This window comes from Sarcophilus harrisii, chromosome 2 (assembly GCF_902635505.1).
Source record: "Sarcophilus harrisii chromosome 2, mSarHar1.11, whole genome shotgun sequence".
NCBI classification, from domain to species: domain Eukaryota; kingdom Metazoa; phylum Chordata; class Mammalia; order Dasyuromorphia; family Dasyuridae; genus Sarcophilus; species Sarcophilus harrisii.
Window position 1 is genome coordinate 387,351,038 of NC_045427.1, and position 288,358 is coordinate 387,639,395.

The 288,358-nt window shown below is 36.1% G+C and overlaps 3 protein-coding genes and 1 long non-coding RNA gene across 12 annotated transcripts; 2 read left to right on the forward strand and 2 right to left on the reverse strand.

The window, feature by feature from the left end:
• Window positions 1-20,378: 20,378 nt before the first annotated feature.
• LOC116421662 lies at window positions 20,379-22,314 on the reverse strand. Its single transcript, XR_004232140.1, has 2 exons — window positions 22,229-22,314; window positions 20,379-20,617 (listed from the first exon to the last, which is right to left on the reverse strand). It is a non-coding gene; the product is annotated as an uncharacterized LOC116421662 (long non-coding RNA).
• CNOT8 (CCR4-NOT transcription complex subunit 8) lies at window positions 20,614-45,412 on the forward strand. 8 transcript variants are annotated; one of them, XM_031953585.1, is made up of 8 exons: window positions 20,614-21,297; window positions 26,837-27,026; window positions 29,190-29,383; window positions 31,621-31,782; window positions 32,344-32,488; window positions 40,765-40,875; window positions 41,878-42,034; window positions 42,126-42,383. In XM_031953585.1, the coding sequence occupies exons 2-7, from the start codon at window positions 26,910-26,912 to the stop codon at window positions 42,025-42,027; spliced, it is 879 nt and encodes a 292-aa protein (XP_031809445.1). In that variant the 5' UTR covers window positions 20,614-21,297; window positions 26,837-26,909; the 3' UTR covers window positions 42,028-42,034; window positions 42,126-42,383. The 8 variants fall into 8 exon arrangements, with proteins under 8 accessions (XP_031809445.1, XP_031809446.1, XP_031809443.1 ...); XM_031953586.1 differs by lacking the exons at window positions 41,878-42,034; window positions 42,126-42,383 and adding an exon at window positions 45,219-45,412; XM_031953583.1 differs by having other exon boundaries at window positions 41,878-42,383.
• Window positions 45,413-45,806: 394 nt separating this feature from the next.
• Window positions 45,807-91,832, reverse strand: GEMIN5 (gem nuclear organelle associated protein 5). The gene is made up of 28 exons (XM_031953582.1): window positions 91,491-91,832; window positions 89,376-89,536; window positions 88,369-88,550; window positions 86,401-86,552; window positions 86,115-86,234; window positions 83,632-83,764; window positions 82,558-82,720; window positions 81,234-81,446; window positions 80,848-80,933; window positions 80,065-80,147; window positions 76,945-77,081; window positions 72,334-72,407; window positions 71,236-71,417; window positions 68,274-68,413; window positions 67,299-67,470; window positions 66,100-66,330; window positions 62,461-62,574; window positions 62,110-62,232; window positions 58,602-58,697; window positions 58,327-58,464; window positions 57,307-57,454; window positions 51,938-52,057; window positions 51,292-51,502; window positions 50,350-50,607; window positions 49,469-49,631; window positions 48,175-48,700; window positions 47,160-47,256; window positions 45,807-46,390 (listed from the first exon to the last, which is right to left on the reverse strand). The coding sequence occupies exons 1-28, from the start codon at window positions 91,636-91,638 to the stop codon at window positions 46,226-46,228; spliced, it is 4,536 nt and encodes a 1,511-aa protein (XP_031809442.1). The 5' UTR covers window positions 91,639-91,832; the 3' UTR covers window positions 45,807-46,225.
• A 3,024-nt stretch (window positions 91,833-94,856) lies between these two features.
• On the forward strand, window positions 94,857-146,265 carry MRPL22 (mitochondrial ribosomal protein L22). 2 transcript variants are annotated; one of them, XM_031953590.1, is made up of 7 exons: window positions 95,038-95,139; window positions 95,225-95,273; window positions 114,724-114,859; window positions 130,806-130,871; window positions 134,095-134,172; window positions 137,409-137,478; window positions 145,981-146,265. In XM_031953590.1, exons 1-7 carry the CDS (start codon window positions 95,112-95,114, stop codon window positions 146,190-146,192), a joined length of 639 nt encoding a protein of 212 aa, XP_031809450.1. In that variant the 5' UTR covers window positions 95,038-95,111; the 3' UTR covers window positions 146,193-146,265. The 2 variants fall into 2 exon arrangements, with proteins under 2 accessions (XP_031809449.1, XP_031809450.1); XM_031953589.1 differs by lacking the exon at window positions 95,225-95,273 and having other exon boundaries at window positions 94,857-95,199.
• Window positions 146,266-288,358: the final 142,093 nt, after the last annotated feature.

A 288,358-nucleotide genomic window follows, 5' to 3' on the forward strand; every position in this document is an offset into this window, starting at 1 on the left:
TTGTTGTAATCTATTCACATCCACCATATATTTTCCCCCTTGCCCTTTAATTGATTTCAAATCTTAATTTTTTGGAAAATAAAAGTATTAACATAACAAAGATAAGCTTTTGTTTTAAGATAGCCCTCTACATTGTGTAGAGGTGACACTGTGTCTCAAGACTAATCTGGCAGAATGAAAACTCCATCAGTCAATTCTCACCAAAAGAAAAAGTGAGAAAAAGAGCCTGGTGCTGGATTGCATGGCTCGCTGTGTATCTGTGATTCGCAAATCAGTCTAAGTTTGAACTTAGACTGATCTAGGATAATCAGGCTCATCACTTGATTGGCTGAAGGATGAATTTTTTAGCCACAGAAATTCTAAAAGACTATCTACTAAATTATGAAGGATTTTCATCTGCATCAATTTACCCCAAAATGGAAGATTTTTGACATTATCTAACATCGAATCCACGCTTGTCTGCCTGATTTTCTTTTTTCTTTTGCCCAAATTTATCCTATTTGAAGAAACAGAATAAACAAAAACAAAAACAGAAAAGCAATACAAAACAAAATACAACATTATAATGTGCCCAGCATAACTCAGGGGGATTCAAAATATTTAACAACAATTCCTCTGCCTGATTTTGAAGATTACCTAAATTCTGCCTCCTTTTCCCCACTATTTTCCTCAAATGCATCCTCCACTCAACAAATATCCCTCTACAAACTATAGTAGGAACTCTGCTCTACCATGTCCCAGCTCTTTATTCTGTAACCTTATTCTAGCCCTGGAATTCTCAAAAAGAAAACGTTCTTCAATCCCTTTCTCAGATTGAAATGGGATGGCTCCTCCCAGAACCTTCATTTGAAGTGGGTACAAACTGGTCACAGCCCATGCTTTTGTAGATTGCATTTTGAATTTGTTTACTTTGCGTAGAATATCTTTGTTCTCTTTCTCCACCAATTAAGGCTGGTTCCTGACCTAATTGCAAGCCTGGCTGAAAAGACTGCACCATCATTATTAGAATTTCAATTTCTATTTAAAACAATGTATTTCTATATACCTTAAATATAACACAATATATAATTATTATTACCTTCTTGATAGAGTTTTCTATGTCAGATGTTTCCACTTTCTCAACCTTACAGTCCCTCCATAAATCCTTATATTCTTTCTGCTTGTGATTTATATGACCAGAATTTAGCACAGTAGGGCAGTGAGGAAGTTCAGTGCTCTAGCCACTTAATCTTTCTTTAGGCACTGGGTACTTTCAGGACAATCTTTTTTCCTTTCCTTTCTAGAGATGAGGTCCTTTACTAAGAAATCAGAACCCACTAATTGATAAAACAACAACAAAGTTTTAGCGTAGTGTCCAATATGTTTGTTGTTGTTCATTTGTGTCAGAATCTGAGAATTCAAGGACCAATTTGGCAAAGATACTAAAATGATTTGCAATTTTCTTCTCCAGTTTATGCAGTCAAGGGGTTAAATGACTTATTATATAGCTAGGAAGTGTCTGAGGTCATTGAACTTAAGTCCTCCTGATTCCTGATCCAATGTTCTATCCACTGAGCCACTTAAATGCCCCTCATAATATATAATACGTATTTAATGCTGACTTGATATATAATAGTAAGTGTTTAATAAATGCTTGTTGATTTGATTTGTTTCTGCCATTCAAATAACACTTCTCCGTCAAAAATTAACTTATTTACTATACTTAATGAGCTTTATAGCTTTATAATCCACGTTTTTCATCTTTAGACCCTTGGTATTTTCAACACACCCCCTTTTCCTTCCTTTTCTAAAGATAAAATCCTTTGCCTTTAGAGATACTCTCTTGATTTTCCTCTACTTTTTCCATGACCTGTTTCACTGACCCTTTGTTATTTTCCTGATCCTATAAAGTATGTGTTCCCTACAGTTCTATCCTTAGCTCTCTTTCCTTTCCTAATAATACTTTCTCCAGTACCATCATCACATCAATAATTTCTATAGTTTCATCTATCATTTTTAATTAGGAATTAATTATGGAAAATCTTATTTCCAATATACAGGAACTTCTCTTATAACCTCCAAACTTCACATATTAAACTATTAACAATATATCTCTGTCCCATTACAACTCAAACTCATTATATAAAAAATTGAGGTTACTACTTCCACTAAAATTTCTTCTTTCTCCTGACTAGTTTTTTCAGTGGTATTACATTAATAGACCAAGTTTGAAACTTTGGCATTATCTAAATCCCTCTCACTCATTTTTAGTTACTGAATCCTGTAAATTCTATCTCTTGCAAAATCCCTTGTCCTGTGCTCCCCTCCCCCACCCATTTCCAGAATCACTCTAGTATAGTCTTCATGACAAACAACCACCTAATAGGTGGTCTTCCCTATTTTATAATTCACCCTTCTTTTGCTAGATTAGTATTACTATTGCATAGATTTGCTCATGTCATCCCCTTGCTAAAAAATTTCACAAGTGATCCCTATTTTCCATGAGTAAAGTTAAACTTCTTTGCTTTGGCATTGGAGATGCTACATTACCTGATGCTTCACTACAATTCTAGCCTTTTTAGGAAGTCTTTTATATATTCTATATCCTAACCAAACTTGACTAATATTTCTCCATGCACTCGCCCATCTCCATGCTTTGCACTTACTGTTTGCTGTATCTTCAATACTCCCCAACCTCTTATTTTTCTGCTGAATTACTACTACCCATTCTTTAGAAAACTGAATTCAGATGTCACTTCCTTCAGGAAGATTGCCTTGATGCCTATCCTAGTCTATTACAGCCATTTTAGGATGATTTCACAAAAACTATGGATTGGCCATTGATGTTGAGAGCAAGAGATCTTTATTTATTGTGTTTTAATTCACACATGGAAATGCCCGAAGTTTAAGAATACATCAAAAAGTGGTTATACTGAGCAGGAGACAAGGATAGCAAGGAAAAGCTTTATACAGAAGATGTCACTAAACTTTGGACAAGAGATTTCTATTTCAGGAAGAAGAGAAGGAAAGCCCTCTTTATCTTCTCCACCAGACCCTAGGATCTGAGAGCAAACAAGAGAAGTCTTCACACCAAGAAACACAAGGGCAGCCTACCTCAGGTCAAAAACAAAGAAGCCAAAACCATATAGAAAGGAATAGTATTCAGCTCAAGTTCATTTGGTTGGTTTTGCACCTCTGATGTCATAGGCAGGAAAATGCCAGGGATAGGCTGGCCAACATATGGGCCGTGGAAGTTTCCAGGACTGAAGATTCCAACTATGGAGGATTCCAGAAAGAGATAAGGTAGCGTCTGAGGTATGAGGCAAGAGGAGGTGCTGTGTCTAGAGCAGAAACAATCTGATGCACACAATGCTTATGGATTTTAAAGAGGCCCCCCAACATGAAAGTTTTTTGGACTACCATAACACCCCCTAATTGGTAATGAACTTTTTCCTCCTTGGACCTGATATAGTACTTTGGACCTCTCTGATTCGTACTGTAATTACCTGTCAGTTCCTTATTCAAGTCTTCTTTATTGCCTCAGATATAAAATACAAACTTCTCAATTTGTCACTTAAAATCCTCCAAAATCTAACCCTCACAACTTCCAGATTTATTTTAAATTACTTCCTATTGTATCCCAACCAAATTGCTCCCTGAACCCATCATTCTATGTCTCATCTCCATGCTTTTGCATAGGTGTTTGCCAATGTTAAAATATTCTCCATTATCCCTATCTCTTACAATCTTTATCTTCATTTATGGCTCAGTTCAAGTTCTGCTTCTTCTGGAGTTGTCTTTGATCTACTTCCTTGTCTTTTCCCCCACCCCCCAGTGCCATCTCAAATCTCTTTGCTTTTACTTATCTATATACTTGTATTATCTCTTTGATAGTATATAATTCCCTTGAGGACAAAGACTGTTTCATTTTTTACTTTTATCTTCAATGACTAGAACAGTACTTTGTACAAAGTCCTTAATATTTTTTTAAATGAATTATGTAATTTGTCATATTACTCCAACTAATTGGGAAGCTGCCTGAGGACAGGGAATCTTATATAAATTTCATAGCTATCCTCCCCCAGTCCTTAAAAGCATGGTGTTGCCAGCACATAGTTGGCACATAGCACTTACACTCCTTGTGCTCAAGGAAATTATATACTAGACGCCCAGTTACTGATACTCAATATGTCTTGTGATTTCTCATATTTCTATAAGGTTTTTCATTATAGAAAATATTTTCTTCACAGACACCCTGGAAGGTATAAAAATATGATTATACTTTGTAACCCTTGACTATTTCATAATATCTCATCCATCTATCCTTCTCTCTTTTTCACATGGAGTTTAAGTACTTATCACTTAAGACTGATAGGTGGCACAGTGGATAGAGTATTTAACCTGGAATTAAGAGGACTCATATTCTTGAGTTTAAATTTGGCTTCAGACATTTATTAGCTATATGACCCTGGGCAAGTCACTTAAAACCATTTTCTTCAGTTTCCTCATCTGTAAAATTAGCTGGAGAAGGAAATGTCAAATCACACTAGTATATTTGCCAGAAAAACCCCAAATGGGGTCATAAAGAGTCAGACACAACTGAAAATGATTAAAATACCATCAGTGAGATGATGAAGTCCTCTCAGGGTTAAAGAGATGTTTATGCTAAGAAAGTATCTCTCATTCTGAAGGGCTCAGAATATCTTGTATCTTCCCTTGCAAATCAAATTGTTTTTGACAGCTAAAGTACATCATGACCATGAAACCATACTTCTTCTAACCAAAACTAAAAAAAATTATCATAACCTCCAGACTAGAAAGAAGGGGGTCGTCGCCTCACCATCTGGTGAGAAATGTTATGAAAAACATTGCTTTCTTTGCTTTTGTGCTAGGGTAGATTTCTGTGAGTAGATTGTACCTCCTGAGACCCAACAGATGGGTGAAAGGGGAAGAAGGGAGGGGGAATTTGTAGTTAGGATCTATATAATCTGTTTTACTGAACACAACATGCACTTTTCTGTTGACAGTACCTTTGGTGATCAGAGAGTGTCTTTTCTCAAGAAAGCTAATAAACTTTCCTTTTTACTACATTTATCTTGAGACTCTGGATTTATTGATAAGGGTCTCTGCATCCCACTCAACTGAGCGTCATTCAGGATTTGAACTCCTTTCTTGGGGGTCCCCAGGCCTAAAATTGAAAGCAGGTGTCACGCCAGAACTTCTAGTGGCTTTCATGTTTGGCTCTGGATTGGGGCTCTCCCTTAAAAGAGAGAAAAACCCAAAGAGACCTGAGGCCTGAGGGTAGTAAAACAGAAGCATCCCACCCTGCTTCTTTGCCTCTCTCTCTCTCTCTCTCAATTGGTAAGGAGAAAACCATGATGAGCTGCCTGGCTGCAACGACGGTCACATACTTTTGGGCACACAAACCCAGGTAAGTGAGATCTGTGTGATCCAAGCTCCCTGAGCCTAATCTGTTAAGGGTCCATAAGGATGGGAGAGATAAATTTTGAAGTTGGCCAGAAAGGAATTGTTACTGGAAGTGCCAGCTGATAGCTCCTTAGGATCCAAACTTAGTGATTGGGATGAATTACCAAAATATAAAGGAAAAAATTGGGAGGACGCTCCCAGGACGAATTGGGCATGTCAGGATTAAAACTGTTATGTAAAAGCTGGAAATAGGAAATTTCTGTGTGTGTCTGTGTGTGGATCTCCACTTTTTACTCTATGTTCTGTGTTAAAAGTTAGCAAGATTGTGAGAGATAAGAATTTAGCATCTGTGTTGCTCTTGGAAAAAGATCAGACTGAATTGCGGGATTTCATTCATAGTAGTCATTCTTTCACAGTAACTCAAGGGAAGATCTTTAGAGGTTTCAAACTATCCTGTTGCTCCTGTCATGTTGAAGTGTCTTCTTAAGTTCCCTTGAAATTGGAGTCTTTCCTAGGTTTATGAAATGTAGGAGAATAGATTGGAATGTCAGATAATTTTGAAAGTCAGAGGGGGAAAATATATTTAATACAGTGAAGATGTATTAGTGGAAGTGCAAGTGGAAGACAGTAGGCAGAGTGAGAAAGAAATAAGATACACAGTTTTAAACAGAAAAGTAAATGAGAAAGTTTAAGCCTGTAGGAATGAGAAGAACATAGACTGAAAGGGATTAGAGAGTTTGGAAATTTTGGGGAAATAGAAAAGCAGTGTGCTATCACTCTAAAAACTCCTGAAAGCAAGGAACTTGTAACTTTATTATCAGAACTCAGGCTTGTGGAACCATTCCTGGAAGAATCTCAAGGTAAAAACCCATATGAAGCAAAAATTGTCACTTACCTCTTTCCTGGCTTATAAAAGTGGTTTGTGTGAATTGGGAAAACAACTAAAAGATAATTTTGCTTGAATAGAACATCTAGATAGATTTTAGGGAATTTAACAAATTAAAGTGCTAGTTAATTTAAAAATAATTTTAAATTGGTATGTCTGTTAAAATTGTAAATGTAATTGGTTGTGATAGATTGTGTTCTACTGAACTGATAACCAGTGGGTTCTTTCTGAGATTGTAGAACCCTGATTTGGTTTGTTATCTAGTACCCGAATGTTATTAGAATATAAACTGAAAAACTAAAAGAAGATGGAAAGTGGTTTAAAAAGCCGTTATCAGCTTTGATAATAGTAAACATAAATTAGAAGATCAGATATTTCCCCCTTTTCTTAAGAGGAAATTATAGCTAAGACCACTTAGTTATTATTTATGAACATTTTAAGACTGTTATGTTAAAGCCTACAATTGACAATTACTGTGTGTGTAGAACAAGAGTAAAAAGGAGAAGATTTAGTAGTTATTACAGTGGAGAGATCCTCGCTCTGTAAATTAGTCAGGAATCTTAGGTATTATTAATGGATGGGAATAAAGGAAAAGATTTCTGTGTTCCTATTATAAAAGTCACTTTTGTATATGGGAAAAATTAAAGGATGGATGTAAATCCCAAGGTGGGGAATAATTTGTTTGGCAGAGATTGTATTATACAATTAATATTGAACTTAGAGGTGTTGAACCATCAGATAGTATTTAAAATTCATCCTGATCTGTTAGAATATGAATGGCAGAATTAGGAGAGATTAAAAAATTTCCCACTTAAAATCAATCTGAAAAATCCAGAGGATGTGGTTTGTGTGTTAAACAAAACCCTATATCATTGGAGGGAAAAATAAGATAGTAATAAAGGGACTTGTGAAGGATGGACTATTAGAACTTTGTATGTCCCTTTTCAATATATAACTATTTTGCCCCTTAAGAAATCAGATGAGAGTTATGGATTAATACAAAACCTTGCAATGGTAAACAATTTAGTGACATGTTAAAGATCATTAGGAGAGAATAACCCTTGAGGTAGTGGGGAACTGTTTAATTGATGAGGAAAATGTTTAAAGAAAGTGGCTTTGTAGAGGGAGGAGTGGTAATGTTTGTCCTTATCTCCACTTTGTCTAAAACAGAGGCAGCTCCAATATGTTCTAAACTGGAAGAGAAAAAATTGGAAGCTATTGGAGCAATAAACTCTCCCTGAAGGATATTGGCAATTATCCGATGGGAAAAGAATCTTGAATAAGGCCATGACTAAGTAAATTTTAATTGTACTGTATTAAGAAAGCCATTGGAGTACTCAAGTAATAAGTGATATTGTTTTAAAGCTTTTTATTTTCAAAACATATGGATTGATAATTTTTCAACATTGATCGTTGCAAAATTCTGTGTTCCAAATTTTCTCCCCCTTCCCCTCAACCCCTCCTCCAGATTGCAAGTAATCCAATATATGTTATACATGTTAAAATATATGTTAAATCCAATATATGTAAACATTTATACAATTGTTTTGCTGCAAAAGAAAAATCTGATCAAAAAGGAAAAAAAATGAGTAAGAAAATAAAATGCAAGCAAACAACAAAAAGAGCGAAAATACTATGTTGTGATCCATGATCCACACTCAGTTCCCACAGTTCTTTTCTCTCTCTCTCTGAATATAGTTGACTTTCTTCATATGTGATGTCTTTTTTTTTTTTTTCTGAGACAATTGAGGTTAAGTGACTTGTCCAGGGTCACATAGCTAAGAAGTGTTAAATGTCTGAGAACAGATTTGAACTCAGGTCCTTCTGACTTTAGGGCTTGTGCTCTATCCACTCTGCCACCTTGCTGCCCCATATGTGATGTCTTTAAGAAAACTGCAAAACAAATATCTGAAAGGTATGTAATAATATCTAAAGACAAATAAGGTATTGAGGAAGAGTCCCTCTAGGGCCCTGGAGTCTGGGTCCAAAATATTCAAATTAGATTTTACTGAAAGGACACTAGTAGGAAAATTGAGGTATTTATTATAGTGGATCATCTGATAGGATGGGTAGACGCTTTTCCTTGAGCTTTGCTACCTCGAGAGGGGTTAGTAGAATAACATTGGAATTAAATCATAACTAGGTATAGATTCCTAGAGACTATTGAATTCTGATAATGGAACATATTTTACTGCTAAGGTTTTATTAATAAATAAGGAAAGGAGTTGCAAATTGAGTGTATTTGCCCTCATCAGAGAAAGTGAAAAGAATGAATCAGGTTTTTAAGAAACAGATTACTAAATTTATGTTAGATTAAACTAAATTGTTTTGGATCAAATGCTTGCCTATTGCTTTGTTAAAGAACTGCCCCTAGAAGAGATCTGGGGGTTTCCCCATGTGAGATGTTATTTGGTTTATTTGGAAAGGGAAAAGGAAAAGGGAAAAATTCTCTTTTGAAACAAAAAATAAATTTTTAAAGAATTATATACTGGACTTGTCCTTATCTTTTTCAGCCCCTGAGAAACAAGAACTGCTGGCCCCCCTCAAAAAAAAAAAACACTTGGAGTATGTAATTCCAGGAGACTGGGTACCTTTTAAATCCTGGATCAGGATGGAAAGGACCTTATCAGAGACTATTAATGACCGAGGCTGTGGTCTAGAGGCTGAGAAGAGGTAGATTCATGACACCACGATTAAAGGATTTGTGAAGGAATCTCAAGAATGGATTAAGGACAATTTATAACCTCTAAAATTGACTTTGCACAGAGGCAATTAGTAAGATTTTGGTAGGAAGGGGAATTAATTATGTTTGGAAGATAGTTGGGTGAACAAGCAGGAACATCAAGCTCATCCCTTCCTCTTGGGTCCTTGTTTTGTTACCCCTAATTTGAAAGAATACTATTTCTTGAAACCATCTTGTCAGGCCTGGGAGAAGTTTGTTTTGGTTTTTTAAACTCCAAACAAGGAATGGGTTTAATGATAGTCTGCAAGTTTGTTATATAAAAATGATTTCTAATGTTTACCTTTTATATTAGAATGAATCTAAGCTCAAGAAAAGAAAAAAAAAGGTGGTCAAAAATGTTATTGAGTCATCTTAAAGCTGGATTAAAGGCATTCTGAGAATAGTAGTCTGCCTTTGTCCTTTTGAACATGGATATTAAACTTATTATTCAGTTATTAAGCTGAACATATTTTATGCAATTTAGAATTTTTTATATTTCTAAATTTTATGCAATTTAGAATTTTTAATATTTCTAAAACTTGAGCCTTTGGTTATTGGTTATTGAGCATCTTAAAGCAAAATGATTTGTGTTGAACTTAAAACCATTTACTTAGATATGAAAGAAACTGTGAACTTTCTAGGATGAATCTCTTAACTGTTATCAATGCAAAATTATCATCAATACTTATTTAGGATATGTGATCCTTGAGAGCTAAATTCATCTGAAGTGTTGAGTAATGAGATTTGCTATTTGAAATAAAATCTCTTGGGACTGTAGCTAATATTATTTGGAGTTCTGAATTCAGGTACTATTGTCTGATGAATCATCAAGCCAGTAACCCATCACTTGAAAGAAATATGCCCCAAGCTACTCAGAAGAAAGTGATCCTGAATTGTTACAGGTGGAGGTTAATATCTGGGTAAGAGTTAGGGTTGGGAGAGCAATCTTGGCCTCCTCCTAAGATGGGCTCCTTCTGACTCAATTTCCCAGTGGAGTTTCTTTGAATAAGAATCCACCTGATAAATCCTGAGTCTGACTATAAGGTGGAATTGTTACTACATGATTGGTTGAAAAACTATGACAATTACCTGAAGTCAAACTAAGTTAAGGATGCTTTATCCTCTGAGGCTGAGGCCTGAAGGATGTTTTGATGCTACTATAATCATGTCCCTGCTTTTTCCTCTTATAAACAAATTTCTATAATCAGAGTAAGTGGTCAGTAGAAGCCATGAATACAATTCAAGTATGTAAGATCTTGCAGTTTTCAATCTGAAAATATATGGTCATCATATCCTAAATAAATAAAGAGTATTTGGTCTATCAGTTGCTAGATGTCTGTCTCTTTAGCATTTCTGTTGTTGCTGACTTTCTTTTTTTTATTATAGCTTTTTATTTACAAGATATTATGCATGGGTAATTTTTCAGCATTGACATTTGCAAAACCTTTTGTTTCAATTTTTCCCTTCCCTCCTTCACCCCCTCCCCCAGATGGCAGGTAGACTAATACATATTAAATATGTTAAAGTATATGTTAAATACAATATATATATATGTCCATACAGTTGTTTTGCTGCACAAGAAGAATCGGACTTTGAAATAGTGTACAATTAACCTGTGAAGGAAATCAAAAATGCAGGTGGACAAAAATAGAGGGACTGGGAATTCTATGTAGTGGTTCACACTCATTTCCCAGAGTTCTTTTGCTTGGTGTAGCTGGTTCTATTCATTACTGCACTATTGGAACTGATTTGGTTCATCTCATTGTTGAAGAGGGCCACGTCCATCAGAATTGATCATCATATAGTATTGTTGTTGAAGTATATGATGATCTCCTGGTCCTGCTCATTTCACTCAGCATCAGTTCATGTAAGTCTCTCTAGGACTTTCTGAAATCATCCTGCTGGTCATTTCTTACAGAACAATAATACTCCATAACATTCATATACCACAAGTTATTCAGCCATTCTCCAATTGATGGGCATCTACTCAGTTTCCAGTTTCTGGCCACTACAAAGAGGGCTGCCACAAATATTCTTTTCCCTTCTTTAAGATCTCTTTGAGATATAAGGCCAGTAGTAACACTGCTGGATCAAAGGTTATGCGCAGTTTGATAACTTTTTGAACATTTCCAAATCACTTTCCAGAATGGTTGGATATATTCACAATTCCACCAACAATGTATCAGCGTCCCAGCTTTCCCACATCCCCTCCAACATTCTGCATTATCTTTCCCTGTCATTCTAGTCAATCTGACAGGTGTGTAGTGGTATCTCAGAGTTGTCTTAATTTGCATTTCTCTAATTAATAATGACTTGGAACATCTTTTCATATGGCTAGAAATAGTTTCAATTTTTTCGTCTGAGAATTGTCTGTTCGTATCCTTTGACCATTTATCAATTGGAGAATGGCTTGATTTCTTATAAATTAAAGTCAATTCTCTTTATATTTTGGAAATGAGGCCTTTATCAGAACCTTTGACTGTATAAAAAAAAACCAAAAACCTTTTCCCAGTTTATTGCTTCCCTTCTAATCTTGTCTGCATTCGTTTTGTTTGTACAAAGCTTTTTCAATTTGATATAATCAAGAATCAGGGTGTGAGTCCAGCAAGACAGTGAGTCTTGGCTAATGGGAACACCAGGACTATTTGTGCTATAGACACTTGGCTCTGATCAAGAAGGAACCAGCACCCCTGAATGCAGAAGCAGGGGGGCAGGGAAGCTGCTGGCAGGCACTTCTAGGATGGTAGAACTCTTGGTTTGGGATTCCAGTTCAGAGGGGAGAGCTGAAGTGAAGCTAGAGGCACCATGTCTCCACCTTATGAATAGAGGTGCTTATACTAATACCTCCTATTTTTAAAAAAAGTATTCTTTAATCTGCATTCAGTGTTCCTCTGTTCTCTCTCTGGAAGGGAATAGCATTTTTCATCATGGATCCTTTGGAAGTGGAAGGGCTTTCTTGCTGTTCCTAACAGCTGGTGGGGAAGTAGATGTATAAATGAAATGCTGGACTTAGAGTCAGGAAGACTTAATCCAGCCTTAGATATGCACTAGTGTGACCCTGGGGAAATCATTTAACCCTGTTTGTTTCAGTTTCTTCATCAGTAAGATGAGCAGGAGAAGGAAATGACAAATCATTTCAGTATCTTTGCCAAGAAAACCTCAAATTAGGTCATGCAGTCAGACAAGAGTGAACCATCACACTGTCTATTCCATCTCCCATCTTCGTGCTTTTTCATTGGCTATTTTACTGACAAGAACATACTTCCTTCTCATCTTTACCTCTTAGAATCTTGTTTCCCTCAAAACTCATTTCAACTGCCAATTTTGCAAATGAAGTCTCTTGTGGTATCCCATACATTGCATTTATTTTTTCCCCAAACACAGTGTGTGGGACACACATACACACCCACAGGCCCATCACTCTATCCATTGTACCACCTAGCTTTCCAATTCTCTAAAGATAGATAACTGAAACCACTAGAGCTGATAAAATGACCAAGTGAAATTATATAGAAGAAGATGAGAAGGGGGCCCTGGACAAAGACTAGACACTATTCTCTTGGCATTTCATGACACTGTTCTCTCCTTATTCTCCATCTACTTGTCTGATGGATCGTTCTTTATCCTTCTCCTGTTTTTTAAAACTGAATGTTTCCTAGAATTGACTTCTCTGCAATCTTATCACTACATTTCCTAAAGAATTTCTCCTTTTTCAATCCATCCTCCACATAGCTACCAAAATAATCTTCCTAAACCAAAAATCTGGCCATATCTCTCCTCTGCTCAAACTTTCACTTGCTTACTGTCTATAGAATAAACTACATATTCCTTAGTCTAACATTTAAAGCCCTATACAATCACCCATCTTTTCACCTTTATTTCATATTTCATTCCATTAACTAATTAAAGCTAAACTGCATAATCAGCAGATCTGAGAACTTGTTTTTTGAAGTTCTACCTCCATATATTGGCACAAACTATTCTCTATGACTGATATGCACGCCTATCTCATCTTTGATTCTCAGAATCTGTCTTCATTTTGCCTTGTATTATATATATAGTTGTCTATATATTGCATCTGTCCCCAGTAAGTTTCTTTAGGACAGAGACATATATGGCCAGTGCCCTGTAATCACAGTACCTTGTGTGTAGTAGACATTTAAGAAAATATATTTTTGGAAACTGAATTGAATTATCCTCTTTTTATAGATGAGGAAATTGAGGTTCTAAAGGATTAAGCCACATACTCAAGGTCACAGAAGCAGAACTGGGTATTCTGATTTTAAATACTATGCTTTCTTCCTTCCTTATACCCCCCAATACATCATCACAGATACTTTACCAAAAAGGAATTACTGGCTTGTACAGAGGAATGGATCAAACTCTTAACACTTAAGTTGTTAGCCCCTATTCTAACCAATAATGGGGAAAAGGGGAAACCTAGAGAGTTTTTAGGAGCCTCTCATCCTGGAGGGGCGGGGGGGGGGGGAGGGAGAATTTCCTATCATATTTAATAACAAAAGATACTATAAAATGAGCTTCTCCTGGAAAATTTATCTTAGTAAAGGAATTTGTAGGCATGGCTTGAGCAAGGATTTTTCTTCCCCATTTCTAGGTTCTATTTGCCTAATGTTTCTTGTTCCTAACTGGGAAATTCACAGAAAATCCCGAAGTACTTTGTACCTTGTGCCTCTGACATTATTCTCATGACTGGTGTTAATTTGTAAAACATTTGAAGAAAACTTTTATAGAGGGCTACCAATTGTAGCCCAGTTGTGAGAAATCAGAGGTAATTAAATAAATGCATTGTAGTTCAATGTGGGTCAGAGCAGAATAGGAGAGGAAAGTGTAGAAATGACCCAAAGAGCCTGTGTTTAGGCAGTTATGAGAGTCTTAGAGAAAAGCTTTTTTTTTTTTTTATAACTTTTTATTGACAGAACCCATGCCAGGGTAATTTTTTACAACATTATTCCTTGCACTCACTTCTGTTCCGATTTTTCCCCTCCCTCCCTCCACCCTCTCCCCTAGATGGCAAGTAGTCCTATATATGTTAAATATGTCACAGTATATCCTACATACAATATTTGTGTGCAGAACCGAACAGTTCTTTTGTTGCACAGGGAGAAATGGATTCAGAAGGTAAAAATAACCCAGGAAGAAAAACAAAAATGCAAACAGTTTACATTCATTTCCCAGTGTTCTTTCTTTGGGTGTAGCTGCTTCTGTCCATCATTGATCAATTGAAACTGAATTAGGTCTCTTTGTCAAAGAAATCCACTTCCATCAGAATACATCCTCATACAGTATCGTTGAAGTATATAATGATCTCCTGGTTCTGCTCATTTCATTCAGCATCAGTTCATGTAAGTCTCTCCAAGCCTCTCTGTATTTGTCCTGCTGGTCATTTCTTACAGAACAATAATATTCCATAGCATTCATATACCACAATTTATCCAACCATTCTCCACTCAGTTTCCAGTTTCTAGCCACTACAAAGAGGGTTGCCACAAACATTTTGGTACATACAGGTCCCTTTCCCTTCTTTAGTATCTCTTTGGGGTATAAGCCCAGTAGTAGCATTTCTGGGTCAAAGGGTATGCACAGTTTGATAACTTTTTGGGCATAGTTCCAGATTGCTCCCCAGAATGGTTGGATTCGTTCACAACTCCACCAATAGAGAAAAGCTTTTATTTGTATCCTATTTATTTGATATTCTCAAAAACTTATCTTTGGTCTAAGATTTCCTTTTGTGAAAAGAACCTCTCTTGCTTTTTATCTCTTTCATGAATTCCTATGTACTAAGTATCTACTGCTAAAGTTTTGTATAAAGTCATTAGTAGGATTAGGTTTGGTAATAGATGGTATCCAGTAACTGACATATTTATTATCTCATTATAAATCTAGTCAAATCACGAAAAAAAAGGTTAGGACTACATGTTTAACTAGCCTCAGAATTAATGACTTAGTAATTTATTTTATAACCATGTTAAATATACTCTATTCTTTTTAATTAGTTGGTTGATTATTAGATTGGGCAAATTTAGGTTTTAGTCTTGGCACTGTGAGCTTGATCAGCTTACTTCCTTTTTCTTAAACCTTACTTTCTTCCTTTGTAAAATGGTGGAAAAGGATAGAGGATATATTAAGTGAGCTCTAAGGCTCCTTCCAGCATTGATATTTTGTGTTTTAAGGTCCCTTGCTACTTGAATGTTCTGTTTTAAGGTCTCTTCCAGTTCTGATGTTTTATAGTTTTAGGAATCACTTCACTAAATCTTTAAGATCTTGTCAGTTCAATAACATTGAAAAAAGGAAAAGATGACTAGAAAAAAAATTCCCTTTCCATTTTAAAGAATGAAAGATACTTTCAGTGTAGGAAATTTCTACATAAAACTCCTCCAAGTTTCCTCTATCTATTGAGCACACCACTATTCTTCTAGTTTTAACCTCAACTTTTCTCTCTTCTTCAATCCTCACATCAAATAAGCTGCCAACTTGTATAAATTCCATCTCCACAAGTATCCTCTACATCTGTTCCTTTCTTTCCATTCACCTACCACCCTATTTTAGACTTATCACAATTGCCTAGACTGCTATAATGATATTTTCTAACTAGTTTCTCTGCTTTCAGCAACACTTGGCTACAACAACCTCCACAATGCTGCCAAAATGCTGTGTCTTAAGACAGAGATTTGACTATGCCATTGCTATTTTTAAAAACTTTAAGCTTTGTATTTTCTCTAGGATACAAATACAAAATACTGGCATTTTAAGACCTGGATAACCTCTCTCCAACCTGATTTTCTAGTCTTATTTCTTATTACTGTATGTATACATTGGGTTTCCCAAATACTCTATGCCTTCACATAGGCTTTCTCATCCTGGAATGCCCTTTTTCCTCCTTTCTATTTTTCAGCATCTTTGTCTTGGGCTCAGCTCAGGTGTCTGTGAAACTTTCCTTGATCTTCAACAATTATCAGGACTTTCTCCCTCTTGAAAATAACTTATTTCTCATAATTTCTAAATTATTTATGTGTGAACATGTTGTATCCTTCCAGTAGAATATAATATTCCTGAGTAGGAGTTTTTATTTTTGTCTTTTTGTATATTCCACATAGGAAGAATTTAATATTTGTTCAATTGAAACCTGAAATGATTAGAGTCCACAATGTTTGAAATTGAAAAAGCAAAGATCAAAAAGTCAATCATAAAAATAATGATCCTCATGTTTCATTCCATGAGCATCCATTAATTTACTACTGCTAATAATTTCCTAGTGCCAGATGAGGGTTTTTCCATCCTTTAGAAGAATCAAATCTTTTGAAGTTATTATTTATCTATAATAAGGTGAAAGGACAGATAATGGAATTTGCCATATAGTTTAAGAATGCAAAGATGGACTTAATTCAGATATACACAATTACACAGTACTGAAATTAGGAAGGATTTGAGAACACAGTTAATCAAAAGGAAGCCAAAAAGGACCTTAGAGATCCTCTGATTCAACCACTTCATTTCACAGAATAGGAAGCTGAAATTCAAAGAGGGAAAATGATTTGATTTACCAAAGATAATGCCAAAAGTTGAGAAGCTGGTACTAGAACTCAGGTCTCTGGATCCCTAATATGTTCTATTGTGCCTATCATTATCACATTGCTTTTAGTTTTTTTTAAGTAGATGGTTAAGGAAGGGTATTCCTTAGAATCGTGAGCAGCAAAGATGTGCTTGGAAGATATGGTATTCATAACAGGTATAATGGAAAGAATACCAGACTTAGGGGGTCAAAAGATTTGAGTTTGAATCTGGATCTGAAACTTATTAGTTCACAAATCAGTTCTCTCAGCTTCATTTTCCTCATTTGTAAAATGAGGGTAATATAGTACTTATACTAAAGGATTGCTGTGAGGAAGCAGTTAGTAAATTTTAAAGTGTTATACTAAAATGAGCTATTATTAATAGCCATAGTGGAATAATATTTTAAGGATTCCTAAGTAAAAACCATTAGCCTTCTTTCTCCTAAAAATGCATTTAAACCTGGGTAACCTAAAGTCTGTCTGTGAACTTATTTTTTCATTCATTAATTATTTTATTATAGCTTTTTATTTACAAGACATATACATGGGTAATTTTTCAGCATTGACCCTTGCAAAATCTTCTGTTCCAACTTTCCCCCTTCTTCCCTCCACTCCCTCCCCTAGATGGCAGGTAGGCCAATACATGTTAAATATGTTAAAAGTATATGTTAAATACAAGAATTAAGGTAAAAATAACCTGAGAAGGAAACTAAAAATGCAAGCGAACTAAAACAGAAGGAGTGGAAATGTTATGTTGTGGCCCACACTTATTTCCCAGAGTTCTTTCGCTGGGTATAGCTGGTTCTCTTCATTATTGAACAATTGGAACTGATTTGGTTCATATCATTGTTGAAGAGAGCCATGTCCATCACAGTTGATCCTCATATAGTATTGCTGAAGTGTATAATCTCCTGGTTCTGCCCATTTCATTCAGCATCAGTTCATGTAAATCTCTCCAGGCTTTTCTGAAATCATCCTCCTGGTCATTTCTTACAGAACAATAATTTATTCAACCATTCTCCAATTGATGGGCATCGATTAATTTTCCAGCTTCTAGCCACTACAAACAGGGCTGCCACAAACATTTTGGCACATACAGGTCCCTTTCCCTTCTTTAAGATCTCTTTGGGATATAAGCCCAGTAGAAACACTGCTAGGTCAAAGGGTATGCACAGTTTGATAACTTTTTGAGCATAGTTCCATATTGCTCTCCAGAATGGTTGGATGCATTGTGAACTTACTTTTTAAAATATTTTGATAACTTTATTTCCTCTGTAATTTTACATATTCTTTTGTAGTGGCAAGGAACTGGAAACTGAGTGGATGCCCATCATTTGGGGAATGACTGAATAAACTATGGTATATATATATATATATATATATATTATGGAATATTATTCTATAAGAAACAATCAGCAGGATGATTTCAGAAAAGTCTGGAGAGACTTATGTGAACTGATGCTAAGTGAAGTAGAACCAAAAGAACATTGTACACAGCAACAATTATGTGATGATCAGTTCTGATGGACTCATGGCTCTTTTCAACAATGCAATAATTCAGGCCAATTCCAATAGACTTGTGAATGCAGAGAACAATCTGCATCTAGAAAGAGGACCATGGGTACTGAATATGAATCACAACATAGTATTTTCACCTTTTTTTGTTGTTTGCTTGCTTTTTTTTCTCTCTCATTTTTTTCCTTTTGGATTTAATTTTTTTTTTTTTTGTGCAGCATGATAAATGTGGAAATATGTTTAAAGAGGAATTGCACATGTTTAACCTATATTGGATTACTTGCTGTCTAAGGGAAGGGGGTTAAGGGAAGGAAGGAAAAAAATTGGAACACAAGGTTTTGCAAGAGTGAATGTTGAAAACTTTTTTTTGCATTTTGAAAATAAAGTTATTATTTAAAAAACAATTGAAAAAATAAAAAAAATATTCTGAGTAGAGGTCCACAGACTTCATTAGACTGTGAAAGGGCTCTGTAACATAAAAAAGGTTAAGATTTTTTGATCCAAATAGTTGTTTTTGTGTGTGCATCAAAATGACTAATGCAAAATCTACTGCCTAAAACTGAAAAAAAAAAAATCCACAACCAAAACAAAAAACCCTAAGACATTCTCACACCTACCAAAGAACGAGATTTCTGTGTAGTTTTTTAATGCATCTAGAAATGTACAAATAGTTTTGACTGATAATGGGGAATAGTAACTTTTTTATTTTATTGCCTCCCAAAGAAGGATGTTAAACTGAAATTGCTGTAGGCAGTTGCCCAAAACAAAAAAGCCCTAAAAAAGGACCTGTTCTTCCTTATAACAAGCTCTCAGGTGGCATAGGCTAATTTATTCCCTGCATCTTATTAAAAGTGAGCAAAAGATACAAAGCTTTCTACTGGGGAAATGAGAATGTTTCGCTCTCTGGCATATTTATATGTTAAATTCCTCATTAAAATTTTTTTTCTGTAATCTTTTTTTTAAATAATAATAACTTTTTATTGACAGAACCCATGTCAGGGTAATTTTTTACAACATTATCCCTTGCACTCACTTCTATTCTGACTTTTCCCCTCCCTCCCTCCACCCCCTCCCTAGATGGCAAGCAGTCCTATATATGTTGAATATGTTGTAGTATATCCTAGATACAATGTATGTGTGCAGAACCAAACAGTTTTCTTGTTGCTCAGGGAGAATTGGATTCAGAAGGTAAAAATAACCCGGAAGAAAAACAAAAGTGCAAACAGTTTACATTCATTTCCCAGTGTTTTTTCTTTGGGTGTAGCTGCTTCTGTCCATCATTAATCAATTGAAACTGAATTAGGTCTCTTTGTCGAAGAAATCTACTTCCATCAGAATACATCTTCATACAGTATCGTTGTTGACGTATATAATGATCTCTTGGTTCTGCTCATTTCACTCAGCATCAGTTCATGCAAGTCTCTCCAAGCCTCTCTGTATTCATCCTGCGATCATTTCTTACAGAACAATAATATTCCATAACATTCATATACCACCATTTACCCAACCATTCTCCAATTGATGGGCCCTCATTAAAATTAAAGTCTTTTCTATTATCCTTATTAAATTCTAGATGTGTGTGAGTACGTGTGGTTGTATATGTTTTGGAGCGAATATCGTAGAAGAAACTAAGCTGAACAGTAGTTCTCTGTTGATCAGAATAGAAATAAGGGCCTTGATGGCAATAGTTTATGGTCCAACTGCTTTGACGTTACTGGTGTATGGGCACAGATAAAACAATTATGTTCCTAGGCCTTAAGATTAGAAATGTTGCCATTTATAGTCTACTCTCTACCATATGTATATATATATGTACACATTTACATATGTACAAAAAAGTTCATACACATTACAGATATGTTGACTCCTTGTGATTTTACATATTTTACAACTGATGTTTTAATTATAATGTTTACTTGATTTATTCAGTTACAAATTGCTGAAATATTTAGATTTTTCAGCAATGGTTTATGGAATCAGAATATCTGAATCAGGACTAACCTGGAAGATCTGAGATGGATGACTATTTTTGGCAAGAGGAACAGATAGATGTAGGACTGAAGAAATTGAGGACATGTATTTTGAAGGCCCACCAGCTCTAATTAAAATACTGATGATCCAGGTCCAGTGGATTGTTCCAACCATTACTGAGGTTGCTAGGGGTCTGCTGCAGGTGCTGTGATTTAAGATTTAGGAAGTTTTATTGGAAGACCTTCTGGGGCTTTTCAGGGTAATCCAAGTTGGAAATAACATAAAAAACATGTCAAAGAGATCAAAATCAGTTAGTAAAAGTGCTTTTAGTGGAAGGATTGATTGGTTCAGAAAGTCTTTTTGCCCTTTGGATAAGGACTTGGGATGGGGGGAGCAGAGGAGGTGGCCACAAATAGCTGACAACACGACTCTTGGACTGATCCCTGATTTTCACTGGGATGATGTAGCGATTTGGAGTTCTGTTTTTCAAAGCTTTGTTCAGTCTTCAAGTGACTCGCTCTCATTAGGCGTGGCCATTGTGGACACCTGTTCTCCAAATTGAAATCTGAACTTTAGTTAAGGGTTGCTAGTGGGATTAAGGGTCTAGAAGTCTAGTGCCTAGAACGAAGGAGAACGATAGTCTTTACTGCCGTAATTTCCTTGGAGCTTTGTGTTCAGTCTGAGAGCCCACAGTTAGAGGGGGGAGCTGGAGTCAATCTCAAGGATACCCAGGACGCTGGGCCAGGACCTCAAAATCATGCCCGCAGCAGGGTTAATTGAAGCAGCTGATGATGTCTGGGTAAGAGACAAGGAAGTGACTACCCTCTGCAGATCTCTGCGGGGTCTGTCGGGTAAGCGATGAAATTTATTTGTCATGCCCCATCTTGGGGGACAGAGTCAGGTCCCAAGGGAAGCCACACAGACAAATGGTGGCTCACTCCAACGACAGCTTCCTAAAACCCAGCGCCCTCAGCTGCCTGCAAAAGGGGGCGAATTGTGCCCGCTCTCCAAGCCTTCTCATAGAGCCAGAATCCCCCCCCCCCAAGGGAACAAGGTTGAGATTTGCGTTTTGAGTTGGGGGTTGGGTTGATGGAGGGGGTTTCGGGTCTGCCCCCACCCAGCCTGTGATTCTGGGGGCTCTGATCGGCTGTTTGGGCTGTAATTTTCTTTGATCCAAAAGGGAACAAGGTGGGGTGGAGGAATGTTCCCCCCTTTGCATTGCCAAGGTAACGCTACTTCTGGGTCCCCGCGGGGTTGGAGAAGCGTTCCCCGTGGCTGGCCCCGGTCCCTCAGCCAGAAGCGGGAACCGGGGGGACCACAGAAACTTCGACAATGGATTTTCTGTTGTCCGTTTTGTGCCCCCCCCTCCCCCCGGGGCGAGGGCGACACGAAGCTGTGTCCGGGAATCAGTTTTCCGGGGTAACTGGGGCGTTACTGGAAGAGCCGTCCATTCCTTAGCCTTTCAACGGCAATAACGGTCACTGGACACCAGTAAGGCCAGGCGGATAAGACTATCTTGGGAACCCCGCTGCTAGACCAGAAATTCAGGGCCACGCCCCATCCGTCAGGGCCACGCCCCATCCGTCAGGGCCACGCCCCATCCGTCAGGGCCACGCCCCACCGTCAGGGCCACGCCCCATCCGTCAGGGCCACGCCCACCCGTCAGGGCCACGCCCCATCCGCCAGGGCCACGCCCCATCCTCCAGGGCCACGCCCCATCCGCCAGGGCCACGCCCCGCTCAGTACTCGAGCACGACGCCTGAACCGGGAAGTGCGAGCTTCGTGAGAGTGTGGAGATTATGACGAATCTGAGCTCGCGCCCCGCTACTTCGCTGAAGAAGCGGAGAGCCCCGTACTTCGCATGCGTGCTCAAATGCCTACCCCTCCCATCGCACCCCCCCCCCCCCCCCCCCCCCCCCCCCCCCCCCCCCCCCCCCCCCCCCCCCCCCGTCTCCTTCCTAGCCAGAATTCCCGCGCGCCAGCCTCGTGGCGCTGCGCCTGCGCACAGCTGCCTCGGAGAGCACGGGCTCGGAGACCCCGCGCTCGGAGACCCCGCGAGAGATCGCTGGGGCGCGCAAGGGGGCGGGGCCGGCATGACCGATCCGGCGTGCTCGCGTCCTGGGTGATGCGGAAGGGAGCTGGGAGGAAGCGACTTACTTTGAAAGCCTGGGCTGGTTAGAGCAGCCGGGTGTGCGAAGGGTGTGTGGGTGGTGCATAAAGGCCGGGTCTTCTCCGCACCGCGGACGGACTGTCGCTGTTAGGCTCAGTGCTAGGAGCAGATCCGGGACAGGGGCCGCGAGCAGGAGGAAGGAGGGGATCCTTCCCTGTCGCAGACTCTGTCGCCGCCGCCGTCCCCTGCTCGCCCACCCCCACGCCCGCCTTTGCGGGCCCAGCTGGCCTAGGTGAGCGGGGCCAGAACGCGGCGCCTGAGCAGTCTGCAAGGGAGAGTGTAAAGTTGGAGCTGGAGAGTTAAGGAAGAACGGACCATTATTCGAAAGATGGCCAAAGGGCCGAACCTGATGAATGAATGCAGGCAGGGAGAGCTGGGGAGGAGAAGGAACGGGGGAGGAAGTTTTGAGGCATAGCCCTCTGAGGAAGCGACGTGAGAAGGGAGGGCCGCACCGCTTACGCCCCTCGCCCCTTTTCTTATCACCCGCCTTCCCCATCGCCCTGGGGCACACTAATTTTGGCCAAACCTGGACCTTGCCTTGCAGAAACACCAAGTCCTGAAGCAGGTTAGGGACCACTGACTCTCTGAAAGGGACAGAATCGAGGCTGTAGGGCAAGATAGCGTTTCCTGCGTCTGTATGATGGAGATAATACGTTTGGCACCCTGTTGCTCTCGATTCCTTTTCTGTCTCAAAACAGACGCGGCTCAAATTTGATTCAATATTTAACTGGCGGGCCCTGTTACTTATATCTATTTCGTGGATAGCCTTAGTCAGCTGACAACTTCGTAGGTTTTGGATAGTTTTTTTTTTAATTAATGCTTCCAGAAAGGCTGGGAGGTGTGGCTTTTAGTGCTTTTCCCTCGGGATAAGTGTGAAGCTACAGTGATAGAAGTACACTCGTGGATTTTGGACCCATTTAAGTAGTAAATATTTAAGTAATTTCTTGTCCGATTTGTGTTTGGTTAGTTTATTTTTAGATACTGGAAACTTTTTGAAGAATGCATTCAAGTTTTCGTAATAGACGTAGGGCACATAGTCCGTGAATAGCTTGATCCCTTGTTTTTGTTTTAAGGAATCTTTTAAAAACTCACATATACATTTCATAGATATTGATATGGTGATTTTTTTTCCCCTTTGGTTAAGATGCAGTAAACAACTAAATGTAATTAATGAATGGGTGTAACATTGAAAAGCTCAGAACTTTTCCCCTCGGTTGGAGTTATAAAATAAGGGACTGAGAACTGAAGCCATTCCTTCTACAACAAGCCCTTATAAGTAGGAACGTTCCGTGAGGCAGAAAGAGCCTGATCATAAGCGTCCAGATTAAATAATTTCTCATTTTTCTTTCTTTAGTTTTCTCCCAGATTTGAGTGTCAGTCACATCAAATGTATTTTAAAGCTTGATTCCCTTATGTTGCCTTTCTCATTAAGGATGTTTCAACTAGCTCTGAAGTAGTTTAATTGTGTTCTTTGAAGTGGAGGGGTTGAGTGTTGTTTCAGTTATCCTGGAGAAATGAGGCAGTGGGGTAGTTTTCTGCAGAGGTCAAGCTTTAATCTTAACATAGTCTTAAAGCAGAGTTGGAACATTATAATGGTAAACTATATAAATTTCAGCTAATGTCAGCTTTGATACTCAAAACAATTCTGTAAAATCAGGGCAGGTATTACTATTTTATTGTTATAGTTTGGGAAATTTAAGCCTAAGAGATTGTTGATTTGCTCAAAGCTAGAATTCTATCTAATCCTTGTCTCATCTCCAAATCCAGTGTTCTTTCCACTATGCCATAAATCCCAATTTCTTAAACTGTGGCTTGGGACCCCATATGGAGTCCCCTAAATGAATATGGGGGTCATGAAATTAGAATTTATTATCAATAAATGTTTGATTTGTAGACTTATTTTGTATAATTATATATTTGGTGTCATGTAAAAATTTATCAAGTGAAAAGGGGTTGTGGAAAAAGTTTAAGAAGCTCTGTATAAATTACTTGTTTTTATTAATTTTAATCTCTGTATTAACTGACCACTTTTTGATTCTGGCAATTTGTTGGATCTCTTAGCAAATCTCTTAGCAGATTCTCTACCCTTACTTACATCACTTGATTTGTTTTCTCAAGCTGTGTTTGTTGAATGCTTGCTTTGATGGATACTACATAGTATTAATGATACTATTGTAGTAAAGGAAGTAGAATTCATTTTTAAATAGAATATAACTAAAGGGGAAGTCATCATATTTGTTGTGACCAGGGAATGATTTATGAGTTTAAGAATGTTCTAGTATAAGGTGTTGGATATCAAAGGATTTTATGTGGTAAAGGGAAGGGGCTAATTACAGTTCCCTGGGGTTAATTCTTGTTTTCTTGAAGATAAGTAAATCCATCTGTGGCAAAAGCAAACTTTTATTCTTTCAAATTTCTACTGGTACACCTGTATAATTCCTTGAATTCCACTGGGGACCTACCTTCAAATGAATATTGTGATATAATAAATAGTATTAGGTGTGATTGCCTTTTTTTTTTAAGTTTGTTTTTTTACGTTGTAAACATTTACAGATTATCCCAACTCCATTAATAGTGTCTTGTAATAAAATAAAACAAGTAAATTAAATGGTGACCTCATCATGGTATAAATGTAACATTCTGAAATTGTATCATTCCTCCACCTCTCTATTTTTAAATTGTTTTTTAGTGAACAGAAATGTATTTTCTCTGTCCCCTATGCCCCCTCCTAATTGGAAGGGGAAAAAAAGAAAAATTCCTTTTAACAAATATGCACAAATTTCCTTATTGGCTTTATATATGCATGTACACACATCTGTGTATTTTTATACATATACATGCAGAGAGAGACACTCATTTTTTGTATTCTAAACCTATGTCAGGAAGTAAGTAGTATGTTTTATCTTTGATCCTTTGGTATCATATGTTGATCATACTTCTTATATCTATAAAAAGTTTTTTCTTTTTTCTTTTTTTTTTTTTTACAATGTTGTATAAATTTTTCTCATTTTGCTCACTTCATTTTTCATTAGTGTTTAATATTTATGTTATAAATTGTCCTTCAGGTTCTTTACTCTCAATTTAATATACATCTTTCCATCTCTTTGAATTTATCTATGTTCTCATTTCTTACAGCACAGTGATATTCTACCACATTCATAACCACAACTTGTTAAGCCATTCCTTAATTGATAGGCATCTCTACTTTCCAGTTCTTTTTTTTTTTTTTTTTTTTTTTTTTTTTTTTTTTACAATAAGTAGAGAGTTGTTAAAAATATTTTTATATACGTGGGTTTTCCCCTCTCTTTCTTTGATATTGCTGAGATAGAGACCTAAGAGTAAGTAGTATTGCTGAGTCAAAAGGTATGCACATATTAGTGACATATTTCCAAATTGCTTTCCCTAGATGTTGGATCAGTTCACAGCTGCTCCCTCAAACAACAGTGCATTTAGTGTGCTTGTTTTCTCACAGATTTTATTTAGAATTCTATATGCTTTTTAACTCACTAAGACAACTGATCCCACAAACCTTTCTATTTCTGGTTTTATTATTTTTGCCTTTAAAATTTTATATTTTTATTTCTGGGTCACTTTTTCCAGTTTTGTAGGTATAAATGTGTTTATACGTGTGTTTGTATGTGTGTATGTGTGTGTAAAATGTTTAGTACAATGCTTGCTATATGGCAGGTACTGTGTAAAATGTTTAAATCTTTCCCTTGATGTGTTTAGAAATGAAATGTTAGTTATGTATTACTGGGCTTTAGTTTGGTTGAAGGAAGGTTCAAATGAGCAATGGAAAATTTTCGTATTAAATATTTCATCCTTTGCTGTTGCTCTTCTTAGAAAATATTTTAAGTTGTCGGTAGCTCTAATTTTAATTGGCATTTGGATAACAGGTGGATGGCTTTTCTTAGTTTGTCTTCATATTCTTATTATTTGACACCTGGTTATAAAAAACATTTATTTTTTTACTCCCTTGATGCAGCCTCTTTGGGGTTTGAGTTTCTGTGCCTCTAAATCTATGCTAAAATGTATGAAATTATCTGTTTGTAAAAAGACTTCTAAATTTGATTTCCGTGATTTAATCATACAGAATGATGTGAGAATTGTACACAGATTTGTGCTATGGGTGACTTTTAGCCATTGGTTTATGGCAAGTAAGAAAGAAGGGACCTCACAAAGTTGGTTTAAGGAACTAATTGAGTTTAGGAAGCTGTGTGTGGTATTTTTCTTGGTAATAGTGATCAGTACCAGTTTTTATCAGATTAAGAACAAGTGTAGTTTTGTTTTAAACCAATAAAGCACACAGAAAACTTAAACTGTTTTTATGTGTGCTACCTTGATAATAATGAACTAATATTTTGAATTATCTTATGCTAGACTATTCTTGGAACCAGTTTAGCTAAATCTGACAAGATTTGTTAACATGTTGACAAATAGTGTTTTAGCTATAGCAGCTCCTGAAGACCATCTACTTAAAACACTGTGATTCAGCATTGGTAGGGAAGTCATATTCACAAACTGAAATCATAGGTCTTTGAAGCAGTGAAATATATATAAACTCATCATTTCAAAGCATATGTTTTTGTGTTTAGATCAGAACTACAGCTCTCTGGCTTGTCCTATCATCCAGTCTTAGCTGAAGGTGTCTTCTCGGGTTTCTTCAGGATGCCTGCAGCACTTGTGGAGAACAGCCAGGTTATCTGTGAAGTCTGGGCCAGCAACCTAGAAGAAGAGATGAGGAAGATCCGAGAAATTGTGCTCAGTTACAGTTACATTGCTATGGTAAATGTACTGCACTGTCCTTGAATCACCTTCAGTTATGGAATGGAATAAAATCAAATTTTCTGTGCTAGTTAGTAAATTTGACTGACTAGGGATTGATAAATTACAGCCTGGGTAGCCTACTGATTATTTTTATACAGCCTACTAAGAATGGTTTTTACATTTTTACATACAATAAAAGTTATTTAAAAAGATAAAAAAATTCTTAGCTGTACAAAAACAGGCAGTAGGATCCATTTGACCAGAGAACTGTAGTTTGCTGACCCCTATGCAATATAATCAAGGCATATGAAACTGAATGGCAAATTCTGCTACTATTATGAAATTCCATCAATGTAACAGTTAGGACATAAGAGTTTAGCAGGTTATGACAAGTGTAATGGCCTCCTATATTGCCTTCTGCTTGGACTTCCTATAGTAGTACCCTGATTGACTTCACTTTCTGTCCTACACAAAATGCCAGATTAAATTTTCTAAACACTGCTGTCATTCCCTAGTTTACAATCCTCAGTAGCAGTAGCTCCCATTTGTATGGTTATTTTTTTACAGTTTTACAAAGTGCTTTCCTTAAAATGACCCTGTGACAAAATTAATATCAACATTATTTCCCCCATTTTATTGAAGAGGAAAAAGGCTTTTGATCAAGTCATGACTTGTCCAGGATCACAAAACTAAGAGGAGAGCTAAGACTTGAAGGCAAGTCTTATATATCCATTGTTGTTTTCATTACAAGATGCTGCTTTTCCCTCAGGGACTTCTCATTGCCAGTAGGAATTAAAACCAGACTCCTTTGGTTGATAGTAAAAACCATTTCACAAGTTGGCACCAATGGTCTTATTCTCTACTTCTCTATGTAAATTTTCAACTGGCTAAATTGATTATATATTTTCCCAATAAAAGCATGTATTTTCCAGTTTCCATTCCTTTTTTCATGCAGTTCTCCTGACTTGGAATATACATAATGTTGATCTATATCTACTATATCCATCCCTGAGATAGCCTTTTATTTCTTTCCCCTTTCTTGCTTCAACTAAATGTTCCTCTGATACTGTAAATTCAACATATTCAAAAATAAATTCATCATCTTTCTATAAAGTCTGTTTTTCCTATGCCACTTGGCACTTCCTTCCACCTAGTTCCTTAAGCTCTGACTTTTTTTTTTTTTTTTTTTTTTTTTTTACCTTTGGTCATTCCCCTATATCCACTCAGATGTAAAGTTAAAAAAAAAACTTATTTTCTGTAATATTTTTTGTATCTGTAGCTTCCTTTCCACTTTTCCTGCCACCACCCTAGTGATGATTTATAGCTGTGTCTTAGTTTCTGTCTGTTCTTTCTTCATCTATTCTTCAGACAGCTACATGAAATAATCTCTCACAATAATCTCCATAAAGCAGAAGTCTGACCTAGTCACTTCTATGCTCAAAAGGATTAGAGCTTTCATATTATCTATAGGTTTGAGATAAACATCTCATCTTGACATTTCCATACTCTTCTGTCTTATTTTGTGTTTAAGCAGACCAACAGCTCACTTTTTCCCTTAATCTGAAACTTCTCCCCTAATATATTTTTAAAAGTAAATCTTTGATTTTTCCTCTCCCCTTTCTACCTTTATCCCTTAACCCGCTCCCTAGTTCATTTGTCACATTTTCTCTTTCTTGAATGTAAGCAATCTCATTTTTTTTTCTTAATTTCCCCAGTACCCTGTTGTTCTTTAGGACATGCTTAATAAGTGTTTGTGTTGGAATTGGTTGTGAAATAAGATCTTGGCTTTAGAATTTATAGGGACCTTTAAATATCATTTAGTCTAGTTCCTTTATTTTTTCAGATGATTATGAAGACAGAGAACTTCAGTAACTTGCCCAGGATCAAAACTAGATTGAGTTCAGTTCTAATTGTGAACATATGTAGTGAGCATCTCTAGTAATTTCTGTACATGTACTTTTAGCATCAGAACAATTTCATAGTTTCATGGCATTCCATAATAGACAAATATTTCTAGATTTGATGCTGCTGCTCTTCATTTTAAATTGTTTAAATGAAATTAGCTTGGCTAGTTAAATCATTTCTTTATAAACTGAGGTCACAATTTTACAGACCTTTAGGGTAGACATTTGTTCATAGAACTTTGCACTTGAGAAATGCATTTTTGATCTTCTTTTTTAGGACACGGAATTTCCAGGTGTTGTAGTAAGACCAATTGGGGAATTTAGAAACTCCATAGACTACCAGTATCAGCTTCTTCGGTGTAATGTTGACCTCCTTAAAATTATACAGCTAGGCCTCACATTCACAAATGAGAAAGGAGAGTATCCTTCTGGAATCAACACTTGGCAGTTCAACTTCAAATTCAATCTTACGTAAGTTGTCTGCGCTTTTTTTCCCTTTACCTGCTATATTGGTATATTGTTGATTCCCAGTGGTTTTATTAGATTATTTTTTTTTTTTTGAATCAGTTTTTTATTTAGAATTTCATATAATTTGTTGAACATTACCTTTAAACTTGAGATATACGAGGACTTATAGATAGATATCTATTAAAATTTCAGTACATCCTAAAACCATGAATTTTTGTTGGTGTGGATTATTCTCTCCACCACTGCTAGATTATAAACCTTGATTACTTTAGTATAAATGATCTTCAAGAGTTGCTTGGCCACAAAATTCATTACCTTGCAACCAATCTATTGATATATTTTTCTGGATTTAGGATAATACTTGAATGACACATATACTGTGTAGGCTGGCTTTTGAAATTTTTCTAGAAAGGTAGAGCATGACAGAGATGTGGTTTACTGACATAGCTTTTGAAGTCCTTCATTTACCTATGTGCTGGGATGAAGCACTGGAGTAGGTCTTCATAGAAGAACTTTTTTTCTCCATCATATTTTTCATTTTTGATTTCACAGTTGAACCATTCCTCAACAGTGGACTTCATTAGTTGTGTGTGTACATGTATGCATGGAGAGAGAAAGAGAGATAAAGGGGTGCAGACCTTCAGAAAATAAAGATCCCATCAGAAAAGGCTGAAAAAATTATGACTTGGCTGGAAAATTTGATAGTTTTTAAAAGTAGACAACCTGACAGATTATTGTAATATTTTAGAGGGACATTAAAGCCCTACTCATATTCAAATCTATATTATTTAAATGAGGAAAAGGACTTCTGATCAATTGGGAATAAATTCTTAAAAACATTTGGGGGTTCCTTTGACTATTAAGAGTGCTTTGAATAACTTGGAGGTAAAGGATAATTTTCAAACTCCTGTGATTTTTATTTTTGAGACACATTTCTTCAAAGCTTAGTATCTCTGGGCCAGCTAGGTGGCATAGTGTTTAGAGCAAATCACTTAATCCCAATTGCCTGGGGGACGGGGGGAGTTGGGAAGGGGGGAGAAGGGAGGAGAAAGGTAAAAGTTGAAAGAGACTTCACAAGTCATCTAGTTCATAGTTGTAAAACTTGTGCAAAATGTCCCAAGGTAGCTAAAAAGCAGATTTAAATATAATTGGGAAATGTTGAATAAAGTACGTGAAGATACAATACCTCATGTAACTTGTAGTTTTCTAAGTCAACATGCAATTGCAGGGTTCCGTTTCTATTTAAATTTGATACTACTAAGCTTGTCTAACATCCTCATTTTACAGATTTGTATATTAAAATTCACTTGGGTTGTTAAATGACTTTTGTCCACTGTTGTTTAAATACTGTTAGAGCAATATGAACTAAATTCTGAATCCAAATCCGGTGCTTTTCCCATTATACCATAGCTATATATTATTAATTTATTTGCTGAGGCAATTTGGGGTTAAGTGACTTGTCCAGGGTCACACAGCTAGGAAGTGTTAAGTGTCTGAGACCAATGAATTCAGGTCCTCCTGACTTCAGGGCTGATGCTCTATCCACTGCGCCATCTAGCTGCCATAGCTATATAGGTGGAACAATAGATTGCAATGCAGTAATAACTTTAGGTAGATAAGGGAAAACTAAATCATTTTTGCCATATCTAGGGTTAATCTAGTAACTTTATTTTGTTAGTCGTCTTGAGTTTTAAAGGCAGTATGACATAATGGATAAAAAGCTGGGGAGATCTTGATTCTGTCTCTTTTCTGATCGATATATTTACTGGGATCTTGGGTTAGTCAGTTAACCTCTGTGGCCCCCCAGCCACCCTCTAAGAATGAAAATTGAAGAATAGGTACTGATCCATATATATAGGTAAAGGGAATTTTCTTGCTGGGAGTACTTTTCCAGTGTATTTTGAGGTCCAGTCAAAATCTGAGTATAAGTGTACAAATTTAATAAAAGGAAGATAACAGTACATCTTGGAGTGATAGTCAGAAACCTAATTCCATTGTTTATTTCATGATTGCTTCATTATGTAAATGTATCTTTTGTCTCAGAATTACTGTTTTGCAGTTCAGGACTGTTGGGGAGGTTGATTTCGTTTGGTAAAACAAAAACAAACAGGCACTTCAATGCAACCTTGAAAAAATCATTTTAGAAAAAAATTTCTTTTGCATATATGATACTGCTGATATTTTAAAATTACAACTGTAATTTTACATTACTTAATAAGCAAATGCCTTACTTTTTTTAGAGAGGACATGTATTCCCAGGACTCCATAGATCTCCTTGCTAACTCAGGGTTACAGTTCCAGAAGCATGAAGAGGAAGGTATTGACACTTTGCACTTTGCAGAACTGCTCATGACCTCAGGGGTAGTTCTCTGTGACAACGTCAAATGGCTTTCATTTCACAGGTCAGTCCTAGAAAGAGCCTAAATAAATAATGAGCTCACTAGGTCTCAGCATAATAATTAATTTGACGTGTGTTATTCTCTGTTTGTTATTAGTAATAAAGATTAGTCTTGGATATTGTTGCATATCCTTAACTTTTGTCAATTCAAGAAAAAAAAAACTGGGCCTGTGATAGATGATTTCTCAATACATTTGATAATCATCAGATTATATAATTCTAGGAGAGTTAAGAAAGTCAGAGCATTGTCATTCTAAGGTAGTACATTATATCTTGCCAACTGAACTGTGAAGTCATTTGTCTTTTAATTAAGAGTCTTTTTTGATTTTATGCATAAAATCTTGTGACATGTTCTAGTGTTTTCTATAACTTTTCCTAATGTTCTATTATGTGATTTCACTTTTGAGTTCAGTTAGCTTAATTGAATAAAATAGAAAGTTTTGGAAAATTTTGGAAATTTGGAAAAATAAGCTTTAGCTTTTTATATGAGTATGTGAGAGGAAGAGTTAACAGGGTCTGATCTCTGCCATTTGTTTAACTGCAGTGACTGATTCCTTCTATACAGTGGTTATGATTTTGGCTACATGGTAAAGCTGCTAACTGATTCCCGATTACCAGAAGAAGAGCATGAATTCTTCCATATTTTGAACCTCTTCTTCCCATCTATCTATGATGTGAAATATTTAATGAAGAGTTGCAAAAACCTTAAGGTAAAAATGATTTTTCATAATATCAATAGTAGATGAGTAAAACCAGCTACTCTTTATTCACAAAAGTATAAATATCATGTCCCTAAAGATTGCTAATAATTAAATAGGGAAGAACAGTTAACAAATTTGTAAACTAGCCTTTACTTGGCACTTAAATCAGGAAACTAATAATAATTCTTGTTTTGGTAAGTGCTTTTTAATTTGTAAAGTACCTTTCCTTAGAATAGCCCTTGAGGGACATAGCACAAGTGTTATTATCTTTATTTTGCAATGAAGAGTGACATTCAGAGAAGGGCATGGAATTGTTCTCTTGATCAGAAGTCTGTAAAGCATCAAAGCTTTCAGAACATTGCTTTTCTTGTTTTCCCATACTCCTGTATTAGTTTAACTTTTTAATAGCTTAAAAAAACATAACATTGTTATTAGGTAAATTAATATTATAGAGGATAGTTCTATAGAAACAATGTTATAAATGAGCAATGGACTAAATGATTACTACTCCCCCTCCCCCAGTGAAGTTTCATGATATTGCTCTAGGATTACATTTTAACTTGGATTCTATATGATGTCAGGCCCTCATAACTATTTTGCAATCTTGCTCATTTTGTATAGTAATGCTTCAAAAGTTTTTTTTTAAATCCATATTTCCCCATTCTTCATACATAAAGTACATGCTTTATTCTTCTACTTCTCTAGTAAAATTGAAGTCATCTTTCAGCCTTCATAAAATTTCCTAGTGAAAATTCCCATTCTTTACTTTCTGTCTCAAAGAAGGTAGCTTTCCTCCTTATTTTCTTAATTACTTGTGTATCTTTGTGTATCTTTGAATTTGTCCACTTCTTGCTCCAAAATAACTGCTCAAGCAAAATATTTCTTATGCATCTTTATTTTTTCCTCATCATTGACTCCTGTCCCTTTAGAAAAATATTCCTCTCTTTAATCCTTAAGAAAAAAATTTTTTCCCTAATTCTCCTATGTATATCTTCTGTTCAGTAGCTCTTTCTTCACTTTGACAGCTAAACTTAAAAGAAACAAACCAACACATGCTATGTTTACTTCTTTTTTTTTTCCTCTCCCATGGTTTTTCCCTTTTGTTCTGATTTTTCTCTCCCAACATAATTCATAAAGCAATGTGTATTAAAATAAATAAATTAATTTAAAAAACCCAAACAAACAAACCGACCCAAGGTTTTTTGTATTCACTGTTTGTTCCTGATCACCAAGTATTCATCAGTTCCTTGTATAGTTTTATCCTCATTACTTTACTGAAATTGTTTGGCAGTTACTACCTCTTAATTATCAAATCTAGTGACTTTTTCCCCCCAATTCTGTAGAAAATATAATTCACATTTTTTAGTTTTAGCTAAAATCTTTTAGAGACAATTTTAAAAAATCATTTCTGCATGGACAGAGGTGAGAAGAATTTCCTTGCTAATCAGAATATTCTCTTTTCCAATTTACATATTATAGTAATTGTGAAACCAAAGATGAGTAAAATAAAATAGGTAGATAGTTTACACTTGGGGATTTAGATTGATCAAATGGAATAATATTGGCACACTTTTGGAATAAGTATCTTCCTGAAATCAATTACTCTCCATTCTGCCAAGGATTCCCCTTTCATTCTGCTCAAAAAAGACCAAAAAAAAAAAAAGAAAAAAAAAAAGCTAACTCTTTGTTGGATTAAGCAAAAAAGACATACAATGAAATTTAGTTTGGTCACCATAAACAAGACCGATTTCTCTAATGATTTTAGCCTCAGGGAATTAAGATCTTTCCCCAAAATTGATTTAGTGTTGTCAATTTAGATCTGGATAATCTTTTTCATTTGGTATTATTAGTGATTGGGAACATTTTTTTTCCCCCTTATGACTGGGTTTTGACCATTTTTTTATTGGGATGTTTTTTGCTTTATACTTTGATGTCATCATTTGCATACATAGCTAGTTATCTGTCCATTTTAATTTTTGTCAGAGCTTTCTTTTATGTGATGTGTTAAAATTTGGAGCAATAAAATTAAGGTTAAGGAGACTGGGGGAGATGGATTGATGTTACCTTTAACTCTGCTGTTTTTGGAGCCACTTGGTTATTTCATCCCCTTCTCTGTTACATAAGGTTTGATGTTTTGGTAGTGATTAGTTGTCATTATTTTTTATGCTAATATTTTATAAAGCAACTCTAGGGCAGGGATCCATCAGACAGGCAAAATAACTTCATAGAGAAGAGAAAAAAAAAAGGAACATAAATACTATTCTGGGAAGAAAAGAGCTTTAAGAACTTTAGGAAGGAGATGTCCCTGGGATGAAGCCAAGGGCAGATTAAAGATTAGGCAATTCCCAAATCTGCATTTTTCTTCTTTTTTTTTTTTTAAATATTTATTTATATATACATACACAAATATATGTATGCATATGTATATTTATGAATGTATAAACTAATGCATACATATACATGCTCATATACAGATGTATACACAGACATACATAAGCAACTATATTATATATGTTTACTTATAATATACATACCTTTCTATCATCATTAATCTTAGAAAATTGACAAACAGGGTGATAGTTACTTACTTTTTTTTTTTTTTAAATAATTATAACTTTTTATTGACAGAACCTGCCTGGGTAATTTTTTACATTATCCCTTGCACTCACTTCTGTTCCGATTTTTCCCCTCCCTCCATCCCTCCCTCCATCCCCTCCCCCAGATGGCAAGCAGTCCTATAAATGTTAAATATGTCATAGTATATCCTAGATAAAATATATATGTGCAGAATCGAACAGTTCTCTTGTTGCACAGGAAGAATTGGATTCAGAAGGTAAAAATAACCCAGGAAGAAAAACAAAAATGCAAACAGTTTGCATTCATTTCCCAGTGTTCTTTCTTTGGGTGTAGCTTCTTCTGTCCATCAGTGATCAATTGGAACTGAATTTGATCTTCTCTTTGTTGAAGAAACCATCAGAAATACAGTATCGTTGCTGAAGTATATAATGATCTCCTGGTTCTGCTCATTTCACTTAGCATCAGTTCATATCTTTCCAAGCCTCTCTGTATTCATCCTGCTGGTCATTTCTTTTTTTTTTTTTTTTTTTTTGATTGTGAACATTATTATTATTATTTTTTTATTTAATAGCCTTTTATTTACAGGATATATACATGGGTAACTTTACAGCATTAACAATTGCCAAACCTCTTGTTCCAATTTTTCACCTCTTACCCCCCCCACCCCCTCCCCTAGATGGCAGGATGACCAGTAGATGTTAAATATATTAAAATATAAATTAGATACACAATAAGTATACATGACCAAAACGTTATTTTGCTGTACAAAAAGAATCAGACTCTGAAATATTGTACAATTAGCTTGTGAAGGAAATCAAAAATGCAGGTGTGCATAAATATAGGGATTGGGAATTCAATGTAATGGTTTTTAGTCATCTCCCAGAGTTCTTTTTCTGGGCATAGCTAGTTCAGTTCATTACTGCTCCATTAGAAATGATTTGGTTGATCTCGTTGCTGAGGATGGCCTGGTCCATCAGAACTGGTCATCATATAGTATTGTTGTTGAAGTATATAATGATCTCCTGGTCCTGCTCATTTCACTCAGCATCAGTTCGTGTAAGTCTCTCCAGGCCTTTCTGAAATTATCCTGTTGGTCATTTCTTACAGAACAGTAATATTCCATAATATTCATATACCACAATTTATTCAGCCATTCTCCAACTGATGGACATCCATTCAGTTTCCAGTTTTTAGCCACTACAAAAAGGGCTGCCACAAACATTCGTGCACATACAGGTCCCTTTCCCTTCTTTATAATCTCTTTGGGATATAATCCCAGTAGTAACACTGCTGGATCAAAGGGTATGCACAGTTTGATAACTTTTTGAGCATAGTTCCAAACTACTCTCCAAAATGGTTGGATTCGTTCACAACTCCACCAACAATGCATCAATGTCCCAGTTTTCCCACATCCCCTCCAACAATCATCATTATTTTTTCCTGTCATCTTAGCCAATCTGACAGGTGTGTAGTGGTATCTTAGAGTTGTCTTAATTTGCATTTCTCTGATTAATAATGACTTGGAGCATCTTTTCATATGACTAGAAATAGTTTCAATTTCTTCATCTGAGAATTGTCTGTTCATATCCTTTGACCATTTTTCAATTGGAGAATGGCTTGATTTTTTATAAATTAGAGTTAATTCTCTATATATTTTGGAAATGAGGCCTTTATCAGAACCTTTGACTGTAAAAATATTTTCCCAGTTTATTGCTTCCCTTCTAATCTTGTCTGCATTAGTTTTGTTTGTACAAAAACTTTTCAGTTTGGTATAATCGAAATTTTCTATTTTGTGATCAGTAATGATCTCTAGTTCTGCTTTGGTCATAAAGACCTTCCCCTTCCACAGGTCTGAGAGGTAAACTATCCTATGTTCCTCTAATTTATTAATAATTTCATTCTTTATGCCTAGGTCATGAACCCATTTTGACCTTATCTTGGTGTACGGCGTTAAGTATGGATCAATGCCTAGTTTCTGCCATATTAGTTTCCAATTTTCCCAGCAATTTTTATCAAACAGTAAGTTCTTATCCCAAAAGCTGGGATCTTTGGGTTTGTCAAAGACTAGGTTGCTATATTTGTTGACTGTTTTATCCCTTGAACCTAATCTATTCCACTGATCAACTAATCTATTCCTTAGCCAATACCAAATAGTTTTGGTAACTGCTGCTCTATAATATAATTTTAGATCTGGTACAGCTAAGCCACCATCATTTGATTTTTTTTTCATTAATTCCCTTGAAATTCTTGACCTTTTGTTTTTCCATATGAACTTTGTTGTTATTTTTTCTAGGTCATTAAAATAGTTTTTTGGGAGTCTGATTGGTATAGCGCTAAATAAATAGATTAGTTTAGGTAATATTGTCATCTTTATTATATTTGCTCGCCCTATCCAAGAGCATTTAATATTTTTCCAATTGGTTAGATCAGACTTAATTTGTGTGAAAAGTGGTCTGTAATTTTGCTCATAAAGTTTCTGATTTTCCCTTGGCAGATAGATTCCTAAATATTTTATATTATCAGTAGTTACTTTAAATGGAATTTCTCTTTGTAACTCTGACTGTTGGATTTTGTTAGTGATATATAAGAATGCTGATGACTTATGTGGGTTTATTTTATAACCAGCAACTTTGCTAAAGTTGTGGATTATTTCTAATAACTTTTTAGCAGAATCTCTGGGGTTCTCTAAGTATACCATCATGTCATCGGCAAAGAGTGATAATTTGGCTTCCTCATTGCCTATTCTTATTCCTTTAATCTCTTTCTCAGCTCTTATTGCTAAAGCTAGCGTTTCTAATACAATATTAAATACTAACAGTGATAGTGGGCAACCTTGTTTCACTCCAGATCTTATTGGGAATGATTGCAGTTTCTCTCCATTACATATGATGCTTACTGATGGTTTTAAATAGATGCTGCTGATTATTTTAAGGAAAAGTCCATTTATTCCTATACTCTCAAGTGTTTTTAATAGGAATGGATGTTGGATTTTATCAAATGCTTTTTCTGCATCTATTGAGATGATCATATGGTTTTTGTTAATTTGGTTATTAACATGGCCAATTATATTGATAGTTTTCCTAATATTGAACCCTGCTGGTCATTTCTTACAGAATAATATTCCATAACATTCATATACCACAATTTACCCAACCATTCTCCAGTTCATGGGCATCCATTCATTTTCCAGTTTCTAGCCACTACAAACAGGGCTGCCACAACCATTTTGGCACATACAGGTCCCTTCCCCTTTTTTAGTATCTTTGGGTATAAGCCCAGTAGTAGCACTGCTGGGTCAAAGAGCATGCAGTTTGATAACTTTTTGGGCATAATTCCAGATTGCTCTCCAGAATGGTTGGATTCGTTCACAACTCCACCAACAATGCATCAGTCCCAGTTTTCCTGCATCCCCTCCAAAATTCATCGTTATTTTTTCCTGTCATCTTAGCCAATCTGACAGGTGTGTAGTGGTATCTCAGAGTTGTCTTAATTTGCATTTCTCTGATCAGTAGTGATTTAGAACACTCTTTCATATGAGTGGAGATAGTTTCAATTTCATCATCTGAAAATTGTCTGTTCATATCCTTTGACCATTTATCAATTGGAGAATGGCTTGATTTCTTATAGAGTCAATTCTCTCTATATTTTGGAAATGAGGCCTTTATCAGAACCTTTAACTGTGAAAATGTTTTCCCAGTTTGCTGCTTCCCTTCTAATCTTGTTTGCATTAGTTTTGTTTGTACAAATGTTTGTTTTAATTTGATATAATCAAAATTTTCTATTTTGTGGTCAATAATGATCTCTAGTTCATCTTTGGTCACAAATTTCTTCCTCCTTCACAGGTCTGAGAGAGAAACTATCCTACTATGTTCCTCTAATTTATTTATAATCTCGTTCTTTATGCCTAAATCATGGACCCATTTTGATCTTATCTTGGTATATGGTGTTAAGTGTGGGTGCATGCCTAATTTCTGCCATACTAATTTCCAGTTTTCCCAGCGGTTTTTTGTCAAATAATGAATTCTTATCCCAAAAGTTAGGATCTTTGGGTTTGTCAAACACTAGATTGCTATAGTTGACTATTCCGTTTTATGAACCTAACCTATTCCACTGATCAACTAATCTATTTCTTAGCCAATACCAAATGGTTTTGGTGACTGCGGCTTTATAATATAGTTTTAGATCAGGTACAGCTAGGCCACCTTCATTTGATTTTTTTCATTAATCCCCTTGAGATTCTCAACCTTTTGTTCTTCCATATGAATTTTGTTATTTTTTCTAAATCATTAAAATATTTTCTTGGGAGTCTGATTGGTATAGCACTAAATAAATAGATTAGTTTAGGGAGTATTGTCATCTTTATTATATTCGCTTGGCTTATCCAAAAGCACTTAATATTTTTCCAGTTATTTAAATCTGACTTTATTTGTGTGGAAAGTTTTTTGTAGTTTTGCTCATATAATTCCTGACTTTCCTTTGGTAGATAGATTGCCAAATTTTTTATGCTATCGACAGTTATTTTGAATGGAATTTCTCTTTATGTCTCTTGCTGTTGGATTTTGTTGGTGATGTGTAAAAATGCTGAGGATTTATGGGGATTTATTTTGTATCCTGAAACTTTGCTAAAGTTATGAATTATTTCTAATAGCTTTTTAGTAGAATCTCTGGGGTTCTCTAAGTATACCATCATATCATCTGCAAAGAGTGATAGTTTGGTTTCCTCATTACATACTCTATCTAATTTCTTTAATCTTTTTCTCAGCTCTTATTGCCGAGGCTAGCGTTTTTAATACAATATTGAATAATAATGGTGGTGGTGGGCAACCTTGCTTCACTCCAGATCTTATTGGAAAAGTTTCCAGTTTTTCCCTATTGCATATGATGCTTATTGACGGTTTTAAATATATGCTCCTGACTATTTTAAGGAAAAGTCCATTTATTCCTATCCTCTCAAGTGTTTTTTATTAGGAATGGATGTTGGATTTTATCAAATGCTTTTTCTGCATCTATTGAGATGATCATATGGTTTTTGTTAATTTGGTTGTTGATACAGTCAATTATGCTGATAGTTTTCCTGCATTCCTGGTATAAATCCTACTTGGTCATGGTGTATTATCCTGGGGATGATTATCTGTAATCTTTTTGCTAATATTTTATTTAAGATTTTAGCATTAATATTCATTAGGGATATTGGTCTATAATTTTCTTTCTCTGTTTTCGACCTACCTGGTTTAGGTATCAGTACCATGTCTGTGTCATAAAAGGAATTTGGTAGAACTCCTTCATTCCCTATATTTTCAAATAGTTTATATAGCATTGGGGTTAATTGTTCTTTAAATGTTTGGTAGAATTCACATGTAAATTCATCTGGTCCTGGGGATTTTTCCTTAGGGAGTTGGTTAATAGCTTGTTCTATTTCTTTTTCTAAAAGGGGACTGTTTAGTCTATTTACTTCCTCTGTTAATCTGGGACAAGCTATATTTTTTAAGGTATTCTTCCATTTCATTTAAGTTGTTGAATTTATTGGCATAAAGTTGGGCAAAGTAACTCCTAATTATTGCTTGAATTTCCTCTTCGTTAGTGGCGAGTTCTCCCTTTTCATTTTTAAGACTAACAATTTGTAAATCTGCATTTTCCAAAGAATAGAATTACTTTATTCAGATAAAAGATTTGGTTTTGTAATACTTTTTTTCTCCTTTCAACCACAGGGAGGTCTTCAGGAAGTTGCTGATCAGTTGGATTTGCAACGAATTGGCAGGCAACATCAGGCAGGCTCAGACTCGCTGCTTACTGGAATGGCTTTCTTCAGGATGAAAGAGGTGGGCCTCAGCTCAGGAGACAAGTGTTGCATTCAGCCACTTCAGATACAGGGGCCAGCAAGAGGAGGAACATTTTGTTGAGTCATTTTGCTCACATCTGACTCTTTGTGACCCCATTTGGGGTTTTCTTGGAAAGAATACCAGAGTGGTTTGCCGTTTCCTTCTTCAGTTTATTTTTACAGATAATGAACTGAAGTGAACAAGGTTAAGTGACTTGCCCCAGGGTCTCACAGCTAGTAAATATCTGAGGCCAGATTTGAACTCAATCAAGTAGAAGAATTTTCCCCACATTCTATCACTTATTCATATCTATCTAGCTGTCCTAATGATGAGTATAAAAGTCAACAGAAATACATATAAAACACAATCTAACTTTTAAGAAATAAAGCAGATTGTTATTTGTGAACAAATATTTAAACAGCATTATGAAGCTATGTCTTTCTGAGATTCTCCCAGTCCTGAGACATTTTGGTTATCATGGACTGGAAGAGCACTGAAGAGGAGAAGCTCTGATTTTAAGCTTGCCACATTATTTCTCTGAAATGGTGTTAATACTCTCACCCCCTTCTTTAAAGTTATTTTATACAAATAAGTGTTTTGTAAACATTTTCAAACTCTGTGAAGTTCTTTTTTAGTTAGGAAGTAGTTATTACTCAATGAAATGAATATTAAAGGAATAGAAAATTTCTAAAGAAATGGAAAGTCCCTAAGGAATTTAAAATATTTTTAATTGGACATTTTAAGCCAGTAGAGACTGGAATTATTCAGTATTGTGGCCCCTCGTGCTTTTAGCTTTGTGTTGACATTAGGTTTGCAGTATTGTGAGGGCTATGAGAAAGGTGGGTGGTAGAATGCAATATCCTTTTTTCTTTTTAAAAAAATGTTTGCATTATTCTTTAGAATAATAGAATTTCTTTAGAAAGAATAATAGAATTTCTTTAGAAAGCTTCATTTTAACCATTATTCTCATAGTTGTCTTCCCCCCCCCCCCCCTTTCTCTAGTTATTTTTTGAAGACAGTATTGATGATGCTAAGTACTGTGGACGGCTCTATGGCCTTGGCACAGGAGTGGCACAGAAACAGAATGAGGACATGGACTCTGCTCAGGAGAAAATGAACATGTTGGCTATTATCAGTAATACGCAACAATGACGACAGGGTATGGCTCTGCAGGATGGGCCCAATTCAGTACTGGTGCTTGCTGTCCTGACTGGTCTCTGTATGTGTATCTTTCTCTCTTTTCCCAACAGAAAGAGCTTCTATTGAGTGAATTGTTCCTACAGTCTGCATTGAGCAGAAAGACTTGTGTTTTACTGAAGACAAGTGATATCTTCTTTTTAGATCCAGATGAAAGTTCACTCAGAATTTGTAAAAATGGCTTCCCCCAATCCTCATCCCCAACTCCTTTCCTCTCCAGTTGCCATTTAACATCAGCATTTATGGCTCACTGGATACCTTTTTAATAACCAGGGACAAGTCGGAAACAAGTAAAATGTATATAACTCTTACCTGTTGTCACTCTTTTCATTTTATAATGTTGCTAATCTCCGATAATGAAATCTTAGTAAACTCAGCTGAACTGAGAGCTGCCAATGAAAACAGGACAGGGTGGTGTACCTGTGGACTAGTTTGTTAGATATTTGGTTCTGAAAATTTTCCTGAGGGAATTATCTCTTCCTTACCTACTAGTTTTTATATTACATGGAAATGGACTACTTGGTCACTGTTAGAATGGAAACATCTTCTTAAAAGCAAACAATTCAATTATTAGTCTATCCTTCAGTCATAGTAATCTCCAGAACTCAATTATTTGGCCATTCAGATGTCTTAAGTACATTGTTCCATTGTGCCAGAGATTTGCTGTCAAGTGCTTCATCTGAAGTCTTTTTAGGTATTAACTTTGATAATACATCTTGTACTAAGATGAAGAAAATAGCCTTCCAATTTTTATTTCCTAAACAATAACTTTGGACCAGCAGTCTTCCAACACAGGAAAATAATTTCAGATGGGCATTTGGGGTTTTCTTCCTCTTCATTCTCCTTTAATTTTCCTTCTAGTGAGTTTGAGGATAAGGTGAATATAGTAGTTAAATGTGGAAAAAAAAGGGGAGCAAAGGAATTCAGTTTTTCTTTACAGAATTCACTTGAAAGTAATATTACATCTGGAGTATAAATCTCAGGACAATTTTTATTTTAAAATCTAATCATTCAAGAATTGAGTTTGCTACTTCTTGAATATTGACTTTTGAAAATCAAAATTCGTGTTGCACTGGAAAGAATGAAACTGGTTACATACTGAAATCCATAAGCTTATGTTTTAACAAGTTTATGGAAGATTCAATTTGTAGTACTTCACAAACATGTCTCAGGTATTATAAGCTGATATTTTAAATGCTTGTAAATATTGTTTTTAATTTTGTAAAATAAAGACTTTTTAAACTTTTGGTATGAAGGTTTTATCTTTTCCAGCTGTAAATTGCTGGCCCTGGAATATAACATTCAACCTTTGTTGATGTGGGAACGATCCCAATGCCCTTTTTTCTAGTGCCCACATCTTTATTTTTATAAAATGAATTGTATACACATTTGCTTGTTAACAATTAGGCCTCACCAGGTCTTTGTTTCCTTGGTAAATTGTTGATATTCTTGCTATAAGGAATGATGGTTTTACTCTTTTAAGATTGGCTGTGAGTTCTTATTCTATTCTGGCCTTGTTTTAAGGTTACAGATTTTCTCACTTTTAGCCTGTTTAGAAGGGCAGACTTTCAGAGCTGGAAGGGACGTCACCATCTTCATTTTGGAAATGTAGAAACTGAGTAAGTATTCTGACTTAGGGAGTAGGACAAAGAGGATACAAGAAACACTTTGAAATCTTCTCCAACTATAAAGTGATGTGGCCAGTCACAGTTGGATGAACTATAACTGGGATACAGATTTTCCTATTTAATCCTTTTATGTAATTGCTAAAAAGCAAAAACAAGTGTAATAGGAGCATTTAATAACATAGGAATAATAGAAAAGGGTTGTAGTCACTGCAGGATTTTACTTTAAAGATAAGTTTTGGTTACATTTCCATCACTATTAGGGTGGTTTTATGCAAGGCATACTCACATTTGACAAAGTAAAGTTAAAGGTCATAAGGTCAGATAGTTGTTTTCTAGAGTCAAACTCTTGGTGACTAGAGGAAGGAAGATGAGTAATCCCCCAAACCTGTGTACACATGGGTATGCTGATGGTCAAGGCATCTGATACTTTATGTAAATTAGTTAAGTTTTGAACTCTTCATTCTTGTGTACACACACACACACACCTTGTATGTGTACATATATAATTAAACATATATAATAAGTTACTCAATTTGCTACTTTCTGTAAAAATGCTGAACTGTACATAGTAATACACTTTACAAGTTACATATAAAAGGACTGACTTATACACAGTCAAAATTTAAAGGAACAAAAGCAGCTGATATGAACCGTGCTACTGACAATCTGGGTAACCTTTAAGTCATTTCTCTCTCTGTGCCAAAACGAGAGGACTATAGATGGCCTCTGGAGTCCTCCAAGTCTAAATCCTTGATCCTTTTTGAATTGCTCTTGTCCAATTAATATGGCATGAAAGCCCCTAAGTGACCACACAAATTTTTGATATCTAGTCAAGCCAACTTAAGGGCTAAAGCAGCACATGACAATTGAGCTTTTATATTAGAATGCCAGTTATGTGTTACATTCAAGTATGCAGAAAAGAATCAAGATTACTTTTCTATTATGGTATTCCAAATCTTATTAGAATTCTGCTTAGGGATCTGTTTCACTACCTGGTTTTCTTCTGCCAAAGAAGTAATTGTTAAAAATGGAATTTTAAAATGTAGTCCTCACTAGAATCTCAGAATATAAATAGGTTATTAAGTTGTGGGTCACGATTAACAACTTAACTTACAATTCAACAACAGTCCTTTTTAATCTGTTCCTGTGAAGGGGGCTTTCTCTACACCAGCATTCTTCATTTTAACATTAATGCCTTTTTATCCTCAGACTTTCATGTCTTTTTAACAACTATCATAAGAATGTCTCAAGTTTCCACCACAGCAGGACAATATGGAAGTAATTCCTATAGCAATGGTTGAGCGTGGCTGTCTTAGGAGAATGGTATCACTTAAGTACATAGTAAACTCAAATGATTTTGTTAAGGTATCATCTGCACCCAAATAAGACTATTTTAATACAGAAAACAAAGTCCTACTCTCAACCTTAAGAACAACATCTGGTCAAAATAATTGTTTTTATTCTCTTTCCTCCCATATCCTGTCAGTAACAAAGTGCTATAAATTCTATTCATTACAGCCTTCTAAATGCTTCCCACAAGGGCCAAAAGAATGGAACTCTTAACAGGTAAATGACACTTTAGCACTGCCATCCTTATATAGTAGGTTCTTCTAATAACCAGTTTAAATGGTTGATCTCGTTTAATCTAATTTCAAAACCAGTTGTAGATTGCAACCAAAATAAGTATTTTGTAGTAAGACTTAGTTTTAACAGACGTGTTATTATAAATGTAAATCATACAGACACTGAGGAGCCTATTTGCTACGGTTAGCAACTGAACTGTTTTAAATAAACTTGATCTACATTGGTCTGAAGAGGCTTTTCTACATTCTACAAATAATATCTTTGAAAGGGGAAAAACTATTGTTGTATGAAAGCTTCATTTTTATGTCATGAGACTACTCCATAATGAGATGCCAAGTGCCAATTCTCTGTAATCAGAAATGTGATTTTATACATTTGGGGTAGGAGGAAGTTGTGTGAGAAGCACTTATAGTCATTTAGGAACAGTCTGTATTTTGACTGTCAAATCTGGATGCTGAGAAAGAGAAGAGATCAGACAAACTATGGGTGCAGGTTGGCAATAACTCCCATCTTCACAAAGCATATGGTTTAAAATTTTACTTAAAGGTAGCCTGTGTATTTAAGAACGTATGTAACACATTTATCACAATAGAAAAAAACACAAGTTTTTCCTATTTGGGTAAAACCTACAGGTTTCAAAGGGTACCGAGATTGCTAAGGCTGGGTGATTTCTGAGCAACAACTGTTGACCTGCCATTATTCTTTCCTCAACAGAAAATGATAGTTGAGGTGAAAGTCCTTTTTAAGTTCACAAGCAGAGTTGGGGATCCATTATGGACCAGTTAGTCTGAGCGCATCTGGCCCCTTGTTTTATGGACTGTCTTTCAGAAGTATCCACAGCTCGGGGATAAAGGCCAGGGAAGAGCAAACTGCAGACGTGAAAAGATGTCCTATGTTTCAGTCTAGGTGTGATAACAGTCTTCAGTTGAAGGACTTCAAATTCACGTGCAGAAAATCTGATAACTTTTGTAAACTTTGCTTTTGCCGTATTTTTGAAGGAGTTCTAAGGCTTGTTGCTGCATCTCCAGACTCAAATATCCAGAACATTGGGATCCAATATGAAGCATGACAAGACAACATTCTAACACATCTGGAAAGGGAAAGATCTGAAAGGCAAGAAAATAAATTAAGATGGCCACTGGATACGTAATACTTCTCAGAGGATTAAACTCAAAACATGGATTTAAAAAACTACTAGTAGTTAACCCTATTATTCTTTAAAGAGGGAATTTAAAATTGAAATACTGTTTAGATGTTTTATTCTTTACACAAATAACAATTGAGCTTTAAGTGGTAATTTACAGTTGCAAAGTGCTTTACATAAAGATTCTCATTTGATATTTATAATTACCTTGTGAGTTTGATAATGTTAGACCTTTGTTGTCAGTTTAGAGTTGAGGAAATAAAGTTTGAGAGAGAATGATTTATTTGTTCAAGGTCTAATGCAAGTTTGATTCCAATTCTAGGGTGCTTCCCTATTATTAAGTAATCTTATCTACATCTGGCCTTTTCCCATCTTGCTTTGCAACCATTATGTGTATACAAAATTGCCATTCACTAGTATGTAAGCTCATGTATTTATTTAATCTATTCATAGAGCAAAGTTGCATCCAAAATAATGGCATGGCATTGACGGGTAATGAAAATGAATACTACATGTGACTTTTAATATTAATTAATAAACTGAAAAGATGTAGCTTTTATTTATTTTTGAGGCCAGTAGGGTTAAGTGACTTGTCCAAAGTCATAGTTAAGTGTCTGAGGTTGGTTTTGAACTCAAGTCCTCCAAATTCAGGGGCAGTGCTTTTATCTACTGAGCCATCTAGCTGCTCCAAGATACAGCTTTTTAGCAAAGAATATAGTTATAGCTCTTACCTTAATGCTCTCAGGAAATCCAGCCAATCTCTTATTTGCTTCTGAAAGTCGTTTTGTTAATTCAGCTAAAGAAAGTGGTTCATTTACTTGTTCTTTACTGTTAATAGAATAAAGAATCACTCATGATTTGCTCAAGTAAGAAACTGCATCCTTTTTCCATTCATCCTAAAACTTTTAGATTTCTTTTAGACCAATATATATTTTTTTTAAACATTTTGAGCATTTAACTATGATTTCAGGCTTCCTGCTCCATTTTTAATATCTATTTTTAAAATGCGGCTTTACCCCTTCTGGACAAATTATAATTCCCTCCTCCATTCTCCCTAGCCCTAAAAGTACATATAATGATCTCTTTTAGAACATGAAACTATCATCAGTTTTCAGAGATCCTTATTTGAGAGTGCTTCTTTATGACAATGAGGGAGCTTACTTTTTTAAAAATAAAGAACATAGTAGATGTTAAAGAAAATATTTTCTTTAACATTTTTGAACTTTAATAAATTCAACATTCGATTTTGACTTTATTCAAAAAAATCTGAACACTAATAAATCAAACATACTTTGTCATGGTCTCTGCAGACTTCATTTTTTGTTGTGTTCTGTTTCCTCTTATCACTTAAGCTGTTCTATATTTCCTCATATTGATGTATATGATATATGCATTAGCCTAAAACTTATTCTTCTGTTGCAAAGTTCTTGAGATTGGTTCTCTATATAAAAATATGCAATTGCATATGTGTATGTGTGCGTGTGTGTGTGTGTGTGTATCTATAATAGAGAGAGAGAATGTTTCTGACTTTATGGTGGCAATCCCCCTTTTCCTATATAAAGAACTGACTGGCTTTAGGGAGGAATTGGCAGCTAAGCAGGATGAATTAAGTTGTAAATGGCTTCCTGTAGGAATAATAAACTTTAAAATTTTTTGTTCTAATTCAAAAACCTAACAATTTTAAATTAACAGAAAATCCTTGGCCTTTATCCAGCTCTTCTACCTTGTTTTACATTATTTTCATACCTTTGGCTATCGGCATTTTTGGAACACAACTGAGGCTTCATGGAAGGATCTCCTTCTTCAGTACTGTTCACTGTAGCTTTACAGAGCTGATTTCTTTGATGCTGGCGGATCATTTCTGCTAATGTTTCTTGGACCTCTGTAATAGCTTTCTGGGTGCTTTGGAGATCTGCGTGCATTTGAGAAATGAGAACCTCACATGCACTCAGTGCAGGCTGTTTTTTCTCTGTGTTGCTTTGGTCTTGTTCCAAAGCTTTATTTGGTATGGCTACTTGAGGAAGAACATTGTTCAGCTGAGTAAGGGCTTCAGGGTCAGGTATTTCTGGACTGGAGGTGTCAGACAGACCATTTTGCTCATCATCAGAAGCAGTGCCAATAATGGGCACTGGATCTGCCACATGTTGTATTTGAATGAGAGGAGTCCTGGGCAGGTTCCACCAGAGGTCATAGAGTTGGCCATATGAAAAAAAGGCCTCTAAACTTTTTAATGGTGGCTCTTCTCCCAGTTTTTCTCTTAAATGATCACAGCCTAAGGGAAAAAGAAGTGAGATGTGACTTTCCCAGTTGCTTATTTGTCTGAAGTATCCAATAGCCCCAGAGGGCTTGTTTCTCTTATATAATTTTTATTATCTCGATCTCTCATTTTGATTCTTACAACCATGGAACCTTTAAGATCTTCCAAGGAAAGACTGCAGTAATTCTGGAGGCTTAAGATTAAGCCTCAAGGAAAAAAGGATGACAGGACATTATCTACCAAACTGCACATTAAAAGCCAAGTCCTAGGAAGGAACTGGTCTTCTAAAATTGGGGGCATGCATATTAAAAGCAGGAGAAAAGAAGCATTTTTACAAGACTCTAGGGATTTCTATCTTTTTTCTGAAGTGATGGCACTAGGCCACACTCAATGAAGCAATTTCTATACTATGTCATTTGCAGAATCATGGACACTCTAGTCAGATCTATCTTTCTTCAGTAGCTAATTACAAAGCTTGGAGACTTTCCAAGATATTTCTTTTTCAGAGTTGATTCCCTTTTGGTTCTGTGGAATTGTTCCCTTTGCAGAGTGGGATAAGTTCTAAGAACAACACACTCAAGTTAGTACTTTTTGATATCTTTCAACTCTGGTGAAGAACCTGAAATCATTGATGAAAATGAAATATTTGTATTATTTATGGCTTTAAATGATCTCTGCCCTTCCCTGTCTCCCATCATCAGCTATTAACTACTAAGAATGAAATCAGAAGGTTCTTTCTGTGTTGTGAAGATATTTGACCCCCAAGATAGGAAAGCTACTTGCCTTCAGGAAGAAAGAGAGTACAGATTTCTTGCATAAGAGTGAAGTTCCCCGAGTCATAGCTCCGTGTTACAGCTGCAAGAAGAGCTCTGACAGCTTCATGCCAGGAGGCGGTCTGCTGGCTCAGCACTGCTAAGGTCAGATCATGGGAGATGTGGAACAGGAGCTAGAACGAGAAGCCAAAGTCTCAGTTAATTATCTTTCCATTTCAGTGACAATGCTATCAGTATTTAACTGGAATATCCTACCAACAGGGCTCTGTGGACAGTTTGGGACTATAAATTTCCTAAAACAATGCTTATTAACAAGGACCCAACTTTGTTTCAAGGGAAACTTTCATAGTTGTATGGCAATTCACATGTACAGTGATTGGAAGCAAAGGGGTCATTTTAATTAATGATCTAAGTCTTGTTCAACCTACTTAGATCATTTATGGTCCTCCAAAATTTATTATCTCTTTATAACTGAATGGGAACACAAACTGATCTGAAAGTGACCTGGCTTTAATGATATTGAAGAAAATACCTTTGGTACTGGCTGGTCTGTTTGTTTTAAATTCCACTCTGAAAATTCCAAGTGAACTACTAATTCTTTGGTAAGAACTACAAAACATTAGCACATTAGAATTGGAAGGGACAACAGAGATCATTTAATTTAACCAACTTATTTTATACATGAGGCAACGAACTCAGAGAACACAGCGGCAAAATCAGGTCTTCTGACTCCAACTTCAAAGTTGTTTAAAAGAAAATGATTCTACTTAGAGAAATGAATTGTGGAAATCAGAAGTAAATAAAGTGCTTTTCTACTAGTTTACAGGTAGAATAGAAAAATGATTATTCCCGAGTGAAAATAGTAGTTATGAATGTAGAATCTATTTGTACCTGTTTGGAAAGGGTATGACCGGTGGCAGGTGGGTACTCGATACCATGTAGCTGTTGAAATGCTGTCTGGCACTGTTCAGTGGTCTCTAAGCCAAATGTGCCCTTCCATACAGTGGTCACCTTTTCCATGAAGGAACTCTCAGTTCTGATAGCCCAGCTGTGGTAGGAAGGGAAGGAGGAACTTTTCCATTCTGGTGGCTGTCTTTCCTCTAAGTGCTTGGATAGCAATTCATGAAGGCAAAACACTAAACGCTGACCCTAGAACACAACCAACCAGAAATGAACTTTTGTTTAAGAGCAAGGGGAAAAGAAATCAAGAAACTTTCAGTTGTTGGAGATCATCCCTTAGGAACTGTATTCACACGTTTCTAGAGATCTGTGATGAAGAAGAGAAGATGACAATGATTCCAGCCTAAAGTGACGCTGTTGGGGGGGTTGGTGGTTCTTGCTCTTTGGGACTAGTGGTTGTAAAAATGAATAAACTGCTAATACATATTTCAGAATGATGAAACTAGCTGTTACCCTCTTTCCAAAAAAGAGGCAGACAGGAACAAATAAGCTTCCAGCTAAAATAAAGTTATGGTCAGAGTTACAGGAAAAATGAACCAGAGATGATAATTATAAAACTCTTACCATAGATGTCTTTTTTGCCACAAAAGGTCTGGTTTGGAGGGATTGGTCCTAAGCTATGGACAAACTGCAAGCACTTTAAAAAATTTAAAACTTTAGTTACAAGAATTCATAAAGCAGCTCATTCTATTTCATAACTTGCTCACAGTGTGGAATAATGGCCAAGAACATGGTATAATTCATCAAAAACTTAATGATTATTTTTTATTTCAGTGAAGTTTCACTAGGAAATTCAGATTTACAGATTACAGAAATTACAGATTTAGGGTTTGGCCGCCTCAATCCTCTGCCAAAAGTGAAATATAGACTCACCAGCAGGCATTCTTGTTGCTGGAGGACTTCCTGAGCTCCCACCCAGTTCCTGACTGATAGCAGCTCTTGGGCACATCTGAAAGAGAACGATGAAGACAGCTCCTTTTCTTCGGCGATAAGGGCCAACTCTGCAGCTGTTCTAAGGGAAGCCACATCTCCCTTTTTGGCGAGCACTTTAGCTGCATCATAGGCAGAGGTAGCCCCTAAGTAGCTATAACATGTGAATAAAAAGAGTATTTATTGATATGGAAATAGTAAAAACAGTGATATATTTTGGAATAGATTTCTATAATCCCAACTCTGCCCCCCTAATAAACATTTTTCCTTCATGGTATTTTCAAGCACCCTGATTTTTCTTGGATTGTTTCCTTCATAGTTGATTCAATGTAGCTTAGTAAATGGAAAATGAGAGGAAAAGCTCAATAAATATCAAAACAGACATATTCCCTTTCCTCCAAAATCTATGTTACATAAAATCTTAATACTAGAATAAGTGTTTTTCCTCTACTCATCAAACCTGACTGGATAATTCTAGAAAGATACATTTCCCTATGGCTGCTGTTCTTGCCCTTATATATACTCCTCTTTGTTGGTGCTTATAAAAAGCTTTGGACTCTGAATTCTTTCTAGTGTCCTTGGTGCTTACCATTTGGCTGCCATGGCATAATGGCCATCTCTCTCTAAGATTGCTCCCCAACTGCTGTACAGATCTTTCAGTATTGGGTCCTCTGGTCGTAGCCGGGCCTTGGCAATTGCAATGGCTTCCCTAGGGTAGGAAGAAAGAAACAAAACTAAGTATCTATGCTTAACAGAGTGCAGGGAGAAAAAAAAAATAGTACCCTCATATTAAATCTAGCTAAAGATGACGCATATACATATAATGGAATATCCCACACTGTCTTGTACTTATGAACATAAGGCAATATGGTTTATTCTTTTAAATGATGTTCATTCTGATGCTGAGTGAAATAAGCAGAACCAGGAGATCATTATATACTTCAACAACGATACTTTTTGAGGATGTATTCTGATGGAAGTGGATTTCTTCGACAAAGAGAAGATCTAACTTAGTTTCAATTGATCAAGGATGGACAGAAGCAGCTACACCCAAAGAAAGAACACTAGGAAATGAATGTAAACTGCTTGCATTTTTGTTCTTCTTCCTGGGTTATTTATACCTTCTAAATCCTATTCTCCCTGAGCAACAAGAGAACTGTTCGGTTCTGCACACATATATTGTATCCAAAATCTACCGTAACCTATTTAACATGTATAGGACTGCTTGCCATCTGGGGGAGAGGGTGGAGGGAGGGAGGGGAAAAATAGGAACAGAAGTGAGTACAAGGGATAATGTTGTAAAAAATTATCCTGGCATGGGTTCTGTCAATAAAAAGTTATTAAAAAAAAAAAAAACCAAAAACCAAAAACAGTCCTAAAGTTTAAATCCCCTTTTTAAAATTACTGAACTGTTTTAGTGCCTATTTTAGCATGTACATCCATAAAAGCATATAGATTTTGTATAAAGAGGGGAAAAAAATTTCACATTATAAATGCAACACATTATTCTATTGCTAAAAGTGATTTTTTTTTTTTTTAAAGAACTTACAGAAATACCAATTTTGCTAAGGCAAAATGTTCTGGAATATTCATAGAAGAATTAAACATTTAAAAGTTTCCATAAATAAATAAATGAAAGAATGAATGAATATGTTCATTCATGGCATTGATGAAAAGCAAAAAGACCTCTGGATGTGGTATCAGAAAACCTAAATCTTGAGTGTCTTACTCTGTCTTAGGAGTCATCTTGGTAGTTCCTCTTTCTACCTTCTTAGCTGAGAACCATGCCTTATAATATTGAAAAAACTGAGGCTATGTGCTCATCTCAAAGCTTCTGGCATTATGTCCTCCTTTACCCTTAACTTAAATGAAATGGTGGTCTTTATTAAGGCAAATCCCTTTACAGGCACAAATGATCCTATGCCATCCCTTTTCCAGCTGAATGCCTCCTCCATGATTCCTACCCTTTTACTTAACTTCATTCTTATTTACTGGCTATGTTCCTACTGCCTATAATCATCCATGTCTCCTTATCCTCAAAAAGCCTCACTCAATCCAGCTATCCTTGATAGTGATGGTCCCATATCACTCTTCCCTTCTGTAGTTGAACTTCAGAAGGCTTCTATAATTGGTGCACTTTTGTTCTGTGCACTTCTGAAGGGAATGTTTAGGCTAATCCTGTTGCTCTTTTCCTGAGGTATTAAAAGTTGTGTTATTCCAGGATCTCGGAGACATCTCAGGATAAGGACTATAAACTTCCATTGAGTTTCTATCCAGGGCAAGATCTAATTGCCCTGACTGGAGCTTTGGTTGGGTCTGAGCAATTGCCTTACGTATGGTTTTCAATGAACTGCTGCTGGTCTCAGCCTCTGAAAGTCAGCTGGAAGGCTCTCCTGGTTCAGAGCAATACACTGCAAGTTTCTCTTTGGCTTAGTTAATTTCCTGTACCTGTTTGTAGGTGGTTAGGAATAAAGGACAGAGAGCTTAGCTATATTTTACTCCACCATTGTGGTCCCAGGTCTCTATAAATTATCTCTGAACTGCCAAATCGAATGGCCTTTTTTCAATCTTCATTCCTCTTGACCTCTTAACCCTTGACGTTTATGATCACCTTCTTGAAATTTTCTTTCTGGGTTCACATAACACTACTTTCTCCCAGTTTTCCTACCTATCCTACTATTCCTTCTCAGTTTCCTTTGCTGAATCCTTATCCAGGTTGCTCTATTAAGTTTGGTCTTCCCCAAGACCCTGTCCTGAGTTGCCTTCTCCTTTGGTAATCTCACCAGCTCCACTTATCCAGTACTAACAACTCCCATTTCAAATGCATTTCAAGTATTTCATAAGGGCAAGTCAAACAGACATAAGTAAATGTCTACCTAGAATTGTCCAGTAAGACTTGATGAGTAGGGGGAAAAACACCTATTCTGGTATTAAGGTTTTATAAAAAGTAGATTCTGGAGGAAAGGGAATATGTTTGTATTGGGCGCGAGTCTATATTGATGGTATTTATTGAGCTTTAGACATCTGAAAACTGGATGTATTGTAGATACCTTAAGCTCAACATGTCCCAAATTGAAGCCACTATTTCCACTTTTTTCAACCCTTTCCTTTTTCCTGTCTTTCCTAGCACTACCATTCTCTGGTGATCTAGGGGTCATGTTTCCCTTCTTTATCCCTCATATCCAATCTGTCACCAAACCCTGCCAATTTTACCTTCACATTACTTCTTACACCACTTCTCTTCTCTCATACTCCCACCACCCTGGTGTTGGCCCTCATCACCTCACAACCTGGACACCTCTCATAGCCTACTAGTTGGTCTCTCTACCTCAAATCTCTTCCTATTTCAGTCTATCCACCAGTCAACTGTCACATTTATCTTCCCAAAGCACATGTCTGATCATATCACTGTCTTATTTAATGTTGTTTAATTGCTCCCTCGCATTTTCAGGATCAAATATAAAAAATTTGCATTCACAGTTCTTTATAATTTGAATTCCTCTGACTTAGTAATTTTAGTAATACTGGCTATCCGATTGTTCCTCACACAAGATACCTGATCTCCCAACTCTTGAGCGTTTTACTGGCATTCTCTACTTCATCTCCACCTCCTGTCTTCTTTAAGTCCCAGCTATAATCTCACCTTCTTGAGAAGCCTTTCTCAATCCCCCTTATTCAAGTGACTTTCCTCGGTTTATTACACATACACGTGTGTATAACAAAAATCTCATTTGTACACAATTGTTTTTATGTGTCTTCCTCATTATTGTGAACTCTTTGAGAGCAGAATGTCTCTTTTCCCCCCTGAGGCAATTGGGATTAAGTGACTTGCCCAGGGTCACAGTTAGGAAATGTTAAATGAGGCCAGTTTTGAACTCAGGTCCTCCTGACTTCAGGGCTGGTGCCCTATCCACTGAGCCATTTAGCTGCCCTTGAGAACAGACTGTCTTTTGCCTTTCTTTGTAGTCCTAGAGCTTAGTTAACATAGTGCTCAGCACATAGACTATTTGCTGACTTGACTACTTATTTATTGCTATTACTTTTCAATTCACTGATCTATAAAATGCAGATGTCAAAGCTATGACTACTTTAGGGAGTGCTGTTAGGAAAATGCTTTATGATGATTATAAAGTGCTTACAGAATTATGCGTCTTTAATACCATTGCTGTTTCATTCAACAAACAAAAAAAGTTCCTAGAGTATACATTCTTAAATATCAAAGGGTTAGTCAATGATTATTTAACAAATCTGATGGCCTTTTCCTCAAGTTTTAGCTTTCCAGACTTCTCTATAGCATGTGACATAAGCAATCATTCTTTGAGTATTACTTCTTCTCTGAGTTTTTATGACAGTGCTCTCTCTAGGTTCTGCCTGACTCTTCTTTCTCAGCCTCTTTTGCTGGACCACCATCCATATTCCCTTCTCACTATATCCCCCTTAAGGGGGAAACTCTCTTTTCCCAGTAATTTCATCAATTTTCATAGATTCAATTAGAGCTCTATGGGATGATTCCCCGAGCTATACAACTAGTCTCACTCTCTCTCCCGAGCTCTAGTTCTGCATTCACAAATGCCCATTACACATTTCTAAATGGGTGACAAATGCAATTAAGTTCAAAACAGAACTCATTACATTTCCTCCCATACCAAAGCCTCTTCCTAATTTTCTTCAATTTAGTGAGAGCACCATGATTTTTCCAGTTAAGGAGATTTGCAATGTGGGAATCACTGTTAGTTTCTCATTCTTCCTCCCTCCACATCCAACCAGGTGACAGGTTTTGTTGATTTTATCTCTTCCATCCATGCACTTCGTTCCATTCACTTCACAACCAGTTTAGTCCAGGCTTCCTTGAGTAAACAACTGTAAAGAGATTTATAATTTGTTTTCCAGCCTCAAGTCTCTCAAGCACAGATCTGCCCATATCTCTGACCTCCTCAAAAGAAATCCAATGCCTCCCCTACTGCTTCTAGAATTACAGACACAGTAGAAGTTATCCTTGACTCTTCATACTTATCTCTCCTTGTTCTCCTTACTCTTATATCAAACCAACTAATACTTGCTTTTATCTCCAAAATGTCTCTTCTGCTTATCTTTTCTCTACCCAAGTGGATAGTACCTGATCACTTCATGCCTTGTCTATTGCCATAAATTCCCCAACGCTTCGAGTCTTTTTCTTTTTCTATCCATCCTGCACAAGCATGCCAAAACAAACTTCCTAAAGCATAGATCTGACATGTCACTCCCTTACTCACAAATCTTTTTGTGATTCCTTTTATTCAACCTGTCATCTTGGCATTTAGAACTCTTAAGTTTGATTCTTACCTACTTATTACTATGTCCCTTCACAAATTCTAAACTGTAATCAAACTGGCCTACTGGCTCTCCCTAAACCTTGGCATTTTATATCCAACTTCATACAAGTTGTCTTGTTGCCTGAAATAAGTTCCCTCCTCATCCCTGCCTCTTAGAATCCTAAGTTTCCTTTGAAACTCAATTCTGGTACCAATTTCTATGTGTATCCCTCTCCTTTCCCTGATCCACCTGGTTGTTAGGTTTCTTCTCCTTACCCTCAAATTACCTTATGTTTACTTATCTGTGTAAATGCTTTTCATCTCCTGCCTCTTCTGGCAGAATATGAACTCACTGAGGGTAGAAGCTCTTATTTTGCCTTTGTGGGCTTCCTGACAAGAATAGCTGAAATCAGAGAAATAATAAACACTTATGCTGACTTAATTTGGATGTGAGTGGATCTGGGCTCTGGATCACTGAATCTGGAATTATGCCATCAGACAGACTTTAAATCCCAGTGCTGTCATTTATTAGGTGTTTGATCTCAGGTGAGGGATTTCTTTCACTTTCTTCGTAAGAAAGCCCTGTAAGGTCCCTTCCAGCTCTAAATCTATGAATCTATAGCAAGGAGCTCATCACCAAAAGGTTAACAAAAGTCTCTGTGCTGACCTATAGAAGTGGTTTGACTTGAGCAGTTCCACAGCTTCATACACCTTATGGATAGAAAGGAGGTGCGAGGCAGCCTTGACATACTGGTCCTGGAAACACAGCTGTTTAGCAAAGGCTTCCACTGTCCACAGCCACATCTGGTAGCCCGCTAGAAAGCAAAAAATGGAACGGTTAGCAAGCATGTCAGTACACATTTAGGAAACGATTCAGAGATTTTTCTTTTTACTGTACTGTTCTGAAATTTGATCTAATATATCATTAACTTAAAGACTCTCTGAAAAGAAAAATAGCATAGTAAGACTTTCAGAGATGCTTTTTGACTCCCTTATCTGTTACATACACTTGATTTAAGTCAGATCTGTTGCTTCTAATTCTCTAACATCTCTCCTATCTAGCTCCTTTCCACCCACACTAAAATTCAATTCAATAAAGATTAATTGATTTAAGTGCAATGTATTATGTTTAACTGGCAATATAAAGATAGATGCGACACCATTCCCTGCTCTCAAGGAACTTATCAAATAAGGGAGAAAATGATAAGCATGAAGCAAGGCTATGAGAAATCTGAAGAGGTAAAGACATAAATTCCTTTAATTTTCAGAAAAGAAAGTAAGGTATAGAGGACAAATAATTTGCCCAAATCATACGGCAAAAGCCAAGTTGATAATTAAAACCAGGTCTTCCGTTTATAAATTCACAGCTTCTAATATATTATGTTGATGTTTCAGCAAAGGAAGGAAGGAAGGACTCGAGGAAGGCTTTAAGAAGACTAAAATTGTATTTAGTCTTTTTACAAATCCATTTGGGGGAAGGCCTAGACTGGAAACAGTAAGTTAAATATGGGCCTTTGATGCCTCCTTTTCAGTTGTCCAATTTCTTTTACGTTCTTTTTATGAGAAAGCCTAATATTAAAGAATGATATTAAGTTGTGATTTTTCAGCTGATTGAGATCAGCTGGTATTACAAATATATAATATTCAGGGATGGTATCCCAAACTGGACAGTCCTTAATGTACATACCTACTGGTGCCATAGCTACCAGCTGATCAGTCAATTCCCCTCTTTCTGCAGCAGCTTGGAGAACTCCTTTTAGATCTCCTTTCCAGAGCATCAACTGGTGAAATAAATCAGGGTGTCCATTCTCCAAATGACTTTTTCCTATTTGAACAGTATAAAACAGTGAGAAACTGAATATTATTGAAGGAAATTGAGAAGAACTACCCCTCAAATAAACTTAGCTCTGTCTACTAGAACAATCACAATGGAGGCTAAAATCAGGGTTTGTGAAATCTTACCTTCTACCTCGATCATCCTGTATAGGGCTGTCCTATCTGTGAAGAGTCCCAAGTGAATCCGCTCATTTAGATTAATAGCCAAATCCTCATTTAACTCTAAGTAGGAATAAAAAAAAAAAAAAATCATATGATGATTTGCTATATAGGTCATACAATGTATATGCTTGGTAGTAAACTAATAATACTAGGACAAGCTACTATCAACTTCTCATTTTAATGTCAGAATTGCTTCAAGCAGGCATTCTCAAGTCCTGCTTCAAAATTCTCAGAAAAGAGACTACTCTGTATTATACTGTCAGTATTCTGATTGAAACAGAAATTACTGACTTTTGTGTTAATGGAGGTGAGATTTGAAAATCTAGTATTAAGAGTGGGGCAATCTTACTTCTTCCATAAATCTGTTTCTTATCTCATTCCACCCCGACCAGTTTTGGTTTTGGCAACACAGTAATTATAGTGGTTAGGTGTTCAAAAGATTGAACTGCAAAGAATGAAATTGATCCTGCGTATGATAGGGACTCAAAAAAGATTCGCCAAGTTGAAAATTAAAATTTTTGAAGATCAATATGCAATTAATAATGAGATCTAAAATGTAATTGTCGTCTAACCCATGCCATATAATAATATGAATGTAGGTTGTGCTTCCCCTTAAATTAAGAGAGTTATAAAAACTGAAAATAGCTTGTAACTTGTTGAGGAACATGCTTAAATGTGGGAACCCAAAAAGCCTGTAAAAAGGTTAAAGGGGACTGCACCATTCAGGGTGGAACCTGAACCTGAACTGCCAGGGTTCTCCAAAGCCCCCACAGTTGTGAATCCCAGGCCCCATGGCTGTGAATCCTAGCACACTAGAGAGACTAAAGTAATGTTTTGTAATTACAATCTTTATCTTACTCTTTGAGACTGACATAACCCAGAGTCAGAGATATCTGTCTGGAGGTCATAAAACAAATTTATTGACATAGATGTTGCTTGCGAAAGAATGTATGCTTTTTTTTTTAATTAAACAATAATAGCCTTGATATGCTTAGAAAATATATATTCTGTATAATTCAGAGGTTAAGAGATTTTTCACTGCAATTGCCTCTCAGTCTCTTTGTATCATTATTGTCCTTTCACATGGCACAATCTATTCTGTTGGTCAGAATTAGATCCCCAGCAGTCACTAGCAGGTGGCTCCCTAACAGTAATGTGTTAAGTTTTCTAAGTATGTATGTGCACAGAGCACTTCTGTCAAAGACATCTCACCTTAGGGGAATGTCATATATTTAGGGATCAATTATTTATTAAAGTCATGAATTTAACATTAATCCAAACCCATTCATCCTGACTCACTTAAAAGGGCTCAGTATGCTCATCTCAAAGGAAAGAAAAAGCAATTATGTTCTACGGTTCCTCCCCCATCAACTAAATACATCTGACTGAAAACCAAGGGAGCCAGCTGCTCAGATCCAAACTGAGTTTTCACTTCTGTGTTTGGTAGTTTCTTGGCACACATCAAAAAAGTAGCATGAGCCAAAAGGGACAAAAGTAACCTTGATACATATATCATATATGCATATAGTGTCTGATTTAAAAGTGTTACAGAGAGTACTTCTTGAAGAGAAACTTGTAAACAGAAAACCAAAACAGGTTATTTAAGCCAATTCCACTTAATAAGTTTTGGGTCAATATATCAACAGCAGGAAAAAACCCAGCAGTAGTTATAGAATCAAAAGAATTGAGTCTGAACTATACCTGCTACTATTACACATATAATCTGGGGCAGCTAGATGCCAGGTCTGGATTTAAGAAAAGGTGCATTCAAATCCAGCCTTAGGCCTTTACTAGCTGTGTGATATTAGGCAAGTCAATCAACCTTATTCATCACAACTCAAGTTTACTCAATTGTTAACTAGGGATAATAATAGCACCTACCTCCCAGAGCTGCTGTGAGGAACGAAATGATAACTATAAAGCACTTAGCACAATGACTGGTACATAATTAATATGACATAAACGTTAGTTATTTCAGTTTGTCTCTCTAAACCTCAGATTCCTCATGAATAAAATCAGAACACTGGAAGGATGACCTCCAAGATTTCTTCATCTCTATGTTTATAAGAACTCAAAGACAGGCAATTGCATCCTCCTAGTCCTTCAGGCTTGAAACCTGAGTCATCCTTGATTTCTCCCTGTATCTTGACCCCTTATCCATGCTGTTGCCAAGGGCCATTAATTTCATCTTTGTCATCTCTCAAATATGCACCCTTTTCTCCCCTGACACTACCACCAATCTGCTGCAGGCCTTCATCACCTCACACCTAAACTATTGTAATAACTTGCTGGTGTGTTTGCCTGTGTCAAGTCTTCCCCCAGTCCCAATCCATCCTCCATTCAGCCAATAAAATGATTTTCTTAACGTGCAAGTCTGACTATGTCACCTTTCTACTCCATGGGTTTCCTTTGACCTCCAGAACAGAATACAAAATCTTGTGTCCTTCTTTCTTTCTTTAAAATAACTTTTTATTGACAGTCCTTCTAACTTTCAAATCTTTTTATACCTTATTCCCTGATTATACTCTTTGATTCATGGATACTAGCCTCCTAGCTGTTCCAAAAACAAGATTATTTCATCTCTCAGAGCATTTTCATTTTGCAGAGCACCCATGCCTGGAATGCTTTTCCTGTTCTGCTCAGACTATTGATTTCCCTGGCTTCCTTTATATCCTAACTAAAATCCCATCTTTTATTGAAAGCCTTTCTGAATTCCTCTTAATTCTAGTGCCTTCTCTCTGTTAACTATTTCCTTTTTATCCTATATATAGCTTACTTTGTATATATTTGTTTGCATGTTGTCTCCCCTATCAGAGAGGGGCAGGGACTGTCTTTAACCTTTTGTATCCCCAATGCTTGGCACAGTGCTTAGCACATAGTAGGAGTTTAATAAATATTCCCTGACTGACTAAACCACAAAGTGTTAGCTGGTTATCTACCAATTATAGTTTTATTTCTCCTATTGGAAGATTGATGAAGCTCAGCACTTTTCATCATGGATTCCTTGCTCAAAAATTTTCAAAAATGTCCATAGTCTAGAGTCCAAAACCCAGTGTGGTACTGAAAACTCTCTATGCCACCCACTATTTTTTCTAGCTGGAATACCTTCCTATTCCTCTCTGTCCACTTAATTCCTACCTATGTTTCAGGACCTCAGATGAGTTCCATTTTTTTTTTTTTTTGGATGTTCCAGTACAGAAGTGGGAACTAAAAGGCATGGCAAGGGACAGGTATGCTCTAGATGAGAGTAAACAGTTCCCTGAGATTTGTGAGTTGAATAGATCTAGGTGGTTAAGATGACTGGGCACAATCACTGGGATTAATTAGCTTTTCAAATTCTGAGGAATGGATGAGTATGAAGGTAGCCCTTTGGAAACTACATGAAAAGAGAAACTCACAATAATAGACCAATTTGGGATGGAAAAAAATGTCAGTGTTTTGCATCCAGTGACCAGATCATGAGTAGTTGTACCTTTGGAATGTTTCACAGTTGCTAGCACCAAACAGTCCTGATGGAGCTCCTCTTTGGACCTGTGGTCCAAGGCTGTGCTGACAGGTAGAATAGAACGTGCCTTTTTCTTCTTTGCAAGAGCTTCTGAAATAGAATGAAAATAGTTTTGCCTTGGCAGTGCTGCTGAGTTATTTAGCAAGTAATTAATATGTGCCTTTTGTACTATTCCTTGATCAAATATATTCTCATAAAGACTGAAATGCTACCAGATTTTTTTTTTTTTTTAAAGCATAGCCACTCTATCCTATTTTGCAAGAAAATATATACATTTAGTTCTTTTAGAAACAAAATACATTTAACTTTGACACAAACCTGGCTTTTCTTTAGGTAGTTCCTTTTTAGGCAAAATCACTTTGGGATTAATTGACATTTTTGGCTTTTCAAATCCTGAGGAAATGGATGAGTATGAAGGTAGCTCTTTGGAAACTGCAACATGAAAAGAGACCACACAATAATGGACCAATCTGGGATGGAAAAAAATGCCAATGTTTTGAAGTCAATGACCAGATCATGAGAAATGAGAACTGGCCCAAACAAACATTGTATGATTAAAAGCCCTTTGGAAAAACAAAAACAAGTAAAACAGGCAGTCAATATGTGCTAATATTTAGTTGTTCAAAATGCAAATTGCATTTTCCCATATGAACAGCATTATAAATGGTCATTAGGTTCCCAGCTAATTTAAAACAGCTATAACAATTCACATTTATGTATCCTTTTCAAGTTATGAAAGCCTTTTCTTTAAAACAACACTGTGAGAAGTAAATATATATGAGTGAACTTGTACATACACATATACAAAAACACATGTTAAATATAAAAATGATATTGAACCCACATACTCTCCCCCCCCCATTTAATGTTTTTCCCTAAAGGAAGATGAAATGCCAAGAATACTTTATCCTCTTCACATTCCTGGTCAATGGGACTTTCTCTGGTTTTCACAATAGTAGTTCTAGTGGCAGAGGAAAGGCCTGAGTTCTGTGGGCTCTGACAAGTTAGGCAGTGGAGTCTGTTATACTGATGTGGAAGAATCAGATCAATCAGTAAGTAAAGTTGTAATAAAATTTTCCTTCAATTTTCCAATGCCCATCCCCACTGCTTGGGGTATATAACCATTTACTTTATTGAGAAAAATGAAAGGCATCAGCCTGAAATTCTTTCATCTTTCCTATTCCACACTTCAGAACTACTCTACAATTTTATATATTCTCCCTTCCTTTATTTTGGTTTCTGAGGAAGTGAGCTTTTTTCATGCTCAATCAAGTTCTCTTCCTAAGTCCTTGAATCCTGACCCTTCAATCTCCTCAAAGAGCTTTAGTTTCATTGATCATTCTCTCCCATACCTTCCAATTTCTTCCCTCTGGTTCTCCCTCTATTGCCTATGTCAATCCCTATACTTTAAATTTCTTTTCTTGACCCTGGCACCCTCCATTCAAGTTATCATTTTGTATTTTTTTTTTTTTTTAACTGCCTAATTCCTTGGAAAGAAATCTTTATAATCTTCGCTTCTATTACTTTACCACTCATTCATTTCCTAAATCCTTTTAAGCTTGCTTCTCACCCTATTGAAGCATGTGATCCTTTTGAGTAGTTTCTCATCCTGGATATATTTTTCTTCCATAGCTTCAGTGATATGGCTCTCCTACTTCTCCTTTTATATAACACCTGGAATTTGTGCCTTCTTATGTTTTCCCTAATGTCTCTCCTAGTGATTTTTTTCTGAGCCCTATTTTCTCCTCCTTTTCTCTTTTGGATACTAAGCCTATATTGACAACTACTGCCTAGCTATATCCCTCATATGCCCTTAGATATCTCAACTATTCCTTACTAAGCACAGCATTCTCTCAACTACTGAATGCTGCTTTCCTCCATGAAGCTATCAAAATAATCTGAGACATAGGTTTCGCTCCTCAATGTCCCCCAATGGGGGACAATTGTCCCCAATAGTATAAAAATGTCTGTTTGATACCTGAGGCCCTTTCTAATCATATTTGTCTTTCCACCCTCATTTCAGACTACTTTCCCCTTCATGAATTCTATACTCTAGAAATGAATACTCGATTAACTATCTATATGTACGCATACATGTCAACTTAACTCCCCCATTTCCCAAAAGACATTCCTTCTTATTCTACTGTCAGTACTTAATTCAGGCTGCATCACTTCCATGATGCCTTCATCTCCTTCAATTATTAGTGATCTCCCACAATTCTTTTCACACTACATTTGTGTGCACGTAGATAGATCCCTTTGTCACGGATACAAGTGTAAGGTCTCTGAAGACAAGCATTGTTCTTTATATCCCTAGTGTCTTGAATACAGTAAATATTTAACATGTTTGCTGAACTGAATTTATGTGGACTGGTTATATATAAATCGAAGTGCTTTAGAAAGGCATATACATTAAAATAAAATCAACATGCATGGATGATCAAACATGAAAGACCATACCATCAACGAATAAGAGAATGTTATGAGGTATGCTAGGCTGAAATGTTGGGTGGAATGTGGGGCATTCAGGGATTTCTTGACCAAACAAGGGATTAGAGGCAAATCACAAAAGATAAAACTGAAAAGCTTTTGTGAGAACAAAATTCTGGCAAATATGCTAAGAAGTGAAGCATTTTACTGGGGGAAAAAACTCTTTTGCATTATATATCCCTTATAACGTTTTACATTAGTTAATGAATAGATGCCTTCTACACGTCTGGCATTGTGCTAAGTGTTGAGGATACAAGTACAAAGAATAAAATCCTCTATTTCCAAAGAATTTATTGTGCAGAGTTAGTACAAAGATTCAATAAAAGTCACTTTGCAAAGTAAAGTTTCATTCTCCAAGAATCACATGTAAAGAGTGACTGTATGAAAGACTAGTTCAAATTATTAATAAAAGAAATATAGCAAAGACTAGTAATAGCAAACAACTGAAAACAAAGTAGATGTCCACTAAATTAGGAAGCAGTTAAGTAAATTGTGGCACATGAAAGTTATAGAATGTTACTATGCTCTCTAAGAAATGATGCATATGAAGAATCCAAAGACTGAATATATAGATATGGGAGTCGTCTATGTAGAGATAAGTAAAATTAAAAATTAGTAATTTTTTTTTTACTAATTTAATTTTAATAAATCATTTTAAGATCCAGAAAAATGTACTAGGACCTTTGTCTTCTTGGTTCTGGAATAAAGGGGAGAACAAGAAAGCTGGATCGGGGAGGAAGCACCTGTATTAATAACTACTCTATTTATGTATTAAGAGATAAAACTTGAAAATTATTGTCTTCTTATGAAACTCTACCAAAAGGCTAGGAATTTTTGTTCCCAGTGCTATTCAATCCTCCAATCTGTTAGTCTATACCCCGCTAAACATCTTCACTAATGAAGTATCATGTTTTAATAGATACTCCCCAAATCAAAGTATCACTTAATGATGATCAGAATTATTGCTTTAGAGGAGTAAATGATTCCCTGAAACAAATAGTATATTTTCCAAAAGTACCTGTAGAGTTAAGACTGAACCAAAATCAGGGTCATGTTGTAGGAGACAGAACCACTTTTAGAACAAGGGTATTTAATCTTTTTTTGTATCATGATCTTTCTTCTGACAGTCTAGTCAAGTCTACGGACATTTTTTCAGAACAATGTTTTTAAATGCATAAAATAAAACATGTAGGATCACAAAGAAAAACAATTATATTGAAATATAGTTACCAAAGAATTGAACAAACAAACGTATGAACTCTTTTAAATACAGATTCAGACCTCAACTGAACTCTTAATTCAAGAAGGTGCATGGAAAATTAAGTCTCTTGTAAATTAATTTCTATGATTTTACTGTTTTGAGAGGTATGAAAAATTTTTTTTATTATATTCTGTATTTATGTTCCCTTTCATCTGTTTGTCAAAGAATAACAGAAAATCCATGAGTCACAGTTGACTACTGCTTACCATTTGAAGACATGCCATTGGAAATCTCTGGCTCTTGTACTTCTTCTTCACCTTCCTGGTCTGACACTCCATTTTCAATGGGTAGAGAATTGTCTTTGGGGCAGTCCTCTCCATTGACCAATTCAATTACTTCTTGCTTTGTTGCTACTTTCCCTGTCAGTTTTTTCTTCTTCTTGATCTTGGGTTTAGGCTGAGAGAGCCTTTTTTTTTCTAACTCAATACTTTTTTTGCCTGAAAGAATCACAAATCAGAAAAAAATTAACTAAAAAGTTGTTAGCACAATGGACTGAAGTGAGCAGTTTCTCAACATAGGGCACTGATTTTGCAGACATAAGAGGTGTTTCTCTCCAATGTAGCTAAAATTATACTGCCTTATAAACTAAATTAAGATGCCTATATGAGGACTGAAGGGAAGAAACCAGAATCCTCACACATTCCACAGAAAATAAAAATACTAAAGAGAAAAAAATTAAACACATGAACACAAAAGAAAAAAAAAGCCACAATAAAAAAACCCAGCAGAACTGAAGAAACTGAAAACCTGAACACTAGCAAAAAAAAAAAAAAAAAAAAAAAAAAAAAAAAAAAAAAAAAAAAAAAAAAAAAAAAAAAAAAAAAAAAAAAAAAAAAAAAAAAAAAGCCACAAAAAATAGACTAAAATCCTTAGTTGGAAGAATAAGAGTTAAATACATTAAACAAAAATTAGCAAAGCTAAGAAAATCACAGACCAAAAGATCAAATAAAAGTGTAGAAGGAAAGTACAAAATCAGTTAAAAGAATGAAAAGAAAATAAATGTGAAAAGAAAATGAGAGGAAATAAGGAATTAAATAACTAATATATAAAGTACAATCAAAATTATTTCTTAAGACTCAATAAAAGCAACAAACGGCAAATTTAGTATAGTTCAAAGTGGAATGGTATCTAGGATAGATCAACTAGGAATATAGATTTAATAAAAACTCACAGAATTATTCTGATAATAAGGAAAAACTGAAAACCTTATTTACTAGTAAGCATACTAGGCTTCTTATATATATTCTTAGAGGGAAAGACTAAAGGAATATTTAGTATGTGCACGGATACACGCACATGCACACACACACACACACACACACACACACATATATGCACACAATTTTCTAACATATTTGCTTTGCACTACATACACCCTCCCCAAGTTTTTTTTTTTATTACTGACCTTGAGGGGGCCGGGTGTGATCCTGCATTGAAATCAGCCATTTGTGCACACAGAAATCATCTGCCCCTGAAAAGATTGAATCTGGATCCAGTGGAGACCACTGAACACAAAGTAATCTTCCTCGATGTCCTCGGTAATTACAGAGAGGTTCTTCCCTGAGAACATCCCATACCTGAATGAAACCGATAGTAACCCATGAGCAAAATCTTAGATCAGAAATTTTTTTTCACTTACTTCATTATATTAATTGTTCCTTCAATATATTCTTCCCCTTACTTGAAAGGTGAGCCAGGGAAGACAAACTGAAGTGTTACTAAGACTCTGACAATCCATGCAACTGATATACCGAAGAGTATTTTCTCATAATAACTATTGACATTTATACAGTGCTTTGTTATTGTTTCAGTCACATCTAACTCTTTGTGATGCCATTTGGAGTTTTCCTAGTAGAGACACTGAAGAGTTCTGACATTCCTTCTTCAGCTCAATTTACAGATGAGGAAACAAGCAGCATATAGTTAACTGATTTGCCTAGGGTCACACACCTAGTAAGTGCTTGAAATTAAGGTATTCTTAACTCCAGGACCAGTGCTCTATTCATTGTTATCACCTAGCTACTCCCATATATTGCTTTAGGATTCACTAAGCTCTTCTATATTACCTAAAATTTGATACTCTAAACAACTGTGTAAAAGTAAGTATTAGAGATATTATCATCTCCATTTTCCAGATAAGGAAACTGAGATATAACATAATTAAGTAACTTACACACACACACACACACACACACACACACACACACACACCCTAATAAATGCCTAAGAATCAATTCTAGGTCCTATGTGACTCCAAACTCAGGGCTTTTTCTTTTAAACCAAACTGCTCAGAGGCAACATTGTGAAGAACAGGGCAAGCCAAGGGACTATTATCATACTACTTCATTAAGCAGACATAGAAACAAGATATTTCAAGTACCTGGACTGTGCCATCATAGCAAGCAGATACCAATCTACCATCATGATGAGGGCTCCAAGCCAGACTAGTGATTTTGGCTGTGTGTCCAGAGAGGGTTCGAAAAGGTTCAGTAATTGTCACTGGCGATTCTGGGGTGCTCTCTATAATACAAGCCATAGATGTCACCATTATTATAAAAAGTAACTCAATGTAGAGAGGAAGGAGTATGCCACGGACAATCAAAATGCACATTACAAAAGCTACTTACTAAAAACCTTTAATAAAACTTTTGGAATACTTAAAATAATATGTAAAAAATGTTATGACAGATGTGATATGTGATCTCCGTGGACTTTGCTCATAAGCTAGGGCAAGAAACGGAAAATTGCAGTGGTTTAGATGTTTACCCAAAGTCATAAAGTTAGTAAATAGGCAGACATGGAACTCAAACTTAGATTATTTGACTACAAATCAAGTTCTAGTTCTAGTCAATTTTGCACAAACCAATCTAATACAGGTAAAATTATAAAGGAAACACCAGGGGGAAAATATCTTTGCATCAAATTGCTTTGATAAATAAATGATTCAAATTCATAATAAGAGCGATTCCCCAACTGATAAATGGTCTAAGGGTATGAATAGACAGTTTTCAATATATGAAAAAAGTGATCACTAATAATCATAGAAATGCAAATTAAAGCTATTTTGAGGTTCCACTTCATAGCCATTAGATTAGCACAAGATAAAAAGAAAATGACAAATGTTGGAAGGATTGTGAGAAAAAAGGCATATTGGTATGAATGAATCCAACCATTCCAGAAAGCAATTTGAAATTATGCACAAAAAGTTACTAAATATGAATGTCTTTTGACTGAAATATACTCCTGCAGAAATTGAGGAAAAAGGAAATGGTCTTTTCCATAAAAAAAAATTATGTCACCTCTTTGTGTGGTGGCAAAAACTTAGAAACTAAGGAAATATGCTCAAATTGGAAAACAGCTGAACAAATTGTGGTATATAATGGAATATTATCATGCTGTAAGAAATGTGTTAAAAGATGGTTTCAGAGACAGACATAGGAAGTCTTGTATGAATTGAAGAGTGAAATGAACAGAACCATTTGGGCAACTACCCTCACCATTATAAAAATAAACAATTTTTAAAAACTTAAGAACTCTACCAAAGTATCAATAAAGCAGCATTATTTTCCACCTTGTAATAGAATCAATGGACCGCTATGAAGAATAAATTCATTTTTGGATGTGATCAATACGGAAATGTTTTTCTGGGTTGTGTTTTTGTAATGTAGAGGTCCTGATATTCCTCTGTGTCTTCCTTCAATGAGTAGAAAATGATGGGAAGAAAAAAAATGTTTCATAATTGAAAATAAAAAATTCTAGTTCCACTCACTTCTTAAGTGATATAGTGGGAGAGCACTGTATTAACACAAGAGATATAATCAGCAACCAAAATAAATTTACTTCATTTACCAATTTATTCATGCATCAATTTAAATGCTTAAAAAAATTAGTAAGTACACCTAAGATCAGAAATTAGAATTACTGGAACAGATATAGCCTTTCAAAATATTGTTTTTTATATGCTAATTCTAATGCTTATCTATACCTTGTTTTAATGGGAAAACTTTTTCTTGATTTATTTCTTTAATGTTTTTTCCCTAGTTACATTCAAAACAAAACAAAAAAATTTACATTTGTTTTTAAAATTTTTGAATTCAAGGTTCTCTTCCTTACCCCCACCCACAATTAAGAAACCACATGTGAAGTTATGCAAAACATTTACATAAAGGTCAAGCTGTGAAAGAAAACAGATTTCCCACCCTAATGAAAATAAAAGCTCTCAAAAAAATTAAGTTAAAAAAAGAGATGGAGAAAGAGAAAATGTTCCAATCTGTATTCAGACACAATTCCTTCTCTGGATATAGGATTTTTCATCTTAAGTCCTTCAAAGTAGTCTTGGGTGATTGTACTACAGAGAATAGCAAAGTCATTTACAACTGGTCATCCCAGAACATTGCTGTTACTTTGTAGGCAGTACATTTCACTTTGCTTGAGTTCATGGAGGACTTTCCTGTGGTCCTTCTCCCCCCGCCCCCTGGCCCGAGAGCATTCTGTTCTTCATTTCCCATAACAACAATATTATCCCATCACAAACACATACCCATTTTTTTGAGCCATTCCCCAATTATGAGCATCTCCTCAATTTATTAATAGGAAAACTTTAGATCTACTTTGGTTCTTTTTTTTTCTTTAAATACCAACAGATGTGGTTATGAACAACACTTGGAAACATGATGAAAGGAGTGTTTTGTGCAATAAAAAAAGATAACACTTGTTTCCAACATAGTTATAGATAAAGCATATCAGTCAGTATTTATTGCATACACAATTAAGGTATGCTTAACACTGTCATCTGGAGAGTGGAATACAAATATTAGAAACACAATTTCATTGGGAATATATTTAATAATATTAGACTGTAAATAGGTAGCAAACAAGTAGTATGGATGCTACATACTACAAGAATTAAGAAGAAAGGATTATTTCTTGTAGGAGTGATAAAGAAACTTCACAGTAAAGGAAGAACATGAGTTTGAAAGTAGGCAGTGAAAATAAAGATTACATGTCTAGGGAACAGTAAATAGAATAGTTTAGTTGTATTCAAATGCTTTATGTAGGTGAGAAATAGAAATTGAAGCTAGACAAGTAGAGTGTCTTTGATGCTACAATATAAATGGGAGGCACGAAAAGTTTTTGAGCAGAGGAGAGATCATCACATCAATGCGATATTTTAGAAAAATGAATCTGGTATCTGATTTACCTCTAAAGAGGTAGTAAACTGATGCAGTTTGCTTTATAAAACCAAAAAAGAAGTTAAAGTGGCATAAAATATGGGTGGAAAATTACTTAACTATCAATGGTTCATTCCTGTCAAGTTGGCAACAAAAGATGAAATCCATTACCTATCACACTCTTCAAGTTATGCACATAAATGACAGCATTGTTGGATCCAGAGGCTATTAGATAGCTTAATTCTGGGTTAGTCCCATGTTCATGGTGCCATCGAATGGCATTCACTAGCTTGTGGTGTTGCTGAATAGTGCAGATCAATTTTAAGTTAGGAGCCTGAAATACTTCTATGGATCTGAAATGAGAAACATATTAAGAAAAATGAGCCATAGTAAAATCCCACTTAAACAATACCTCTTCTGTTCTAGCAAACTGAGAAAAAAGAAAATAAGTAGTTCACGACTAATTCTGCAGGTTTCTCAAACAAGTAATGACAGTTTTCTTATACCTTAAACGACAGCTAACATTTAGAGAATTTTAGGGTTTACAAAGAATTTTACATACATTACCTTAGAATTTTTTGTTTAAACCACAAAACTGGAAAGTTTTATTAACCTTCATTAAAAAAAGCAAGGCCAATGACTTATGTATACTATATTCTTACTAAATGTATCAAGTATTTTATAGCTATCAGGACTTGTCTAACAAATCTCAGGTAATCCTCAAAACAGCTGTGGGGTACGTCATCCAAAGAGAGCCTCGTGTTGACAATAGAGGCTTAGGTTGGCTCCCTGCAACCATAGATTGTAACTATGGACAGACCCTCTATCTATCATACCCATTCTGCTTCTGTTGCTTTTAGGCCAAAATTAATCTTAAAAAAAAAATAGACATCAAATACTATTTTCCTGAAAGATAACATAGAAAGAAAGCTTATTGAAGAAATAATTCTACTTAGCTTCTTTCTTTAAAAGTATAGATGGATTTGCTTTCAACATCAGATTCAAGGCAGGAAACATAATTACTATAGTCGCACACTCTGTCATGCTATGGAAGGGTAGGGCAATACAGCAAGCACACTCTTCCTTTGTTATCATGGAAGATGCCCAAATCTGTGGTTTCTCCCACATCATATGCCTTTTGCAGCAACAGTAGATCCAAAGTAACACTGTGTTTCCCCAAACAACATTACAGATGGCATTCTCCAACTGGTAATAAAATATATATGAAAATGACAATAATAATTAAAAAAAAACCCCAAACCCACATACCCATCTTCATTGCCAAGAGCCATGATTTTGCCATCTGCTTTCCAGCTGATCTCTGTGTGTGCTGGCAGTTTGTACTAGAAAACAAAACAGAACCATCTTTACTCTAGCTAGTCTACACCTCAAATTCTGCAAACTTGTGGTGAAGAAAGTATGAGGAGAAAACTTCTGAGTTTGTGATGATTATATTTGTAATCAAATCACTGTGAAAAGTTAAATGAATAACATCAAATTTTCTGGGATATTTTTCTGGGATGTTTTCTCCCAGTACACAGATAAACAAGGAGAATGTTATTTGGTAACATAATCTTATGAGAAAATGATGCGATTCCAGACATTCTGTTCTATAAAATTTTATCCTGACACAATAAACTAAAAGGCATGTCATCATTTTATGTTTTCTAAACACTTAACTGTATATGCAATACAAATATATTAGATATTGTGGGAGTATACAAAGACATATTGCTTTCAAGGAGTTTACAACTTAGAGATGTGATTTTAAAAAGCTGAAGATATCAGAGACTAAGTGCTTGTTGATTGGTATAAGTGATAAGAAGGAAGAAAGGCTTCAAGAAATTATGGAAAGCTTCTTAGAGGAATTAGGACCTGAACTTAGCTTCAAAGGGGTACTTTCCCTCTTCAGATCAATAATAAGCCATTTCAGCTTGAATCCTAGGCCCTTTTGTCCTAATATGATGTTTCTTACAAAATCTTACCCCCCAGATTACTACCTCTATCCACTGACTCTACACATGATCTGTAAGAAAACAAATGGATGAAATCTCATCACTGTGTAGTCTGGGTACAGTACAGATTAATGTTACTAGACTTCAAGCAGGCCCTTATGAGAAGCAAGATGGTCCTTTTATTCTTCCACTAATTTCCTAGTTCATCCCGAGAAACCATTTTAAAACTTCTATTTTGTCCTTAAAGCTCTTTCATTTCCCTTCTCTCCCCAATCTCTCATTCTTGTCTTTTATTTTACTGAGAAATGAGGCAACTTCTTGTTCTTCCCCACCCCCCCCAAACCTGCTGACATCACTCTGCACTCATTCTCCCCCTGCTCTATTTTCTGACAAAGAGATGGTCTCTCTTTTTGCCAAGACTAACTCCTTCCTGTATCCTTACTCCTACCCTCTTCCATTATCTCCAGAGGCACCAAGCCAATCACCCCTCATCTTCAAACACTTCCTAGTTATAAGTTTTGTTGCTGTTGTCTAAAAATCTTTACTAGAATCATTCCATCTTTTTAAGCTTAATCCTATATTTATCCTCTATCTCTTATTCAAATTTCTTGAAAAATATTTCTTTAATTTGTAATCTCCACTTTGTCTCCTCTTGCTCGTCAATCTTTTGCAATTTGTTTCTGGTCTTATTACTGGATTGAAACTATTTTTCGCCAATGATCTTTGAAGTGCCAAATCAGTATTTTCTCAGACTTCATTTTTCTTGACCTCTAGATTGCATCTGACAGGAGTAACCATTCCTCCCAGATAACTCTCCTTGCTGGCCTTTTATAACACTACTTTACTACTTCTCTTTTAGTTTTCCTTCAACTGCTCTGAAGCCTCTCCAGTCTCCTTTGCTAGGTAATCATTCACATGATGCCTCCAACTTAAGATATTCCCTTAGGTTTTATCCCAGTTCCTCTTCTCTTTTTTCCCTCCACATTTTCTCATGGGTTTAATGATCATCTCTCCAAAGATATCTATATTGCTGGCCCAAAGATAGCTATTTGTAGAGATCAGCCACCCTTCTGTCAATGGCTCTTTCTTTTAGCTTCAATTGCTTCTTAACTACTAGTTCCTTATTTTATACCCAGTTCCATCTCATCTTTAAAAAATATACCCCCAACCCTTTTTGTAGTGGCTAGAAACTGGAAATTGAATGGATGCCCATCAACTGGAGAACGGTTGGGTAAATTGTGGTATATAAATGTTATGGAATATTATTGTTCTATAAGAAATGACCAGCAGGATGAATACAGAGAGGCTTGGAGAGACTTACATGAACTGATGCTGAGTGAAATGAGCAAAACCAGGAGATCATTATATACGTCAAAAACAATACTGTATGAGGATGTGTTCTGAAGGAAGTGGATAATTTCGACAAAGAGAAGATCCAATTCAATTCCAATTGATTGATGATGGACAGAATAAGCTACAGCCAGGGAAGGAACACTGGGTTTTTGATTTTCTTTCCAGGTTATTTTTACCTTCTGAATAAAATTTTTCTTGTGCAACAAGAGAACTGTTTGGTTCTGCACACATATATTGTATCCAAGATATACTTTAATATGTTTAACATGTATGAGATTGCCTGCCATCTAGGGGAGGGGGTGGAGGGAGGGAAGGGAAAAGTTGGAACAGAAGTGAGTGCAAGGGACAATGTTGTAAAAATTACTCATGCATATGTTCTGTCAATAAAAAGCTATTAAAAAAAATAAAAAAAATAAGAAATACAGCCCCTCCAACAAAAAGACCACAATATTCCCTTTATTTTACTCTGCCATGCCCTGAAGCTATCACCTTTCTCTCTTTTATACCTGAATCTGTAGAAAAAAAACTATTTATCCTTATCTTCATTTTCTTACCTCTTACTCATTTCTCAAAACCTAGCAATCTGGTTTCTTAAATTGTTCTTTCAAGGTTACCAACCAGACTATTAAACATGGCCACCTTTTCTCAATTCTCACCCTCCCTTGGAGGCTGTCATACACTGATTTTTTTCCTACTTCTGGACATTGCTTTTCAGCTTCCTTTGATCCCAAGTTTATGATCAAGAAGTTATTTTTCACTCCAGCTCCTCTACAAGTCTCATATATTCTACGTTCACTGCACTCAATAGTCCTACCACCCTCCATAAAGGCCTTCTTTACCTCTTACCCAGATTACTGCAGTAGCCTTTTTTTTCTGAGGCAATTGGGGTTATTTAACTTTACCAGGATCTTACAACTATTAAATGTTAAGTATCTGAGGCTGGATGTGAGCCTGGGTCCTCTTAATTCCAGGGCTGATGTTCTACCCATTGCACCATCTTGCTATTGAGACAATAGCCTCTTAATTGGCTTTTTTGTTTCCAATTTCTCCCCTTTTAAATCTGCTAACCTTTCTAAGGCAGCTTTGACTCTTATTCTTGGACTTAAATGGGTTCCTACAGCTTTGGGGGCAAAGTACAAACAAGTCACCAAAATATTTACTGCTCCTTATGATCTAGCTCCCACCTACTTTGACAGATTTTCTACATGCTGTATTTTAGCCAAATTGTACTGCTAGCTAATCCGAACTCCTCATTCCATCCACTGACTTTATGCCTTCACACAAACTACATTGTAACTGTAATGCATTCTTTTATCATTTCATTTTTCTGTCAGAATCCTCATCTTCAAGATTCAATTGAGGTTCTACTTCCTATAAAAAAGCCTTTGCTTATATTTTCTTCCTTCCAATTGTTAGTAGTTGTTCTTATTTAAAGTATCTTTTATTCATGTAATTTGTTATATTTGCCTGTAGAACATAAGGGGGAGTGAGGGTGAGGATGACAGCTAAATGGCAGTATGTAGTGCCAGTGCTAGTAATGTCAGGAAGACCCAAGTTCAAATCTGAACTCAAACATTTACTAGCTATGTGACCCTGGGCAAATCACTTAATCTTGTTTGCCTCATCTGTCATATAGGCTGGAAAAAGAAAATTGCAAACTACTCCAGCATCTTTACCAAGAAAACTCCAAATAAGGACATGACCGAGTAACAACTTGCAGATAATGGGGAATCTAATAAACATATTATACGAAAAGTTATCAACAATATTAGCATTTAACATATCACATGTTCTCACATTTATGCTGACCACATAAAAGTTATAATTAAGCAATACTTAAATTCATTTGGAAGAATAAAGGATTTGTAGCTTTACAGAGAAAATTCCCTACCTATATTAACAGTAGGTGCTTAATTTTTACTGACTCTCACAGTTAAATTGCTTTCAGATAACATAAAAACAGTGACTGTTGAATTCTTTTCCCTTTATATTCTCAGAGTCCAGGACAGTATCTAGCAAAAAGTGGGTGCTTAATAAGTATTTCTTTGCTGATTGACTGAATTGGCTATGATCTTAGGTGGAAAAGAATTTGATCTCTCTTAGTCTCAATTGTAAAATAGAGCAGCTGATATATTAGTTTAAACAGATTATACCATATGATCTTGAATTCTCACCTAGCTCTAGAAACTGATTTATGAAATGTTTTTGTAAATAAGTTAACAAAGCTACTTTAAAAAAAGCATAACATAAGATGAACTCGGGAAAGATAGTTAAAAACACTGTCCCAATATGAAGTGTTTACCTCAAAGAGTTTTTGTAAAACTCAAATTAGATAATGGATGTGAGCACTTGACAAAATTTAAAGAACTATAAAATATCATTGTCATTAAAATTCTAATTAAACATAACTGAGACCAACTGACTTTGGAATTCAATTTAATGCCCATCAGAAAATAAATAATTGTTTCAGATATGGTTTCCCTTTTAACAATGCCATCCATTACACAGGGCTGAAAACTTAAGAAAAATCTGTATTGCTAGTTATGAAGAAGCTCTGGCTTATAAAACTTACTTTTATTGCATTGGTATCTCTGATGACTTTATTGATGTCATAGGCCTCCCCACTGAGTTTCCAAGGATTGTGTTGCAAGATGATCCCTTCTCCTGCACAACTATATAAAGTTACAGCAGGCCTGTCACCATCTCCACCTAGATAAGAAAGATGAAAGAGGTTCAATAGTATATTGTTTCACTGAGCATAATTCTCCTGCACAAAACCAATTACAACTATGTTTTAAAAGGCCTATTTGGGTGTACACACACACACACACACACTCACTCTCTCTTTCTCTCACATACAGACACACACACATGAACTTTCTTGGGGTGGAAGGCAATGTTGTTTTTATAAATTTGTTGCTGCCCAATTATTTTTTTATTTATTTATTTTTTTTTGGCATAAGCTACTGCATATAGCTCCTTTAAAAAAAAAAAAAAAACTAAATTCAAGAGATGATTTGAATTTCAAAGGTGCCTATCTATTTCCTTCTGAATTTAGATTTGCACAGCACCTAGCACACAGTGGGTGTTTAATACATTTTTACTGCATGCTTTACTGATTGAAATTCCTGCAATGACTCTCTTTCCATTTCTTTTTTGGCAACATTTTCATTAGTTTTCTTCTCTGCCCCTCAACTGAAAAAGAATGAAAAGCAAAACTCTTGTAATTAGAAAGAAACCCACAAATTGACCATCACTGAAAATACAATTCTGATTCTGTACTATCAGAAGAGGTATTTTCTTTTTTTTTTTTAATTTCTTTTTTTTTAATTTTTTTTAAATTTTTTAAAAATTTTTTTATTTTTTATAGAAGAGGTATTTTCAATGTACTTTCAAAACCAATCTAAGAACAACAAGCTACTGAAAGCTAATCAGCAAAATTTGGACCCTAAAATGGATCTTGATATACTTCCCTTAAATCTCTACCAGGATCCCCATTATGTGCATTGTGGTAGAGACCTTGAACAAGCCACAGTATTCGCTCTCTTGAAGTTTATAGGCAAGATAATGCATAAAAACAACTTTGGAGAGAGTGAAAAGACAGTATTTGAATTATGGGCAGGATTTGGCCAGGTAAAATTAGAGAAGCAAAGGACCCTCCAAATAGAAAGAAAGGAAGACAGAGAGAAATGTAATTCAGAAGGCCAGGGTATTTGTGGAGAATTCTAAACAGTCTAATCTGGCTGGAAAATTGGTAATTGATAATTAACAGTAATAGAGTAATTAACAGTAATAATCCGAGAGGTCAGAGAAGGCTATTGAATGTTTGACTATGGAGTCTGGGCTGAAACTGAAGGTTTCTGGACAAGGATGAAAGGAGCAAGACAATTTGAGAAATTAAATTCAGTAAGACTAATCTGGTAGCACTGCCAACTGCTGGTGCCCTCCCAATCAAACCATTTTTTATTTAACTATTTTTTTGTGTGTATACAGACATGTATAATTATCAAGTTTATTGTCTATATTTTTATATATATTCTTGTCTCTCTTATTGAATGTAAGCTCACTGTGACTATAAGGACTGTTTCATTCTAATATTTGTATCCCCAGTGCCTAGAATATTGTCTGGCACATACTTAAAAACAAAAACAAAAACTTGGAGAATGATTTAAGGTCAGGACATTACTGTGACAGAGAAGTAATAAAAGAGATAGCAACAAAAATGAAATAAGAGATTTACAGAATATGATTTTTAAAAATTATATAAAATTTTGTTATCTTAGTTGACAAACATTATGTTCTTTCTCTTCAATTCTCCCTTTCCTGAGGGGAGGAAGTAGAAGAACATTAAAACAAAATTCTTGCTATTGCAAGAAACATGAAGTCAAGCAGAATAAATTTCTGCATTGGCTATGGCCAAAATAACATATCATTCTGCATCCTGAATTGGGGGCCAAGACTGACAAAATGTGGCACCAAATGGATGTGAATTCTAAAATGACCTTGAAATTTTCAGCCCAAGTTTACAATTAAGATGATGATGATACAATTGACAGAAATAGGAATAAGGTTCAATAGGGGAAGTGATGTTTTCGCTTTAGACAAGTTATAGGGAGATGAATAGTCAAGTAGAGATGAGATGTCTAGTATACAGTTGGAAATTGGAGCACAACAAAGAGAAGAGTAAGGTTATATGAATCATCTGTAGAGACAATAGGTGAAATATTCAAAGTGTGTCCTGACAGATAGGACACAGTGAATATTAGTGGTCAAAAACTTATGATTTCTTCATTAGTGGAACATTTTCAATTTAGACATGAAAAATAACAATGTATTGCTGAGTTTTTTTACTTGTAGATCTTTGGTTATGTTGCATTATTCATTTTTCCCAGATAAAGAAACTTATTTTCTGATCAAGGTAGTGTTAATGGAATATCCTGATGCAAGCTAATAGTTTGATAAACATCACTGTTGAACACATTAATTTCTCAGCATATGAACTATAAATAAAAGCAGCCACTATTACATAATTTCAAGTAAAAATTAATATATAACAACAATTTACTGGCTACTTTCCTACCCCCAAAGAAATAATTTCTAGACCATTTTTATTATGCATTTAATTTATTCTCTCTAGGAAGACATATCTGCACATATTTTGACTGAAGAAAAAAAATTTTATAATTTCAAGAAATTATGATTGTTGGGGACAAGATATTAGCGGCAATTACTTTAGAGTGAACCACCAGTGCAGATTCCTTTTAGAAATTCTTGAATTCAACTTATTAAAGATTTTTAGGAGCAAAACAAAAATGGACTTTCCAAGAAGTGAAATAGTTATAATTGTCTGACATATCCAGTATATTGTTACAGTTTACAGTATAAAATACCTAGACAAGTATTGGAATCAGATGACCTAGTTACAACTCTGCCACAAGTCAACTATTTGACCAGCTTATAAACCATGAAGACTGTAAAAAACTAAAACTAGCACTGTTTAGTTTTCCCTTCAAAATGCTTAATTACTAAACTGGTGCTAGATACAGGTTCTATACCTTTATATACTTATATTTGAGCAAATCACTTTATCTTTGTACTTCTTTTTCAAATGACAAAGTTAAACTAGCTACTTTACAACATTCTAGAATTCCTGAAAATGAGTCACTTATGGCAGACTGCCTCCCAAACTTACCAAGAGAAATTGGGGGCACGGGAGGTCCCCAGGCCAAAGAGTACACTGTCTTCTTATGATAAGTACTAGAAATTTGTGGTGGTCTAGGACATAAGAAAGGCAAGGGTTAAAATACAAACAGATTCTCTAAAATGCTCTTCCTGTCTGAAATGGAAGAACTAAAAAACACCATCACTATAATTACCAAAATCATTAAGTGCCAAATATGCAATATGCGGATATAAATGTAATTTAAACTGACTAGATTCATAAAAAGTTATTTGTGGGATCATTTCTCTCAAATTTTTCTTTATTTTACTCCATCTCAACTGAAGGCTGAAGTCAATTAAGTGTTGCCAGTCATGAGGTAAACATGGTGACACGAGTGTAGCTACACAGGGGAAAAACTGAAATAGATTGAAACTATTAAAAAAAAAATTAATTCCAATTTGTCACAGGAAAAATCTAGGTTTTGTTCCCAAGCACTGATCATTAGTACACTGACAAGTTTTTCCATGAAAATAAAAAAGTAGATTCTGTTCCATAAAAGCAGGATTTTTAAACATCATTAAGGGCAACTTCAAAATAAATGGATGTTAAGTTTGGAATCTAGTAGTCAAAAAATAATTCACTCTTCAAAGTGAGGAGAGATGGACTAGATAATCTTTTCAATTCTTTTTTCCTTTTACAAAGCAGCAATCTCTCAGAAATGACCGCCACATTCTAAATCTGATATTTGGTTCTCAAATCACTAACTCTAATAACAGTTAATCAAACAATGCTCAACCATCATTCATGTCTTACTTGTTGGAATAGGTGTCATACATTCCCACTTTTCCATCATCAGTTCCAAAGGCCAAACAACCCTCCTTAGCTGGATGCCAAGATAGCTGCAAAAGATGCCCCAAATGGGAGGTGAGATGCAATCATTTAAATTCTAAAACATTCTCATCTGATCTTTCAATCTTAAATATCATGTTGGATTATCAATTTCACAGATGACATATCTCACATACAGTGCTTTGATTAATTCTAGTTACAATTTCTTCAGGAAAAAAATTCTTATATTACTACCTAGTTTGATTAAACTCCAGGTATTCAGAAGGAAAACACCTTTTTTAAAAAAAGTTTGATCAAACAATGTGGCTGGGGGGAAAAAAGGTTAAAAAGTGAACTAAAAGCAGTCTTACCGAAGTAACCTTGGATTTGATGCCTTGCCAAAAGGTTTTTACATCGTGGTTGTTTCTTATGGATAGTGTATTCCACACCCGTATCATGCCATCTCCAACACCTATGGCTAAACAGCCCATGTCCACAGGGGAGAAAGCCAGACTGTAGACAAATCCCCCAAGGGAAGGCAGTGTCCAGCAACATTCCAAGGTTGTCATGTCCCAACATTTCACCTACAAAAGTTGAAGAAAAGGAGCACAGGCACCACTAAAGGAATGAAACTCAATAGATATAGTTAAGAAAATTAAAGTTCAAGTTTGAAGGGAAGGGAGGAAATGAAGAGGAAAAGAAAATATCTGAGACAAGTGAGTAAAGTCAGTACCTCAAAAATTAGTTAAACTTCTATTAAGACAGTGGGAGGGTAGAGGAAAAATCCTTAAAATAACAAACTCCATATTATAGTTATAGGAGATCTTACAGACCACCAAGTCCAATTCTTTTATTTTTTTAGAAATAAATGGGAGGCCCAAAGATATTAAGTAATTAGTAAAATCTCTTATCTCCTTGACTTTCAAAGTCCAATATTCTTTTTATTTTTATAGAATTGTAGCATTTTCTATAGTGACCATAAAACTCCAGAAATCAGGAAACCTGGGGGAAATAATGTTGAGAAAGAACTACTTTAGAAAGTACTAAAGGTAGATAGGTGGCGCAGTGAATAAAGTGCCAACCCTGAAGTCAGGAGTCCCCGAGTTCAAATCTGGCCTCAGATACAACACTTCCTAGCTGTGAGACCCTGGGTAAGTCACATAACCCCAACTGCCTCAGCAAAAACAAAACAAAACAAAACAAAAACCCGATATAACATTATACAGAAAGGAAAGTAGATTTTAAATAAGAAGTCATTTCAAGGAAAAATGCATTTCATGTAGTAAATATAGCTTAAAAGCAAGTCAAAAGGAAAGGCAAAGATAGAGCCTTCTTCTATGGTCAGTTTGCTCCCCCCAAAATTTGCTGTAAGAGCACTCTATTAAAAAACTTGGAAACAAAGGAAATTTTAAATTTAAGTGATGAGAGGTTCCTGTGAAGAGATGCTCCAAGGAAACTGAAACAATCTTTTCAGTCATTAAAAAACTTGAAAGTCTTTCCCCTAGTTCCCAAGTTCTACTACAAATGCTGGTAGCAATGGTACAAAGAAGGTAGAAATCTTTTGAAGAAGTTTTTGGGGCTCAGCTGTAAAGTTATTTCCAGCTCAGGATTTCTACAAGCATCCATTCTTCCTCATGATAAATGCTCCCCATCTGTTTTTCCTTGCCATATGTTTATTCAACAAATATAACTTACATCTCTATCCATGGAAATGGAAAGCAGAAGTTCTTTATCTTCAGTCTGGACTGAACACAAATTAAATACAATTCTTGAGTGATTCTGCCCTTCTGATGATGAGCTAAAGAGGGTGCATTTTCGTTTCCCTGAGTGGGTAAGATCCCAGAGCAGCAATTCACCTCTGAAAAGGGAAAGACTTATTTAGCTCATTATTTATGAAGAAAACAGTAATATGGTTATCTTGGCAGGGATAGTTCCTCTTTCTCCTTAATTTTTTATGTCAAAATAATAAAAAATATTTATACACAAATAACCTGCTCAAACGGCTATCTAACTGTACATACCCTTTAATCCAGCAGTATCTCTACTGGGTCTGTATCCCAAAGAGATCATAAAAAAGGGAAGAGAACTCACATGTGCAAAAATGTTCGTAGCAGCCCTTTTTGTAGCAGATGCTGAACTGAGTGGATGCCCATCAATTGGGGAATGGTTGAATAAGTTATGGTATATGAATGTTATTGTTCTATAAGAAATGATCAGAAGGATGATTTCATAGAGGTCTGGAGAGACTCACGTGAACTGATGCTAAGTGAAGTGAGTAGAACCAAGAGAACATTATACTCAGCATCAAGATTGTGCTGATCAACTCTGATGGACTTGGCTCTTTTCAACAGTGAAGTAATGTAGGCCAATTCCAATACACTTGTGATGGAGAGAGAGCCATTTGAATCCAGAAAGAGAACTATGGGGACTGAATGTGGATCACCACATAGTATTTTCACCTTTCTTGCTGTTGTTTGCTTGCTTTTTTCCCCTTTTTGGCCGGATTTTTCTTGCACAGCATGATAAATGTGGAAATATGTATAGAAGAATTGCAAATGTTCAATATATATTGGATTACTTGATGTCTAGGGGAGGGAGTGGGGGGAAGGGAGGGAGAAAAATCTGAAACACAAGGTTTTTCAAGGGTGAATATTGAAAACTATCTTTGCATGAATTTTGAAAATAAAGATATTAAAAAAAAATAAAACTTGCTCAAAAAACAAGAAAACGAAAGACATAACAAAATAAAGTCCAATAAAGACTCCTCACCCAAAACAACTGGATACTAGCTGGGTGGGTTGGCCAGTAGGCCAGAAAATAGTCAACCAAATCCGTTCCTTAACTGTGGGATCCACACCTCCTCCCCGTCTCTTCAGAAAGGGTAACTTTAAAGTCATCACACCTATAGATAAGAGATCATTCACAATTGAACACTAAAATACTATCACTAAATAGATAAACAAATCAGATCAATAAGCATTTGTAAAGTGCTATGTGACAGATACTATACTAAATGCTGATAAAGACAGCCAATGTTCTCAAAAAGCTCATATTCTAATGAGGGAGACAAGATGCAAATAACAAAGTACAGACAAAACAGGTTAATGGAAATATACCTCAGAGGAGAGGCAGTAGCAGCAGGGAGGAGTGAAGTATGAGAAATGGGATTTTAGCTGAGTCTTAAAAGGAGCCAGGGGAACTAAGACTTAATAGGTGAGAAGGGAAAGCGAAGGCAAAAGGCATGGAGTAGAGAAAATAGAATGTAATTTATCTTAGAGTACGTAGAGAAGATTAAATTATAAAATTGGAAAGTAAGAAGGGGCAGGTTTGAAGAATTTTAATGTTAAAGAACTTTTTTACTTGATCAGGAAGGTAACATGGTGGGGGTTTCAGTTTTAAGAAAATTGCTTTGGCAGTTGAGTGAAGTAGAAGTGGAATAGAGAGAGACTTGCAACAGGGAGACTGATTAGAAGGTAAAAGAAAATGTTCCATTGATGAAGGCCTGAACTGGAGTGGTGGCTATGTGAATGATGAAGAGACATGCAAGAAAGATGTGAAGGCAGAAGTGACAATTATTTGGCAACAGACTGGATATGTGAGGTAATTGTGAATGATTGTGAAGGTTACAAGCCTGGATGACTGGAAGATAGTAAATATATTATTACTACTGAATACGGTGATATGAGTTCAATAAGTAAAATTAGTTTAAAACTTGAAATACTTTCCCCTTCTTCCCCCACCTCCCCAAATTGAAAGTTAAAGAATAGAAATCTTATCATTTTAGCTGTAAATAGACAAGGTAGGGAAAGGGAAAGAAACAGATCTCCCACTGGAAGGGTAGCTAATCCTAGGGGAGAAAGAATAGGAAATCTCCTTTTCAGTTAACATTGCAGAAAACATTCATGCTTCAGATAGGGGTGAGTTCCTTCTAATTCTAACATTTCACATGTGTTCAGAAAGTAATAAGCCTTAAGAGGCAGCATGATGATAGGGAAATAAAAGTATTAACCAGAGAATGAGACATACTCAGAATCAGAAATTCTAAGCTCTTATTTGCTCATATTTTTTCCACCAAAACTCATCTTGGGACTAGAAAGGAAAGGACAAAATTGGGATACTTTAAGAAAAGTTTGAGAACAATGTGCTGCCCTTCAGTAGTCCCTGATTTATACTTCAGGTTACAAAAGTATCTGGGAGCTGTGATAACCAAATCTTGCCAAGACGATTGTGGTAAGTAGGCGATGTATATCACCATACTGGCTGAAAGCCAAAGAAAGTTTCCCTGATTTTAAAAAATGAAAACTGGAATCTGTATATTATAGGGCAGTGAAACTGACTTGAATTTACTGAAAAATTCCAGTATGCACTATTAAAAAGATTTATTAGTGAACATTTAGAAATAGGCAAGAATAGTTTTGTGAATTTAACAGAAGTCATTAAGGGTTCAATTGTCAATTTCTCAGGTTTCTAGTGCAATGCTTTAGGAGTTTATACTTGGCTCGATATTATTTAAAACTGCTATAAATGTCTTGAAAAAAGGATGAAATGCTTATCAAATGTGCAGGTAAAATAAAAAAATTAGGAAAAAAGCTAACAGGTTGAACAACAGAATCTAGATCCAAAAAGATCTTGAACAGAAACAATCTATTAACATGCTAAAATTTAATGATATCAACATCATATTTGAAATCTGAATTTTAAAAAACGATGTCTTAAATATAGAATGGAAAAAGTATGATTTAAGAGCAGTTTGTTTCAAAAAGTTCTAGGAATTTCAGTTGACTACAAAGTCAATATTGATGCTTTGTGTGATATGGAATAAAAAACTCAAGTGATTTTAAGAGAAGCAGTATCAACAATTATAGTGAGTTCTTGCAGAACTCTGATCTCTACAAAAAAGATCCGATATCATAGTTATAGAATAAGAGCTTGAAGGGTCCTCATAAAATATCTAGTGCTATAATACTGTGTTCGGTTTTCAACCTCACATTTAAGAATGAGTATAAAGAAGAATGTGTCTAGAAGCCAATAGGCATTGAGATTCTATAACACAAAAATCAGGTGAAGCATGCTGAATGGTTAGTATAGAGAAGGGATGAATTGGGGTAAAAGTGGGATTTTTAAGTCTGTGAAATTGGGAAGCAATTAGTTTTATTTTTTTAGGTGACAGAGGGTAGAATTAGGTGATAAGAGGGAGACAGATACTGACTTAATTGATAAAATAAAGACTGTTTCACACACAGAAACCTTACCTCGGCCTCTGGAACAACTCCAGATTCGTATTGTTTGATCTTTGCTTCCAGTAGCCAAGTAGCAGCCTTTTGCTACTGGGGTCTGCTGTACAACTTTTCCATTAGGAATCTCATGTTCATCTGGGAAGACATAATACCCTATTTTAAACTTTAATTTCAAGCAAGAATCCAATTTTTTTTTTCTGAGAAGTGGATTTTTTTTTTTTTTTAAACAATACATATAAGCCGAGAGGTTTGCCATCTTGACAACATGCAACTATGATCTGCACCCATCCCTTGTGTCTACCTGAGTTCTCTTCTGGACGAATGGTTAAACATTCTTCACCAAGTAATGGACACCATGCGATAGAATGAATTTCATCATCATGACCTCTCAGCCTGTGAAGAATATCTCCTTTCCTACTGATGTCAATTACAACCACCATGCCATCCTTATAACTGGAAAATAAAGGATTCCACACAATGATCAAACAGAAGAAAAAGATCTGATATCAATCTTCAGACCTGAAAAAAACCCACTTTTCTAACAACCTGAAAGACAGGATTATCTTTTTCCTTTTTGCTTAACAAAAAGAAACAAGTTAAAACATCAATTTTCTTGTTTCCCATCAATATTAATTTTCTGATTTCTTAACAGAAACTCCCACATGATCATGCTCTTAGCATTAACAACAACAACAAAATAAATAAATTAAAAAAAAGAAAAAGAAAAGAAAAGAAAAGAAAGAAAATCATTCATCACATAGGCCAGTGAAATTCTTTTTTAAAAAATTGTAGATGAACAATGAACTTGGCTGAGAATTGGAGAAAGAGTATGGGGTAGGCTGCCTTTGGGAACTTATTTGCTTTCAATGATCCTAAGATGCTCCTTCATACACAAACCCATTTAACACCAATATTATCCTAGGATAGATGCTAATTACAGAACCACAATCATGGAAAAAAATAAAAAACTACAGAGGACCCAAAGAGAGACACACATGTAGGTCTAAATAGGCTGTAGCATATCATTAACAATGACTTACAGGTAAGAAGTGGTATGAAATCTTTATTGTCATAAGAAATGCAGATGGACTGCAAAAATAGGGTATAAGAATATCTTTCAACCTTGCCTTCATCTAAGTACTTGAAATCGAGGAAAAACAGGATTTCTCCTGGTAGAATCTGTAAACTAGTCTTTCCCCTTTTCTCCCTCCTCTTTCCCCATCATTCTGAAAGAAAATGGTTACATATATTGAAGAAAGAGGCAGATAGGGCTCAGGTCACATAAGGTCTCTAGATGTCTGTTGTCTGTATGTTAGTATATATTCTGTGGGAGAGCTAGTTCAAATAAGGAAGCAATCGGAAGATCAGGAAACTGTTTCCCCTCAATGTCTATGTGTCTGTAGTTAGGTTAAAATATTGTCTTAGGATATAAACATAACAGTTTCTTCTATAATTTAGTTGTGATGGCTAAAATAATGAGGTTCATCATACAGTGTACTTGCTAATCTTTGTCTGAAACTACTCCCACTGCAAGGAGAGAGGCAGGAGGAACCAGTGTGTGATATTCAATTTTAATTGATTAAATCCCAAGAATCCAGAATAGAACTGGAAGAGACCCTGGCAATCCTGTAGTCCAAGTGTCTTGTCTTATGAAAGTACTGAAACCAAGAGTTATGTGACCTGAATCAAGTTATTTCATCTACTAAGTAGGAAAGCTGGAACATGAACCAGAGTGTTCTGCCTCCAACTCCAATGTTCCTTCCCTATACCATACTTAAATCTTCTATTTGAAAAATATTTCAAACTTTACCATGGCTTAGAGAAATTTGAAAATGAAAGAATTTTTTTTTAACAACAAAGTTCTTCAATAATGCAATAGAAAGTTCCTTGTTGCACAGATTCCTAATGTGGGCTTCACCAAGTTCTTTAAAAAAAGACCATTTTATTTCAATATGATGGGCGTCCATTGGAATTTTCCCTATGTGCTTAAAAATTTTTGAGAATGGTCCAGAGACTTCACCAGTTTGCCAAAAGAAGTCCTTAATATAAAAAAGGTTAAGCCAAGGATAGATGACCATTTTCCCAGCATACTTTAGAAAGGAGTCATCCACTGGGGCCAAAGGTTGGACCAGAGAGAGGATTGCCTCTAACATTTTTGAGATTTGATGAAAAAGTAATCTTAATGAAGAATCAAAGTAACTAAGCTTTCAAATAAAAACAAGTTACCACTCTTCCCCCCAATTCTTCCCCAAAATATAATAGCACATACCCAATGGCCACTAAATCTTCGTGATGAGGTGAACAAGTAATGCAAAAGATTGTCCTGGGTTCTGGGAAGAAGTGCTGGCTGTCATTTCTGTTATTCCAATAACAAATGACTATTCCCTTTTCATCCCCTGATACAATTAGATCCTTTACTTTAGGAGACCAATGCAATGCTGATATTGTATTCTTTAAAGAAAAAAAAAATAATAATTTAGAAGCTTATTAGCTAAATAACTTGATGAAAGAAATTGAAGAGGTTATAGTGAACAAATGAAGGATAAATAAAGAGGCTGGTCAGAAAAATCCAAAGATCAATTCTAACTACTTTAAATAATTTCTCCACACAGCTACTGCTAAGTAAGATTTATTGGTCCCATCTTCCCTTCTTTCCTCTTTCAAAAAGAAAGTACTTTTAAAAGGAAAAAAGTCCTATGGCAGCATTTTTCTTTTTTACTAAAGACATTAAAACTAGATAGGAACTACATTTTAATCTAATTTGAGTGCACTCAAAAGTAGGTGTATCCAGAAGTGGGCTGGATGTGGTTCTATGAACCACATGTCTCACACCTTTAATTTAGGCAATCCTTTTTTTCTAATTGAACAGGTATATGGCAGCCCTTCTAAAATGACAAATGAGTTCCTAAAATCTCAGAACAAGGAAAATGAGATCCTAATACAATAAATAGTTAAATAGCAATAAGAATGTCAGCAGGAACAGACAAATGAGATTGTAAAAGGATATACGTTAACTTCCACTTCTATAGTGCTTGTGATTTATTAAATGCCACATATATTCTCTCATTTGTACTTTACAAAAAACCTGTGACAGTTACTACTTTATTTTTATTCCCCATTTTATGAATGAGGAAATGAGCTTAGAATCAGGAAGTTTAGTCCATGGTCTCAAACAGCTAGCTAATTGTCAGAAGCAGGATTTGAACCATGGTCTCCAAAGAATTGTAAGCCTTCATTATGAAAAAGTCACACTGAGAAAGTGTTAGATTACATTACCTGATGGAGTGTGTGTTCTGTCACAGCTGTTCTTGTGTCCACATCCCAGATTTTCACTGTTCCATCATCAGAGCTACTGGCACAGAAGGTGGTCTGACCCACATGGTGAGAAAATGTGAAGCCAGAAACCCTTTCTGTATGTCCTACCAACTCTCCTAGCACTATAAGAAAAAAACAAACTCCAGCTTAAAAATGCCATACTAGAATTAATGCTAATGACCAAAATTAACATCTGGAACAACCTTGATTAAACACTATTTTATAACCTTATTGGAGAGAAGCTTCATATTGGGATAGGTTTAAAGATATGATATGCCTTATATATGAGACATATCAAGCAGATTAAATGTATATGGGCCTCAAGGATTTTTTTTTTAAGTTTCTAATCATCAGTGGTAGTCACCTTTTCTTGTTCTGGCTGAAGGATCCTTGGAGATGATCTAGTCCAGCCTACTTATTTTTCAGATGAGGAAACTCAAGTTCAGATGGGTTTAAGTGATTTGTCTAAGGTCACAAAGATGAAGTAATACAGTCAAAATTTTAACTCAGGGCTCATTCTACTACACTGAAGACCTTGGGCCAGCACAAGAAGACAGAAGAGTTACTCAAAGTGGGTTCACTGTACCTCTTTGCTGGGATGGATATTTACAATGATAAAAATAGGAAAATATGAAAGGAAGCAATAACTTCATGCATCCATGTGAACCTCAGAGTCCTCTATATTTTCTCTCTTTATTAAGAGTGCCTTCCTATCTTTCAAGTTTGACCCATTGTCAAAGCAGCAACAAATCGCTTTAAGGTTTGCAAAATGCTTTACATGCTTACCTTAAACTACCATGTCAGAGAGACGCTATGGAAACAAACTTATGGTGACTTGCCAGGTCACATATGAAATCTGAGGCACGTTTTCTCCCAGGTTTCCTGACTCAAGTCCAGTGACTCTTATCTGCTGTGTCTTAGTAACTCTGTTTCAAAGAGCTTCATTCATTTAACAATACAGGGTGTTCCAAAAGTCTTAGAAACACACTAAACTTTTGGAATGCTTTGTATAATGGCTGACTCCACATGGACAAGCCTTGTGTGAAGAGTCCAATGCTTACCAATTGCTAGAAGACTGACTATATTCATTTATTCATTCATTCATGCAACTTCACAAGGCCAATGCATAATAATAGCACATTATCTCACTTGATTCTCACAACAATCCTAGGCGGTAGATGCTATTGTTATATTTTGCAGATGAGGAAACTGAAGCTGAGGGAAGTTAAAAGACCTGCCAGCCCAGAGTATGCACGATGTTTTAAGTATCTGAGTAAAGATTTGAATTTAGATTTTTCTTCCCGATTCCCGGTCCTGCATTCTATCCATTGGCCCTCATGATTACTTCCATCAGGGGATTCTTAAGACTTTTTGGGTGTCCTAGCCATGGCTGCCTGATAAAGTCTGGGGATCACTTTTCAAAATATTTTTCAATGCATAATAAAACAACGCACATAAGATTTCAGGGGATTATACAACCAGCTAGGGGAATGGAAATAATTATATAAAACAAAACTACGGCACGTTCCTGGTCTCGGGTTAATAAGTTCAACCACAGGCTAGCCCCCGGGGCAGGAGCCAGGCCAGGCGGTCCCGGAGGCATGCAGTCCCCAGGCCGGAGGAGGACAGGGACCAGCTGGGGCTGGGAGCGCAGGACTGGGGCTGGGAGCGCAGGACTGGGGCTGGGAGAGCAGGACTGGGGCTGGGAGCGCAGTCCTGGGGCTGGGAGCGCAGTCCTGGGGCTGGGAGCGCAGGACTGGGGCTGGGAGCGCAGGACTGGGGCTGGGAGCGCAGGACTGGGGCTGGGAGCGCAGGACTGGGGCTGGGAGCGCAGGACTGGGGCTGGGAGCGCAGTCCTGGGGCTGGGAGCGCAGGACTGGGGCTGGGAGCGCAGGACTGGGGCTGGGAGCGCAGGACTGGGGCTGGGAGCGCAGTCCTGGGGGCTGGGAGCGCAGTCCTGGGGCTGGGAGCGCAGGACTGGGGCTGGGAGCGCAGGACTGGGGCTGGGAGCGCAGGACTGGGGCTGGGAGCGCAGGACTGGGGCTGGGAGCGCAGGACTGGGGCTGGGGCGGTTACCGTGGAAGGGACTCTGGCCCAGGCCGATCTGGAGCAGGTAGACCGAGTTCCTCGCGGCGAACCCGAACAGCCCCCCCGGGCCCGCGTCGCTGGAGCGGGAGCAGTACCAGTTGGGGGAGGGCGTAAGCATCCGCGGCTCGGGGCCCATGGCTGCGAGGCCGGGGAGGAGGCAGCGGCGGAGGTAGGAGCGGCAGCGGCAGCGGCGTGGACACCACGCTCTCCTAGGCCGTTAGCTCCTGCCGGCGGCGAAGGCGGTGTCGCTCTGCGGCTCCTGTCGCAAAGAAAAGAGAGCAAACTCCTCCGGCCCCGCCCCCCTCATGTTTCTCACATCCTCCCCCCCGTTATTCCTTCTGCTACGGCTCGTGCGAAGGGCCATACCGCAGAAAACGCGTTCTCCGACCGCTAAAAAAATCTTTGACTCAAGTTTCTTCATTGCTATCCACTTCTTGATTTCAGAGAGGAATTTTTTCCTTCAAAAGCTATACCCATAAGGCGACAGTTACTTATTATGATTCTTTAGGAGTTAGTTTTCTGTGCTAACTGGTGCCTTTAGTTCATCTTTCTTACCTTCCACAACAATACTAATTAAAAGGTTGCCCTGGTCTAACTAGTATGGGCCTTGCAGTATCTCTAAGTTGTCATAGCTTTTCTCTAGCACAAATGTCCGCCTGTGATCATTTGCATTTAATGAGCACAAATAGCATTCATACAGAAGTGTTAAGCATTGGTGATAGATAAGGGCAGAAAAGAAATAGAAACCAAAACTTTACAACTTAGTCTATGTTCCTAGCTAATCTTTATATGGTGTACCATTTACCATCACTTATCTTAGCTGATCCTCAAAAAACCTAGGGAGATAGGTAGAAGATAAATAAAATTTTCACCCTAATTTTACAGATGGGAAAACAAGCCAACCCATTGAGTGACTTGCTCAGGTGGCTGGATTTGAAATCATCTTCCTGAATTCCAAATCCAGTGCACCATTCGTTCCACTTCCAAATTACTTCAGGTTAGAGAAGAGTTGCCTGTTTGCATCTATAAAAGGAATTTCAATATTATAAGTTCCCCACACAAATGAAATCACAAAACCAATCTTCCCTGAGGGGAAAAGAAACATATCAGATATTAATATGAAGACATCTGGTACTTGGGGAGTTCTGAGCTGCTGGACTCCAGTGATCATAAACATATTCATAGATAGATAGATAGAAGGTCCTCATTACAAAAAAGGACCCAAAATGAAACAACACGATCACAACTTGTTTCTGTTGTCTTGAGGAGGGCTTGCACAAGTGAGGTAGAGAGGTAAAAGTTCTCAGATGCTCCAAAGGGAGTGGGAAAGGTTGAGATATTTATAGTTTCTAGGGGCTGCTAAAGGGCAGGAGAAGTCTGTAGAAATCATAAGCCAGGGAGCAGGATGTTTGGAAACTCTTGAGTCTGAAACTCAGCTCTAGGCTGCTTTTGAGTCTTTCTGGGCTGCTGTGGCTACAGGCAATTCCCAAGTTTGTTTAGAGTTCAGTTGTAAATGATCATTGGAGTCCAGGAGCCCTGGATTCCCTAAATCCTTCTGATTGGCTGGTTATTATGCTACTCCATTGTTCTGTTCTCTTGTAAAGAAAATAACTCCCTATAAATAAATAGCCATTACAAAGTCCATGGCTATTTATTTATAGGGAGTTTCATTCTTTACAAGTCCATTTTCATGAGAAATAGTTAAGAACAAAAGAAATAGGGAAACCAACATTTTGCAGCTCAGCGCAAGCTAACATATAGTTTTTGCTATATGTCCCATTTACAATTATTATCTTAGATGATCCTCACAACATTTCTGGGTGGTAGATGCTATTATTGTCTTCATTTTACAGATGGGAAAACTGAAAGAGGGGCCAAATGTCTTGTCCAGCATTTGAATTCTGGACTTTCTGACTCCAGCTGTGGTACTATATTCTGCCTAGAAGGTAAAAAGATGTGTTTATATTCTATTTCTGATCTATACTTCCTGGGTGATCATGAAAAAAATCCCAACTTCTCAGTGCTCTCAGTAACTCTCAAAGAGTGTTGTTACTAATGGTTACTAATTTGTATGGATGGATGAAGTTCCATGTAGTATTTAAATTACAGGTCTAGACTAGAAACAAATACTTAAAATAGATCAGAGCTTGGAAATAATCTGTGATATGGAAGAGGATAGTGAGAATGGAGATCACTTTTTGATAGTTTATCATTTTTTCTCACATGTACAAGGATCAATAGAGGCACAAATTTTAGTTCAGATCAGGATCACAATAACTTACTAGTTTTAAGAAACTAAGACTCAGTTTAGAGTTTGTTTGACTTTCTGCTGCTCTGGCTTGAAGTCTTCTGGTGATGGAAGGACTTTCAGAGCCAGTAATCCTTCCGAAGACCTCTGCTAATGAGTTTCCATTTATTTTTATCTTCAACTAATTAAATAGTAATAGTATTAAAATCTGTTTTAAAGTTTGAAAAGCAATTTACAAATATTAACCGTTTGATGCTGAGTGAAATGAGCAGAACCAGGAGATCATTATATACCTCAACAACGATACTGTATGAGGATGTATTCTGATGGAAATGGATTTCTTCAACAAAGACAAGATGTAACTTAGTTTCAATTGATCAAGGGTGGACTGAAGCAGCTACACCCAAAGAAAGAACACTAGGAAATGAATGTAAACTGCTTGCATTTTTTTTTCCCCAGGTTATTTATATCCTAAATCCTATTCTCCCTGAGCAACAAGAGAAGTGTTCGGTTCTGCACACATATATTGTATCCAAGATGTACTGTAACCTATTTAACATGTATAGGACTGCTTGCCACCCGGGGGAGGGGAAAAATCGGAACAGAAGTGAGTGTAAGGGATAATGCTGTAAAAAAACTCTCCTGGCATGGGTTCTGTCAATAAAAAGTTATTAAAAACAAAGCAAAAGAAAACAAATATTAACAGTTTATCTTCACCACGACCCTGGGAGGTAGGTATCATTATTAATCGCCTTCTTTTCACTGAACTTCATTTTGCATCTGCTGCCTTGCCTGATTTCAAGTCTGTGGAACAAGATACCCGGAGCCAGGCGCTCCCTGGGGCTTTTACTACCTTCCCCAATCCTTTTCTGCCTCCTTGTGGGTGTCTCCCCTTCAGATTGCCAGTTCGTCCAAGAGAAGAACTGTTTTTCATTTTATTAATAGTATTCTCGGCGTTTAGTCCAGTTTCTGGCACATAATAAGTGTCGAACAAATATTTGTCGGGTAGGATTTTAGGAAGGGGGTAAGGGAGAGCTTAAGTGAGTGACTCGCTAAGCGTCCGAGGTCCTGTTGGAGCTCGGGTTTTCCCGACTCTAGGTGTAGCGCTACAGGTCTCCACAATCTACAGCGGAGGGAGGAAATTCTATCTGTAACTTCAAATGCCGGTATCTCGGAGGAACTTTTTTTTAACCAGCCACACTCAGCCAGGCACGTGAGGCGCTTCTTCCTGACCCAGGGCTTCAGTTTTCTGCAGACCACGTGGGGAGTCCCTCGCCCCCGGAAGAACCCGCAGGAGCGCATGCGCTCTGCAGGCTGCGGGCGCTTGAGCCCCAGCGACTACCGTACAGCGAAGCTGGAAGATGGCGGCTGCCGCGCTGAGAGACCTAGGTTAGTGATCGGTTTGGAAGCAGGAGTGGGACCAGGATTTGGACCCAGAGCCCATCTGAGGTGACGGATTCTGTTTCTTTTACAGCTTCTTCGTGGCTGAGGAGCGTAAGGAACCGCGGGTCGTGTGGTTCGGGGTGAGTCTGGGATGTCAGGGCTTGACCTGGCTGAGAATGTGGAATGGCTGGGCTTGGCGGAGCCCTAGAACCCGGAATGTCTCGCCGCAGTTAGCGTTGATCGCTCAATTAGGATGACTTGACGAAGCGCCTGGGCGGGACCGTTATAAAACATCCGGAAGAAGTAGATTCTTCCAGAGAGTACTTGAAGTTCTAGAACATAGTACAAAGAATGTCAGAGCTGAAAAGGCCCTTAGTATATACAGTGTCAACTCCAGAAGCGCTTTAGGAGTCATAGGTGTCAACTCTCCGCATTGAGCAGGTGGGGAAATGGGGAAACAGGCTAAAGTTGCTTGCCCAAGGTTATTGGTAGAACCTCTCTCGACTCTATCTGGTCGCTTTCCACTTTAGTACGGTTCCCTCAGGAAATCGCAAGTAATGGAAATGAAAGGAATTCTAGACGAATACAGTTACTGGGACTGGGAGTGGCTCAAGCAAGACTCGAGGAAAGGGATATAATGTGCTTTAATTGAAGAGATCTCAACAACAATTAGATCACAGTAGTGAAAAAGTTGTGTTCAAGTTTACTTCCCGCTTATCTGGAATACGTTCCTTCCACATCTGCCTGTCAGAACGCTTACATTCCTTCAAGACTGATTCATCAAATGGTTCGTTGGTATACTTATGAGATGCCATGGGATTGTTTTTTTGTTTCCCTATTCTTTGTGCTAGCACAGTGCTGTCAATTTTAGAAGTATTGATTATAGACAGTGGATACGACGCTTAATGATTATTCATTCAGTTGTATTGGGATCCCAGGCTGAATTAGTGTGGATGGGGACAAGTGGAAGCAAGTCTAGAAAAACAATTTAAGAATTTGGATTGAAGCGATAATAGCATTTGTATATCACTTTTAAAGTTTTACATCTCTTGTCTCATTTGTTCTTCTTAAACTTGGTGACTTAAATACTATTATGGTCCCTAATGTTTGGATGGAAAAACTAAGGTATTCAATGACTTAGTCACAGAATTATTAAATGTCTGAAGTAGGATTTGAACTTAGATCTTCCTGACTCTAAAGCCAGTACACTTATATATTGTACTATCTGCCTGGACATAATTATTAAATACTTTATAGCTGAAGAATGATATAATCAAAATCTATCTGAAGAATTATTTTTTCTTTTTTTTTTTATTTTAAATTTAATAACCTTTTATTTACAGGATATATACATGGGTAACTTTACAGCATTAACAATTGCCAAACCTCTTGTTCCAATTTTTCACCTCTTACCCCCCCACCCCCTCCCCTAGATAGCAGGATGACCAGTAGATGTTAAATACATTAAAATATAAATTAGATACACAATAAGTATACATGACCAAAACGTTATTTTGCTGTACAAAAAGAATCAGACTCTGAAATATTGTACAATTAGCTTGTGAAGGAAATCAAAAATGCAGATGGGCATAAATATAGGGATTGGGAATTCAATGTAATGGTTTTTAGTCATCTCCCAGAGTTCTTTCTCTGAGCGTAGCTAGTACAATGATTTGGTTGATCTCGTTGCTGAGGATGGCCAGGTCCATCAGAACTGGTCATAATATAGTATTGTTGTTGAAGTATATAATGATCTCCTGGTTCTGCTCATTTCACTCAGCATCAATTCGTGTAAGTCTCTCCAGGCCTTTCTGAAATCATCCTGTTGGTCATTTCTTACAGAACAGTAATGAAGAATTATTTTTTCAACCTTCTTTTCTGTTGGGCAGAAAGGAGGAGACTACATCAATCAAGCAAACTTCTACTGTTAACATGATCCCAGCTCTTTTAGGAATTAATTACAAAAAGCCTATTTTTATCACAGATACAAGGGACAGAGTCTTTAAAGGGAGATGATAGAATCATAATTTGAGAGTTAGAAGAATTATTTTTTCAACCTTCTTTTCTGTTGGGCAGAAAGGACACTACGTCAATCAAGCAAACTTCTATTGTTAACATGATCCCAGCTCTTTAAGGAATTAATTACAAAAAGCCTATTTTTATCACAGATACAAGGGACAGAGCCTTTAAAGGGAGATGATAGAATCATAATTTGAGAGTTAGAAGAATTATTTTTTCAACCTTCTTTTCTGTTGGGCAGAAAGGAGGAGACTACGTCAATCAAGCAAACTTCTATTGTTAACATGATCCCAGCTCTTTTAGGAATTAATTACAAAAAGCCTATTTTTATCACAGATAAAAGGGACAGAACCTATAAAGGGAGATGATAAAATCATAATTTGAGAGTTAGAAATAATCTAGGACTTCCCTGACCCCCACTTACAGATGAAGGAACCAAAAGTCAGAGAGGCTAAGTGATTTCTCCATTATCACAAATCTAGTAAGTAGCAAAGCCAGGATTCAGTTCTAAATTATTTAACTCAAAGTCTGGGGTTCTTTTCATTATAACTACACTAACTCATTGTTTTTTAATAAGCATAGTTTGACTTTTTGAAGAGCTGCATTGTACATATGTACATTTATTATTTATTATGTATATAAAACAATAATAAAAGATTTTTCTAAAATTAGATGGAATTGTACGGGGATTTCTATCATCTATGCTTCATTTGCATTTGATAGATGAGAGTATAAATTAGAATTGACCATTGTATTTACTTTGGTACCAGCTACTTGATATTGTCTAATTTAAAACACTTTTATCTAGAATCTCACTATACAAATTTAGGCATGTGCCTCATACATTATGGAATTTAAAACTTAGTATATAATAGGTAATAAACAATTACTGCTTGTGTTTAGTACACCAGTTACTGAATGAGGCTGTGTCCTTTGCTTTCATCTGTAAGGAGAGTTAATTACTGTGTGAAAATCAGCATGATGTAGTGTATAGAGAAAACTGTACTCTTTCAGAAAGACTTAGGTTAAAAGTCCTACTTCTGACATACCAGCTGCTTGTTCCTGGGCAAGAACCTTTCTGTGCTCTAGGTGGCTCTTCAAGTCTATAAACTATTGATTATTGTCAAGCATACAAAATTCTTTTTTTTTTTTTTTTTTGGATTTACTTTTTTTATGTTTATTTTTATCCTTTCTCCATTACATATAAACAAAAATTTTAATGTTTATTTTAAAAAATATTTTGAGTTCCATATTCTTTTCTTTTCTCCTTTTCTCCCTCTCCTTGAGAAGGCAAGCCATTTCATATAGAGTATACATGGGCAATTATGAAAAATACTTTCATATTAGCCATGTTGCAAAAGAAAATGCAGACCACAAAATAAACAAAAAATAATAATTTAAAAAGTTATAAAAGTTTGTTTCGATCTGGACTCAAACTCCATCAATTCTTTCTCTCTTATTTTTTTTTTTTATTATTATAGCTTTTTATTTACAAGATATATGCATAGATAATTTTTCAGCATTGACAGTTGCAAATCTTTTTGTTCCAACTTTTCCCTCCTTCCCTCCACCCATTCCCCCAGATGGCAGGTTGACCAATACATGTTAAATATGTTAAAAGTATAAGTTAAATACAATATATGTATACCTGTCCAAACAGTTATTTTGCTGTACAAAAAGAGTCAGACTTTGAAATAGTGTACAATTAGCCTGTGAAGGAAATCAAAAACGCAGGCGGACAAAAATAGAGGGATTGGGAATTCTATGTAATGGTTCATAGCCATCTCCCAGAGTTCTTTCCCTGGCATACAAAATTCTTTATTAGACAACAGGTACTTCCTACTTAGGTCAGTAAGAATTTATTAAGTGCTTGGTATTGGCCTGACCCTGAGCTAAGTTCTGAAGCTATAGAGTCCCTACCTTAAGAATCTTTGGTAAGAAAAAAATTGGCTCTACATTTCATATGTTAAAAAAAAAAACTGTTTCAGTAATAGGATTTGTTACATTTATCTTGGGAAAATGGAGACAGAGGAGGAACATCATCATTATATTGGAGGCAACTGTTTTTGATTGTTGTTTTGTTGTTGTTGTTTTGGTTTTTTGGGCGAGGGTCAATATAAAGATTTTTTTCATTTTTCTTTTTCCTCAGTCTCTCTGCAGCCTTTTATACTGTTGCTTATTCTCTTTTTAATACTTTCTTCTTTCTAGATTTTCACTATACCACTTTTCCCTGGTTCTCCTCCTGATCTATCTGCCTAGTTCTTTTCTATTTGTTTTGCAGGATCCTCTTTCAGTTTATACCTTCTACTTCTAAGTGTCCTTTAGATTTCTGTTCTGGCTCTTTTCTTTTTCTATATTACTTTCCTTGGCAATCTCCCATGTATTTAATTACCATTTCTATGTTGATGATTTGCGAATCTCTCTCTCCTATGCCAAACTCTGCTAACTTCCATTTTGTCTTTTCAAGCCTCCTGAACTGGTTGTTCAGTCGACATCTTAACATCAACATATCCAGAAATGAGCTCATTATTCTTTCCTCTAACTTGTATCCTCTCTTTCTCCTTTCTTCCTTATTATTACAGTCCTTATTCTCAATTTCTTTTGATACTTGGGAGTCATATTGGACTTCTCACTCTCTTTTCACCCTGGTCTCCCAATCCCCATATTCAAGTTGTTGCTGACAAGTTGAGGTTTGTCAATTTCATGTTGACAAAAATTTCTTGATTGTCTTCTGCTCACATTGCTACCTTTCTAGTGCTGACCCTCAATCACTTCATGCTGGAACTATTGCAATAGCCTGCTGGTGAGTCTGCCTGCCTTATATCTCTCTCCACTTTAATCCATCCTCCATTCAGTCACTAAAGTGATTTTCCTCTGGATCACATTATACTTCCATCCCTACTCCCAATTCAGTAGACTTCGATAGGCTCCCTATGGCCTCCAGGACCAAATAAAAATTGCTGTTTATCATTCAAAACCCTTTATAATTCGGTATTCTCTTTTATTTCTAGGCTTCTTAGACCATATTCCTTGGCATATACTCTTCTGTCCAGTGACACTGATGTCTTGGCTGTTTCATAAACTGGACAGTCCAAATCTTAGCTTCAGGCATTTTTTTTTTTTTTTTTTATATCTACCATGCTTGGAACACTATCCTTCCAGTTCAACTAAGTCCCACCTATAAGAAGCCTTCCCCAACTCCTTTTAATTCTAAATGCCTTCCCTCTGCTAATTTCCTAGTTAGTCTGTGTGAATGTGTGTGTATGTGTATATATATATATATATAGCTTGTTTGTACATACTGGTTTCCTTATTGTCATCTCCTTTAGATTGTGAGCTCCTTAAGCATAGGGACTATCTTTTGTCTCTTTTTATAACCTCAGTGCTTAGCACAGTACCTGACACAGAGGAAGCACCTAATGTTTCATTCATTGATTGACCAAAAAAAAGAACTTACTAGGAAGTTGATTTTGTTTTGCTCTTGAAATTAGAGATCTAAAGCTAGAAAGGATCTCAGAGGCTATCTATCTAGTCCAACTTGCACATTTCATAGTTGAAGAATCTGTAATTTAGAAAACTTCCTAACGGAGCTGTCAAAAAATAAGAATAATCTATATCATAGGTAGCAAATTTCTTGTAACTGGAAGTATTCAAGTAGTAGTAAGTAACTACTCATCAGAAATAATGTAGAAAGGATTTATTATTTAGGTAAAGGTTGGACTAGATGACTTCTGAGGTTTTTGTCAGCTCTGAGATGATGATCTTATGACTTTTGATTGCAAAATGCAGAATTAAAAGTATTTAGATTGAAACAAACCAGAGGTCAACATTTAAAGAAAGAAAACAAGCATTTACTAAGTACTTACTGTATGCCAGACATATCTATTCCAATTCACTCTTCTCTTCTCCCTTAAATAAAAAATTATGATGAATTTTGATTTGTTAAGAACAAACAAAAAAGTTTACAAATAAGCATTTTATTTTACTAAAGGAAATTTTGTATTTCCAAATAATGATTAGGTAAAATGAAACTAAGATTTTTTCTTATCAAAATCAGATTCAGTTCAATAAGCATTTATTAAGCACCTATTTTCAAAATAACTCTTTGACATTTAATTGGTAGGTATATTGACATTTGTAGTGGGAGTTTTCTCATTGGAAGTCTCTTACCTAGATAAAATCACAGTTTGGGTGATTTGCAAAGTACTGAGACTGCAAAACAAAATAAAAATAATCATTCTCACAACAGGATTGTTTTAAGGATGAAAATCAAATGAAATGACATAAGTATTTGCAAACCTTAAAGCACTATATAAATGCTATAGTTATGATTGTTATGATGTTCTTGAAAGAGAACTCTTCTAGCTATTACCATGTTTTTGATTGTATTTGCCCTTGTAGTGCACTAATGCCAATCTTCTCTGTTTTGATAGTTTTAAATCCTACTATTCCTTTAAGTCCTTCCAGAGGACTCAAGTGATGACTTTCTCTTCAAAACTTCTGGACTGTGTATTTTATTTGGTGCTCAACATATTTGCTACTTTTTATTATTATTTATATCTTTATAAGTCCCTTGATGGTTAAAATTTTTTAATAACTTTGTTCCTATATTTAATAGGCATTCAGTAGTTTCATTAATATTTTAAAATTATCTTCTTTGTGGAATATACTGTGTTCTTAGGGGAGATATAGATATACATAAGACATAGGTCCTGGCCTCAAAGAGCTTATGATATATTAAAGGAAATTAGATACATGCACAAATGAATATGATAAAAATTAAAACACATGCATAAGAAAAGGAAAATGCTGAGATTAGATGACTTGTTGATAATACATCATCACTGACAGATTGATGTAAAAAAAATTCCCAATAATAATTGCCCCTGTTTTTTCAGTTTTAAGAACTGTATTTATCTTTAGGTTGTCCTTAAGTCAAATTCTTCTTAATTTTGGTTTCCACCTTTATTTCTATAATTCTATAAAGTCTATGCAGCCTGTGCTTGTTGTCCACATACAGCAGGTATTCATTTAGCTAGATCTTCAGGCTGTTTAAGTTACTCTTTCAATGTAAAGGAATAGTCCTGAAGCTGCCTCAGCTCTTTGAGGTCACTGATGATACCAATTAGGAAACTTCTTGCGGCGTTGATTTTTACTGTGTATACACTGGAATGGCCTGGTAGGGTTCATTTCAAATCCAGAATTGCTTCATTTAGGTTAAGGGGATAATTATTTTACTTGAATGTATTTGAGGTCTTGGAAACAAGCAGGATAGTCAAAGATATATATATATATATATATATATATATATATATATATATATATATATATATAATTTTTTGTGTGTGTGTGTGTGTGTTTATTTATAGATTATAAATAAACTTAAATTTTACAGTATATTCTCTAGTCATTTTCAGGGTACAATTTTAATAATTTCTTTAGGTTTGCAGTTGTGTATTTCTTTCCCTTCTCTCCCCCTTTCTTATCCTCTCACTTTGATTCCCTTTGTGTGAAGTATATCATAGGAGGAGACACAGAGCCAAGGGAAAGCTTTGAGTCCCCTTGAAAATTTATCTTTGGGGTTACTTTATTTCACACTTGAGACTTTGCCTCATTGAACATTTACTTAGGTAATGCATAATAATAGGTACCTTTCAGAATGTTACTGTTAATTGAAATGTTCAAGATTTCAACTAGATGACCTCTGAGGCCCCTTCCTATTATTTAATTTTTAAACCTTAGGAAATTAGTCTTATTATAGCCTAAGCTTTTGCAGTTTGCAGCTTTAGGATATCTCTTTTAAAAACTAAGGCAGAGACTCTCAGTGTTTTATTTCCTATACTTTCTTTTTTTCCTTATTTGTTTGCCCTTGACTTTCAGAAAATAAAGTTCTATATAGTCATGAGAATATGCCTGATAATTCAACTCTTTGGTTTATCTTTTAGTTGAGGTAAGGAGATTGCTCTTTTATTTGGTCTCAAGTGCAAATTTAGCATACTTTTAAGTATTATCAGAAGTAAATTTGAAGCAAAAATTTTCCACCTTGATGTGCGTAATAGCTCAATGTTATTCAGAATGTTGAGCTTGAGGCCAGTATTAACTTCTCTGGGGATTTAGGCAAATTTTTGCTTTAATTTCAAAGAAAATGTGGTTGGGATAGTAACTGTAGAAAGTTTAAATGATTAACTGTGTTCATCTCTAAAAACGTTTACTTCAGTAATTCCAAGATCAGTAATTTCAATGGTACCTTTACTCTTTTTACCAAGATTGCAATTCACACTTTTCCTCTCTCCTTGCTGTACCTTAATAAGCATAACATATTGTTGATTTTTGTGGATGTGTCTTCTTATCCTTATAGATACTTTTTACAAAGTGTAACCCTTTCATGTCTTTTTCATTCTATGTCATTCTTGTCTATGGCCCTCCATGAATCTCTCATAGAAGGCCCATTTAATATTTGGTGTAACCCACTCTTCCTATATGATTTCCTCAACTCTTTTTCTTTATCTGATCTTATGCCATTTTGGAGCTAATTTGCTGTTGATTTATGTGCTATAGCTTACTTTTTTCTTCCTAGCATTCTGGGTGATTTGTAGTAGTTTTCATGTATTATGTGTGATAGTATCATTTTTAGCCACATAGATATCACTAGAGCAATATTGGTATTGAAAAGACTTTTTTTGTTGTTTATTTCAGAAAGATGCTTAGATCCATTGAAAATGTTCAATTTTCCAAATGTAATCCAAGCTGCTTATTTCATTTATAGGCATTTTGCATCCAATTGCATTTTTTAAGTGAATAGTTAGAATAAATTCTTTTGAGTGATTATTGTTTGTCCTTCCTTTCTGAAGAGGACCATGACATCAGGAGGTTGATACCATTACATTCAAGTGAGTTGGATATGACTGAAGGAGGGCTCTGCAAGGTCACCCGACTCACTTTCCCCTCCAGAGCCATCTGGGTCCAGTGGCCAAATATAGATCAAGATGACTGGAGATGGTACTGAATGAAATGGAAGATCTAAGCCTTTGAAAGCTAAGGTCTTCAATAGGTCTCAGAGGGCTACACCCATTTTGTGATTAAGACTAGGTAGCAATTGAGGCTGAGTCTCTTTCATTTAGTTCAAAGAAATCCAAATAAATAAGTAGATAAATTAATCTGAGAGGGGAAGACCCTCAGAGTTTCTGGCTTAAGCAGAAATGACTGTTGTTTACATTCAGTCTGAGTTAATCAGGACCCAAACAATGACTTTTTGAGGCTTGGCCCAGGACCTATTAGAATCAGATTGTTTTTGGTTTAAGGCATGATCTTTTATTATTATTATTATTTTTTTTTTCACACACCACACACACACACACACACACACACACACACACACACATATATATTTAATAGTTTATGTTTTTTTATAGGGGAAAACTACATTCAAGGTTACAATTATTCAATATGATTTTCCCTCCATTTTATTCATCATTTTTGGCTTTACTTTTACCAGTTAAAGACCTCTTCAAATAATCTTTTGTTGCTTCTAGTGGTTCAGAACATTTCACTTTGATTGATTTCACAGAGGACTTTCCAACTTTTTTTTTTCTGAGAGCATCCTGCTCATCATTTCCCATAGAACAATAATATTCCATGATAATTTCCTACCACCAATTATTCAGTAAGGCATGATCTTTAAGGAAGAAAACTAGCCAGTAAACTCAATTTACCTTGAGAGTTCAGAGGTTTAACAGCATTTGTAGGTAAGGGTATGATACCATATGTATCATACAGGGAGGGAGGAAAGAAGGAAGAAGAGAGAGAAGGAAGGAGGAAGGAGGGAAGAAAGGAAAATTGGAAAGAAGTGAGGAAGGGAGAAAGGAAGTCTTTCAATTGACCAATTCCAGACCAGCTTTACTTGCAGAGGTTTTTGTTTGTCCTTCCTTCTGGAAAAGGACTGTGACATCGAGGAAGTGATGCCATGACATTTAAGTGAATAGTAGTTAGGAGGGAGAGCTGTACAAAGTGACCTGCCTTACTTTCCCCCTCCAGAGCATCTGATAATGGATTTTATTTAGGAGGTGTTGCATATCTTGGTGTTTAATATAGTACTATGTCTTCCATAATTGATAGCTCTTAGGAGACTTTACTATTTACAGGGAATTGTAACTATTAGAAGTATCCATGATAGTGGAAATACAGTTGCTTTGTGAGCATATTTATTCTCTTTCATGATTCCCTTATGTGTGGAGTGGAGTAGAGATAAAGTGAAGAACTTCCAGCTGTGTGGAGTAGAATAGAGATAAAGTGAAGAACTTCCAAGAATGTTTAAATTCCTTTTCTATATTTTAGTTTCTCTAGGTCTCTGTGACCTGCATAAGTATGTTGAGTAGTAGCCAATATGTACTTAGATTTTAGATATACGTATTTAACCTAGAATGATAACATTTATCGCTGTTCAAGTTATCAATGTTTAGACAACTAGTTGCCTGATGTATGGTTCCTCCTGGAACTAGGGAATCTGCTGTCTTTGGCACGAATAACATCCAATTAAGGGGTGGGGGGGGCACCTATCTCTTAATGTTCTCCAACTCATGATGTAATCCTTTGTAACTAAAACCTATAAAAACTATATACCTTATCCTCTTCTTTAGCCCTTCTACCGTGAGCTCTCTCTCTTTCCCTCCTCACAGCTCATGAGAATTAATTAAATAAACAATTTTTCTGCTTTTTACTTCGAGAGGTCTCTTAGTAGTCATTTTTGGATAGGATTTTCTATCCCTCACACTTACTATTAGTAATCAGACTCCAGAACACACTTGTTATATCTTTATAACACGCTTGTTATATCTTTTTAGGACTCTCTTAAAAACATATGCAACTTCTACCTTGTTGCTTACAGTTCATTTTATACTGAATTGAATACTTGTAAAAATAGTCAACAAATAATAATCACAATGTATTCTTTGTATGATGTTATATCCAAAAATTTTCATCATTTGGTTGTATACTTTTTGATGATGAGCCTATCGAAATTTAGCTAGATTAATCCTTAGACAACAGACACAATGTTCATCACTTAACTTCATATTTAAAATCTTTTTAACTTGTTTGGTCCATTCAGAGTTTTTCTTCTAATAGTATTTTAAAGCTGTGAAGACCGTGTATTTTTAAAATCAGCAGGAGTCCGGAGTTCAGGTTAGGGGAAAATTGTCAGTCTTTATTCTCAGTGAAGAAGGATCGGAGGCAGAAGAGAATCGGCAATAGCAATGTGTGCAGCTGAGTCAAGAAGCTAGCTAGACCCGCAGCCACACGACCAGCAGCTACCAGCAGCTAGGAGAATGGACTCTAGGCCCAATCTCTCCCAGCTTCTCTTCCTGTTCCCCTCTCTGCCTCCACCCACCAAAATCGTCATTTCCTGTACAACACATCAGGACTTGCACAGAGTGGGCAGGGACCATTCTTTATCCAATCATGTATATTAATAGAGTATAGCCCAATTACTATTTAGCCTCATGTACTTGGGACCTAAGTGCATCAACTCAAACTTCAGCCCATTACATAAAGCCAGAAAGAATATGATCAATATTGGTCATAGGAGTGAAAAAATGTGGATTGTGAAAAGTCCATTAGATTTGTTGATTAAGAGATTATTGATAATTTTGGGTAGAATAGTTTCAGTTAAGTGATGAAGTCAAAAGCAAGGTTAAAGAGGATTTGGAATAGAGTGAAAGGAAAGGAAGTGAAGTCACTGTGTGTAGATGACTTTTTAAAAGAATTTTAGCCATGAAGAACAGGACTCTAGGATGATCCAAATGGTAGAATCAACTGTGGACTTTTTTTTTTTTTTTTTCTTTTTTCTTTTAAAGGATGGGGAAGGCATGGATGTTTTTGTAGATAGGAATAAAGGAGGCAGCAGATAGGAAATAGCTGATGATGAGAGAAAAAATAATAGTAGAGGCAGTCTGCTGGAGAAAATGAGGGTGTGAGATCAGTTGTCACATTTAATTTCAATCTTAGTTCTGAACTTTTGGGATTTGCCTCAGGCAGGCCTGGCCCCAAACAAAGAGTGATGTATTAAAAAGTTGAGAAGATTGGTTTGGAGCCAGATTATGGAGGACCATTATGCTAGCCAAGGGATATTTAGTTTTATCCCTGGAAAATGGTTGTCAATGAAGGATTTTGAGCAAGAAATTTGTCATTTCTTTGCTGAGGAAGATTATTTAAGTATTTTTGTAAAGAATGGAATAGAGAGAATAAATCAGCAAAACCATTTAGGAAGCTTTTATAACTGTTCAGTTGAGGGGCAATGAGAACCTCTACAGGGGTATTTGGGCATATTAATGTGAAAATTACATAGATGCAAAAGGTATTATAAAGATTGAATTGACAAGGCTTTAACTGGTTGGATATTGGGATAGTGAAAAAAGAATGAAGGACAATTGAGGTTTTAAACAGAAACAGTGAACTTTTCAGCAGATAAAGCTCTTTTTTCCACAAACACTGGTCACGTAGGACTGATGTTTAGGAGAAATATTAGGGCTGATTATAATATACATTTGGGCATCACTTATAGTGATCATAATTGAATCCTTAGAAGTGGATAAGAGCACCAAGAGAACATATAGAGAAGTAACTGGAGTAATGGAGAGTCAAGTCTGGAAAATCTGCATTCATATCCTATCTCTGTGTCTCAGTTTTTCCTATATGTAAAATTATGGAGTTAGGATTGATATTGATAGGATTGATAGGTATTGAAGCTACGAAGATGAAGTAGTTCTTGGTCTCATTCTATCAATAGAAACAACATGTACTAATGTAAGTATATAGACAGTCTAAATTTGGTGAGGAGACACTTAAAGATCTGGAGTTGGTGAGGGAATCCAGAAAGGCCTCTTATAAGAGGTGGTGTTTATTCTTTACTTTGAAGGAAACTAGGGATTCTATGGCTGGCTGGTATTGTATTCACTTCATCATCTAACTGCCCCTCATGAAGAACTTTAAAAGGCAGAAGAGTTTGCATTTGATCCTAAAGGTAATATAAATTCACTGGAATTTATTGAGGAGGGGAATGACATGGCCAGTCCTGCCCTTTAGAAATAATTGAGACTGAATTGGAGAGATGAGGGAAAGCAATTAGAATGGTATTGCAGTGATATAAGTGAAAAGTGAAGAGGTTGGCCATGTGAGTGGATTGATGGGAAGATACAAGAGCTGTTGTGTAGGGGTAGAGTTTATGAGACGTGGCAGCTGTTTGAATTTATGGAATCAGGGAGTGTTGGAATCTTTTACAAAGTGTTAAGACATTTCTTTACAAAATGTGAAGACATTAGAGTTGATTTGATCTGATTTTGGGCCAGAACTTGAAACAAGGTATTAGGTGGAACTGATTGAACAATGCTTGTGTTCACACTTTTAGAGAGCTCAAGTATCTAAGTACTCAATGGAGTTCACACGAGAGTTCAGGGCTAGTATGAGAGCTGAATTCACACCTCCCTTAGGACCAGAGAGCACTCTGGGAGATAACCCAGAATCCCTCTCCCTCCAGAAGGCGGAGTTAACCTTTGGGAGATCACATAAATGAAGGAAGCTCTTGGAGCAAAGGAAGAATTTCTCCGGAACATCAACAGGGCTCTGAGAAAGAACACTCTGGAAGAAAAGACTACTTGCCACAGACTGGGAGATTGAGAAGCCACAAGTCGGAGCTGACTGTAGACTGAAGAAAGCAGAGGCAAGAGCCAAGGACAAAACTACAAGATCTCTTGGAGCCAGGCAGTGAGATAGGCCTCAACTAACCGGGCTAATTTTGTAAGGAGAAATAAACGTTTGCAATTTTTACCAGCTGGCTGCGATTTCGAAGTAATTATTTATTTCAACTAAGACTAAGGCTGGCCCCCAGGAAAACCTTTTAAGCAGGGCTGCTGTTGAAGGCCTGCCAACACTTTCACCTGTTCCTATCCAATGGAAAATTGATACACCAGTGTGGATAGAACAGTGGCCCTTAAGTAACGATAAAATTCAGGCCTTATTAGATATAGTACAGGAGCAGCTTGACCAAGGACACTTAAAACCCTCTCTAAAGTCCTTGGAATTCCCCAGTGTTTGTCGTGAAAAAGAAATCTGGAAAATGGAGGATGTTAACAGATTTAAGCAAAGTGAATGAACAGATGGAAACTATGGGAACTCTTCAGCTTGGACTTCCATCTCCTACTCAGTTGCCTAGAGAATGGCTTCTTTGGGTCATAGATATTAAGGATTGTTTCTATTCTATCCCTCTGGATAAGGAGGATATGAAAAGATTTGCCTTTTCAGTGCCCAGCGTTAACTACTGAGCCTTATAAAAGAATATGAATGGACAGTTTTGCCACAGGGAATGAAAAACAGCCCTACTATGTGTCAAATGTATTGTTGCTGCTCTTTGCTCCAAGAAAAAGCATTCCCAAAAGTTATGCTATTACATTACATGGATGACATATTGGGATGTGCACCTGAGGAACAAATGTTAGAAAGCATGTCTCGAAAGACCATAAAACACTAAGGAATTACAAATTATACATAGCACCAGAAAAAATTCAAAGACATGCTCTTTTCAATATTTAGGATAAGATACCTAAGGTGCTTACAGTTCAAAAACTCTCATAGAACAGAAAAGCTAAACACATTGAATGATTTTCCAGAAATTGATAGGAGATATCCAATGGATGCGACCAGTGTTAGGTTTGACTACCTATCAGTTACAACCGTTATGACATTTTAAGGGGAGACAGTGCTTTAAATTCACCACGCCAGCTTACAAAAGAAGCTCAAGAGGCTTTGAGAGAAGTTGAATTGGCTTTATCCAATGTGGTTGAAGAGTCACTCAAAACCCTTGGAAATACCAGTTTGCCACACAAGAAGCACCATGGCAGTCCATCAAAGGAGACAGTGTGATAGAGTGGGTGAACCTCCAGCACAACCAGAACAAGCCTTACACCCTACCCAGTGCTTGTGGCTAGAATTTTATTAAAGGCCACTAAGCAGTACAATTATCTGGGACAAGACCTGACAAGATATAAACCTTTTATACCAATACACAAATTAATGTGTGTTTTGAGACCATCCCAGAGTGGCAAATTTTATTAGCCATGGCTCCAAATTTTTTACATGGGTCTCCATTAAAGATAACTAGACTATTACATAATTGGCGATGGACTCTTGAAGAAAAAGTTTCTAAAGTTCCTCTTAAAGGACCAACTATCTTCACGGATGCATCCAAACATAATATTTGTGCTGTGTACTCTCATGATCTAACTATAAAGAGGTAGTCAGAACTCTTTTCAGTCCACTCAGCAGAATGAATTTGCTTGATCATTCTAGCTCTTATTAATTATCCAGGGGACATAAATATAATATCTGATTCGGCCTATTCAGTAGGTGTGGTACAAAGAATTGCCACAGCCCAAATGAAATTTGCAGCCTCTAATTTATATCAGCTCTTTAAGAAACTTCAAGAGCAAGTGAGAAAGCATCCAGGTAAGATCTATATATTACATGTCCATTCTCATAGTGGACTTCCAGGTCCCATATTTGATGGCAATTCAAAGGCAGATAGCCTTCTAACTATGTTGGTCAATACCCCTTTGTTCCAAGAAGCCCAGGCATCTCATTCTAAATATCATCAGGCTGCTCGAGTTTTACGTTTACGATTTAGAATAACAAAAGAGGAAGCTAGGAGCATAGTAAAAACCTGTACGGCTTGCCTTCCTTTCCACGCTCCTACACTGCCTCCAGGGAAGAACCCTCGTGGTTTGAGACCCAGTGAAATCTGACAAATGGATGTGACCCATTATAAATCTTTTGGTCGTCTGTCTTTCATCCACGTTGTGGTAGACACCTTTTCGGGATTCACTTTTGCAATACCAGCAGCAAAAGAGACAGTCCGAGTGGTCACTGAATTCCTCACACAAGCATTTGCCATTATGGGTGTGCCACAAGCAATAAAAACAGACAATGGTCCTGCTTATACTTCAAAACATTTTGCACACTTTTGTGCACAGTATAAGATTTTACACACCGGGCATACCTTTCCAATCCTCAAGGACAGGCAATAGTAGAGAGGAGAAACAGAATATTAGACGCTCCTCCAAAAACAAAAGAAAGGGGCACAGAACCCTAGAGAACTACTAAATCTAGCTCTTTATACTATTAACTTGATTTTGACAAAGATGCACTGGTCGCAGACAGAGTTTATAACCCACCAGAAGGTTAGTGTCCAGTCGAGAAGCTCCACTATCTTTAGATAATGCAGGTGATGTGGAGAGACCCAGAAAGTGGTGAATGGAAAAGGACCAGATGGCTAACTGCTTTGGGAGAGGGTTTGCTTGTATCTCTACAGGTGGAGGAGGAATCAGATGGGTTAGCAGGCCATATCGCCTTGTCCATTGCAGAGAGGCAGCAGACCCTTGAAACAAGGAAGACCCAAGAAATTCGGGTGATTCTGTTGCTGATTTCTCCCTTGAAAAACGTAGCGTTATGGGCGTTTGACTCAAGACATCAAGTTGTTGGACTTGAAACCCTCAGGAATTTGTTCTGAGACATGATAAGATTGTTGTAGGACTTGAAAACCCTCAGGAACCATTGGATTCTCTGAGACATAGGACTTGAACACCCTCAGGAATCATTGGATTCTCTGAGACATAGGACTTGAAAACCCTCAGGAATCATTGGATTCTCTGAGACATAGGACTTGAAAACCCTCAGGAATCATTGGATTCTCTGAGACATGGGACTTGAAAACCCTCAGGAATCATTGGATTCTCTGAGACATAGGACTCGAAAATCCTCAGGAATCATTGGATTCTCTGAGACATAGGACTTGAAAACTCTCAGGAATCATTGGATTCTCTGAGAAATGATAAGACTGTTACAGGACTTCAAAATCTGCTGGAATCATTGGATTCCCTACCACATAAATAGACTTTTGCAGGACTTCAAAAACTCAGGGGGATCATTGGATTCCCTGACATGTGAAGCAATGGACAGTAGATTGGTTTTGGACTATCTCTTGGCTGCTGAAGAAGGTGTATGTGTGACTGTTGTTTACATACCCTCCTTCTAGGAATTCTGGTGATCTTTTCCAACACCATGTTGATTTATATTGTTTGCTATTCCGCTACTTGCGTGTACAATTCATGTTTGTTACACCACATCGAGCCTGCACTGACTGTGGGGAGAGTCATCCCTAATAGCCTCTGCGTTATTGCTATGTAAGCACATATAATAGGTGTAATACCTCCCATGCTGATGGGTTTGTGCATAATAAGACCCTTCAGCCCAGAAACCTGCTAGCAACCCCCACTTCCCTTTGGTGCTTTTCAAGGGAGAATAAAGCATTAAGAATGACACCAAGATATCAGATATTGATTCTCATGAGAATAATATGGAAATTGGGAAGAAAGGTGAGGTTTTTAGGGGGAAGGTGAATTTTGTTTTAGACATTGAGTTTAAGATATCTGTGGCATCAAGTTCAGTAGGCCTAATAGATAATGATGTTGGTCTGGAGCTCAGATAGAAGGTGCTATAGGAGGGTTATATGGAAATGATGCATAAAGATAATTAGTCATTGAACCCTTGGGAGCTGATAAGGTCTCCAGGATAGTGATAGAGAAAACAGAGGAGGGCCCATGTTAGAGCCTTGGCATATACTCACAGTGCTTTACATATAATGTCTCACTTCATTCTCAAAATAATCTTGGGAGGTAGGTTCTCTTATTATCTCTATTTTATCAACTAGGAAACTGAGGCTGAGAGGGGTTGTGACTTGCTGAGGGTCACAAAACTAGTATGTGACACAGAATTTGAACTCATATTTATGACTTAAATCAAGCACTTTATCCATTGTAGCATCTTTCAATATCAAATGCTCTTTTTATTACTAAAAAAAAAAATTGAATTCTTGTTTTCCCTACACTTTTTGGTCAGGTGTGACTATGAAGATGTATTCTGATCTAGAATATTGTTTGTGAAAGCTTGTCCATCCACTCTGTTCTCAAATCTTCGTTGAAGGTACATTGAATGTGTGCAGATTATTAAAAAAAAAAACCCAATAAACATTCATTTATCATATGCAAAGCATTGTACTTAGTGCTAAGAAATAACTTTTCAGTTATCTTTCCAATTTGTTATTGATTTGTCTTTATTTTTAAAAGTCAACAGTCTGACTTGACAAATCAAAATGAGCCAAATCAAAAATGAGCCCCTTGGTCAATAACTAATTGTTTAGTAATAGTTGTTTTCTATTTGTTAATAGATAATAATTTTTTGTGTATGTGATGCTGTTTGGCACTTAACTTATCTAGCATTTCCCAACTCTTCTCAAAAAGAGAGATTGGGCTTCTTTCTGACCTTTCTTTGGCTTTCTGTTTTTAACTGCTGAAGCTTGTGCTCCAGTGACATATCCTTTGCCACTGAAATTACTTATTATTAAAATAGATGTTGATTGATTTAAAGGGTGAATCTATATCCCTAGACATTTTCCATCTTCTTATCCTTTGCTACAAATGTTGGTGTATAGACTGTTCTTATCTTTGTGGTAATCTTTTTGCAAATGTTTGTCATAAACACTGTAACACAATATGACTAAGTATCCTGTAAAATTATATTTCTTCTTGTTTTTTTTGTGTACACAAGAAAACCAATTTCACCATGTCCTTTATTTGCCTCTCCAAGAAGAACCTGTGAGCTGTCTTTCTACATGGTTGTAACTTTCTTTTTTTCCTTGAAGTTTCATTTTTAATGAGAATGTCAGGGTTTATAATTAGGGTGCTTCAAATAGCATAGTTACTGATTGGTCACTGAATGAGGATGTTATATTTGAATGCTCATTACGTAACTTAATGTTTATAAAGCTAAAAATAGCATGCTCTTTGGTATTCTTTGGCTGATTTTCCTATGATAGTGCCACTTCATTGGCTGTAGAGGACTAATGTTTTTAAACTAATTTCATGAGTTTTTCGATTGACCAATTGACCAATCTATGGTGATGAAAGGTCTCAGAAAGCAAGAAGGTTCTATTGCCAGGCTAATTTGTAGACTTTTAGGATATGGCTGTTAAAGTCTATTAAATGCAGGGTTACTTTTTTTTTTTTTTTTTTAACAACTACAGGGATAAGTAGCACTTATTAAGCATATATACTCTGTCAGGTTTTGAGCTAAGTTCTAGGAATACATACAAATTTATTGAAACAACTTACACTCCCAAGGAACTTACATTCAATCAGTGGAAATACAAAGGAAAGAAAAGATGTGGTGGAAATAGAATGGACAAGACTTGGACTACATTTGGGAAGTGAGAAAGGATAAAGAATCAGAGATGGCACCAAAGTAACAAACATGGTTGTGCTACTTACAGAAGTAGTGAAGTCAGAAGGAGGAAAGAGATTTGTTTAAAATATATTAAGCTCATTTTAGCCATTTAAAAAGTTTTACTGTTCCATAATTGTTGTGTTTATATGTGTCCTTAAATTGTTTTTTCTTATAATCAAACTGTTTAATACAGCAGAGTGATCCTAACAGCTAAAGGACTAAAGGCTTTCCTGGTTTTTTTGATAGGTTGCTCTCATCACAAAATGTTTTGCCTTTGTCACATATCCACACGAGTGCTTCCCTTGATATCTCAAAGAAATGGGAGAAGAAGAATAAAAAAGTGTATCCTCCACAGCTGCCAGGAGAGCCTCGGAGACCTGCAGTAAGTTTGTAGATAAAGCCATCTTTTAAATTCGATAACACTATGTGACTCTTAAGTGATTATCAGTAAAGTAATTAGTTGTGTTAAAAATTTTACTTATTTGCATTGTCTTATAATTGGCAAGATCCTGTAATGGGTGAAAATGTAATTTTTTTTCTCCTTTGACATTTTTTACAGTCTGTATTGCTTGATTTTTAAAAACTGTATTTATATATACATATGTATGTATATTATAATTATAGAATGAATGAAACATGAATCAAAGCCAAAAATGTCCCAATCATAGTTCATTAATACATTGTATGTCAGCTCCTACTTTATCTTAACTTGAGAAACTTTGTGAGAAATCCTAGTGTAACTACTTTAAAATTTTGAATTTTATTTTATTTTATTTTGAAATTTATCCCTCACTGCTTCTCAAAAGAACATTTTTATATACATAATAGAACACACAAAAAAAATCATGAATAAAACCATGGATTTCCATTTCATACTGCTTACTTTTATATTTATAATGTGTCTTAAAAAGTCTTTTAGTAGCCCTCTTTATTTTTTAAGCATCACTATTATTAACCTCTCTCTTCTTTCTAATATTTTCTCCCATTAAAAATGAGAAGAAAAATTCCTTAAAATAATTATACATACTCAAGCTGAACAAAAAATTAATCTTATCAGAAACCATATGTGTCATTCTGCACCACAAGTTCACCTTTGTCGGGAGTTGGATACCATGCCTCATAACAGGTCCTTTGGAGATATGTTTGGTCATTGCTTTCATCAGAATAGTTAAGTTTTTCAAAGTTGTTTTTCTTTACAGTGACATTTTTCCTTATAGCAATACTTCCACTATATAGTGATAAAATTTCAATTTTGCTCAATTCACTATTTTAGTTCATGCTCCCCAGCATTCTCTGAAAGGATCTCTTTCATCACTTTTTAATAGTACAGAAATTGTTTGTATTTCATTATGTTTGTATTTCAAAGTTCTAGTCAGCTCTAGTTTTTTCATTAGAAATGCTTGAGACCTTTGGTTCATTACAATTCTCTATTCTATTTTCCCCCTTAAGGATTTTGTTTTTCAATTATGTTACTCTTGATTGTAAACTTTTTTGCCTTTTGGTATATTTTTATTCTAAGATCTCTTCTAATTTTTAGCAGAAACTTTAAGGTCTTGTGTAATCCTAGCTGTGAATTCTGGTAGTTTAAGCGCTTTTTTTTTCTAGAAATTTGCACTTTTCTCTTTTACATGGGAGCTCTGGATTTTGACATTGACTTCCTGATTTCTGTGACTTTTCCTTTTGACGTTTTTTTGGGAAGTGATTATTGACTTCTTTGTAACTTCACTTTATGTTTTCATTCTAATAGATCTGGGTAGTTTTAGCTTATTATTTCTTAAAATATAGTGTCTAGAATTAAAAAAAAATTATTCTGCTGAATAGAACTAGAAGAAATCATGAAATCATTCTAAATGGGTCTACTACAAATTATGTAATCTAATCTCAACTGGATCTCACTGCAGAAATGTAAACATTCTCTTCTGTCATAATTGATTTGCTGTTCCACACTTTCCATAGTGTCATCTTTTCATCTTTTCTTACACCTCTCACCCCAACATTATCAATCATAAACCTTGTCTTATATTTCACTGAAAAGATTGGGGCCTTTTACCAAGAGTTCTTTCTTCTTGTCTCTTTATTGATGGAAGCATCATGTACACATATTCCCTCATTATCTCCTCTTTAACTCAAATATCCATTGAAGAAAGAGTTCTTAAAGGGAATTCCTTTGACATGGGCCTTTGGGTCCCTTTCAACTCTGATTCTCTGATATTGGTTTATAAAACCTCTTGCTATGTACTTCTATGGAAAGCAAAAAAAAAAAAAAAAAAAAAAAAAAAGACTTCTTGTTAATAGGTATCTTTATAACTTCCTTTATTTAACTTTATCCTTCAAAGCAAGATTTCTTCCATAATCTCTGGTTGAAAGCTTCTTTCATAGGGTAATACTGTGCTTTGATAGATTCATATTTTTTCCATGAAGATAATTTTTAACTCTGTGCCACCCAAAAGATTTAGAATTGGGAGAGACCTCTACTGAGGTCTCTATCTTGAATCTAATGCCCTCATCCTACTCTTGAGGAGATTTAAACCCAAAGAGGTTAAGTGACTTGACCAAAGTTACAAAGGTAGGGTCTTGCCCTAGATTTGAACCCAGGTGTTCTGGTTCTAAATCCAGTGTTTCTCTTTGATGCTTGTCTGTGATTTACTCTGAATTTCTTATGGAAGATCTACCCAGTCTTCTAATGGCCTTCCTTTTAACATCTTATGGCTATGGTCACTCTCTTGTTATATGACCTGTTCACTCTCTTTTTGTGTTTAAATGCACTCAATAATCTTTTCACAACTTGTGCCATTAGAAATACATCACAACTTAGTGACCAAACATCAAGTTACAAAAGAAAAAGCATTACTGAAATGTTTTAATCTGAATACTGTTCTCTAAATCACCAATTTTTATTTATTTTTCATTTTAGGTTTTCACGATTGAGAAATAGATAACTGGAAATAGATAAACTATTAAGTAATGAAACTATTATATATAAAATAGCACAATACTTGGCAAGAATAGGTTTGTCAGTAAAGTGTATTTTTTAACTGTTGTCTCTCTCTTTTTTTTTAAATTATAATAACTTTTTATTGACAGAACCCATGCCAGGATAATTTTTTACAACATTATCCCTTGCACTCACTTCTGTTCCGATTTTTCCCCTCTCTCCCTCCACCTCCTCCCCTAGATGGCAAGCATCCTATATGTGTTGAATATGTCACAGTATATCCTAGATAGAATATATATGTGCAGAGCCAAACAGTTCTCTTGTTGCACAGGGAGAATTGGATTCAGAAGGTAAAAATAACCTGGGAAGAAAAATAAAAATGCAAACAGTTTACATTCATTTCCCAGTGTTCTTTCTTTGGGTGTAGCTGCTTCTGTCCATTATCGATCAATTGAAACTGAATTAGGTCTCTTTGTCAAAGAAATCCACTTCCATCAGAATACATCTTCATATAGTATATCGTTGTTGAAGTATATAATGATTTCCTGGTTCTGCTCATTTCACTTAGCATCAGTTCATGTAAGTCTCTCCAAGCCTCTCTGTATTCATCCTGTTGGTCATTTCTTATAGAACAATAATATTCCATAACATTCATATACCACAATTTACCCAGCCATTCTCCAATTGAAGGACATCCATTCATTTTCCAGTTTCTAGCCACTACAAACAGGGCTGCCACAAACATTTTGGCACATACAGGTCCCTTTCCCTTCTTTCGTATCTCCTTGGGTGTCTCTTTTTTTTGTTTGTTTGTTTGTTTAGTTAAACATCCTAAATAGTAAAATTAAGAAAATTCATGGCAGGTCCTCTATTAAACTCTTACAAATGAGAATAATATCAGTCGTTATAGACAGAGTGAATTGATTGAAATGATTTCTTTTGACTTTTTTGGCATTGTCCATACTCCTTATATAATAACTATTTGAGAAAAGAAATATAGATTTTGTTTCCTATTGGATCTCTGGAGCAATTTGATTTTGATGAATGGGTTAGATTTTGCTGAATGAATGAGGTATAACTATAATATCAAATTCTGACACCTTATACTGGAAAATTCTTTAAACTTTTCTTTGTTTAAATGCCATGGAATAAATTATTTCTTGTAATGGATCTATTTTTATCTTATTAGGCTGAAAAAGATTGATACTACTATCCAACTGCCTAATTTATTTTGGGATATAATTTTCTCACTGAGTTGTATGATTTACAATACTTTTGCATAGCCATGGACAAACAGTCACTTTCTCAGTCTGAAAGTATTTTCGCTAGTCTTGATTTTGTAATTAGGCCCTATGATACTTATTAAACATTTCCCTAGTTTTTATACAGTAAGCAATTTAAAGTCACATATTTCAGTAATGTGAAGAGGAAAAGAAAAAGATTAAATATAATGTTTTATATGAAAATGTTTCCATTCCCACTTTTCATTGATTTCCGTTTTCTATACTTTAATATTCTTAATCTCCTCCCTCCCTCCCTCCCTCCCTCCCTCCCTTCCTTCCTTCCTTCCTTTTTCCTAAATACACGAAAAGATAGTTTTCAGCATTCAGCTTTGGAAAATCTTGTGTTCCAGTTTTTCTCCTTTTCTTCCTTCCTTTCCCCTCTCTAAGATAGCAAGAAATTTATTATTTGCAGCTGTCTTTCCCAATTACAATGTGACCTCCTTGAAATCAGGGACCATCTGGATTTTTCTATTTGTATCCTCAGTATTTAACACATAGTAATTACTAATAAATTCTTTTTCATCTATGCTTTCATTCCTTTGTAAATCTCTTCTTTTTATGGCTTTTTTAAAATATGTGCAATTCTTCTAAAAATATTTCCATATTCATCAAGCTGCACAAAAAAAATCAGATGAAAAGGATCCAAAAAAACATGAGAAAGAGAAAACTCAAGCAAACAGCAATAATAGCAAGGTGAAAATGCTATGCTTTGATTCATGTTCAGTCTCCACAGTCCTTTCTCTGGATGCAGATGGCATCAAATAATGCCATCATCAAATAATCATCAAATGATCATCAAATAATTGTGTTGTTACTGTGTACAATGTTTCCTTGGTTCTGCTCGATTTACTTAACATCAGTTCTTGTTTGTCTTTCTAGACTTTTCTGAAATCAGCCTTCTCATCATTTCTTATAGAACAATAATATTCCCTTGTATTCATATACTACAACTTATTCAGTCATTTGCCAACAGACCTTTATTATTTGCAGCTGTCTTTCCCACTTACAATGTGACCTTCTTGAAATCAGGGACCATCTGGATTTTTATATTTGTATCCTCAGTATTTAACACATAGTAACTACTTAATAAATTCTTTTTCATCTGTGCTTTCATTCCTTTGTGGATTTCTTCTTTTTATGGCTTTTAAAAAATTATGCAAACACATTAATATATCATTAATTGTTTCCACTAATTGGAAACTTTTAATAATTTGGACTAAGTTTGGGCTGCAGTTTGTTAATATGCTTTATATTTTTAAAAAGTAATTACTTTGCAAATTACCTTTTAAACAAAATTATTGGGAGAATTATCAATTTATCCTTTGACTTTTTCAAGTAGTTTCAGTGGCTTTTATAGACAATCACTCTTATCAATTTGAGAAATGTATGGCCTGGTACAGTATAGCACCTTGAAACCAGAAAAACCTGAGTGTAGGTCTTGCCTCTGACACTGCTAACCCTTAGAAAACTTGTTAATTTTTAATTTCTTGGTTATCTGTGATACTCTTTAAGATAGAGAATGTGCTGACTTTCATTGGTAAAGTTCTTCATACAAATGAAATCTGAAGTCCAGTTATATCTTATCAATTCATTAAAAAAAAAAGTTATTAAATGCCTATTCACTAAAGCAAATCTCCTAAGATAGTCTTAGAACTTATTCTGTGTAACACTTTTCCTAGTGCTTATTAATTACTGCGTGTGTGTGTGTGTGTGTGTGTGTGTATAAAATTAATCAAATATGTTTCTTTAAAAAGTTTTTCAACTTAATAAATTATTAAACACTTCAGACTTGTCATTCAGACTAATTTCCTCTAATTCAGGTATTATTCCAGTTCAGTGTATTATGCCTTAAACTATTCAGGTTTCCTTCATTTGAGGTCTTAAAAACATTTCCCATAAATCCTTTAAAAAGTTATTACTTTTTCTTTTTTAAATAAATGTTGACCTTTCCCTTTTGACTTTTGAAGAGGATAAGTAAATAGCTGTTCCCCCATCTTCTTGGCACTTGATCTCTTCTTCATACTCCTTCTAGGATTATGGTATTTAAATAATACTAAGGTAATCATATATACTGCAAGTTCAAAGACAGCACACCAAAGGAAATCAGGAATAGAAACATTTCCATATAAAGAATTGCATTTAGTGGATTAATTTTTTTGGATTAATATTAGTAGTCATGACAGTTCTCTTTTCCCTCTATCCTGCTCCCCAGATCACTTTATTTCTGAAAATATAATTTGGTTATTGCTACAGTTTTTAGTCTGTCAGCTTCTGTTGTAACTCAAAGGAGATACAGTTGGTATTAAAAGACTGTCCTCTTGAGAGAAAACCACTGCTACTTCTATAGCATTTGAAATTTCCAGTGGAGCCTAGTATGTGTAGGAAAGTTCTTTGGAATCATCAGTTTTATCTTCATTAGCAAGCATTTTCCAAAAGAAAAAAGGAAATTAAACACTCAAAAAGCATTTAGTGAGCACTATTGCTATGAATAAATTATTACTCCCATGTCTTTGTTCAGGCTGATCCATTTTTGACTTCTCCCCAGTTTTTCTTCAAGCACTCCCTTCCACATGCAGCCTTCCCTGATTGCTGCTAACTTCTTGAGCACCCTCTTAACCTGCTCCAATATTTAATTACTTAGTATTTCTTTACATTTATTCTACATATACTTATAGATATCTTTGTTGCCCTGTTAGGATATATGCTCCTTGAGAGTGGAGATTGCTTTATTTATTATATTTTTAGCCCAAGAACCTAGCACAGTTCCTGGTACATGCTACCATTTATTAATATTGGTTAATTGATATCATCTAGACTATTGGATATTGCTTTCTAAAGGAAAATCATTGTTTTGTCATGAAACCTTTGGCACAAAGGAAAGATTACTATTTTTATTGATGTACTTTTTATTCTGGTATATTTAGATAACTAAATATAAAAATAACCCTGCTTAGTTCCTCCAGATAGAGAAACATTCATTATAGCAAGTACTGTTTGGTCACATGAGAATATCAAAAACTAAAATTAACAATTTTAAGATTAGAAACTTTAGATCTCCTTTAGCCTTTGCTAAAAGCATTTTAAAAAAATCACTTACTTTAATAGATTTTTTTTAAAAAGAAAGTAAACTCAACTAAAAAGCAAAACCGCCTAGGAAAAGGTTAAAATAGTAATTATGTTATATAAATGAGGTGCAGAGGAAGAATAGACAGACACAGAAATATTAAAAGGTGGAAGAGGGCTTGTAGTGAAAACCTACTCACATTGGTAACAGGTTAAATAGGTAACATATACCATGAAGAATATAGCATCCTCCAAAATCTATAAGAAATAATGGGGGAAGGATGGACAAAGGGAGAAGCAAAGGGTGGGTGAAGAAGACAAGGGAGGAATTCATGGGTGGGGAGAGGTTAAGTAATAGCAAAACAAGTTAAAGAGCAGAATTAAAACAGAAAAGTTAACAGGGATGGGAAAGAAGATATATATGCTAACACTACAAGGATCAGAAATAGAATTTATTAGGAAAAAAAATACAGCTGGAAATCATTGATCGTAGAGAAAGTCACACTTAAAAACATTCAATCAAGAGAGAAATCTACATTATATGTCAACCACAATAATACTGCTTTAGTTGCATGTTTACATATATGTTATATGTGTGTATGTATGTAGCTGAGTATATATAGATATGTGTGTATGTTTCTCTCTCTACTTTGTGTGTATATAAATATATGTATATGTGTGGGTGTGTAGGTGGTTGTGAATGTGTGTGTGTGTGTCTAGTGGTATATGTATGTATGTATCTATCTCTCTCTCTATAAATAAATATTTTGTACTTAAGCACAATAGCCCATTTGAGGGAGGTGGGGGGGAGGGGGAGATGAAAGGGACAAAAATAATAGAGTAAAAAAAAGTACATAACAGAGAACAAAAGATACCTACAAGGAAGCAAAAAAAAAAAAAAAAGACTTATGAAAATAATTTGTTTTACTTTTATATATTCTTTCTTAAACTGGTAATTTATTGTTACATATTTTGAATCCCTCCCTCCCTTCAAGTTCTTCTGGACACTTGAAAATGTTCTGTTTTGTTTTCCTTTTCTGTCTTTTTGCTGTTCTGTTTTTGTTAAATAAACAGAAAATTTAAAAAAAATTCAAAAAGTAAACTCAAAATATGAAGAACTATGCTTCTATTTAGTTCTGTTCTAGTTCACAAGTCACTTTTTTTTTTTAACCACTATACTTTGAGGTAATTAATGAAAGTATTCTGGTCACCAACTTACAAATAAGGGCATTCTTGATCAGTAAGTTAAGGATCTTATACATAGCCACATGGATTAATCAGGTTTTGAAGCCAGGCCTTCTGATTCTAAGCCTAGTTCTCTTTGCATTAATTTCTAAGAATACTGAGATGCTTCAAAATGATACTGAGTTGAATCTAGATAGGTATGAAATTCATTTTCTCTTTTTAATCGGGGCCTCTAATCTTAAAAAAACAAAAAAACAAACCCAAAGTTATTGATATCTTGTTTTTACACCATCAACTTTTCCTACTATATCATTCTCCCCCTTCCAGAGAGCCATTGCTTATAAAGAATAGAGAAGCGAAACAAAATTTAGTTTAGCTAACCAACACATTAGTTATCTGTAACACTTGCAGTGTCCCACATCTCTAGATCCCCTATAAGGCTTATTTTCATGTGTGACTTGTAAGCTGACTCTGAAGGCAGTTCCAAAAGAAGTGTTCCAAAAATTACTGAGAAATGGTAGTATCATTGGAATGGAGCTTTCCTAAGTGATTACTTTGTAAAGGAACAATATGTGGAGCTGTAAATTCTGGCATGGTTTTTGTGTGTGTGTGATTGTAATCATTTTTGAATACATGAATATTGTCTTAGAGTCATTTGAAGTGATATAGAAAAGTGAGTTTCATTAAATCTAGTATTACACAACTTAATCATTCCAATTTATTCACTATATTTGTCTCTAAACAGTTTTTTGGCAGATATTAAAAAATCAGATTCACTTACAAAGGATGACATTTGGCTAAGATTGAAAGTATTTAAAGGCTTGTATTGTTGGCTCTGATGGCACCTCTGAAGGCACCTTGAGGAAGTATTTTGAGAAGTGGGGTAATGGAAAAAAGTAATAGATCCTAAGTTAGGATATCTAATTCTCAGTCTCTTGCCTGCTAGTAACTCCTTGTGTTTATAGGCAAGAGTTTTTATCTTTCTGGGTCTCAGTATCCTTGAGAGAATTGAACTAGGTAATCCCTAAGGATTTAGGGATTTGGAATCATTTATTTTAGAAGATCCTTTATATTTCTGATAAAACTCAGGCCTCATACTTTCTAGGATTTGTACCAAGAGTTCTTCAATCTCTGTTCCTTAAGAATCTTTCCTGATTCTTTCCCAACCCCTGCTGCTAGTGCTCTTCCTATTCAAGCTACCTTGTATTTATTTTGTAATCATTTTGTGTAATCGTCTGCATAGACATTAGATCCTGTATTTAGCACTGGAAGGAATCTTAGAAATCATTCAGTCCAGCCATCACATTTTACAGATGAGGAAGTGAGATCTAGAGAGCTTAAGATAACATGAATGAGAAATAGCAGTGACATGATTCAAACCCACGTTCCTTAACTACACATTCATCATTCTCTCCCCTGTACCATGATATCTGTACCATGTGGACTCCTCTCCCCCTCTTCTCTTTTTTCCCCCTCACCTCTGTAAAATATAAATTCTTTGAAACCAGGGTCTATTCCTTTTTTGTCTTTGTAGCTTGTCATAGTGTAGACATTTAATAAATGCTTTTTGGTTTATTGGTAGTTTCTAAGTCTCACCAGCTCCTAGTGCTCACAATATATGTGTAGTTCTATGATTTTAAGAACCAACGTGACTACTTTGAAAGCATAAACCACTTAGAGTATATGAATTCTGGTCTGTGTTTAAAATGGCAAACCAATGACAGTAATTTAAAGCCTTCTTATTTCAGTACTTCAGGGATCTCTAAGTTCAACAGAATGGCCATTCCCACCCATGTTACACATTGGAGAGATTCTCTTCTATAATTGAAGTGGCTAAACATTTTCTCACCTCTTGGCTAACTTGGTTATGAGCCTGTAGATGTTAATGGACATACAGTAAGTATGGTACCATACTCTCAACATCTTGGGAGGAGCTACCAGTTTGTACCTTGACTGGTGTCACTTTTTTGCCACAGTCATGCAGGAATGCTTGATTGTCCCACCTTCTTTGTTGGATAGGTGACAGTTGCCCACAAAATTAGGGATGAGGAATTGGGGATCTAGATAGCTGTAGAGCCTTTAGTCTTTAGGCTTTTTGGGGAGGGTGCCCCCCCATTCTTTATGTAGCAATTTGATTTGTTGGTTTCTGAAAATTATTCAAATTTTTTAGAAAGGAAATGTGACTTGCTTATGGTAAGTTGGATGGATGTGGTGGTGGCAGAATTCAAATCCAGCTCTTTTAATTCCAAATTCACCATTTTTTTTTTCCACAACAGGGGGTGGGATAGGTAGGGCTTTAGTTTTAGAAATTGGGAAGACCTGAATTTAAATCTTTTCTCAGACACTTATTAGCTATGTAACCCCAGCCAAGTCACTTAACCTCTCTCAATCTCAGTTTATGTGTAAAAGGGGATCACATTAGCATCTACCTATCAGAGCAGTTATGAGGATCAAATAAAATGATATATGTCAAGTATTTTGCAAACCTTAAAGAGTTATATAAATGTTAACTATAATATTACACATTGTATTATTATTTACATTATAAGATATTTTAGATCACGTCCTTTAACCATAGATATCCTTCAGGATTCTTTCCCTGGGCTCTGTCCTTTCCCCTCTTTTCTTTATATTATTTTATTTGGTGATCTCGTCTTTTCCATCGATTTAATTATAAACTCTTTGCTGCTGAATCTCCAATCTACCTGTCCTGCCCCAACCTCTTTACTGATCTCCAGGAGTCTTGCATCTCCAAATGCTTTTTAGATGACCTGAACTAGATGTCTAGCAGATATCTGTAGCTTAGCATGTCCAAAACTGAACTCATTCTCTTTCCCTTTAAAGTGCACCTCTTTCTGCTCCTAGCTTCTCTGTTACTATTGAAGGTACTATCATCTTTCCAGTCTGTCTGGCTCACAAACTAGAGTTGCCCTGGACCCCTCACTCTCTCTCTCACCTACATTCAAACTGGCCTCTAATCCTGTTGATTCTACCTTCACAATATCTCTCAAATATCTTCCCTTTTCTCCTCTGGATTAGTCAGCAGTCTGATGCAAGTTCCCATCTCACACCTGGATTATTTCAGTAGTCTGCTAGTGAGCCTGCCTACCTCAGATTTCTCCTCATGCCAATCTAACCTTCATTTAGCTACAAAATTAATTTTCCTAAAGCAAAAATCCAACTGTCTTATCCTGGTACTCAGTAAACTCCAGTGGGTCTTTATTGCTTCCAAGATCAAATACAAAATCTTTGATATTCAAAGCCCTTCTTAATTGAGGACCTTCTCCATACACTTTAAAGTTTACTGACACTGTTGTCCTTGCTGCTTACAGACAAGGCACTCCATCTTCCATGATTTCATTTCTTTTTTTCCCTGTTTTTTTTTTTTTTTTTTTTTAGTTTTTCCCCTTATTCTCTCATTCAAAACAAATACAAAACAGAAAAAGAAAAAGAAAAACTGCCATGTGCACAATAAAACAATAGAAAAGGTTCAAAATATAAAATAATTTCCATTTCAAGAAAGCCTATATAATAAATACTATATATTATAGCTGTCCATCTTTTTTTTTTTTCTTGTAGATTTTCTTTTGTTTACTGCTCTGCACTTTTTTACCTTATTTTTTTCCCCTTTTCTCCTCCCTCCCTCAAGAAGGCTACAGTTAAGTGTAGGTATATATACACACACACACATACATATATACACATATACATATCTATAATCACACACATATGTACACCTATATCACTATAATGACACATATATACATATGTGCATTCATATATGTCTATGTAAGACTGTATTATGCTTGTTTGTCTTCTATTTTTCTGAAGGTGGATAACATAATCCTTCATAAGTATGTCTTGTCATATTTTTCTAAATCCACGAACTCATCATTCCTTTAACCACAGCAATATTCCAAGCTTATGCTATCTAGTTATTTTAAAGTCCAAAACAATATTGATTAATGTGGCTGACGTATAGTGTAGTTTCCCTATTTTTCTCTTTTGATTAAATCTACTATCCCTGATTTTTTTAACCTAATATATTCTATCCCTGAGCTTTATTATTGTATGTGTTCATATCTCTTATTTCCTATCCCTTCTGACTTCTCTGCTTTACTTCTGTCCACTACCTTGCTTTTCTATTACTTAACCTATTTTCCCTCCATGAACCCTTCTCTTATTCCCTCCCCAGCTTTTCCTTTTCTCTTCATCCCATTCCAGTTAATCTACACATCAATTTATAACTCCTTGTATCCCTTTTATCCTCTTATTTCTTTGTAAATTCAGAGAGTTTTGTATATTATGTTGTTTTCTTTAACCTGGGTCTGATGTAATTCTCTCTAAAAATTTCTCCTTTATCTTCTCCCTTGAATCTATCTTATTCACCCTCTTATTTCTTTCTGAATTTAAAAGACTTTTATAATCCTTCTAGATATATCTGTTTTGTTTCTTTTTAAACCCATTCCCAATGAAAATAGGGTTCCAGAACCATCAGCCCTCCTCCCCATTTGATTCCTCTATGTCAGTTCTTTTGTCATTTTTCATTTCTCTGTCTGCTCCCCATTCCTGAAATACTCTCCTTCCTCATATCCATCTATTGGCTTCCTTATTTTCCTGTCTTTCTTTACCCATATTTTGTAGTACATTTTTCCAACCTTTCTTAATTCTAATGTTTTCTTTTAGTCATTTTATTTTAATTTCTTTTAATTATTTCCTATTTTTCCTACATGTAAATTTATGTGTCTATATTTGTATATGTGTCTGTGTACATGTGTGTGTGTATTTGTTCCTTGTCATTTCCTCCATTATATTGTCAGTCCCTTGAGAGCAGGGACTATATTTTGTCTCTTCTTGTATCCCAGGCACAGAACCAGGCACATTATAAGTACTGTATAAATGTTTCATTAATAAAGATTAATTGATGGAGAGATGCATACATATATGCACACATATTGCATACATATACAAATACATGATGTATGTATGTATTTTTCCTCTGGAGAGGGTTGGATTTGTCATTTCCTTTATGTGGGGAACTTCCAATATGGAAACTCTTTCCACTGAGGCAGACAGGCAGCTCTTCTCTACCCTCAGGCAGCTAGGTGCTCCAAGCATTGTGCTTGGAGTCAATAAGATTTGAGTTCAAATATGGCTTCAGACACTTATTAGCTGTGTGACCCTGAGCAAGTCTTTTTAACTTCTGTTTGCCTCAGTTTCCTGATCTGTAAAATGGGGTTAATAATACACTTACTTCCCAGAGTGGTTGTGAGGATTAAATGAAATAATAATTGTTAAGGACTTAGCACAGTGCCTGTCATATAAGTAAGTGCTACATAAATATTAGCTGTTACTATTATTTGTTACCATTATTGCCTGATGGATACTGAGTTAATGATCATATTGCCCATTCCCATTTCCATTATTCCAATCTCCATTGTCCATTCTTTCTTCACTATGCCTTGCTATCCCTCTTGATTATATGTATTTATATGTACATATATATACAGAATACATACATATACACTAATAAATCTGGGTATGATCCCTGTGTAAGTATTCCCTCAATCAGTGCAGATCCCATCCTGTTCATGTATATGCTCTTATCCTGTGTGATTCTTGTCCAGATTCTTTAAATGTACTATAGAATATCTTCTCAATATTCACGATTCTTTTTTGTGGCTCTTTTTATAGTTTGTGAGGATCATTTCATCATTCAGGCTCTCCATCAGATATTCTTTGCTCTTACTATATTGTAATATTGTTCTCTAAATTATAACATTCTCTGGGAGCAAGTTTCTTTTCAGTTCAATAATTACCTCATGCAGCCAGGAATTAAAGTCCAAATCCTTTATTGTCTCCTTCAACATCTTATCTCCTTCACTTGGGGCTCGGCTAGTTTTTCTTAGAAGCCTTCTGTAGTCTTGGTTCTGAGAGCTTAAGCTGCCTTCTCTGACTTCTGAATCTCCTCGACTGAATCCTGGCTGAGGTGCAAGAGCGTCTAGTGGATTTTCCTTTCTGGCCCTGACAGCTGCTCCTTATATATCCCACATTGAGTATACACCAATCATTATATCACTAGGAAAATATTTGTTGTAGGGTTAAATCAATGCTAAACTAGATTTAACCACTGTCTCCTCAATTCCACTTACTTGGCACCTTGTTTCAAGTTCTGGCCCATAACACTATATGACTAGCCTCATTACTTTTCTTATCATATATTTCTTGTGTTCTGAACTATAGTGGTATTCCAAGATTCAGAATCATACCATATCACCACTATTTCAAAAATATGTTTTTTGTTTTTTGGTGGATGAAGGGTTGTAGCAGCAGCAGCGGCTTGGTGTTGTTGAAGCATCTCTATAATTTTCTAAATAAAATCTGGTCTGTTCTCTTCATCCTACTCAGTCTAGGACTCAACTCATTATCCTTCTGCTATGGCTGTCCTTGGTATATATGTATCATGTACTAACTCAATGGATTTGCTGTCTAATCTTATGTCATAGTTTGGACAATAGATTTAAAAAAAAATTTACATTTAGTTTTCACACATATTTCACACAATTTACATGTTGTGTATATTTGTTAGTATGCATGCTTACATTTGTTCATACTTACCCATTTATAGGTGTAGGGAACTTCTAGTAACGAAAACCCTCCACCAATACATATCAATAGCTTTCTCCAATGTATAGTTTTAGTGTCTGGAGTACCGAGAGATCAGGTAAACTGACAAGGATCACATAGTGATGATGTGCAGTGGGGGAACTGGAATCCTGATTTTTCTGAATCTAAGACCTTCCTTTAGTTGTTATGTCACTTTTTTTCTCTTGTATATTTTTTCTTATGAATAAATTTTATTTTATTTTTTAAAAAGGATTCATTATTTTAAGACAGCACTTTCAAAGGCAGTAAGAAAAGCATTTTCACTATGCATATTCTTATTTTTAAATCTTGTGTGACTTTTTTCATACATGCTGAATATTTATTACATTATAATTTATTGTAATTACTAGACATTTTAAAATGTAAAAATGATAAAAGGAAAAAGATTAAGAATTGTTGAAATGTTTGTACTCTTGTAACATATTAAAAACTTCTTTTTTTAGTTCAGCTGAAGTATTCAGAAATAATATATCTCTGTTCTTAAAAGCCCTTTCCAGATTTTTCCCTTTCCTCCTCCCCCTATGTAGAAAGATGATTAATAGGACAAAAACTCTTAAGATACAGGTAATAAATTGAGTGGTAACCATATCGACAAATATGTAAATAAACAGATGAAAAGTAGGCAAAATGGATAGAGTAAATATTTAATAAATAAATTTATATTGTTAAGATCATTACTTTCCTTAGCCCCAAAGTGATTAAGCTATTGACTCATCTAAGGACCCTCTCTTCTTTACCTTTTTTCTGAAAAGGGATATTTTCCTTAGAGACGATATTTTCTCTATTAAGAAAGGATTAAATTTATAACAAGGAGAGGTCCAAAAGGGAATGGAATAGGGACTGCTTTTGGAGACATCTAAAATGTTAATTCCAAACTTTATTCTAACATATTATGAACTTTTTCTTATTCAAGATTCCTATGAAATGTTCCCTTTATCTTAGGAGAAAGATATATCTGAGGGTGGAGGGGGACTATACTGGTTTTCACATCTCTTTCTGAGGTAGAAATGACTTGGATATTAGATTAAATAAAAATGTTTCTGAAAGACTTATAAGACACAAAGTACAGAATTAATATACTTTTAATTTATAACATTTCTTATGGCATCTCCTTTATGTAATTAGAGCAACAATAACCTTATATGTTATTATTGTTTGGAAAAATTTATCAAAATTTAAAAAATCTTTTTTTCCAGGAAATATACCACTGTCGAAGACAAATAAAATACAGCAAAGACAAGATGTGGTACTTGGCAAAATTGGTAAGATTTTTAACTGGAATGTGAAGTATTTAAGAAAGGAAGCAATTGATTTTAATGTCTGTGTTTTGGAAAGTTACATACCTTAGAATAAATAAGATTGATTTTTAACAAAATCTAACAAAAAAAGCTGTGTTTTTTGATGATTTTTATTTCAAAAAAACAAAACCAAAAAAACCTAAAAGAATGAAATTTAGTTCTATCCAGACAAGTGTAGTGTAGCTAATGAAAAAGAAATGCTTAAACTAAAGATATGCAGAAACTATTTGGTGAGCTTGCTTGGGCAGCAGAGAGTTTTGAAAGTTTTAGGAGGCCTTGCTGCTCACAGCAAGTCAATCTTCAGTTGATGCTTCCAGATTTGTTATCTAAGAAATGAGGATTATGAATAAAGGGGAGTCCAAAGGAAGGAATACAGGCAAATCCCCTTTCCTGTGAGAAGAGGACCTAGCCTGCTTCTTAATCTATAATATTTTTTGCAATTCCTTGACAGTTGTGTGCACTATTTGCCATACAATCTATGAATTTTGTTTTTGTTGTTGAGTTGTGTCCCACTCTTTGTGACCTCATTTGGGGTTTTTGGGAGGTTTTTAGTTTTTAGCAAAAATAGAGGTTTGCCATTTCTTTCTCCCACTCATTTTATAGATTAAGAAACTGAGGCAAACAGAGTTAAATGACTTGCCCAGGGGCACACAGCTAGTAAGTGTTTTGAGGCCAGATTTGAACTCAGGAAGATGTCATTTTTTTTTTTTTTTAATAATAGCTTTTTATTTTTCAAAATACATGCAAAGATAGTTTCCATCATTCAGCCTTGCAAAACCTTGTGTTTCATATTTTTCTCCCTTCCTTCCCATCTCCCCTTTCCCATAGACAGCAAGTAATCCAATATAAGATTAAACATGTACAATTCTTCTAAACATAATTCCACATTTATCATGCTGCACAAGAAAAATCAGAACAAAAAGGGAAAAAATGAGAGAGAAAAAAAACAAGCAAGCAAACAACAAAGGTGAAAATACTATGTTGTGATCCACATTTAGTTCTCATAGTCCTCTCTCTGGATGTAGATGGTTCTTTCCATCCCAACTCTATTGGAATTGGCCTGAATCATCTCATTGTTGAAAAGAGCCATGTTGAGAAAATGAATCTTCTTGATTCCAGGTTCTGTCTACCGCGGTGCCACCTAGCTGCTCCAGATTTTGTTTTAGTATTTACTAAATGGGTATATTTTAGCAGAACTAATAAAGTTTATTCTTAAATTATTTAAGTTAGAAGAATGATTTTGAACTAAGGATCCTGTGTTAATTTTTTTCCTATTTTGGGGCATTCAATTTCTGCCTTAAAGGTTGTTAGCTTAAATAAGACTTTCACTTTTCATTCATTATTCAATACAACAAACATTTATTACACACATACTGTGTGTAAAATAAGATACAAAGATAGATATAAACACAAACCCTATTTTCAAGAAGCTTCTCTTTTTCTTGGTGAGTTCCTGCTTGGAACTAACATTTAAGGAAAAACTGAGGTGATCCCTACATACTCACTTCTTTCCTGGCTCTGCTCCTGATTTTGACTCTGGAATTTTCAGCCTTGCCATCCCTTCCTTCTCTTTATTTCTATTACCTTTTAGCTCATTTTATGTGTTGTGTTCCCAGATTACAAAGGATCTTAAAAGACCAATTTATTTTTGATTCCGTAAGAAATGAGGACTCTTTGAATGGCTTTGAGTAGAGAAATGATATGTTTATGTTACTGTGTTAAAGGATTATTTAGACAGCTTAATGAAGGATTAGAGAGGAAAGAAACTAGAGTTAGGTAGCTTGGGTGGGAGGCCCATATAGTAATCTAGGTAAGAAGAGAAGTTTTTAAAATAAGATGGTTTATAAATGGGAGTATGGTTAAATGCAGAAAGAAACACCATTCTTTTTTTTCTTTTTTTTAGATAGCCTTTTATTTACAGGTTATATGTATGGGTAACTTTACAGCATTAACAATTGCCAAACCTCTTGTTCCAGTTTTTCCCCTCCTTCCCCCCACCCCCTCCCCAGATGGCAGGATGACCAGTAGATGTTAAATATATTAAAATATAAATTAGATACACAATAAGTATACATGACCAAACTTTTATTTTGCTGTACAAAAAGAATCAGACTTTGAAATATTGTACAATTAGCCTGTGAAGGAAATCAAAAATGCAGGTGGGCAAAAATATAGGGATTGGGAATTCAATGTAATATTTTTTAGTCATCTCCTAGAATTCTTTTGCTGGCTGTAGCTGGTTCAGTTCATTATTGCTCCATTGGAACTGATTTGGTTGATCTCATTGTTGAGGATGGCCAGGTCCATCAGAACTGGTCATCATATAGTATTGTTGTTGAAGTATATAATGATCTCTTGACCCTGCTCATTTCACTCAGCATCAGTTCGTGTAAGTCTCTCCAGGCCTTTCTGAAATCATCCTGTTGGGCATTTCTTACAGAACAATAACATTCCATAACATTCATATACCACAATTTATTCAGCCATTCTCCAACTGATGGGCATCCACTCAATTTCCAGTTTCTGGCCACTACAAAGGGGGCTGCCACAAACATTCGTGCACTTACAGGTCCCTTTCCCTACTTTATGATCTCTTTGGGATATAAGCCCAGTAGTAACACTTCTGGATCAAAGGATATGCACAGTTTGATAACTTTTTGAGCATAGTTCCAAATTGTTCTCCAGAATGGCTGGATCTGTTCACAATTCCACCAACAATGTGTCAGTGTCCCAGTTTTCCCCCATCCCCTCCAACATTCTGCATTATCTTTCCCTGTCATTCTAGTCAGTCTGACAGGTGTGTAGTGATATCTCAGAGTTGTCTTAGTTTCCATTTCTCTGATTAATAATGACTTGGAGCATCTTTTCATATGGCTAGAAATAGAGAAACACCATTCTTACCCTCAAAGAACTTTTATTCTGTCCTAGTAAGACAACATATAAAAGGAAACTGAAAAATTTGGGCTAGGAGAGAAGATGGAAAAAGAATTCTGGAGAGTCATGAGCAGACCCCTTAGAGGAATGAAGGGGTGAACATAGCTATCTTGGGCACATACTTTAAAATGGAAGTTCTGGGAGGACTTGGTCAATCAGAGGAAAGGGCCATATGGATGGAAGTCAATGATGGTGGAAGGAATGATTACCTTCTAATTGTGCTTTTGTTTTCTTTGTCATTTTATAATTCTAGATAAGAGGAATGTCCATTGACCAAGCCCTGGCCCAGTTGGAATTCAGTGACAAGAAGGGAGCAAAAATAATCAAAGAGGTAAATTTGGTGCTGTTTTTTCCTTTTCATTTTTTTGAGGAAATTATTGAGTTCTAAGGTCTCTAAGTTTCTTGCTGTAGATGCTTTAAGGAATACTGAATAAAATATTGAATTTTGTAGCTGTGGGAAATAAGACATTTATGCTGTGTTGTTGTACATTATTCTGTATATATCTCCTTTATATTACATATTGTCTTTTCTTTATGCCAATGGTCATTAGAGGGAGCTAGAATTCTTGTATTCTGCTGACACATTCTTTACAGGTGCAGGTTTTATAAAGGGCTCGTGAAGAATTAGTATCTTTGACAGAAGTTTATTTAAACCATACCATATTAGTTCCTCTGAATTGTCAACTGGACCAAATCAGCCTCTACTTGTGGACAACTAGAGCCAAACAGAGCAGGCTAGAGACAGGAGAATCTAAATAGAAGTTTAATTTTAAAGTGAAGGAAATAGCTTGCAAGCAAGGACACATATTGCTGGGGAGTCTATCTCTAGTGGGGGCACCCAAGGCATGTGTGGGAAGAACCTAATACTACCAATGGTTGCTCAGTGATCTGTAGTTCTGACAGTGAAGTACAATAGCAACAATATAACAAGTTTGATTTATAGCAAAACTTCTTAGCCAGAACTTATCTGAACTCAGAGATCTGGTGCTGGTCAAAGCAATAGAGTAATTATGTGATTTTGCCAGAGGGTGAATGTAAAATATTGTTGTTATGCCAAGCTCAAGATACATGGCCTGCTTGATTGGCCTAATCTGGAAAATGGGGTGCTTCCTAATATTTTGACAGAAGTAAAGTACTCTTCTATATATTGCCCCTTGTCAATCTGGAGACATCAGGCTGCAGCATTAAGTTCTACTTCTTTAATTGATTTTCACTTAGAATCAGTTCTCATTCTTTTGATTTTTGTATCTTCTTTGCCTTGAGACAATTGTTAACCGGGTATATTCTCTAAGAAATCACTTTAAAACATTTGCCTTCTATACTCATTTTTTATTCAATAAAAATTTATTGTTTACTATGTAGATTATTGTTCTAGGTCTTTTTTTTTTTTTTTTTTTTTTTTTTTTTTTTTTAAATTTAATAGCCTTTTATTTACAGGTTATATGCACGGGTAACTTTACAGCGTTAACAATTGCCAAACCTCTTGTTCCAATTTTTCACCTCTTACCCCCCACCCCCTCCCCTAGATGGCAGGATGACCAGTAGATGTTAAATACATTAAAATATAAATTAAATACACAATAAGTATACATGACCAAAACATTATTTTGCTGTACAAAAAGAATCAGACTCTGAAATATTGTACAATTAGCTTGTGAAGGAAATCAAAAATGCAGGTGGGCATAAATATAGGGATTGGGAATTCAATGTAATGGTTTTTTAGTCATCTCCCAGAGTTCTTTCGCTGGGCGTAGCTGGTTCAGTTCATTACTGCTCCATTGGAAATGATTTGGTTGATCTCCTTGCTGAGGTTGGCCAGGTCCATCAGAACTGGTCATCATATAGAATTGTAGTTGAAGTATATAATGATCTCCTGGTCCTACTCATTTCACTCAGCATTGTTCTAGGTCTTGAAGGAGATATTGAGATAAACAAAAGGTAATTTCTTCTTATTATTTTATGAGAAATGATCAGCCGGCTGTTTTCAGAAAGACCTGAATGCTATGAATGAATGCTAAGTGAAGTGAATAGAACCAAGAGAACATTATACGCAGCAACAACAAGATTATGGGCTGATCAGTTCTGATGGACATGACTTTTCAACAATGGGATGTTTCAGGGCAGTTCCAATGGTCTTGTGATAGAGAGCCATCTACACCCAGAGAGTAGAAGACTGTAGGGACTGAATGTGGATTATAACATAGTATTTTCACTTTTTTTGCTGTTGTTTGCTTGCATTTTGTTTTCTTTCTCATTTTTTGGTTTAATTTTTCTTATGCAATGCGATAATTGTGGAAACATATATAGAAGAATTGCACATATTTAACATATATTGGATTGCTTGCCATCGAGGGGAGGTGGGTAGGGAGAAGGGTAGGAGAAAAAAATTTGGAACCCAGGGCTTTGCAGGGGTGAATTAGCTCCCTCTAATGACCATTGGCATAATTTTGAAAATTATCTATGCATATATTTTGAAAATAAAAAGCTTTAAATTAAAAAAAAAAGATAATTCTTCCCCTCATAGAGCATATATCTAGTGTTAAACATTTATTGAATGCTGTTGTCTATGCCAAGGAATATTGTATCATTAAAAATTTTTTAGTTGGTATCTTTTGTTTTCACATTATCAGAATTTCTCCCATTGTTCCCCTCTATCGTCCCCAAAGAGCCATTGCATTTAACAAATAGTATTTTTCTGAGTAAAAAAAAAGAAAAAAAGAAAAAAAATCAGTAAAACTGATCAGTATATCAAAAAAGTGTAATATATGCATTGTGCCTCATCCATGGGTCTCCTGCCTCTGCAAAGAAATGAAGTGGGAATATCTTTTCAAATATTCTTTGGGGCCATCTGGTTCACTTTGGATTGTTTTATAGTATTTCTCTCCATTTGCTTTTTTGCTCATCATTGTATATATTTGTATATATTGTTTTCTTGACTTGACTTACTTCACTTTGCATCAGATTGTGAAATAGTTGTTCTGTGTTTAAAAGGAGCAAAGACTCATACCATGTAATACATGACCATATTTGACTTTGTAATTTTGTTCTGCAGAAAGTTCTCAGTTCAAACTATCTCTGGAGTTCTTATTTAGTTTTTGGCTTTTAAGAAAAAATTCTTAAATATAATTTTGAGAATTGCTCAAATGGCTACTATAGATATAGAGTTCAAAGGGAGAATGTCAAAATTTAAAGCTATATTTCAGCTTTTTGGTATCTTAAACTGTGGAGCTAACTTTCAGAGAAGTTCCTAACTTACAGACATAATTGTTCAATATCCTAGGGTCCTGCTTGCAATTGCTGCTCTCTTTTCCTTTACAGATTTTCTTACCCTATGAAAACTTAAGCAGAATCACTGATAGTTCTTGCATTTGCAAATCTTGTCTAAAGAAAAAATAATATTTCTGCCCCTCCCCCATTATTATTTCAGATTCCTTTTCTAAAACTGACTTTTCTGTGAATGTACCTATTTAATGTCCTTATTATGGAAATAACAACAGGAAGCAAGAAACTACATCTTGTTTTAACTAAGATTCACTACTTCTAACTCTTTTATTCTCTTTGTTACAGGTTCTCTTAGAAGCGCAAGAAATGGCAGTGAAACATCACAATGTAGAGTTCAGATCCAATTTATACATAGGTAAAGGATTTGATATTTTTAGTACTTCAAAATGGCTTCCTTAGTGATCCCAAGTGCCTTTTCTAAAAAAATTCTTTTATGTTTGGTAATTTAAGATTGAGTGTATCCACTGAAAATTGTGGTTAATGGTTAATCTTAGAAGTATGTCAGTGTAAGCCAGATATAAATGCTAGAATATATAATTCTTCTCTGTTCCTTTAATGATTGAGGTAACATAGGGCATGAAACCTGTGGCTAGTAATTATGATAAATAATTAGTGCTGATCTAGTACTTTAACTGATTGTAGTTTTAACAATTTTCCTTTTTTAGTATTTACTCACATGACAAATATCAAGAAACATAAATATTTTCTCATGTAAAGGAGAACAGAAAAAAAAGAGGACTGCCTATGAAATCATTAGTTTCCACTATGTATAGTGGAGATTTTTGGAGAGGATATTTTTCCCATTTCAAATCTTATCCTTCTTGTGATTTTAGGTAATTTGCCTTTCAGAACTTTCTTCTCCTCTCTTTGTATTTAAAATTTAAATAATTGATTGATGCTTTTATTTTTTCTTCATTTCTTTTTCCTATTGCTATCACTGTCCATTGGCTTTCCCCTATTAAGCCTTTTTTATAATAAATAAACATAGCAAAGAAAAAATTCATATTGACCATGTTCAAAAATAGCTTTTTTTTTTTTTTTTTGCTATTCTGTTAAAAGGTGATAAGCATGAATAATTGTCAGTCTCCTGAAGTTATGATTGATCATTACCTTGATCATAGTCCTTATGTCTTGCCCAATTATTTTCATTATATAAATTCTCTCTTGGTTTTGTTCATTTCATTCTTTGTCAGTTCACAGAAGATCTCCCAAGTTCTTATAAATTCATCTGTTGTCACTTATAGTATAATAATCTTTATATATTATCATTTATTCAGTTATAACCCAATTGATGGGCACCCACTTTTTTTTTTCTGGTTCTTTGCTACAACAAAAATTACTGCAACAAATATTTTTGTACACAGAAGCACTTTTCCTCTGATCTTTTGGAGTTCTTAATGATAAAATAATAGTTAGCATATATATAGTGCAGTAAGGTTTGCAAAATAGTCTACATATTATCTTGTTTGATCTTCACCACAACTTAGGGAGATAGGGGCTATCATTGTCTTTATTTTATACATGAGAAAACGGGCAGAAAGAGGTTATTTGACTTTTCCAAGATCACAGTTTGAATCTCCGAGACAGCCAACTTCTTGACTCCAGATCCAGTCCTGTATTTACTGCAATGCCTAGATACCTGGTAGTGGTTGCACTTGGTGGTCAAAGGATATTCTTTGTTTAGGTGGTCTGCTTTGTTTTAAAGTATGGGTTCTTAACCTTCTTTGTGTTATGGATCTCTTAGGCAGTCTGGTGAAGTTTACAGATTCCTCAAAATAATGTTTTTCAGTGCATAAAGTAAAATGCTTAGGATTACAAAGAAAACATTCTGTTGAAATACAGTTTATTGAAATATTTAAAAAACAATTATTGCAAGGTTTTTGTTTGTTTGTTTGTTTTGGTTTGTTTTAAAGAACAAGTGTTAGTGATTAGTCACATCAGCAATGGTTTTAGTTAATTGTAGGCTGTGGACCAGCAGCCTAAGTAACAGTGCATCATCCTAGACCCTAGACATAGATAATAGTTCAGTTGATTTCACTGATAAAAATACAACAAAATACGACAATATTTATGGCATTAAAGATCACCATTCTAAACATTTAGTGACCTCAAGGCTACCCCTACTACCTTAGAGAATATGTTTTATACTTTTTGGGGTCTAGGTAGAAAAATAGTGACCCTGCTGATTTTAATTTTTTTTCATTGAGGCTAATTCCTACAGGATAGAGGAGGATTGCTGAGGCAGTAACATAGAGCTTAGAGTTTTATCACTGTTTCAAGATAAAAATCCTTCCTAACCAGTCCTGCATATGGCATTTGCCGAAAGCAGGAAGCATGAACTTAGGACAAGTAGTACATATATTCTTTATCTCATGGGAAAGCCAGAGGCTGGGGGAAAACTGATTCCTGAGAAACCAAAAAATCAACAAAAAAGCAGAACTCAAGATATAAAGTACTTGTCTTTCACAGAGAAGGCTAAGTAGAGACTGTACCGGATTTAGGCCTTTTAAATTGATTATCAGATTATTAATATAACTACTGTTCACCATACTGTAGTTTAAAGGTTTCTGAAAGTATAGGAATGATTTTAAAATGATTTGTTTTTAAGCCAATAGTGGGATAAAGTATTAGTAGTAAAAGCTCTTTTTATCTTTAATTATAATCCTTTTAGTTTGAATCATTAACTTTAACTATGTCCTTAACTATTTGAATGGTAAAATGTTAGATTTTAAATATCATAATGGCTTGGAATAAACAAATGACCACACATGTTTATATTTTTCTTCTCTCAAATCATGACACTTTATTCAGTTGAGAAACATGTTTTGATCACTTGATATGTGGAAGATATTTTAAAAGATAAAAAAGAAAGACAGCAAAGTATCTGCTCATGTACTTATGTCTAGTAGAGGAGATAAGCCTTGTGCATAAATAAATATTACATTTTCATATTATAACATTTATTATAAGAAATCTAAATGCTTGAAATTCAAAATATCCAAAACTGAAGTCATCTTTTCCCTTAGATCTGACCTTTTGCTTGACTCCCCTATTTCTGTTTTTTTTTTTTTTTTTTAACAACTTTTTATTAACAGAACCCATGCCAGGGTAATTTTTTACAACATTATCCCTTGCACTCACTTCTGTTCTGATTTTTCCCCCTCCCTCTCTCCACCCCCTCCCCCAGATGGCAAGCAGTCCTATACATGTTAAATAGGTTGCAGTATATCCTAGATACAATATATGTGTGCAGAACCGAACAATTCTCTTGTTGCACAGGGAGAATTGGATTCAGAAGGTAGAAATAACCCTCCCTTATTTCTGTTAATGGAACCTGCTTATCCTACCAGTGATCTGAACTGAAAGCCAATTTTCCTCTTTCCTCTTTTTCATCCTTCAATTATATCATTTAATAAGTCCTCTTGATTTTCCCTTTACAATATCTCATGCATCCCCTCCCTGCCTTTCCTTACTGCAACAAATCTTTACTACACCTACACCTACCTACCTAGACTATTGTAATAGCCCTCTAACTATCCTCCCTGACCTCAGTTTCTGTAATCTATTCTTGACAGAATTGTCAAAATAATACTCCTTTTGCATAGGCCTCATGATAAATGTTGCCTTGTTAATCTGACCTAAAAGATCTTTCACAATCTGACTTTTTATATGTTCTTCCTCAACTATTCCTCTATGTTGTAGTCAAATTAGACCACCAGTCATTTCTCCTGATCTTGTCTTTTATCCTTTTGCTTATTCAATTTAAAATGATCTTTACTTCCTCAAGTTTTCCTGAGGCAAAAGACAGGGACTGTCATTTTTCATTGTGTCCCTAGAGTCTTTTATATACTAGTTATTTCATAAATGTTTCTTGAATAAGAGGCAAAGTACTAAATTTAGAAGAAGAACCTCTGATTTAGGAGAAGGAAAGTTTTTGTGGAGAAAATGGCATTCAAACAGTTCCTTGAAGTATGGGTAGAGATTGCACAGAAGTAACTGGGTGGGGGGAAGAGGATTGGTAAAGAATGATATTCCAGGTTGGTGGAACAACATGTGCGAAAGCATAGAGGTAGGAAATCCACTAGGTATGGTTAGTATGTAGGTTGCTTAGTTTGTCTATAATATATGGTGTAGAGAAGCAGTATAGTATAGTAAATTGGATGCTGGACATGAAGTCAGGAACATTTGTGTTCGGAGCTTGCCTGAGACACTTGCTAGCTGTGGGACACTGGCCAAGCACTTAATCTCTCTGGCCCTCAGTTTCTTTATCTAAAAAATGAGGGGGTTGAATTCAGTGACCTAAAAGGCCCTTCTAGCTCTAAAAATATAATCCTATGATCATCTGTATGGTAAGAGAAATAGTGAGAGTTAAAGTTGGAAAGTTAAATTGACCTCACTTTGTGAAGAGTCTTAAATCCAAGGTTTAATATTTCAGAGTTTATTTGGTGGATCCAAGGGGATCAGTGGAAGGTTTTTGAGCTAGGGTGTGTGATGTGATAAGAGCTATATTTTAATAACAGTACTTTGGTAGCAACATGTAGGGTAGATTGATGAGGGGATAAATTGAAGGTAGGAAGCTGTGATGGGAGGTCAGATACTCAGGCATCATCTTTGATTTTTTATTCTTGATGGATATCAAATGAAATAATGTAGGTGAAAGTGCTTTGAAAGCCATAAAGTGCTTATATAATTATAAGGGATGTTTTGCAACAAGCTCCTCTCTAAGGAGTCCAACATTTATTACAAAGCTTCCCTAGGCCTCTCTCGACCATTCTTAGGTAAAGTAGTTGAAGCTGTTGTTTTCCCCTAACTTCAGCAGCAATTACCACTGACCTCAGCAGTTTTGTAATCAAAGAAAGATGTTGATGCCTAAGCAAAAAATTCTCAATCTGCCAAGGCTATATTATACTGTAAGAAGAATTTTTATTAAAAAGTATTTGTGCTTTAAAAAAAATCCAAAAGTATACCCCTCTCTATATGAAAATATAAGGAATCACCATGAAGAAATTAGTTAGAACCTTTTTTAGAATTTTTCTGAAATAGATTGAAAAAACGATATGAAATTCCATTTATTTGTCTCAGTACTGCTTTCCTAAAGGAGCTGTTTATTCTGGGTGAAATGAAATCTGATTCCTGCTAATCTGGAATTGATAGAGGTAACTATACTTTCTTCTGGAATTCAATTAAATTTTGACTTTCCATTGAAACATCTTATTTTAAATCAGGTTCCCATATTACTAATTATATTCTGGCACATGCACAAGGAAATCAAAATGGCAACTCGGATGACTGCAGGGCCATGGTAGTTAATCATAAGCAGTTTCCTTTAGGAACAGCATGAATAAATAATGTTAGGGAATGCCCAGAAACTCAGCAGGAGATGAGGTGGATGAGGAGCGAGAAAATTTTCTTAAACCCCCTTACTGACCTTTCTTGCTTTATGACTCTGAATACAAAACAGAATGAAATAATTTTATTCATTTCCATAGGAAGATGTGTTTCTTAACTGGTGGTAATTGAATTCTAATGAAAATTAAGGTGATCATAAATTCCTCTAAGTAGTAAGCTTATTATAAACAAAATGAGCCTGGAATTTAGAGTTAGGAGATCTAGGTGCCTCTAGGTATTAGTTATGTGACCTCAAAGCAAAACAAAACAAAACAAAAAACCCCCCAACAACTTAAGCTTTTGGAGATACCTCTTCATCTGCCAAAGTGAAATAATGATACTTATACTATTTACTTCATAGAATCATTTTGAGTATCAAATGAGATAATAAATTTAAAGTTGTTTGAAAACCTTAAAGTGCTATCTGGATTAAGCTATTTTTATTATCCTTCAGTTTTTGAGGCCTTTCATTTTCTGAGCGATTGGGTGTCTGATACCACAGTGAATGGAATGAGATTGTTAAACAAGACAGTGTTATTTATCAAGACTCTACTTACCTTGTAGGACTGTTTTATCTCATATTTTTAAAGGCTCAGATATTCGTATATAATTACTGGTGGGCAAATTATTTAGCCTTCTTGATCCTTAGTTTCATCAAAATGAGATGATTGGACTACATGGCTTCTAAGGTCCCTTCTAATTCTAGATTTATGCTACTACGAAATAGAGAAAATTTTTTAATGACTATAGTTGTAGAAAAACTTTTTTTTTTTGGCTCCCTTTTTGTTTCAGCATCAACCATTTCAAGCTCTTGTTACAAGCAAGGATAGAGATTTTCTAGTGTTTTTGGTGGCATATGTTCTTATTATAACCTAATTTCTTCAGATGGCTGTAATCAGTCTGAAACTGCTATTTGGTATTGCATGACCATAGACTTAGAAAGTTCATTTCTCTAATAAACTTATAATAATGACCAAAGTCATTGGGAATAGCTTTTAACAAGTGGACAAGGATGAATCAAATGTCATGTCTTAATGATTCATGACATCAGAAGTGATGAGTTTTGTAACGATTAATTTTGTGAATTAATGTTCATGACAGAAAGTGATGAAAAAATGAGTACTAAGGTAAAATGCTAAGAGAAATTTGTATTTGAAATTCTAGTTATTATGATTTTTAAGACTCATGTTAATGATCTAAAACATTTATGGTCCTCACTTTTTTGAGGGATCTAAACTCTTATGTATCCATTGCCAAGTATCTAGTGAAGGCCTAGCACAGAGCTAGACTTTAGTGAAAATATATTTGACAAAAGATATATAATATGTATATGACAAAAAAACAACTTCAAGGAGAGATAAGATATCACAATACAAGATATATATGATAGTGTGTTACATAGAAAAAGGCTGAGCAGTATTATAGGAATACATTCTTGTGGGGTTGGAATGATTAGAGAAGACTTGAATGCAGAACTGGATCTTGTAGCACAAGTATGATTTGGACAGGCTGTCAGGAAAAGGGGATATTCTGGCAAGGAGAACAACATAAATAATTTTGACATTTTTGACAGTTGTCAATTGACAATTGACAATTGTCATTTTGACAATGTCAACATAAAACTATTTTGAAGCAATTTCTGTTTGAAAGGATTAGGTCCACTTTGTTGTAAGGAAATGATAGGTAAAGTGTCACAGTTACTGATGATGTTTCATGATTTTGAGGTAAAATGTGTCATTGGATTATGGCTTCTGAGGTTTTATTATTTGCATACATACATACATACATACATACAAACAAATACTTCGGGGAAGTGAAAGAAAAAGGTTGAACACATTCCCCAGTAACTCCCTCCTCAAAAAACTCTTCCCACTCTCTTTTGGTAAGTCGTTCAGTCATTTAGTTTGATGCCATACAAAAATTCTACTTTAATACTTTCATGGTAGTGGTGTAATTTAGTCATCATTTGTTTTGAAGCAAGTGCAAAAATTAGAATATGACCTTTCAGTGGAAAAAAGCTACCATTTTGATAAACATTGTGCATATTCTCTCGCTGGATTCCCAGGCTGCACTTGAACCCTTGGTGCTCTGTTTTATAAAGATCTTTGTAGTGCAATTTTCTTTCCAGAACTTTTCAATGAATTTTCAAAAAGTCAGTAGAAAATTTGAGGAGGAAATTGAACAGATCTTCAAGGCAGACATTCTATTCTTACTCAAATCCTTCTTAACTTTATTTTTTGCATAATGAAAATAGTACTGCCAAAATCTCTCTCACAAGAGAAATTTGTGGTTAGGGAAATGTCTAAAGAATACTTTGAGAGAACCTCTTCTCCCTCCTACTATGTGTTAAATTCACATAAAGCTTATTTCTATCACAATAAGAACATGAGAACGATGAAGATTGCTATGAATTGGTTAAAATTCCTTGAATTGTAGACTTTATTGGTTTTAAAGGAAAAGGGAAAATTGGATTGAGAAAATTATACTTTTGAAAAAGGAAGGATATTTGGATATATTAATTTGGAACAGTATTTTGGGTGACTAGATTTCTTCAGAAAATTGAACTAATGGTATTAAATTATATAGTATCCAAAAGATTCATGCATTTTACAGTTCTGAACAATAGGCAGCGTGGTGTGTGGGAGGCATTGTGGTATAGTGGGACACAGTAGGTACATAATAAATGTTTATTGAATTGGAAAGAGCACCATGCTAGTCATGAATCAGGAGACCTGGGATATAATAATCTGTTTGTCTCCTTGCCAAATCATGATGGCCCTCAGTTTTCCCATCTATTAGTAAATAAGTTGATGCAACTAGATAACTCTTAAGATATCTCCTTCAGCTTTAACATCCTCTTTTCTAATTTATGGCATTGTTATATGTTATATATTAATATATATTAATAAGTTTGAGTATTCATTCTTGGTAGCATTTATGAACATACCTGCAATGAGTGAACAACTAGCATTTAATTCTTTTAGATTTGGTAGTTGTTTAGTCAACAAACATTTGTTAAGTACTTACTTTGTGCCAGGCACTGTGCTAAGTGCTGAGGATACAAACATAGGTAAAAGCAGTCAATTTTGACAGCACAAATCATGGTTTGGAGAAGGCTGTGTGGAGTACAATAAGGGGTAGGAAAGGGTGACTCAATGGGATGTTTGAATAATTTCTTGTTGCAAGTGCATACATCTCTAATATAAAAAAATTTAAAATTTTCATAGTATGTTGGTATTTGTGCTAAGTTAAATTAGTTAGATTAAGAGTTCATATAAGTTCATTTAAAATTCATAAGAAGGTTCATATAATCTGAAGGAGAATAACCTATTATGGTACAGATTTTCAAACCTTAACACAGGCCCACAGATACCTTGTCTCAGCTTCCTGTAAGTGTAGCTGTCCTAAAGGCACAATGCTGTGGTGCTGCTGGGTAGCATCTTTTAAAATTGACTTTTTCTCTTTTTAGCTGAATCTACCTCTGGTCGAGGCCAGTACCTGAAACGCATCCGCTACCATGGTCGAGGTTTATATGGCATTATGGAGAAGGTTTATTGCCATTACTTTGTGAAACTCGTGGAAGGACCCCCTCCTCCTCCTGAGCAGCCAAAGACAAGCTATATCCATGCCAAGGAATATGTTCAGGAGCTTCGGAATCGGACCATCATTCATTCACTATGATGACTTCAAACCCCACTGTGTCTATTTTCCTCCTCCTTTTCCTCAAAAACATAAATAAAAAAACAAAGACAAATGTTTTTGTGGTTTGTCATTGGCTTCTGTAGTACTGTGCACCCAGCCTGAAGGAAGCTGCTTATTTTATATTAATATTTATAAGGCTCTGCCCATTATACAAGCCTCTGGGCATATTTGTATGTGTCTGCAAATTAGAAGGCAAGATCTCCTTTCAACTTTAGAGAGAGGAGATTATTGGTAAAGCTTTCGCAGGTACACTTCAAAGGAAGTGTTAACTTTGTAGCTACTGTCCTGCAGGTGGCAGTTTTGCAACTGAGAACTGCAGACCAATCTTGCATCTGGGAAAGTAAGTCTGCCCTTGTTTGACTCAGTTCTCCCATCTCTGACTGAAGGTCAGTGTGTCTGCAGTTTGATCTATTTCACCACTGAGGAAGTTCTTTGAAGTGATATTGGTTCCAGCATCATTGCTATAGAGCAGTGAGTGAAGCCCTAATGTATTTTAACTTCTCAGCTTAATATCCAGTATGAGGGAATATGTTAGGTTTCTGTAATGTCTTTAAAGCACAGAAAAAATCAGAATCATGAGAATAACTTTTATTTTTACCACTTTTTTTCCCCCTTTTGGATGGAAAAGCGGAGAGTTAAGTGTTTATTGTAAATACTTGTTTAAAATTGAATTGTTTTTCTATGTCACTTCAGACAAAATCATTTAACCTCATCTATAAAATGAGAAGTAGTTGATCTAGATGATTTCTATGGTTCTAATCAGCTCTGCTATCCTAGAGTTTTATGACAAGAGTATGATTAACTACTAAGAAATGAATCAAACCCAAATCTCCTTTACTGGATTCCAGAAAGAGAGCAGTAGGTGGCACTCTGCTACCTCTAATGGCTAATGGAGAGTCAGCGATAAATTGGCAAAATGTTAAGCATCTCTTTGGGCTGTAGTCAAGCATGCGTACATATATTGTCTTGTAACACTCCTGTTGACAGCTCTTGGTAGAATGAAGGGTTGTGTTCAACACCATGGTTTAGGATGACAGCTTAGCTGTGAGTTGTATGATCAGATTCTTGTGCCTTTGACTTCATGACTGGGTGAGTCAGAAATCACCATTGTTCAAGGAAGGAAGTAAAGGATTGAGCCAAAAATATTCTGAGTTCTAATACTGCTGTTGAAGTTTAGCAGTAATAATAGTATTTATATAACTCTTTAAGGTTTTGTAAAGCCATTTTAGGACATTATCTTGTTTGATAACGCATGTACAAAGAAGCTTGGATTAGGATTCAGGAGACCCAAGCTAAAATCCCATCTATGCCAATAAGTAGCTGTCTGACCTTGAACAAGTTATATAACCATTCCTGAATTTTTGTTTCATCTATAAAATGAGTGGGTTGAAATAAATGACTTCTTAGGCCAAAATTCAGTTGTTCCCCGATGCCCTTTGGACTTTTTGTGTTGCTCCTTGTGTGTGATTGAAACACACACACACACAAATTAGGAGTTCATGATAATAAATCAAGTAAGTGCTTTGTAAATTAAGCAATATAGAAATAATTAGTTCAGGTCACTGAAGCTACATTTAAATAGTTTTGAAAGTTGAATACTTGTAGCAGAAACAAGATGAATACCCTTAGGTTCTAATGGGAAAAGTTTGCCTGTGACAGATCTTTCTGCATAAAAGCTTTGTTCAGAAATGCTCCTGGTGTGCTAATGAGTGTGTCCCATTGCTTTCCATGGTGCAGAGCTCAGCTGGTGGTTCTCTTAGCTGAGGGAAAGGTTTCTAGCATATGTAGTTAGTGGCAGTTTCAGGCTTCACTTGAAGTTTACATGTTCACCAACCAATAGCTGTCAAATAGACATTTTTTTCCCCTTCACTGACAGCCTCAGAATATGAAAAGCAGTTTTAAGTCATAAAATCACAGAATTTTAGAGTTGGAAAGGACCTTATAGGTCATCTCATCCAACTTTAATCCATAGCTTGTCCTTTGAAGAGACGTAATGGAATAGAAGAGAATTTTCTGAATAAAAGTGACTATTTAAAAGTCCCCTGCCTCAATTCAAAAGTAACACAATAGGGGAGAAGAGAGAAAAAAAATATATGTCTTTTGGGCTTATAAGAAACAGATGCTGGAAAATTCATAGAGATAAAGTCATTACTGAATGTCTGAATGTTAAAGCATCTTTATCCCTCTTCAGGCTAAAGTTTTTTAGTTGGAACTATGCTCTGTGGATTATGTATTACCTGAACAGCTGAGTCAAATGTGTTCATTTTTATAAGCTGTAACTAAGCAATGAAAAGGAAGAGGAGGAGGAAGAATGATATCAAAATGAATAAAGAAAGGCTCAATCTTATTAGATGAAATATCAGAATTCTTAAAAACATGTAATATATCTTTCTAAATGTGACTAAGGCCACTTCTTGTATTGTCAAATCTCTGCCTCATTTTCTTCTCTGTAAAATGGAGGTAATAATACTTAACCTCCCAGGCTAGTGCAGATCAAATGAGTTATTATTTGCAAACCTTAGAGCATTGTATAAATGTAGCTGCTATAATTATAAATAATATTACATAAAGACATTGGTTGTCCTTTCAGAGATTTAACACTAATTCTCGAAACATTATTGCATAAAGTCATAATCACTTATAATTTATTAAATGCTTTCCCTTACAAAAACTCTGGATGTTGTAGAATGTGAAATACTATTAATATTTCAAAGAAGAGGAAACTGGGACCTAGAAAGTTAAAATAACTTCTTTAGGTCAGGTTGCAAAGCTAGTAAAAAGCGGAGTCAGGACTGGAGTTCAAATCTTATTACTGCAAGTCCAGTGTTATTTCTGCAGGGGACACAAGCAATGTAATGAGACATTTATTACTTATATACTCTGAAAGGATCTGGGAATACAAAGATAAAGTGAATACTAAGTCCCTGTGTTTTAATAAGAAAAGTTTAAATCTCTATGAAACCCAATCAAATGTCTCTAACTGCAATCTCCACTTGGATGTCCTGTAGGCATCTCAAACTATGTCCAAAATTAAATTCATTATCTTTCCTCCTAAACCCATTCCTAACTTCCCTATTTCTTTTGAGGTTGTTACCATTCCACCCAGGTTTGCAATCAGGACTCATCCTCCACTCTTTGTTCTCACCATCAATCATATGAAGACCTGTGGCAAGGCCTTCTGGACTTGTATTGGTATAAAGAGCCATAGCTGGACACACTCCATGATGGTCCCAAAATCGTGCAGTCATTTTGATCTTCTTTGAGCACAGAGGACAAAGAACAAGAATCCAATCAAGTGTTTTGGATTCTATCTCAATCTCTCTTACATCTACTCGGTTATTTCAATTTGTACTGTAGTAATCTTAGCTTAGGACCTTATCAGCTCTTGCCTGGACTACTGCAAAAGCCAACTCCTTAGTTTCCATTCAGTTTTTCCCTTTAAACCTTCCTTTACACAGATCTGGCCATGTCAAGAAGTTCAATGGTTCTCCATTGCCTTTAGATTAAAAAACAAATGTCTATTTGGCATTTAAAACTGTTCACAATCTGGGTACAGCCCAGAATGCTCTTATTCATTTTCTCTTCTTGTAATCCTTCAAAGCTCAACTCAAGTGCTGCCACTTTTAAAAGACCTTTCTTAATTCTTGCATTTGTTAGTGCTTGCTTTTCTCTACTCTCAGTCACTGTGTATTTTTGGCATACATCCTTTATTTACTTGTCTATGGATATATTGTCTCTCCCATTAGAATATAAAGTCTTTATAAGCAATTACACTGACTTGCTTTTGTATTTGTGTCCTTAGAACCTAGACTAGTACTTGTCATGTGGTAAGCATTTAATAATACTTGTTGATTGATTGGTTTATAAGTAGAGTTAAGTCAGAAGGTTTTCCTGGAGGAGGTGAGTTTTTGGAATAGATTTTTTAAGGGATTAGGAGGGCATATAGCTAACATTATTCATTTTTCTAGAGGTGATTACTTTTTCTAAAATGACTGCCTGATGTAACCAATATTAAATTTGTTCTCCATTGGTAAGTGGCTTTAGAGCTTATTCTCTCATCACAAAATATAAAAGGAAGGAAGGATCATATATTTAGAGTTGGAAGGGACCATAGAGGCCATGAAGTCCATTCTTTTCTTTTTAAAGTCTTTAACTAATGTTAAAGACTTGCCCAAATTCACATAGCTAGTGTCTAAAGTATAATGTGAACCTGGTCTTCCTGATTTTATCCTTCCTGAATTTATGTATTCACTATAACACTTTAACTTTTTTATTCACATTATTGGGCTATGATCTGTGAGAATGGAACTAAGAAAATATCTAATATGACAATATGACTTAACCAGCTGATTTTTTTTTTAGCCTAAGTGAACATGAGAAATGTTTTTTCATGTCTATCCAATGGGGATTATGTAGATGTGTAATCACTTTAGAGAGATAGTGAAGTTTCTACTTTGAATATGAAAAGTCAGCAAGAGCAAAAAAGAAATCAAGAATGCAGCATAATCAGAAATTAGCTTATTAGTCTTATTAATAGTAATAATATTATGAGACAGCCTTACAATTTGCAAAGTATTATCCTTACATCTCTGAGAGTCAAGGAGGACAAATGTTATCCCCATTTTATGGATGAGGAAACAGGTTCAGAACAATGACGACATAGCCAGCATCACATGCTTCTGTAGGGCAAGAGTCCAGATTTTAATGGATGCCTCAAACCTAGGATTATTACTTCCCACGACAGTGCTTCTTCCACTACAATATGCTGCTTCAGAATGCCTTTAATGATGAGTTTTTATATAAAACATTAGGTTTTATAGCTATGGAGAAAATGAGAAAGGAGCAGCTACTTAGAAAAACATTAAATAGAGGGTGGTGATAATATAAACCATAGCAGATGTTGAAATGTGGTAGTGATGTGACAATATTTTTGCATGGGTAAGTTGTAACATGAGCAAAGATTGTCCTCTGACCTGGGACTAGCTGATCACAGATGTTAAGGGTTCAGGGAGGCTTGGCAAGGGGACAGTGACCAGATGGAGCTACTTGAGAATACCATGGGAAATCTTGTTTAAATCATAAAAGCAATTACAAAAGCTACATCTCCCATTTAGCACATTTAAGACTTGGAGAGAAAGACAAGGTTAGAGAAGTTATAAATTCAGTGTCTACCTCTGGCTCATCATATAGCCATAGGCAAATGACTCCTTTGGGCTTTAGTTTTCTAAACAGATTATGGACTGAGTCTAAAACATTAAGACATTGTAGTATTATAATAATTAGAAAAGGAATATGTTTGATGGAAGCAGCATTGGATTTGGAGCCCAAAGTCGTATGGTTGAGCCTATAATTTGTTACAAGTAGTATGATTTTGATTAGGTGATTTATCTTCTTTGATCCTTAAATTCTTCATCTGTAAAATGGGAATGAAGATACATGCTAATAGCAAGTTTATGATTATGAAATTAGTATATATATAAAATTTTGTAATTATTATAAATGGTATATCTAGAACATGTAAGTTATGATCATTAGATATTGTTTTTCAATGCAGAAAACTCTTGATTATGTTAATATGGATGAGAGACCACATATGGGGTAAGTGAATTCCAGTGGATAATCCAACAGTTAGCTACTAACTTCATCACTTCCCCCTCCAAAATATTTATAAGAATTTTTAACAGGTACAAATAAAGGATTACTTTTTTCCCCCAGCTTTTGGAAGATAGAAACAGCACTGACTAATCAAATGGCCTAAAAGCCCTATCTCAAGAGGAAAGTGAATAAAAGGGCCAGAGTAGATTCATGGACCAATATTGTTAAAATGTAGCCTGTTAACTCTAGAAGAGACTTTAAGTTATAAAATATTAAAAGCTAAAAATGATTTTAAAGTGTAGTAAGTTAGAGCTAGAAGTGGCCTAGACATAAAGTGAGAGCTTTATACATATATACACATAAGAAAATTAGCCCATAGAGACTGCAAAGTGACTTCTTTGGAGTTCTACCATCAGCTAGTGGTATTGGATGAGACAGTTCCCTGATTCTCTCCAGGACTTCTATCACACACTGCAGTGGTCCATATTAGTGAAAAAAGTAACAGTCAGAATCTGTGAATTCAGTGGATAAACCGTAGAACAGGGATTCTTAACCTCTTTGATGTTGCAGACCTCGTTATTAGTTTGGTGAGGACCATGGACCCCCTTTTGGAATAATGTTTTGGAATAATACCTTCATAACTGAAGAAAAAGCTAAATTTCAATTAGAAGCTAGTGAAAATAAAAAAGTAATCCTCCCCACCTCCCATCTTAGTTCAGGGACCTACAGAAATCTATCCACATACCTCTTGGGGATTCATGATCCATTTAACCTTGTTTTAGAAATATGCTACTTTTTGTCAACTCCATTCTTTGTATAGCCAATTGGATTTAATAAATTAAAAAGTCTGAAGACTAGCTACTGGATAGTATTACAGAATTGTCTTATTTTCTCTTCCAAGTGACATATCAGTGTGTGAACTCTGTTTTGGGGAGGAGAAAACATCTTTTTTTTGCATATTTCTTTTTAATGGTTAAGAAAGTAAAACTATTGCTCAGCAAAGACACCAGGAATAGACTGTACCAGATGGTACTGAGAGGTATCCATCACTATAGCTTCTAAAGACTGAGCTGAAAATAGCCCCATATTTCTGCACTGAGCGAGAATTAGCCACTGGCTGCCAAGAAACTCCCATTGAAGCAGCTCTTCAGCCATGTAATTTAAAATAATTACTAATTAAATGAAAATAAAATAGGGTCCATAATAACAATAATAATCACTGTAGCATTGGTCATTACCCAAGTTACTGTTTGTTGGAGCGTTACCTAGGGGGAAGATCGCTTTTCAAGAGGGAGGAAGAACTGCAGTTGGAGCTGACGTCTCGATCATTACTGTTGAAGTAAGGAATCAGATTATCTCTAGGGTGCTTGGCAACCACAGGCCTAATTTTATATTCCATCCATAGTGTCGATCTTCTGTTTGTTTCAAGAAATTTGTACACTAATATAGAGGGCAGGATGCCATTGAAAACAAAGGAATTAGGACAGTTGTGTGGCTTTAGTCGATGGATTTTGGTCATTGCAGGAAGCAATCGACTCCTTTGTGACAAGCATCATTCTTAACCCATCTCATGAGAAAGTGGGGAATACTTTGGCAAGAGGAGTGTGTGTGTGTGTGTGTGTGTGTGTGTGTGTGTGTGTGTTTTGCAGGCTTGTATGCTTAAAATAGCAAGTGGGAATTTGAGTGTTGTTAAGTGATTTATCTAGAATGTTATTGATAATTATATAGTGACAGAAAAAACCTGCAGGATTTGTTAGTGTTAGAATCTATAATTGATTATATTTGATGTGTAGAATGTGTCTTAATAGTACTGCCCTTCTCCAAGAATAAAAACTGAGTTATAGTGACATGTCAGAGACATATAAAAATGAAGCTGAAGTAAAAATATTCCTGTGTTTGAACCACATGATCTTGCTCTTTTGAATCCAAGTTTTTGGTCTCTTTAACATGATTTTTTTCTTCTAGTAGGTGGTGGCAAGTAAGAGATTAAGAATGAAAAGATGTTATCAAAAGATTTAGCTGAGGCAATATAGTCCAATCCCCTTCTTTTAAATTTGAGGACACTTAGGCTTAGAATGGTTATATTTCTCCATATGTCACTAATGTATTATTTTGATAATCTGACTTGTTCATGGCCATATAGATAATAATATGAAATCAAACTCAGGTTTCCATATTCTAAGTCTAACACATTCCACTATCCTGCAAATGAGAAAGGTGAGGTAGGTTGGCTCACTAGACAGAAATAACTATAGCTGTTCATTCTAAAAGTAACCAGGTATCAGGATTAGGGATATAATGCAATGGAAATGGCTGAACTCAGAATTCAAATTCTGACTTTGTCACTACCTATGTGACTTAGGAAAATAATTTGACTTTCTGGTCCTCAGTTTGCTAATTTTTAAAATGAGGGGTTGGACTACTTGACCCCTAATTTCCCTTCTAGGTCTAGATTTATGATTTTATTCTTAATCTCCTTGGGAAACTGAAAGGTTAAGTGTGTTGCCTGGGGTCACACAGACAGGGAAGTATCAGAAACAAGACTTAAGCCAAGGTCTTTCCTATGGAGACTAGTACTCTCACCTAATCACATAGCTTTGTACACAGTACAAATAAACATTTGATAAGTTGAATAGGTTGAATGGTACTGGGGTACCGTTTGTCTAGGGCAAACTAATATCACCAAATACCAAAGAAAGTTGGGATAACAGAGTCAGGCTCATTGGAAGATCTGATAGTTTGTTAGGGAGGCGATCTACACAGTACTGTTCATATGAGGATGGATTTATTGTCTTCTTCTCCTTTGGGGATCAGACTTCATAGAAACTAGCATCTGAACAGTCAGTATATTTTTACTGCTGAATCCATTCATATGTTAGCTCAGATCCCACAATGTAGAGGACTCTATGAAATTGCCTTTTCTTTATTGCTTTTTCATATTTGCTCTTCGGGATATATAATTCTTTGTCCTAGAGGGTATATCTGGTTCAACTGAAAATGTGAACATTTTATCATTTGTATATGTTTCTAGTGGACAAATTGTATTTTTTTTCCTCTTACTTTTCTTCCAAATCAAGATTTGCAGATCCAGTTGAAATTAACCAAGGGAAACTAAATGGGGACTGTAGATAAACAGAAAGGGAGAGTTTATTGTAATTTTCTTAGAATACAAAACCAGATGAATTTAATGAGGATGATATTCTTTTAATGAACAAGAGGTTATTTTCTTTAAAACATGGAAAATGAAATTTTAAAATGTTTTTCAATTTCTCCCTATGTTCCCTTTCATTCTATGATTTCCTTACTTCTAATGGGATAATATAGACCTGATTTTTTTTTCTGTTATTAATCAAAACTGTCGATTTAACCCAAACTGAAAGAAAGCATGGAGGTTATTAAAAGAAAACAACTTCCAATTGAGCAGCTAATAAATGCTGAAATGCATCCACATTTCTCCTATTGATTATCTCTTGCCGACGGAGGGAAACATAAGCTCATACAGTACACTGCCTGTGGAAATGAAAGATTTAATTAGATGAAAATAGAATGAGCTGGAAAGATCTACAGTACTCGGCCATCAAATGATTGTGATTCATAATTGGCTATTTGAAATGCCCCTGCTTCTTGGGCCTTTTTCACTTAAAAAAGTCCCTATAGTGCATTAAGATGAACATAGTAGTTAGTAAATTTTCCCTTGGGCATTTTACAAGCTCAAGGTTATGGGCTAGAATGAGCACTGTCATGCCATAAATCAGATGTAATGGAACAGCCTGAAATTGAGAATTAGAGAGCAGGAGCAGAGAGACCACAGTTCCCTCTCAACCCAGGCATATCACTGAACCCTTAAGGAAAGTTGATTGCAGGAATCAGTGGCAGGGGAAAGTGATAGTAGATGTTCCCCTTAAAGAAAAAAAAAGGAGACATAAGATTTAGAGAAGAAAAATACTTCCAGATCCACTGTTTTAGTGTCATCTTATAAAGTTTAACACCTGATAAATAAAAATTTGATACCTTAAAAACATTGAGTCATGTTGATATCTGCTTGTAATTTATCACAAATTTCTCAAAATCCTCAATCATATCTCAGCCTTATGTAATGGAAAGAACACTGGATTTGGAATTAGGAGATTTTTCTTCTCATCCTGCCACTTATTGGCCATGTGACCATGAATCACCTAACCTTTCAAGCATCTTAATTGCAAGATGGGGATGATAAAATACTGGCTACCTACATCATGGCACCATTGTGAGCAAAGCACTTTTTTTTAAAGAAGCAATTTATTAAGTACTAACAATATATGAGGTACTATACTAAATGCTTTACAAATACTTCATTTGATTTTCACAACACACCTGGGAGGCAAATGTGATTACAATTTCCATTTTACAGATGAAGAAAATAAGGCAGACAGGTGAAGGCCAATGTTACATAGCTAGAAAGTGTCTAAAGGTGCATTTGAACTCAAGTCTTTATGACTTCAGGACTCTTTATCTACTGCAACATTCTTAGGCCAATTAGCTGCTTCTGTGTACTTTTCTCAAGTTGTAGAGTCTGATAAAAATGTAAATAGCTACTAAATGTCTAGTGCTTTTCAGAATTATATCACTCTTTATTACCTGGGTGCCTTTTCTAAAGCTCTTATTATATGTTACCTTGCAGTTATTTGTGTAGACACTTACTACCTTTATAGACTGTACATATATTTTTGCAAGGGAGGGATTACTATATACATTTATAGCACAATAGTGCCTACCATGAGATCTTGCATTTTGTAGATAATTAGTAAAGATTTCTTGAAAGAATAAATGAAATTAAATAAAAAAGGACAGAATACAATCTTTCTATTCTAGTTAAGGAGCCAAGATTCATTCATTTATTCAGCCATTCAAAAATTCATATTGGTGGCCTAATATATGTAATAGTGGTAGGTTGTTGAAAGGTAGAGAAGAGATATATAAAGAATAAAGATACATGTCTGTGCCCCAAAGGAGCTTATAGCCTAGTTGAAGGGTTTACCAAAAAATTAAATCAAATTTACTAAAATTTACCAAAAAATTGAAATCAATAGACAACAGCCTAGATACTATATAGACAATATTGTGTGATACAGATTACAAAGGGAATAAAAGAGTTAGTTAAATTTAGATCAAAGCACTTACCACATGCCAAGCACTATGCTAGGGATATGGAGACAAAAAAGAAGTAGTCTCTGCCCTCAAAAAGCCCATATCTTGTTGGAGGAGACTATTTGTATATTTATGCATATAAATGCACGTACACATAAATCCACACAAATATATTTCTCACATAGGTGTGTATGTACATATCCATATAATATATATATATTATATATACATACATGCCCACACATACCCATATATATACACACATATATATGTATGTATATATATATATATATATATATATACATACATACAAATTTGCAAAATAAATAGTATAACATAAAGGGAGAAACACTAGTAGATGGGAATATTAGAAAAAGATTCATTTAGAAGGTAACATTTGAGCTGAGCTTTAAAAGAAACTGGCTATGCTAAGAGATAGAGGTAAGGAAGGAGTTACATTTACAGATATGGGGGATGGCTTGAGGAGTTTGTGTTATACAAGAAGATTGGAAAGCTAGAATGTGTTCAGTATGTGAAGGGTTTTAAACGTTGAACAGAAGATCTTAGAGGTGATAGGAAACCACTGAAGTTCAATAAAGAGGAGAGAGACCTGGCCAAATTTGTGCTTTAGGAAAATCATTTAAGCAGCTTTGTGTAGGATATAGTGAAAAGGGGAAAAAGTTTGAGGCAAGAACACCAATTAAGAAATTAAGGCTGTAGTCTAGGTGAGAAAAGATGAAGAACTGAATTTGGGCAGAGCTAAGAGGATTTATCTGACAGATATTGTGGAGGATAGAAGCCATAACATTTGGCAGTATGCTACTATATTTGGAATGCAAGTTTCTTTCAAGCAGGAATTATTTCATTCTTTGTGTTTGTAATCTTTTGCACTTAGGATGGTGCCTGGAATATAGTAGCATTTAAAATAAGGCTTGTTGATTGATTGAAAGGATGAGGAGTTGAAGTTTGTGAACCAGGTAACTGGAAAGAGAGTGGTACCTTCAGAATAAATAGGAAGGTTTTGAAAGAAATTCAGTTTAAGGAGAAGAATAATGAGTTCTGTTTGGATGTAGTGATTTGGAGACATTGATGGGAATCTGCTTTCAGAAGTCCAGTAGGCACGTGGGTGTGGATTGGAGCTCAGAAGAAAGAAACTCGAGCTATTTATAGATATATCTGAGATTGATTAACATAGAGATGGTAACAGAGAGATGAGAACTCATGAGAAGAAGGCATAGAACTAAAAATTGGCATGCATTCATAATTACGGGATATATGGGATATATGGGTGATGATCCCACAAAGGGGATTCAGAAGGAATATCCAGGAAGATAGAAGGAGATTTAAGATAGAAGAGTGCTATGAAAAACCAGAAAGCCTATCCCAAATATCTAGAAAGAGAGGGAAGTTAATCAACAGTATTAAATGTTGGCAGAAAAATAAAAAAGTGTTGAGTATTGAAAAAGGCCAATAGATCAGCATTTAAGATCTCTGTGGTAACTTTGGAGAAAGGAATTTCCATTGGATGATGAGTTTGGACATGGAGACAGTCTGTTGTAGACAAAGACTTTGGCTATGAAAAGGTGGAAAGATGAGGGATAGTATTAATGGCAGATCCTCAATTCTAGGTGAGTTGAAGTTATGGATACTGTGATATTGTCTCCCTAATTACCCCTCTTACTGTGCCTTTTAGCAAACAGAAAAGATACCATTTCTTTTTGATTTGGCAGATTGGGATAACAGTGCCTGGGATTTTATAGTTAGATTTAACAATTCCTTAGAGTCAGTCTACGATTTGAGAGACCACTTCCCTTTTCTCCAGTGAGATAATCTCTTTTTGGTAGCCATTTATTTCAGTTTTCACTGAATGCTAGAGTCTTGGGAATGCTAAAGAGAGCAATGGAGAGAATTGCTTCTGTTTCATAAAGGAGAAGACAGAAATAATATCCTAAATAGATGAAGCAGCATGGCAGAGTGGAAAGATTGCTTACTCTGGAATAAAAAAGACCTATATCGGAACCTGCCTCTGATTCTTGCTACCTAGGTGATGGGTAAGTCAAATCAAGTTCCCTTTGCTTCAGTTTTCTTATTTATAAAATTGGGGGTATTGGACTATAAAGTCTCTGAAATCTCTCATAGCTTAACATTAATGATCCTATGCTCTATCAAATCTCTTTCATTTCTGACTTCTCATGACATATACATATGTGCTCAAATTAATTTTATATTTGTCTAAATTTTGTGTACCCAAATACCTCTTAGCTCTAGAAACCATCTTTGATGTCTATTAAGTGTTCCCAAATAAACCTTTATTTCTAAAACTAATTGTTAGTTTTCACTAAAATTCTTCATCATGGCAAGGAGACCATGCTAGCTTCTCAAAGGCTATATTTGGGGAGGTGAAGCTCTGGTAGACTCTCCCAAGCTAAAGGTATAATATAGGCCTGTTGATTTACTTTGAATCTGTCATTAGAGAAGTAATTAGTCAATAAGTATTTATTAAACCTTACATTCCAGGCAAAAATAGTTCTTGCTCTTAAGGAACTCATACTTTAATGGAGTAGAAACACAATCGATATGTACAAAAAAGGGACATACAGAGTAAGTGGAAGATAACTTCTGAACAAATGGGCTAGGTTAAGGAGGCAGGGAAAATTGGGAAAATCCTGCAAAAGATGAGATTTGAGCTGAATCTTGAAGAAACCCAGGAAGATAAGGAACCAGAGGTGAGGAGTGAGGAGAAAATGTTCCAGATATGGGAGACAGCCAGTACAGATGGATGAGGTGGGAAGATAATGTGCGAGAATGATGACTGTACAAGTGGAGAGAAGATACCCAAGAGAGATGTAAAGGCAGAAGCAATATAAGTTGACAACAGATTATAGATGTGGAATAAAGGTGGGTAAGGAATCAAGGATGACACCTAGATTGTCGGTACCAAAATTGTGAGCCAGTTGGGGGAGAGAGAAGGATAGAGGAGGAGAAGATTAGCACCTTTGATGATAATAGAAAAGTTAGGAACAGGGGAGAGTTTGTGGGGGAAAGATGAAGAATTTTTTTTTTGCCCATCTTGAGTTTGAGATACTCACAGGATATCCAATTTGAAGTATTAAAAAGCATTTAGCAATATGAAAGGAGCTTGTTGTCTCAGCTAAATTCATAATTGCTCATTACCAAAAGATTACCCACCAGGAGAGATGGTTTAAATTTTTGGGTTTTGGCCATAGCAGTTCAGGAGATTGTCTACATGGGGAGGTTTCAGTTTGTATAAGGTGAAGATATCCAAACACTCATTGTTACTGACCTCACTCAGGAAGGAAGCTATAAGGAATGGCTGATACTTTGGGGAAGGTAGGTTTGATCTAAAAAATTGGACAGTTCCTCTAAATGAATTGTATTTTACTTCTTGATCCCATACTGATCTCCCATTTTGAATCTTTGTCCTTTCTTCTACAACAAAAACCTTTCCTGATCCCCCTTAATTCTATTTCTTTCCTCTATCGATTATCTCCAATTTATCCCATGTATATCTTGTTTGTACAGAAAGTTTCAGATGCACCAAGGTGAGAGTATATTTTATGCATTTAAAATGTTATTCTGGGAAGGGGACATAGGAGTTACCAGACTCCCAAAGGGACCAAGGACAACAAAAAAGTTAAGAACCCCTTCTAATTCGGGGTTGGAGGTGGGGGAGGTAATAAGCTCTTAATGTATAAGCATCCAAATACTAGAGAGAGAATGTTAAAGTCTCCTGAGGATGAAAACTCTTGCAAGGAAGTTTGTGCCCCAAATCCTGAACCCAATTGTGAAGAGATCCTATTATATAGAAGGTCTGTACAATGTCTTCCTCTTCTATTAACCTTGCTGAAACTCAAATCAGTTGGTAGCATGTAGGCGTGCCTTTAGAAACCAGCTCCTGTGTGAAAGAGGACAAGTTTTTTTTTTTTTAAAGACATAAGAATCTGAATACTTAGGCATAAAAGCAAAAATTCTTTGGAAATGTAGTAGAAATTGTCAGAATATCCTTTTCTGTGATCCTGATCGTTTTTTCACATTTCAACTTAAAAAAAATATTTTTAAGTGTCTACTGTATTCAGAGTACAGTTTCTTTTCTTTTGAATAGTTTTTCCCCAATTACTTACAAAAATAATTTTAAGATTCATTTTTGAAAATTTTGAGTTCCAAATTTGTTCTCTCATTTACCATCCTGAGACAATAAGCAATTTGATATATGTTTTACATATGCAGTCATGCAAAACATATTTCCATATTAGTCATGCTGTGAAAGAAGATACAAGACCATAAAAACCCCACAAAAAACAAAATGAAAAATAGTATACTTTGATCTGCTTCAGACTCCATCAATTTTTTCTCTGGAGATAGACAGCCTTTTTCCTCATGAGTTCTTTGGAATCATCTTGGATTATTATATTTATTTATGAGAATAGCTGTTATTCACATTGGATCATTATATAATATTGCTACTGTGTATAATGTTCTGATTCTACTCATGTGACTTTGCATCAGTCCCTGTAAATTTTTCCAGATTTTTCCAGAAATTTGGCTGCTTATCATTTCTTATAGCATAATAGTATTTTATTATAATTATATATCATAGCTTGATCAGTCATTTCCTAATTGATGGATATCCCCTCAATTTTCAATTCTTAATCACCACAAAAGAGCTGCTATCAATATTTTTGTACAAATAAGTCCTCCCCCCTTTTAAAAATTCTTTTTGGAATACAGACCTAATAGTAGAATTGCTGGGTCAAAGAGTATATATAAGTTTGAGAGTCCTTTGGGCATAGTTCCAAATTAGAATAGTTGGATCAGTTCACAACACCAATAGCAGAGCACTGTTTTCAGCATTGGGGTTGGAGTATCTGAAGTGAATTGAACCTGATTTGTGACTCATCTAGGGGACTTGTTAAGTTTGGAACACAGTGAATATTCCCTAGGGAGTTTGTCCTGTCTCATTCTCTGGCACCAATTTCCTATGTTCATTTTTATTCTTGGGTGTGTTGCCCTTTCTGAAACCATCTTCTGGTTTTGACATTCTTAAGGGAGAGATGCAAGGACAAAAAAACACAACCAAAAAATAAATATTCTTTTTTTTGAAAGCTTTTTATTTTCAAAATATATGCACAAATAATTTTTCAACATTGACCCTTACATAGTCTTACAAATATTCCCCCTTTTCCTCCTCACTCCCTCCCCTAGATGGCAAGTAATCCAATATGAGAAACAAACATTCTTAAGGCTCTATGTTAAGACAAAAAAATCTTAACAATTAGAGGAGTACAAAAGTAGATATGATATGATAGGATGATACATAGCAGTTTTCCCTTAGTAGAGGCTTTCACAGGGATATTGAAATGGGAATTCTCATTCACATACAAACCACACTGGGTGGCTTCTGAACCTCCTCCCAACTCTAAGATTCTTTGTGAAAAATAAAACTATTCCTGCACTCATTCAGCTCACAATCTAGTAAGGGGAGACCCATGCATACAAAAATAATTACAATGTAAAATGATACATATAAAATGCCCAATAAATTAGGTCAGATGGCTGAAGTCATTCAAAATATGATGTGCAGTATGATGAGGGGAGCTATTAGAGTAACTTTCTGCTTTTAAATCACAGGTTCTTAACCTGGGGTTCATGAACTTGGATGGAAAAAAATTACAGAAATTATTTCAAAATGAGTATTAACTAATTATTATAATATTATTCCCTTTGCAGTTCCATGTATTTTATTTTATGCATTTGTAAACATCATTCTGAGAAGTGGGTCCAGAAGCTTTACTAAGTAGCCAAAGGTGTCTATGACAGAAAATAAGTTAAAAACTCATGTTCTAGCTGTATGAGGCCCACAAAATCATGTAGTCTGGCCTTGTCAAGGCAACCATAGAAGATGATGTGCTGAAAGCTAGGTACAACAACCTCGACTGCTTGAGTTTTTAAATAGATAATTTTGTATGGCTAGCAAATGATGTTATATATATCTAAATGGCCCCTGGCAGAAAAGAAATTTTCCTACCCCATTCTAGATGTATAATGGCCTATCATAGGCAAATGAGAGGGTAGGATTCTGGCCAATTGTCCAGAGCTGCCAATTGGGCAGCTCATTTGGGAGCTTGGGGAACTAGGAAAGGGGAAAAGATAATTTTGGAATGGAGAGATCAGAAAGTGTCTATGAAGGAGGTGGTAGTTGAGGTGGATCCTAAATAATAGATGGGATTTTACCATTCAGAAAGAGGGAGAATTTATCTTAGAGTAATAGCTAGTAGCCCAATGTGAGTGTAGTGAATGGACCTTTTTTTTTTTCTAGCCTAATCCCTACTCATTTCCCATCCTGAATCTCATCTGTTTGTTACTTTATCCTTTACTTAATTATATATTATTCTCATTTCCTTTTTATCTCACCAAAATTAGAGAATCCACCCATTTTAGAGAAGAAATAAAAAGATCTTAGAATACAGAAGACTTCCATTTAACCTTGAATTGGAATATAAAACATTAATTTAAACCAAGCAAAAGGCATTACAAATGTGATCTCTCTTGACTTTATAAGCATTGAATTGATAAGAAACAAATTAAAAATTCAGATTTTTCAAAGAGATGTGTATTGCCAACAAAATTGGTCTTCTCCTGTGGGCCACTTTAGATTCTCCCAGTGTGAAATATAGAGGGAATGATTATTGCTCATGGTGAGGACATCAAAGCTGGGCTTTGGAGTTCACTGAAGACATTTTGAAATTGTTTATTTGATCCATGTATAAATAAGCTTTTTAGCCTGTTGGGAGCTCCTTCAGCTGTTGATGGTGGGTAGCGAGTCCTTCAGGGGTGAACTCTCAAACTAGGTCAGGTGGCTGAAACAGGTTTTTTAGCTTTCTTTCCAGATTTCTTCCAACAAAATGGATTACAAAGGAAAAAAAAATGTCACTAGGCAGGATAAATCAGTCTCAATATTCTTTATCATTACTATAGACACTGTTAGGAGGAATTTAGAAAGTAGAGATAATGTCTAATGAGGTTATATGTATCTTTTACAGCTTGCAGAATGGATACTACTAAGTGTGAAGGCTTATGGATATGAAGACTTGGTCTGATAATTAGCAGAATGATTAACTTTTTAGGCCTAAAATGGAGCTTTTCAGCTGAATAATTGTGTTCAACCAATGTCAATTATATTGATAGCCTGACCCTATTGACTGAAGAATTTCATTCTTAGTGATTTGCTAGCATTGATACACCTAGCAGATGCCATAACCTGACCTATTCCTCTGAGCCTCTTCTGCTCTTCCCCTTTTGTCCCCTTTCTTCCAATTCTATCACCTTTTTTCTCCTCTTCTCCTCTCCCCAGATAGGAACATGGGATGGAATCTATAGAGGTAATGAAAGCAAATCTATAATGCCTCTTCCATCTGTTTCCTCTCCACTCACACATCCATCATTTCAATTCAGATTACTATCACTGCTCATTTGAATCATTCTTCCCCCCTCTTTTATCCCAAATTTTTCTGCTTGGTTTCTACAGGATTGCTGTTCATAAAAGGGACTCATAGAATTATAGAATCTGAGAGCTAGGCAGTACTCTAGAGATCGTATTATACTCTTTACCCATAACCTTCATTTAATAGATAAGGGAATTGAAACACTGAAAGAAATTAGGGAATTTGCCGAGGATAGTTTGCTGTATTTAATCTTGTTTTTTTTTCCTTGACATTTCCTGTGCTCCCCTCTATATGAATCCAAAAAAATGTTAGCACTCTGTTCCTAGCATGTCTTCCTGAGACATTGAGTCAGATTTATTCCCTAGATTATTCTCCTACGTGGTGAGATTATAATTCAACAATCTCTGAATTGCTGCCATGTATTACTATTTTTAAAAACAGAAACAATATACTCTACAGACATTTTATAATGCTAGAAAATAGTCCTATGCCTCTTGCTGATTTTTATTTTTAGATTTATGAATGTATTTTATTTTGACACAACAGATTTTTCTTTCCAAATACTGAAAACCCTCCTTACTAAATACATCCTCAGGGGGAAAAAGTTTATCCATTAGTAACAGGAAGGAGGGAGAGTGACCTTTAACTGACAGTTAACATGACACATTGACTGTTGTATTTGGCTTTAGTTATGTTGCCTTTCTGAACCAACTTTATTTACGTGATTGTAATCATGAATGTATTGTTCTTTAGGTTCTACTTTCTTCACTTTGTATCACTTCATACAGGTCTTTCTGTATTTCTGCAAATTCTTCATATTCTATCTTTCTTATCGGGATGTAAGTGCCATTCATTTAAAACATTGTTTCTAGAGTTTTTTTTTTTTTTTTTTTTTGGCTACTCCTGAAAGTGCTGCTATAAATGTTATACATAGAGGCTTTCTTTTTTGTCAGTGACCTCCTTGAGAGTATTTATCTAGCAATGGGATCTCTGGATCAAAGGGTACGGATATTTTAGCTATTTTATTTGCAATATTCCAAATTGCTTAATAGAATGGTTATATCAGTTCATAAATCTACTTTCAAAGCATTAGTGTATCTGTCTTTTTATAACCCCTACAGAATTGCTTATTTCTGTCTTTTGTCATATTTGCCAATTTGCTGGTTGTGAATTGAAACATTAGGTTTATTTTGCATTGCATTTCTCATATTACTAGTGATTTGGCGCTTTCTTTAATATAATGATTTGCAAGTCTTCTTGTGAGAATAGTTTGTTCATATCCTTCTCCATTGGCAAATGGCTTTTGGGTTCATATTTCTGTAATACATACATATGTATATTAATTATATTTGTGCAAAAGCTTTTTAATCTAATATAATAAATATTATCTACTTTATTTTCTTTAATTGTCCCTATTTGTTGTTTGGTCAATAATTCATTCTCTCGATTTCTATGAAAGTTATATGATCTATTTCTCTTCTACTTTTAAAAATAAGTTTTTGTTGATATTTTCTGTTTCTTACATCATCATAATTATTTCAAGTATCCTTCCCATTCCCCCTTGCAAAGAGTCATCCCATATTAAAATCACATTTTTTTTTAGAAAGGAGGAAGAAACCCTGTTATTATTATGTCATTTTATAGACGAGGAAACTGAGGTAAACAGAAATGAAGTGACAGCTAAAACGTGTCAGAGACTGAATTTGAATTCAGATCTTCCTGACTCCAAGCCCAGTGTTTTATAGTAAACCACATAATTGCTTCCATTTCCCACCCCATCCCTTTTGCATAGTAAGTTGCCTCCCTGTTTGTAATACATTTCTTCTTCATCTCCATTTTTCTTTCTATACTCAAATCAGATGCTACTCCTATAAGAAGTTTTTCCTGATTAATTCTCCAACTGTTGCTACTTTCTCCATCCTTAAATTAAATTGTATTAACTCATCTGTGTACTACTTATATCTGTCAGGGGAATGTAAGTCCTTGAAGGCAGGGAATTTTTTTTTTCTCAGGCAATTGGGGTTAAGTGACTTGCTCAGGCTTACCCAGCTAGGACTTTTAAGTGACAGAGACCAGATTTGATCTCAGGTCCTCTTGACTTCAGTGCTGATGCTCTACCCATTGCGTCACCTAGCTGCCCCCAGGGATTTTTTTTTAAATCTTTATTTCTTTGGGATCTTGCTCACTTGATACATTCTTTTTCAATTGAATTGTCCAGTATCATAAAATTGCTAAATGGGGAATCTGGCAAAATCCTGATCACCAATTCAAGGCTCTTTCCCTTATATCATATGATGACTCTATGACAAACCTTTTTTGGGAATATGGCTTTACCATGTTAGCCCCACACATCATGTCCTTTTGCCAAGCAGGCTAAAGTTTAAAATACAGATTCTGTCCCTTGGGCTTAGGCCCCTCTAAACAGCATGTGTGCAGACTTGATTTCAAGGAAGACAACTTCTTCAGGGTATTCTCAGACTCTGGGGATTCTCCATTTAAAAGCTGTGTTTGCCTACTTTGGGAGCTCCCCCGACTACCCACCTGTGGGCAGAATTAATAGAATTCCCTGGATTATGCTACCCAGGAACATTAATTTGTGGTCAAATTATTGAGAAAGTGCCAATTTCCCCTGCTAGCAGCATTGTACATGCTACTTTATCCCATCTGGCTTCTCATCGGGGTCAGGTTTGGCAGGGAGATATTCTTCTGTTGATATATTGAACTTCTATACTTGTATGTGGTTCTATAGATTAGGTGGGAATCCTCAACCCATCTGCCTCCTTCCTCATCTCCAGCCTGGCCAAATCCACATGTAAGCCATTAAAAAGTATATTGACCTGCCCTAGTAGTCTCCCAATGCCCACAGCTGGGACCACTAAACCTTCACTTATCACCTTAACCCCCTACTAAACTTTTCCACTCTCTTATTGATTGTGTCCTTGGGCAGGAATCTATAGTTTAACAACTTATCATCAAGCTCTGTTTGCTGCTCTGAATTTGTGCCTCTGGATGCAGTGATCATACTCTTTTATTTTATTCCTCACATGAGATAACACATTATAGTAGATTGAGGGTTGGTCCTAAAGTCATAGTTCAAAACCTCCCACTCATAGTAGCTATGGAAGGATAGGAAAGTCACATTATCACATTACCTATCTCTGATCCTTAATATACTTAATTCTATAATATGTCAAGGATAAAACCCATAGTGACTTCATTTCAGAGTTGTTCTGAGAGTCAAATGAGATAATGTATGTTAAGTACTTTGCAAATATGAAAATTCTGTATAAATAATTATTAGTATTCCTTGTGACCTGGCTCAGGCTTGGTTGTTTTTCACTCCAGAAAGTGTTACTTTTTGATGTATGTCTCTTTTTTTCTATGTCCCAAATTCCCTTAAGATTGGGTCCTGTCTTTATTCTCCTTGAGACTGAATATTGTCCCTCAACCAGTCCTTGGGCCCAGCTTCTATCTTAAAAAAATAGCTTTGGGTTTCTTTTGGTGCAAACACTTCCCCACTTAGATTTTTGCTTGCTGGTGTGGACTTCCCTTACTTACACCTGGGATTTGACCCACCAAGCCTTAGTTCTGAAAGGACCTCTGGGCCTTGCCATCTACTCCCACTGCTATATCTTTAAGATTTCCTATCATCTGAATTTTCTTTTATGCCTTGTCTTTTCAGTTATAGTGTGAGCTGTCTGAGAGAAACAATTTTTTAAAATCCCCAGCACTTGGCATAGTGCTTGGCACATAGTAAGTAAGTGATAAGTGCTTTTTTCTCTCCTTCTTTGTACTTTCATTCAATCAGTTCTTCTCAGGGTTTGGGGCAAAGCTCCCTACATCTTGTAGTTATAACAACAGGTCTCAAGGATATCAAGTTTACCTTATTCCCCACCCCAACATCTTTAGAATGATAGGAAAATGACTCATATCTTTAAGATAGATGTGTTGAAAATTGTGGGACCAGGGGAGTAAAAAAGAATTTGGGAAGAAGATGAGAAAATCTTTAAGATTAGAACTAAAAAGCACCTTAAAGATCATTTAGTTCAACTTCCTTTATACATGAGGACCCTGAAATATGGAAAGCTGAGGTGATTTGCTGATATTCACTCCAATTGTAAGTTCCAAAGGTAGGAGTTGAACTGACTCCTCTTATACCACATTGCCCTACCCAAGAAGGGAAGCCAAGCAGAGGTTTCAGTGGGAAACTCTATCTAACCAGAATCTGCTGTGGTTCATCAGCTGCAGAAATGGCACCTTACAAGAGGGGAGACTGACTCTGCCCATCTCATAAAGTCTATTTTTAATTAAGTGACCACACGAAGTTTGTCACTAAGGTGATGAATTCCTAGGAAGGGCTGGGGAGGAATAATTAAGAATTAGGTTGTTTAAGAAGGGCCAATTGACACAAGTCAGAAATAGAGTAAGTCAAAACTGACCATTAGGGAGATTGAGCCTGTGAATAGTTTCTATCTAGGAGAGAGAGGGAGACTCAGTAATAAAAGAAAAAATACATATTTGTATTGCTATTTTTTTCCAACATGGCTAATGAAAGAATTAAAAAATGGCCAACCTTTATGATAAAATGTCCTGGGAAATAAGACTTTTTTTTTGCAGTGGGTCAGAGCTGAGGGATTTGGAAAGTAGGGTATAGGAGAGCAATTTTAGAATTGGAAGTAACTTTAATCAGCATCCTACCTAGCGATATTGAGTCCTAGTGAATGGGAGACACTTTCCCTTCACATAGGTAACTCATTCACATAAGTCACATCGTCAGCTAGTGGAGATCTGGGAGTAGAATCCATGTCTCTTTACTCTTAGTTCTTTCTTTACCATGTTGCTTTCATTTTCTTTTGAAGAAAAGAGGACATAGCACCCTGAACTAAAGTAAGTGAAGAACGTATGTCCTTAGTGGCCTCAGGATGTGTTTGTTAGCTTGTAAAAGAGAAAGTCCTGAGAGTCACAGAAAGCCCGTGCCAGTCAGCCCTGGCACCGAGTTATGGTACAAATTAGTGAGTCATCTTCCCTCTGGAGCTCTGTTTCTTCATTTGTAAAATGAGGAGGAAGAGATCTGTGGAGGCTGAAGCTATGATGGTTCATCAGCTATTGGCAAACTATAGCTGCAAAAATGGACCTGGCCAGGTCAGACAAGGAGTGGGAAAAGATGGCTTGAGAACTTATACAGGTTGTCCTGGCCAGAAAGCCCAAGATGTGCAAGCTTCCTGGGGCAGGCAGATCTTCACTTTGTCTACAAGAGACATGGCAGCTTCTACTTCTGCTGTGCTATTGAGAGCCAAGACAATGAGATCATCACACTGGAAATGATCCATCAATACGTGGAGCTCCTAGACAAATATTTTGGCAGCAGGTTCCAGTGTGTGTGAACTAGACATCATCTACGACTTTGAGAAGGTTTATTACTTCATGTTGGATGACTCTCTGATGGGTGGTAAGACCCAGGATATCGCTCAAAAAAGTGTGTAAAGGCCATAGGATAAATGGATGAGGAGTCCCCTTAGTGTACAGGAGGAGACACAGGAGGCACAAATTCTCATCCTGGTAGGAGAGACAAAGTAATGATAAATACTAACAGCTAGCATTTATATAGCACTTACTATGCGCCAGGTATTGTACTAAGCATTTTGCAGTTATTATCTCATTTGATCCTCACAGCTACCTCGGGAAGTAGGTGCCATTACTATCCCTGTTTTTTGTTAATATTGTCATTCAGTCATTTTCAGTTGTGTTTGATTGTTGTGACCATATTGGGTTTTTTCTTGGCCAACATAGTGGAATGGTTTGCCATTTCTTTCTCCAGCTTGTTTTATAGATAAGGAAATGGAGGCAAACTGAAATAAATGACTTGCCTAGAGTCACACATCTAGTAAATGTCTAAGACCAGATTTGAACTCAGCTCTATCAACTTAACTGCCTCAATCCCCATTTTACTGCTGAAGAAATTGAGGCAGAGAGAATTTAAATGATTTGATCAGGGTCACCCAGTTACTAAGTGTCAGAGGTAGGATTTACATTAATATCTTTCTAATTTTAAGTCTTCTACCTTATCTTCAGGATATCACCTAGCTATCCATTATAGGATTATGGATTTAGACCTGGAAAGAGATGTTAGATCTCATCCTGTCCAATGATTCTCAAACTTTTTGGTCTTAGGAAATCTTAGACTCTTAAAAATTACTGAGGATTCAAAGGGCTTTTGTTTACATGTATCAAATGTATTGATTTTTATGATATTAAAAATTAAAACAGATAAAAGCTAAATATTTATTAAATTAAAATATTTATTAATTCATTTAAAATAGTAAGCTCACTACCTGCTTGTAGAAAAAATATATTTTGATGAAAATAATTATTTTTTTTAAAAAACAAAAATATTTTATGAGAAGAATGACACATATTTTGTTAAACTTTTAAATATTTGGTTTAATAGAAAACAACTGGGTTCTCACATTTGTTTCTGCATTCTATCTGTTGTGGTATGTTATTTTGTTTGAAGTATATGAAGGAAATCTGGCCTAACACAGATATAAAGTTGGAGAAGGGAGAATTATCTTAATAGATAAATAACATCTTAGTACTAAAATAAAAATAGTCTTCGTCTTGAGAACTCTGAAATGATCTCAGCAATCCTCAGGGATCTAGAAACTACTCTTTGAAAAATTTTAGTCTAATTTCTTCATTTTGTAGATGAAAAAAATTAAGCCAAAGAATTTATCCAAGGTCATATTATAAGGTGGTAGAATTAGGATTTGAATCCAGATCATCTGACTCCAAAATTATCACTCTTTCTTAAAACAGACTATAGGTTCCTTGAAAACATTATTTTGTTTTTCTTTGTTTTCTTTGTTTTACTTAGCCCTTAGTACCTGTAATGTGCTAAGTTCTTAAAGGCTATTTACTCTGGAAAAATACATTTTATTAAAAGGTTCCATAACCAATGAAATAATATAAAAAAGTTTTACAGTAAGTTTCTCTGAAAAAGACTTCATTTCTCAAATATATATTGGGTATGGAATTGAGTCAAATTTATAAAAATAAGATCCATTCTTCACATAATGCATAATAAACAGAAAAGAGGATTGTTTATGAAACTGAACTGCTATTGAAATGGTTTGTTTTTTGAAATATTTATTACCTTTAACTTTGTAGAACCACCACTGCCTTATTTGAATCCCCTTCTGAACTTCTTTCTGATGTCTTCTATTTCACTGCTGATCTTTTCTTTCTTTTCTGGCATCACTATCACTATGTCCTTATTGTACTCTTCATTATACTCTTCTTCATTCTGTATAAATGGGAATTTGTGTTTTGAAGGGAAATTTTGAATTGCAGTTACAATGGGAGTAATGGCATAAGGAGGGTATTGAAGAGAACTCTGGAACCCAGATACTTAGGTTTTAGGGTTTTAGCTCTCTGGCACTGCCTTAGTTCATGGCTTCTTAAACTTTTTCTACTTTCAATGCCTTTCCACTAGAGAAATTTTCAGGTGACCTTGGGTATGTAGGTATATAAAATAGGTATACAAATCAAACATTTATTGATAATAAATCCTGATTTTGTGATCCACATTCATTTGTGAGAACCTATATAGTGTTACAGCTCAAGTTTCTTAAACTGGGCTTTAGCTGTACAATTTTAGTGATTATGCTTTAACCACAGTGTTTGCTGTCTCATCTGTCAAATGGGGCTGATGAAGTCCAATGTGTCTCACAGCAGTGCTTGTTGTGAGGATGAGCTGAGATAATGATAGAAAAGATCTCCAGCAAATAGAGTACAAATGCAGAGGGGTGTTATCTAGAGAATATGACCCATGATTAAAGGATTTGGATTGTACGACTAGTTGTGTTGATCAAATTCCTGAGGATAGAGCCATCTTCCTGGCTTGGAACTCGAGATCTATTTTATAAAAACACTTTTTCAAACAAATTGATAAGAATCCAGCATATTCCATAGTAGTGACTTCTAGTGTTCTCTTGAATTTATTGTATTCTTCTTTTTTTTACCCATGCATGAGGGAATGTATATATTTTTATCTTTATTTTACAGATAAGGAAATTGAAGTTAATACAAGTGCTATAGATAAAATTCTAACACTAGTGTCCTTTTACCTCTTTTAGTTCAGATTTGATTTTGGGACAAAATGAGGTATTCTAAGTCACTAAAAATTTAACAAAGTTGAAGGATTTTTAAAAAGAAATTTAATATGGGCTCCCAATTTCATATAGGCCCATGATGAAGCTAACTTGGATAATGCCCATTTTATTTCTCCAAGGATATGGTTGTTGTTCAATCATGTCTGACTCTTCATGACCCCATTTGAGGTTTCTTTGAGCAAAGATACTGGAGTGGTTTGCCATTTCCTTCTTCAGTTCATTTGAAAGATGTGGAAACTGAGGCAAACAGGGTTAAGTGACTTGCCATGGTCACACAGCTAATAAATGTCTAATACTAAATTTGAACTTAGGTTTTCCTGATGTTCCTGGCTCTCTAAAGGCATACACAGTATACCTTTAGTTATGCACACTCGAGTGTGGGAAATTTCATTACTCTATGGTTTCAAATATTCTTTTCCAGGTTATGTTATCACCTTATCCTACTCTGCTGAATGTATCAGAAATCCTATGAGGAATGAAAGTCTCTCCAAGGGCCCACTAATTTTGGGGTTTTAGGCCAGGAATATATAAATTATGTAATAACTGAACATTCTGTTGAGTAGCAACTTCACAAGCCACAGGACAGGTGGTCAGTATTGGGAATGATCTCAAAGTACATTGTGTTCAGTCTCTGCATAAGGGGAAACAGGCTAAGAATAGGGAAAAAGATTTGCAAAGCATGTGATTTTGGGCAAGAGCAGAGACATGACTAGAAGTAGCTGCTGACTCAGTGCTGGGTACTTTCTGCTACCATATAGTAAGTTATATATTTTTTAGAAATTATGTTTTTTTTCTCTTTCATGCATCCATCCCTCTCCCTCTCCCACCTTTCCAGCTAATCATATTCCTTCTACCCCTAATCTCATGTGGATTATACTTTTATAGTTTGCATATCTTTAGGGAGACCTCAATTTGTCTTCAGAAAAACTAAGAATGAATAACTTCCTATTAATTTTTCTTAATCATTGACACTGTAGGCATGAGGCTTTTCACTATAATGGACCCATATGCTCAAAAGGTCATTGATGTCAAAGAGGCTGATAGAACTGTCAGAGAAAGGGAATGCAGCTTCCTGTTTTTATCTGAGGTGAAAGCAGAAAGAGATACCAAGGGAATTTTACAAAGGAGAGAGCTTAGAAAGCAACCAGAATAGGGCCCCAAAGCATCCTGGGAAAGAACTTGGCTATTGGAGATTTGCAGAAAAACCTAGTCTGTCTGTCTGTCTCTCTTTCTTTTTTCCTCTCCCTTTCCTTTTCCCTCTCCCTTTCCCTCTGTCTCTCCTCCTTTCTCTCTGTCTCTGGCTCTGTTTTTTTTTCTCTCTCTGTATCTTTCTCTCTTTTCCTGCTTCCCTCTCCCTATTTCTCTCTTTCTCTCCCCTCCCTTTTTCTATTTCTCTTTTTTGTCCCCTATTGATTTGTATCTTTGGAATTTAGGTCAGATACAGCCAGTTGGGATTGAAATTCTGGGGCATATTAAATGAAAAGTCTAAGGGTTATTTTATTTTATTTTATTTTTTAGACTGGGTAATCAATTATAAATGATCAGGTCATAAAATATCAAAGAAATCCTGTTTTCTTCAGTGAATTGTAAGGATTTTGGAAGGGGACAAAATTAAATGAAACTAATAGAAATTTAAGAAAAGACGGAGGATTTAGAACTCTTGGAAGAAAACTGAGATTTTTGTTTGGAATCTTCTTATTCCTAGATGATAAGAATAGATTAGGTCTGTGAGACCAGGACTTGGAGCCAGAAAACTGAGATTCAAGTTGTACTCTGCTACTTAAGTTGTGGGTTGGTCTTTGGCAAATCACTTTCCTTTTTTGGTCCTCAGTTTCCTTATCTGTAAAATGGGGATAATGATCCTTGCATTCCCTTCCTTCTAAGATTGTTGGAAGCAAGTTCTTTATAAGTCATAAATTGCTATGCAAATGTGAGCTATTCTTGTTTTTATTTTTCTTTCAGAATCTCTAACATACATCTCACCTACTCAGCTGTAGTGTGGAGTGGGCATGGCCAGGAGACACCCGATAGTTTGCAAAATTTAGCAGACTGGCATCAGTATAAACCAGAGTCCTCTGCCTAATGGGCCAAATAAAATCAGTGAATCAGCAGCTATGATTAGCTACTTTTCTTTGCCTCAATGCCTAAAGGAAATCACCAAGCTATCTAAATGACTGGGGGAGGCATGATTTCCAGGGAGGAGACTGCTGGCAAGGTTACTCTGAAACTACCCAGAAAGAAGCCTCTTTCTCTCCCCTGCATCCCTCAGTACAAGTATCTTAGTAACTTTACCAATCCTATTTGTCAGACTTGTATTTTGGGAGACCCAAGTTGATGCTGGAGGGAGATAAGAATCAGATCAGATGTGACTCCTGTGTTCATAAAACCCTGTTTAGTTTATGATTAAAGGAAGGGAGAGTTAGGAGGTGCAGTGGGTAGAGTACAAGTCAAGAAGACTTGAGTTCAAATGTGACCTCAGACACTAACTGGCCAAGTGTGAGCCTGGGAAATTCACTTAACTCTATTTCCCTATTTTCTCATCTCTAACATGAACTGGAGAAGGAAATGGCAAACAACTCCAGTATGGAAAATCCCAAGTAGTGTGAGCCCTGCAATGAGTGAACAACAACAATGAATAAATGAATGAAAAAGTATTTATTAAGTTTTTATTATGAGTCAAACATTGCACTAAATATTGCATTTACAAATGCAAAAAACAAACGTAGTTCCCATTCTCAAGGAGATTACATTCTATTCAAAGGGAGTGTTAGACTGGGAGGTTACTTTGATTCTATTAGTACAGAAAGTGGACAAAAAAGATAGCTTTGGGGCACACACCCCATCCAGGAACAATGCTGAGGGGATCTGATCCTGTTCATGGTTCCAAATCTGTAGGGGTTGTGGGAAAGGGTGGTTGTAAGGGGAAGGTAAATAGAAAGGTTATGGAGGTATAATCGAGAGGCTATAAAAGAGATGCATGGTGAGTTGGGAGGGAAGTATGGCTAGTGCTTCATGGTGGGAAGGGGACACCAGGGCAGAGCTTCTTTAGGGTAAGCTGGTGAGGTTATGGAGGATTGACTGAATGTACAAAGCTATGATGAAATGTGATTTTGGGGTTCCCTGACCTTGGGGCTTCTGGGTCAGTGGTTCCAGCTCTTCTGGCTTTGGAATCTGCCTTATGAAACTGAAGATATCCAATTTATCTGACTCTGACCACTCCTCATCCAGATAGATTCTAGTCTTAGGGAATGCCCATTCTATATAATTCTGAATAGATTATTTCTCAGTTCATTGCTGACTGATGATCTGTCAGTGATAATCAAATTTTGGAGACCACCCTCAATTCATCTGGAGATTATTCCCTAGCCCTACCCTTGGGGCTCCCTTGAGTTATAGAATTAACATATTTATAATTGAAAGCTGTATAAGTGTATCTTCTTGGTTCTGTTTCTTTATTGGATTCCAATCCACTCAGTAATGGCATCACATTGCTTTTAATAAACTTTGCTCCTTGACTAGGAGATGGGTTCAAGCCTGCAAATTCTTTTGAGATACCTCATGACCTCGCTCTGTCCCTCAAATGATAGCATTCATGTAAAGAGCTTTGCAAACCTAAAAGTTCTATCTATGTATATGTTAGCTCTGTCTTTTTCTCTTTGTCACTGACTTCCCATCATTGCTTTCCTAACTCCCTGATGCTCTGACCTCCCTTTCCCAAACAAAGTGGAAGATGGAAGCCCTGTGAGACTCAAAAGCTGGAAGACATCCAAGTTGAGAAACAGGGCAAAGAAGTCTACAAAAAGTGACAGAGTTGATTAATAGGAGAGAGTGAGGGATGAAGGAGGTAATATGCAGGTAACTTAGCCAGGCTTTGATAGGGAAAGATCGGATGCCTGTATTTGACAGGATTATGAAAGGTACATACTGCAAAAGGAAGAAGGCATCTACATGATGCAGATGGAAGATGGGGTTAGCACCTTTTACTGAGTCTTATGATTTTCTGGAACCCTCTCCATCTCTTTGTTTTCCCATTCCCTTTTTTTTTTCCTGTGCTTGCTCAACCAGGACTTGCAAATTAATTTAAGACTACCTTGATGAAAGAACCAGAAATATCTGAGAATAGGGGTTAGGAGGAATAAGCAGAGCTGAAGGCTGGTGTAGTTATGGCATCTCTAACACAAGAAATGGGGGTGAGGGAGCAGTGAGGTGCTGGATACCAATCCTTTACTACATTTGCTAGAGTGATGGAATCACTTAAGTGAATGAATGCCAGGCTTGGATTCAGAAGACCTGACTTTTTTGCTTGCCAGCCCTGCCACTTAGTAGCTCTGTGACTACACAAGTTACAAGTAAATCTTTCTGCCATGTTTCCTCATCTAAAAAAAATTAAGGACATTTTGATACTTACCTTTATCAACTATCAAAGATTTTAAATTGTAAAGAAAATGCCATTTTGCATTGCTAGAAGGACTTTCCTTATTTAAGAGCTCCATATAGCAAGGAAATCATAGGTCTGGACCTAAGCCCAATCCTAGCCACTGTTCTGTAATATTCATACTACATACTTCACAGAGCTGTGATTGAGGATTAAGAGAGATCATGCTTGGAAAGCAACTTTGCAAATTTTTAGATGCTATAAACTGTGAATTATTATTTTAAGAGACTGTGGAAATGATTGTTCCTGGCTGTGAGGAGATTGATTAAGAGAAGGTGCCATTTGAATGGGTAGGATTTCAACAGTCAGAAATGAAAGGAATTCCATGAGTAAGAAATGATGTGAGCAAAGGCACATGGTGAGACCATATGAGCAGTGAACAGGGGAGGAGAATAAATACGTGTTTAGAGCATATTAGACACTGAGTGAGAACCAAAGGTGTAAAGTAAGATGGCACTAGATAGCGCAGAACCTTGAATGCTATTCCAAAGAATCTTAACTTTATTTAGCAGGCATTAAGGAATTACTGGGGAGTAGAAGAGAAATGTGTATAAATAAGATAAACTTGACAGTGATATGAAAGATATGAAAGAAAGGGGTAGGGCAGAGTCTCAAAAGTCTCATTAGAAGGCTATCATAATAGGTTAGGTGGCTTGTGGTGAGGGTCTATATTAGTGTTCAACAGCAAGAACTGGATTCAAGAGACACTGTTAGCTCCAGTCTTTATGCCCCTCCATAGTTGTTCACCATAACTCTACAGGGACACAGCCCTATGTAACTTAAGAACTGGGAGACATCCAAGCTGAGGAAGCAGGACAAAGAAAGTCTACAAAAGGTGGCAGAGTTTATTAATAGGAGAGAATGGGGGATGAAGGAAGTACTATGCATTTCACTTAGCCAAGCTTTGATAGGGAAAGATATGATGCTCATATTTCACAGAATCATGAGAGCTACATACTGACAAAAGGAAGAAGGCAGCTACATGATGCAGGGGTTAGAGCTTAGAGTCAGGAAGACCTGAATTGAAATCTAAACTCAGGCACTTGCTAGCTTTGTAACCTGGACAAGTCACTTAACTTAAATGGAAATAATAATAATAATGATAATATCTTATTAGTTGTGTAAGCCTTTGCTTCCTCACCTATAAAATGAAGGGATTTGATTAGATGTCAAACCAGGTTCCTTTCAGGGTTAGCTCCTGAATTTTGTGAATAAGAGTGATGACAGAATTGGGAGGAAGCTTGAGTTAGCCTGTTGCTCCAGAACTTATTATTATTGGAAGTTAAGCAAGTCATTTTTGTCTTCTGAACCTCAATTTTCTCATTTGTAAGATGGAGCTAATAATACATAAATGGGTTTGCTGTGATATTAGTACTTTGTAACCATAACTCATGATATAAACATGAGCAATCACCGATGAAGAGTAATTCCATACGTTCTAGGTGTAAAATACTATACTGTGGTCTGTGGGAACTAAGAATTTTTGCTCTTATAGAACCCACAATTTAGTTGTTCCTGATGTCGTGATATGGACCTTAAGTGTAAGGAGAGAGTGTGTTCTGTGTGTAGAGAGTCCCACTTGTATCAAGGGATCTGTTGTATGTGGCTTGAAGGGAGCAGAACAGGTCTAGTTTTTTAGCTTCTTTCTCTGTCATCCTTCTTCAAAGACTTTCATTTCTGCTAAGAAGGAAAGCAGGAGGTTGGGGCTGGAAGCTACCAGTGCTCTCTTCAGAGGGAAAGAGGGTGCCAGACTGGCAGTATGTCTGTCTGCTCCCTTAAATAGTGTGTTTCTAAGGGATATGATCATGTTCCACCTAACTTCTGATCACTTTGTCATTTTTAGGGGGAAAAGGTACTCCAAGTTCTATATCTAAGGTTTGATTCTTTTCCCACTTAATGCCAGTTCCACAATAAACACATATAGTGAAGAAAAAAGAAATCCATCTATCCAAATCACAGCAAAGCGGAAATTAAAGAAGGTTTATGTAAGAGAAAATATGCCAGACCACACAGAGTGAAAGAGTTCTCTCACTGCGATGGAGATAATGCAACTCAACAAAGGGAGAGTATCCTTGATCTTGCCCAAGAGGAATCTTCTCAAAGTCTCTGGTGTAGCAAGCTGGAGATGGGAATGCAATGAAGAATGCCCACTTTTATATCTTCCCAGAATCTTTTCCTTTAGCAATCTGAAGAGGGGTGGGCTTCTTCCATCTTCTCTCTCAAAGCTGGAAATTAACTTTTTCTCTTAGAGAGTCCTCAAAGAGAGACTCAAAGGGAACTGTCATACACTGAAGCTCTCTTACCTCTAGCCAACTCTGTGTGAAGCAGGGTCTTCATCTTCACTAATAAGGAGAAAAAATGAGAGCCTGTCCTTGGGCTTTGAAAGAGTTTACATTGGTATAACAATGACAAAGAATGTGCTGATTAATTATAGAATATTAGAGCTGGCAGGTCATATGATCTTTTTTTTTTTAATAACTTTTTATTGACAGAACCCATCCCAGGGTAATTTTTTACAACCTTATCCCTTGCACTCACTTCTGTTCCGATTTTTCCCCTCCTTCCCTCCACCCTCTCCCCCAGATGGCAAGCAGTCCTATACATATTAAATGGATTACAGTAGATCTTGGATACAATATATGTGTGCAGAACCGAACAGTTTTCTTGTTGCTCAGGGAGAATTGGATTTAGAAGGTATAAATAACCTGGGAAGAAGAACAAAAATGCAAGCAGTTTACATTCATTTCCTAGTGTTCTTTCTTTGGGTGTAGCTTCTTCTGTCCATCCTTGATCAATTGAAACTAAGTTAGATCTTGTCTTTGTTGAAGAAATCCATTTCCATCAGAATACATCCTCATACAGTATCGTTGTTGAAGTATCTAATGATTTCGTGGTTCTGCTCATTTTGCTCAGCATCAGTTCATGTAAGTCTCGCCAAGCCTCTCTGTATTCAGAATCCTGCTGGTCATTTCTTACAGAACAATAGTATTCCATAACATTCATATACCACAGTTTACTCAACCATTCTCCAGTTGATGGGCATCCATTCATTTTTCAGCTTCTGGCCACTACAAACAGGGCTGCCACAAACATTTTGGCACATACAGGTCCCTTTCCCATTTTTAGTATCTCTTTGGGATATAAGCCCAGTAGAGACACTGCTGGATCAAAGGGTATGCACAGTTTGATAACTTTTTGAGCATAGTTCCAAATTGCTCTCCAGAATGGCTGGATGTATTCACAATTCCACCAACAATGTATCAGTGTCCCTGTTTTCCCACATCCCCTCCAACATTCAGCTTTATTTTTCCCTGTCATTCTAGCCAATCTGACAGGTATATAGTGGTATCTCAGAGTTGTCTTAATTTGCATTTCTCTGATCAATAGTGATTTGGAACACTCTTTCATATGAGTAGTAATAGTTTTAATTTCATCATCTGAAAATTGTCTGTTCATATCCTTTGCAGGTCCTATGATCTTGTGATGAAGAGAGAGGACTGTGGGAACTGAGTGTGGATGCCAACATAGTATATTCACTCTTTTTGTTGTTGTTTGCTTGCATTTTGTGTCTTTTCTCATTTTTTTCCTTTTTGATCTGATTTTTCTTGTTCATAATGATAAATGTGGAAATATCTATAGAAGCATTGTGCATGGTTAATGAATATTGGATTAATTGCCGCCTAGAGGAAGGGGTGAAGGGAAGTGAGGGAAAAATTTGGAACACAAGGTTTTAAAGGAGTAAATGTTGAAAATTATCTGTGTATAAGTTTTGAAAATAAAAAAAATTTACTATTAAATAAATAAATAAATGAGTAAAATATCCATACCCTCTTCCCCCCAAAAGAATATTAGAGTTGGAAGGGACCTTAGAAGTGGTTTAATGATTTTTTTGAATCCTAGCCCAAATCCCCTCATTTTAGAGATGAAATAAATATAGAAAGGGGAAAGGGATATGTTTTAAGTCTTGTTAAAGGTTACATAGACAGCAAGGACAAGCCAAGTTTGTTTTTGAACCTAATTTCTATGTTCTTCCTTTATACTATGCTACCTTTATGGTGTTAAGGCACAGGAAACACACACACACACACACACACACACACACACACACACACACATGGAAATATTTGGAAGAAAACTCTCCCCCAATTTTCCCCTTCACTGGATCCTTGTTCTCTCTTATAAATTGCATGGGGGAATGAGAGGGCTGGAAAGAAACAAAATAAATCAATTTTAAAAACCGTGAGTTGTTACCAAAGTGGGTAAGATCAAATAAGAATCATAGGAAGGAATTGGGAGAGTTTAATGTGGAAAAGAGAAGATGTGGAAAATTGGGAGAGAAGGAAGGACATGATAACTGTCTTTTAAAACTGAATGCCTATCTCTGAAAGGAGAGTTTAGGTTTTTAAAAATTCTATTCAGCACTTGAGAGCAGACATAGGAACAACAAAAGCTGCAAAGTGACAGATTTTAGCTTAATGTAAAAAAATTCCTAAAATTAGAGATACTTAAAAGTGGAATGGGCTGCCCCAGGAAGCTGTAGGTTTCTTCACATCCCTCCCACTGGTCTAGCAGACCCTCAATAACTACTTACTGGGGACATTTCAGAGTGATTTTCTTTTTAGTGAGATCCAAATTGGATTAGGTGACCATTGAGTTTCTGTATAGCTTTTAGATTTTATGATTCTACAATCATGAATCGAATGGATAGGATAAAAATGAGATTGCTCACCTCAGTGTAGAATTCTACATGTCTCCCAATAGTTTTAGAGGGACCACTATTCTTGGACCAACTGAAATAGTATGATGTTTCAGTTTTCTACAATTTCCAGGAAATAAGGGAGAATCCACAAAAGTGATTTTCCGAATAACTGAAATTCACATCTTTAAGCATCATCACTTTCATAATTTTAGTCATTTTTTTTAAATTGAGAAGAAATTTGGTTCTGGCTAAGAAATAAGAGTAGTCGATCAGTGTAATAGGTTAGGCTCACAGGACATATAGTAATCTAGTACTTGATAAACCCAAAGACCTCAGTATAAGAACTCATTATTTGACAAAAATTGCTGGGAAAGTTGGAAATATAGTATGGCAGAAACTAGGCATTGACCAATATACTATAATAACACCCTATATCAAGATAAGGTTGGAATGGGTTCGTGATTTTGACAAAAAGTGTGATACTATAAGCAAATTAGGAGAATAAGGGATAGTCTGCCTCTTAGATCTGTGGAGAAGGAAGGAATTTATGGCCAAAGAAAAACTAGAGAATATTAAGAATGGATAACTTTAACTCTATTAAATTAAAAAAGTTTTTGTAAAAACAAAACAAATGCAGACAAGATTAGAAGGGAAGAAATAAACTGGAAAAAATTTACATTCAAGGACTCTGATAAAGATCTCATTTTAAAAATATATAGAGAATTGATTTAAATTCATAAGAATACAAGCCATTCCCCAATTGATAAATGGTAAAACAATATGAACAGAAAATTTTTCAAATGAAGAAACTGAAACCAATTCTAGTCATTTGATAAAATGCTCTAAATTGCTATTGATCAGAAAAATGAAAATTAAGAGAGCTTAGAGGTACCACTACACACCTCTCAGATTGACTAAGATGATAGGAAAAGATAATAATAAATGTTGAAGGGGATGTGGGAAAACTGGGACACTATTGTATTCTTGGTGGAGTTGTGAACTGATTCAAGGCATTCTGGAGAGCAATTTGGGACTATGCCTAGAGGGCTTTCAAACTGTGCATACCCTTTAATCCAGTAATGTCTCCATTGGGTTTGGAGACCCAATAAGACCATAATAAGACCATATGGTTCCCAAAGATACCATAAGAAAGGGGAGAGGGCCCGTGTGTAAAATCGGAAAAATGTGGAAGATATTTGTAGCAGCCCTTTTTGTAGTGGATCTGCAACTGGAAACTGAGGATGCAATGGCTGAATAAGTAATGGTATGTGAATGTTATTATTCTGTAAGAAATGATTAGCAGGATGATTTACATGAACTGATGCTAAGTGAAGTGAGTAGAACTAAGAGAACATTGTATATAGCAACAACAAGAAAGTGATGATCAACTCTGATGCATGTAGCTCTTTTCAACAATGAGGTGAATTCAGGCCAATTTCAATAGACTTGTGAAGAGAGCCATCTACATCCAGAGAACTATGAGGAATGAATGTGGATTACATCATAGTATTTTCACCTTTTTTGTTGTTTGTTTGCTTTTTATTTTCTTTCTTTTTTTTCTCTTTTTGATCTGATTTTTCTTGTGCAGCATGATAAATGTGGAACTATATATAGAAGAATTGTATATGTTTATCATATATTGGATTACTTGCTGTCTAGAGGAGGGGGTAAGAGGAAAGGAAGGAAAAAATTGGAACACAAGGTTTTGCAAGGGTGAATGTTGAAAACTATCTTTGCATATATTTTGAAAATAAAAAATCTGTAACCAAAAAAAAATAAAATTGAGAAAAGAGGTAGTATAATGGAAAAAGCATTGGACTTTGAGTCAGGAGATGAATTTGAATTCTGACCAGTGTTTACTTGACAAATGGCCTTTTTAGGTCATATTCTCTCAGAACCTGTTTTCTTGTCGGTTAAAAATGCTATGCCAGCATTAGTGCTTACCTGATAGATTATTGTAAATTGAAATGTTAAAGTGGTGTGAATTACTATTACTATTCTTCCCAAATTCTATTGTATATTTCCTGAGCAGAGGAAAGTAGAGAGCAGCTAGGTGATGCAGTAGATAGAATGCTGGACCTAGAATCAGGAATACATCTTCTTGAGTTCAAATTGGACCTTAGACTCCTACTAGCTGTGAGATCCTGGGCAAGTCCTTGTTCATCTCAGTTTCCTCATCTCTAAAATTTGTTGGAGAAGGAAATGGCACACCATTCCAGTACCTTTGCCAAGAAAACTCCAAATAGTTGGAGAATTGGATATAACTTAAATGACTTAACAATAGCAGCACTAATATGGTTGCCTTTGTAAGAATCTTGCTGTTAGTGAAGGCCCATATACACATATATATTTAATATAAGAATTTATATTGTGAGGAATAGATACCATTTTCTCATCTTTCTGCAGAGATCTCTGATGAATTGCAAGAAACAGTAGGGTCATTTGCATGACATGGTTCTAAAACCATAATATGGTTTTAGAAAAAGGTAGGAATTGGAGAAAGGAAAGGTACATGAAGACTATTCCCAATCTCCAAGAGCATCTTTCACTAAGATGGAGGCATACTATTTAGCACAGGTAGAGGGAAGCAGCCAGGATGGACTCAGCAGGTGCTTACCCAAAACTGAAAACATACATGTCTTGCTTGGAGCAAGTACAAGCTTTCCACAGAAGTTTGAAGGATTTTTCCCCCTATAGAGTTTGGAGGCTGGAGGATTGTGTTAAAGAGTATAAAGTTTTGAGTAGCCTGGAGATATTCTAGTCTAGACTTGAGAAAGGTCTCTTAAAATAACCTTGAGGAATATTTTTTCCTGGTTATTTCAATTTGAAAAAAGAATGACATATTTAGTTGTTCAACCTCTGAACTGTCCCGTAAGAGATGGCACCATTTCCTGGTTAAATGACACATCTGAAAAGCAAGTTGGGAGAAAAACAAACTATAGGCAGTCAACAGGAGAGACGTTCTACTGTGCCCAAACCCAAACTGAGAATCGCAGTCATGGGGTGACAAAATCCCTACCATGAGTAAGGGAAGCCAGGGTAATACGAAGCTGCAGTAACCAGGCTGAAGTGAAATCACCAGCAGTGGAGGGACAAAGCACCGGGGAGAGAAGTTGGCTACAGAGCTATAGAAACCAATCATTAGAATTTGTTAAATGTCTATATGCCATATAGTTGTGTTAAATTGTTGTCATACTTCATTTTTGAAGACCCATGACATCACAAATGAGTGATGTTTTGGCTTGCTAATAAATTGGATTTAAGTGAAGCAGAATTGCACAAAGTTGTTATTGGCACTCTCTTCCAGATCCATCCAATTCCAGTGGCAGGAAAAGTCAGGACAATTGGTACAGGATACAGTGGACGAGCATGGTGTTTTTGATATTTGATCGATCTCTAAGCACTCTAAATTATCCTCAACCTGGTTTAGCCCATCTGGGCTAATCTGATAAAATCTTTTACTGGGGTGTGGCCACTATTCATATTACAGCATCTTGGAGTCATAGTACTAAGTAGTGGGAATATGCTAATTATATACTGATAATTTATTATTTATATTTATTATTATATTTATAATATATAAATTATTGTGTTTATAATAATTTAGGATAAAATAAAAGCAAAATACAACCTGCCTTCTAGGAACTTACTGTATAAAAATAGTCAATATCATATATAGAATAATTTCCCTTAGTTGGTTATCTATAAAATGATCTGCAGAAGGAAATGGCAAATTACTCCGTCTATGTCAAGAAAGCCCCAAATGGGGTCATAAAGAGTTGAACATGATTAAAATGACTGAACAACAAAAATAAAACTCCATCTATGCCTGAATTCTTGTGAATCTGAATGCTTGTAAGGGGAACTGATTGTCTCCCTTTGGGGAATGCTATGTACTTGGTATTCTCAGGTTTCAGTTGAATGGGATGAAATGAACTAGAGAGAATTTGTGTGAGATTTCCAAAATGTATCCAAGCTCTTGTCAGGGAGTTTCTGACCCAAAGGTCATGCAAATTATAATTTAGATCGTTATGACTATAAATTACAGTATTACAATAAGTTAATGCCATCAGGGGTTAATGAGGTATAACTATCTGTTTACCTTTATGCTAACTGGCTACAGACTTCTGACTCCAGTGATCTGAGGCATTGTGATTTTTAAATTAGCAAATTTGCAATGTGGCATTTGCAGCTATCATGTTTGCTTTTTTTAAAAAAATAGTGCTTTTGTTTTTATCCACTATTATCGGCTGTCATTTCTTGTTCTTGTCACTTCACTGCTTTTAATATTTTTCTTAATTTACATACAACTTAAAATAAATAAGTTCTGGGTGAAGTACTGAGGGTAGCTCCAGATATTTTGCTTTGGACTAAAATACATTGGCTTTATAATAGTCATCTCCCATGATCCTGAGTGGTTGATTAATTTTCTTCTGCTTTTGATTGATGGGTTTCTTCCTAATGGTGGTAGCTGATGGAAATTTGCCTATTGGTTAAGAGAGTATTAAGAGGATATTCTCATATGACTTTATGGGGATTTATAAACAGATTTGAGCAGGACATAGTGGATTTAATTCTGGACTTGGGAGTTAGAAAGATTTGGAATAGAATTCTACTATAAGCATTAACAGCTATGTGATCCTTACCCTCAATTTTCTGAACCTCAGTTTCTCATCTGTAAAATGGTATTAATAATAGCAGTTACCTCATAGGACTTTTAAGAGGACCAGTTGGAATAATCTTTGTAAAGTGCTTTACAAACCTTAAAATGCTTTAAAAATTTAAGCTTTCCTTCTACCCTTACCCTTTAAAAAATAAACAATCTCCCTTCCTCAGGTAAGTAGATTACAATAATTTCATGAAAAGCCAGACTTTTTCTTTCATTCTTTCCTGACCATTATAGTGATAATATTGCTGGTGTTATTGTGGAATTAAGAGAGAGCCTGCAGGTACTCCAAGTATTGATTCTGTGTTATGAGCTGTGTTTTAGTTACAGCAAATTGATCTAGGCTAATGGATGGACACATAAAGTTTTAAAAAATGTCATTTAACTGACAAGGATGATGTTAAAAATGACATGCAAATTTCTTTAAAATTATTATAGCCCGCATTTCTATTACACTTTTCAGTTTACAAAATGCTTTGTTCGCCTTTATCCTTTGCCTTCCCTACTTTACAGCTGGACTCCACAGTGTGTTGTTGTTCAGTCATGTCCTATTTTTCATGACATTTGGAATTTTCTTGCCAAAGATACTGTAGTGGTTTGCCATTTCCTTTACAGATAAGGAAACTCAGGCAAATAGGATTAAGTGACTTGACCAGGGTTATATAGCTAATAAGCATCTGACCAGAATTTGAATTTGGGTCTTCCTGACTCTAGGCCTGGTACTCAATCTCTTGCCCTGTCTATCTGTCCTTATATATGGTACTTAATAAATGTTAATTGATTATCTTATCTTTCTTTTCCAAAATAATGGGTTTAAGGAGTCATTTGCCCATGGTCACATGGTCATAAGCATCAAGTGTTGGACTTGAAGTCAGGAAGATTCATCTTCCTGAGTTCTAATTCAGCCTCAGACACTTACTAGCTGTGTGACTCTGGACAAGTCACACAATCCTGTTTGCCTCAGTTTCTACATCTGTAAAATGAGCTGGAAAAGGAAATGACAAACTACTCTAATTTTTTGCCAAATAAACTACAAAAGGAGTTGTGAAGAATCAGGAACAAATGAAATAACTGAACAACGCATGTCTGGTAAAGCTGGGACTTGAACCCATTTTTGACTCCATTGTAAATTGTGTGAATTTCATTTCATTAAGACCGTAGAACTCGGGCTAGGAGGGATCTCAGAGTCCATTTAGTCCAAACTCATCATTTTAAAGATGAGAAACTGTCAACTGAGCAAAGCCCACCTCTCAAAATGAAGAGGAGTTCGAGCTGAGTTGGGAAAAACATCAGGTAGTAGTGAGGCGCTCTAGTACGAAGTATAAAAGACCCCACAGCTTGGGAGAGACAGGGGCAATTTATGCTTGAAAACCACAAAGGGGAGGTTTGGGGAGGGTTTAGGGTAAAGAATGGGCAGTCTTGGGGGAGCTAAGTGGTGAAGTGGATAGAGTATTGGTATTGAAGCCAGGAGGACATGAATTCAAGAGACACTAGTTGTATAATCCTGAACAAACTACTTAACCTTGATTTTCCCCTCCCCTCAAAAAAGACAAGGAAAAAAGGGCAGTCTTTTTGAACAGTGGGACGCAGAAAGCAGGATGTTTTGCAGGAAAAGTTGACCGCAAGGCTAGTTTAGACCATTTTGAGGGATGAGGGACAACTTGGTAAGGTCAACCAGTGAACACCAGCAAAGGCTTCTGGGAGTGAGCAAAACTTTGGCTAATTGCTGGCAAACAGGCTTAGTCTGTATTCAGTGCACCAGCCTAGTAAGGTAATTTATAGAAAACAGACATTCATCTTGGTGGTCCTTTCATAAAATGAAAGCCCAAGAAGATGCAGTGTTTTATGTGTGGTCTCACAGGCTATAAGTATTAGAGGTGCAGTATGACCTCATGTCCCCTGACTCTAGCCAGTATTCCTGCCACTCTTCTCTGCTGTTTCTCATCTTTATGGGAATCAAATGAGATAATCTTTATGAAAGAGCTCTCTAAGTAGTAAAGTGCTTCTGGAGCAGCAAAGAGCTGGAAACGAAGTAGAAGCTCATCATTTGAGGAATGGCTAAACAATTGTGAGGCAAGAAGGTAATGGAATAATACTGTACTGTGAGGGAAGATCAATAAAGAAGGAAATATGGAAAGACTCAGATGAAAAGTGCCAAGTAAGGACCAGAGAAAATGATGATGAGAAAAATTTAAATATAAACAACCACAAAACATTAAAAAACTGAATGTAGCATAATTGTAATGACTAATTTTTATATTAAAGAAGAGATGATAAAATGTACCTCCCTCTCTTATTTGTAGAAGTGGGGGACTATGACTAAAACTTTCAGACTTGATTGATATATTGGTTAGTTTTGCCAGATTGTTATTTTTTTATTGTAAGGGAGAACTCTCTGAGTCAAGAAGGAAAACAAAAGATCAATAAATTTTTTTTAAATGATAAAGTGCCAATTACAATGTCATTCAGCCATTTCAGTTGTACCTGACTTTTTATGATCCCATTTTGGGATTTCTTGGCAAAGATATTGGAGTGGTTTGCCGTTTCCTTCTCCAGTTCATTTTATAGATGAGAAGACTGAGACAAAATTAAATGATTTGCCCAGGATTACACAGTCAGTAAATGTCTGAGAATGGATTTGACTTGGGTCTTCCTAATTACAACTCCAACACTATTCACTGAACTACCCAGTCTACCTTGTCATTAATATAATTGAAATTTATTGTTTTAAAGTTTGTAAAATTATATACATTATTTTATTTGATACTTTTACAAACCCTCTAAGGTATAATTCTATAGGTACTATGCTCATTTTATAGATAAGGAAACTGAGGATCAGGAGAGAGTAAATTACTTGCCTTTGGTGATAAACTTAGTAAGTGCCATATTAGAATGAAAGCATGGACTGTCTTCTACATTTTTAAAAAAATATAGCCTCAGGGCTTAGTATAGCATTGGGCACACAGTAAACTCTCAATAAATGTTGATTGAATATCACCTAGCTGGACTCCATATATAACATTTTTACTTTAGACCATAAGAAGGTAATTAAGATGATGACAATGATGAAAGAAAAAGGTTTTCTTTCATACTGGGATAAAAGAAAAAGCTAAATCTTGCTCTCAAGGAGCTTGGGCATGATGGTCAAGGAAGGGAGTAGCTAGTGAGTCAGAGGGATAGTAAGATGATCTATAGGCCAAATCAACTGACACACTTCTTCCCAGAACAATGCTAATATTGATTTGATACTTGATTGATTTGCTGCTGCTGCTGGTGAGAGTGGTAAGGAAAAAGGAATGCCCTTTTCTAGAGAACTAAAATGGTTGTCTTTCCAGCTGTGTCATATTAGGGCTCTGACTGTCAGGAGGGGGAAGCGTAATTCCCAGCAGCCTCAATGTCATTCTATATAGTTGCTAAGCTACTTATCAAGCTGATTTTGCATAATCAATCACTGCTTGCTCTGGTAATAAAAGAGCAGGACTTTTATGAGAAAGACATTAACATTCAGATTGTAAAGATGGAAGAATCCCAGTTGCAGATTCATCATTTTCTAGATCATCTTTACTAGCATTGTCCAATTCATTTTTCTCTGGGGCTTATTGACTGTCTCAGGGAGGAACAAATTATTATTTCTGAAGACCCTGTAGTTTGGCAGGCAAAGATCTAGGAGCTGGTCCAGAACTCACCTACCTTAAAGTTTACATAATTTTCTTTGACTTCCTGGACTTGGACTCCAGGGTGAGAAAAAAAAAAAAAATATATATATATATATATATATATATATATATATATATATATATACCTTATCACCTGGCAAGCACATTCTTAAAGATTCAAACATCTGAACAGCTCTGCTGTGTCATTTTTAACCTAGAAGTAGCATGATTTGCAAAAGGAACACTGGCCTGGGGAGCAAGGGGAAATCTGGAGTTTTAAGGGCAGATGAGTTGTTTTACTCGTGGCTCTGTCATTGTCTGTCATTGCGGGCAAGTCAGTGCTCTTAGCTGGGCCTCAGTTTCCCCATTTAATCCATAATATGATTGAATTCTACTATTCAGTGGTCTTTTGTGGGCTAGCCTGAGAAGATAATGACCCATTAAGATAGTTCTGTTAGAAAATGGCAGAAAGAGAATAGGACAGTGCTGGAAATCCTTCTCTCTCTTTTCCTTCCCTCCAATTCATACCATCCCTGTCACATTTCTTGCTGTATGGGTCAAGGCAAGGAGGGGACATTGTAGTTCAGAGATGAGGAAGATGGAGAGAGCAGGGTCTGGAGAGGACCTCTACTAATATTGCAGCTGCTTGTCTTCTGAATAAATGGATTATTTGCAAGTTAGATTTTTGAAAACTGGAGAAACCACGTATATAAAATTATTTCATGTTTTTGATTTACCATTTGACTGGATCATAGGATATGGAGTGATTTGTGTTAAGTTTGAGGTAATATGTCATATGCAGCATATTGTTTCCTAAACTGTGATTTATTGGGAATTAAATAGGAGTTCCAAAAAAAAGAAGTTTGATGCTAATGATAATTTTTCCTTCCAAACTATTAAATGTGAAATTGTTTACAAGTTTAATATCCATGTAGCAATTTTCTTTTCTTTTTAGAGACTGGGTCTTCTTGTCTTGACCAAGCTGGAAGGGCACTCAATGACCAGATCCCAATATTGATCAGCACAAAATCTTTGGTCTCTAATTTTTTGTTGTTATTGTTCTGGGCTGGTCCTTTAGTAGCTTGATGCAGGGGAGGGGAGGAAGGGGGAGGTGTCAGTTTCTCATATACAACAGGAGGGAATTCAGTAGTATGCTGACTCAAGTCATTTATAGTTCTAATATTACTGTCTTCTACTTCACCCTTGAAATTCCTCAGCTTTAATCCATTGTAGAATTTTCCTTTCCCAGGACATGCAATTGGATGAGTTACTCACTCCCCCCCCTTCCCTCCCTCTCTCTTTCTTTCTCTCTCTCTCTCCTTCTGTTTCTGTTTCTATTTTGTGTGAAGTACTTTGTTTATTTTATTTCTAAAATTTTATTTATTTTATCCTGAAGTTAAAAATAAAACAAGCTTTTCTATAACATACTAGAATAGAAAATAATGACTGCACGTGAAACTGCAAATCTATTATGTACAACTTTCTACTATTCCTTTTAAATATATAATAAAATTATCTTGTACCTTTTTTCTTCCCTTCTTCCCCTTACTCCCAGAGTTGGTGACCATTAGACACAAAGAAGTGTGTGTATGTATATAAACATGTATATGCATGTGTGTATATGTATGCACATACACATATATATGTAAATAATCATTCTATATATACTTCTATTTGTCAATTCTTTTTCTGGATGCAGATAGTGTTTTCCTTCATAGCAATTTGTGGTTAATTTGAGTATTTATAATTGTCAAAATGATTTTACTCAAATTTGTTCTTAAAATGATAGTACTGTTACTGTATGCAACCTCCTCTTGCTTCTGTTCATTTCATCTTTATTATTTCACACAAGTATATCCCTGGTTTTCTAAAATCACTGAGCTCAACATTTCTTAAAGCACAGTAGTATTCTATCACAATCATATACCAGAACTTGTTCACCCATTTAACCCTATCATTAGTAACCTTAAAAAAAATAGAAATACAAATACATATTTTTTTTTCTTTTTGAGACTCCCCTGATCCACTCAGGTCTGATTTCATTATTGGTCAGCAAGAGTTTTGATTTGCTCTCTTTCTAACTTAGGCCAGTTTGACCCCCCTCAGGAAGCCTGGTGCTTCCATTCTCTTTTTCACCCTGCAGAGGCTCACCTTATTGGTGCCAGACTAGTGTGGAAGTCCTACTGGCTTTAGCCCTACTGAGCTCAATGCTCCAGAGCTTAAGTGACCCACCATTCTCAGCATCCTAGTATCAGAGATTATAGGCATGTATTATAGGCTTGGCCATATTTTCTTCAGCATCCTTTTATTCCAGCAATATTTCATGATTCTCTGATACCTTGGAGCATCCTTTATGGGCTCCATCACTATATTTCAAGCTTCAGAATGCTTTGGAAACATATCTAGCTTGGGGAATGCTGATATAGTGGAAAGAACACTGGAGTAGGAATCAGAGACGTGAGTTCAAGTCAGACTTTACAGTAACCCATACATGTGATCTTCAGTAAATCACTTCCTTTCTGAACCTTAGTTTCCTCAGGGATAAAATGGAGGGTGAGTCCTTGCCTTGTAACTATACAAAGCTGTTTGTCATGGTTTGTCATTCCTCCCTTCTCCTTTTTTTTCCCCCTGAGACAAGTGACTTGCCCAAAGTCACACAGCTAGGAGGTGTTAAGTGTCTGAGAGCAGATTTGAACTCATATCCTCCTGACTTCAGGGCTATTGCCCTATTCACTGCGCCACCTAGCTGCCCCTGTTATTTCTTTTTGCAACTCTTTTTCAAGATGAGGAAACAGGGTTGAGTGACTTGCCTAGGATCACACAGCTAACAATTACCTAAGGCTGAATTTGAACTCAGAAAGAGCTCTATCTCCTGAGCCACATCATTTCCCATATTTGTGAAAGTGCTTTGAAAATGCTGTGCAAAATCTAAATTAATGTAAAAGAAACTACTTTCTATCTATAACTAGAAAGTCTTTTTTATGGATGAATCCAAAACATGGTACACTGGCAGGAATGATATAATTTACACAAAATTCCAGTTTCCCATCTTTCCTCTGTTTGTACCTTGAAGTGGCTATTGACAGGGATGAAGAACGAGCTAACAAGGTCAAAATTTCTTTGGCAGGGTCTTCACAGATTTGATGTGAGAAATATTCTCATCTTATATAGAGAGAGACTTGAGTGCTAATGGGTTTAAATGCTATTGGATATTAATGATTTGTATTCAGGGCTTTTTAGTCTGTGAATTATGTCATTGTACTCGTGGCTTTGGGTTTTTTATGTTTGATGATATGTGGGAGAATGATTGTTTTTAATTTTGTATTTGTAGTTCTATTAATAACCTTTGATTGTATACTGAATCATTTTCTTGATTTTATTCTTCTATACTCTTATATGATCTGTTAACTTAAATTTCTTTGGGTTGAATAAAGTAGGGACTTCTCTGACAGCTTGATTTGAGGATTACAGTATGTAGACTTTTTCTATAGAGAATTCACCTGAAAAACAGGGCAAAGTACAGTTTGAAGAAGGACATTGGGTTTCTCATTGAATCTCAGTGTTGGAGTTTTAGTCCAACCCACACCTTCATGGGAAACCCTTCTACAAAATCCCTACCCTATCTATCTGCTTGCCTAGTTTCTGCTCATTAACCTCTAGAAATCTCACCATTTTTGATCAGCTCTAATTGTAAGGAAGATTTTTCCTAGAAACAAGTCAGAATATGCCTTCTTGTAACAACTTGTTTTCATTGCTCTTTGCTGTCTGTGATGAAATGAAAGTAGTGGAATTTTTCAGAACTTTTTGCACATTCAAATATGGCTAACTTGCCGCTATCACCTAATTTTTTAAAATGTAAAGACAAACTTTTCTAACAATCATCAGTATCTAAAGAAAGTCTTGGAAACAAGGTAGCAAGGTGGTGTTTCCTGAGCTATGATTAGAGGTAGCTATTTAAAACCCTTCACAATATGGCTATAACCTATTTGTTAAGGATTATTACACATTATATTTATGGATGTTCTCTATAATCCTGACACACTGGCTTGCTTGCTGTTTCCTAGACACAACATTTCATCTTTTGTACTCATTATTCTCTATGTTTGTATTGTCTCTGTCCTTATGCTGACTTCTGAGAAGCCTAAATTCCCTTCAAAACTCAAGAGCCACTTTCTATAGAAGACTCTTCCCAATGCTTCCAGTTGTTAGTACTCCTCCATCAAAAATTTACTTTGTATTTGCTTTTATATATTTTGCACTGACTTTTTTGTGAACATATTGTTTTCCCCTAGTAGAATGTAAGCTCTCAGAAAGTAGTTTTCCCCCTCATATTCTCAGAACCTGCCCCATTACATAGAATGTAGTTAGACATTTAATAATTGCTTGCTGTTGAGTTAAATCAGAAAAAAAAAATGAAAGAAAATGAAATTTTCAAACTAGGGATGGGGAACTTGACTTTGACTCCTGACAAAATTCAAAAAATATTATTCAAGGGATGGTTAGTGAACATTTAGAAAAGGTAGTAGTAATAAAGAACCAACATGAATTTATCTCAAAGAGTTCATATTAGACTATACTAATTTCCTTTTTTTGGGACAAGGTTACTAGACTAGATGAGGGGAATTCTGTGCATATTATTTACTAACTTTAAAGAAAACATTTTATAAAGATTCATGAAATTCTTGTGGAAAAGGAAAGATGTATGTTAGATGATAAAAATTAGGTAGATTTGGAATTGTCACATTTTAGGAACATGATGATAAACTAGAGAGGATATAAGTGGGGAAGAGGTAACTGTTGTGAAGGGTCTCAATATTATGTCCTATGAGGATCAGCTGAAAGAACTGGAATGTTTGAAAAATGACAACCTACTAGCTGTCTTTAAATACTTGAATGATGCCACTTGGAATATGGATTACATTTGTTCTATTTGACTCTTTAGGGTTGAATTAGAAGCAATGGATGAGAGTTTTAAGAAATATACTTAGATTTGATGTAAGAACAAACTCTCTTATAAGATCTGTTCACAATGCCATGGATTGCCTCAGAAGGCAGGTGAATTTCTCCTCACTGAAAGTTTTTAAGCAAAGGTTGGATGAATAATCATTAAGTAGGCTATATGGGGACTTTTGTTCTTTTTTCAAAGATGGGTTGTACTAGAATGCCAGTTAAATTCCTTCAACCTCTGGGATTCTGTGGCATTAGATAACAATTTTTTTAGTTAGAATGATTTTGAGTGGTATCCAGTGGTACATGGGTAGAAACAGAGAAGGTGGATACTAATAGAGACCCAGAGTTGAGTATTGGCTACAAGTAGTCAAGAAATTCAATGACAGAGAATTAAGTTGAACTGGCTAACCACAGGACCAGCATTTTAAAGGAAGGAAAGTGAAATCAGAGCAAGGGTAAAGGACTCAGAGAATAGGGAGGGATGGAATAGCTGGAGATTATTCATAGGATAGGATTCATGGGATCATAGGGAGATATAAATATGTATGTACACATATATTTGTTGCTGTCATTTAGTCATTTTCAATCAGATCTGACTTTGTCACGCCATTTGGGGCGTTCTTAGCAAAGATAGTGAAGTGATTTGTCATGTCCTTTTCCAATTCATTTTACAGATGAAGAAAATAAGACAAATGGTTAAGTACTTTGCCCAGGGTCACATAGCTAGTAAATGTCTGAGGATAGATTTGAACTCAGGATGATGAATCTTCCTGACTCTAGGCATCACTCTCTGTCCACTGGGCTACCAATTGCCCCAAATATTATTCTTAGAAATTTGAATTATTTGCCCATGTGTCTTAAAAATGAGATCTTTATCAGGGAAACTTGATGCAAAGATTCTCTCCCCCAGTTAACTGTTTTCCTTCTAAAGTGTTTGTGTATTTGTTTGTGCAAAAATGTTTAAATTTTATGTAATCTAAATTGCTGATTTTACCATCTATGAATTTTTTCCATCCTTTATTTGATCATGAGCTCTTCCTAGTCTATTCACAAATCTGAAAGAGAATTTCTTCTTTGTTCCTCTAATTTCTTTGTAATATTTGTTCCTCAAATTTGTTTGTGGTATGAGATGTTGGTTTATATCTAGTTTCTGCCAGTCTTTTTTCCAGTTTTCCCAGAAGTTTTTGTCATATAGTTCTTACCTGAATATCTAAGATTTGGGGGTTTATCACTCACGAGGTTATTTTTGCTCATTTTCTTCTGTTTATTATGTACTGATTTTGTACCACCTATCAACCTCTCCCTCTCCTAAACTATTCTGAATCATTTGGTGATTACTGCTGTGTAGCATAATCTGAGATCTGGTATTATTCCTAGGCCCTCTTCCTTTCCAATAGTTATCTTTATTTCCTTTGATATTTTTGACCTTTTTTTTCTTTCAGAAGCATTTTGTTATTGACTCTAGAAAGTAATCCTTTGGTAGTTTGATTGGTATGGTACTAAATAGGTAAATTAATTTAGCAAGCATTATCATTTTTCTTCTTTTGACTTGACATTACATGATTCTATAAAAATTCCTACTAAAAGCGAAAGTTTGTATTCAATACTTCCAATTGAATAAAGATACTTGCATTTTCCTTTTTAAAAGTTTTTTTTTCCATTTTCATAACATCATAATGTTCTTACCCAAACTTACGAGAAATCATCATGAAATTATAATATGATGGATGTGGGAAAATACTGAATTTATTACCATTGATGATATTAGTATGAGCCACTCAGATAGTTTTAATGAAGTGACATTTGAAAATGGGGGTACTTAACAAGAGTGGTGATGAAAAACACTCTCAAGTACTTTTTTTTTTTTTTTTTTTTTTCACAGTAGGAGACTGGAAAATTTCTTCTAAGTAAGGATTCTAAATCAGCCCAAAACAGTGGTCAAAATGACTTAAAATTATTTGGGTGGTTAGGCATAAAAGACATTATGTTATATTTCTCTTCTGTAGGCTGACATATAGAACTTTCCCTCTTAATTGATTGGTTTCCGAATGAACTTAACTCTCCCACTCCAAGATTATAAAGATTGTGGACATCTTGAAGAAAAGAACTGTTTTGTGCCTTTAAAAAACCCTATAGTGTCTAGCATAGTAGATATAGCGATAGCTGCTTAATAAATGTTTGTTGACTTGCCTTGATTTGAATCAGTGTAGTTTTCCCTTCCAAGAAGCCTTCTCTGATCCTTTAGGTTTTAATACTTTCTTCATCAATTTTCCTTGTATTATAACTATTACATATATGTTGTATCTTCTGATAGAAATTATTTTGTATTATTATATTATTTTTTATTTATTATGTTATTTTATATTATATATTAGAATAATTATATAGTATTAGATTAGATGAATAATTAATTATAATAATATATTAATATTTTGTATTATAATAAAATTAAAATAAATAAGCACTATTTCAAGGCACTGTGCGCTAATGCCTTGAATATAACAAAACAAAACAAAACAAAAACTGGATCTGTGATCTTTAATTGTTCTGAAACTTCTTGTCTTTGAGATCTGAGGGCACTGAGAAATGTAGTGACTTGATCAGGGTGACATGGTCAGCCAGTGTACTTTGTGGACAAGAATGAAACTAATTATCTCCCTGTCTCCAAGTCTGTCTCTCTACCATTTTTCCATGCTATGTTACACATAGTAGATGTTAGATAAATATTTGATGAGTTGTACTGAATCAGAAAACATATCAGAGTTGGGAGCTTCTTTAGAACATAAAACATAAAGTGTTACTTAGAGATGATAAGTCACTGTTTTCATTCTAAGAATGGTGAAAATGAAGCCCTTATTCTTATTTCTGAGAAAGAAGGGCAGATACATGTCCTAGAGGAGTTTCGTTCAGAATGATTATTTATTTTACTAAAGAATTTTCCTCTTCACAAAAGAATTTTCCTATAGGATTGCTTATAATGGTATTTAAAATAGTCCTTAATGAATGGATTTACATCCATCTTTTAAAGAATATATTTAATGAATAACGTGAAGCCCAACTAAGATTTTCCTGCATTGGCTGAAGAGATGACAAGAGAGGGGTCAGAGAAACAATCGCAACTAGCATTTGGACCTCCAAGGCAGGAGAGTATTGGTTTTACTCCTGGGTAGCCTGGTCCAAATCTGTCTTGAGGGCTTAGCTTTCCATCAGCAGCCGCTGTCTGGCTTCATAGCTGTCACTTCAGTTCTAGAGGTGTAATGGAAAAAGCATTTAACTTTGGAGTCAGGAGAAACCTTTGACACCTGCTTATATAACCATGGCTTAGATACTATCTGAGCTATAGATACTATCTCTACATTCCCTCCTTAGTAATATGGAAATATTCTATGGTACCTATCTCCCTGTCAAAATTGTTGTGAGGATATCAGATAACAAAGTTTGCATCCCATTCAGATTTGAAATCATATCTTATTGGGTTCAGTGCGGGGTATTCTGGATAGTCATAATTATATCTTAATGCCTTGAACATCTATCCCAAAATAAACTGTGAAAGACATATCTGTTTATTTAACAGTTATATTTATTCTGTAATAGAGCAGTCAGTCAGTATTTATTGTTACTATTTGCTTGTGTAAAGCAAAAACACTATCCTTTCTCTCAAGGAATTCATATTCTAAAGGTGAAGACAACATGTAAATACCAATGTACACACAACATATATCCATATGGATATACATATATGTAAATACAAAATTTATTACATATAATATACACGCATACATACAAATACAGACATACACATCCTTGCATACATGTCCTTTGCTTCTGAAGAGGGCTGGTGACATCCTGGAATGATGTCTTGACTTGTGCATGAATTGGATTTAAGTGAGGTAGGGTTGCCCAAAGTTGTCAGCCTCACTTTCTCTTCTAGAGTCATCAAAATCCAATGGCAAGACAAAAGTCAAAATGACCAGTAATGGCTCAGGATGCAGTGGATGACCTTAGCATCTTGTATATCTGACCAATTTCTTTATGCTCTACAATGCTTGCTTTTCTGCCTTCATGACTGTTGGAACAAATTGTTTTCATCTACCCATTCTGTTGGGGAGATTCTTCACCTGCTTGCAGTAAACATTTATTGGACAGTAAACATATATCAAGTTATTGGACATTGGCCATAACATAGAAAACAAGAACATCTTAATTTGGATTTCTATGATCCTTTACTCAATAGAATCAATAGTAAATCTACCTATTTTTATTGAGGAACACATTCTTGAAAAGGTTTTCTTTTTTAACTAGATTATTTAAAACACCCTTTAAAAAAAAAGCTGGAAAAAACACAAATTTTAAAAAGCTAGTTACTTAAAATACCACTTTTTAAAAGCTGAGTTGTTTAAAATACTTTAAAAAATACAGCAATCTGATCTTAGAGAAAAAATACATTTTCTCTATTATGAGATAATCAATGCTACTTCCACCTTTTCTGTGAAACCTTCAAGGGAAAAAGGAAATGTCTATGCAATTTTCATCACTTCAAAAGATAAAAAGTTTATCTACTTGCCTATACTTCGGGTCTCTGAAATATATATTATGTAGCTGATTAATGCTTACCAAAGCTGTCAATTCAAGAAGTGAAGCCCTAACTCACTGACAGGTTTCAGTTATATTTAACCTGTCTTAGCCTGTCTGCCAAGATGGTTTTATCAGGATGTGGCCACTATGGATGCTATAACTTCTGGTAGCCACAGGTAAGAACTGGATGACAGGTGGTCACCAAAGGTGGATAAACAAACCTGAAAAAGACTCAATAGCTCTCATACCAGATGTGTTAGTTCTCTCTGAACATCCCCCCCCCCCACACACACACAGTGTGATGATCTCAGAGGAGAAACACTCACAGTTGAGCAGAATAGGTCTCTTGCAGAAGGTTAGAACTGAATTATTTTGAAGAAAAAGACAGTAGTGAAGGGGCAAAACATTTAGGTAACAGGATGATAGTCAATTCAAAAGGCACAGAGATGGGACTTGGAATATCATGTGGGGAGTACAGCAAATAGACCCATGTAGATATATTACAAAGTACATAGAGGGGAACAAAGTGTAAGGAAAATGGAAAGTAAGAGCAGCCAGATCATGAAGGGATTATATTACCATACATAGATCTTAATGTTTGATTCTGGAAGTAACAGGGAAACAATAGAGTTTATTGAGTAAGGGAATGACATAGTAGGATCTGAACTTTAGAACAATCATTTTGGCGGCTGAATGGAGGATGCATTGGAGGGGAGAGAATCTTGAGATACAGGGAGAACTATTAGAAAGCTATTAAAAGAGTCTAGGTAAGAAGTGATGAAAGCTTGTACTAGGGTAATAGCTGCATAAAAAGAATGAAGAGGACATAAATGAGTGATGCTGTGAAGGTAAAAATGGCAAGATTTTTCAGCAGATTGGATATGTGTGGTGAATGAGAGTGAGAGAGAAAAGATATTCACTCAAAGTTGTGAACCTGGGGGCCTTGGAGGAGAGGGTGTTTTCTGTATAGTAGGAAAAAAGTTTGGAAGAGGAGAGGAAAAAAAGCTTGGAGAAAGATTTCTGTTGCATATATTCAAACAGCAAAACATTCAATCGGAATAGAATTATAAAGTGAATAGCATCAAAAAGTTAACCATAAGGGTATCCTCAGCTCTCATGTAATTGCCTACAGACTCACCTACCAATGGGGAAAAATTTAGATTTTAGAGTAGTGTATCTGTGTACTAGATGGAAACCTTTCTTGGGTCTCTTTCTTCCTTATTATAAAATGACATTAACAAAGCTTCTATGATTCAAGTATACATCTCAGTTTTCCCTGTAGAGTCACCAGAATTCTGTTAGGTCTCTTGGGTTCTAGGATAGCATGGTAACCTCTCTTGTTCTTTCAATTGACTTCTGAATTGCTTGTGTTAATAAAACCTCTTGTACTAATCTATGTACCTCAAGTAATTGGCCTGTCTGATTTAAAAAAAAAAAAACTTCCAGAAGACTCTCGCACCAGTGTCTTCATCTTGTGAAGCAACCATCCTGTACTCAGACGTGAGAAATGGAGTCTTGGGAAATTCTCCCAATAAGCAATGATCTCTGGGGGCAAGGATCATGGGAAATTAAATCCATGGGAAATGTGACTTCTACTTTTGGCCATTCCTATTAGAAATGTAAAATTCTATTTGAATTACAACTATTATTATTACCACCATCCATTTCCTGGATTTTCCATTTCTGGTGAAGGGTAAGGTAAGATTGGGATTCCCACCCCCCCTTTATGCCTGAAAAAGAAATCACAACTAGGATTGTTAGCTACCTGCTGTTTACCAATTTGGCTTCAATTTATTACAGTTAAAATCTACCAGAGGACAAACCCAGAAAAATGAGTAAAAGTTGCAAAGAACAAAATTTTTGTTTATATCTGAAAAAACTTCCTAACAATTAGTGCTATCTTGTGTATAATAAACACAAATTGAATGGACAACCTTGAGACTGGTAGGTCCTTCTCAGTGGATATCTTCAAGCATAGGTTGTATGACCACCTACATGCCTGAAATCTCATAGGGAGGTTCTTTTTGGGTATGAAAATGGACTAGATGGTTGCAGAGGGTCTTTCTAGTTCTAAATCTGTGACCTTAAGATATCATGATCCCCCAGACCAGAATAGTTTTTTGAGATACTATGGCCCAAATATTTTCATCACTAGATGAACAACCTTCTGGTAGTGAGAGCGGTATGGGTCCTCAAATGAGTACATAATATTTCAGTATCAATAGCTTTGCTCTTGAAGTCTTTCTAGCTTGGAAGGGTCTGTCAGAGCTTGTGCCCCATTAGTATATTAAATTCAAGATCCCAGTTTACTCAGGTGTAGTGGATTATATCTATGATTCCTGCTAACAAGGGAAGATGGTGGATCACTTGAATGCTGAGCTGCAGTGAATTATACTGATTAGAGGAAGGTAAGTGATACAGTGGATAGAGTGCCAGATCTGGAATCAGGAAGACTCATTTTCTTGAATTCAAAACTGACCTTAGACACTTACTAGCTGTGTGACTCAGGGCAAGTCACTTAACTCTGTTTGCCTTAGTTTGTAAAATGAGCTGGAAAAGGAAATGGCAAATTACTCCATGATCTTTGTCAAGAAAACCCCAAATGGGTTTCAAAGAATTAGACTTGACTGAACGACAAGTTGATTAGGTGTCCAAACCAACTCTAGCACCAATATGGTTAGCTCCCAGGAACAAGACGGCCACCAGGCTGCCTAAGGAGGAACTGATGGGTCAAGATCAGAAAAGGGAGTATGTCAAAATTTCCCCACCTATCAGCAGTGAAATCTGGCAGATGAGTGGCCACTGTACTTCCAGCCTTGACCTGACCAGTCTCCAAAGCAAATAAGCAAACAAACAAAAAACCACAGCAGGACACCAGCCCAACAAAATCTATCTAAAATTCAGGCTATGATCCTAATCTTAAAAAAACAAACAAAAACCCGGGGCTATTTTGGTAGAAGTGCTCTCATGGATGGAGGGGAGATAACATAGCCAAATCACAGGAAGACAGTGACTATTACTGAATGCTGTCTGTTAGAAGATAAACTTCCTGAGAGTACTTTACTTTTCTCTTTGTATCATCAGCAACCAGTAGAGTATTTGACATATTTTAAAAAGGCTATACCAATCGAGCACAAACTCTAGGCTAAACCAGATGATTTTTAGTTAGCTTTGCCATTCTGGCGTTTTTGACTAGAGCCAATATTCTAGATCAAGACTTTTAAAACTTTTTCACTTGCTACCCCTTTTTACCTGAGAAATTTTTACATGACTCTGGATATGTAGATATATAAAAAGGCTATACAAATCGAACATTTATTGATTAAAAAATCATAATTTCATGATTCACATTCAGTTACTAGATTGTCGAAAAGTATAGTTTAAGAAACTGAGCTTCATATAAGAGAAGAGGAATTATTACTTCACTTTCCATTTTATAGATGAGGAAACTGAGTCCCCAAAAAGCAACATTCCAACCCAGGTGTCCTGCTTTCCAGGTTAGTGCTTTTAAAAATATGTATATAAATATGTGTGTATGTATACACACACACACATATGTACTAAGCTGCAAATTGCCTTTAAAGCCAGGAGGTTTTTGTAGAATATGTTGTATTGATTTTTTGAAAATTGAAAAATGCTGTTTTTATACACCATAATCACCCCAACAAACTCACAATGAATCCTCCCTTCAAATACAATTCCTGAAACAAGTTAAACAATAGTGTAAGAATGATTGTGATTGACAACACAGGTAATTTTACATTTTATTATTTTGCAAACTGTTAAAAGAAAGGATATATTAACATCTACTTAATATCTATTTTGTTCATTGTTTTCAGTCTGAGTTTTGTTGTTTAAAGTTATCTTCAAAATAGAAAAAATTTATTATATTATATAGGGCTTTCAGGTTCGCAAAGCAGTTTAGATATATTGTCTCATTTGATCCTTGAAACGACCCTGAGACTATTATAATTTCCATTTTACAGATGAGAAAGCTGGGCCTGAGGGGTTGTGACTTTCTTAAAATCACACAGCTGATCAGTATCTTAGGCAGAATTATTGTATATTGTTCTTTAAAATTTTTTTTTATTCTTTATTGTTCCCTCTAAGTTTCCCCATGTTTCTTTGAATTCTTCAAATTTTTTTGTGTCTTGTAGTTGAATATGAAGCTTAACCCCACCCTCTCCCAAATCTTCAGAAATCATTGTTATCCCTAGACTGTAATTCCTAATGGCAGTGTTCTAGCCAAAACCATGGTAACACTCAGTGGCCACACATTCATCAATGAGTTAAAAGACTGCAGGGGGGTGAGAAGCCATGTGGTCTCTATAGAAATGAAATCCAACGTACCTGGGAGAGCATTAGAAATATAGAATTAAAAAGTAAGTCTTCTAACATCTGGTCATGATCCTCATTTGCAAATAAATAACTCCTTTGGTTTTTTTCTTCTCTGATTTCACATACAACAAAAGGTTGTGGTTCCTTTTACAATGTCTCCTTCCTGAATTCACAGACTTTGTAATAAAGAGATAATGTAAGAGACAATGTAATTAGTGAACAACAAAAGAAATTCTAGGGAGAAACAAACAGAAATATGCACAGTAGAAGCAAGATTAAAAGTGGATCCTAACCAGGGAAGGTGGTATGATTTTTATTTTATGGAAGAATCAACTGAGGCCCAGGGAAGTTTAGTGACTGAAGGATGGATAGTTAACACGTGGATGAAAGAGAAAGGCTCCAGGAAGATCTCCATGAGCTAGGTTGTTGGGTAAATATAAGAAGGTGACATTATGAATTAATGTATAGTCTTATTCAGGCTGAACCTCTCCTCCCTATTTCACAAGTACAAAAGGGTGAGATAAAGCTGGACATCAATTTTTCTGAAAAAGACCTGTTTTGTTTCTTTTTGTGGACTCAGTATGAATCAATGGCTCTATCATAGCCAGAAAAACCTTGAGGAGTTAGAGGTTTAGCACTAAATGTTGGGATTCAGTCATGTGAAGAATTTACAATGGCCATTCTCTTTGGCAAAAGGTAGGTTTGTTTAGGGCAAGAGATTATAGAGAAAATGAAAAGATAGAATAGACACCAAGAATGGTAACTATGAAATAGAGTTGGGAGCATATAATAATTAACAATGGAAAAGACAAATTCCCTCGTGTAACTCACAATTAACTTGGAGAAAGGTTGGAAAAGGTTATGGTCCCCATAAGGTTGGAGTATGTGCTTAGCTGGCAGGCTAAATCCATAAAGGGGTTTAGCACCCTAAAAGAGCTAGTTAGCTATAAGAAGGAGAAAGTCATCAGAGGGTGGGGAAATGAGAGGAACTATACCAGGTGGCAAGGGGGAGGGACGAGAGAAAAGATACCATTAGGCAGAGTGCTGTGGAGGCTATGATCCCAAAAGGGATTCAACAAGTGAGCCATGGACAGATTTATGGGGAAATTTTAATCTCAGGGGTTTGACATAACTTGGAATTACGGCTGGACGCAGCAAGGTGGGGTTACCACTACCTCTATTGAGGATGGGACTATAGGTTAAACTGATCTCCATCAGTGCCCTTCCTTGCTTGTCTCAAGGAGTAATTTTTATCAGTACTTCAGGCTCTCTCTTCCAACCCCACCTAGTGACCCAGAACCTCATTACCCGATGTAATTTTTAGGCTGCGTTAAGAGAGGAATGACAGTTACCAGAAATAAGTGGCTCTAGAATACCTAAGTTCCAATTTTGCCTCTGTTGCTGACTATCTCTATGATGTTGGACAAGTCATAACCTGGACCTCAGCCAATTTCCTAGTGTATAAAATGAAGAGGTTGGATAAGAATTTTCATGTAGTCCTGCAGCATCTTAGGTTCCTAAGAACTCAAGTATTCAGACTTAGTCATCCCATATATCCCTGAAACCTTGTGTTGAATCGTAGATGTCATATTTTCCCAAGAACATTGATTAGTTGAAGGATCTAGAGCAGGGTGACTTGAATAACTCATGATAATTATAATAATAAAAGCTAATATTTATATTATGCTTTAATTTTACAAAGTGTTTTATGTATGTGATTTCATTTTTCTTACAACCATGGGAAGTAGGTGCTATTGTTATTTCTATTTTACAGATGAAGAAACTGAGCCAGACAGAGAAAAAGTGTCTTGCAAACCTTAAAGAGCTTTGTAAATACTAGCCATTCATTATTCAAGAATTTAAAGTTCTATCACATGGAAGAGGGATTATAGCTTGTTCTACTTGGTATCACCTAGAAAAACTAGGATTAATAAATAGAAAGCATGTTAAGCTTGATGTCAGGGAAAAGTTCCTAACTGCTAGAATTGTCTGAAAGCAAAGTAGGCTGCCTCAAGAGGCAGTGGATTCTCTGCTACTCTTTCCCAAATGGGGTCACAGGGAAAGAGGAGAAAAGGAAGAAGAAAATAAAAGGAAAAAAGAAAAGGAAGAAATTTACATGATGACTTTATTATATATTTAAAAGGAATGACAAGTTATACATGATATATTTGCAGTCTGTTTTTAAATTATTATTCTATGTTATGGAAATGCTTGCTTTATACCATAAATTAAAAATAAATAAAAATTGAAGAAAAAAAGAAACCTTCAAGTAAAAGCTGGATGTTTGGTTGTCAAGTGTATTATAGAGGGAGAATCTCACTCAGGTATCTATTGGCCTAAAGTTCCTTCTAGCTCTGAGAATCTTTATTCTGTGACCTGAAGAAGGTCACATAGAGAATTGATGTCTGAGGTAGGACTAGAATAAGGTCATTATATTTTAGACCTAGAAGAGACCTTAAGTATCATATTATCAGATCTCTTTATTTAACAGGTCAGGTAACTGGATTCCCCAGAGGTCCAATGACACAGGTTCAGGACACCTCATGTGAATAGTGGTAGAACTGGGATTTAAATCTGGGGTTTTCTGCCTCCAAATCCAGTCTCTTTGCATTATGTCATACTCTCTTGACCTCAATTCTATTTTCCACAATATCTCGTTGCTTCCAGTAGGAGAGGAGCTGTCATCTGATTAGACCCTGTGGTTCTATGAAGATGGAACTTCCATATAGTGATAGCAGAGGGCACAAGGGGTGGAGCATCTCAGTGGGGAGGATAGGGAAGTAGAACTGATTCTAAAGAGGAGGATTTTCAAAACTTATTGCAAACTTCCAGTGGTTTTTAAAGACAGGCATCTTGTATTGCTTTTTGGGAAAACTTCCATTTCCTAAGTAAATTTTAGATTAAAAAAATGTAACCTGGAGCTCATCTCTATTTTCATGGAACTCTTTTCATCAATAGAGATTGATTACTCAATACTTCTCACTTGCATGGAAGGTAGGGTGGGATGAAATTGTCAAGAGTTTGGGAGATGAGTCTGAACTTGGTACATTTGTGTCAGAGCTTGACTAACATGGGGAAGGACTATTATCTTATGGTGGATTGCAAATAGCAGACTCTTAAATGTTTGTTTTAGGATAGGAAAGATCAGGACTTATTCAAAACTATTTATAATAATTCCTAGACTCCAGATTTATAACAAGGGTTTCTTAAACTGGAGTCTAGGAATTGTCTAAAATTTTTTTTTGATAAAATAATTGGTTTCTTTTTAATACTACATATTTTGTTTTAACCATTTAGAGGATTTTAGGCTTCATCAGACTGTCAAAAGGACATAAAAAAGCTGCACATCTAGCAATTAGAAGTTGGTCTATTTTGATTATTCTGTAATAGAATGTCAATAGAAAAAGTGGTGGTCATAAAGTAATCAAATGCCAAAATTGGAAGGGCTCTTAGAACACAAAATATCAGAGCCTTATTACACAGTGTAATAACTTGAAGAGATCTTAGAACCATGAGCTTTGCCCTAAAGTTGTGAATTTTGAAATTCTGTAGCACTTGCACATGCCTTCAGCAGCAAAAACATATTATATCACCATTCAATTTAGTTATTAAAACTAATTAGTAATTAGCTAAGAAAAGTGAGGGAAGGGTATAAACTTTTCTATAGCACTCCTATGTGATAGATATTGTACTAAGTGCTTTACAAATATTATTTCATTTGATCCTTACAACAGCCCTGGGAGGTAGGTACTATTATTTCCCCCATTTAAGAGATGAGGAATCAGAAGCAGACAGAGATTAACTTGTTGAGGGTCACATAGCTAGGAAGTGTCTGAGACAGGAATTGAACTTTGGTGTTCCTGATTTCAAGCCCAGTGCTTGGATAAATAAAATCTAGATAAATTCTATTTACCTTTCTTTGTATCCCCAGAACTCAGCCTAGTTCACAGCATACAGTAGGCATTCAATAAATGCTTATTGACTGACTCCACAGTAGCCTTTTTAAAAAAAGCAACTAAGTGCAATCAAGTAGAACAAATCAACCTATTGGCTATGTCTGAAACTCTTTGTCACATTCTATACTTCTAATCTACTTCCTCTCAAGTGGTGAGGTACTCTTCATCAGTCTTACAAGAAGAAAAACAATCCCTATCTTCAAGGAGCTTACATTCTACTAATTATTTTATTTTTATTTATTTATTTTTGCTGAAGCAATTGGGGTTAAGTGACCTGCCCAGGGTCACACAGCTAGGAAGTGTTAAGTATCTGAGATCAGATTTGAACTCAGGTCTTCCTGACTTCAGGGCTGGTGCTCTATCCATTGCCCCACCTACCTGCCCCCTGAAGTTTACATTCTAATGAGAGAACAACATTGCTCAGAGTTCTGAAATCTTTCAATGCTTTCTTTTACTTTATTGTGGTGATCATATACATTATTCTTCTAGTTCTGTTTTTTTTTTTTTTTTTTTTTTTGCTTTGTATCAGTACACACAAGCCTTCCCAAATTTTCTTGAACTCTACGTTTTTATAATTTCTTATGTCACAATATGGGCTAGGTGGTACAGTGGATAGAGCACTAGGCCTGAAGTCAGGAATACTTGAATTCAAATTTGATTTCAGACATTTAATAACTATGTAACCCAGAGTAAGTCATTTAACCCTATTTGTTTCAATTTCCTCATTTATAAAATGAACTAGAAAAGGAAATTGCAAACCATTCTAGTATCTTTGTCAAGAAAACCCCAAATGTGATCACAAAGAGTCAGTTATGATTGATGCAAACTGAGCAACAAATGACACAATAATATTTCATTTTCCAGTGTTCAACCATTTCCCAATCAACAGATATCCATTTCCCATCTAATTCTTTGCTACTTTAGAAAATACTTTTATAAAAAATTTTTTTGTATCTATGGGGCTTTTCCCTTAGTTTTTGATGTCCTTAGGATATACCTAATAATGGCATCACTAACTAAAACTGTTTTGTACCATGTAGTGACTTTTTTTTAGTATAATTCTCAGCTTTTCCATTAGTGCATTAGTGTGCCTATTTTCCTATAGCTGCTCCGACATAGAGCATTTTTCCTTGTAGTTGTTTACAATTTATTTCTTCTTTTGGAAAATTGATATTCACAGCTGAAAATACTTTAAAAAGATTTGCACCCAGAGGATAATATATATTATCTCTTTCAGTATTTCTTTTCATAGTCTTTTCCTCTGAGATCATTTTAATAATTGAAAGCACTATTGAGTTCACTAATGCATGTGATATCAGGGCCCTATTGAGAAAGTTAGGTGTCATAGTGAATAGTGTTGGAGTTGGATTCCAGAAATCTCTGAAACCTATTTTACTTACTGTCTCACTGACCCTGGGCAAGTAATTCACTAAACCTTGGCTTCAGTTTCCTTATTTGTAAAATAGGGATGATAATGGAACATATCTCAGAGAGTGTTATGAGGATCAAATGATATACTGCGTGTTTAACAGGAATAAGGGACTTTCTTTCCATGATTAATATATATGGGAGGGAGCTAGGATGACTTGTCTGTGGTCTCCCATATGTGTTTTGCATGTAGTGGTCACCTTGGAAGATACATATTAATTCCGTGGGACTACCTGTAATATATAACACCTTCACTTGTAATATAAAATACCTGTGATGGGTTTAAGTGCTGAATGAGGAAGCTGAGGGGAATCCCTCACTCTGTACATATTTTCACTGATATGCTTCTTCTACAAGGTGAGGTAGATATTAGAAGGAAAACCCAAGTGTGCACAGGTAGAAGATTACAAACAGTATTCTATTCTCCCTCTTACACGATATTTCTAGCATCGATTTGCTTCACATTAGACATCACTCTTTGCTTATTTCTGTGTATCACCTTGCTTTGGATAAGGAAGACTATAGTAGAATAAACAAAAAGATTTCCTGGGGGTAGAAATCATTATTTTGCCACCTCCCATGGCTCCCATTCCTCATACAATGTGCTGGAAGTGTCTTCCAATTTTTTTTTTCAGATTGCTCCTTCCTTCCCTTTTTCATCACTGTGGGCCATAGTAATTATCTAACGAGGGATAACAATAGCTAATTTCTTTACATAATAATTGGAGTAAACAGTAGAGAAGAAAGAGAGGGAAGAGGAACAGTCTGTGGGTATACATAGGAAATACAGGACAATGCTAATTGCAGCAATGAGTTAGCTATTATAGCTCCTTACTCTGCTGGAAAGAAGTTGGAGCAGTTGCATCCTTCTCTGGCTCAGAGGCCCAGGAGAGAGATATTGTTTATAAGAAGCAATGGGGGCATCTCACCAGACCTGGCTCCACAACATTGCACCAACTGGTTACGGTCTCTTTCAGTCCCAGCATCAACTGTACTGTTAAGAGCAGCAGCTGCTGCAGCTGCCACTGCCTCTCAGCATCTTTGTGGGGAAGCCCAGAGGAGCAAGGCTAGTGGCCAGCTAAGTATTAGAGTCTGGATAAAGGCCATATAGTGCCAAGATGGAGGGAAAACAACTCCTTCCATTAAAAAAAACCAGTTAACATACACATTTTTCAATAGATTTATTTATGAGAAAGAGGAATTGGATTTTGGTGGAAAGATGGAATCATAGATTAGAAAATATAAGCTGCTGTTAACTATATTAATAATCATAATAAATTAGAACATAAGATGCCCTATATAACAATGATACAAATAAAGGTAGCAGAATCAAAATGTTCACTTGATAAGGCTTTGATATCTTGGTAAGATTTGAATCTGTAACATTTGGAACTTAGGATGTTGTTATTTTGATGGATCACTAAGTAAATAGCGTCATTCATACTCTAATCAGACTTGAACAGAAAAATGGTAATTTGGTCTAGGTGGCAGAAGCTGACGTGCTTAGTTTCATGTGTCATGGAACTTTGGGACCTCCATCCCACAATGCAGTAAGAAGTTGTACTTCCTGATACATTCCTCCTTAACATGAGCTGTGTCCTTCTCTGTTATATTTTTCCAGAATCTGAGTTACACACTGACTGGAATCCTTTGCTTTTCATCCAACATGTCCGTGAATAATGCTTTGCAGAATAATATATGATAACTACTGTTAATGGTTACTGATATCTGTAAAAGATCCTGTGAAATTGCTAGGGAGGGGGAGACACTGACTAGGAAACAGTCTTTTAAAAATAATAGCTTTTCATTTTTCCAAATACATGCAAAGATAGTTTTCAGCATTCACCTTTGCAAAACCTTGTGTTTCACATTTTTCTCCCTTCCTCACTCCCACTCTCCTTCTCTAAACAACAAGCAATCCAATATGGATTAAACATGTGCAGCTCTTCTAAACATATTCCATATTTGTCATGCTATTCAAGAAGAATAAGCTCAAAAGAGAAAAAAAACAAGCAAACAAACAGCAACAACAATGACAAAGGTGAAAATACTTGCTTTGATGCATATTCAACCTCCATAGTTCTCTTTCTGGATGCACTTGGCTCTTTCCATCCCAAGTCTTTGAAATTGGCCTGAATCACCTCATTATTGAAAAGAGTCAAGTCCATCACAGGTGATCATTTTATAATCTCGTTGTTGCTGTGTACAATGTTCTCTTGATTCTTCTCACTTCACTTAATATCAGTTCATGTAAGTCTTTCCAAGCTTTTCTGAAATCATCCTGCTTGTCATTTCTTATAGAATAATAATATCCAGGAAAGCATTCTTACTGCCCATTTAAAGCCATTGGCCATCTCACTCTTTCCTCTTCTCATTTTGTCTTTTTCCTTCTTTTTCTCAGGATTCTCTAAGAACAGATACTTCATAATATTGGGGGTTGGTAGATTTGGGAAAGGGTCTCCATCTCCATTGTGGATTACATATGTAAAGAATCTTGCAAATCTTAGAATGTTATATCTAACTGTTAGCTAGCTAACATACCCACTGGGGTGGTTTGGCGGCCTAGAGGAAAGAGTATCAGACCTGGAGTCAGGAGTTCAAATCTGGCCTCAGACCTGTACTAGCTGTGTGATCCTGGGCAAGTCACTTAACCCTGTTTGCCTCAATTTTCTCATTTATAAAAAGAGCTGGAAAAGGAATTGGCAAACCACTTCATTATCTTTGCCAACAAAATCCTCAAATTGGACCACAAAGAGTCAAACATGACTGTAAATGTGAACAACAAACACATACATAATAATATCAGCCAATGTTATTGTTATTGGAACCCCTATATGCTTCTTATCCTGTATGACGCTTCCATCAATACTTTACAGAGAATCTACACAAAATGCTTGAAATCTTCTCAAAAGTCCAATCATCATAATGTTCCATCTTGGCAGTGAGATGGCCTTAGTAAGTTTATAAGGTTATGTTAGAAGGTTAGGAAGCTTTGGAAGGTCTCACCAAACTAGAAAGGCTTCAAAGTCTGTGACTTTATGTCTGCACATCTAAGGTATAGCCTGAATAAATATGTGGAGGCAGGTTATAAACAGGTTGACCACTAGTTGATGAATTCTTGACTATGGAGAACCAGGAAAAGTTATAGTAATTAAAATATTTTTGCTATATTAAGTTTCATGCTCCATTTTCTCTCCACTAATCCCTCTTTTCCAGTTGATTATGGTTACTTTGCATCCAGCATGGGATGTCATTCAAATCAGTCAATCAATTAAAACAACTGCTATTTCTTTCAGTATTAATTTTACTGTGTATTAGGTAGTATAGTGGAACTGCCAACCCAAAAGGATTTGGAGGATCAGATGAGATCAAGGAGTTAAAATGCTTTAAATTCTTAAGCAAGATGATATTATTGTAGTGATAAGTGAAATAATATAACACATCCTAAATTCATGATGTTCCAAGCTATAAATGCTGTCATAGCTAAGAGAAGATATCTGTATTAGAAAATGATGGAAAAACCATTGGTCTAGGAGTCAAGAGACTATTCTGGCCCAGACACTAACTCACTGAGTGACTTTGGGCTAATAACCTTTTCTTCTCTGATGATTTTTCCTCATTTGTAAAAGAAGGACCAAAGTACATGAGGTGATAGAATTCACATTTATATGATACAGCTTACAAAGTACTTTCCCAACCTTGACCACTGAGTTTTTTACTTCATTTGTTGGCAAGGTTTAATTCATACTCCATATTTCTGTTGAAAAAAAAAAAAGAAATGCTTTGTAAAATTTGAAATCTTTTTAAAAAATGCTTAGTTCTTTTTGCATATTTCTTTTCTTTGGGTGGGGGGTGTTTGCAGATCTTTGATTTCATTAGTGTTGGAAGCTTGTTGTTGTGGAAAGTCCCTCTTCCTAACTCAGAACAACAGTTTGGATAGATAGAAACATTAGATTGTAAGCTTCTTGAGGTCAGATAGTCTTCTGCTTCCTTTTGTATCCCTAGTACTTAGCATGGTACTTGACATGTAGTAGGAATTTAACAAATGTTTGTTGACTGAAACTTGTAGTCTTAGAGAATTATCTTTAAAAAAATTAAGTCACTTGCCCATGGTCATGAAGACTTCTAACATATCTGAAGCAAGACTTGAACCTGACTCTTCCTTACTCCATCAATAACCCTCTATCTGCCATATCAGGCTGCCTCTCAATATATGAGGTTTAATAATTATAATAAATAATAAGGAAAATGGTAAATCATTTCACAAGTAAAAACATTTAGGCATAGATTGGGGAATAAGTTGCATAGGTTTCCACAGCTTGCAAATTACAGAGCAGGAACTACACCAAGGTCTCTTGCTAAAATGGAAAAAGCACTGAATATAAAGCCAGGAGACCTGTGTTTAAATGACACAAAGTTAGACTTGGAGTCAGGAAGACCAAATCCAACCTCAATTACTTATTAGTTGTGTGACCCTAGATGTCACTCAACCTCAGCCTGCCTCAGTTTCCATATCTGTAGAATGGGGATAATAATATAATCTACCTTTCCAGGGTTGTTGTGAGGATCAAATGAAATAGTATTTGTGAAGTACTTAACAAACTTCAAAGCTCTATGTAAATGCTAGATTATATCATTTACTACTTAAATCACTTATCACCTTACCATTTTCCTTATCTGCAAAATGAGAAAGTGGCAATGAAAAGAGAAATAGGAGCTATGTCAGAGTCTGAGCCAGGCCCATGATCATTCACTCCTCAACTAAACTTGAAGTTTCTTTAGACCTGCCCTGCATTCACCCAGCCTTGAGATGAAACAGGTAGGACATGGCTGAGCAGGGATCTGCATGGGGGCCCAGCAGAGGTGCTTCAGCTCAGTGGGCTTAGTGATGACTTGTTGGAAAAGGATCATTTCCAACGATTCTCTGGCATTAGCCTAAGAGCATTCACTTGCAATTCAGGGAAGGTGATTTTGCTAAGAGGGAGGGAAATAGCAAATGCATGGTCCCCTGCTGTTATAAAGAAACCTCTTCTCCAATTAAAGTATTACCAAGCCCATTTGCTCCTCAAGAGTCTGGGCTGTTTTTGTGATTTTTTTCCCTCTGTCCTTCCATGTCAGAGGAATGATTCTTCATTGCTAATATACTGTAGTCTACGAACATCCACCATGACCTTTTCCATTGTCCTTTCAGAGAGAGATGGAAAAGAAGGAAAGGGGGACGATCCAGTAATATAGCAAGAACAAGTTGGAATTGAACGGAGTGATGGCTTGAACATCCTACTGCATAGTGGTCACACAGTGTCATGAGATCTAGAGGAAGCCTCAAGCCTTTTGGCTGGCCCCTTTGTAGAAGATTTGTAGGAGGGTCTGGGTAAGAGTTAGCCAGGATGAAAAGTCATTGTTGGGATTTGATCCCACATTGTTGGAGGGAGCATCCACATTGATAAGATTGCATAACCATCAAAATAAGGAGGAATGATCTAGAGGGAGGACTAATTAGAGGATATAGAGGGACCTGAACCAGAGGAGGCTGGGTCAAAGTTATCCTGGAAAACATGGGATCCATGTCATCTTTCTATATCACATATGATCACAGATATAGAACTGGAAAGGATCTCTGAGACTACCCAGCCCAAACTTCCCATTTTACACATGAAAGTCACACAGGGAGTAAATATCAGACAAAGGGATGGAACCTAGATCCTGTGACTGTAGACTTCATGATCTTTATGTTGTGTCACTTTGTACTGTCTGGGCTTCTGCCTCTCTGTGCCTCCAACTATTTGTGGTCTTAGGTCCACTTTGGGGAGCCACATTTTGGAAAGAACACTGACATTCTAGAAGGAGGGAACCAAGGTGCCACGGCTGGAAACAACACTGTCCAGGACTGATTGTAGTAATTGGGGATGCTTGGCCTGGGGAAGGGAAGGCTTGAAGGCGGGTGGGGAGATCATGATCAATGTTTTTGATGAATATGGTACAAAGGAAAGAACACTGGAATTGTTAATCTTGGTTTCAAGTGATTTCACTTCTCTGGGTCCTCTCACTTTCAGCTCTAAGTGCTAGCTATGGTCATAACTATATAACAATCTTTCTATACTTTTTCTTCCTCACTTCCTTTCCTCCTTCTCTTCCCTTCCTCTCTCCCTCCCTCCCTCCCTGCCTCACTTCCTTCCTTCCTTCCTTCCTTCCTTCCTTCCTTCCTTCCTTCCTTCTTTCCTTTTCTTCCACTTTTTTCTTTCTCTTTAATTTCTTTTGTCTTTTTCCTTACTCCTTTCTCTTTTCATTTTCCTTTCTTCCCTTTCTTTGTATCTTTTCTCCTTCCTTAGTCATTACTTTATAACTTACAGTCTTCATGATATTATAGATATTCACTAAGGGCAAGCAAGCACTAAAGAGATTATTAAACTTATTGCACTTTCCTGTCAGCAGACAAAACTGGTATCAATGTCCAGAAGCCACAAAGAGGCAGTATGAAAGATCCTGCCTCAGTTAGGATCTGACTTAGAGTCAAAGTACTTGGGTAGCAGGTCTTCTGCAAAAATGCTAGTCTGTGTAGGTCTTATGAATAAACTTGTCAGTTGTAGAGTTTCAAAGCTGCTCAGCCTCTTGGTTCCTGGAAACTTTATGAATAAAGTTTGTAGTTGGCAATTAAGACTGGGTCTGCACAAAGCTGTAATTTAGTTGTAGATTTCCTGTTTTCTAATCCTATCACTCCACCACATTGCTTTTGAATGAGAAGTCAAGAAATAGTCATAGTAAAATTTAAATAGCACAAGGATAAAATAATAATGCACTACAACAAGCAATATAAGAAATGTAGTTATATATAGATGCCTAGTGCAGAGAATCAGAATCCTAAGAGTCAATAGACTGAAGGGATCTCTCTAGATGGCAATAATAATAATGGCAATAATCAGGGAAGAATTCAGGGAGAAGGAAGACCTCAAGTTGGATCTCAGAGAATTTTAAAGATTTGGAAAATTAGGAAGGAATGGGGCTGGCATTGTAAGTAGGGAGGACATGAGCAAGCATAAGGAGCTATAACATATTATTTTTGTCTGTATCCTAACATGAGGCCTGGTTATAGTATCTTGAACAAATGAAGCAAATAATAGCATTTTGAACCGAGATTTGTGTAGAAAATAGAAAGAAAATGTGGAAGATCAGGTTGGACCTAGACTACTTCCATGTAGTAATAATAATAATCACTCTCATTTCTATGTAGCTTTTGGCAGTTTACAAAGTGCTTTCATCCCAATAATTTTAGGAGGGAAGGAAGGCAAGTATCATTATTTTTATTTTAGAGATGAGGAAACCAAAATTCAGAGAGTTGACACAATCTACCCAAAGTCACAGAGTAACATTAGTAATGGGAAATTAAAAATGGGATTTTAACCCAAGTTTTTTGACTATAAGTCCCAAAACAAGAAATCTTACAGACCTGTCTCTTCAGTGTTTACTTCAGTTTTATTTGGCAGGCTGTTAGCCTATGCACCAGGTCAGGACTATAGTGAACCTGAGGGCTCGGAGCAGAAAAGAAGGTTATAACAAATTTAGTGGGAGGTATTTTATGCACTCAGACTAATAAATCCTTTTGTACCTTTCTCCTGCCTGGACTTCCCCAGATCCATGGAATCCAATTTTGTGCTGCTCAGACATTTTGCCAACACACCAAAGTGCCAAGGGGAATAACTTGATGTATTGCTTTAGGGGGAAAATAGCTATGTCCATTTCTTTGCTCAAATTAACACCTTTTCACATAGGCCTGTCAGTGACTGATGATCTTAGAATATGACTTAGTCCTGAGTCTTAATATTTCACTCCTTCCTTTATATTTTCCTGCCTGCTGATCTTATTGGCTTAAAAAAACAAAACAAAACAAAAATAGAACACAGCAACAATGATAATATGATCTTAAGCTCATAGATTTAGAGTTGGAAAAGACAATGGGTATTTCATCTAACCCTTTCATTTTATTTTATTTCATTTATTTATTTATTTAATTTTTTTTGGTGGTGTTTTAACTTTTATTTATTTATTTAATAGCCTTTTATTTACAGGTTATATGCATGGGTAACTTTACAGCATTAACAATCGCCAAACCTCTTGTTCCAATTTTTCACCTCACCCCCCCACCCCCTCCCCTAGATGGCAGGATGACTAGTAGATGTTAAATACATTAAAATATAAATTAGATACACAATAAGTATACATGACCAAAACGTTATTTTGCTGTACAAAAAGAATCAGATTTTGAAATATTGTACAATTAGCTTGTGAAGGAAATCAAAAATGCAGGTGGGCATAAATATAGGGATTGGGAATTCAATGTAATGGTTTTTAGTCATCTCCCAGAGTTCTTTCTCTGGGCGTAGCTGGTTCAGTTCATTACTGCTCCATTGGAAATGATTTTAACCCTTTCATTTTAGAATGAACAAATTGAATTCTAGAAATGTGACTTGTCCAAAGTCATATAACTACTCTGTGACCTCACATCTCCATCTCTTCCCTTCCTCTCCCCCTCTCTTTCCCTTACCCTTCCTTTCTGTTTCCCCCTCTCCTTCCCCCCTCCTTCTTCCTCTCCTTTCTCCTTTCCCCCCTTTCCCTCTCTTCCTCTCTCCTTTTCTCCCTCTCTCCTCCCTGCCTCTCCCTCTGTTCTATATAATCATCAGAACATAGAATGTTAGAACTGGAAGGAATTTCAAAAATAAATTATTTAGTACAGCTTTTCCTTCTCCCTCTCATTTTTTATACATGAAAATACTATAAAATGAAAGAGTAGGATTAGATGTCTTCTAAGATCTCTTCCAACTTTAATGTTCTTTTATTCTGAATATTATTAGTATCCAAGATATGTTTCCTTCCCTTCTCATAGCTTCCTGAAGGTCAGAAAAAGGCAGACAGGTGGGCAACAAGCAGTTTATTAAGCTCTTTTTATGAACTTGGCACTGTACCAAACTCTGAGGGATATAAATATAAAGAAAGAAAAAGACAATTCCTGCCTTTGAGGAACTTACACTCTAATGAAAAACACAAAAGGAACTGAAGGAGTAAGTAAAGGAAGGAGGCAAAAAGGAGACATCCAGTCAAAAGTATAGTCAGTAGGAAAATAAAATTTAGCTAACCTGAGCCTGTCCCCATAAGGGAAACCCTCTCAGAAAGAACTCACCAATGGGAGAAGGGTACTGGCAGAGTGGAAAGATGTTTTGGGATAAGAAGGTAACTGAGTCATGGTAGTCAAACCCTGAGATTTAGAAGTACAGCAGGAACAAAGTTGAAATTTGATTCCATTCTGAAACTTTTCATCATCAGCACGAGTTCCATATTCTGAGATCTTCTAGCTAGTAGGTTTTGAAATGAGAGTCTATTTAGAAAACAGGAGATCTGAATATCTGCCCTGATTTGATCACTTTTTAGATATGGGAAATTGGGTATATAAGTTAAACTGTGCCTCAGTTTCATTATTAATAAAATGAGTATAATTATACCTGTCCCACCTATTTTATAGGGTTGTTATGAAGGTTCATTGAGATCATGCATATGAAAATACTTTGAAAGCATTAAGTGCTGGGGGTTATTATAATATTGTTCAGGAATGCGAGGGAGCAGAGACCCAGACTTCAGGGAATTGGAAATTACTTTGAGTTTTGCCAGCAGCATAAGAAGTCCTTTCTCCAAAGGGACTTCCCCACCCCTGTTTTATGGTTTCATCCATCAAAGACAAAAGTCATTAGCTGTGTGGAGATGCAGTCTGCAGGGGAAGTGGATGGTAACTATTTGTGCATTTGAGTCCTTTCTATCAAAATTTAATTAAATTAACCCAGATTACATAAACAACATAGCTCTGCTTCCCTCTCTAGTCCCTTCTACACCTCCACCACCTCCTCCTTGTCTCCCCATGAGAGAAGATAGGTCTGTCTGTTGCACCAAGAGACAGTTTGTGGAAATTAGGCAATTATTACTTTAATTCAGTCATCAAATTAATTTACAGGAACAGCAAATGCTGAGCAATAGAAGTGGCAGCAACATGTATGTTCAAATATTCAGTATGGAATAGTAGAAATATCCCTGGATTTGTAATGAAGATATTTGTTCTGAAGAGAGCTGGACCTATCATTAACATCGACCCTCCCTGGAACTCCACTTACTATCTCTGTAATCTTTGGAAACAATATTTCTCTCCTTTGCCATCACTATCTTTTTTATATGTATATATATATTCATCACTATCACATATATATATATATATATATTCTCTCATTAGAATGTATTTATAAAAGCAGAGGATGGCTTCACTTTTGTATCAAATGAGATAATATTTTAAAGCACCTTGCTTAGTATAGTGTCTAGCACACAGCAAATGCTTAATAAATGTTTCTTTCCTTCCCTTTCACCTTGTATTTTGTTTCCCTCAGTGTTTGAGGGAAACAACCATATAGATCATAGAACCACAGATAGAATACTATCTGCCAGTGCTTGGCAGATAGTGAACACACAATAAATACTCATTTCCCCCCTCTGAACTTATCTGACAATAAGATCATATTGATCCTCTGTGATACTTCTTCTATTATTGACTTGACTTGACTGTAGTAGAAAGGGTATTAGGCTTAGAATCAGAAATAGTTGGAACTGGTTTTTATTCTTATAACTGTGGGCAAGTCAGTGGCTCTCTCTGAGTCTCTATTTCCTCATCTGTACAATGAGACTAATATTTGTTTTATCAATCTCAGAGTTATTCTTAGGATCAAAAGAGATACTCTGAACACTTAAAATGTTGTCCAAATATATGTTATTATTATCTATACTTTTATATGGAGGTAGACCTTTGGCAGAAAATGCCCAGAATTTGGGGTCATTTCTTGAAGGATCAAGGCATTTTTATCTAAGAGAGGTAACATATTAGCAGGACTTAATTTATCAGATTCAATTACCGTTCTTTGTTACCCATTTGCTGAGGGAAAGGATTATAGAAAGGGAGATTGTATGATATAGTGGAAAGTATTCCAGATTGAAAGTCACAAGGCAATTTGTTTGACCTTGGACAACTGATATATTTCTCATTGGTCCTTTGTTCATTTTTAAAAGAGGAATACTGGACCAGATGATTTTTTTTAGGTCCTTTTCAGCTTTTGACATTCTATGTTCTAGATTTCTGCTATTCTGTGTTCTATGATCTCTTCCAGCTCTAATATTCCATATTCCATAGTCCAAGTTTTCTTTCAACTCTACATCTATGATCTTATGATCCCTCTGGCTCATACCTTCTAACCCTAACAGCTCTCTGCTCTGAGACTTTTTCCAGTTCTTACGTTTTATTTTCCAATTTCCCTTCCACTTCTAATATTCTATTTTTCCCCATAAAAGATAGTTGGATTTCAACACATGTACCACTTCTTCAAACTCCAGAGCTGGTTTAACAATCACCTCATGGGAGTTTGTGGAGCTGCTTCTTTTCTTCTAGCTATTTGAAAGTGGAAGATGGTCCTTGCCTCTGGTGTAGAAATGTCGTGTAGAGGAGGAAAGTTTTCAAATCTACTCCAGACAGCAAAAACAAATCCTTTCTACAAGGGATCAGAGCTGGAGTGGGAGCCAATCTTGTCAGGCCTGGGTTGGCTTCTATGTGGGAGGGTGCTAAACTATGAACAGCAGGAGCTCTCTTAGATGTGTGGGTGAGTGGGAAGGAGAGAGAAAGAAGGGTAGGCCGGGAGACCTTGGCAATGGGAACTTAAAGTGTGATCTGGCTTAAAATGTGGCCAAGTGTTTTCCTTCATTTGCAAAGATTGACTTTTGGTGGTCTGCCAGGCTTGAGAATGTAGCTCCTACTGAAGCCCAACATTTTCTTGGTACTTAAAGTCAATTTACTTTTCTGCTCTATTTTTGGTGGACATAATTCTCATAGGAATGCATGGATGTTTGGTTATGGGCAAAGTGGATTGCAATGACCAATTGGCATAGCAGAATGAGCATGAATACCTCTCAGATGATTGAAAAAGGCAAATGGTGTAGCAAGGTACCAAAGGTATACAAGATGTGACTGGTTGTAGTGAATGCGCTTTAAGGATTTAGGATGTTTTCATCAAACCACAGAATATTTTTAGATGAAAAGGATGTTAAAGAGGCAATATGATCTAGTGGAAATAATAGACTAGGAAGTCTGGCTCTACCATTACTTCCCTGTATGACCTTGGTCAACTGGGTCTCAGTTTCTTCTTCTATAATGAGGGAGCTGGATTGGTTGATCTCTAGATGGTACAATGTAGGACAAAAAGTGGACTACAGCTTGAGTTCAAATCTGGCCTCAGGCAATTTCCAGCTGTTTGACCCTTGGCAAGTCACTTAAACCCTGTCTACTTCAGTTTTCTCTCTCCTATGAAATTGAAATAATAATAGCACTTGCTTCCTAGGGTTATTGTAAAGATTCAATGAGATAATATTTGCAAAAAACTTTGCAAGTCTTAAAACTCTATACAAATGCTAGCAATAACAATAATAGCAATTATTATTTATGGTTGTTATTATCCTTTCTAGCTCCAACATTCTATGATTTTTGGATGCTGGAGTTATGAAATCATGCTCTGGCACTGGGCAGGAAAGAGTTCATGGCTCAGAGTACTGCCCAACTTTCAGGGACAGCTGGCTGTGCTCCTGGGCAGAAAAGAGTTGGGGGGGAAGATGTGGTAAAGACAGCAAAACCGTGATCATAGTTCAAAATATGGAGCTGAAGTCATTCCAAGATACAAAATTGCAGAAACCTAGGTGGAAGGTGTAGTCTTAGGAGTATAGAGAGTAAGAAGATCTGAAATGAAGGTTTGGGAGAGATAGGATGGAAAACTTAGCTCAATCTGAGAGTTCATTGTTATGAACCAAAAGGGAATCAATATACTCAGCACCAGCTCTTTTTTTTTTTTTACCAGTCTGATTTTCATATTTTTAAAATGAAGACATCTGGGTAGAGTAGTGAATAGAATGGTACATTTGTAATCCAGAATACCTGAGTTTGATTCCTGTCTTGTCACTTACTGGTTTTGTGATCTTGGACAAAAATCTTAACCTCAGGTTTTATTATTTGTAAAATATAGATAATATCATCTATTTTACAGAGCTGTTGTGAGTATCAAATGAGATGATATATGTGACATGATTTATAAAACCTTAAAAATGTTTTATATATATATATATATATGAACTATCATCATCATCATATCATCATCCTCATCTCACATTTGTCTGGGTTCCAAGCAATGCTATGGGCCCAGAAATCATTCAGTAAATTCAGAAATTAATGGATCTCTATGGGTTGTGATGGAGCTGTTGAAGAATTGACACCAAGTCTGCAAATCGGATTGGTCAGTCAGGTCAGATCAGTGGAAGGAAAGTGGACTTTGCTGTGATTTAAGGGAACAAATCACCAGAGCAAGCAAAATCTGGGTGATATGAAAGGGAATTTCATCTTTAAATAAGAATCATATCTTTAGGATAGAGTAGGCCTTTGAGGCCATTTCTTAATCTAAATTTTTCTTTTTTCATTGTCTACTATAAAATAGTATCATGATCAGCATCATCATGATATAGCAATCCTACAATGCCTTGTTGTATCGTGGAAGTGACCCTGGTTAGTTATGTGTGTGTAGTTGTGGGGAAATTATGTTTTATTTATATCTTTAAAAAATTATATTTTCCAAGTATACCTTTTCCCCCTCTTCCTTCCCTTCCCAGGGAGATCTTTGTAAAACAAAGGAGAAAAAGTTAAAGAAAGAGAAAGGACATATCAATCACACCTGACATGTAACATTGCACATCTATGCTTACCCCTCCCCATATTACCCCTTCCCCAAGAATTCCAAAAAAGGGAAGGAAGTTTATTTCCTAATACTTGTTCTTTTACCCTATTCCCCAGTCTACAATCTAGTGTCATTAGCCTCCTTGCTATTCTTAGAACAAGAAACTCCATCTCCCAACTTTGGGTATTATCACTGACTGTCTTCCATGTCTAGGATTCTGTTTCTTCCCATCTTTGCCTTTTAGCTTCCTTGGTTTCCTGTAAGTCCCAGATAACATTCTTCCTTTTGCAGGAAAGACTTCCCTGTTCTTCCCATTGTTAGTGCCTTCTCTTTTTTGAGATATTTCTGATTTTCCTGAATATAACTTGTTTATACATAGTTACTGTCTACTTGTTTCCCACCTTGGACCATGAACTTCTGGAGAGCAGAGTCAGTTTTTTTTTCTTTGCATTCCCAGCATTTGGCACAAGACTTGGTACATAATAGGTGCTTAATAAATGTTCATTGACAAACTAATTCACGTGGTTTTCAAAAGTTATGCCAGGGGACTGCAAGCTCTGGCAGGTCTCAACAAGCTGAAAAGCTTTTGCATAATGGAGCTGGCAAATGTTTGAGGAACAGATTAACTAAATTTGGAGAGTTGTAACACCAGAGGATTGGCCACTTTGCAATGAATATTTTTGGCCAAAGCAGCTCATGAAGACTTTATACTAAGTCATAGAGGACTTGCAGTTCACATTGGTGAAGTTCAAACTCATATTGATGAAATTGTTGATTCCTGGAGTATTGAAATCAAAGTTATCATGAAGTATGGGTTGGGGGAAAGAGTGCAAAAAATGCTTGAGACCTCTGATAAGTATTAATTCTGTGATTGTGGGCTAATCATTGAAGTTCTCTGAACCCAGTTTCCTTGTTTCTAAAATTAGATTAATGATACCTTTAATGCCTATTTCATAAGGTTGTTGTGAAGATCAAATGTTGTAAGGCTGTGTGTCAAATGCTTTGTAAACCTTAAAGCACTACCCACATTCCAATGATCAGCATTATTAACATTTTTATTATTAATAATAAGCAGTAGAAGACTTGCTATGGTTTGTTGCCATTGGTTCTCAGAGTATGGTCTAGAGACCCCTAGGGATCTCTGAGAACCTTTTAGGGATCTTCAAGATCAAAACTATTATTATAATAGTACTAAAAGATTGCTTGCTTATTAAAATATGCTTCCCTTTTCAAGTTATCTGTGTGAAGCCGGATTTTCTTTACATATTTCAATCAGAACAATATATTGCAATGGAATAAATATAGAAGCAGATATGAGAATCTAACTATCTATTAAGCCAGACATTAAAGAGACATGCAAAAATATGAAAAACAATATCATTCTTTTCACTAAATTTTTTTGTTTTGGAAAATTTTTTTTAAAATAAAAATGTTATTTGTGTTAACATAATAGGTTTAGTGGTATTTTTGAATGAATTGATAAATACCTATTTAAAATGTTGCAGTTTTAATTTCTAATACAGTAAATATTGCTAGCTATGTTTCACATAAAAAACTTTGGAGTCCTTAATTATTTTTATAGTGTAAAGGAATCCTGACATTAAAAAGTCTGAAAGCCACTGCTCTAGACCCATGATCTGTTGCCAAGAACCTCAAGGCTTATGATAAGGAAAAGCCTCGTTATCCTCCTGTTGGGTCACCTTGAAAGGTTAGGCAATCTCTTAAAGGATCTGTTATTGATAAATTCAATCAATTCCTTTGAAGCAGTTCTATTTTCTGCTCACATCATTTTCATAGAAATAGATTCTATAAAATTATTATGTACAGTGTGGAGTAGAACTTCCCTTTATTTTCCCTAAACTCACTTTTTTTGGGGGATGGGAATGGCACTCAAATTTCATGGGATAGACCCTTGACTCAGGATTTGAGGATTTGGGTGCTTAGTTCCTACCTTTATTTTTTCCACTCCAATCAGGATTTATATAGAATTCAGTTGTATCCTTGAAGCCTCCTGTATTCATAGATCAGCCCTGAATCTCTCTCTCTGCCTATCAGTTTCTCCTGCCATTGTTATTTCTCTCCTTTGAATTTTGTCCAGGACTGCCATAATCTTGTTAAGGTGCAGTGGCCAGAGTAATGCAGGTGTGTACACAAGCTAGTGTCATGGTGAGGGTGTTGATTGATTCTTACTTTTTTTTCCATTTTCTGAAGATAAGTCAGAGATAAGAACTAGCAGTAAAAGGAGGTCTAGGGGATTTTCCTACCTCTTCCCACAGCTGTCGAGTGATAAAAGCACATGGTAATTATATGTGTTATTACCTATGTCTGTAGACAATGGGAATTACTGATCTCCAGCATTTGATAGCTATAGCAAGTGTTATTGAACAGCCGGCATCTTGGATAGAGGAGAAGGAAGGACCAAGGAAATAATCTCCAAATTCTGCCTTCCAGGAAAAGAAAGATGACTTCTTGGGAAGGGTTAGTTTAAAGCTGTCTTGCTAGCAACCCCAAATTTGAGAGTCTTTTAGAGACAGAAGTGGAATTTTTAAGTAACATTAGTATCTTGGAGAGAGATGAAGATGCTGAAATCCAGTCTTCTAGAACAAAACTTTTTTCAATTGTGGGTCATAACCCCAATATGGAGTAACTGAATATGGGGGTCACAAAAATTTGGCAACAGTAAAAGGTATCAAATATTCTGCCAAGATTTAATTCTTTTTTTCTTTTAATAAAACTTTATTTTTCCAAATACTTGTAAAGATAGATTTTAACATTCATTTTTGTAAGACTTTGTGTTCCAAATTTCTCTCTCTCTCTCCTTTAACTCCCCTGCCCAAGACAGCAAGAAATCTGATTGCTTAAATTGTTTGACTAAATATGTGCAATTTTTAAAGATGTATTTCCATATTTGCCATGTTGTGCAAGAAAAATCAGACCCAAAGGGGAAAAATCATGAGAAAAAAAAGAAAGGAAGGAAGAAAGAAAGAGAGAAAAATAAACATGAACAAATTATGCTTCCATCCACCTTTAGTCACCACAGTTCTCTCTCCGATGTGATTGGCATTTTCCATCTCAAGTCTATTAGAATTGCCTTGAATCACTGCATTGTTGAGAAGAGCCAAGTCCATCACAGTTGTTTATCACATAATCTTGTTACTGTGTACAATGTCTTTTGTTTCTGCTCACTCCACTCAGCACAAGATTTAATTCTTTATGTAAAAATAAACTAGCATGTCCATCTCATTAGTAGGCAAATTTGCTTTCATCTCTAATAAATAGTAAAATTATATGTATACCAAATAATTGTTTTAAAAGAAATTTCTTTATGATTTATTATTAGTAAATGTCTGATTTATATGCCTATTTTACCTACCTATATATCTGAAGTCATATAAAAATTTCCCAGGCAAAAAGGAGTCATGTGTGGGAAAAGTTAAAGAAGCTCTGTTCTAAAGGGTAAGGGGAAATATAAAGTACAGCTTTCACCATGTCATCTTGCTTATAAAACTTCAGGGGTTCCTTTTTGTCTCCATGATAAAACATAGCATCCTTTGTTTGGCATTTAAAGTCCTTCACAATCTTACTTCAACCTAACTTTCCAGACTGATTTTACATGACTCCCCAATAATGAATTGTCAAATTAATTTTCCTAAAGCACATTTCTATGTCACCCCCCCCCCTTTGATAAACTTCAGTGGTTCTGTTACCTCCAGGATCAAATATAAAATCCCCTATGTAGCTTTTTAAGCTTTTTATAACTCAAACCCTTCCTTTTTTTTTTCAGTCTTCCCCTCTCTGTACTCTAAGATATAGTTACATGGATCTCTTTGTTATTTCTCATACAGGACATGATGTCTTGATTCCCCAAAGCTTGATACTAGCTGTCCTTCAGGACCAGAAGGCTTTTCATCCTCATCTCTGTCTCCTAGCTTCTCTGGCTTCCTTCAAGTTCAGTCAAAGTCCCATCTTCTACAAGAAGGGCCCTTAATCTTAGTGTCTTCCCTCCAAGATTATCTCTAACTTCCCCTGAATTTATCTTATTTGTATAGTTCTTTGCATATTCTCTCCTTTCTGAGCTCCTTGTGAACAGGGACAGGTTTTTTTTTTTGTTTGTTTTTTTTTTGCTTTTTAAAAAAATATTTTCTATTTCTAGAACTTAGCAGAATACCTGACATTTACTAGATGCTTAATAAATGCTCATTGCCTGACGAAAAGTTGCAGACAAATTTCCTTAATGTTCTTGATTTACTAGAGTACATCTGTAGCCTCCATGCCTTTGCAGATGTCTCTTATGCTTGAAAAGGTCCCTTCTTATGATACCCTATCAAATTAGAGTTCAGTTCATATGTTAGTAGTTACTTATGCTCCCTTTCCTTTCCCTCAATTACTCTGTATTGATATATAGAAATAATATGTAAAGAATCAATATTATAGTATCATCACATTGCTCATTGTGAACAGGTATTGTCCTCCATCCATCTTTGCTGGTTTTCTCACATAATCCTTGTTCCTAGAAGACTAATAACCTACTTGCATTTCTCTAAGTCAACTTTCTATTTCCAACTCTTTCCTCATATCCATCTTTAATCCTTAGCTTTCTTCAAGGTATTTAATAAATATTTACTGGGCCTCTTCTATTTGACCTTAAACTTTTTAAAATTTTATTTTTATTGATAAGGTCTGGGAGTATTTTGATTACTATTGGTTTTAATACTATCTTTGTACCCCATAATCTAGTACAATGAACTGTATATAGTAAGTGTAATTGATTTTTCTTTCTGATCTTAACCTGAAAGGTTAAGTATATCTATTTTTTAAAGTAATTTTTTTTGTTTATACATCACCTACATGTTCTCCATCCTGCTCCCTTTGAGCTATCTCTTATTAACAAGAAATAAAAAAGAGGAAAATAAAACAATTCAGCAAGACTAATAAAAAGACAAAATCTGACTTCAGAAACATACATCTTTACATACATATATGAACATGTGCGTATTTACATACATAACATATACATGCGCATATATACACAATATACACATATACATACATACACACATACATCATTCTTGATGAAGACCAAAATTACATCACTATGTTAGAGTAAAATTACATAGTGCATAAATATGTGTGTGTATACACACACCCACATATTAAAAATCTTTTTCATACACTATTTCATTTGATTCTTATAAATAGGGTGGGGATTATCTCTATTTTCAGACAAGGATGGAATGAATTTTAGGGAGTGAAAATGACCAGGCCACCATTTTCTCAAGCTAAGGACCTCAGCTCTATGATTCTTTTCAGGGGTCCTCAAACTTTTTAAATAGGGGGCCAGTTCACTGTCTCTTAGACTGTTGGAGGGCCGGACTATAGTAAAAACAAAAACTTTGTTTTGTGGGCCTTTAAATAAAGAAACTTCATAGCCCTGGGTGAGGGGGATAATCATCCTCAGCTGCTGCATCTGGCCCGCGGGCCATAGTTTGAGGACCCTTGCTTGAGACACTCCAAATCCCACCACCAGTGAATAATAAAGCCATCAGTAGGCCCTGAACTTCTTGAGAGTCAATCTAGTGCTCTTCCTGCCCTATCAGGATGCTGGCCCACCTAGTTTAGGCCTTGTCTCTTTTGTTCCTCAAACAGCAACTGAGCACCACAGTGGAAGGAAAAGAAAACTAAACTTAAAAATCAAGAGAACCTGAATTTGAATTTTGCCTCTGCTACTTTTTACCTGTGTGACTTTGGGCAAGTTAGGAATAATAACAAAAATATTGATATTTAGAAAAATTAATAATAATAATAATAGCTAGCTTTTATGTAGGGCTTTAAAATTTGCAAAGTACATGGCAAAATTTATTCCATTTTATCTCCACAACACTGGGAGGTAGGTATTATTACTGTTATTTTGCCAATGAGGAAACTGAGGCAACAAGAATTTAAATAACTTCACCAGGACTACATAGCTACCAAGTGTCTGAATCTGGATTTGAACTTGTGGCCTTTCTGATTTCAGGTCCACTGTCCCATATAGCTGCCTATAGTAATTTACATTTGACTTCGCAAGAACCTTGTGAGGTTGTTAATGCATTTAATCTTTTTAGGTCTCAGGTCATATATCATACTGAAGATATAAGTATAAATCAGAAGAGAGACAATTCCTGCTCTCAACAAGTTTACAATCTAATTAGGGAAGATAATGATGCACAAAAAGAAATTGGAAAGAGAGGTGGGGGCTGGAGAAGATAGATACCTGGCATAGGGACATGATGGATGTGTGGGACAGTATCGATCACAAAAACAATCAGAGATTCTCAGAGTAAGAAAAAGCAAAGGGCACCTTCCATATGACAAGATGTTTGTCAGTAAAAGTAAAAAAAAATAACCCCCCCCCTGCAAAACACAAGATTAAATAGCCTGAATGCAAAAGCCCCCAAGCCCCCTCCCCCAAATCTGGCTTTTTCTCCCATTATTTGGGGACTCTAGGCTTACATTCTAATCTTGAAAATCTAACCCAGAAATAAGAGAATTAAAAAAGAGGTACTTAAATGCTAATTAAGAGGTGGTGGGAAACAGGAGAGGACAAACACCTGCAATTTTTTTTTAGCTATAGCTCTATTTGTTATTATGAAGTTTCAAGTCTTCACTCAGTTAATTCCATCCAGTGAAGAAATCCAAGGAACACCCAAAGTAGTGTAGCTGATGGGAAATGGGGAGAGACCCAGAGAGATAATGAATGGATTTGGTACAGAATGAGACTATTTTTTTTCTTTTGACATAGTCATTGAAGGATCTTGTTTTGTCTGACTGTGCATATTTAATAACAGATTGCATTTTTATGCAGTACTTTAAGATTTGCAAAGTATAATCTCATTTTGCCAGTATAATCTCATTTTCCCCTCACAACCACCCTGTGAAACAGATGCTAGTCTCCTCATTTTATAGACAAGGAAACCAAGGCAGAGTGTCACACAACTAGCAAGTTCAAGGTAGGATTTGAATCTAAGTGTTACTTATTCAAAATTTAGTGTACTAACTAGATGTATTTATTACAAGAGTTTTGTTGTTGTTTTGGAGGTACGTCAGATGGGGAGAAAGAGAAAACAGATTTTTATTAATTAAAAAACTAAAACAAAACAAAAGGGTTGTTTTTAGATGATCTGTCCCTTGCTGCCTGTATGACTTTGGGCAAGTTATTTAGTTTCTCTGGATGCACCTGTAAAAATAAAGGATCTAGACTGGATGTTCTTTATGGTCTCTTCATTCCTCTGTACACTGAAGGCTGCCTTTACTTACCAAAAGGGCCAGTGAAAATTGCTTTTTTCCCCTGGACAGGGAAGTTTGCAATAAAAGTTGACTCCTTGGGTAGACTAATTCCATTTTATGAACATATTGTTTTAATTAATCATACAAAAGCAAAATTAGCATGATTATGTGAAAGGTGCCGTAAATCAACCTGATTCGCATCACTGAACAAAGAGCATTTAGTTATTCCAGAGTTGTTAAAAGATTTTATCTACCCAAGTGAAAATTCAATTAGCACTGGCCTCAGCGCTTAGAAAAAACTAAGGATTTTTGAGTGTGGGGAAACACTCTTTGTGTGTGTGAATACTACCTTATGCCAGTTTGATAAATTACTATAATTAACTGTATCCTACACAAGCTAAACAAAATTTACTGAAGTGTTGTTGGATAAAAGGAATATCTTCTCCTTTCGTGTACTGGAGATTACTCTAATCTATACAAGATATTACCTCAAATATCATATTTTTATGCTGAGGTTTGAAAAACATCTACCAGGTTCCTGCAGGCACCATTTGACACAGCTAGTTTCCACTTCCCCCTCTCAACTCCTGTAACTAGGAATGTAAAGAAACTTTAGCTCTGGACCTCACCACGATTCAATTATAAATGCGTTACATTTAATTAGCTAACGGGGAAATACTGCCAGTGGAAGAAGCTCAAAATTCACTGATACCTATTAGCCAAAAGGATGAGCTATTCTGGGAAACCTGGAGAGTGGGTGCAGTGAACAGCTCTCCTGTTACCCTCCTGGAACCCTCTGCCTGGGCAAGGGAGGCTGGGGAACCTGAAGGCTATGTAGCATCTCAGCATCTCGATTCAAATTATAGCTCTGCTATTTACTACCCCTGTGACTTTAAGCAAGTCACAGCATCTTCAGTTTCTTCTAAGGTCTATTCCGTCTCCAAACTTAGGAGATTTTAGGATTCTGTATATATAATATAACATTTTCTAGGTCCATTCCATCTCTAAACTTAATAGACTCTAGGATTCTGTGCATGTAATATAACATTGTCTACTTCCATTCCAGCTCCAAACTTAGGAGACTAGGATTCTGTATATGTAACATAACATTTTCTATGTCCATTTTGTCTCCAAACTTAGGAGACTAGGATTGTGTACATGTAATATACCATTTTCTACGTCCATTCTGTCTCCAAACTTAGGAGACTAGGATTCTGTACATGTAATATACCATTTTCTACGTCCATTCTGTCTCCAAACTTAGGAGACTAGGATTCTGTACATGTAATATAACATTTTCTACATCCATTCTGTCTCCAAACTTAGGAGACTAGGATTGTGTACATGTAATATAACATTTTCTACGTCCATTCTGTCTCCAAACTTAGGAGACTAGGATTCTGTACATGTAATATAACATTTTCTACGTCCATTCTGTCTCCAAACTTAGGAGAATAGGATTCTGTACATGTAATATACCATTTTCTACGTCCATTCTGTCTCCAAACTTAGGAGACTCTAGGATTCTGTACATGTAATATACCATTTCTACGTCCGTTCTGTCTCCAAACTTGGGAGACTCTAGGATTCTGTACATGCAATATACCATTTTCTACATCCATTCTGTTTCCAAACTTAGGAGACTAGGATTCTGTACATGTAATATAACATTTTCTAGGTCCATTCTGTCTCCAAACTTAGTAGACTTTCGGATTCTGTACATGTAATATAACATTTTTTTTTGGACTGGGTAAAAGAGGCCATTCTTTGCCTTATTTCTTACGTAGCCTTAATCACTGAAAGGGCAATACTTCAGTCAAACTGAGACATAGGGAAAGACTTCAGCTTAAAAAAATCCAAGGTTACCCATCATATTTGGGGATATCCCTAGTTGTTCTGATCTATCTCTTGCCACTGGATCCAGTGAGGTTGGTAACTCTGCACAGCCCTCCCTCATTTAAATCCAATTTACTTACAAGTCATGGTATCACCTTCCTAATATCATGGTCCTTTTTTGAGAATGTAGGAAAACAACAATAATAATCTTGTCAGTATTAACCTACTCTTTTTATTTTTCAACTAACTTTTGATTAAAATGTAAACTTCATTAATTAATGAACAATCAACAAGTACTTGTTAAGCACCAACTATGTGCCAAGCACTGTGCTAGATGATGGGGATATAATTCGATGAATGAAACAGTCTCTACTCACAAAAAGCTTACATATCTTGAGAGCAGGGATTATTTTATCTTTTTTGTCTTTATATTCTTGGCATTTAACACAGTACCTGGCACAGAGTAGGTGCTTAATAAATGCTTGTCTTTAGCTTTTTATTGTGTACTTCTCTTTTGACCTTCCTCATCTACTCTTTCCATCTCCAATATATAACATGTATGTGTTTACTTTTGTACCTACAAATAGTTCCCTTCCTTTCTAACCTTTTCTCCAATTTCTGAAATCTAAAGAACAAAACTTATTGTTTTGGCCTGATTTTTAGTTTTTGCTCATTTCTGAGGTATAAATTTTCACACAGAAAATTTTACTATTAGTAGGTTTGAACTGGCTCCAGTATAGCCCTGGGCAGTTATTTCCCAGTAAGAAAAATTCTTGGACATGAAAAAAGGAATACTTTTCCCCAACTACCTCTTTACTTGTGTTCTAAAATACCAAATAATCTTTGGCCTACTAGCAGAGTTTTCCTTATGGTATCACTTCTTCCAATAGATGATCATTCTACAGAACCATAACTAAGAGACTTTTCCTAGTTTCATCCATTGTTCAAGCACAAACTCAGGACTCACATTTTCTATGAAGTCTTCTCTGTCCATTTTAACTGATAAAGATTGAACTTATCAAATCATTTACTCTTTGTACTACTTATTATTCTTTTAGTACTTAGTGTATGTTGCCTTTTATTGCTAATTAATTTACCTTGTACCTTAACTCTCCCATCAAACTATCAGCTTCTTAAAAAAATTAATTAAATTTTTGGGTACCTTTTAAGTTTTAAACTGTCTCCCTTCCTTCCTCCTTACCCTGAACTAAAGAAGACTACTATCTATCTATTTCTATGTAAAATTATATCATGCATATGTCTAGATAAATAGCATCTTCTTTCATAGGTCCTTTGTAATTAAACTATCCTATTTAAGGATAGGGACTGAAATATTTCCAATTTGTATGCTCTTAGAGTGCTTAATGCCCTTTCTATTTGGTAGGACTACCAGTAAAGACATGATGATAGATCTATTTATTCATCAAGAGAAGAGACAGTGACATCTAAGAGGAGAAAATCAAGAGGTACAAATATTGATTATGACAAGCTCATTAAATACTCTGAAGACTTGAAAGGAATTTTCTGTGTTTCCAGTAATTTAGCTTTCTAATTAATTAATCAAGTGTTACCAAGAGATATTATAAAGAGGTGGAGCCATAACTAACAGTGTTTGTGTGCTGGGCAGAGGAAACACATGAAATGTACCTTCAGGTAGGGAGAAAGATGAGGGGCCAGGGTGAAGTTTACTTGGGCCTGGTCTTCATGAAGAGAGAGAGCACCATCTGGTAGCTGCTTCTTCTTTCTTCTTTCTTTTCTTCTTTTTTTCTCCTCCTCTTCCTCCTTCTCTTTCTTCTCCTTCCCCTTCCTCTTCCTCCCCCTTCCTTCCCTTTTCCCTTCTTTCTCCTTTCTTCTCCTCCTCCTTTTCTTCTTCTCTTCTTTTTCTTTCTCTTCCTCCTCTTCTTTTTTTTTTGTCTAACTAGATATTATGTCTATTATTTAGATGCTGTCAATGCCCTTTTAATTGAATGATCTAGAATTTTTGAAGGAACAAAGCCCTTTTCCTTCCTTTTTTCTTTTAGTTATAGTTCTGTGGAATGATTATATGTTGGAAGAAGTAGTACTTATCATAAGGAAGACTCTTTCTTATAGCAGTACAAAGATTCTTTAGTATTTTAGAATATAAGAAAAGAAGAGTGGGATAAAGCATTCCTTTTTTCATGTCCAAGAAATTTTCATACTGGGAAATAACCTTTCAGGATTATGCTGGAGTCAACTCAAAGAAAAAAAATTATGTAAAAATTTATATCTCAGAAATGAGCAAAAACTAAATATCAAGCCAAAACAATAAGTTTTGTTCTTTAGACTTAAAGTGAAGGAGAAAATATTAAAATTGCAGATTAAACTTAAAAGCATCTTTTTTTTCCCCTACGAGTTGGTTGTTATTTATTTGCCATCATACCTCATGTAACTTATTTTTCCCATGCAAATAAGTGGGTTCCCCTATTTTGATAGCAAAGGGTGAAATAGTAATTTGGCAGATAAAGAAGTCCTGCAGATGTCAGCAAGAATGTAGAATGAATGAATGATTCTAAGTAACTTTTTGAGGTCAGATGAATAGATCACTGAATGAGAGAGCGGTGTGTGTGTGTGTGTGCATGCGTGTGTGTGTGTGTGTATATCAGAGGAGGAGACAGCAATGAGAGCACTGGCTTTGGTGTAGGAGGATCTGTTCAAATTACATTTCTATTACTGTACTTGCTTCTTGAGTGATTTTGCTGGAATCACATTACTTCCTTGTGGTTCAGTTTCATTACTTTTAAAATGAAGGCTTAAACCAAATCAATTCTACAAAAATTTATGAGCAGTTAAAGACAAAAATGAAACAGTCCCTGCCCTAAAGGAGCTTAGTTTCAAATTTCTCCCCACTTCAACTGTCAATTTTATCTTTCTAAAACATACATTTTGAACATTATCACCTCACTATTCACTAAACTTCAGTGGCTCCCTATTACCTCTTGGCTCAAATATAAACTTCTGTTTGGTTCTCAGAGTTCTTCATGACTTCACTTATTCCTATATTTCTGGACTTCCTACACATTACTCTCTTCTATATACTGAAATTCAGTGGCACCAGCCTTCTTGCTAGTCCTCAAACAGTATTTTATCCCTTTACTCAATGAAATTCAGTGGTTCCCTATTGCCTCTAGGATAAATACTAAATCTTTTGTTTGTCTTTCAAAGCCATTCATAACCTATCCCCCTTGTACCTTTCCAGTCTTCTTATATCTGATGTAATCTTTGATCCAGTGACTAGCCTCCTGGCTACTCTGTGAACAAGACACTCCATCTTTAAGTTCAGGCATTTTTTTGGGCTATCACTTATGTTTCAAATGTTTTTTTTTTCTTTCTTTATCTCCATCTACTGACATTTCTGGCTTCCTTTAAGATCAACTAAAATCCCACCTTCTACAAGAATCCTTCTCAATCCCTCTTAATTCCAGGGCCTTTCCTGTGAATTACTTCCTATTTATCCTTCTTACGTACACAGTTTACTTTGCACGTATTTGTCTGCTTGTTGTTTTCCTCATTTGATTGTGAGCTCCTTGAACACAAGAACTGTCTTTTGACTCTTTTTATATTTACAGCACTTAGCATAGTCCTTGATACATACTAAGTTCTTAATAAATATTTGCTGATTAATTGAAAACAACTTGTCCATAGGAAATTAAAAATAAAATATATACAGAGTAATTTCTGAGAGGAGGAAGAGGACACAGAAGTAAACACAGCAGTACCTCTAAATAGAGACAACATATACTAGATTATTAAATGATCTCTATGATCCTTCTAGTTTTAGATCTGAGGCAAATAGGTAGTGGATAGAGTTGGGCTTGGAGCCAGGAAGACCTAAATTCAAATCTGGCCCCAGATACTACCAGTGGAATCCTTGACAACCATTTATCTGTTTGCCTCAGTTTCCTCATCTGTACAATGATCTGGAGAAGGAAATGGTAAACCCCTCAAGTTTCTTTCTTTTTATTTTTCTTTGCTGAGGCAATTGGGGTTAAGTAACTTGCCAGGAAGTGTTAAGTGTCTGAGGTCATATTTGAACTTAAGTCCTCCTGACTTCAGGGCTGGTACTCTATCCACTGTACACCCAGCTGCCCTTCCAGTTTCTCTTTCAAGAAAACTCCAAGTGGGGTTACACTCTACAAGAACAATAAGTTATAGATCCAAAAATGATATGATGTTTAGAGCAAGATGTGAAGATACAAAAATTAATAGGAGCCCAAGTAGTCGGTATTGCTACCAGTAGACTAGAAAGTGAAATCTGCATTATTGATTTCAGTAGAAGCATGAGTTTTTGTGAACCTTGCTTTGCACGCCAGCCAAAGCTTATGCTCATATATCCCGGCTGAGATACTAGACAAGATTCAGGGTCAGGAGCTTGTTGCCATTTTGCTCAAAACCTCAATGGACAATAGTCAACATCCTAAGTATGGTTGTTACAAAAAAGGGCACCCCTGCCCCCTCAAAACTAGTCCCTATACTCAAGAAGTTCACAATGTAATGGAGGTGACAATGTGTAAACAACTATATACAACAAAGCATATACAGGATACACTGGAGATAACCAGAAGAGGTGATCAGGAAAGGCTTCCTGGAGAAGGTAGGATTTTAGGTGGGACTTGAAGGAATACAGGGAGGGCAGGAGATAAGGATGAAGAAAGGAAGAAGAGAGTTCCATGCTTGGGGGGATAGCAAGTGAAAATTCTTGGAGTTTTGGAAGCAGCCAGGAGAACAGAAGCAATTTTGGAGGCAATAGAGAGCCACTGGAGTTGATTAAGGATGGAGGTAATATGGTTAGACTTAGACTTTAGGTGGATCAATTTGACAGCTGAGTGAAGAATGGCCTGGAATAGGGAGATGCTTGAGCCAGTTGGCTGTAGTCTAGGTGTGAGATGAGGGATGAGCACTCAGCTAGTGGTAGTATCTGATAGGAGAAGGAGGCATAAACAAGATATATTTTAAAGATATAAACAAAATGACAGGATTTGGCAACTAATTGTATATAGGAGTAATGATGAAAGATTGGTATTCAAGGTTAAGATGTGAGTTTTGAGTCTGGGTGACTGGAAGGATGGTGCTGCCTTCCATAGTAATAGGGAAGTTAGGAAGAGGGGAGAGTTTGAGGGAATAATGGGTCTACTTTCGGATATATTGAGTTCAAAATGTCTATGGGATATCCAATTTGATATTCTCAGTAGGCAGCTGAAGATGTGAAACTGAAGGTCAGGAAAAAGGTTAGGGATAGAAAAATAAAACTCAGAATCATCTGCATAGAAATGAAAGTTGAATCCATGGGAGCTGATGAGAACAGGATAAAATCTTGTGGGAAACCCATTGTCAATAGGCATGAGGATTGAGGGAGTAATAAGAGAGTTGAGGCTTGAAAAAGTAAGATCTTCAATAGGATAAAGGGACAGTGAACTTTCTCCCTCCCTCTCTCCCTTTCCTTCTCCCTTCTCTTCCTTCTCCTTTCTTCCTTCCTCCTTCCCTCTTTTCCTCCTTTCCCTCCTCCCTCCTTCCCTCGATCCCTCCCTCTCTCCTTTCTTTCTTCTCTTCCTCCTTCAAAGCAGTCCTGTAAGGGAGATAATTACTCCTTCATCTCCCTTCAGAGATGAAGAAGCTGAGATTTAGAAAAGTAAATAACTTGTGGATGGTCAGGAAGGAAGGAAATGATAAAATTAAGACTGGAATCTAGCTATTCTACATTATGTAAATAAAAGAAATTTAAATTTATTTATTTGGAGGGCAGTTCACTGCCTAAAATGAAAAACACCATGTTTTTCTGTTTTTGATGTTTAACTTCATCTTCTTCCGCCATATCCATTGGACAGAATGCTGAAGGACCTGGATTCAAAGTGGATCTCTGCCACTTAATTATATGACTTTGGACAGGGTACTTAATTTCTCCAAACCCATTTCCTCTTTTGAGGGATCCTGACTGGACTAGACTGTTCTAAGATTCCTAACAGTTCTTTTTTATGATTCTATGAACCTTTGATTTCTTTCCCAAAGGCTCCTGAAGTCATCCTGAGCTAGCAGTTTAGACACTAAGGTTCTTGAAGTATAGTAGCAGCATCTGGAGGACAAGGGTTATGCATGTTTCCTATTTCTTTGGTATCCTATAGCCTTCTTCTTCAACAGTCCTCAAGTACAAGGTCCTATACAACGTGTATGTTTTCAGACTGACTAGTTGAAATGTGAGAATCTCCAAGGACACAGCTGACCACTTCATGGAGCATGGTTGTCTGAAGGACCAGGCTATGACTGAGGTTGGCAAAAGTGGCTTAATGGCAGGGTCATTTGGGTGATTTAAAAAATCCCAATTACATTTTAGCAGGAACCATGAATACATGTCAGGTAGGTGGTGCATTGAGCTCAGAACTGAAGACAAAAGTTCAAATCTAGACATTAATTATATAACTTGTTAGCCTCAGTTTCCTCATTTGTTAAAAAAGGGCTAATAATAGCATCCTCTCACAAGATTCTTATGAAGATCAAATGAGTTAATTTATGTAAATGCTTTGCAAACTTTAAAGTGCTATATAAACTTTGGCTATTATGCTGATGATGATATCACATAGCATCTGGAAGCAACCTCAGCTGACCAAGAAGGACTAGTTATTTATCCTCTTCTAAAAAGTTGGCTGGAGCACAATTTGTTGCCTGTTTCCAGAGGTTGTTTCTAGCAACAACTCTAGAAGAAGTCTTCCTCATCTTCCCCCCTTCTTGGACTTCATTTGGCTTAATTCCAAATCTGCAGGGAGTCAATTCAGAAGCAGACTGCAATACTGGCAGAACTCAGAGAATGTGACTTTCATATTAAAGGAAAGATAGATAGACCAGCTCACTATTGATCTTACCCCCAGTTCTAGAGACATCAGAAGTACCTCTGACAAAGGCCTTTTCTCTCGTAATTCTTGGGGAGCAGATAGAAGGTGGCTCATTGTGTTGTATGAGCAAGTGTTACTCAGTGGAAGGTAGAGGATCATCTAGTTGGTAAAACTGTCAAGGATATGGGTTGGAGAATAGTTAATAAAGGAAAGTTTGGCTGAAATAATAAGCTACTGTTAGGTAGTTTTCAATCAGGACTTGGAGGCCCTAGGATAAAAGTTCTGGAGATCAGTGGATTAAATCTCCAGACTTGGTCTCTTCTCCCAGTTGGGCAAGGCTGCTGTCCAGGCTGTTGAGAAAATCAGAACTGGAAAGACACCTAGAACTTAAATGTCAGGCACCATTTAGATTAATATCTTCATTTTGTTAATGAGAACATAGAATGTTAGATCTGGAAGAGTTTTTAGAAAACAAAACCTTAGAATATTAAAAAAGACCAGCTATTCTACCCTCTTCCTATTACAGATGAGGAAAGCATAGCTCAGGGAACGAAAGGGATTTGCTCAGGTTTACATAGCCAGTAAGTAGCAGAGCAAGGAGACCCAGTTCTGATACTGATAGTTCACTTTTGCTCCTGAATCTCTGAGATGGTATATGATCTATTTAAGGCAATTTAGTGAATTGGTATCAAGACAGGCCAGAACCAGACCTTAATTATTTTTAATCTACTGCTATTTTGCTGGCTTTTTCTTATATTACCCCCTCCCAAATTTATCTTTTATTACTTTATATTAGTCTATTTACCTAAGGCACTGCTTTAGCTGACTAGACCTGTGAGGAAGGCACAAAAATTTGAAAAGATTCTAAGAAAATAAGGGATCTCAAATAAACCTTATTTTATTTTTTCAAATTTTGCTTTTTCAAATGTCAAGGGGTAAGTTTTGTCAGAGAACCAGATATGATTGGAAAGCTACTAATAGACTAAAATACCATGCTGATTGAAGGAAAGCTGAGGGTAAAGAGATTTTAAATGTAAGGAAAAAATAAAAAGATTGCTAAGTCTGTGAACCCAGCAGAACTGAGGGAAAAGAGAAGGTTATTCTTCCTACTTTGAGAGGAACCAGGGCTATTTGTAGCCTAATTTTAGTAATAAGTTGGCAGAAAGAGTTCTTTGCATTTAGTTACTCTTTGATCTAATTATCAGAGAGTCAGTAGTATAATGGAAAAAGGGCAGGACTTAGAGTTAGAAGACCTAGGGTTGAAGCTAATTAGCTATCTTAACTAGGGCAAATCATTTTACCCCCTCCTAGAGCCTCAGTTCCTCTGTCTATGCATGGGAGTCACAAAACATTCACTCTCGTCCTCCACAGGACTTTGCAAGTAGAAACACGGTGAAGAAAATAAATGAAGATGTTTCTGAAGTCAGTGGATTGTATTTGCCATTCTGCTTCCTGTTCTGGGCTTCAATTTCTTAATTTAAGGAGGCTAGACTACATGACCTCTAAGGTTCCTGCCACTTTTAAATTTATGATTCTTTTTTTTTATTTTTTATTTTTTGGAGGCAATCAGGGTGTGAGTTGTTCAGGGTCATACAGCTAGTGAGTGTTCAAGGCAGGATTTGAACTCTGGTCCTCCTGATGCCTTATTCTGTGTTCTGTCCACTGAACCATCTAGCTGCCTTTGAGTATGATCTTAAGTGCCTCGTGACTATGAACAGTGTGACTTCAGATAGGCTACTTTTCCTCCTCTGTTAAGTGGGCATAATAACCCTTAGGAATAAATACCTAGTTACTTAGCTACTTGACTATATCAAAGAGCTATTAGAAAGAATGTTTGTCCCTCTCAGAGGGCTCTGCTATTGTAACTGGACTGTGTGGGAAGTTTTTTAGATACATCTCCCCACTCTAGGGACAGTCTGCCTCCCTACTTGTAGCTTCCACTAATAACAGTTAACATATATTTAGAGCTTTATGGTTTGCAAAGTGTTTTATATATCTCTTTTGAGGTTTGAGCCTCACAAAAACCTCAAATAGTATTATTATACTCATTTTATGGATAAGCAAACTGTTCATAGTAAATGTCAGAGGCAGGATCTGAAGCTGCTCATATTTAGTACTCCAACCACCATGCCACATTTCCTCTCCTTCAGGGATACGGGAGGTTATTATCCTTTGCTCTAGCCAAGATGGTTTACTCATTGTCCCCAGGATACACCTCTGTGCTGTCTGACCTCTAAGCATTCACACCTTTCCATCTGTCTTCCCGGAACTCCCCTTATCCAGCTCATAAACACCCTTCTAACTGGAGTTCCCATTTTCTTCTCCTTCTCCTATCTCGGTGCTGTTCAAAATTCTCTTTTTTGTGGAACTGACCTGGGGCTCCCCTTCCCACTTCCAACCCCAGCCTCCCTCCATTTCCCTAGATAATGTCAGCACAGATAATTTTACGGTCTGACAGGCTGTTGCAGAGTCTGTTTGGCTAGTCACTTTCTGTTTTCCGAAACTAATTAGAGATGGATGAATTTAAATGGTTGTAGAAGCCAACAATAAAACATTATGTTCTCATTAGCTGAAATAATACTGTGGCTTCCCGTCTCATCCCAAAGATCTTGAATATGGAAATTAGGCTTCAGCTGTTGTAAAAAGGGGCTGCTTCATGGCGGAGGGAGTGCTATGGCCTGCCCTTCCTTCTCCTTTCTTAGGGCTGTTGGGAGAATCAAATGAGGTCATCCATGTAAAAGTGCTTTAAAAGCATAAAGTGCTAAGGCAAAATTCAAGCATTATTATTATTAATAAGGTGCTGTCATGGGCCTTTGGTGATAGGTTTTTCCCCCTTTGGTTCAAGCTTCCTATGAATGCCCTTAGCAGGACACCTGGAGAGAAGAGAAGTGGACACCTGAGGAGAAGAAGGAACATGGTTTCCATAGCAACTTCAGGGCTCAACTATTTTCATTGGCTTTGGAAACTCAAACCTCTGGAACTTTGAAAAACTCTTTCAATGAGTCAGATTTACACAGGCAAGGGGAGCAGGTAGAGTGCCCCATCTACCACTTAAGTTTGACTGCTTTAATGATCCTGCTTTGGAGAAATTCTCCATCCATCCAAACTACAGGAATAAAAGTTAAGCCAGACTTTGCAGAACAAACTGGATAGAACTTGGGTAGCAAAATGTACTAGTTCAGAGGAGGTTCTTTGAAAGCAGAGAATGTCTTTTACTTGGCTTTGTATTCCTAACATTTAGTACAATGCCTTGCCCATAGTAGGCATTTAATAAATGCTTTTTGACTTTGGACTAAGTGAAACATTCAGGAAAGAGGTTATTTTAATGTGCTTCTCTTGTTTTCTTCAGATATTTAGGTCTCAGAGGACCCCAGATGTCCCAGAGTACACTACCCAACGTGTTAGATAGCAGCTGAATTTGGTGGTGGGGGTGGGGATGGGGAGGGGAAGAGCTTCAGTGGAATCTGAGGATAGTAGAAAATCAGAGTTAGAAGAAGGAGAAAGGGTGGCCCAGTACAGTAGGAAGAACGATAACTATGGAGTCAGAGAATCTGACTAATATTGTTAATAAGTGTCTGATTGTGTCTGATTTCCCTCCCAATAAAACTTTTCTGTTTACAACCCATCCTTGGATTCTGCATTTTGAGTGGTAGACTTCCCCTGGATGACATTTCTGGTGTCAGAAGCAGGATGTTTTGCAGGAACACTTGGCTGAAAGTTGGTTTGGGCCAATTTGGTTGGAGGTGAAGGTGGGCCGGGTGGAGGAAGGGGCACAGCTTAACTGAGCCATCAAACACCAGCAAAAGCTTCTGAAAGTGAACAAGTCTTTGTTCACTGCAGGCTCCTGATTGACTCCTTTCAGCAAACAGATTTATTCTGTATCCAGTATACCAGGCAGGTATATATGTACATATATGTATATATGTACATATATATATGTATATAATAAAATAGACATATTAATTTCAGTGGCACTTACATAATTACAATAATTAGCATTTGTATAATGCTTAAGATTTGCAAAAGATTTTTCTTGTGTTATCTTACTGGAACCTATCTAATACTATCATTTGGTATGATTACCTATTTCTATTGAGGGATCCAGCATGCTTTCAATCACTTTGGCTATTGATTGAAAAATCTAGGAGTCATCTTCATCTCACTCCCTCATATTCAAACTACACCAAGTTCAGTTGATTCTACCTTCATAATATCTCTCTCTCCTGTTTCAATATTTCTCATATAGATGGCCTTTTCTCTCCTCTAACATTGACACTTCCCTGGTTAAGATCCTCATCACCTATGTCTGGACTCATGCCAGTAATCTTCTGGTTAATCTGTATTAAGTCTCTCCCTGCTTCAGTCCAGCCAGCTCTCAGCTGTCACACTGATCTTACTAAAGCTATGGCTTTTAGTTTTGGCATTTCCTAGTCAATAAACTCTAGTGGCTCCCACTTGCCTCCAGAATCAAATATAAAATCCTAAGTTCTTTTTTTTATATCATTTACCCTGACCCCTTCCTAACTCTTAATGTTCTTAGACTTTATACTGAATCTGCCATTCAGTGACACTGACCTTGCCCAAGATACTCTATCTTCTGACTGGGCATTTTCACTGTCTTCCATTTCTGGAACTTTTTCCTTCTCATTTCCTCCTCTTGGCTCTCCTGGCTTCCTTTAATTTTTAATAAAGTCCTACTTTCTATAAGAATCCTTCCTTAACCCTCCTTAATCATAGTTTCTTTCTTCTCCAATTTGTCATGTCTATCTCTCATTCATACATAGTTTTACATCCTGGTTCCTTCATTAGATAATGAGCTCCTTGAGGAAAGGAACCATTTTTAACCTTTCTTTGTATTCCTATCACTTAGCACAGTACCTGGCACATAGTAGGCACTTAATAAATGTTGACTTGACTTCTGTGACCTCAGACAATATAAACCCCTGGAGGGTAGGAACTCTTCAGTGTTTTGTTTTCTCTGCTCTTAACACATAGATGGCACTTAATAAATACTAGTTTATTATATATTATAATATGACATATTATAAATGCTTATTATTATGCATTATAAATGTTTGTTTGAGTCAATCTGTCATGATGAAAAAAAGGAGGTTGATGCACATAACCTGGAAAATCTCTTCCAGCTCCAAATCTATGATTCTGTGACTTTGGAGATGCCCTAGCCTTACCCCCTAGCTTTACAAATGAGTAAACTGAGGCTAAATAGCTAATTAATAGTCTAATTAGGATTTTAACTCAAGTTCTGCAACCCCCAAACTGAGTGTTCTTTCCTCTATAGCCAGTGTAACTTTTATAGAGAGGCAAATGCATTTGACTTAGTGCTAGAAGGAAGCCATTCTAGTCTACTATCTGCACTTTATAAATGAGGAAATGGAGGTCTTCAGAAATAAAACTTACCTAATGTCATATGGCTTGCCAATTGAAGAACTAAGATTCAAATGTAGATTCTCTAACTCTAAACCGAATGTTCCTTTCATGATATTGTGATGGAAGATAGTTGTAACTTCCATAAGGAGGGAAATGTAATATAATTTTATCAAGGACAAAGACATGACCAAGGGACATCAAAAGAGTCTTATAATGAGAAATGCAGATCAAGAAAGCAGCCTGGAGCACAGAGAGGATAATGAGAATGATATTAAATTTTTCTCACATATTTGGCTCAGGAGGAATCCCAGGCACTAGCTGGGAATTGCCATGCCCAGTACTGCAGCACCAGGCACTGCTCTAAGGACATGGGTGGAGCGCTCTCTCTCTCTCTCTCTCTCTCTCTCTCTCTCTCTCTCTCTCTCTCTCTCTCTCTCCATTTATTTATTGATTGATTTACTCATTTGTAAGGTAATCAGGGTTAAGTGATTTGTCTAAGGTCACACAGTGAGTGTCAAATGTCTTAGGCTGGATTTGAATTCAGATTTTCCTCATTCCAAGGCTGGCACATAGATGTTTTTAGAGGGGTATAAATATATTAATCTTAATCAGGAGATCTGAGGAAGAAGGTCAGGCTTGAGGTGGAGTTTGGGTAAGCTTCCCAAGGGCTTTGAAATTTTGCCAAGGGTAAGATATTGCTTTTTTTTTCCTGGAACTCCTCTGCAATAGAAGAACAAGACTTTAAATTTTAGCTCCTATTTACATTGTGTATCTTGTATATATGTAGTTGTTTCCATATTATCTTCTCTAGTGGAAAGTGAGCTATTTGAAGACAGGGACAATGTTTTGGCCTTTCTTTGTCACTTAAATATTTGTTGAGTATTTTGAGAGAGCATCAGTATCTCCAGGCCTAGAGAGAAGAGAAAAAGTTTTGTGTACCATGATGCATCTCCTTCATAATATTCTCAGCTTTTGGGTGTTCTAGATGTTGAGGGACCCATTCCATCTGCCTCTGAGAGATCAAATTTGGTTTAAGTGAGTTTGTAAATAAGTCATATCTAACTCATTTTTGTGACTCCACTTGGGATTTTCTTGGCAAAGATATTGGAATGGTTTGCCACTTCCTTTTCCATTTCATTTTATAAATAAGGAAACTGAGGCAAGCATGGGTAAATGACTTGCTCAGAATCACACGACTGCTAGGTGTCTGAAGCCAGATTTAAACTATGGAAGATGACTCTATCCATGGAGTCACTTAGTTGCCCAGCTTAAGTGAGAGTCAACAAATATTATTTTACTCAGTATACTTGTGATTTCTTTTAAGCTCCCTGGGAAGAAAGAACAATAAGGAAGAAATGAAAGAAGAAATAGAGATGCTCCAGTGAGCTGACAATATCTCAGTTGGAAGAGGTTTGTTGGCAAGGAGAGATAATGGTAGAAAGAACCTCAGATGATGCTAGTATGGCACAGCAGATTGGAAGTAAGCTTGGAGTTTGAGAGCTGGGGCCAATTTCATGCTCTGCCACTTATTTTCTTTGTGACTTTGGGCAATGTACCTTTCTAGGTCTTAGTTTTTCCAACTGTAGAAGTGGAGGGGAGGTGAAGAGTTGAACTAGGTGGTCTTTAATGTTCCTTCCACATCTAAATTGATGTTTATTGGATCCATAAAACACAGACTTTCTTTTGTGGGTTGCATTATGAGAAAAGATGGTTACAAATAAGTATTCAGATTGATGCTAGTTGACTAGCCCACTCATTTGGGCAGTGAGGTTTTGTACAAGTCTTCTCATATTCCATCAAAATTAATTGTGTCCATTGTATTCCTAGCACTGTGCTAGACACTTTTTAAAATATAAAAGATGTGAATTATATCCCTCAAGAAACTTGTGTTTAGTTAGAGAGGATAAAATATATACGCATGAAAGTGAACTCTGGGCTTGGAGTCAGTAAGATTCTTCTTGCTGATTTCAAAGTCAGCCACTGACACTTACTAGCTGTGTGATCCTTGGCAAATCACTTAACTCTGTTTGCCTCAGTTCCTAATCTGTAAAATGAGCTAGAGAAGGAAATGGCAAACCACTCTAGTATCTCTGCCAAGAAAATTCCAAGTGGAGTCGTGAAGAGTCAGATATGACTGAAATGATTGAGGAACAAAAACTCAAGCAAAGTTAGTTCCATTTCAATGGGTCCATGATTTCACTGAAGTAACTATTTCATCCAATGGTAAGGATTACATTCTATTCATGTGCTCTCATTTGTGTCTTGTCCATGGCATCTCATAAATCCTTTATACAGGATTTATTCAACTACTAGGGTCCTTCCTTTAAGTCTTTTAACATTTTATAGGCATTAGTGCAATTCTTAGGCTAGATGGGTAATGGAGAGCAATGGAAAGAACATAAATCTGAGTTCAAATGAACTAGATTCAAATTCTGGCTTGGCTACTTTATATAATTTAAAAAACATTACCAAACCTCAACAGATCTAAATTTCTTCATCTATAAAATCATAGGGTTGTTTTAGATTGTATCTAAGTTCTCTTCAAACTCCAAATCTATGACTCCATAATCTATCAGTTATTTTTCACTCTTATTACATGACTAACACATTCTACTTTTACAATTGTACCTTTACTGGATGATAACTTTTAGGTCACCTTTAATGTACAAGTTTTTGTTACAAGCCTATGTATAGCTTCCATGCATCTTTCCATTGCCCTTTAGGCAATGAAATTTTGATTCTTCAGAGATTATGTTGTCTATTATTTACAGTCAAAAAACATTTCTAGGAGAATATTGGTATTGAAAAAATGGTGTGTTAAAAATGTATCTTATTCTGTTCTTCCTTACTCCCCACCCTGACCTCGGCCCTCTTTTTGTCAGTGTGGTGAATTTATAAGTAGCCAGGATAAAATAGCAATAGCAGGAAGTAAAATTATAAGGGAAAAACTGGGAGTCAGTCTATCTCATAAGTCAAAGGAGTAAAACTTTCAAATTATATATTTATAAAAATCATGAACTAGTAATATGTGCTGAATTAAGGAAAAGTCATCTAATCTGTAATGGGCTGAGGTTTGAGTTGATGCACTGAGGTCCCGAGTACGTGAGGCTAAATAGTAATTGGGCTATACTCTATTAATATACATGATTGGATAAAGAATGGTCCCTGCCCACTCTCGGTGCAAGTCCTGATGTGTTGTATAGGAAATGACGATTTTGGTGGGTGGAGGCAGAGAGAGAGAGAGAGAGAAAGAGAAGCTGGGAGAGATTGGGCCTGGGTTTGAGACTCTGAGCTGCTGGTTGTGTGGCTGCTGGTCAAGCTAGCTTCTTGACTCAGCTGCACACATTGCTATAGCCGATTCTCTTCCACCTCCGATCCTTCACTGAGAATAAAGACTGACGATTTTCCCCTAACCTGAATTCCTGACTCCTGCTGATTTAAAAATACACGATCTTCACACTAATCCTCAATCTGTCAGGGATTTTTTGTCCTAAAATGTGTAAATCTCAGCCAAGTTTCAGACAACCTCAATAAGAGCAGACTGCTGAAAATTATGAGATGATGTGGATTTGTTAAGTTTAAAGTTTTGTCAATAACTTTGAGATGACTTGAGTATGTTAATGAATTAATCCCAGGTGACACAGATAAAAGTTAGTCTGTTCCCCACCTTTCCATCAAACCTTTAAGTCAAGTTCCTGCTCCCTCTGCCCCATCTTCCTCTCTTCAACCCTTTCTTATCTGCATCCGGGTCATTTTCCCATAAACCTTATATACCTCATTAAAGTGTGACTGCAGACTCACTCCCTATTGCCACTGTGATCTTTCTCAGAGAATACCCAAAGAACTGGGTGCGCATACCCCATTTCATAATTTTATAAATTAATTATCAATTTAGATTTTTTTGTATCAGGAAGCAATTTTGCATCCTTGAAAGTGGTATACAATTCTTAATGAAATCCAACTCACCAACTTCTTAATAGTCATCTGAACTCAGTTCATTGATTCTCTGCAATGATTGACAGATATGTTTTGATGGACTAACTCAATGGGTTGTTCATTCAACTGTGTGTTACTATCTGGTAATAAACATTTTTTATCCATTTAACTTTTCCTATATAGGTCTTTAGGCTGATCTCTTTTTAGTAGCAGTATGTACTATGGTATTCTGGAACTTGATGCAATGTCACCTGAAAATAAGAATAGCTAAAGTACCTCACAATTTTTAGGGAATCATTCTTACATATGGACTCTGTATATCTTCCATGACAAAGGTAAACAACTTTGGAAAGCATACCTCTTGCTATTTATATTTATTTGTTATTTGAGAAAGAACGATAATGTTAAAACTTATATAATGATTTAAGGTTTGCAAAATGCTTTATATTTATTACCTCATTTGAATCTCAGAACAACCCCTTGAAGTATCAAGGACTAATAAATAGTTATTTCTGTAGTAATATCTATTAGGGAGTTGTATTATATATGTGTGTATGTGATATTAACATATTCATGGGATATTCCTTTCAATTTGAATAGATGTAATAAACATAGTGAGATTTTTGAATTATTTATACCTTTCAGTCACTTATATGACTGTGAACATGTAATCTGGAGTATAACAACATCTTTGAAGCCCTGTCTAGTGTGCATTTTCATCATTCGTATGCATTTGGATCATTGTAATAAAAAGTTGTAATGATGAGAAAAATAGTATAAGGACTAATACTGTTGATGTCTTAGTTGTTTTTGGGTTATTTTTCTACTTCTTTTGTAGCTTTCTTTAAATTGCAGCCAATTATAGCATTAATTTCTTCTTTGTATATCTCTTCTGGACTAATCATTGTTTCTTCATCTTTTTTTTAAGGTGCCATTTTCATTTCTTCCTAGAGCGTGTTGGGTAATGAACTGTTTGAATATAAAGTGGTTTCATTGTCATTGATAATGACGAAAATAGATCTCTATAGAAATGATGGCAAATCTGTTCTACTTTGCAACTATTTTTTGTCCTTTCAGTTTCAATTATAAATGTTTTTTGGGAAAATCTGTCTTACCTGTATCTTATACCAAGATATCTGCAAATTTGTTTTATCTTTGGCTATTCTTTTACTGTTTTGTGAAGTAATTTCTCTAATTTTCTGAAATATTTTGCAAATATACCATAAAATGATATTGCTTTTTGTTTCCATGTTTTTCTACTTTGGCTTGGCAAGATGATCAAATATTTGTTGTTTGAGATGATTTAGGTCCTTTTTTGTATTTTTTTTATTTTGGTGATTTCTGTAGGGATTAAAATTATCCTAGCTATAATAAAAGAGCCTGAAACAGAACACTGAGTCAATGGAACTTTATTAAAGGATCCATGACCTCCTCTAATGAAATGGATCTCAGATTTTCCTCAAAATCTAAGATGCCCTATTTTTAATAGGGCTAGATGTCTACTCATTCCAGAACAGCTATACCAAATACAGAATAATTCCATTGATTGACATGTGACAGATAAACTAAAATAAAATAACATCAGCAGGATCACAAATTGGGTGAAGTAAGGAATATCTCTACATAAGATAGTCAGGCTTCTCCTTAATTTGGGTATGAAGAAATGGTACAAACTATCATAGTCAGTGACCTAAATGGTCATAAGATGTTCCTCTGATCCTATTGGATAAGTAATTGGGCCAAAGAAACACAAATATTTTGGGGGATCTTTCATGTAGTTCTCATCTCTGCCACATTGGGCTTAGTCACTATGACAAGGTAAAACAAGAAAGAGGGTTTTTTGTTTATTTCTTAATTTATAGCTCACAGCTCTGGGGCCTTATTTATAAATCTTTGATATAATTTTATCAAATTGATTTATACTGATTGAAATAGAGTAGGGGTCCAAATGAATTATTTCTCTCATTTCTTTATACCAGTTCAATTGTTGTAAAAAACATAATCAATATACTTGCCTTTATCCATTTCTAATTTCTGAGGTAACACTTTGTTTTAAAAGATCAGTTTCGAGCTACTGCAATTGCCTATCTTCTCATCTCTCCCCTTTCTTCTTCTAATTTTTTTTTAAAAATTGCTTCATCTAGTTAAAGACAACTTATTCAGTCATTTTCTGTCCATTGAGGCAAGATAACTGAATTTTATTTTAAATGTTCTCTTATATATAAACATACTTGTAATATACAGAATGTTTTATTTTTCTTCTTGAAGAAAACCTTCATAAATTGATGCATAAGATTTCTAAATCATCTATAAGTCTCTAGTCTCTTTTGCTTTTTAATCCTGAGTCATATTTTTAAAAATATTTTGCACTGCCCTCCTTTTTGCCTACCTTTGCATGGAAGTCACTGATTATCAAGGTGTGAGTTGAATTCATTTGGAGATGTTTGTCCTACTATGGAGTTTTCATAGAATTTCTCTACTTTTTCATCCTTGGCAATACATGTTTGTGTAACTGGCAATTATAGTGTTAAATTTACTTTCTCATTTTCAATGGTGGTAGACCACTCCTGTGAGGGTATATACTGGGGACTTTTCCATTTTTCTTGCAGTTGAATTCTTTGGTATTTGTTGTCTTCCTTAGAGTATGAGCTCCTTAAAAGTTGAAGATTTTTTTCTTATTGTTTTCCCAACATTTAGCACAGTGTTTCATTTGTAGACTTTTTTCATTTATTCATTCAATTTACTTATTTTCTTCAGGAACACTAAAAAGTGAATTGAACAAAATGTTCATGAAGGGATATTTCTCATTGCCTTTGGGTATAGTAAAATAAGAGCCCAACTCCTTTCCCCCAAAAAAATTGTTTTGTGACCTCCCTTTCTGATATGATGTCTTTGCTCTATACTTGCCCTCTCTCCTTCCTGATCTTCATGCCTGTTCCTTTCCTGTTATCTTCCATAGCTGGGACTCTTTTATGCTAGAAACTTTAAAGCCTCATGCTATACTCAGCTGGTCCCACTAACCAATTCTTGGCATCTTCCTGATAATGACATCAGAGATAAGAAACCAACCAGATACACCTACACAAAACCTCACTCTTTCTATAGAGCAGCTGGTGATTGCTTGCCTTACAGAAAGACTCTGAGGTCTGGAGGATGGAAAGTAGCCATCTTTATTCTTAGAAATAATGAGAGTTTGATATAATTTTAGTGTGCCCAGTCCAGTGGACAGCCTTTCAGAGGATGATTGATCTTCTTACTGTGTCCTAAAGGTCCACCCACCTCAGGCTCAATGATCTCTCCTCTGGCAACTGAGCTCCTAATATTCTCTTTGTCTCTCTTTTTGGATATAGTCTTTGCCCTGAGTTCCTCTTAGCTTGACACCCAACATTTTTCCTTCTGAGCAACCTATTTTGGATTTCACGCCTTTTTTTGTGTAAGTCCAAATGCACCTGTAATAAATGCCTTTTGTTTTTATCATTAGTGACTCTCCCCTAAAAACATCTTAGTTTGAAAATTGGCTGCAGTGGCCTGGGATACCATCTCTGCCAATTCTTTCCTTTGGTTCCTCATTTAGCTGTGATTTCCTTATGCTTTCTGGTTTAATTTTCAGCTACAATGTAAACACTGACATGCATCAATGGCATATAAGCTCATTGGCTACCAGATAAAGCCCTCACTTTTGGGGAACAGTCAAAATAATGTTCACAGATGCCTAAAAATCTGTGTGATTGATAGCATATTCTCTTCCTATCTTCCCTACTTGGTTTCTGCCATTCTGCCCTTACCACATGGAAAAGGAAAAGATTTCTCAGGGCTAAGGTCTATTTTTTATTTTTCTTTCTCTCATGGGTTGATATGGTCAAAGAATCCATTCCCCACTAGTGTGGAGCCACTCTATCCTTCACTAGGCTGGTTGTCAGGTAGCAGTCAATTGCTGGAACCCTACTTGGAGGCTTTCCAATTTAGAACTTGCCATTACTTTCATTCCACTGGCATCAACTTTAGGAACCTAGGAAGGTGAGAAAAGAACATTTTTTTATCTAAAGAAAAAGGATAAAAGAGATCATAAAAAGGGAAAAAGAGTTATGTGTACAATTTTTTTTGTACTGGAAAGAAAACTGGAAACTGAGTGGATGCTCATCAGTTGGAGAATGGCTGAATAAGTGATGGTATATACATGTTATAGAATATTATTGTTTTTAAAGAAATAACCAGTGGGATGATTTCAGAGAGGCCTGGAGAGACTTATGCTAAATGAAGTGAGCAGAATCAGGAGTTCATTATATCTAAAAATAGCAGGATTATACAATGATCAATTCTGATGGTCATGGCTCTTCTCAACAATGAGATGATTCAGGCCAGTTCCAATGGTCTTGTGATGAAGAGAGCCATCTGCACCTAGAGACAGGACAGTGGGAACTGAGTGTTGATCACAATATAGTATTTTCACTCTTTTTGTTGTTTTTTGCTTGCATTTTGTTTTATTTCTCATTTTTTTCCCCTTTTTGATATGGTTTTTCTTGTGCAGGATGATAATTGTGGAAATATGTATAGAAGAATTGCACATGTTTAACACATATGGACTACATGCTATCTAAGGGAGAGGTGGAAGGAAGAGAATGAAAACATTTGGAACATAAGGTTTTACAAGGATGAATGTTGAAAATTATCCATACATATGTTTTGAAAATAAAAAAAGTTTTAATTAAAAAAAAAAGGAAGAAACAATCAATAGGATGATTTCAGAGTTCTGGAGAGACTTACATGAACTGATGCTAAGTGAAGTGAGTAGAACCAGGAGTACATTGTACACAATAACAGCAAGATTACATGATGATCAATTTTGACATATGTGGCTCTTTTCAACAGTAAGGTGATTCAGGTTAGTTCCAATGGTCTTATGATGAAGAGAGCCCTCTACACCCAGAGAGAGAACTATGAGGACTGAATGTGGATTACAATATAGTATTTTCACTTTTTTATTGTTTGCTTGCATTTTCTTTCTCACTCTTTTTTCTTTTTGATCTGATTTTTATTGTGCAGTATGATAGTTGTGGAAATATGTATAGAGGAATTGCACATGTTTAACATATTAGATTGCTCACCACCTGGGGGAGGGAATGAGGAAGAGAGGGAAAAAGAATTTGGAGCACTGGGTTTTGTGGGGGTGAATGCTAAAAATTATCTGTGCATGTGTCTTGAAAATAAACATTTTTAATAAAAAACACTTTAAAAAAGAAAAAAGATATTGGAATCATTATTTGAGGATTAGTGTTGTTGATATTGAATACTGTTTTCTTCCATGTCATGGTTAAGTCATTAGAATAGAATGTTTTTTGTGAACAACAAATTATAGAAATTCAGATCAAGGTAAAGATGATTGTCACCTGCAATGAGGTTGGAATAACAGAATAGTAGACTTGGAAGGAACTTAGATCATCAGCCTTGGAGAGAACCTTATAATAAAGAAAGACAAAACTGAAAGGAAATGTAATCCTTTATCTGACAGAAAAATAAACTGAGGTCCACAGAGGTGAAGTCACTTGTGCAAAATCCACCGCTGGTTGTGGGCAGACTTTTAAGTCTCCTGACTCCTGGTCTAATAATTTCCATGGTGCCATTTTGCCCCTCTCCTCATTATCTTTCACATTCACACTGCATACTGTGCTTGTGCCAAATTTACTTCTTGCCAATTTGGAAGGAATACAGATCCATTTCCATTTTTCTTCAAACAGAAACTAGCATAATCATCCCACCTTCATTTACGGAGCCCATTATAGCTCTGAAGCATTTTTGTAGCCATTGTAAGCATCCATAATAAGAAGACTAAAGTACCAGTCAGGAGAGATGAGTTCTAATCTAGAACTGCCACATTTGGACTCTGGATAAACTATTCTATCTTCTAGGTCTCAGTTTCCTCTTCTATCAAATGAAAGGGTTGGACTAGATGACCTCAAAGGTTCTTTCCAGGTCTAACCTAGAATTCAGATATTATTCCCTCTATAAAGCAGATGGTATAATTACTATTGTCTCCATTTTACAGATGAGGAAACTGAGTAAATGAGTTGCGGAAGTAGCCAATTCATTTTTCTGACTTTAAGATTTTCTGTATTCTGTATTCAAAAAAATGCTGTATTTGTTTGACAGTAATTTTCCATTTCTACTACTTTGTTGGCCTGCTCTGTTGTCAGATACTGGCAAGATGCCCAAATTGTCCAACAGACGATACTTTAAATATGTAGTCTTTTTCTACATGAAACTCAAACCTTTATCTTATCATAGCAAGTTTATGAGGAACAGAGGGAAAAGGTATTATTGTCCTCACCTTGACTCATTTTTCATAGATGAGGAAGTTAATGCTCAGGGAGTAAAAACTGGTTAAGAATCATAGAGAGATGGAGAGGGAGATCTTTGTTTTCTTTTGCAACATGAGTTTTGTGGATACGTTTTGCCAACCTTTACATGGACCTTTCAATGGGGAAAATGTGGGGAGGAAGGGGGAGAATCTGGAACTCAAAATTAAAAAAAAGTAAAACAAATTGTTCTACATGTAAGTGGGAAAAACAAAAATATTTTTAAAGACCCCCAAAACAAAACAAAAATCACTAGCCAGAACTAAAACTCAGATCACAGAATCACAGGCTTAGAACTGGGAGGAATCTTAAAAGCCAGTGCTTGCACTTTATATTTGAAACATCGAAGTCCAGGGCAGCTAGGTGGCACCATGGAGCATAGAGCACTGGGTCTGGATTTGGGAAAACTCATCTTCCTGAGTTCAAATCTGGCCTTAGACACTTACCAGCTGTGTGACCCTGGGCAAGTCACTTAACCCTGTGTACTCAGTTTCCTCATCTGTAAAATGGGTTGAAGAAGGAAATGGCAAATCTCTCCAGTATCTTTGCCAAGAAAATCCCAACTGCAGTCACAAAGAAAACATCATGGAAAAAATGGCTGAACAACAGCAATCACAACAATAACCACATACAAGCAGTATCAGAGTCAGGATTTGAATCTATGTTCTCTGACTCCAAATATAGTTTCCTTCCACTGTAACGCTGGGAAGTATCATAATTATGCTTTTGAAAAAGACTATTATTGTCATTTTCATTACCAGCATTTCTGTGGTGACTTATCATTTACTAAGAGCTTCCCTGTCAAGGATCTGCTGCCAGTATTTTCATTCCATTTTACAAATGAGGAAATTGAGTCTTTGAAAAGGCATTTGGCATGTTCAAGGTCATAATAGCTACTTAGAAACAGAGCATTTATGTGTTTCAAAACTGGCCACTGTTAGTTGGCAAACCAAGTTCATATATTAACTACTCCCTGGATTAAAAAAAATCCTGCCATGACTCCTTGGGGCTCAGTCCTTCTGGAGGTTAGTTCATGCCCTCTGGTTATTGTATTTGATATGAGTTAAAAGAGCCTGGGAACTTCTTTCATTTTGATTCCCGTCAGAAATTTGTATAGCTCAGTGGGGTCACCTCTGAGTCCCTGCTTTTGCAAGGAATACAGATCTGATTTCTATATTCTCTGTATCATAAGATCCCTGCAGTATACTGCATGTTCTCTGCTCTTCTTGCCTCTTTCTAATATGATTTTTTTCCCCCCTGAATTCAGTAACAAGATTCCAGGTACAGCCTTGGCTTCCTTCTATTTTGTCCCCAGGTATGGTTTCCTCTTAGCCAGTAAGACCTCATTAATCCAGACTTCACTACTTCAGCATCTGTGATAATTCCCTATGAGATGGGCTGAAGTTTATCTCTGCATCATCTTTGATGATAGAGTTTATTAAGCAACAGAGTAGTCCAGAAGGCAGAAGACTTTCACAGACTTCACAGAATCTCAGACTTGGAAAGATCTTCAGGGACCATCTAGTCCAACTGAGACCTGAATGAGAGTTTCAGTGTAACGTATCTGACAAATGGTCATATTGCTCTTGCTCACTGGTGAGAGGGAACCCATTTCTATTTAGACACAAAAGTACAAACTTATACTTTTGGTAGCTTTTAGTGGTTAGGATGCTTTTCTATATATTGAGCTTAAATCTGACTCACTGAAGCTTCTACTTATTGCTCCTGCTTCTGAATTCTGAGACCAAATAGAGCATAACAAATTTTTCTGTCATGTGACTGTCCTTCAAGCACTTGAAAACCTATTTCTAACCCTTTCAAGTACTTTGAAAACATGTTTCTTCTTGTATTTGTATTCCCAACTTTTAGCATAACGCCAGCACATAGTGAGCACTTAAATGCTTATTGATTTGACTGACATGACTTCACAGGCCCTACATTCCGGCAAAACTCTGTTGTTTGCTGTTCTTGCATATGTTATCTCATCTCCTATCTTTGCTCAGGTTGTATCTTATGCCTGCAAACACTCCCTTCCTCACCTTCACCTTTTGGAATCCCTGAATTCCTCACCCAAATGGCTACCTCCTGTGGGAAGTCTATTCTGATCTCCCTAGTTTCTGGTGTGCTCTCTCCTCCCATTATTTTGGATTTATCACACACATTTGTATATGTACAAATATACATTTGTAGTATTTATTTATTCATATACTTTCTGTTTGCTTATTCTCTGAACACATAGAGAATAGGAATTTTTTGAGGGTAGGTGCAATTTGACTTTTTTCCTTGTTTCTTCAATATCTAAGCATAGAACATGGCACTTAGAAGATATTTAACGAATGCTATTAAATAATTCCCTTGAAATTCTTGGCCATTTGTTTTTCCAGATAAACTTTGTTATTATTCTTTCTAGATCTGTAAAATAATTTCTTGAGTATTTGATTCGTATGGCACTGGAATGTTATTAAATAAATTAAATTAACACCCCCAGTTCTTTCAACCAATCCTTATATGGAATGATTTCAAAGCCCTTTGTCTTTCAAATTGTTTTCTTTCATGTTATTGTCTTTCCTAAAATGTATCATCCCAAATTGAAAAGAATTCTCCTAATATATCTTTGACCAGGGTAATGGGATTATAGTCCCGTATGGTTGTACTATGGACCTTACATCTCTGCAAACTAATGTCACTATTTTTTTGGTTTTCATATTACACCATTCACTTACATTGACCTTGCAATCCATTAAGATCCCAAGATCTTTTTCAAACAAACTGCTCTCAAGCAATATCGATCCTTTCCTATATTTATAAAGATAATTTAAAAAATCTTATTAGATGTAGTTTTAAGCCCTAGTTCTACGACTTGGGCAATTCACTTTAGCTTGGAGTTCCAATACACTCTTCAGCAATAATCTTTCATAAAAGTCCTCTATGATACTTCATTATGACATGGAAGTGACCTTATATTGAAGTCTATGTCATTAGAGTGCACATGCTCCTAGGTTCTTTCAAGTTGGAAAACCTTTGAGTTAAGGTCTGATTATAGAAGGGATCTGTGATCCAAGGATCAGATTAATATAGTATAAAGAAGCATATCATCAGTAGGTTGGTCACAAGGTTATGGATTCTTTGGCCAAGGCGACCCATGAAAATAAGGTTAATAATACTGACTCCATCATACAAAGAGTAAATTATATGAAAGTGACTTGTAAAGCTCCACATAATGATTTATGTTTAAAAATTATTATTGTAATAACTTTATGATTCCTCAGTGCTTCATGGCTGGATTATTCTAATAGCTTCCAAACTACTTTTCTGTTTCTACATCCTCAATCTTCTCTTCAATGGATTGTGCCCAATCTATTCTGTACTCCTCTGCCAATTGAATTGTCTGAAACATCACTTTTGTTAAGTCATTTTCCTGTCTGTTTAAGAATCTATGATAGTTTTCTTGTTTTGTCAAATAAGATGAAACTCAACCTGATCTTCAAAGCCTTCTGTAATTTGTTCTCATAGTACTATGTACAAGTTAAGTCAGCCTAGGATACACTGAATGTTAGTTCCTTTGAAAGAGTTGGTGTTTTTTTATTTGTTTGTTTGTTTGGTGGAGCTCAATGGGTAAAGCTGGCAGGGAGAGTTCTAGGTGAGTGAGGCAGTACAGGGAAGTGGCTAAGGTAATAAATATGGAATCCAAAATCAGTGATCTTTGATTGAACTGAGGGACAAAAATTCTCTCCCTTGCCCATCCATTTTCCAGCTTCCCCCTCAAATATTATTGCTATATACTTTGACGGAAGTTGTCAAAACTCAACTATATTGCTCCCTGTTCCATATTTCCCTGTTTGTTCTTTCAGCTCTGACATTATTTTCTAAAAATTCTTCTACGACTAACATTGTATCATCTATAATATAGGTCATGGATTATAGGGAAAAATGTTTATGGTAATGGAAAGAGGAGACAAGAGAAAAAATGAACCATTAATTGTGCTGGGGATCTTACAACATTGAGATGATTCCTGGATTTTAGCCATCTTATGGTTTCTGTCCTATTGGAAATAAATGGAAGGTAAAGTACCTTATCTCATAGTCCTCCAGCCTCCAAGGAAAGGAAGCAGAAAAGTTTAAACTCTTTCCCCTTCCCATTTGTATGAGAAAACTCGAAATGAACTCTTTCAGAGTTGAACATAAGCCTGGTTTGGATTCTTGCTTTGAGTAAAGGTTGAGATCCCTTCTTACTTGTATTTCAATCCTTACACCCAATCCTAATTATTTCCAAGCATCTCACAGGGGCCCATCTCTTCGTCTGGCTGTTTTATCGGCCCAGCCAAGAATCCCAGCAAGGCCTGTCATTCCCAGTGACTGACAAAAGAAAGGGCATTTGTCCTTTTGCCTAAGAAGTGTGATAAGCAAATGGTAAAGCCGGTACCAGTCATTTGCATGCAGAGTGGACCATTTCATTAAGAATTTCATTAAGATGGTAATGTTTAATGTTTCCTGGGAAAAATGAGTTTTTGGCTTGTTCAATTATATAATTAAAGTCAGAGAATTAGGGAAGATTGCAAACTGCTTGCATAATGTGGGCAAGTATAATGGTAAAACTTGTAAATAAGTTCAAGGGATAGAGCTCTCCTCTGATAAGTGTGCTAAATCAGTTAAGGAAGACTAAGGCATCCCAGAATTCCCTGGGATTTGATGACGATGGTTCGGCTCATTTTTCCTCTGAGTATTGCATTAGGATTAAGGCAAGTAGTATAATAATAGAAGAATGTGCTTTGGACAAGGTCACCATGATCAAGTGTTATGGGAAAGAGCTTCTGGGTGTATTGTCCCATGGAGAGCTGGCTTTTTCCAGTGTTTCATCACTTTGATTCAATCAAATTTTATTAAGCACCTATTATCTGTAAGATATCATGAAAAACTACTAGGGTTTCAGTGATGATAAATGATCCAGTTCCTGCCTTCAAGGAAGTTTTCATTTACTAAGGGGGCCTGCTAGGGTTACCTAACTCTTAAGTTAGAGACTGCATATACACAAATATTATACAATTATACAAAATGGAATTTAATATAAACAAAAGAGAGGGCAGGAAAAAGTATCCTAAAGAGAAAATGAAAGGAGAAATGACTTTTATCTGAATTTAAAAAGCATTATGAACAATCTAAGATCTGAGTTGGGCCTTGAAAAAGGAAAGGATTAGGGGCAGCTAGATGGCACAATGGATAGGACACCACCCCTGAAGTCAGGAGGACCTGAATCCAAATATGGTCTCAAACATTTAACCTTTCCTAGCTGTGTGACCCTGCAAGTCACTTAACCCCAATTGCCTCAGCCCCCTCTCCCCCCCAAACAGGAAAGAATTTCAGCACAGGAGGAGAGAACATATTCTAGTCCTAGAAAATGGCCTATAGAAATTCATTAAAATAGGGGAGGGGGAAATGAATGAATTAACATTTTTTAAGGTCTTACTACACGTAAAGCATTGTACTAGGCAGGTGAGTTGAGTAGTTTTTCTTTTTAGTCTTGTCCAATTTTTGTGATCCCTTTATATATATATATTTGGCAAAACTACTGGAAGGGTTTGCCATTTCCTTTTTTTAGCTTATTTTACAGAATAGGAAATTGAGGCAAACAGGACAAAATGACTTGTTCAGGGTCACATACTTGTAAATTTCTGAGGCTGGATTTGAACTCACATCTTCTTGATTTAAGGGCTATTTTTAAAATCGATTACACCACTTAGTTGTTCATAGTCACATAGCTAGTAAATATTTGAGGCCAGGATTGAATTCAAGAAGATGAATCTTCCTGACTCCAGACTCTATCTACTGTGCCACCAAACTAGTTGTATAAGGATATAAATAGAAAAGTGAGACAATTCCTGCTCTCAAGGCGCTCACATTCTAATGGAGAAGACAATAATAATCAATCAATAAACGTTGGTTAAGCACCTACTATGTGCCCTGCATAGGACAACAAGATGGCACAGTGTTGGGAGTAGAATTGGGAAGACACATTTTCCTGAGTTCCTGAGTCCTAGAATGAAATAGCAAACTGCTCTAGCATTTTTGCCATCAAAATCCCAAGTGGGTTTATGAAGTGCAAGAAAGCTACTGAAAATGACTGAACAATAACAACAAATCCCAGGTGTTGTGCTCACTGTTAGGGATACTAAGATGCAAAAGATAGTTCCTGCCCTTAGGGAGTTTATAATCTAATGTTAACAATATATATGGAAGGTTTCAGCTGCAAGTCAGACAGAAAAGTCTCACCTTAGGATACAGTGGCAAAATAGATGTTAGTGCTTCTTCCTTAAACGTCATCCACACTAATGTAATCCTGAGTTTCTGAAGTTTATCTCTTTGTCAATATCAAGAACTTTTTAGCCAGATTGTTCCCTTCTGGGACTTCAGTAGCTTTTGGCACCTTCAGGAGCAATTGCCAGGCTCTATCTCCACAAGAGTTGCTTTCCACAGTGATGGCTGAGGACACTGGAGTCGGGATCAGTGCTACTCCCAAAGTTCTTTAATTTAGGGTGCTAAGCTGTTTCCCATCAGTATTTGAGAGGAGATATTTTGACTTGTCTGGCACATACTGCCTACTGTCTTTCCCTCAGGAAACCTTACTGCATTAGCAAGACCATCTTGCCTGCACTGTATATGGTAATGGTTGACAGCTGATAGTGATACCCTTCTGTGCAGGAGTTGTTTCCTCAGATGAATGAGATCAGGGAATAATTAGTATTCTAGTTTGACAGGAACATATAGTATATGAAAGGAAGTTATGTATAATCAGGCTGGAAAAGTAGGTAAGAACAAAATTATGGAAAGCCTTAAATGACTGACTAAGATGTTTATATGTATTTTTTCAATAGGCAATATGAATTCACAGAAAGTTTTGAGCAGAGAGGGGACTTAGACTTATGCCTTACTGAGATAAAGAAGGTAGCTGTGAAGAAAGGACTAAAGGAGGGAAAGGTTAGGGGCAGGGAGATCTTGGAAAGATACTGAGACAATATAGGCAAGAAATGTTAAAGGTTTAAATGAAGATGGTTTTCTGTTAGTGAAAAGAAGGTGTGCTCATGTTATAACTTCCTTATATTATAGGCTCATGTGATTCCTTGGTGGTTTGGGGGTTCTATGCATAAAAACCAGAATACAGAAATACAGATACAGAATACAGAATACAGAAAAAACTAGAAGTGAATTCAGAACATAGAATGTCATGATTGGAAAGGACCTCAGAACATAAGATATAGAATGCTAAAGTTAAAAGGGACCTTAGAGACCATCTGTTTCAACCCATTCATTTTATTGAGAAGAAAACTGTGTATGAGATTATGACACCATAAATCTATTGAAAGCCAGTATTCTTAAAAACCTCTCCCTACTTTCTGACCATCTTCTCTTTCGGAGCTACCCTACTGTTTTTGCAAAAACTTTTGTCTGAGGATCAGACCATACCTGATGGGGGACAGCACTAGACTATTTCTGAAAAACCGTAGTTTCCATGTTTCACTTCACTACCTGCCCTCTGGCCATCTTTTCACCAATTGCATTGTATATCCACCCTCTTTACTACCTCCTCCCCCAATTCTGAAAATATGAACTAAGATCAAATCAATTCTGCCATTGTTTCTGTTTGGGATCTAAGAATTTACTCCCCTTCAACTTCCACTCCCTGGCCCTGTAACTTTTGGACCAAAATATCCCTTTTGTGTGTTTCTCTTATTAGAAAATGACCTTTTTGAAGGAAGGACTATCTCTGTTTTCGTATATATAAGCCCAATGTTTGGCATACAGCAAATGCTTAATAAATGCTATCATTCTTCTTTGGCCAATAGGAGATTTGTCAGGAGAAGTAACTAAATGTGTGTGTGTAGGTTAGGGGACAGAAGGGAAAAAAAGGAGAAAGAAGAGGAGGATGACAGTGGATTACTTTTTATGGGACTTGCTTGTTGACACAAGGATAGGTAGATTTTTCAAGTCCTAACTCCTCTAAATCCTATAGTTTGGTGGCACAATAGATAGAGTGCCAGGACAGGAGTTCAAATCCAGCCTCAGGCACTAGTTGTATGATCCTGGACAAGTTACTTAAATCTAATTTGCCTTAGCTTTCTAATTTGTAAAACAGGCTAGAGAAGGAAATGACAAACTATTCCAGTACCTTTGCCAAGAAAATCCCTAATGGGGTCACAAAGAGTCCTACACAGATGAAAATGACTACTAAGCAGAAAGACATTCTACACAAGAGAAAAAAAGTCCTACTCCATTGTCCTCTAGGGAGAAGTGCAGATACAAGAATCCTCTCCCTTTCTGTCAACCAAGGAGTTAAAGAGTGCAGTATAACAGAGCTAGTTCTATTCTTCTATCTGCCAGGTGGAGGAAGAAAAAGGGAAAAAGGAAAACTCCTTTCTTAAAAAGCTCCTTCCTACTTCTATTCTAGTCAGGCCATACGCTAGGGCGTAAGTCTTTGGCTTTGTCCTCTTGAGAGTTAGAGGCCAAATTATATATTATGCATTCCGACCAAAGCTACATTTGAAATTCAGTGGTGATAGTATACCTTTTCCAACAAAATAGCTGATTTTAAATCAATGGAATCAGTTGTCAAAAGCCTATAAACAATGATTAAGTGCTTGCTATGTGCCAGGCACTGTGCTAAGTTCTGGGGATTCAAAGAAAGTCAAAAGGCAATTCCTTCTCTCAAGAACTCAAAATCTAATGGGGAAGACAATATATACACAAAAAAACTCAATAGAGGGATACATCAAAATAAAGAGGGTATGAGAAAAACATTTTGTACAATGTGGGCTTTTAATTGGGACTTGAAGGAAGTCAGGGAAAGAGGTGAGGAGAAAACATTCCAGGAATGGAAGATAATCAGGAAAAATGCTCACTTTGGAGATGGATCATTTTGTTCAAGGAACAATAAGGACATTATCATTATATTGAAGAGTATATGGTAGGGTTTAGGATGGAAGAAAACTGGGAAAGGGTGTGTATGTTTGTATATGCTTTAGTAAGATCACTTTGATAATTGAGTGGAGGGTGGGCTAGAATAGAGAAAAACTTGCAGCAGAGAGACCAGCAATTTTTGTAATAACCCAGAAGTGTGAGGTGATAAGGGCCTATACCAAATATTTCCTATCTTGTTTGGAATAGAAAACCATCTTCTCCTTTTCCAGTGGAGATAGCCAAAGAAACTGAGCCCCAGAGAAAGGAATTCCTATCTCTCTGTCTCTGTCTCTGTCTCTTTGTCCTGGTCTATCTCTTTGTCTTTATCTCTATGTCTCTTTGTCTCTATCTGTTTATCTCTGTATTTTTGTCTCTGTCTGTTTCTCTGTCTTTCTTTTCTCCACTATCTTTCTCTCTCCCTCCTCCCCCTTTCCTGATCACTAGACCTGGTTCCAGCTCTTCCTCCTCAATTGTCACTGAGGGGAACAACCTTTGTGGAGACATAACAGGCAACTTCTGCATGTGCTGCTCCTAGGGGGCCACAGCTACAGAAACACTAGAAAACCAAGTTCTTTCCACTAAAGTACTCGGTACTGTTGAATGCTTCAACATTAGAAATATGTATGGTTTCATCAATGGAAATGATTTAAAAAAAAAGAATTATGCTGCTGAGCCCTAAGATGGTGGGACCTTTCCATTAGACTTATAGCTGAGATCTCCTATGTGTTGTCTCCCCCAATTGTATCTCAGCTGGTTAGCATAGTTCTTTATACATGAAAAAATACTTAACAAATATTTTTTCATTTGATTCATTGCTGGAATATAAAGCGCCTGGAGGAGAGTAAAGTTTAAGAAAACTGGAAAGGTAGCAAGGGGAAGAGCTTTAAATGCTAAGCAAAGGAATTTATGTTTGAGCTTACAGATAATAGGGAACACCTGGAGGTCATTGAGCAGGTCAGACTTGCTCTTTAGAAAAATCATCTTGGCATCTGAGTGGAAGTTGGATTAGAGTGTAGAGAGACACTTGAGACAGGGAGAGCAGTTAGAAGGTTATTGCAATAGTCCAGGTGAGAGGTAATCAACATTCTACATCCTGTCTTTGAACATTTGCACAAGCTGCCATTTATTCCTGGAATACAGTTTTCTCTCTCTATGCTTCTCAGGATCTTTATTTTGTTCATGGCTCAGTTCAGATGACACTTCTGTTCATAGCTGCTCTCTCTTCCCCTCCTACCCTGTCTTCTCCAAATAACCTCTCATTACACTTATTTATGTATATGTTGCATTTTCCAATAGAATGTAAACTTCTTGAAGGCAGAGACTAATTTATTTTTGACCTTTGTATCCTCATACCTTGTACTTGCTGTACAGTCATTCAGTTGTGTCTGCTTCTTTGTGACCGGTGAACTATAGCACATCAATGCCGTTGATGATGTTTTCTTTACCTTTTCTTTCTCCATGTAGGAGATACACTTTAATTTGTATCTTTACACTTTTTTACACTTAGGAGATACTTGATAAATGTTAATTGAAATGAATTGAGCTCTCAATTCACCTATGCATACTGTATGACGTATTGCCACAGTTTGGTCCCTTTAGATGGGATTTGTCTCACACAAATTAAAGGGACCTCGCATTAATATTCATTGCTTTTCAGATGACCTGGGAGTTTGGGGTTTGCCTTTACCATTTCTCTATAGTCAGAGAAGTTAAATGTAGGACCTGGGTTTGGAGTAGGTTAAGGCTAAAGGATTACCCTTTCCTTTGTGACAGTTCTTCAAATATTAGAAAATTAAATGGGGAGTCAGGACAAGAATAGAGAGGTGAGTGTTCTTCAGATTTAATATGCTCTGTAGACTGCTGCCACTCTGGACCCAATCTACACTTTATTTTCCAATTCTCTGATGTATTTTTAAAAATTAAAAAAAATTGTATGTGTATATTTTATTTATATTCATTTATATATAAATATATGCTTACATGTAATATGTATATTTCAAATATATATTACATATTAATATACATATTTTACAGACATTTATTATTCATTCTTTTCACTGCTTCCCCTTCAATAAAACAACAAAAAAGAAATTAAAATCTGTATAACAAAGGTACCAGCAACACAGATTCTAACATTATTCATTCCTAAAAATGCATATGTCATTCTGCATTTTCAATCCAACACCTTTCTGGAAGGAGGTGGGTGGCATATTTCATCCTCAGTTCTTCAAATTGGGGCTTTCTGATGTACTCATATAAAATGTCATATGATAAAATAGTATTTGTGTGTTTTTTCCCCTTAGATTATAAGTTTCATGAAGGAAAAGTTTGCATGTTTTTAAAATTTGTACCACTCTCCATCCCGTAAAGTATGGCTATACATACCATATGCACTTTATAAATGTTTTTAATGATATAGTCTTGATTTTCTAAACATATCAATTTTAATGAATAACAGAATCTCAGAATTAGAAGAGACCAATTAGTATCTACAAGAATGAGAATCTCTATTCCACTGGAAAAGCAGCTTATCTCGCTTTTTCCTAAAGACCTTAAGGGTTGGGAACTCCCTCCCTCCCTAGGAAGCCCATTCTACTTTTTGGATAACTGCAATTCTTCAGAAGTTTTTCTTCCTATGGAATTGAATTTTCTATTTTGCAATTTCTACCTATTACTTCCAGTTCTGCTCTCTGAAACCAAAACAAACCAATATATTCCCTGTTCCAAATGACAGCCTTTCAGATATTTGAAGGCAGTTAGCATTCCCCCAAGTCTTTTCTTTTTCAAATGAAATGCTCCTATTTCCTTCACATGATTATCATAACCCATGATCTTGAAGCCTTTAGACATCTTGGCTGCCCTCTTTTGGATGTTCATATTATGTAGAAGATGTGTTTTTGAAAAGTCTGTGAGTTGAATCATGCTTTCAGTATGAAGGGAGAATTCATGATGGAAGGGTTGTGATGTTATGGAAACACTATTTCCTAGATGTATAATGGAGAAAATTTCATTATTGACAAAATACTGTCAGAAGGAATCTCAAAAACAAAGGTAACATTTACAAAGATTGAGGCAAATTAAAGACCTTAAGGGGAACAGTTGGTATTTTCACCCCTGCTGCTGATGAATGTAAGATCTAGAGAAGAGAAAGGCAGATTTGGGAAGTAAAGAGCTCGCTAAGAAGATGAGGTATGAGAATGAGTTTGAAATTTCTGACCCATATCAAGAGGTTACCTAACATGGATAAGTTAAAAATTATTTTCCTGGAGACTTAAAAAGCTAAAGCTAAAGGGATTTAAACTGAAAACTAAGAGGGAGAGAGGAAATTGCTTATTTATATCTACCAATCTAGCAACTATGTAATATAATTGAAATAGGAAGAAATCAGGTAATAAGCATTTATTAAGTACTTGCTATGTGCCAGGCATTGTGCTAAATACTGGAATTACAAAGAAAGACAAAATCAAAAATACTAGTCTCATGCCCAAAGGGCTATAAAGCTGTTCATACCCATTGACTTTTTGACCCAGTGCCATTACTGGGTCTGTATCCCAAAGAAATCATAAAGGAGGGAAAAGAACCCACATGTGCAAAAATGTTTGTAGCAGCTCTTTTTATGGTAGCAAAGAATTGGAAAATGAGTAGATGCCCATCAATTGGGGAATAGCTAAATAAAAGTTATGGTTATATGAAAGTAATAGAAATATTATTGTTCATAAAAAATGATGAACCAGCTGATTTTAGAAAATCCTGGAAAGATTTACATGAACTGATGCTGAGAGAAACAAGCAGAACCAGGAATACATTGTACACAATAACAGGAAGAATGAGTGATGATCAACTATGAAAGACTTGCTTCTTTTTCAGTGGTTCAGGATATAAAGCAATCCCTATAGACTTTGGACAGAAAATGTCATCTGCCTCCAGAAAAAGAACCATGGAGACTGGAATGTAATCAACACATACTATGTTCACTTCTTCTTCTTCTTCTTCTTCTTCTTCTTCTTTTTTTTTTTTTTTTGGTTTTATATTTCCCCCATGGCTTTTCCCTTTTGCTCTGATTTTTCTCTCCCAATATGATTTATAAAGCAGTATGTGTTAAAAATAAATAAAAAATAAAAATCAAAAGAGGAACCCCCTCCCATCCCCCAATCCACTAGTCTGTACCTTCAGGGAGAGACTATTCTATTGGGAGAAACATGTCGATAAATGGGTACATATAAAATATATAGTGAGTAGATATAAGGTAACCTCATGGTGAAGATTTTAACAACTGGGTCAGGGAGGGTGGGGGAGAGGACTATAAGAGTCCTCTTATAGAAGGAAGAATTGGAGTTTTGTCTTGAAGGAAACTAGAGAAGGTATGAGGCAAAAGTGGGATAGTAAAATATCACAGAAATAAGGACACTCAGCAAAAAGTCACGAAGATGGGAGATAGAATTTTTATGGGCAAAGAATAGCAAGTAAATTGGTATAAGAACAGATAGATTTTGAAGGTAATAGGGAACCACTGTAGTAGAGTGATGATGTGGTTAGACCAATATTTTAGGAAAATCATCTTGGTATGGATTGGAGAGAGAAGAACTTGAAACAGGGAGAACAATTAGAGGGTTATTGCAATTTCAAAAATAGAAGTCCAGATAAGATGTGATGAGGGTTTGACCTAGAGTGGTGATTGTATGAGAGTAGAATAGGAGACCAGTCAATTAGGAAACATAATGTACAGACAGATTCCTGTGAATTTTAATTAATAGTAGCTTCTGATGGTCTTTCTATCAATCTAGCCTGTCTTAGAAAATATTCTGGTTAGCTTCATAGCTCGGTCATCTAACATTAATTATGTCTCTGGCTCAAGTATAAATTTTACTTTCCCCTCAGATCTGGCTTTTTTAAAACCAAAATAAAATTCACAATTAATTTTATTTTTAAGTGCATAGATTTTTTTCTTCTTTTATTAATTCTAAACAAAGAGTACAATGTGATATATGATATCCAAGCATTTTGTCTGTTTCTGTGAAGGGGTGATTATATTTGTGCAAGATTATATTTTTAGAGGTCAATGAAATACAGTTGATTTTGGATCGCATTTTTAGTTATACAGCCTTTATGCAAGAGTGACCTATATTCAGACCAATCTGGGCAAATGAATATGCCCTAAAATTTAGTTGAAGCAAAATTGGTGTATCCTTTCCCTGTGATTCATACATTGCTTAGAAGCTTCTGGCTTTCTGAAATTTCTGTTGAGAATTCTAAGTCTCCCAGCAATAATTTCCAAACACCACAATTTCCACCAGAAACACTCAGCATTCTACGCCAGGAAGATCATTTTAGGAATTCAGAGAATTATAAGTACACAGTTAGAGTTTGGGCACCATCGCCAATGTCTTTTGCCATAAATATCTCACCCTCATTAGCTGCAGAAACAATCCCTGTATTTATAATTACATAATTTTTTTTCAATTTTTTTCAATACACATGATCTCATAGGTAAAAAGAGCTTCAGGTGAGGCACTTCTGTCAATGAAGATGGATGGTTTCTCTTCAACTTACAGTCTAGAGAATTTAATCATAAAATCAGCAATATTTTCCTTTACACAAAAAACCTCCAACAACATTCCTCTGACAAACTGAATTGAACAGTTTTGAAGAAGAAGGAATTCAGGACTTTTAGGGTAAGAGAATTTGAACATTGAAGTACTCACTGGATGTAATGTTTTCTAAAATGTAATGTTCTCTGGGAGCAGGTTTCTTGCGGGGCTTCTGGAAACAGCCTTAGTTTCAGTTCAGTATTATCATCCCCACATGCAGCCAGGTATTAAAGTCAAAATCCTTTATTGTTTCCTTCAAAGTCTTGTCTCTTTTCCTGAGGCCCACTTAGCTTTCTTAGAGGCCTATTTCTCTCTCCTTGGTTCTAAGAGCTCCTGCTGCTAGTCTTTTGCCTCTGCCAGCTTCTGCCTCTAACTCCCCCGAATGTCTCTGAATCCAAAGGTTTGTGCTTGAACCTCCAGCCACAACGAAGGTGGAAGTTGGAATGAATCTGTCTCCTCCCCCAAGAGCTTCTAGTGGGGTTGTGTCCTTTGGCCCTGAGAGCTCCTCCTTATATATGCTCTTTTAAAGGTGTGAATCTTGTGAAATTATAGTACTAAGTACATGTAAATTAGAGAATCATTATCTCATCAATTCCACTGACTTGTAAGAATCTTGCACCTTGTAAAAATCCTAACAACTGGAGACCTTTCAGGACAATTTCCCGAATATAGCATTTCCCCTCTGCTATGTTCTCTTGACCACTTGAATTCTTCAGATTGAAGATATTTCCCCATTATCTCAAAATTCTGCACTCAGCCCCCAGGACTTGGTTCCCTTCCTTTGCTATACTTGAATCATATAATTAGCTTGGAAAAGATTCACAGGGGCATAGAATGGCCATCTTCAAGTATTTAAAGGGTGTTCATGCAAGAGAGAGATTAGATTTATGCTGTTTGGCCACAAGGGACAGAACTAAATGTAAGGGTAGAAATTTCAAAGAGGCAGATTTAGTTTTGATGTAAGAAAACAATTTCTAATAATAATAAATATTTGAAAGCTCATTTTTGGTGATTTTGGAGGTAGTAGGCTCTTCTATAGAGGAGATCTGCGTGAGAGAGACAGACACACACAGAGAGACAGAGAATAGATAGAAAGAGTAGTAGCGTCAGGCTTACTACTACATACCATGTCTACCTGTGGGGGGGGGGGGGGGGGGAGAGAGAGAGAGAGAGAGAGAGAGAGAGAGAGAGAGAGAAACAGAGAGAGACAGAGAGAGAAAGTGTGTGTGTGTGTGTGTGTGTGTGTGTGTGTGTGTGTGTAAGTGTGAGTGTTTGTGTGTGTTCAGCTAGATGGTGCAGTGGATAGTCAAGAAGACTGATTTCAAATCTGGCAGATATCTATTAGCTATGTGTCACTGAGTAAGTCACTTAACTTTATTTGCCTCAGTTTCCTCATCTTAAAATGAGCTGGAGAAAGAAATGGAAGACCACTCCAGAATCTCTGCCAAGAAAATTCCAAATGAAGTAATAAAGACTTGGACATAACTGAAAGTGACTGAACAGCAACAATAATAACAATAACATGTGTATGTGTGTGTGTGTGTGTGCATGTGTGCCTGTGTGTATGTAAGCTAATCTTAGAATCAGAAAAAACACAGCTCATGTCCTTTCTTTGACATTTAATGACTGTTTGACTCTGGGCACTTCATTAAACTTTTCAGGTCCTCCAGGCAATCCTCTTTAGACTATAAACTTTAGACTTAAACTCGGGTTGATATAAATCAACAATAGTAGAGGGCCTTTCTGAACTCAGAATATCCCATAACAACAAAATCAAAAGTCTGTATCAAGACAAATTTTTGTTTTGTTTATGCCTTAAAACAATAGCAACAACACATTGAGGATTGGGTTTGTGGAGTAAGATTTTTTTTTTTAATTAAAAAAAATTATTTTTGAGGTACCCATGTGATACAGTGGAAAGAACACTGGGCTTGAAGTCAGGAGGACTTGAGTTCAAATTTGGCCTCAGACACTAGCTATGTGATCCTGGACAAATCAGTTTCCTCAACTCTAAAATGAGGTTAACAATAGCACTTTCCTCCCAGATTTATTATAAGGGTCAAATGGGATAATATTTATAGAGAGTTTAGTAAAGTGCCTGATACATAGTAGGCACTATAGAAATATTAACTATTCTTTTCAAGTTTGGGCAAACTTGATGCAGGCTCTGTCAGAAGCTTGATCCTTTTTCATTTCCCACATATGAGTATTGAAAAGGTACTATAAAAGGATAAGATCAGAGAATGATAGATTTAGAGATGGAAAGGGCCTTAAAAGTTACTGAGGCTAATCCACTCATTTTTACAGATATGGAAACAGAGGCCGGATTTAATGTGAGACAGGATTCAAATACAAGTTTTCCTGATTGAAGTCTAATACTACACCCACTACATCATGCTCCGTCTAAACATATTTAGTAAATAAATTTATTAGAAATAATTTCTAGCATAAGATTTTGTGATGTAATACCTGAAAGGCAGGGACCTGACAGGATTAGGACAATAAATTAGGTGTTTTCCATTTCCCATTTTTAGTGCCTCCTACGTGTTGCTCTCAGGAGGATGGGACCCTTTTAGATGCACTGCTATTCTTTGTCCTCAGGGACATATAAATTCCATCCCTTTGTACCCAACATACTCAGAGACACTGTGGCATAGCAACAAGGACTAGGTTTAGCATGTTATTTTTATATAATTGAAGGAAGCCAGGTAAGCCTGTTTATAAGCACTAGCTTTTGCTCCTTGCCAGTTCAATTTTTTCCCCCTCTCCTGGATTTATGAAACCTCAGAGTTTCTCTTCACTGACTTAAATAATGACTCAGTTGAAAGTCTCATTTCGATACCTGGCCTATTTTGGTTTCGAAGATTTCACAAAGCCCATCTAGATTTTCTAGGCTAAGATAAGATTTGCTTGGAGGCAGGGGAATGAGGGCAGATCCAAATACCACCTTCTTTTCTAGAGTATTTTAAACTTTTTCAAAGTCCTGTCATGAGCATGCTCCAATTTGATCCTTATGACAAACTTTTGAGGGAGTCAGGACTGGTTTTACACTCTAAATTTTAGTCCAAAGAGATTTTAGAAGTCTTCTGATCCAACTTTCTCTCTACATGAATCTCACAAAAAACAGGCTCTTGCTTTTTGAGTGTTACATAACAAAACCTTATGCTAATAAGATTACCTACTCACTAAATTTCCAACTGCTATCCTTCACTACTCAGGAGCTGTTAGACAGCCAGCAAACCCCCCAGATGCAGCCCAAACTAGATTAAAATGTAATTGGGAATTATTTAACAACAACAACAACAAAAATTCAATACAATACAGATGATACTAACTTGTGGTTTTCTGATACAATATGAGGCTGCAAGGATATGTTTCTACTTGAGTGTGACATTGCTGTGCCACTCCATAGGGTCTCTAAAAATATTTAATAAATACATTTATTTACTAAGTAAGCTTATTAGGAAGAATTACCACCATAAGATTTTGTATTTTAACACCTGAAAAGTAGGGTTCTGACAACAAATCTGGTGTACCATATTTCCCATTTTTTTACATTTTAAATACATTTAGAGGCAGCATGGTATTGTGGATAGAGTATTAATTATATAATTCAATTTCTTTTTTCTCTATATGAGTGAGTATCCTCTAAAGCATTCTTTATTACCATCCAGTCTCTGCTTAAATACTTCCAGTGATGGGGAGCTCATTAACTTGTGAGGCAACGTTATTATTAAAAAGCGTTATTTCTTAGGGAACATTGGTGTGCATAAAGGATGAGCCTGGTGTAGTACACCTTGGGGCGGGTATTATCATTGGCCCTTCTCCCTGGTTCTTCATGCATTATAAATGCTCAGTTCAGGAAATTATTTCTTATAATCCCAAATCCCAGACCCTGAGAGTCTTTCCAAGATTGATTCCTTATGAAGGCAAACTAGGCCATCTTTTGCCTCAATTCTTATTTAACTTTTAATTACTGAATGGGTGTTGCTTCAGATAAACTGAAATTTTACAAAGGACAAAATCTCCCACTGCACTCTGGGGCCATTTCCAGTTATCCTGACTTATGCCTTGCCACTGGGCAACTAAGACACCAGAGGAGAGGGTGAAGCTGATGACTCTGCCTCACTTAAATCCAAGTCTTTTGCATGTCATCACCCTCTTGATGTCATTGGCCCTCTTCCAGAATGAAGGACAAATAATGACTTCTCATAGCTTTTACTATTTTATCCTTAACTTTTTTTTTCACTGGAGTCAAAAGACTAAGTCTAGTAATTGCTTTTTCATATGAACTCTTTAAATCTTTGAAGAAAGGTATCAGGGCTTCCCTAAGTCTTTTCTTTGTCAGGCTAAATAATCCTAATTTTTTCAATGCATTCTTTAAATTCTGAAGCTCTTCTCCATCCTAGTCCAGGTCTGGGTTTCCTGACATGCTCTCTAAGAATTAGAGTTGTCTGATTTACAGCCTAGATGACCAGTGCTCATCCTATTGTACAATACTGTTATGGTTTAGCTTTTCAGTTTTATCTAGTGCTCTCTTAAATATGCCTTTTGTGTAGTAAGGAAACAAGGGAAGAAAGAAGCTGTGAATTGCTGAATGTCACTGGATGACAAAGCCAGGATTAGAACTCGAGTCTTTTAGTGCTCAGCATATTTTTCATTCCACATTCTAGGTCATTTCCTCCCTCTTTACCCTAGGGAGGATTTAGAAGGATCAGAAAGTACTAGAAATAGAAAAATGTCAGTTTGAAGCTATGCCAGACTTGCTCCCTGAAGGCTAAGCTACTCCATTATTTGGAGGAAGGGATTTAGCTTATCATTCAAAGTGCAGTTTAGGGGCCAATTCCTTCCCTGATATCCTCAACCAGAGTTCTCTCTCCGGATTTCTGGTGCCACTCTGGGAGATCTACGAACACATCCTATTCTATTGTTCCTTGTTAGTTGTACACATCTTCTCTTCCCTACTAAATCATAAGCATTTTGAAGGTAGGGACTGTACTATTTATCTTCTTAGTTTCCATCTGGTCAAATGCAATACTTGTTGGATTCAGTTTTGATAAATGAATATGGATAACCAGCTAACATAGATGATCTTATCTGCATAAGGAATGGCTAGTCTCTAAGGGAGACTGAGATTCTCACCTTTGTGCAGAATAGGAATAAGGCTATGATTGGGTCAGCCAGGGATCAGGGAGGCTTCAGGATATCTGGAACTCCGTGACTTCTCTCTCACTTTCCTCCCTTCAAGAGGGATATTAGGGCAACAATTATACATATTGACTAGATGTCAAATATTGGTAGTATAGGGGTATAATGCTCTTTCCAGAGTTTAGAATAAAAGTTATACTCAGTTTACTCTAAAGCCTAGGTTCTTAAAATGTGGTTTGTGACCTTATATAGGGTCTTGTAACTGATTGTGGGATCCACAAAATTATGATTTATTGTCAGTGAATATTTGATTTGTATACCTATTTTATGTACCTTTATATCCTGGGTCACATAAAATTTTTTTTTGGTTGAAAAGTGGCTGTGAGTGGAAAAAGTTTAAGAAACTCTACTGTAGAGGAAAGGGTAAGAATTATTTTACTCCACCCAAACTTTAGTTTTTTTTCTCCAAATGTTAACTATGTGAAATACAATCTTAGGTAGCAAGTGAATTCATTTGTCCAGTTCTAGATTCTTTGGGTTGATTCTGGTCAATATTTACTATCTTTTATGTGAAATAACCAAAAGAAGCTATTAGCTAATTGTATACATTAGTGAGTAATCCAGTCAATTAAATAAATGCTTAGTATCCTGAACAGAAGATATGGGGGGGGGAGAGGGAAGCTAGGGGGGAGACAAAAGGGGGAGAAACTCATGAACAAATCTCAAATCCAACAACGTTTCACAGAGACTATAAATACTTTGAAAATATGGTCTATAAATACTGATGCCTACCTCACTGTATTCTGTAGTGTCTTTTGCTCCTTTGTCTTTCACATAGTTACTCTTAGATTTTCTGGAGTGATTTTCTTTTGAAGAACCTCTGCTGATAGAGAAAACTTGCTTCCATGTGGACTTACTTTTGTGTTATAGGCTTCCCCTAAATAACAGAAAGACCACTAATTCTTAATTCTCACACCTGTTCCCTTCTTCTTTTTTTCCTCCAATAGCTTCTATCCTAATCCAGACTTTCATTGACCTCTTGATTGGTCTATTCTAACAGCCTCCAAATTAGACTTCCAGCTTTAGTGTCTCCCTCTTTCTAATCCATCCTCTGACAGGGCTGTCAAATGGATATTCTTAAAGCACAGATCTGCTTACATCATTCACTCCTCAAAAAACTTCAATAGTTCCTTGTTGTGCTAGGATAAATTATAGAATCTTTAGCCAGGCATTAAAAGTCATACACAATCTGTTTCTCACCTACTTTTCTAGCCTTATCTCAAATTACTGCCCTTCACACATTCTTTGTTCTAGTCACATTGTCCCGCTGACAATTTTCTGTATATGACTTCTTATCTCTTACCTTCACATCTTTGGGCAAGTGATCCTATTGAGGTTGGCAAGGGCCCCCGAAAGTTTGGGGTCATAGACCATTGTAGTGAGGTATTTCAAAAGAATGTGCAGGTTTGAACCCATTTCCTTATTAAGGGGCAAAGTTTATTGTAATTGTAAATGCCAATTACAAGTGGACTAAATCCCAAGAGAATTCAGCAGAGAAACAGAAGCAAGGAGACCCTTTTATTCAATTTTCTATCATTGACATGCTAATTCTATGGCCCAGAGGAGTGGTCTCTTGGAATTTGGTTCTCACTGACCAGATTATCAATCAGCAATGAAATGAAGAGGGAGTCTATTCAACATCAGAGTCTGTCAGAACAATAGCATTCCTAGGTTGAAGGTGTGGGAGGCAAAACCAGAAGACTTTGGAATCAGATTGCCAGAACAAAACCCCCCAAATCACTGCTATATTTCCCTAGAAGCTATACTGCTTCAATCCCTCTTGTCTCAAATACACTCTCTCTACACTTCTACTTCTTAAATTTCTTAACTTTCTTCAAAGCAAAGGTCAGGAGCTACCTCTCAACTCAAAGCCTTTCCTGAATCCCACAATTATTAGCATTCTCTTTCCTGAAATTACTTTTGTGTCTGATGCAGGCACTGGAAACAGCTTTGCTGTTGGGACAAAAATGAGATCTAACCTAGAAAGGATATACTGTACAATAGCATTTAGCTCCAGTATACTGTATCCTTGAAATGTGAAATGTATCTGATCAGCAGTGATACATCCACCAAGTCTGAAGGGTCTGATCCTCACGTGGGTGTGGCCTTTTATGTCTCTAGGTGATTAAGAAGTCCCATCCCACTGTCCCAGGCCTTTTGGAAGCTTCATCAGAGGAGGCACAGCTTGAGCCTGGGCTTGCCCCTAGACTAATTTTGTTACATTTTAGGGAAGTTTTAGCTTAACCTCTTTTTTTTTTTTTTTGGTGGAGGAGAGGACACTGCTAGATATTGATCTTATTACACCAATATACAGGTCCCTTCCTCCCTCCACTGAATATAAACTTCTTGAAGATAAGGACTACCTTTTTTTTAACCTTTATTTCCTGGAGCCTTATCCATATAAAGAACTTAATAAGTACATTATGAATTGAATTTACTTAAATATCAGAATCCCAGAGTCTCAGAAGTGGAAGAAAATCTAAAGGTTATCTAATATACTCCTACCATCTGCTTTCTATGCATCTTTCAAGTTACTGAATACTATGGGAAGAAATCTTTTAACCATTCCAGTGGGGTTCACTACAAATTCAGGTTACCTAATCTCAACTGGGTCTTCACTTCTGCATAGCCATGTCTTTATTCTTAGCATTTGTTCTAATCCTTCCCTCTTTTTTAGGTCCTTATCCAAAAGATATCAAAAAAACCAAATCCAAAACAAAAGCAAAAACAAACCCATTGTTTCTAACATTCCCAAATGCACATGAAACATATTAGGAAATATTTTCCAAAATTAATAGAAATGCAATAGAATGTAGACAATGTTAATAAATAGTTTTCTAAGTCAATATGTGATCTGCAGGAATCCTCATATGCAATTTGATGACCCCATTCTATTTGAGTTTGACACTACTGTTATATACCATCCCCAAACCCTCTCTGAGCAGATGACCTTATCTCTGCTTTAGTGGGGAAAATTTAAACTTCTTTCTAAGCCATAACTCTTCATCTTTACTCATCCTCTCTTCCTTTATTCCAGTTTTAAAGAAAGAAGCAACTCTATCTTCGTTACACCTTATCTACCTCTTTGTGCAGGCAATTCCATTTCTTCCCATTTCTTCAGAGAGCTCTCCCCAGAGATCATTTTCTCCTTTTCTCTCTTATCTGCAAGTAACCATTTCTATTGACTTCTTCCCTGCAGGCTACAAATGTGCTTCGTTCTCCCCAGTCTTTGATAAACCTTCATTTGACCCTGTCAGCATCCTATTTTTCTTTTCTTTAGCAAATTCTTCCATTTCTTCCACTTCCCACTTGCTTCTCAACCCCTTATAATGTGATTTTCATTCCCACCTTAAATTTGACTGAAGCTGATCTCTTCAAGGTTATCAACAATTTCTCAGCTGTTAAATCTAATGTCCTCTTCTCTATCCAAAACTGACTTGATCTCTCTCTAGCTTTCCATGCTTATTGATCACTGCTTTTTAATTTAGAATCTTATAAAAAGAAAAATAAACTGAATCTGAATTACATGGAATACTTGGAACCAAGTAATATGAAATACAAATGGAAAGGTAAGTGGGAACTAGACTGTTGATGACTTTTAACACCAGGATGAGGATTTTGTAGCTCTGCTTTACTATCTGTGTGTTTGCAGGTAAATCTTTCTCTGGATCTCAGCTTTTTCATCTATAAAAGAAAGGGATTGATGTAAGTAAGATAATGGCAGCAGATGGAGTGCTGAATCTAGCATCTGAAAAACCTGAATTCTAATAAAGGCTCAGACACTTTTTTGTGTGACTTTGAGCAAATTGCTTAACTACTATCTGTCTCAGTTTCCTCATCTGTAAAAACAGAGATGATAATGGCAACTTATCCTCCAAGGTTGTTGATGATAAAATGGCATAATATTTATAAAGTGCTTTGTAAACTCAAAACACTTTATAAAACACTTTATAAATAGTCACCCATTATTATTTCTCCTGTCTCTCACACGTCTTGCTGATGTGTGAGTTTTATGATAGGCCGTCTTCTTCTGATGCATCTCCTGTTTTATACAATTATCATCTGTTGTTGGTATTAAAAACCATTTTACCCATGTGGTTATATGACTGCAAAATGTGAATGAATATGAATATCCTTTAAAGGACAATGGAAGGGGCATTATGAGTATGAGTAGATTGTAACATATAACCAATGAGAAACGTCAGATAAGAAGAGGAGTAAAAGATGCTAGGGAAATGTTTGATAGGAAAAGAAATTGAACTGGGCAATTGGATTCCAATACACTTAAATTTTTTGTGTGAATTGAAAAAAATCAACAAATGTTACAAATCACAGATTTATTTTATATTATTTTGTTTACTGTCTAGACTTAAGAAAATAATAAAGAAAATTTAATAATACAGATTAAACTTAAAAATGTCATATTGAGTAAATTTCCCCCCCCCCTCCAGAAACAGTTGAAATGCATTTATCCATCTCATATTCCCTTTTTACAGATGAAGAAATACAAAGAGATTATAAATTGCATGGGGTTAGGTGGTGCTGTGGATAGAATGGTGGCCCAGGAGTCAGGAGGAGCTGAGTTCAAACCTGGTCTCAGATGCTTACTAGCTGTGTGACCTTAGGCAAGTCACTTAACTCTGCCTCAATTGCCTCATCTTTAAAATGAGTTGGAGAAGGAAATGACAAACCACACCAGTATCTTTGTCAACTCCCCCCCCCCCAAAAAAAAAGGGGGTCACGAGAACTTGGACATGACTAATTGACAACAACAATATAGTTAATGAGTTTCTCTGGAAAGGCAGATCCACATAGTGGTTAGCTGCTCAGCCTTGGAGTTGGGAATAGTGGTGTTCAAGTTCTGCCCTCAAGTATCTTGCTAAAATGCTTACTTCACTTTGCATCAGTTTATACAAGTCTTTATTTCTTTGAAATCATCTAATTCCTCATTTCTTATAGTATAATAACATCCTATCACATTCATAGACCACAAAGAAAAAATAATTCTATGTGTATAAAAATATTCATAGCAGCTCTTCTTGTGGTGGTAAAAAAACTGGAAACTAAAAAACTAAAAACTGGAAAAAAACTAAAAAACTTAAATTTTTCAGTATCTTTTTTTAAACCAGTCTACCATTTTTTTTTCAGGCTGTGAGTATGAGGTCTCTTAATTTTGCTGTTTTAGCAGAAATCCAGGTGTAAGGGTGATAAGGTCCTGGAGGCAATGAGAATAGAGAGATAGGGGTGAATCTGAGAGAGATTGTGAAGAAAAACTAGACAGAACCTGGTGTTCCAGTGAATAATGCTGTCATTTGTCTAATAATAACTGCTGTGGATGATGCAAATAGGCACAACATTTTGCTAAGATTATACAACAAAAGTTAGCTTTTAAGTGTGGGTTGATAAATACAAACCTCAGGATAGAGTAGAAAATAGTCATTATGTAAAGGCAATGTGGTATAGATGTAATGAATAGAAAGCTAGATTTGGAATTAGGAAAATGGAAGTTTAGATCCCCACCTCTGAAACTTCCTGTCTTGAGTTATGCTGGGTCTGTCACTTAGTTTCTCTGCACCTCAGTTTCCTCATCTGTAAAGTAAGTGGATTTTGCTCTGTGACATTAAATCGTGATACTATGGAATCAGAGATAAAATTGTGATGTGCATGGGTAGAGGGAACTCAGTATAATGCAGTGGAAAGAATGGATTTGGATTTGTATGAATGGAGTTTAAAACTTGACTCTTCTGCTTAATACATGTATTACTTTGGGCAAGTCACATACCTTATTCAGGCCTCAGTTTCTCCTCTGTAAAATGGAGGAGAGGGGTTTAAATTAGATGATCTCTAAGTTCTCTTTCAGCTCTAGATCTATGAGTTGCACATCTATAATTTTAAATCATTTCACCTCTTTGAGTTATCTGTTGCTTAAAAAGAGTTAGACTATATAACATCTAAGGTCCCTCCAAGATTTAAATCTATATAGAATTCAGTGAAGTCATAGGTTGTAGGCTAAGTGGGTGGAGGGAATTCCTATACTGAGAGTTCCCAGTACTGACAAAATCACAGATCCTTCACATGTTCATATAATTAATCCTTATGCTGAAATAGTACTAGGTTAGAATTTTAGCAACAGACCAGGAAATCTAGGTCAGATGTCCAAATTAATAATGTAACAGAACTTAATTGATAGAGTCCTCATTTCAAGCTTAAATAGAACATGTCAACAAAAACTCATCCTTGGCAGAGGAGTTAAAGCAAATATCAGAAATTAGGAATTTTGAACCAGAGCCCCTTTCTTAGAGGAATGGGAACAGGATTCAAAACTCAATGAGAACTTTGAACTATTTTCTCACCTTTTGCCATTTCCAAAGCCAGGTTAAATACAGGCACTTGAGTCACAACCTATATCATCTTGAGACATAATGAATGTCACAGAAGTGACTACAAAATTATAGGCCCTCTCTGACTATGTCTTAGCATTTACTATGGTGAAATTGTACAGTTAATGTTTGTAAAGAGCTCAGGAGATGAAAAGCAATATATAAGTCCTAAGTGTTATTGCTAAGAGAGAGGAAGGCAGAATAACTCTTTTATATGTATCCTTAGCTACTCCATTCTAAGCCTTCCATGAGTACTGAATTTCATAACTTTAACGGCTCTTTTAATAATGCTCAATCAAATATGAAATTAGGAAAATGAGGCTTGCTGCCTGCTCCCACCCCCCACACTAGGCTGTTTTTTTAGGCAGAAGGTGAATAATATCTTCTAGTTCCCACAAAAAAGACTGAGTAAATGGTGTGAGAGAATTTGCTCTGTTCCAGCCAAGCAGTGAGGAGCACGGCACTGTCAGGGAAGACGGATGGGTATTAAGTAAAATATTTAAAGGTGTGCATACGGCCAAGATTTGGTGGGATTCATTCTTCATTCCAAGCACATCTTCAATTGGACACAGGGCTCGAGCTGGGAGCTTTAGAGGGGAAAAATAGAACCTCCCTTCCACTGGTCTCTTTAGGGTTTTAAAGAAATAGACAAGGTGTCTCCTGACTAGGGAATAATGCTGGCATCTTTACTGAGTAGTTAATGGCAATGTAGTAGCTGACCCTAAGAACTTGTCCTGGATGAAAGCTGTGAGTAGGGCGAGCACAATCTTCCTTCCCCCAGAAGGGCAATTACTTTGGTGTGGAAATAGTAAAGTTATTTCAAGGTCAAGTTATCACCTGGGGACAAGAGGCTGCCTTTGTCTCACTTTTCTGCCTGTACTGAAAGAGATGCTTCTTTTCCAGCTGATATTTATAGAGAGGTCCTACAGTCATTTTAATTATGCACAACACACTGAGGCCTGCTTCATTGATCATAATTGCAACTCTGACCTGTTTTATTTTGGGATTTAAGTGCCTCCTCTTAGGGCCTTTTCTGAGCCTGAAAAGTAGAATGCAGGCATGGATGAGATGCCTGAAGTCAGGGGAGGAAAGGCACAAAAAGTGATCACAGATCCCCATAGCACACGCCAAACAGAGGACAAATAATAATAATAATATTTCCCATTTCTACACTGTTCTATTGTGACAAATGCTCTCTCAGCCATTGTTTCATGGGATCCTCATAGTACTTCTGTAAAACAGGTTGGATCCATATTACTTTATTCCATTTTGAAGTTGAGGAAATCAACGGTCAGAGGAATGCAGTGAATTAGCCAATGTGGCATAATTAGTAACCAGGACTGGGGAAATTCTCGGGGTAGTAGTTTGGGACATTATTATAGTAATAAAATAGGAGATGAAGTCCTTTACTGAGAGAGAGTAGGTAGGGAGTGGCATTAGGGGACTGAAGAGAGAAGAAAAGGTTTGAAACAGCTATTGTTGGGGTTTTGATATAGCCAATCTCAGAAGAAGTAATGGGTTGCTATTCCATGAGCTGAAATAAAAGTGATGTTGTTGTCGGAGTATATGACAGGCCACTGACCAGAAGAAAAAATATATTAGGAGTCTGTGAATCTAACAAAAGGCTTTTCATGGAGGCATAATGGAACAGTGATGGGGGATTTGAGTGATATAGTAGAAGGAGCCCTGGTTTGGGAGTTAGAGGACCTAAGTTCAAATATCAAGTCTGCTGATTATTACCTGGGTGGCCTGAAAGTCACTTAATGTCTTTAGCTTTAGTTTCCTCACTTGAAAAATGAAGGGATTAGATTGAAGGACTTTTAAAACTTTTAGCTCTATATCTGTAGTTCTAGGAAGTAAAATTTGAACCAATGTTTTTTGATGCCCAGATCAATATGTGTGCTTAGGATTGTCATGGTGTGGTAAGAAAGGTCATGTAACTGGAAATTAGGAGGTTTGGGTATAAATCTCACCTTAGTACTTGGTAGTGTAACCCCAGTTCCTTTCTCTGTGTCTCAGCTTCCTCACAGAAGTATTTCAGAGATGAACGGGACTTCAGTGACCATCTAGTCCAACCCATACAAAAAAGGAATTCCTATCAATATATACTTGGCAACTAGTTTTCTAGACTGATTGAAGACTTCTAATGAGGAAGGACCTATCACCTACCAGGACTGATCATTGTACTTTTGTAAGAGTCTAGTTGTTTAGAGGCTATAAGGTGATACTGAATGCTGGCCTGGAGCCAGAAGACTCCTCTTCTTGAGTTCAAATCTGGCCTCAGACACTTATTAGCTGTGTGACCTTGTGCTAGTCACTTAACCCTGTTTGCTGTGGTTTCTTCATATCTAAAATGAGTTGGAGAAGGAAATGGCAAACCATTCCAGTATATTAAACAAAAAATACCTCTAAATGGGGTCATGAAGAGTCAAAAAGTGACTGAACAATAACAAATTGCTAGGAAGGTTTTCTTGTCATCAAGAATTAATTTTCTTCTTTCTAACTTCTACCTTATGGCAGATAGGTGGTTCATTGGATAGAGTGCTAAGGCTAGATTCAGGAAGACTCATCTTTCTGAGTTCAAATCTGACCTCAAATATTTACTAGCTATGTGATCCTGTGTGACTTGTAACCCTGTTTACCTCAGTTTTCTCTTCTGTAAAATGAGTTGGAGAAGGAAATATGAAATCATTCCAGGATACTTGCCAAGAAAACTCCATTCTGGTTCTTCCTTCAGGGGCCAAACAAAGCAAGTCTTGTCCCTTTTCCACATGAGTTCTTTTGAGTCTTCTCTTTTCCATGCTAAATATCCCTAGTTCCCTGAGTTGATTCTTCCATGGCATGGCCTTTTGCTGTCTTGGTTGCCCTCCTTTTGATCTTGACTGTGGTGCCCAGAATAGAACACAGCAGTTGACATGGGATCTCCAAGGTCCCTTCCAGCTTTAAAAGTTTATGATTTGAGCAGTCTTGTTGAATCCCTGTTAGTTTTGCAAGGATAAAATATATAAGAGGTCTGACCTGTGCATCAGTATAGCTTTTGCATTTAGGTTACATCAATTCTGCCCAACTACATCCTTTTCTTAAAACCCCAATATGCAAAAAGCCAGAGTTGTAAAATCACCAAGTGAAGGGGAAATGATTCCCATTTCACAAGGATTTTGACTTTACCAAAAATTTCTTTAGCTCCTTGGCTTACACCAATTTTCTTCTGTGTATCTCCCCAAGCATTTATCCCCTTTTCTCTCTTGTCAAAACAAATTCTGTTTAGTTATTGTTCATTTACTGTACATATCATATTTTCCTTCTTGCTCCATAGGAGCAGAAACTGTTTTAATTGTCTTTTTATTATCCTATCCTTTTCTTCTTCTCCTTCCATAGTATTAAATACAATCTTTTATTCATAGTAAGTGTTTCATCAATGTTTTATTGAGTGTAGAACTGTAACTAGCATGGGACAAATAGGGTTTTGGTTTGGGGCAATGACACAAATTCTTCTCTGAAGGAATTTATTTTCTTACCCTATGGTTCTCTGCTGGACCTTGCCACAGCATGGTGCAGGATCCTCTGATCTACCATCCTTAGGGTTCCTCTTACCTCCCACTATGGGTGTCACTATGGTGACTCATCCTCTCCTCAACCGCTATAGGGAAGGGACATGGGATATGGGTTTCCATATTTCTTAGCATGTTTGCACATGTCTTCTTCTGAAGCATGATTATATGGCCCCTGCCACTGAAACTCCGCTCAAACTGCCCTCTGTTCACCTTCCTGAATTTGTCCCAATTCCCATAATTGTCCCATAGAACATGATCCTAGTTATAGTTATTATTGAAAGAATGAATGTCCACTTGAAATTTTGTAGGAGAGGATGTTGGTTTGTCTGATGAGTAAAGTAAGAGTTATTAAATTCATAGAGTCAAAAAAAGCCCCCAGAAGTTTGTCTGCAAGGGTATTAGGCTTTGTTATTATCTCCAGCTCTATTTCTCTGAATATTTGATCCTTTCATGCTCCTGCTCTTTAAAAAGTCCTATCTTATGCATTATAGAGGTAATCTTGTGCTCGGCCAGCCTTCCCTGGCCCTTATAAGACCAGCCAACTGTGTGATAAGGGAAGGATTTTTTCTTGGTTTCAAATAAAGACACTGAAAGTTGGGCATGGCAGGCTGTTAGAAAATGGTAATAGCAGCAGCTCACAGGGTTTTTTTATTTATTTTTTATTTTTATTTTTTCAGGTTTATAAAATGCCTTTCACACAGTAGTCCAGCAGGCAGGAAAGGTATGTGTTTCCCATTTCACAGATGAGATAACTGAGACTCAGAGCAGTTAAGTGAATTGCTCAGGGTCACAAATTGAACAAATACAGAAATTGCAACTGTCTTTTAATTTGGTACTTTTCTCACTATCTACTTTCCTTCTGAGGTGACAATTCTGGAGAGGGTTCCAACCCCATTTTTTAAAATTAAGGAATCAGAGTCCTAGAGAAGTTAAGTGCTTAAGGTCACATAGGTAATAATTGATAGAGCCAATTCAAACTTGTTTCTCTGACTCTACATCCAGTGTGTCCCACTGCCTACTTCTGCAGAGTCACAATCATCTCCAAACAGGAAGCTCCTCTTCTTGATGGGTCCAGCAGGTGAGGCAGAGGGAGATTTGCCTCCAGAGTCTTCACTAGAAGGCAGCTAGGTAGTACAGTGGAAAGAGCACTGGAACTGGAGTGAGGAAGACCCGAGTTCAAATATGGCCTCTGATGTCCACTTAGCCCTGTGGACATCACCTACCTCTATTTGCCATAATTCACTGGAGAAGGAAATAGCAAACTACTCCAGTCTATTTGCCATGAAAACTTCACGGACAATATGGTCCACGGGGTCATGCAGAGGTGGACATGACTTCATAACAAGAGTCTTTACTATCGCAGAAATGCCCTTCAGAGTTTTCCTTATCCTTGCCTTACAGGAGACAGGTTTCTCCTCTGTATTAGCTCTTGAACTGCACTGCCAGAGGAGATACATCCTTATCTTGAGGATGTTTTCATTTGCCTCTACTTCTGCCTACTTCTGGCCTCATGCAAGCATTCCTAGGGACCAAATAGATTTGTTACTGTCCTTCCCTAAGAGAATCCTTGGCACTCAAGGTCCAATTGTGGGGACTGCAAGAAAAAAAATTTTTTTTTGAAAATAATCAATGAGTGTTTATTTAAGTACTTTGGCATATACCAGACACTATCCTAGGTATTGGGTTTATAAAAGTTACACTTTAAATAAATGAAAATGTATTTTAAAAGTTCAAGATGTAGTGAGTATTGTGCTAAGCATTGGCAATGCAGTGGGTCGAGCATTGTACCTAAAGCACTGAATTAAAAAAGACCCAAGTTCAAATCCAACCTTGCACACTAATTGTGTGTGACCCAGGCAAGTTGCTTAATTTCTATCTGCCTCGGTTTCCACAATTACAAAATGGGAATCATAATTGCACCTACTTCATAGTTTGGTTGTGAGTCTCAAAGAAGGTGTAGCATATTAAAGTGAGGGCAGCTAGGTGGCAGAGTGCCTAATCCCTGCCCTGGAGTCAGGAAGGCTCATTTTCCTGAAGTCAAATCTGGCTTCAGACACTAACTGTGTGATCATGGGCATGTCCCTTCACTCCATTTGCCTCAGTTCCTCATCTGCAAAATGAGCAGAAGGAAATTACAAGCTATTTAGTATCTTTGCCATGAAAATCCCAAAAGGGGTCACAAAGAGTCACAACCACAAAATGGGGGGAGGGTTGTATACCCACCAGAGAGAGCACTATCAATTTGCTCAAAGCTGCTAACGCATTCTAATTTCTCATTCATCATCTCTTAAGTGTTGAAGAATATTTTTTAAATTTTTTATTTAAAAAAATTAATAGTATTTTATTTTTCCAAATACATGCAAAGATAGTTTTCAACTTTCACCTTTGCAGTCCCTTGTGTTCCGAATTTTTCTTCCTCTTCCCAAGACAGCAAGCAATCCAATATAGTTTTAACATGTGCAGTTGTTGAAGGATATGTTTTAGGCAACTGAGTGGGATTATTCAAAGCAATCAATCAAGAAGTATTTGTCAAGTGCTTCCTATGTACCAGACATTGTGCTGTGCTACTCACTGAGGATACAAAAACAGAAATTAGACAAACAGTTCCTCCCCTCCTGATACCTCTTCACTCACTCTATCAAATCAAGCTTGCCTGTAACCAACCGTGTTGGGCTAACATGCAGTGGAGTTGGGCTGGAATCAGGGAAGGGAGAAGAAATACGTTCTTTGAGTTTTCCAGCTTGCATTGCCTCAGAAAGAATCCTTTATTTATTTATTTTGTTTAGCTGTTTGTTATTTATTGATTGATTTTCTGATTAGAAATATCCATTTAAAATTTTCAATAGCATTTTATTTTTCAAAATACATGCAAAGATAGCTTTTAACATTCAACATTTTCTCCTTCCCTTACCTCTCCTCTCCCCAATACAGCTCACAATCTGAAATAGGTTAAATATGTGCAATTCTTTTAAACATATTTCCATATTTGTCATGTTGTGCAGGAAAATTCAGAACACAAAGGAAAAAAAAAACACTAGAAAGAAAAAAAAAACCAAGCATCAAAAAGGTAGAAATACTATGTTTTAATCGACATTTAGTCTCTTTAGTTCTCTCTCTCTGGTTGCAGATGACATTTTCCCTCCCAAGTCTATTGGAATTGGAGGGCATTGACTCATGAGAGCAGCATCACTCCTATATGTCTTCTCTTTACTCACAAAGCTTCTATCTTCTAGAAGGCTTCTCTCTAGAGAAGTCCACTAGAATGAACCACTCTAGTAGTATCCTACTTCCTGGCTCTCCCCTCTCTAGCCCATCTACCACACGGCTGCCAAATTAATAGAGTATGTATAGAATGATTGTTACTCTTTTGCTCAAAGATCTTTAGTTGCTACCCATGGCCTCTAAATGCAGAACACAAACTCCTTAGCATAGCAAGCTGCTAAAGCACTTGACAACCTGGCTCCCACTATCTTTTCATACTTATTTTGTAATATCTACTTTACAATTTATGTTCTAGCCAAACTGGTTTCTTAGCTGTTTTCTGAACTGAATATACCATCTCCTCTCTTTAAATCTTTGACATGCTGTTTCCCTTACTTGGAATGGACTCTCTCCTCACCTCAGCTGATAGTTTCCCTAACTTCCTTCAAAGTTCTCCTCAGGTGTCTTTTGTGCTTAAAAAAAGGCCAAAATGACATCCCTCTGTTGAGGTAAATGTACAGTGTGTCTGGCTGTGGCTGATCATACTTTCATGAGTTTGGCAGGTTCTAGCAGAGATCAGCCACAAATAGACCATATGATCATTTGGAAGGGAGATGTTCTTAATTTGTGCAACTCATGTTTCTTTTTAGCTACAACAATTCTGCTTTGCCCCTGGAACACAGTGCTTTCTTTGATGTAGGCGTGCCATATTGGATGATCCTGTGAAAGTATCTCCTGTGTCTCACACTTGATATCAAAGTTCTTGAGAGAGACTTTGAAAGTGTCCTTGTGTCGTTT

Coding starts and splice junctions, on each gene's coding strand:
- CNOT8 (XM_031953583.1), top strand. CDS start 26,910: ATGCCTGCAGCACTTGTGGAGAACAGCCAGGTTATCTGTGAAGTCTGG. Junction 31,783..32,343: donor AAATGGCTTTCATTTCACAG/GTCAGTCCTAGA, acceptor CCTTCTATACAG/TGGTTATGATTTTGGCTACA. Junction 32,489..40,764: donor AGAGTTGCAAAAACCTTAAG/GTAAAAATGATT, acceptor TTTCAACCACAG/GGAGGTCTTCAGGAAGTTGC.
- GEMIN5 (XM_031953582.1), bottom strand. CDS start 91,638: ATGGGCCCCGAGCCGCGGATGCTTACGCCCTCCCCCAACTGGTACTGC. Junction 88,551..89,375: donor CAGAACACACACTCCATCAG/GTAATGTAATCT, acceptor TTTTCTTTAAAG/AATACAATATCAGCATTGCA. Junction 80,934..81,233: donor TCAAATCCAAGGTTACTTCG/GTAAGACTGCTT, acceptor CATCTTTTGCAG/CTATCTTGGCATCCAGCTAA.
- MRPL22 (XM_031953589.1), top strand. CDS start 95,051: ATGCGCTCTGCAGGCTGCGGGCGCTTGAGCCCCAGCGACTACCGTACA. Junction 134,173..137,408: donor GAGCAAAAATAATCAAAGAG/GTAAATTTGGTG, acceptor TCTTTGTTACAG/GTTCTCTTAGAAGCGCAAGA. Junction 137,479..145,980: donor CAGATCCAATTTATACATAG/GTAAAGGATTTG, acceptor TTCTCTTTTTAG/CTGAATCTACCTCTGGTCGA.